Here is a 288,358-nt window from a genome sequence, read left to right on the forward strand (position 1 = left end):
CTGGAGGTCTTACCGAAGAAGACAGTGGCTCCGGTGGCCGTCCCAACTCCAGATCAAATTTGGACCGTGTGATCTCTTTTCCAGATCTAATCTGGACCTTCAGTTGTTATGACTTTTTTTAATGCACCATGCGCTTCAGTTGACTAGTGTGTTTGGTACGCGCGCGCCTGTGAGCCATCTGATGTGCCACATCATTTAATGAATCTCATCCAACGCGCCAGGCTTTTTCTGATTTGATTAATTTCCATTTTATTTTCTTTAATTCCATTTTATTTCAACAAACAATATCTCTTTCATTTTTAATCCAAAAATTATGGGACCAGTTGCATTAGTCTCCAAATAAATTCTAGTTTCTATTTCTGATTTTTAATATTTTTTATTTTGTCATTTGATATTTTTTGTGAATTTTCTCTTTTCTGGTTATTTTTAATTCATTTTAATTAGCTTTTGATATTCAAAAAATACAAAAATATTTTCCTAACCTATTTGGATGATGATGGATCTATGAAAAATATTCTCATCAATTTTCAAATTGATTTGAGATTTATTTGAGATTTTAGTTCAATTAGTTTATTTTTATTCATTTTTAATTGATTAAAAATAGTTTCTGACTTTTAAAAATGCTGAAATTTTTTGTCAAACTTAGTTTGACCTTATTGGACTTGGGATAAATTACTTGGACCTTTCAAGGTTGATTTGAAGTAATTTTCAAGTTTGACCTTTCCATTATTTTAGATTCAAGTTTATTTTAATATTAAAAATGCCAAAAATATTATGCTTATTGTTTGATCTCCAATCTTCATCTCATTTATGATATATCATTGTTTGACTTTGACTTTCAATGTCATTTGGTCAATACATATGGATTGGTACATATTATTTCATCTTATGCATTTTGATCTTTCCATTTCTATGATCCATTCTCCATCTCCTTCTTCTTCTTCTTCTTTCTTTTTGATCAATGAGTTGAAGGTTGATAAGTTAACATTGATTAGGGAGACTTAATCTTCCTTGATTCAAATCTAATTCATCTTGATCAATTGATCAAGTGAATGGCTTTGCATTAAGGATAGGTTGTTTTCTAAATCATGCAAAAGGCTTAAACCAATACAAGATCAATTCTCATTTTCTTTTTGGCATGGCAAGTTGTTGGAAGTTGGTTCACTAATCAAGACTTCTAACTTGTGTTGTTGCCTACATTATTATTGACCGGCCTCAGATAGTTGTGACTTCTACATAAGTCCAATTACGATTGTTTAACATAGCGCTAAATTTGCCTTATGGCACACTAACTACCAACACTAACTATTAACAATTAACATTTACTTTTTGCTCTTTACTTTTATGCAATTTACTATTCTTGCACATATTATCCATTTGCTTTTCTCTTTGCTCACTTGAGCACATGTTTATGTTAATGTCATTTGCCTTTTGCTCACTTGAGCACATAATTGTGTATATACTTTGTGCTTGTGTTTTGTTTTGATTATTATAAACCAAATACAAAGAAATGGACTTAGTTTCTAGGACTTTCCCTATGCAAAGAATGGAGAATTGGACTTAGATTCTAGGACTTTCCTTATGCAAAATTGGAGTAAAAGGATCTTAATGATGAAGATGGGTTAGAAGGACCAAATCCCTAAACTCATTCTTGTCCATTCTTTATTTACTTCATGAAACTTTTGATGTGTGTGCTTTTGTGCTAGGGAATTCTACTTGAGCTTAATTGGAGGACCATTGCCATGTTCATCCAAAGTGAAAGACACAAGACACATTGAGGATCTCTTAAGAGACTTGTTTGATTGCTTATGCTTTGTGATTGCTTATTCCAAAGAATGGGAGCTACTTGGATCATCAATATGATCTCAAGAGAGGGACTCCATTGTGTTTTTGTTTCTTCTTCCCTCATCTTTTTGTTTTACTTAGGACTTAGCCCTTCTTCTTCTTCTCTCCACTCTAACCCAAGCCAAAACTTTTTGTGCAAACATTTAACCATTGTTTTCAAACATTAGAAGCCTAAGCCTTATGCTTTTGATTTTCAAACTTTCTTTTCATAACACTTATTTTGAATTGAACCTTTAAGCCAACTTTGACCATTTTTGTATATACTTCTAATTGATAAATATAACCCATTCAAATGTCTTTTTGTAGTTCCAATGGCCACTTTCTTAATCAAAATTTTTCATAACCTTTAGCTATTAGGTTTGAGTTATCCTTATCGTAGATATAATACTCACCTATATTCTTAGTGATGGACAATGAGTCTTCCATGCTTATTGTAGGGTTAACCCCTCACTAGCATGTTGAAGCTATCCTCACATGGTGGATTTGTGGTTTGGTTGAGTTTTCTCCCTTTGATAACAAAAGACCTTAAGGCTTTTGGACCAATCAATTCACCCACTTGTTTTGAGATTTTTACCCCGAACTACGAGGTTTTGATCCTAATCTTTTTATAAGATGGTACGTAGGCAATGGGTTTATCCATCCAAACACAAAATGTAAATAATTTGTACATTCTCTTCTCATCTCTTCAATCATGTTTGCACAAACAAAATTTTCACAAAACAAACAACCTTCACAACAAGTATGAAAAGGGCTCCATAGGAGTACCTAGGATGTTTTGGGTGCGTAACACCTTCCCATTACATAACCAACCCCCTTACCCAGATCTCTATTTCTTTTACTAGTTTTTGTTAAAACTATTAGGTTTTTGTTTGCTTTCTAACCATTCCTTTGGATAAATAGAAGTGCGGTGGCGACTCGACTTGTATGATTTACCTTAGATTTAGTCAATATCTCTAATGGTAACGAATACCCCGCTACAGAAAAATGGCGACTCTGTTGGGGATAATTTGCCTAGTGGGTTTTGCCAACTTTTCATGCTTGTTGTATTGTTTTGTCTTGTGACATATTTTTGTGAAATTTGGGATTACTGTATTGTATGTAATGATTGAATTGCTTGATATTATTTCCTTGTATGCTTTGTGATCTTTGTGAGATGAGTCCTATACCCGGACTCGAGTGAACTTAGGATAGGAGAATGGCGTAGCCTTGTTGAGTTGTGTGGAGTTATTCCTTAGCAAGTTGACTTGCAAGTCCATTCACTTGGTGGAGGTCATGTTGGGATCAATAATGTCACACAAGTAAGTTGTGGTTAGACATTACTCTTTCCAATATATGTTGGTGTAAGCCCTAGAGGCCAATACTTTTGGTACTTGTATCGAATTATTTAAAGGCATTTTATTTATTATGGTTGATTAATGAAGTCCCTGGAATAGATAGTCCGTTTAATGTATTAAGTGTGACTTAATCATGAGAACACATTAAACATAAGGACACTATTCTTAAAGTATCCGTAGTTGAGCTTTAGTGTGAAGTGGGATAACATTAAAGCATTAAGACTATTATGTTTGTAGACTGATGATCACATCTCATGGATCATGGATAAAGAGTTATCAAGTCTTAAACATAGGTATGAATATTAGGAGTAATATTTATACCGGATTGACCCGCTATGAGAATACTATATAGAAAGTTATGCAAAGTGTCATAAGTTATTCTCATGGTGATAATAGTGTATACCACTCTTCGACCTAAAACCACTATGGATCCTAGATGTAGAGTCGAGTGCTTTATTGCTGATCCAAGATTGTCCGTAACTGGATAACCATAAAGACAGTTGATGGGTACTCCACAAAGCATGCTGAGGGACATGAGTGTCCTAGATGGAATTTGCCCATCCTGCGTAACAGGATAAATGTCTATGGACCCAATATTGAACTGGACAAGGATGACACGGTCTATACCTTGTGTTCAATATAAACATAAGGGCAAAGGGGTAATTATACACATAATTATTATCATAGGAGGTTTTGTCAGATCACATGACATTTTCGTGACTTGGGTAGCAGTGATGTGTTGCTAGATACCGCTCACTATTTATTATGTTAAATGCGTGATTTAATATAATTGCCAACGCCGCGAAAACCTATAGGGTCACACACAAAGGACGGATTGATGAGAGATAGAATAATTAAGGAACATCGTAAGGTACTGTGTACTTAAGTAGAATACGAAATATGGTAAGGTACCAAATACTTAAGTGATTTTGGCATTTTATGAGATATGGGCCAAAATGCACTTAAGTGGGCTTTTTGGCTTGAAGCCCACATAAGTGGTTCTATAAATAGAACCCCTTGGGTAGAAGCATTGTAACTCACTGAGACAGATAACACAACTGAAGAGTTGGAATTTCGTATCTCTCTCTCACTCAAAGCCTTCATTCATAACAGCTAGCACTGCGATTGAAGGAATCCGTTCGTGTGGACTGAGTAGAGACGTTGTCATCGTTAAACGTTCGTGATCGCCCCGTGGATCTGTATCAAAGGTTTTGATCATTATCAGAGATCTGCACCAAAGGTTTGAATCGCCACAAGAGGTAACGATTCTATCACTGATCATGCCCATTCGTAAGGATCACTAAATGGAGAAAATTTTAAATTTCGCTGCGCTTTGGATGGCAATTCTCCTACAATATAGACCTTAGAAGCCAAGGACCTTAGTTTACCAAGCCCCTCTTGGCCTATTTTTTAGGATGTAGTGCGAAAGTCGTTCAAGTGTAAGATTTGATACGATTGTTATGCGATACTACACTCATAAGAGTCTCTCTTGAGAATATATTTGGAATACGAGTAGTCGTTTCTCCAATAATATCCGAAAGATGGGATGATGACTATGGGAACCTCTTGTAGAGAATGTCTGGCAGGTTTAAACCCTAGTACACTCCCTTTGGGGTGGTTCTTAACCAAAACTCCATGCTCGTGACTTGCAACAAACCCTTGATTCATGGTTGATCCGTTCATGTATCCTTAATATCAATGGAACTTGGGTGTAGATAAGGTGTAAGCCATAATCCACCAAAATGGATGATTGATATTAAGGATAATATGATCCATCCCATGACCTTTGTTTGGTGTGCTTTGCTTGATCCTTGAGTGTGATTGTTGCATTCATGCATTCATGCACTCATTTGGATCCATATCATCAAAATAATAAGAAAATTTTCAAGGAACTTAAGGGGTTTATTTGCAAAATTATCAGACATGGAAAGACAAAGAAGAAATACAAAGAAGTACAGCTTCAGGCAACCAGATTTGAAAGAATTAAGGAATTTGACATCCTATGTATTAGATCCTTTGGGTTTTAAAGCTCGTTTTGGGAAGCTTCTTCCTCTTCTGACTACTCAGGTGGATGAAGGGTTGATGAGTGTATTGGTGCAGTTTTATGATCCCTTGTATCGTTGCTTCACGTTTCCGGATTTCCAGCTTTTACCTACCCTTGAGGAGTATGCTTACCTTGTGGGTATACCCATTCTAGACCAATTGTTGTTCAGTGGCTTGGAGAGTATTCCTACTTCTCAACAGATAGCAGACATGTTACACATAGATGAATCTCTGGTTGGTGCTCATATGACTACCAAAGGTGGAATTCAAGGTCTCCCTTCTGAGTTCCTCATTACTCAAGCTACTATATATGGGAAGGCCATAAGTGAGGATGCCTTTGAGGCCATATTTGTACTTCTCATCTATGGATTGGTATTGTTCCCCAACATCGACAAGTTTGTGGATGTGAACGCTATTAGGATCTTCTCTGCTCTTAATCCCGTTCCGACTCTGTTGGGTGATACTTATTTCTCTTTGCATATGAGGAATGCAAAGGGTGGTGGCGCCATTGTGTGCTGTTTGCCTCTGTTGTATAAGTGGTTTATTTCTCACTTACCGCAGACGGTCGCCTTCAAGGAGAACAAGGGATGTCTACGGTGGTCCACGAGACTCATGTCTCTCATTAATGATGATATCTCTTGGTACAATCATGTGTATGATGGTGTGCAAATTATCGACTCTTGTGGTGAATTCTCCAATGTACCTCTTCTTGGTACATGTGGTGGGATTAACTACAACCCTGTTTTGGCACGTCGTCAGCTTAGGTTCCCCCTAAAGGATAAACCTAATAATATTCTGTTAGAGGGTGTGTTCTTTCAGGAGGGTAAAGATCCCCAAAACTTGAAGGGCATAATGGTCCGTGCCTGGCGCAAGATTCATAGGAAAGGAAGGAATGAGTTGGGTCCTTAGAATTGTGTTGCTATAGAGCCGTACACTGCTTGGGTTGGGAAGAGAGCGTCTGATTATCTCATGCCTTACGAGTATCCGAGACCTACACCTTTGGTTATGGTTGGGCCTTCAACCCTCCCTAACCAAGGAGTAGAGAAGTCGAGAGACGAAGACCGATCACGTGCCTGGATCTGTGAAAGGGAAGAGTTGCTTCAGCAGACCAATGAGAAGGATGCTTTGATTGAGTTCCTCGAGCATCAAGTTATTGATGATCCTAATGATGCATGGATTTCTCTACTTCCTCAGTCTTTCAAGTTTTGGAAAAGGAAGTACGATCGACTCGCCAAGGAGAAGGCGGATATGGAGGCAGCCTACGAGAGAGAGGTGAAAAGGCTTCGCGCATCCTATCTTCCTGTGTCCCGAGCTTTAGATGATTGTTTATAGGGATCCATAGGATGATTATTTTCCTTTTCTCTTGTATATGATTGACAATGATGTACTTCTTTTCTCTGATATTATTTGATGAGATATTTCCATACGTGATACATGTTTAATATTTCCAAAACTTGCGAATAAAACCCTAGAGTTCCTTTGAAATAAAAAACAAATCACATGCACAAGCATTGCATGCATCATGTGCATAAGCATGTTTTGTTCCCGGCTTCTTGTCCTGTGGTCTAACTCTGTGTTCTTCATTTATTTTGAAGACAAGCTGACTCACCGGTACTACACTAGAGCCAACATTTCAAGACTGATGGATCATCTGGAACAAGAGAATCGCGAGCTGAAAGAGGAAGTGGCCAGATTAAGTGCCTTGATGGAATCATTCTTGGCTGCTCATAGCCAGTCTTCTCCGACACCTTCAACTCCTCCCCAGAGGACAGTCATCTCTGAGATTGTTTCCTCAACTGTGCCTGCATCCAGTGCACACTTTGCTCCAACGGCCATGCCAGCCAGATTCCCGTGGGGGATGCCTCCTAATTTCATGCCTGAGGATCCTGCTCCCACCTTTTCTTCTATGCCGGCATCTAGCCCGGTCCTTGTTGTTCCTCCTCCTGTCGTGCATACTTTTCCCAGAGTAGACGACACCATCTATCATTCTGAGCCATCTGAAGGCCCAGATGTCTATGAGAAGATGGATGCTATGAACGATCAATTTCTTGAGCTTCGCAAGGAATTGAAGACTCTTTGAGGAAAGGATCTTATCGGCAAGTCTGCTGCCGAACAGTGCTTGGTCCCCAATGTGAAGATCCCTGTGAAATTCAAGGTCCCTGACTTTGAAAAATACAAGGGAAATACTTGCCCTCTCAGCCACCTGGTCATGTATGCCAGGAAGATGTCGACTCAGACCAACAATGACCAATTACTCATCCACTACTTTCAGGACAGTCTGTCCGGTGCCGCTCTGCGTTGGTATATGGGTTTAAACAGTGCGAACATCCAATCCTTCAACGACCTTGGCGAGGCCTTCGTCAAGCAGTACAAGTACAATATGGATATGGCTCCCGATAGGGATCAATTGAAGGCCATGTCCCAGAAGGACAAGGAAACATTTAAAGAGTACGCCCAAAGATGGCGAGAGTTGGCAGCACAGATTGTGCCTCCGCTAGAAGAGAAAGAGATGACTAAGATCTTTTTGAAGACCTTAAGTTCTTTTTATTATGAGCGAATGATTGCTAGCGCTCCTTCTGACTTAACCGAGATGGTGAATATGGGGATGCGTCTAGAAGAAGGGGTTAAAGAAGGACGTCTGACCAGAGAAGAAGGCTCTTCTGCCAAACGTTATGGGGCGTTTGCGAAGAAGAAAGATGGAGAGGCACATGTTGTGACTTCCCATGTGAAACCAAGAAGACCCTCTGTGAGGAGGAAGACCGTGCGTCCCGCCGGTAACCAACACCAGGTTGTAGCGGTGTATTCGTCACTTTATGATTTGTTGACTAAATCAAAAGCAAAGCATACAAAGAATCGAGTCGCCACCGCACTTTTATTTATCCAAAGGAATGGCTAAAAAGCGAACAAAAGCCTAAGAAGTTTTACACATAGAAAACTAATGAAAAGATCAGAGATCTGGGTAAGGGGTTAATTACGCAATGGGAAGGTGTTAGGCACCCAAAACGTCCTAGGTACTTCTAGGGAGCCCTTTTCACACTTGTTGTACGAAATGTTATTTGTTTATGAAATATTTATTGTGCAAACATGGATTGAAGGGAAGAGAAAAGAATATACAAGTTTATTATTTTTGTGTTTGAACCGATGAACCCGTTGCCTACGTACCTTTCCATGGAAGGTAAGGATCAAAACGCCGTAGTTCGGCTAAAAGATTTCCAAAATATGAGTGGATTTGATTTTAAAACAAAAGCCCTAAGGTCTTTCGTTATCCACGGGAGAAAACTCAACCTTATGCAAACAACAAGTCCACCATGTGAGAAAAGCTTCAACTTGCTAGTGAGGGGTTAACCCTATAATAAGCAAGGAAGTCTTACAATTCAATCACTAAGGACAAAAGGTGAGATTAACATCAACCAACTAGGATAAATCAAACCTATGGCTAATGTAGGAAAACTTATCAAGGATGGACAAAGCCACAAAACAATTGAGTGAGTGAAATTAACCAATTAGGATTTATTCACAAAAGATGGTCAAAGTATGATTAGAATTCAATTCAAAAGAAGTATTATGAAAATGGAGTTGGAAAAAATCAAAGGCCTAAGGCCTAGGTTTCTAATTTGAAAAGAGATGAAGATGTTTGCACAATAGTTTTCAAGTTTGGATTAACATGCAAATGGAGGTTTAAAGAAACAAAAGGTGGAAGGGGTGAGGAAGTAAAACTTCTTAGATGTTCACCCCTTGAAATCATATGTAGATGATTCAAGTGATTCCTTTGGAATAGGCAACAAGGCAAATAAGCAAATAACAAGATGGATACCGGATGCCACTCAATGGACTTATTCCAATCTCACAAAACAAAACTGGATACCAGATGTCAATCAATGGACTTACACTAATCTCACAAAACAAAAATGGATACCGGATGCCAATCAATGGACTTATACCAATCTCCCAAAACACAAACAAACATGGATACCAGATGCCAATCAATGGACTTATACTGGTCTCCCACCATATCATAGAAACAACTGCCAAGTAATGGACTTATGCTTGTCTCCTCCATGGACAAAGCAAAATCCTACAAAGCAAAGTTTATGAAATGATATACAAGTGATGATGATAAATGCACAAAGGCACACTCAAGCAAATATGCACAGATGAATCAAGTAAGCAGACAAACAAGTCAATTAGCACACACTATATACAGTCAATTAGGCTCAAGCAAGGTTAGGCTTTACAGCCAACTGGAATGGGGTATTTTGAGCTCTTAACCCTAACATTGAGAGTTAGGGTGAAGCAGATGAAATGGAGATGAGGGGTGTGCCTCATAACTCTTATCCCTGGCCTGGGAGAGCTTTAAACAATAGAAAGTATGGGAGTTCAGAAAGTTGGAACTCTTCTCCACAAATGATTTGACTCTATAAGATCTTGGGTTATTATCCACAATGCATCAACACATTGTGTGAGTAAAGTGGATGACACACTGAATAGCAGGAGATGGATTACACATCTCTTTTATCTACCAATTGCCTCATAAGAGGACTTTTCCTGCTTGGCACAAAGAGTAAACAATCACAAGCATTGCCTCTTAAGGAGGACTTCAGACAGGTGCCTGCCCACATAACAAGACAGGTCTTCCAGACTACATGAAGATTAGAGGTTATACCTAAGTGGTTAAGAAACCAAGCAAAGCAAAGTTCAAAATGAACTTAAAGCAACTTATATACCTGTGGAAAAAACATCAAACAAATCAGTACAAGACTCAGACAATCAAACAACAGTTAATAAGCAACCAACAATCCCAATGTACAAAATGTGTAAGTCAAAAATCAAACTCAAATGAGTTAACATCAACCTACAAAACACACAAAGATTAGTAATCAAAGGCAAACATCAATGCTCAAGTGATGAAGCATCATTAACCATGTAACTTGAATGGTCAACCTGAAATCAAAGCTCAAACATAAGCAACAAACCGCTAGGTCAAAGCCTAGGGTCAAAGATGGAGAAAAAATTCAAAACAGAAGCTGAAATTTAACATGAATCAACTTCAAACACATCTTGAAACATTCCAAAAGGTCTCATATCAATATCATATACCAAAAGCATTTCATGATCAATTGAAGTTCAAAGCAATTTTAAAGCTCAAATATGATCAACCAGAATGAAAAATCTCAATTAAGTCAGAAATGATTCAAATAATTCCAGGAAAATTCATGCTCATTCACAACATTCATAACATGCATCACACAAAAAATCAAAACTCTTGGAGATCATTTGATATGAAAAACACATCACATAAGTTGGACAAGCAAAGGTGTGACACAAATTGTCACACCAACTTAGCATGATCATATAACAGAAATGACAATTGATAAAAATACCAAATCAACACCAAAATGTCAAGCAATGTGTCTAGTCTCATCATGCAAATTTTCAGATTCATTGGATCAAAGACCAGCATTTCACAAATGAATAAGGATGGCAAGGTACAAAATGGATACATGTTCAAACATCCTAGCATCAAAAATTATTCAGCCAAGCACAACTTGTGAATATATGATGATAAAAAACTAGAGAGAATCAGGATCATAATGCAAAAAACCTGGTAATTTTTGGATCAATATTCAAATTGTTATGATTTTTGCAAGATGAGGGAAAAATAAAAACACATATGAAGCCATGGCATGGAATATATGAGAAAATGAATGAAGCATATGAATATATGGCACGGCTGGGAATCGAATTGGGAGCGAATTTGAAATAGTTGGCGCCAGGGATTGAAACGCTGCATTTCATTAATCCCAGTTGGCAAGGTCAATGCTGCGTGGCAAAGTCAGACGCGTATGGACCAATTGTTATGCCACACAAGCGAAACGTGGACCAATGGCAATGCAACCCTAGACTAACACATGCAGACGCAGGAAAGTGTTCTCTATTGATCAAAACCGTGGCCTATGGAAGAACATCATCTTCTTCGTCGTGCATCTCATGAACAATGATATGCAGCAAGAACAAAATTCCCAAAAATCACAATTGAACACATCATTGCGTAGATCCTTCATCCTAGGTTACAAATCCATGCATGGCTAAGTCTAATTCAACACACACAAGGAGAATCGAGCACATGAACATTCATACATGAAACTTTAAATCAACATTACTCAGCCAATTTTGCACAGAAATTCATGATTTAAAGCTCAGAGTGATCAACAAACCTAGATCTACAACAATATCACAAGAATTTTAAGAATTAAAGAGATCGATTGGTAACCTCTTGAAGAGCAGATCTGGAATTAGCTTGATTCAGGCTTTGTAATGGCTTCAATACTCCTCTAGGATGCTTGTATAAGTGATTGGAGAAGAAAATGGAGATCAATTGCACACGATCTCATCAAAACATGGAATCACCATTGTTGCTTCAAGCTTGGTGTATGCTTCAATGCAGCTCTGTTTCTACTGATTCCACGTGCAAATCTCCTTGATAACACTTCAGGAACAAGAATCAAGCAAGAGGAATGGCTTGGATGTGAAGAATTTGCAAGAAAATTTTGAGAGAGAATTTTTGTGATTTTGATCTAGATCTGAAATAATGAATCCTCCTCTGAAAAACAGTTAGAGTTTTAGCATATATAGGTCATGCTAATCCAGCTCTAATCATGTTTAAGCCAATGCTAATGGTAATTAACAAGAATGAGGTGTAAGTTCAAATTTGCTTTTCACCCTTATGCATGATATGCATGTGAACAGTGCACGAAATTTCATTTGATTTCACTTAAAATTTTGTTTTGGAGCCAATGGTGGTGGGAAAAAGATCAAATAATGCACCAATTTTAAATTTCAAGTTTTCCCTCCAAAAACCAAATGAATTACCAAATGCTCATGTGATGATAATTTGTGCAATGCAATGCATGGTTTGAAAATTAGAGGTCAAAAGGAGGAGAATGCAAAAAGAGCCACCCATTTTGGAGCTTTGGTTGAGAAATTATGCCCATTTGAATCTTCATGTACACTTTGCCATGTTTTGATCATATCTCCTTAACCACACATGAGAAATTGATGATCTTGGACTTTTTGGAAATGGGAGAGAAAGATCTACAACTTTAATGTTCCACAAAATTTCATTTCAAGCTTTCTTGATGGTGTGATTTGGAGTTGAAGTTAGACTAAAACCTTTCCATTTTTGGCAAATTCAAATTATAGGTCACTTTCTATTTTTGGAAAGTTTTGACCTGACTTTAAATTCTTCAATGTGAATGTTTGAAATGTCAAATGAGACTTGTTTGAACATGAATGAAGTATTTCTAATCACTTCCCACCTCCAAATCCACAGTTGACTTGGCAGTTGACTTTCTAGACTTTCAGATGACCTGGCAAATATTCTGATGAATTTCAAGCCTCTACCACTTGGGATTTTGCTTCAAAATGATATCATGGTTCATATGAACTCTTGTGAATGATTGTGGGGTCCAAATTCTCAAGAATCGCCACCATCTATTGCTCAATGACTGTCTTTGATTGCTTTGACTGTTGATTGCTTCATCTGCAAGACAAAGGTTAGATGACATATTTTTGTACTTTTTGTTAGTGATAAAAAGAAAAGAAATGATATACAAATGCAAAGAATGCTTGGTGACCAAGAATCACCCTCAAAAAGATAACCCACCCACAGGGAAGGAAGCAAGGTGCACAATGATCCTTGAGGCAATGAAATGTTATGATATGATGCCATGGGGGATCTTAGGGACAAAATTGGGGTCTTACACAGGTCCCCTTATTTAAGGTCATTCTAGCCGGAGAAGTGAAGTTTAGAAATCTTTATCTCGACGCGGTAGAATGGGCTTAAATAACAGTAATGAGACAAATTTTGGTCCCTAAGAGACCTAATGATGCAAATGTATGCATGCAAAAGAAACAAAACTCTATGGGGAATAATGAGTCCACAAAGAAGAAAAGACGATCCATCGGAGTAATGCACTCACTAGGAACAGAGACTTTAACAAGACTCTCATGGGGATAATAATAAAAGGAAGAAGAATGTGTGAGTAGGACACGACTCTGAATTAGGGAAAAGCTGACACGGCGTGAACAGGACACGACTGGACTAGAGACCTCACTGGGGAGTAAAGGGCTCAAACAGGGAAAGAAGAATTCCAAAGGAGGACACATCCATTGGAAAGACTCAAGCTGACTCAAACTATCCACAAAGGATACTTCGGATAAAAATCCGGACTCGGACTGGGGAACGATTCACAAAGAACCTCCCTGCCGGGGAAAACTGCATATATTGAGGAAAACGCCAATACAGCAAAAGGGTAAAAATTCACAACGAAAACTCCACTAGAGAAGGTCTAACAAAAATACTCTCCTGGGGAAACAACAAAGAAATAAGGTGTTACCGGTATAAGGGTAAAAAACTCGGGAAGAATGAATATCTAAGACCGGTATAAGGGTGAGAGATATCAATCAACCAAACATCTGAGAAAAACCTGAAAAAGGTATACCAACTCAGGAAAATCTGACTCCACAGGGGACCAAGGTCATAATAGGGAGCAGAAAGGAAGGAACACCAGGGATACCGGTTACTGGGTATATAATAGGTGACCGACCAAAACGTGAATTGGTATATATGCCAAAACACTCATCATCCGAAAGGAGGGCTTGAAAAAGCAAATCGACTTACAGGATGGACATTCGAGTCCGCAACGGGAAAATGAATCTTACTCAGCTGGGAAAACAAACCCAAAGAGCGCATGAGATATAATATCCAGTACCGTTAGAACGTGGATAGTATACTCGCATGAGATATATTGTCTATTACCATCAGAACGTAGACAATATACTCGAAAAGGAAGAGACACCAGAGATACCGGTTACTGGGTATATAATAGGTGACCTACCGAAATCGTGAATTGGTATATATGCCAAGACACTCATCATCCTGAAGAGAGCAAAACGCAAACTTATCAAAGGATGGATATTCGATTCTACAAAGAATACGAATCTTACTCCGCTGGGGAAACTCAACAAAGGATTCCAACCAAAGAGTGAAAGAGATATATTATTCATTACCGTCAGAACGTGAATAATACACTCGAAAAGGAAGAGACACCAGAGATACCGGTTACTGGGTATATAATAGGTGGCCAACCAAAAAGAGAAACAATCGTTACCAACAACAACAGGGTAAACGAAAGATAATTCACAGGGGATAAATTGCAAGCATCCGACAATTATCCAAGAGACAACCAATATTCGATTCCACAAAGGAAAACGAATCTTACTCGACCGGGGAAACACAACAGGCTTCGACTGAAGAGTGCATGAGATATATTATCCATTACCGTCAGAACGTGGATAACATACTCACATGGAAGATTATCCACAACCGGTTACTGGGTTAATGAAGGATAAATCCACCGAAAAGAAAGGAATCGGGATACCAAACTAGGTATATAAAGATGACCGATCAAAGGGAGAAACAATCATTACCAAGCAAAAGGGTAAATGAAAGATGACTCACTGGAGATACACTGATAATCATCAATGATCCGGGGAACAAAATCACTGGCAAATGGTGAAAGGACCCACTAAGGATAAAATTGCTAGCATCCGACAATTATCCACAAGACTTGTTGGGGATACAATTGCTAGCATACGGCAATTACCCAGAAGCAAGGAGGGAATATCAACATCGAATATTGAATGAAGATAACCACAAAGAGTAACCATCATCGGTTAGGATGAATCAACAAGGTTAACTCTGCAAAAGGGAGAAATTAGGATTTACAACTACCGAATACGGGGTAGAAAACCACAAGCTCTGGCTAAGGATAAAATTGCTAGCAAACGGCAATCATCCACAAGAAAGCCCAGACTCCGTTGGGATAAAAACCACAACAACATAGGATTTACAACTACAGAATACTGGGTAGAAGACCACAAGATCCACCATCAACCAGAATGAACCACAAAGGTTACCTCTGCTAGGGGAAAAGGGATAGGACTTACAACCACCGAATATTGGGTAGTAGCCAACAACTCTCTGTGTGGGGAATGAAAGAATCACAAATCCGCACGAGGGTAAAAGTAGGGTTTATAACAAACCACCAACTGCTGAGGAGCAAGCAAAACTAGGATTTACGACTACCGACTACTGGGTAGAAAACCAACGATTCTTGCTGAGGAATAAATAGTATATAACCACAAATTCCGCCAAGAGGAAAAGGAACATAGGACTTACAACTACCGGTATAAGGGTAGAGGCCCAAAAAGATCCGCTGGGGATAAAAAGAATTTTTGCCAGTTACTGGGCAATTTATTCATTTATTCCACAGGGAAGCACAAAATGCCAATTCAGGATCAAACCAAAAAGGCAAACTGAAACAAGACTCGTCCTATGAGGATATAACTCGATAGGAACATCCATCCCAATATATGTGTTGGGAGGAAACGGAAAAAACCGTCATCCACGAGGATATATCTCAGTGTGGAACTGCAGAAGGAAAGACAGACACTTTCTGCTTAAGGGGCTGACTCTATATTGAGAGATTAGACACCCGACATCTGCTTGGAAAAGATCTACTAGAGAGATCTATATCACCCATTAGCAGGGAACAACAAACAAGAGATATATGGAAAAAAAATGTAATCATGAATATCTGAATGTTTATGATTATGCATGAATATGCGTAATTTATGTTTGGTGAATGCTGACAAAACATACATATCTAACACAAATAGGCCCAGGAATCAAACGCCCGGTACTATACTTCCAGAGGGAAAATCCAAGAACCAACTGGAAAGCCAATCTGCCGGAGATCTACATGCTGAAAAGCAAAGATCTGCGGGAAGCAAAAGATCAGAGATATCAAAGAAATAGCAAAATCTCTGAGTGATGGATCAACAATCGACCCAACTGGGGAACAGAAGCTCACAACAGGCAACAACTGCCACAAAAGCAAATCTGTTGGGGAAATGGGAGAAATCCCGAGATTTCTGCAGGGGGATCCTCAGTATCAACTGGGAAACAAGAGTTCACTGCGCAAGCAAGAACCTGAAGAGAACAGAACACACCAGTGGAATCTAGCTGCACAAGCAACTCTATTGGGGAAACTGCCAGCCACTCCAATGGGGATACACCCACTGAGGGAAAATAGATCACACAAGTAGATTCTGCAACAAGCCACTCCACTAGGGATCAAAATCATCAGGAAATCACCCAAATCTATGGATGATAGATCACCAACCGACCCCACTGGGGAAACAGAGATTCACAACCGCCAGAAACTGCCACAAAAGCAACTCTGTTGAGAATACCAACTCTGGCGGGGATTCCGTAGGGAAACATTACAGATACAATCCATCATACCACAAATCTAAATAGTGGCTCCACTAGGGATGAGGAGGAGAGCTGGGGATCAACCACCAAATGCTGAACCTACTGAAGGGAGTAAGAGGTGAAAACCTCACCAAGCACTCTGATGGGGAGATATAGCATAAACGAAGTGTATCATATCAACAATTCTGCCAGTGACTGTGCTGAGGAAAATGATGAAGTACCGGGATATCAATCCACCAACCACTGAATCTTCCGAAACGAAAACACACATGCTGGGGAGAGAAAAACTGTTGCAGAGGATCATGAAGTCCTAACAAACACTCTGCTTAGGGATCAACCCCAACAAAAGCTCTGCTTGGGGGAACAACCCCAACCAACAATCTGGAGAAAGAGGATACAACCATGCCAGGAACATGAACAAATGTCTTACTTGTTGGAAATCATACCACCCTCGGGAGAGCACTGAGAAATTCTTGAGTATCCTTTCATCGTTGTGAATGTTCACTTTGTTTAAAACAACAAATTTTGAAAAAAAATTATTTGTTTAAAACAATGACATTTTATCAATTAAAACATGTAAAACATTTGTTGAATTGAAACAAATAAGAGTGCAAATAATTGGATAAAAGCTCAAATTTATTTGATGGAATGGCAGCCTGCGAATGGCAAGACTCCATAGATCTGTACAAAATTTGAAATCAGTGATATATATTGGAAGAGGGCTACATTGAACATAATGATCCTTTCTCTACCAATTTGAATCTCGATGTATTCGAAGCTTCAGTCGACGACAAATCGAAAATCTCTGATGAACAGACAGCTGTGGAACAGAAAGTCTTGTCAGGATGCAGTTACTTGCCATATCCCTAATTTTTTTGCCTAGATTGCCCCAAGATGAGGTACTCAATATAGCGGGATGCAAATTCATTTTTCATGTCTCTAACTTTTGCCTGGATCGCCCTTTCAGGTTTTCCACCGAGACGCTCATTTTTGCCTAAGCCGCCCTTTCGGGTTTTCAACTTAGCGAGCTATTCTGTTTTTCTTTTATATACTTTTTTTTAGGCAAAGTATTTCTTGACTGCATCTGAATTCACAGGACGAGTGAAATCTTCCCCATCCATTGTTGTAAGCATCAAAGCTCCGCCTGAAAAGGCTCTCTTAACAACATATGGACCTTCATAGTTTGGAGTCCACTTGCCCCTGGAATCGGGCGCGAAAAACAAGACTTTCTTGAGCACGAGGTCACCTTCTCGGAACACATGAGGCTTGACCTTCTTATCGAATGCTTTCTTCATTCTCTGCTGATATAACTGACCATGGCACATGGCAGTCAATCGCTTATCTTCAATCAAATTCAGCTGGTCATAACGACTCTGAATCCATTCAACATCAGTCAACTTGGCTTCCATCAAGACTCTCATTGATGGGATCTCCACCTCTACTGGGAGAACAACCTTCATGCCGTAAACAAGAGAGAAAGGGGTTGCCCATGTTGAAGTGCGGACAGATGTACGATATCCATGCAAAGCAAATGACAGCATCTCATGCCAATCTTTGTATGTAACTGTAATCTTCTGGATAATATTCTTGATATTCTTATTAGCAGCTTCAACAACCCCATTCATCTTTGGTCTGTAGGGAGAGGAATTATGGTGTGCAATCTTGAATTCAGCGCACAACTCTTCCATCATTTTATTATTCAGATTAGATCCATTATCAGTAATGATCTTATCTGTCACACCATAACGGCAAATAAGCTGATTTTTGATAAACTTCACAACCACCTGCCTGGTCACATTCGCATACGAAGCGGCTTCAACCCATTTGGTGAAGTAGTCAATTGCTACGAGAATAAACCTGTGCCCATTGGACGCTTTCGGTTCAATCATGCCGATCATGTCGATTCCCCACATGGAGAAAGGCCATGGTGATGAAATCACATTCAGAAGTGTCAGAGGAATATGAATCTTATCCGCGTAAATCTGACACTTGTGGCATTTCTTCACATATTTGCAGCAGTCAGACTCCATTGTCAGCCAATAGTAGCCTGCTCTCAGCATCTTTCTAGCCATGGCATGTCCATTGGAATGAGTACCAAATGAACCCTCATGGACCTCAGTCATTAACAGGTTTGCTTCGTGTCTATCCACGCATCTGAGCAAAACCATATCAAAATTTCTCTTATAAAGCACTTCACCACTGAGGTAGAAACTGCCTGACAACCTTCTCAATGTTTTCCTATCCTTCACAGATGCCCCAGGCGGGTAGACCTGATTCTGAAGGAAATTCTTGATATCAAAATACCAAGGCTTGTCATCATTCACTTCTTCCACTGCAAACACGTGAGCTGGTCTATCCAAGCGCATCACGGCAATAATGGGAACTTCATTCCAATACTTGACCACAATCATTGAAGCAAGTGTAGCAAGTGCATCTGCCATCCGATTATCCTCTCGAGGAATATGGTGAAAGTTAACTTCTGTAAAGAACATTGAAATCCTCCTCGCATAATCTTTGTATGGAATGAGACCAGGCTGATTCGTCTCCCATTCACCCTTGATCTGATTGACAACCAGGGCCGAATCACCATACACATCAAGATGTTTGATTCTCAAATCAGTACATTCTTCCAGTCCCATAATGCAGGCCTCATAGTCAGCCATATTATTCGTGCATTTGAAAGTTAGCCTTGCTGTAAACGGAATATGTGTGCCATGAGGAGTAATGATTACTGTCCCAATTCCATTTCCGTACTGATTTACAGCGCCATCAAACACCAACGTCCATTTGGAACCAGGTTCCGGACCTTCATCGAGTGTAGGCTCATCACAATCTTTCATTTTCAAATACAGAATCTCCTCATCTGGGAATTCGTACTGAACAGACTGATGATCTTCAATCGGCTGGTGCGCTAAATGGTCAGCCAAGATACTACCTTTGATAGCTTTTTGAGCTCGATACTCGATATCATACTCAGACAACAACATCTGCCAACGGGCAATCCTCCCGGTTAAAGCAGGCTTCTCGAAAATATACTTGATCGGATCCATTCTGGATATCAACCAAGTTGTATGATTTATCATGTACTGGCGCAAACGCTTAGCAGCCCAAGCCAAAGCACAACACGTCTTCTCAAGCATAGAGTATCGAGACTCACAATCAGTAAACTTCTTACTGAGGTAGTAGATAGCAGATTCTTTCTTCCCTGATTCATCTTGTTGACCGAGTACACAACCCATCGAGTCTTCTAGAACAGTCAAATACATGATCAGAGATCTTCCTTCTACAGGCGGAGACAAGATCGGAGGTTCAGACAGATACTCTTTGATACTGTCGAAAGCTTTCTGGCAATCTTCGGTCCAATCATGAGATTGATCTTTCTAGAGGAGCTTGAATATCGGCGCACATGTGGCAGTCATGTGGGATATGAATCTGGAAATGTAGTTCAAGCGGCCAAGAAAACCTCAGACTTGCTTTTCAGTTTTGGGTGCAGGCATCTCTTGTATCGCTTTGACCTTTGCAGGATCAACCTCAATACCTCTCTCGCTGACAACAAAACCCAACAACTTGCCGGAACGGACTCCAAATGTACATTTGTTCGGATTGAGACGAAGTCTAAACTTCCTCAGTCGCTGAAAAAGCTTCAACAAATGCTCAACATGTTCAACTTCCGTTCGGGATTTAACAATCATATCATCAACATAGACCTCTATCTCCTTGTGCATCATATCATGAAACAAGGTAGTCATAGCACGTTGATACGTGGCTCCGGCGTTCTTCAAACCGAAGGGCATCACTTGATAACAAAATGTTCCCCAAGGTGTGATGAATGTTGTCTTCTCCATATCTTCGGGTGCCATCTTGATTTGGTTATATCCGGAAAATCCGTCCATAAACGAAAAGACTTTGAATTTAGCTGTATTGTCAACCAACATATCAATGTCTGGTAGAGGGAAATCCTCTTTTGGACTAGCTTTATTCAAATCTCTGTAATCAACACACATACGGACTTTTCCGTCCTTCTTAGGCACAGGCACAATATTGGCCACCCATAGAGGATATGTAGAAGTCACCAGAAACCCCGCATCGATTTGCTTATGAACTTCCTCTTTGATCTTCACTGTCATATCTGGATGAGTTCTTCTGAGCTTCTGCTTCATAGGCACGCACTCAGGCTTCGAAGGCAGGAAATGTTGCACAATATCTGTATCTAGACCCGGCATATCTTCATACGACCAAGCAAAGATATCGGAATATTCTCGTAGCAAACTGATCAACCCCTTCTTGACAGACTCTTCAAGAAGTGCCCTAATCTTCACCATACGAACACAATTTTCATACCCCAAGTTGACACATTCCAGATCTTCGAGATGCGGCTGAATGATCTTCTTCTCATGCTCAAGGAGACGGGTAATCTCATCAGGGATCCCTTCAACATCATCTTCCTCTGCCTCGAATACAGGGAATTCAAAATTGGGAGATGGTGTTGGATCATTATGTTCAATGGGTTTTAGAATCAACCTGCATAATGATTTTGGATAATAAAAAACTTTAGAATGTAAACAAGAAAATCATTATGTAGATGAAAAGATTGCTTTTATTCTTGTTTTTAGGGTTTTTTGTGATCACTGATTTCATGCAAAAGCAAAAAGTGAAAACAAATGGAAAAACAAATATTTAACAATGCATTAATTTAATGAAAATATCATTGTATAAATGGTGCCAACAATGTCATCACTTCTCCTTTTGGCATGGGAGAAGGGTTTTGAAACAAAGTGAACAAATTACGCTGACTTATGAATGACCGTAGGAACATCCACAGCGACCCAATTGTGGCAGATCCTGCCAGGGATAACAAAGTTGCTCAAGTCCTCTGCATCCTCTTCCAAAATAGCAGCAGCTTCCTCAGCTTGATCAGCATGGATGAAACCACCACTCTTGAACAGTCCTTGCTTGTTGAATGCCCCAGAAGAATAGCCAATGCCAGCCCGGGATTTGTTGTCTTCAAGCTCAATCATCTTCCCTAAACCAGCAACTGCACCATATTCAATGGCCAGTTTCGCATCACGGTAGGAAGCAAATGAAGGAGACTTCTTCTCAATCGGCTCAACAATAGACAAAGCTTGGAAAGGAGTTCCAACTTCATCCTCAGCATCAATGTATGAGAAAGAAGACAAGTGGCTAACCAGGAGAGCCTTTTCTCCCCCTACCACAACCAGTTTCTTATTCTTAACGAATTTCAGCTTCTGGTGTAGGGTGGATGTCACGGCGCTAGCCTCGTGAATCCATGGTCTACCAAGGAGACAGCTATAAGATGGGTGGATATCCATAACCTGAAAGGTAACTTGGAAATCAGTTGGTACAATCTTGATTGGGAGATCAACTTCCCCAATCACGGTCTTGCGCGACCCATCAAAAGCTTTCACAACAACACCACTCTGCCTCATGGGAGGCCCCTGATATGACAATCTCGAAAGAGTGGTCTTCGGCAATACATTCAGAGATGACCCAGTGTCCACCAGTACGTTGGACATGGCATCGGTCTTGCAATTCATGGAAATATGTAAAGCCATGTTGTGGTCTCTTCCCTCCTCAGGGAGATCAGCGTCACAGAAACTCAAAGTGTTGCAAGCAGTGATGTTTGCAACTATACTGTCAAACTGTTCGATCGTGACATCATGATCAACATAAGCCAGGTCCAAAACTTTCTGCAGAGCCTCCCTATGGGGTTCTGAATTCAGAAGCAAAGATAGCACGGAGATCTTGGACGGCGTTTGTAGGAGTTGGTCTACAACGTTGTACTCACTCTTCTTGATGAGCCTCAACATCTCATCACAGTCTTCATTCACAGCGCCACTCGGGCCAACAGAAGAAGCAGGAGTCTTTTGTACAGAGGAGGGTTTGGCAACAGGTGTCGGATTCGAAACATTCACTGCAGTCCCAACCGGACGCTCAGCAGAATCAGAAGCAAAAGCTCTAGCCTAAGGTTTCGGGGGTGCAGAAAACACACGACCACTACGGGTCAGCCCACTCACATTAGCAATATTAACAACGGAAGTTGAAGGCAAAGGCACTTCTTTCCCATCTTCCACAGCAACGGGATTATATCGGAAGGGAATAGCTCTATCCGAAGACTAAGGCACAGGGCCTACAGGCTTGATTACCAGAGAAGGAGAGACATTTGGCTTGCTACCATCGTAACGGATGACAACAGGCTCGGGCAATTTGAACACAGGAGAAATCACATTCGCATATGGTTCGTCTTCATCAACATTCCGATTCTGCAGAATCTCAATGGTACCCTCATCCAACAGCTCTTGAAGCTCTCTTCGCACTTGGCGACAACCCAATCTATTGACGGAGCAGATACGGCATCTGTCATGGTCGTGCTCCATATGACTGTACTGACACAGCAGACGATGCAACTCGACCAATGATTGTCGAATATGGCTCACATATTTGACTTTATACTTGCCAAGGCAACCCTGGACCATGTTCACTAATTTCCCATGCTCGGGCAATGGGTTCTTCGTAACATTCGGGCCTGATTCCTCAAAGCTCAGAATGCCGCATCGCATAAGGTCTTGAACCTTGGTCTTCAATGGATAGCAGTTCTCTATATTGTGACCGGGAGCACCGGAATGATAAACACAATATTGATCTGGCTTGTACCACCACTGCGGGTTAGCAGGCACAGCAGGAGGATCCCTAGGAGTAACCAGTTTCCGCTCTATTAAAGAGGGAGATAGCTCAGCATATGACATAGGAATGGGATCGAAACTGATCTTCTTCCTATCATAATTCAAATTAGCCTGACTACTGGTGCTGCCACGAGGCTGGTAAGCCTGTTGCTGTGGACGATGTTGTTGTTGATACTGAGGTTGTTGCTGATTATGCTGATGTTGTTGATGCTGATAATTGTCCCTGAAGACAGGTGCTACACTAGCCACCTGGTGCTGATGACGCACTGGCTTCCTCTTGTCAGAGGGTCTTCTAGGTTTAGCATGAGATTGCACAGCATGTGCCTCCCCATCTTTCTTCTTAAACGCCCCATATCGTTTAGAAGAGCCTTCATCCTTAGACAAACGTCCTTCCCGGACACCTTCCTCCAATCGCATCCCCATATTCACCATCTCGGTGAAATCAGAGGGAGCACTCGCGACCATCCGCTCATAGTAAAATGAACTAAGAGTCTTCAAAAAGATCTTAGTCATCTCTTTCTCTTCCAGCGGAGGAGTAATCTGAGCTGCTAACTCTCGCCACCTCTGGGCGTATTCCTTAAATGTCTCTTTATCCTTCTGAGACATGGCTCTGAGTTGATCACGGTCAGGCGCCATATCAACATTGTATTTGTACTGCCTGACGAAGGCTTCGCCAAGATCATTGAAGGATCGGATGTTTGCGCTATCAAGGCTCATATACCACCGAAGAGCTGCACCAGACAAACTATCCTGAAAATAATGAATCAGAAGCTGATCATTATCAGTCTCAGTCGATATTTTCCTGGCGTACATGACCAGGTGAGCGAGAGGGCAGGTGTTCCCTTTATACTTCTCAAAGTCAAGGACTTTGAACTTGACAGGTATCTTCACACCGGGAACCAAGCACAGTTCAGCAGCAGACTTGCCGAACAAATCTTTCCCTCGGAGGGTCTTCAATTCCTTGCGGAGTTCAAGGAATTGGTCATTCATAGCTTCCATCTTTTCATTAACATCTGGGCCCTTAGACGGCTCAGAATGATAGATGGTGTCGTCTACCCTGGGAGTGGTATGCACGACAGGAGGAGGCATTACAAGGACCGGAATATCTGGCATAAAACCTGGAGGCATACCCCACGGAAACCCGGCTGGCATGGCTGGCACGAAGTGGGCACTGGCAGCTGGCACAGTTGAATAAACCACTTCAGATATAACAGTCCTCTGGGGAGGAGTTGCAGGAGGTGGAAATGGTTGATTCTGAGCGGCCAAAAATTGCTCCATCAAAGCAGTGAGCCTGGCGACTTCATCCTTCAGCTCACGGTTCTCTTGTTCTAACTGATCCATCACTCTTGCAGAATTGGCTCTAGTATAGTACTGATGAGTCAGCTTGTCTTCAAAATAAATGAAGAGCACAAAGTTAAGCCACAGACAAGAAGATCAGAACAACCTGCTTATGCAAAATGATGCATGCAATGCTTGTGCATATGCTTTGTTTTATTTCAAGGAACTTTTAGGGTTCTATTTGCAAATTTTGAAATTTTAAAACATTAAATCGCATACGGAAAATATCTCACTAAATATATTCGAGACAAAGAAGTACAACATTTTTTATTATTACAAGGAATAAGGAAAATAAACATCCTATGGATCCCTAGAAGCTCGAGATGCTGGAAGACGAGATACACAAAGCTTCTTGATCTCTCTCTCTCATATGCTGCCTCCATATCCGCTTTCTCCTTAGCAAGTCGATCATACTTCCTCTTCCAGAATTTGGAAGACTGAGGAAGCAGAGAAGTCCAGGTGTCATTCGAATCATCTATGACCTGATGCTCGAGGAATTCGATTAGAGCGTCCTTCTCCTTAATTTGCTGAAGCAACTCTTCTCTTTCACGGATCCAGGCACGTGAAAGGTCTTCGTCTCTCCACTCCTCTACGCCTTGGTTAGGGAGGGTTGAAGGCCCTGCCACATCCAACGGTGTAGGTCTCGGATAATCATATGGCATAAGATACTCAGACGCCATCTGTCTGACCCAAGAAGTATACGGCTCCAAAGCAATGCAGTTCTTCGGACCCAACTCATTTCTACCCTTCTTGTGAATCTTGCGCCAAGCGCGGACCATCCTGGCTTTCAGGCCTTGGGGATCTTTACCCTCCTGAAAGAATACACTTTCTAACAGAATGTTATGAGGTTTATCCTTTAGGGGGAACCCAAGCTGACGACGTGCTAAAATAGGATTGTAGCTGATCCCACCACATGTACCAAGAAGAGGCACATTAGGGAATTCACCACAATAATCAATGATCTGAACAGTATCATACACGCGATCATACCAAGAGATATCATCATTAGTAAGAGACATAAGTCTCGTAGACCACCGCAGACATCCCTTGTTCTCCTTGAAAGCAACCGTCTGCGGTAAGTGAGAAATAAACCACTTATACAACAGAGGCAAACAACACACAATAGCTCCTCCACCCTTTGCATTCCTCAGGTGCAAAGAGAAATAGGCATCACCCAACAGAGTCGGAACGGGATTAAGGACTGAGAAGATCCTAATGGCGTTCACATTCACAAATTTGTCGATGTTGGGGAACAATACCAAACCATAGATGAGCAGCACAAATAAAGCCTCAAAGGCATCCTCACTCATGGCCTTCCCATAAACGGTAGCTTGAGCAATGAGGAAATCAGAAGGAAGACCCCGAATTCCACCTTTGGTGGTCATATGCGCCTCAATAAGGGATTCATCTATGTGCAACAAGTCTGCGATCTCTCGAGAAGTCGGAATACTCTCTAAGCCACTGAACGACACCTGATCCAGAATAGGAATACCCACAAGATGAGCATACTCCTCAAGCGTAGGCAACAGTTGAAAGTCCGGAAAAGAGAAGCAGTGATACAGAGGATCATAAAACTGCGCCAAAGTACTCATCAGCCCTTCGTCAACCTGAGTAGTCAATAGAGGCAGAAGCTTCCCATAACGAGCTTTGAAACCCAAGGGATCTAATACATAAGATGTCAGATTCCTTCACTCTTTCAGATCGGGCTGTCTAAAGCTGTACTTCTTTGTATGCCTTTTTGGTCTTTCCATGTCTGAAAATTTTGCAAATAAACCCTTTAAGTTCCTTGAAAATTTTCTCATTTTTCTGATGACATGAATGCAGATGAATGCATGAATGCATGAATGCAGCAATCACACTCAAGGATCAAGCAAGAAACACCAGACAAAGGTCATGGGAAAGCTCATAGTGTCCTTAATATCAATCATCCATTTTGGTGGATTATGGTTTTCACCTTATCAACACCCAAGTTCCATTGATATTAACAATACATGAACCGGCTCAATCATCCTTAATATCAATCATCCATTTTGGTGGATTACGGTTTTCACCTTATCAACACTCAAGTTCCATTGATATTAAGGATGTCTGAACGACTCAACCACGAATCACGGGTTTGTCGAGAGTCACGAATACTCGTATTCCAAAAATATTCTCAAGAGAGACTCTTATGAGTGTAGTATCGCGTAACAATCGCATCAGATCTTACATCTGAACGACCTCCGCACTACGTCCTAAAAATAGGCCAAGATGGGCTTGGTAAACTAAGGTCCTTGGCTTCTAAGGCACATGATTGAAAGAATAATGCCTAACCACAAATAACTTGTGTGACATTATTAATCCAACATGACCTCCACCAAGTGAATGGACTCGGAAGTCAACTTGCTAAGGAATACTCCACACAAGTCGATCAGACTACGCCATTCCCCTATCCTAAGGTGCACTCGAGTTCGGGTATAGAACTCATCTCACAGAGATCACCAAGCAAACAGCAAGTGTATATCAAGCAATTCAAACATTACAATCAATACAGTCATCCCAAATTGTACAAAAATATGTCACATAACAAATAAACAATATCACACAACAACGGTGAAAAGTAGGCAATACCACCAAGGAAGTAAATCCCCAGCAGAGTCGCCACTTTTCTGTAGCGGTGTATTCGTCACTTTATGATTTATTGACTAAATCAAAAGCAAAGCATACAAAGAATCGAGTCACCACCACACTTTTATTTATCCAAAGGAATGGCTAAAAAGCGAACAAAAGCCTAAGAAGTTTTACACATAGAAAACTAATGAAAAGATCAGAGATCTGGGTAAGGGGTTAATTACGCAATGGGAAGGTGTTAGGCACCCAAAACGTCCTAGGTACTCCTAGGGAGCCCTTTTCACACTTGTTGTACGAAATGTTATTTGTTTATGAAATATTTATTGTGCAAACATGGATTGAGTTTATTATTTTTGTGTTTGAACGGATGAACCCGTTGCCTACGTACCTTTCCATGGAAGGTAAGGATCAAAACGCCGTAGTTTGGCTAAAAGATTTCCAAAATATGAGTGGATTTGATTTTAAAACAAAAGCCCTAAGGTCTTTCGTTATCCACGGGAGAAAACTCAACCTTATGCAAATAACAAGTCCACCATGTGAGAAAAGCTTCAACTTGCTAGTGAGGGGTTAACCCTATAATAAGCAAGGAAGTCTTACAATTCAATCACTAAGGACAAAAGGTGAGATTAACATCAACCAACTAGGATAATCAAACCTATGGCTAATGTAGGAAAACTTATCAAGGATGGACAAAGCCACAAAACAATTGAGTGAGTGAAATTAACCAATTAGGATTTATTCACAAAAGATGGTCAAAGTATGATTAGAATTCAATTCAAAAGAAGTATTATGAAAATGGAGTTGGAAAAAATCAAAGGCCTAAGGCCTAGGTTTCTAATTTGAAAAGAGATGAAGATGTTTGCACAATAGTTTTCAAGTTTGGATTAACATGCAAATGGAGGTTTAAAGAAACAAAAGGTGGAAGGGGTGAGGAAGTAAAACTTCTTAGATGTTCACCTCTTGAAATCATATGTAGATGATTCAAGTGATTCCTTTGGAATAGGCAACAAGGCAAATAAGCAAATAACAAGATGGATACCGGATGCCACTCAATGGACTTATTCCAATCTCACAAAACAAAACTGGATACCGGATGCCAATCAATGGACTTATACCAATCTCCTAAAACAAAAGAAGCAATGATACCAGATGCCAATCAATGGACTTACACTAATCTCACAAAACAAAAATGGATACCGGATGCCAATCAATGGACTTATACCAATCTCCCAAAATACAAACAAACATGGATACCAGATGCCAATCGATGGACTTATACTAGTCTCCCACCATATCATAGGAACAACTGCCAAGTAATGGACTTATGCTTGTCTCCTCCATGGACAAAGCAAAATGCTACAAAGCAAAGTTTATGAAATGATATACAAGTGATGATGATAAATGCACAAAGGCAGACTTAAGCAAATATGCACAGATGAATCAAGTAAGCAGACAAAAAAGTCAATTAGCACACACTATATACAGTGAATTAGGCTCAAGCAAGGTTAGGCTTTACAGCCAACTGGAATGGGGTATTTTGAGCTCTTAACCCTAACATTGAGAGTTAGGGTGAAGCAGATGAAATGGAGATGAGGGGTGTGCCTAATAGCTCTTATCCCTGGCCTGGGAGAGCTTTAAACAATAGAAAGTGTGGGAGTTCAGAAAGTTGGAACTCCTCTCCACAAATGATTTGACTCTATAAGATCTTGGGTTATTATCCACAATGCATCAACACATTGTGTGAGCAAAGTGGATGACACACTGAATAGCAGGAGATGGATTACACGTCTCTTTTATCTACCAATTGCCTCATAAGAGGACTTTTCCTACTTGGCACAAAGAGTAAACAATCACAAGCATTGCCTCTTAAGGAGGACTTCAGACAGGTGCCTGCCCACATAACAGGACAGGTCTTCCAGACTACATGAAGATTAGAGGTTATACCTAAGTGGTTAAGCAACCAAGCAAAGCAAAGTTCAAAATGAACTTAAAGCAACTTATATACCTGTGGAAACATCAAACAAATCAGTACAAGACTCAGACAATCAAACAACAGTTAATAAGCAACCAACAATCCCAATGTACAAAATGTGTAAGTCAAAAATCAAACTCAAATGAGTTCACATCAACCTACAAAACACACAAAGATTAGTAATCAAAGGCAAACATCAATGCTCAAGTGATGAAGCATCATTAACCATGTAACTTGAATGGTCAACCTGAAATCAAAGCTCAAACATAAGCAACAAACCACTAGGTCAAAGCCTAGGGTCAAAGATGGAGAAAAAATTGAAAACAGAAGCTGAAATTTAACATGAATCAACTTCAAACACATCTTGAAACATTCCAAAAGGTCCATATCAATATCATATACCAAAAGCATTTCATGATCAATTGAAGTTCAAAGCAATTTTAAAGCTCAAATATGATCAACCAGAATGAAAAATCTCAATTAAATCAGAAATGATTCAAATAATTCCAGGAAAATTCATGCTCATTCACAACATTCATAACATGCATCACATAAAAAATCAGGACAATTGGAGATAATTTGATATGGAAAACACATCACATAAGTTGGACAAGCAAAGGTGTTACACAAATTGTCACACCAACTTAGCATGATCATAAAACAGAAATGACAATTGATAAAAATACCAAATCAACACCAAAATGTCAAGCAATGTGTCTAGTCTCATCATGCAAATTTTCAGATTCATTGGATCAAAGACCAGCATTTCACAAATGAATAAGCATGGCAAGGTACAAAATGGATACATGTTCAAACATCCTAGCATCAAAAATTATTCAGCCAAGCACAACTTGTGAAAATATGATGATAAAAAGCTAGAGAGAATCAGGATCATAATGCAAAAAACCTGGTAATTTTTGGATCAATATTCAAATTGTTATGATTTTTGCAAGATGAGGGAAAAATAAAAACACATATGAAGCCATGGCATGGAATATATGAGAAAATGAATGAAGCATATGAATATATGGCACGGCTGGGAATCGAATTGGGAGCGAATTTGAAATAGTTGGCGCCAGGGATTGAAACGCTGCGTTTCATTAATCCTAGTTGGCAAGGTCAATGCTGCGTGGCAAAGTCAGACGCGTATGGACCAATTGTTTTGCCACACAAGCGAAACGTGGACCAATGGCAATGCAACCCTAGACTAACACATGCAGACGCAGGAAAGTTTTCTCTATTGATCAAAACCGTGGCCTATGGAAGAACATCACCTTCTTCATCGTGCATCTCATGAACAGTGATATGCAGCAAGAACGAAATTCCAAGAAATCACAATTGAACACATCATTGTGTAAATCCTTCATCCTAGGTTACAAATCCATGCATGGCTAAGTCTAATTCAACACACACAAGGAGAATCGAGCACATGAACATTCATACATGGAACTTTAAATCAACATTACTCAGCCAATTTTGCACAGAAATTCATGATTTAAAGCTCAGAGTGATCAGCAAACCTAGATCTACAATAATATCACAAGAATTTTAAGAATTAGAGAGATCGATTGGTAACCTCTTGAAGAGCAGATCTGGAATTAGCTTGATTCAGGCTTTGTAATGGCTTCAATACTCCTCCAGGATGCTTGTATAAGTGATTGGAGAAGAAAATGGAGATCAATTGCACACGATCTCATAAAAACTTGGAATCACCATTGTTGCTTCAAGCTTGGTGTATGCTTCAATGCAACTCTGTTTCTACTGATTCCACGTGCAAATCTCCTTGATAACACTTCAGGAACAAGAATCAAGCAAGAGGAATGGCTTGGATGTGAAGAATTTGCAAGAAAATTTTGAGAGAGAATTTTTGTGATTTTGATCTAGATCTGAAATAATGAATCCTCCTCTAAAAAACAGTTAGAGTTTTAGCTTATATAGGTCATGCTAATCCAACTCTAATCATGTTTAAGCCAATGCTAATGGTAACTAACAAGAATGAGGTGTAAGTGCAAATTTTCTTTTCACCCTTATGCATGATATGCATGTGAACACTTAACGAAATTTCATTTGATTTCACTTAAAATTCTGTTTTGGAGCCAATGGTGGTGGGAAAAAGATCAAATAATGCACCAATTTTAAATTTCAAGTTTTCCCTCCCAAAACCAAATGAATTACCAAATGCTCATGTGATGATAATTTGTGCAATGCAATGCATGGTTTGAAAATTAGAGGTCAAAAGGAGGAGAATGCAAAAAGAGCCACCCATTTTGGAGCTTTGGTTGAGAAGTTATGCCCATTTGAATCTTCATGTACACTTTGCCATGTTTTGATCATATCTCCTTAACCACAAATGAGAAATTGATGATCTTGGACTTTTTGGAAATGGGAGAGAAAGATATACAACTTTCATGTTCAACAAAATTTCATTTGAAGCTTTATTGATGGTGTGATTTGAAGTTGAAGTTGGACTAAAACCTTTCCATTTTTGGCAAATTCAAATTATAGGTCACTTTCTATTTTTGGAAAGTTTTTACCTGACTTTAAATTCTTCAATGTGAATGTTTGAAATTTCAAATGAGACTTGTTTGAACATGAATGAAGTATTTCTAATCACTTCCCACTTCCAAATCCACAGTTGACTTGGCAGTTGACTTTCTAGATTTTCAGATGACCTGGCAAATATTCTGATGAATTTCAAGCCTCTACCACTTGGGATTTTGCTTCAAAATGATATCATGGTTCATATGAACTCTTGTGAATGATTGTGGGGTCCAAATTCTCAAGAATGGCCACCATCTATTGCTCAATGACTGTCTTTGATTGCTTTGACTGTTGATTGCTTCATCTGCAAGACAAAGGTTAGATGACATATTTTTGTACTTTTTGTTAGTGATAAAAAGAAAAGCAATGATATACAAATGCAAAGAATGCTTTGTAACCAAGAATCACCCTCAAAAAGATAACCCACCCACAGGGAAGGAAGCAAGGTGCACAATGATCCTTGAGGCAATGAAATGTTATGATATGATGCCATGCGGGATCTTAGGGACAAAATTGGGGTCTTACACAGGTGGCTCACATAGCACCTGTCTTCAGAGATACTCAACAGTATCAGCAACATAACAACAATCAGCAACCACATCCGCAATATCAACATCAGCAACACCGACCGCAGCAGCAGGCCTACCAGCCTCGAAACAGTAATCAAACCAGCACGAGTTACGAGAGGAAAAGGGTCACCTTTGATCCTATTCCAATGATGTATGCAGAATTATATCCCTCTTTGATATAGAGGAAGTTGATTACTCCGAGGGACCCACCGGCTATACCTGTTAACCCCCAGTGGTAGTATAAGCCCGAGTTATACTGTGTTTACCACTCCGGTGCTCCCGGTCATGACGTGGAGAATTGTTACCCTTTGAAGACCAAGGTTCAAGATCTTGTGAGGTGTGGCATTATGTGTTTTGAAGACGTAGGTCCTAATGTGAAGAAGAACCCATTACCCGAGCATGGGAAATCTGTCAACATGGTCCAGGGCTGCCCTGGCAAGTACGAAGTCAAGTATGTCAGTCATATTCGACAATCGCTGGTCGAGATGCATCGTTTGCTATGCGAGTATAGTCACTATGAGCATGACCATGATAGACGCCGAGTCTGTTCTGTCAACTAGAGAGGTTGTCGCCAGGTGCGCAAAGATGTGCAAGAAATGATGGATGAAAGAGTTATTGAGATCCTTCAGAATAGGAATGTTGATGAAGACGAGCCCGAAGTCAACGTAATTTCTCCAGTGTTTCAGATTCCCGAACCTGTTATCATCAAGTATGATGGTAGCAAGTAGAAGGTCTCTCCTGCATTGATCATTAAGCCGGCCGGACCAGTACCGTATTCTTCCGAGAAAGCAATTCCCCATCGCTACAATGCTATCGCGGTAGAAGGTGGGAAAGAAATGTCCTTACCATCTTCCTCTGTTGTTAACATTGCGGATGTTAGCGGTTTGACCCGTAGCGGTCGTGTGTTTTCAGCACCTCCCAAGCCCCATGCTAATGCTGATTTTGTTGAGCTCTTGATTGGGAATGTTGTGAGCACTCTGAATCCGGCACCTGTTGTTAAGCCCTCCTCTACATTGATAACTCCTGCTTCTGTTGGCCCAAGCGGCAATGTGAAAGAAGACTGTGACGAGATGTTGAGGCTCATCAAGAGAAGTGAGTACAATATTGTAGACCAGCTTCTACAAACGCCATCCAAAATATCGGTGTTATCCTTGTTGTTGAATTCAGAACCACACCGAGAGGCTCTGCAGAAAGTTTTGGATGTGGCATATGTGGATCATGATGTCACAATAGAACAGTTCGATAGCATTGTTGCAAACATTACTGCTTGTAACAACTTGAGTTTCTATGACTCTGATCTCCCCGAGGAGGGAAGGGACCACAACCTGGCATTACATATATCTATGGGTTGCAAAGACGATGCCATGTGTAGCGGTGTATTCGTCGCTATATGATTTATCGATTAAACCATAAGCAAGGTACACAATGAAATTTCGAGTCGCCACCGCACTTTTATTTATCCAAAGGACTGGCTAAAAAGCGAACAAAAGCCTAAGAAGTTTTACACGTAGAAAACTAATAAAAAGATCAGAGATTCTGGGTAAGGGGTAAATTACGCAATGGGAAGGTGTTAGGCACCCACTACGTCCTAGGTACTCCTAGGGAGCCCTTTTCACACTTATTGTAAAAGATTGTTATTTGTTATGACATAAGTATTGTGCAAACATGATTGGGATGATGAGAAAAGAATGTACAATTTTTATTGGGTTTGAACGGATGAACCCGCTGCCTACGTACCTTCCATCAAAGGTAAGGATCAAAACGCCGTAGTTCGGCTAAAAGATTTCCAAAAGTTGGTGGATTCAATTTTAAACAATAGCACTGAGGCTTTTCATTATCAATGGGAGAAAACTCGACCAAGACCAACATCCACCATGCGAGGATAGCTTCGACGTACTAGAGGGGTTAACCCTGTTTTCAGTACGGAAGTCTTACTGTCGACTCACTAAAGATAAGGTGAGGTTTACATCAACCACAATGATAATTGAAACCTATGGCTAATGCATGAAAAGATTAACAATGGACAAAGCCAAAACAAGTGAATGAGTGAAGTTAATTGATTGTGATTATGAAAGTGAAGTCAAAGTATGATTAAGATTAATTCAGAGAAGTACTATGAAAATGAATTTGAAAAAGTCAAGGACTTGGGTCCAGGTTTTTAGTTTGAAAACATGAAGATGTTTGCACAATATCTATGTTAAATTTGAAATCAAAGTGTGAAAAGGTTTAGGACATAATGAGGATGAATGGATGAAGATGGATTGTAAAACTTCTTAGAAGGTTCACCTCTTGAAATCATATAGGAGATGATTCAAGTGTGTCCTTTGGAATAAGCAATGGATAATAATAATGTAAGCAAGCAAATGATACCGGATGCCACTCAATGGTCTTACTCAAATCTCACAAACAAAAAGCGGATATCGGATACCAATAGATGGATTTACACCAATCTCCTAAAACAAAACTGGATATCAGATGCCACTCAATGGACTTATACTAATCTCCTAACAAAATGAAACTTGGATACCGGATGCCAATCTGTCTGGACTTATACCAATATCCAACATATGATCATAGGAAAACAAATGCCAAATTACACGGACTTACAATTGTATCCTCACATACAACAAACAAATGCAACTTATGATCACAGGAAAGCAAATGCCAACTTACAGGGACTTACAATTGCATCCTCACATAAACAAAGAAAAGCAAAGCATGGGCGTCAGATGCCAATCTATCTGGGCTTACTCTAACCTCCACAGTATGGTCCTAGGAATACAAATGCCAACTTACAGGGACTTATAATTGCATCCTCACATACAAACAAACAAAGGAACATATGATCATAGGAAAGCAAATGCCAACCTACAGGGACTTATAATTGCATCCTCACATACAACAAACAAACGCATCAAGCAAAGATAAGATGAGTGGCCAATGAAATGGTCTTACAACTCACTTCCATATCATAGAAACAATGGCCAAAGGAATGGTCTTACAATTGTTCTCAATGGGGAAATCAACAATGATAATGTCACAAGGACAGATGAAATGATCATGCATTAATGAGCAATAAATGATGATAAATGCATAGAGCATGCAAGCAAACATGTGTATATGAAGCAAGCAATCAATCAATGAAAGCATTCAGCACACGCTATAACCAAACAAGGAGGCTCATACAAAAGGGTTAGGCATTGAAGCCAACTGGAATAGGGTCACAGGTGCTCTTAACCTTGCCATTGAGGGGCTAAGGTGAAGCAGATGAAAGGAGATGAGGGGTGTGCCTCATTGCTCTTATCCCTGGTCAGGGAGAGCATTTGAATATCAGAAGGTGTGGGAGTTCAGAAAGTAGGAACTCTCTCCACATATAAGACTCTATAGATCTTGGGCTTGGATCTCAATGCTACAACCATGTAATGGGAGCAAGGAGAAGACTCACAGAATAGTAGGAGATAGGTTGCTTATCTCTATGATCTACCAATTGCCTTATTTGAAGGACTTTTCCTGCTTGGGACAAATATAAACACACACAAGCATTGCCTCTTAAGGAGGACTTTAGACAGTTGCCTGGCCAAGTAACAGGCCAGGTCTTCCAGACTACATGAAGAAAAAGGATTATACCTCAAATGCAAATTGCTAAAAAGCAAAGCAAAGCAAGTTCAAAGAACTAAGCAACTAATGGTACCTGAAATAGTCAAACAGAATCAGTACACATTTCAAGAGATAAGCAAAATGAGAGTAGAATTAACAGTCAACATAATCAGATGAATGTGCAAAGCACTAGACTCAAATCATATGAGTCAAGCCACCTACAAAACAAAGAGGTTAGCTCATGATAAACAATCAAGCTCAATAAAATTATATTGTTCTCTTTGAAGCATTTGTGCTTAACCTGAAAACAGGAACTCAAACATAAGCCACAGGACCACTAGGGCAAGCCTAGGGTCAAAAGAGGATAAGAAAGTCAAAACAGCAAATGAAAGTCAACCAAAATCAAGTTTAAACAATCAAGAAGCAAACTCAATCGGTCCCACATTCATATCATTCATCATCATGATTTCATAAGCAAAGGAAGTCAAAGCATGGCAAATGAAAGCTCATAGAAGTCAACAGTAAGACTTAGCTCAAAACCAATCATAAACAATTCAAAAAATTATCAAATAATTCATGATCAAACATAATCCATAACATGACATGCATATCAAATTTCAGCTCATTTGGATCATGGGAAGATAGTCAATGAAAATCAGAAAGTCAAAACAATTTCAAGCATGCTCAAAGAAGTCAACCAAACATACATCAACTTCAAAAATTCATAAGTCAGTGATAAAAAATGATAAATGAATGAGAACAACACCATGGAAAAGCTTAGGATGTCTACTAATCACATGTAAAATTGCAAATTCATCCAATAAAGTATGAGAATTTCACAAAGGAAATGGCAACATGTATCATACAAGTCAACATTTTGGTCAAGCAGGGGAGAAAATCTCAAACAATTAGGAAATGCCACAATTAATTCCAAGAAAATTCACATGTGAACTAGACATACAAGAGTAGGTTCATGCAAAAATTCACATCAATTGGAGGTCAGGAAGCATGGTAAAGAAAATCATGAAAATGCACATCAATGGTGTGACACAAATTGTCACACCCTAATTCAAAAATTCATAACTTAACAACCAGATAAGATAAATTCACAAACTCTACACCAAAGTCACCATGAATGAGTCTAGTTTGTGTACAAAAAGTTTCAGATCAATTGGATAATGCATGACTATTTCACAAAGGATTTGGCAAAGGGTACAAAATAATGACACATGAACAAAACCCTAATACCATTAAAAATTCGACCATCCAAAAAATCAGCAAAAATCATGATAAAATACTAGACATCAAGCAGAACACAATGCAAAAATTTTCATGAATTTTGGAATTGAAATGAAGATGTTATGATTTTTGTAAGATGAGTAACAAAATGAAATGATTATTGAGAAAATAAATGGAATAAAACATGATTAGTTAAAATAATAGGGCACGGTGGCAGTTTAGTAATTCTGCTGCCATTTAAATGAAACGGTGAGTATCGATTATAAGCGTGGCAGGCAGCAAATGGTGGCATGGTTATGGAACAGTGCGCCCTCATGCGAACAGAACAAACCAGAAATTCTGGAAACTGTGTTTAGGGTTTGTGAAAGCAACAGTAACTTCACCATCAACAATCAATCGTGAAAAACAAACATACCCAGAAACAACAATTAAGCATGGCAATCGAAACAACAAACATCCAGCATTCATATTCCAAACATCATTTGCATTGAATCCAACTAGTTAACACGAATCGAGCAAAAATCATCATGAGCAACAAATTTCAATTCCAAATATTTCACTCAATACTCAACCATTTCATGTGATTCAAGTTGCATTATAACCAGCAAGGCAAGATCTATTTAAAACATAGCATGGATTAGAGAAAAAGAGAATCGAATTCTTACTTGGTTATGAAGAAACTTGAGAAACAGTTGTTATTTTGGGGATGTAGGCTCAAACAGATGAAGCTGATGGTTGGTATTGATGGATACTTGAAGAAGCTTAGCTCAGTGATGCTTAAAAATGTCCAAATCGAAAATCACCATTGTTGGGTTCATGGAGAAACAGAACTTGAAATGTTGTTCCAGCTGGTGTTTGATACTTCAAATTGCTTCTAAATGATGGCCAGGTGATGAAGCAACAAAGGAATCCTCGGGCTCTTTGGAGTTTTTTTTGCAGAAAAATGCAAAGATGAGGAAATGGTGATTTTAGAGAAATGAAATATTCTGAGTGTAATGGCTGCTGCTCTAGGGTTCAATTTGCAGAAAAAGTGTTTATATACATCTGTTTTAACTTGGCTAAACAGATGCTAAACACTATTATCTCAAATTAAGTAAATTGCCATTTTGCTAAGTTTTCACCAAGTGCACATGGAGGGTGTAAGTCTGCCCGAGTTTGGGCCTCAAACATGCTTCAAATATCATCTCAAACAAGTTCCAATTGGCCAAATTGACTAAAAATACTTAATTCACAAAGTCACTTTTGCACCATACTTGAATTTAATTAATGCAAGTCCAAAAAGGCCATTTTGCATGGTAAGGTTTTGGTACATGAGGATGACATTTTTGGAAAGAGGGGATCAAATAGGACTTGTAGGAAAAAACCCCACCAAATTTGGCCAAATGGTTTGAGAGATATGGCCTTTTGAAGTTCACAAATTTTTGAGAATGATTTGATCATAACTTGCCAACCATACATGGGATTTGAGAGTTCTTGGACTTTTTAGAAATGGGAGAACAAGATCTTCAACTTTCATGTTGGGCAAAAATTCATTTGAAGCTTGTATCATGATGTAAGTTTAAGATCAAGAAGTTTCCATTTTTGGCAAATTTGAATTACAGGTCAAGTTTCTATTTCTGGAAGTTTCTTGTCTGACTTTATTTTCTTCACTGTGGATGCTTGACATGATATATGAAGCTTATATAGGCATGAATGAGACCTCTCAGACCAAATCCCATCATCAAATTCCTGATTAAATGGACAGTTGACCAAGTTTGACTTCAGTTGACTTTTCTAGGGTTTTGCTTGACTGAAGCACCTTCTGATGAATTCCAAACCCTAATTCCTTGAGATCTTGATTCCAGATGATGTCCCAAGTTATATGAACTCTTGATTATTGATCATGGTGCCCAAATTCTGCAAGAATGGCCACCATCCACTGCAATGACTGACTTTGACTGATTTTGACCTAATTGGCTGATGATTGCTTCAGCTGCAAGTAACATGGTTAGATGACAATATTTTTGTACTTTTTGGTTAGTAAACATATGAAAAGCAAAGATATACAAATGCAAAACATGCTTGGTGATCAAGAACCACACTCACAAGGCAACCTACCCACTAGGAGGGAAGCTAGGGCATGCACTGATCCTTGAGGCCATGATATGATATGATATGGGCCATGAGGGATCTTAGGGCCAAAATTGGGGTCTTACACCATGTCCAATGTGCTGGTGGACACTGGGTCATCATTGAACGTATTGCTAAAAACTACTCTTTCGAAACTGTCATATCAAGGGCCTCCCATGAGGCATAGTGGAATTGTTGTGAAGGCTTTCGATGGGTCGCGTAAAATGATGATTGGGGAAGTTGACCTCCCAGTCAAAATCGGACCAAGTGATTTCCAGATTACCTTCCAGGTTATAGACATTCACCCATCGTATAGTTGTCTCTTAGGCAGACCATGGATTCACGAGGCAGGCGCCGTGACATCCACCCTACACCAGAAACTGAAATTTGTGAAGAATAAGAAGTTGGTGGTGGTAGGGGGAGAAAAGGCTCTCCTGGTCAGCCATTTGTCTTCCTTCTCATATATAGATGCTGAGGATGAAGTTGGAACTCCTTTCCAAGCTTTATCTATTGCTGAGCCTATTAAGAAGAGAACTCCTTCATTTGCTTCCTATAAAGATGCAAAGTTGGCCATTGAGTGTGGTGCAACTGCTGGTTTAGGGAAGATGATTGAGCTAGAAGACAACAAGTCTCGGGCTGGCATATGCTTTTCTTCTGGGGTTTTCAACACGCAAGGGTTGTTCAAGAGTGGAGGGTTCATCCACATCGGACAAGGCAAGGAAGCTGCTGCCATTTTGGAAGAGGACGAAGAGGATTCTGGCAACTTCGTCATCCCTGGGGGAATCTGCAATAATTGGGTCGCTGTGGATATTCCAACACTAATCCATAAGTCGAAGTAATGTTCATTGTGTTTAAAAACCCTCCTCCCATGCCAAAAGGAGGAGTGATGACATTGTTGTCGCATAAATACAATGATATTTTCATTCAATAAATTCATGTTAAATGTTTGTTTTTCCAATTATTTTCCCTTTTTGCTTTTTTGCATGAAATTGGTGATCACATAAAACCTAAAAATAAGAATAAAATCAATCTTTTCATCTGCATAATGATTTGCCTTGTTTGAATTCTAAAGCTTTTCATATCCAAAATCATCATGCAGGTTGATCAAACCCATTGAACATAATGATCCAACACCATCTCCCAACTTTGAATTCCCTGTATTTGAGGCGGAAGAAGATGATGTTGACGAGATTCCTGACGAGATTACCCATCTACTCGAGCATGAAGAGAAGGTCATTCAGCCGCATCTCGAGAATCTGGAAACAGTCAACTTGGGGTCTGAAGATTGTGTTCGTGAAGTGAAGATTGGGGCACTCCTGGAAGAATCTATTAAAAAGGGGTTGATCAAATTGCTACGAGAATACGTTGATGTCTTTGCATGATCATATGAAGACATGCCTGGTCTGGATACAGATATTGTGCAACATTTTCTACCCTTGAAGCCTGAGTGCGTGCCTGTGAAGTAGAAGCTTAGAAGAACTCATCCTGATATGGCAGTGAAGATCAAAGAGGAAGTTCAGAAGCAAATTGATGCAGGGTTTCTGTTGACTTCTACATATCCTCAATGGGTGGCAAATATTGTGCCCGTGCCTAAGAAAGACGGAAAAGTCCGGATGTGTGTGGACTATAGAGACTTGAATAAAGCTAGTCCAAAAGATGATTTTCCTCTACCACACATTGATATGTTGATAGATAATACAACTAAATTCAATGTCTTCTCATTTATGGATGGATTTTCCGGATATAACCAGATCAAAATGGCACCCGAGGATATGGAGAAGACAACATTCATCACACCTTGGGGAACATTCTATTATCGAGTGATGCCCTTCGGTTTGAAGAACGCCGGAGCCACGTATCAACGAGCTATGACTACCTTATTTCATGATATGATGCACAAGGAGATTGAGGTATATGTTGATGATATGATTGCTAAGTCAAGAACGGAAGTTGAACATGTAGAGCACTTGTTGAAGCTTTTCCAGCGTTTGAGAAAGTACCAGCTTCGTCTGAATCCCAACAATTGTACATTTGGAGTCCGTTCCGGCAAGTTATTGGGATTTATTATTAGTGAAAGAGGTATTGAGGTTGATCCTGCAAAGGTCAAAGCAATACAAGAGATGCCTGCGCCCAAAACTGAGAAGCAAGTCCGAGGTTTTCTTGGCCGCTTGAATTATATTTCTAGATTCATATCCCACATGACTGCCACATGTGCACCGATATTCAAGCTCCTCCAGAAAGATCAGTCCCATGATTGGACCAAGGATTTCCAGAAAGCTTTCGACATTATTAAAGAGTATCTGTCTGAACCTCCAATCCTGTCTCCGCCCGTGGAAGGAAGACCTTTGATCATGTATCTGACAGTTCTTGAAGACTCAATGGGTTGTGTCCTTGGTCAGCAAGACGAATCAGGAAACAAAGAATATGACATTTACTACCTGAGCAAGAAGTTCACTGATTGTGAGTCTCGATACTCATTGCTTGAGAAAACATGTTGTGCTTTGGCTTGGGCTGCTAAGCGCTTGCGCCAGTATATGATAAATCATACGACCTAGTTGTTATTCAGAATGGAACTAATCAAGTATATCTTCGAGAAGCCTGCTTTAACAGGGAGGATTGCCCGTTGGTAGATGCTATTATCTGAGTATGATATTGAGTATCGAGCTCAGAAGGCTGTTAAAGGTAATATCTTGGCTGACCACTTGGCACACCAGTCGATCGAGGATTATCAGTCAGTTCAGTATGACTTCCCAGATGAGGAGATCCTGTATTTAAAAATGAAAGATTGTGATGAGCCTACACTCAATGAAGGGCCAAAGCCTGGTTCTAGATGGAGTATGGTGTTTGATGGCGTTGTAAATCAGTATGGAAATGGTATTGGGGCAGTGATTATTACTCCTCAGGGCACACATATTCCTTTTACAGCAAGGCTAACTTTCAAATGCACAAATAATATGGCTGAGTATGAGGCCTGTATTATGGGATTGGAGGAATGCATTGATCTAAGGATCAATCATCTTGACGTATATGGTGATTCGGCCCTCGTTGTTAATCAGATTAAGGGTGAATGGGAAACGAATAAGCCTGGTCTCATTCCATATAGGGATTATGCGAGGAGGATTTCAACGTTCTTTACTGAGGTTGACTTCCATCATAATCCTCGAGATGAGAATCAGATGGCAGATGCTCTTGCTACGCTAGCTTCGATGATTGTGGTGGAACTTTGGAATGAATTTTCCAATATCACTGTAATTCGCTTGGACAGACCAGCTCATGTGTTCGCAGTAGAAGAGGTAAAAGATGATAAGCCATGGTATTATGACGTCAAGTGTTTCCTTCAGAACCAGGTTTACACGCCTGGGGCATCTATGAAAGATAGGAAGACTTTGAGGAGATTATCAGGAAGTTTCTACCTCAATGGTGACGTGCTGTATAAGAGAAATTTTGACATGGTTTTTCTCAGATGCGTGGATACACACGAAGCAGACCTGTTAATGACTGAGGTCCATGAGGGTTCATTTGGTACTCATTCCAACGGACATGCCATGGCTAGAAAGATGTTGAGAGCAGGCTACTATTGGTTGACAATGGAGTCGGACTGCTGCAAATATGTGAAGAAATGCCATAAGTGTCAGATCTATGCGGATAAAATTCATATTCCCCCGACACTTTTGAATGTGATTTCGTCACCATGGCCTTTCTCCATGTGGGGAATTGACATGATTGGTATGATAGAGCAAAAAGCATCTAATGGGCACAAATTTATTCTTATAGCAATTGATTACTTCACCAAGTGGGTTGAAGCGGCATCGTATGCAAACGTGACCAGGCAGGTGGTCATGAAGTTTATCGAGAATCAACTCATATGCCGATATGGTGTGCCAGATAAGATCATTACTGATAATGGATCTAACTTGAACAACAAAATGATGAAAGAGTTGTGTAGTGAGTTCAAGATTGCGCATCATAATTCATCTCCTTATAGACCCAAGATGAATGGGGTTGTTGAAGCTGCTAATAAGAATATCAAGAAGATTATCCAGAAGATGGTTGTCACATATAAGGATTGGCATGAGATGCTGCCCTTTGCTTTACATGGATATCGTACGTCTGTCCGCACTTCAACAGGGGCAACCCCTTTCTCTCTTGTTTATGGCATGGAGGCTGTACTCCCAGTAGAGGTAGAGATCCCATCAATGAGAGTCTTGATGGAAGCCAAGTTGACTGATGCGGAATGGGTTCAGAGTCGTTATGACCAGCTGAATTCGATAGAAGAGAAGAGATTGACTGCCATGTGCCATGGTCAGTTATATCAACAGAGAATGAAGAAAGCTTTTGATAAGAAGGTCAAGCCTCGTGTGTTTCGAGAAGGTGACCTAGTGCTCAAGAAAGTCTTGTCTTTCACGCCCGATTCCAGGGGCAAGTGAACTCCAAACTATGAAGGTCCATATGTTGTTAAGAGAGCCTTTTCAGGCGGTGCTCTGATACTTACAACTATGGATGGGGAGGATTTCACTCGTCCTGTGAATTCAGATGCAGTCAAGAAATACTTCGCCTAAAAATAAAAACAGAATGGCTCGCTAAGTTGAAAACCCGAAAGGGCGACTTAGGCAAAAATGAGCGTGTCAGTGGATTGAGAACCCGAAAGGGCAGTCCAGGCAAAAGTTAGAGACATAAAAAAATGAATATTTGTATCCCGCTAGATTGAGTACCTCATCCTGGGGAAATCTAGGCAAAAATTAGGGATTTGGCAAGTAACTGCATCCTGACAAGACTTTGTTCTACAACTGTCATCCGTCGGAGATTCTTGCTCATTCGTCATCAACCGAAGCTTCGAATACATCGAATTCAGAATTGGTGGAGAAATGGTCATTATGTTCAATGTAACCCTTTTCTAATATATATATCACCAATTTCAAACTTGTAAGGATCTATGGAGTGTTGCCATTTGCAGACTACCATTCCATCAAATAAATTCGAGCCTTTTATCCAATTATTTGCCCTCTTATTTGTTTCTATTCAACAAATGTTTTGCATGTTTTAATTGAGAAAATATCATTGTTTTGAATAAACGAATTTTTCATAACTTGTTTTTAAACAAAGTGAACATTCACCATGACAAAAGGATACTTAGGAGATCCTCAGTGCTCTCCCAAGGATGGTATGATCTCCAACAGGGTAAGACAGTTGTTCATATTCCTGGCATGATTGTATCTTCTTCCTCCAGAGCCTTTTTGTGGTTTATCCTACTTAGTGGTATGCTTGTTGAGATATTCACCACTCTCCCCTTCAGCGGGATAGAAACCTTTCCTCCTCAGCAGATGTGATCTCCTTGTTGGGTACTGCACTTGGTGGTTGATCCCTTTATCACGTGGATAGATTCCCCCAGTGGAGTTGCTTATATCGCAGATTGTATCTGTGCAATGAACTCATTTCCCCAGTTGGAATGACTGATGATTCATCCCCTTCGGAGGTCTTTGCTTCCTGGTATCTCTAATTCTCGGAAGATTGGATACTCTCGGGTGATTTTGGCTTTCTCTCTTGAGATGTAGTACCGAATGTTTGTGTGCTTATTCCTTTGAAGCCTGATTGTTCCAGATATGTCTGTTTGTCAGCATTCATCATACATAAACCACGCATGTGTGCATATAATTTTCAAACATTCGGATATTCATATTGCATTCTTTGTCATATATCTGTGTTTGTTATCCTCTGCTAGTTGGTAATACATTTCCCAAGCAGATGTCGGGGTCTCATCCCTCAATGTAGAGTCAGCCCATTAAGCAGAAAGTGTTTATCTTTCCATCCGGATTCCCCACTGAGTTATATCCTCGTGGACGACGGTTGTTTTCGCTTCCTCCCAACACATATATTTGGATGGGTTTCCCTATTAAGTTATATCCTCACTAGGACGAGTCTTGATTCAGTTTGCCTCTTTGGCTTGACCCTAAATTGGCCTCTTGTGACTGTTTCCTGTGCTTCCCCGGGGTATAAATGAATAATTGCTCAGTAATCAGCAATCATTCATCTTATCCCCGGCGGAGTCTGTGGTTTTCTACCCTTATACCGGTAGTTGTAAACCCTTTTCCCCCCCTTGCAGAGTTAACCTTTTTGCTCATCCTAATCGATGACGGTTACTCTTCCGTGGTTTTCTACCCAGTATCCGGTAGATATAATCCCCTTCTTGACGGTTATCATTATCCAATATTCGGTGGTGATATTCCCTTTTTCTCTTGGATAATTGCTCTGATTAGGCAATTTTATCCCTAACAAATCATCTTTCATACCGGTTTCCGGTAATGTTTGTTGCTCCCCTTGAATGGTCATCATTATATACCTAGTTTTGGTATCCCGATGCCTTTCTCTCTCGGTCGATCTATCCTTTATTAACCCAGTAACCGGTTGTGGATAATCTTCCATGCGAGTATATTATCTACGTTCTGACGGTAATAGATAATATATCTCATGCACTCTTTGGTCAAAGCTTTTTGTTCTTCCCAGTTGAGTAAGATTCGTATCCCTGTTTTGGAATCGAATGTCCATCCCATAATTGAGTTTGCTTTTTGCCCTCTTTTCGGATGATGAGTGTTTTGGGAATATTCCCCAGTTCACGCTTTGGTTGGTCACCTATTATATGCCCAGTAATCGACATCCTTGGTGTTCCTTCCTTCTGCTCCCTATTATAACTTTTTGTCCCCTGTGGAGTCAGATTTTCCTGAGTTGAGATATACCTTTCTAGGTCTTCCTCAGATGATTTGGTTGATTTGATATCTCTCACCCTTATACCGGTCTTAGATATTCATTCTTCCAGGGCATGTGGTTTTCTCACCCTCATACCGGTGTTCAGATCACACGTCTCTTTGAGCTTATTATCCAGTAACCGGTAATACCTCATCCCGTTGCTTCCCCCAGGAGATTTCTGTTGGGATCTTCCTCAGCTGAGTCCTTAGTGGACATCCCCACCTGAGTCCGGATTTTTATCCGAAGTGTCCGTCGTGGATAATTTTTCGCTGTGTTGGCATATTCCCCAATACATGTATCTTCGAGTCAGCTCGAGTTCTTCCATTGATTTATGGATTCTCTCCGTGTCTCTCAGCAAGTCTCAAGTCGTGACCTGCTCACGCATTTTTAACCTTTACTCCCCATAAAGTTCTACTATTTGCATGCATACATCTGCATCATGAGGTCTCTTAGGGACCAAAATTCGTCTCTTCGTTATTATTTAAGTCCATTCTACCTCGTCGAGACGAAGACTTTAAACTTCACTTCTCCGGCTAGAATGACCTTAAATAGGGGCATCTGTAAGATCCAAATTTTATCCCTAAGATCCCTCATGGCATCTTAACATTGCACTTGCATTGCCTCAAGGATCATTAGCATCTTGGTTCCCTTTGCCTTTGGGTGGGACCTCTTGTGAGTGGGTGGAGATCACCAGGCATGCTTGAATTATATATCATTGCTTTTCTTATTTTATTTACTAACCAAAAGCACAAAAATATGTCACTAACATCTTTTGTTTGTAGCTTGAGCAATCACAAGGTCCAAAGCTTCAAGGAGATCATTGGTACAAAGACATGGTCAAGAGGAGATGATAGCAAGCATGGTAATGGTTCCCAAAGCTCTCATCCATCAAATATTCCCCCCTATCACCTCAATTCATCATTTTGATCAAAGCAAGTCAAAGGGTTTGAGGTTTGTGCCTTAGAGAAACCCTAATTCATCTGTGCACCACAATGCCTTGCTCATGAAGCAACCTCAGCCCATGATCAAATACAATCAAGGGAAGTTCTTTAATTCATAATTTCATGCATATTTGAACTTATTTGAGTGTCATCAATCATCAATTCATCAAGATATGAGTCATGGACTTGAGAAGTTGATCAGTCAATTCATCTGACTATTTTGAAATATACTGAGACCTACCCTTTTATGTGTTGGTCAGATGGATATGGTTCCAAAAGGAAAAATGTTCTTAAGAACAATATGAACAACTTTCATGTTCATCAAAAATTGATTTGAAGCTTGGAAGGCCATCTCCCATTCCAATACATTATAGGTCATTTTGATTGAAACCTTAATTTTGGGTCAACTTCCCAAGGACATAACTCATTCATTTTTTATGCTTTTAAGGTGGGGTCAAATGCATTGGAAATATTAAGATGTCTAATTAAAATGTTATGTTGAAAAAAATTTCAAAATCTGAAAGGAAATACATGTGATAATGCAAGACATTATAGGTCCTTTTTGACCAAATGCATTAAAAAGCAAAAAAGTCCAACTTCAAGTGCCCATAACTTCTTCATCAAAAATCCAAATGATGCAAAATTTAAGTCCATATTTATTCTATTGAAAAGATCTACAACTTTGATGTTGGAGGTGTTTTCATTTGAGGCTTGCATCATCAAAAAAGAAGGGCTTGAACATTTGCCAAATTTAGAAACTTTGCATTGACATGTTTTGCACATCACACTTTAAACTCAAATTTCATAAATTTCCACACTCCAAATGGATTTTTGCCCAACATAACAATCGTTCCCCACATCAAGACCTTTCCAACCATTACTCACATAATCATGTTTTGATTTGGCAAGTGTTAGTTTCGAAGAAGGGAATATTTTGGTGCATTTATGGAAACTTGATTCAAACTCATTGCACACTCCAATTACTTCACACTTGCACGTCCATTTCAGTTTAAATTGACTTCAGCTTGCCATTCCAATAAGATTTGGGCCCTTCATGCGCCTGTACAGGCCCATGCATGGAGGCCCTCTTCATGCATGCACACGAGAATTCACCTTGTTTGCCTTGCCATTTGCTATAAATAAGTGTGCTCAGCTCCACTATTCTTCAACCTGATTCAACCTGAAATGCTGCAGAATTCTCTCCATAACCTTCACTAAAGGAATTTTCACTTTTCTCTAAAAAATTCATATCTGAATTTCAACTTCCTTGGTTGATTTTCAGACCTATAATTCCTCAGCCTTGCTTCCTCTTCATCACTAGATCTCATTGCAAGCTTTGGTTGTGAAGAATCGTGCTTACAAGACCTGCATTTCAAAGGTGGATAACAGAACTTTTTCTCTTCGAAACTCTTTGATCCTTGCATATTTCTTGTGTTCCTTGGTCTGGCTGAAGTCCTCTCAATAGAGGCATTTGATTTGTGCTTTCAATTTTGCAAAAACATGAAGTTCATGATGAACACCATCATACTTCCAGCTCTGATTTCTCCATTTATAGGGATCTAGAGTGGAAGTGCATGGTATAGGAGTGATGTACATCACTTCCTCTTTCGATTGCTATATAGATCGCTCCATTTGGTTGAGTTTGCCATGTCTGCAATTCTCACCGAAACTGGAGGTCTCACCGGAGAAGACGGTGGCTCCGGTGGCCGTCCCAACTCCAGATCAAATCTGGACCGTGTGATCTCTTTTCCAGATCTAATCTGGACCTTCGGTTGTTATGACTTTTTTTAATGCACCCTGCGCTTCAGTTGACTAGTGTGTTTGATACGTGCGCGCCTATGAGCCATCTGATGTGCCACATCATTTAATGAATCTCATCCAACGCGCCAGGCTTTTTCTGATTTTATTAATTTCCATTTTATTTTCTTTAATTCCATTTTATTTCAAAAATCAATATCTCTTTCATTTTTAATCCAAAAATTATGGGACCAATTGCATTAGTCTCCAAATAAATTCTAGTTTCTATTTCTGATTTTTAATATTTTTTATTTTGTCATTTGATATTTTTTGTGAATTTTCTCTTTTCTGGTTATTTTTAATTCATTTTAATTAGTTTTTGATATTCAAAAAATACAAAAATATTTTCCTAACCTATTTGGATGATGATGGATCTATGAAAAATATTCTCATCAATTTTCAAATTGATTTGAGATTTATTTGAGATTTTAGTTCAATTAGTTTATTTTTATTCATTTTTAATTGATTAAAAATAGTTTCTGACTTTTAAAAATGCTGAATTTTTTTGTCAAACTTAGTTTGATCTTATTGGACTTGGGATAAATTACTTGGACCTTTCAAGGTTGACTTGAAGTAATTTTGAAGTTTGACCTTTCCATTATTTTTAATTCAAGTTTATTTTAATATTAAAAATGCCAAAAATATTATGCTTATTGTTTGATCTCCAATCTTCATCTCATTCTGATATATCATTATTTGACTTTGACTTTCAATGTCATTTGGTCAATACATATGGATTGGTACATATTATTTCATCTTATGCATTTTGATCTTTCTATTTCCATGATCCATTCTCCATCTCCTTCTTCTTCTTCTTTCTTTTTGATCAATGAGTTGAAGGTTGATAAGTTAGCATTGATTAGGGAGACTTAATCTTCCTTGATTCAAATCTAATTCATCTTGATCAATTGATCAAGTGAATGGCTTTGCATTAAGGATAGGTTGTTTTCTAAATCATGCAAAAGGCTTAAACCAATACAAGATCAATTCTCATTTTCTTTTTGGCATGGCAAGTTGTTGGAACTTGGTTCACTAATCAAGACTTCTAACTTGTGTTGTTGCCTACATTATTATTGACCGGCCTCAGATAGTTGTGACTTCTACATAAGTCCAATTACGATTTCTTAACATAGCGCTAAATTTGCCTTATGGCACACTAACTACCAACACTAACTATTAACAATTAACATTTACTTTTTGCTCTTTACTTTTATGCAATTTACTATTCTTGCACATATTATCCATTTGCTTTTCTCTTTGCTCACTTGAGCACATGTTTATGTTAATGTCATTTGCCTTTTGCTCACTTGAGCACATAATTGTGTATATACTTTGTGCTTGTGTTTTGTTTTGATTATTGTGAACCAAATACAAAGAAATGGACTTAGTTTCTAGGACTTTCCCTATGCAAAGAATGGAGAATTGGACTTAGATTCTAGGACTTTCCTTATGCAAAATTGGAGTAAAAGGATCTTAATGATGAAGATGGGTTAGAAGGACCAAATCTCTAAACTCATTCTTGTCCATTCTTGATTTACTTTATGAAACTTTTGATATGTGTGCTTTTGTGCTAGGGAATTCTACTTGAGCTTAATTGGAGGACCATTGCCATGTTTATCCAAAGTGAAAGACACAAGACACATTGAGGATCTCTTAAGAGACTTGTTTGATTGCTTATGCTTTGTGATTGCTTATTCCAAAGAATGGGAGCTACTTGGATCATCAATATGATCTCAAGAGAGGGACTCCATTATGGTTTTGTTTCTTCTTCCCTCATCTTTTTGTTTTACTTAGGACTTAGCCCTTCTTCTTCTCTCCACTCTAACCCAAGCCAAAACTTTTTGTGCAAACATTTAACCATTATTTTCAAACATTAGAAGCCTAAGCCTTATGCTTTTGATTTTCAAACTTTCTTTTCATAACACTTATTTTGAATTGAACCTTTAAGCCAACTTTGACCATTTTTGTATATACTTCTAATTGATAAATATAATCCATTCAAATGTCTTTTTGTGGTTCCAATGGCCACTTTCTTAATCAAAATCTTTTATAACCTTTAGCTATTAGGTTTGAGTTATCCTTGTGGTAGATATAATACTCACCTATATCCATAGTGATGGACATGATGAGTCTTCCATGCTTATTATAGGGTTAACCCTTCACTAGCATGTTGAAGTTATCCTCACATGGTGGATTTGTGGTTTGTTTGAGTTTTCTCCCTTTGATAACAAAAGACCTTAAGGCTTTTGGACCTATCAATTCACCCACTTGTTTTGAGATATTTACCCCGAACTACGAGGTTTTGATCCTAATCTTTTTATAAGATGGTACGTAGGCAATGGGTTTATCCATCCAAACACAAAATGTAAATAATTTGTACATTCTCTTCTCATCTCTTCAATCATGTTTGCACAAACAAAATTTTCACAAAACAAACATCCTTCACAACAAGTATGAAAAGGGCTCCCTAGGAGTACCTAGGATGTTTTGGGTGCCTAACACCTTCCCATTACATAACCAACCCCCTTACCCAGATCTCTGTTTCTTTTACTAGTTTTTGTTAAAACTAATAGGTTTTTGTTCGCTTTCTAACCAATCCTTTGGATAAATAGAAGTGCGGTGGCGCCTCGACTTGTATGATTTACCTTGGATTTAGTCAATATCTCTAATGGTAACGAATACCCCGCTACACTACTGGAAACCTTGAATGGTAGCCTTCCTGAAATCTTTGGATAATAAGGCTTGGAAGGCTGTTCTAATAGGCTGAGAACATCTAGTTATTACTAAGGAAGGAAAAGTTACAACTGATAAGAAGGCTGAGGAACAATGGACCAAGGAGGAGGATGAACTAGCCCTTGGAAACTCTAAAGCATTGAATGCTATATTCAATGGGGTTGATAATAATATCTTCAGACTGGTGAACAACTGTGAGGTTGCTAAAGATGCTTGGAATATTCTCAAAACCACTCATGAAGGTACCTCTAGAGTGAAGATGTCTAGATTGCATCTGCTTACTACCAAGTTTGAAAATTTGAGGATGAAAGAAGATGAAAATATTCAAGACTTTCATATAAATATCCTTGAAATTCATAATGCCTTAAGAGCCCTGGGTGAGAAGATGTCAGATGAAAAACTAGTGAGGAAAATACTCAGGTCACTTCCCAAGAGATTTGCCATGAAAGTGACTGCTGTAACACCCCGATAAAATATGATAATTATTTAAATTAAGTTAATAGTATATTTATTAATTTAATTAAATAATTGGATTATTATTGGAATATTATTTGGAATTATTATTATTGGAATAATAAAGTTGGAATATATATATAAAGAGTTCCATTTGGTAAAAAGGGTTTTTTTCACGTGAAAATCAGAGAAGCGACAGAAAGTGAGAAAAGGGCAAAGAGGAAGAGCAAGAGAACAAGGGTTGAAGAAGGGAAAAGCTTGAAGCTAAAGGATTGCCGGATTAACTCAGGTAAGGGGGGTTTATCGTCGTTTAATGGGTATTATGGATTAACATGTGATGGGTCGTAATAAGCCATTGATTGACTCTAATTAGGTTTTGAGAAAATACCTTTGAATTGGGATGAATGAATTGCGTTAAAACTGTGAATAAACCTATGTTTGGATGAGTTGTGATTTTCTGGACGTGTAGCTTTTTACGGAATCGAATTCGGAGGTCCGGAAGTCCTCCGACGGCGAAAAATGCGGGGGATTCTGCATTCTGTTCGTGTTAACGCAGGAACAGCTTTCTGTCTTGCGTTAACCGGTTAACCCAGGCTGTTAACCGGTTAACACTGTTATGAATTATGAGAAATTGCTGTCTGTCTTGCGTTAACCGGTTAACCCAGGGCGTTAACCGGTTAACACTGTTAAAAATTGCCAGAAAGCGTGTTCTGTGTTGCGTTAACCGGTTAACCCAGGGCGTTAATCGGTTAACACTGTTTGGAAAGTGGAAAATTGATATTCAAATATTGTGTACATATTTGATGATTGGCCTATATTGGTGTAGGATATAGTAGGGATCATTTCCCGTTGTTTTGAGCAGTATAGGTATTAGTAGAGTGTGCTAATACTGTGATTTATTATTTGGCATGATATGATTCTGTGATAAATATGCTGATAATGTATGATGGTATGCATAATGCTGTAAATATATCTATTATGTATGCAATTGTGGATGGACTGTTTATGGCTTAGAGTGTGAGCATATGTCCATTGTGGATTGTTGTTGATGGTTGCATGCTAGGTGATTTAGCGTGCATAGTATGGCCTTTATGGTGGTAGCTAATTCCCATGGTGAGGAATTAGTGAGTGAGTTATTGTGGATTGTTGTTGATGTTTGCATGCTAGGTGATTTAGCGTGCATAGCATAGCCCTTGGGGTGGTAGCTAATTCCCATGGTGAGGAATTAGTGAGTGAGTCACTAGGTCTCAAATGAGTGGGACTAGTGAGCTTGGTAGCCGTATCTAGGTTTGATCGGTGAGGTTGAACTATGTGTTCACGAATAGTCGGTACCGCATGCATGGAGTCTCATTTCATAATGTATGTATGGCGTATAATATGAATGGATGTATTCCAATATTATACGTGTGTTTTGTGTTTGTGTTGAGTATGATTATGAGTTGATGTTGCCGTTGCTGAATGTGGGATATGATTAGGGTGATGAATATGTTAATTTACTTAGCATTACATGATATTTTATAATGCTTATTATATCGATTGAGGAACTCACCCTTACAACTATGTTTCAGGTAACGAGCAGTGATTGAGTAGAAGCTAGTGCTTGGAGTCTAGTGTAGTTCCTTAGTGGGTCATGCTCTGGTATATGTAACATCGGGACGGGATGTTTTACTTTGTTTTCATTTTGGTTGTTGAACAACTTTACATGTAATGTGTTACATGGTTTGCATGATTGATTAGATCTCTATCTGATGCGGATTGTGCAATGCCTTGTTTTGATTAATATTTGAGCATGACAAATTATTATGGTGAATGGTGTGAAGTGTCAAGTGTGACACCCTTAAATTGCATATCTACTCTGATTTATATTTTGTTGAATTAATTAATTATTGGGGTATTTTAGAAGGGTGTTACATTAGTGGTATCAGAGCATAGTCGGTCGAGTCGAGTCGTAATTATTCTGTTTCCCTGTATGTGATAGGTGTTGTGTAACCCTATCCGTACTTATTATTTTAGCTTGTTGGGTTTTCAGAATAGAGATGGCTGGAAGAGGTAGAGACGATGCTGCGATTGCTGAGGCTCTGGGTATGCTAGCTGGAGTACTTGGAGGGAATCCGAATGTTGTGGGACTGGGAGCTGCTCGTCAACTGACTGAGTTCCAGAAGAACAATCCTCCAATGTTCAAGGGAGCATATGATCCAGATGGTGCTCAAAAGTGGTTGAAGGAGATCGAGAGGATCTTCCGAGTGACTGACTGTGCCGATAACCAGAAGGTCAGGTTCGGTACGCATATGCTGTCAGAGGAAGCAGATGATTGGTGGGTTGCTGCCCGCACTGAGTTGGAAGCTGCTGGGAGTGCTGAGATCACTTGGGCGGTGTTGAGAGAGAGATTCCTGAGGAAGTACTTTCCAGAGGATGTCAGAGGAAAGAAAGAGATAGAGTTCTTAGAATTGAAGCAGGGCAACCGGTCTGTTACTGAGTATGCTGCTAAATTCACAAAGCTGTCGAAGTATTACACTCCCTATGATGAGGCTACTGGGGAATTTTCAAAATGTGTGAAGTTTGAGAACGGGTTACGTCCCGAGATCAAGCAGGCTATTGGGTATCAGCGGATCAGAGTGTTTTCTGACCTGGTTGATTGTTGCAGGATCTTTGAACAGGATACCAAGGCCAGAGCGGAGAGCTATCAGCAGAGGGTTGATAGGAAAGGCAAGAATCAGAATGATCGTGGGAAACCGTATGCAGCTGGCAAAGGTTTCCAGAGACAGAGTGGGATGAGGAGACCCAGTGGGGGAGACTCTAGTGCCCCTGCTAAGTGTTACAGATGTGGTCAGGCTGGACATCGTATCCATGAGTGTACCAGTGCTGAGAAGAAGTGTTTCAAGTGTGGAAAAGGTGGTCACTTGGCTGCAGAGTGCCGGTTGAAGACTATGACTTGTTTCAACTGTGGAGAGGTGGGTCATATCAGTCCACAGTGTCCTAAGCTGAAGAAAGAGAACCAGTCGGGAGGCAAGGTCTTTGCTTTATCGGGTTCTGAGACTTCTGCAGATGATCGTTTGATCCGAGGTACGTGTTATATTAATGGCTTTCCTCTTGTAGCTATTATTGACACAGGTGCGACTCATTCCTTTATATCTTTGGCTTGTGCTGTGAAACTTAAATTAGAGATATCTGAGATGCATGGGAGTATGGTGATTGATACTCCTGCGAAGGGTTCAGTGACTACTACTTCAGTTTGTTTAAATTGCCCTTTGAGTATTTTTGGTAGAGACTTTGGAATGGACCTCGTGTGTCTTCCACTAGTGCAGATTGATGTTATCCTGGGTATGAACTGGTCGGTGTTTAACCGAGTTTATATCAACTGTTTTGATAAGACTGTGATCTTTCCTAAGATTGAGGAAGGAAAGAGTTTGTTTCTATCAGCAAGGCAGGTGAATGAGGCAGTAGCAGATGGGGCAGAGTTGTTTATGCTGTTAGCGACTTTGGAGGCTAAAGATAAGCTGGTGATTTGCGATCTAGCCGTGGTGTGTGATTTTCCTGATGTGTTTCCAGAAGAAGTGAATGAATTACCGCCAGAGCGTGAAGTTGAGTTCACGATTGATTTGGTACCTGGTACTAGGCCGGTCGATGGCTCCGTACCGTATGTCTGCTGTTGAGTTAACTGAATTGAAGAGTCAGTTGGAAGATCTGTTGGATAAGAAATTTATTCGTCCGAGTGTGTCACCGTGGGGTGCACCAGTGTTATTGGTTAAGAAGAAAGAAGGTACTATGAGGTTGTGTGTGGACTACAGGCAACTGAATAAAGTGACAATCAAGAATCGGTATCCTTTGCCGAGGATTGATGATTTGATGGATCAGTTGGTTGGTGCGAGTGTGTTCAGCAAAATAGATTTGAGATCGGGGTATCATCAGATACGTGTGAAAACTGAGGATATTCAGAAGACTGCTTTCAGAACAAGGTATGGACATTATGAGTATTCTGTAATGCCTTTTGGTGTGACTAATGCGCCTGGGGTATTTATGGAGTATATGAATTGGATTTTCCATCCGTACCTAGACAAGTTTGTTGTGGTGTTTATTGACGATATTTTGGTGTATTCGAAATCTGAAGAAGAGCATGCTGAACATTTGAGAGTGGTTTTAGGAGTTCTGCGAGAAAAGAAGTTATTTGCTAAACTGTCCAAGTGTGAATTTTGGTTAGAAGAGGTTAGTTTCCTTGGTCATGTGATTTCAAGAGGTGGTATTGCTGTTGATCCTTCTAAGATAGAAGCGGTATCTAAGTGGGAAGCTCCGAAGTCAGTTTCTGAGATAAGGAGTTTTCTTGGACTTGCAGGTTATTATAGGAAATTCATTGAGGGATTTTCTAAGTTGGCGTTACCGTTGACGATGTTGACTAGAAAGGGGCAAGCGTTTGTTTGGGACTCAAAGTGTGAAGAAGGTTTCCAAGAGTTAAAGAGGAGGTTAACTACTGCTCCTATTCTGATATTACCAAGTCCATCGGAACCATTTGAGGTTTACTGTGATGCTTCATTGTTGGGTTTGGGTGGTGTTTTGATGCAGAATAAGCAGGTTGTAGCTTATGCTTCGAGACAACTGAAGGTTCATGAGAGGAACTATCCAACACACGATTTAGAGTTGGCAGCTGTGGTATTTGTTCTGAAGTTATGGAGGCATTACTTGTACGGGTCAAGATTTGAGGTTTTCAGTGACCATAAAAGTTTAAAGTATTTGTTTGATCAGAAAGAGCTGAATATGAGACAGAGGAGATGGTTAGAGTTTCTGAAGGATTATGACTTTAGTTTGAATTACCATCCAGGTAAAGCAAACGTAGTGGCTGATGCATTGAGTCGGAAATCATTGCATATGTCTATGTTAATGATTAAGGAATTGGATTTAATTGAGCAGTTTAGAGACTTGAGTTTGGTGTGTGAGAGTACTCACAATAGTGTTAAATTGGGAATGTTGAAGTTAACGAGTGGTATTCTGGATGAGATTAGAGAGGGTCAGAAATCCGATGTGCTTTTGGTTGATAAGTTGACTCTAGTGAATCAAAGTCAAGGTGGTGAATTTAGAGTTGATGAGAATGGTGTTTTGAAATTTGGAAATCGGGTGTGTATTCCGGATGTTACCGAACTTAAGAAGAGTATTCTTGAGGAAGGACATCGTAGTGGCCTGAGTATTCATCCTGGGGCTACGAAGATGTATCATGATTTGAAAAAGTTATTTTAGTGGCCGGGAATGAAAAGGGAAATTGCGAGTTTTGTTTATTCTTGTTTGACTTGTCAGAAGTCAAAGATTGAGCATCAGAAGCCGTCTGGGCTAATGCAACCGTTGGCTATTCCATAGTGGAAGTGGGATAGTATCAGTATGGATTTTGTTTCTGGTTTACCGAGGACAATTAAGAATTTCGAAGCTATTTGGGTGATTGTTGACAGATTGACAAAATCGGCTCATTTCATTCCGATCAGAATGGATTATCCGTTAGAGAGATTAGCTGAGTTGTATATTGAGAAAATTGTAAGTTTGCATGGTATTCCGTCGAGTATTGTTTCGGACAGAGATCCTAGATTTACATCGAAATTCTGGGAAGGTTTGCAGAGGGCTTTGGGAACTAAGCTGAGATTGAGTTCTGCATATCATCCGCAGACTGATGGTCAGACTGAGAGGACGATTCAGTCACTGGAGGATCTTTTGAGGGCTTGTGTTTTGGATAAGGGAGGTGCTTGGGATTGTTATTTACCTTTGATTGAGTTTACCTACAACAATAGTTTTCATTCGGGCATTGGTATGGCACCGTTTGAAGCTTTGTATGGTAGGAGATGTCGGACACCTTTATGTTGGTATGAGTCCGGTGAGAGTGTTGTGGTTGGACCGGAGATTGTTCAACAAACTACGGAAAAGATTAAGATGATTCAGGAGAAGATGAGGATTGCTCAGAGTCGTCAGAAGAGTTATCACGACAAGAGGAGGAAGTCACTTGAGTTTCAAGAGGGAGATCATGTGTTTCTTCGTGTTACTCCGATAACTGGGGTTGGTCGAGCTTTGAAGTCGAAGAAGCTGACACCTCGATTTATTGGTCCTTATCAGATTTTGGAGAGGATAGGGGAGGTAGCCTATCGTATCGCTTTACCGCCGTCACTTGCGAATTTGCATGAGGTTTTTCATGTGTCTCAGTTGAGGAGGTACATTCCTGATCCGTCGCATGTGGTCCAAGTAGATGATGTACAGGTGAGAGATAACCTGACTGTTGAAACATCACCTATGAGGATCGAGGATCGAGAGTTGAAGCAGTTGCGGGGTAAAGAGATTTCTTTGGTAAAGGTAGCTTGGGGAGGACCAGCAGGTGGCAATGTGACTTGGGAACTTGAGAGTCAGATGAAGGAGTCTTATCCAGAGTTATTCGCTTGAGGTATGTTTTCGAGGACGAAAACTCTTTTAGTGGGGGAGAGTTGTAACACCCCGATAAAATATGATAATTCTTTAAATTAAGTTAATAGTATATTTATTAATTTAATTAAATAATTGGATTATTATTGGAATATTATTTGGAATTATTATTATTGGAATAATAAAGTTGGAATATATATAAAGAGTTCCATTTGGTAAAAAGGGTTTTTTCACGTGAAAATCAGAGAAGCGACAGAAAGTGAGAAAAGGGCAAAGAGGAAGAGCAAGAGAACAAGGGTTGAAGAAGGGAAAAGCTTGAAGCTAAAGGATTGCCGGATTAACTCAGGTAAGGGGGGTTTATCGTCGTTTAATGGGTATTATGGATTAACATGTGATGGGTAGTAATAAGCCATTGATTGACTCTAATTAGGTTTTGAGAAAATACCTTTGAATTGGGATGAATGAATTGCGTTAAAACTGTGAATGAACCTATGTTTGGATGAGTTGTGATTTTCTGGGCGTGTAGCTTTTTACAGAATCGAATTCGGAGGTCCGGATGTCCTTCGACGGCGAAAAATGCGGGGGATTCTGCATTCTGTTCGTGTTAGCGCAGGAACAGCTTTCTGTCTTGCGTTAACCGGTTAACCCAGGGTGTTAACCGGTTAACACTGTTATGAATTATGAGAAATTGCTGTCTGTCTTGCGTTAACCGGTTAACCCAGGGCGTTAACCGGTTAACACTGTTAAAAATTGCCAGAAAGTGTGTTCTGTGTTGCGTTAACCGGTTAACCCAGGGCGTTAACCAGTTAACATTGTTTGGAAAGTGGAAAATTGATATTCAAATATTGTGTACATATTTGATGATTGGCCTATATTGATGTAGGATATAGTAGGGATCATTTCCCGTTGTTTTGAGCAGTATAGGTATTAGTAGAGTGTGCTAATACTGTGATTTATTATTTGGCATGATATGATTCTGTGATAAATATGCTGATAATGTATGATGGTATGCATAATGCTGTAAATATATCTATTACGTATGCAATTGTGGATGGACTGTTTATGGCTTAGAGTGTGAGCATATGTCCATTGTGGATTGTTGTTGATGGTTGCATGCTAGGTGATTTAGCGTGCATAGTATGGCCTTTATGGTGGTAGCTAATTCCCATGGTGAGGAATTAGTGAGTGAGTTATTGTGGATTGTTGTTGATGTTTGCATGCTAGGTGATTTAGCGTGCATAGCATAGCCCTTGGGGTGGTAGCTAATTCCCATGGTGAGGAATTAGTGAGTGAGTCACTAGGTCTCAAATGAGTGGGACTAGTGAGCTTGGTAGCCGTATCTGGGTTTGATCGGTGAGGTTGAACTATGTGTTCACGAATAGTCGGTACCGCATGCATGGAGTCTCATTTCATAATGTATGTATGGCGTAGAATATGAATGGATGTATTCCAATATTATACGTGTGTTTTGTGTTTGTGTTGAGTATGATTATGAGTTGATGTTGCCGTTGTTGAATGTGTGATATGATTAGGGTGATGAATATGTTAATTTACTTAGCATTACATGATATTTTATAATGCTTATTATATCGATTGAGGAACTCACCCTTACAACTATGTTTCAGGTAACGAGCAGTGATTGAGTAGAAGCTAGTGCTTGGAGTCTAGTGTAGTTCCTTAGTGGGTCATGCTCTGGTATATGTAACATCGGGACGAGATGTTTTACTTTGTTTTCATTTTGGTTGTTGAACAACTTTACATGTAATGTGTTACATGGTTTGCATGATTGATTAGATCTCTATCCGCTGCGGATTGTGCAATGCCTTGTTTTGATTAATATTTGAGCATGACAAATTATTATGGTGAATGGTGTGAAGTGTCAAGTGTGACACCCTTAAATTGCATATATACTCTGATTTATATTTTGTTGAATTAATTAATTATTGGGGTATTTTAGAAGGGTGTTACAACTGCCATAGAAGAATCTCAAGACATTTGCAATATGAGAGTGGATGAGCTAATTGGATCCCTCCAAACATTTGAGTTAGGAATGTGTGGTGGATCTGAAAAGAAAGTCAAAAGCATAGCCTTCATGTCAAACACTGAAGAGAAAGAGGAAGAAAATGGTCAAGATACTGATGAAGATCTGGCAAATGATGTAGCATTACTGGGGAGACAGTTCAACAAACTTCTGAAAAAGATGGATGTAAGGTCCAAGTCTAATGTCAAGAACTTCTCACCTGACATCAGTAGGTCCAATGATGCTGGAAGAAGAACAAGATCTGATGAAAAGTCCAAACAAGGATAAGGAGTTTAGTGCCATGAATGTGATGGGTATGAACACATTAGAGCTGAATGTGGGACTTACCTCAAGAAAAAGAAAAAGAGTCTTGCTGCTACTTGGTCTGATGAAAGTGAAACAGATGGAGAGTCTGCCAATCTTATGACTGCCTTGACTGGAAGATGGGGTTCTGTTGAAGACTCAAGTGATGATGAAGTAACCTTTGATGAGTTAGCCACTACCTATAAAAATTTGTGTTACAGAAGTGAAGAAGTGTGTCAACAAGTGGAAAGTCAGAAGAAATTGATAACACAACTGGAGAAGGAGAATACAAAACACTTGGAAACCATCTCTAAGTTGAAGACTGAAGCAGTGTTCTTGAATTCCAAACTGGATGAGATGACAAAGTATGTCAGAATGCTAAACAATGGATCTGACACCTTAGACAAAATTCTCCATACTAGAAAAATGGCAGGAGACAAGTCTGGCCTTGGGTTCAATGAATCCAAACCTGAGTGTAGTCACACTAGTAGCAAACCAAAGATGTCACATCATGTGTCACAACATCATAAGGAAAGACAACATAAAGGAAAACACCAAAGATGGAGATGTCATTATTGTGGAAAATTTGGCCACATAAAACTATTCTGCTTTAAGTTGTATGGATACCCTAGTCCTTCTTATCATCAACCTAGACCCAAACACCAAATCCCTGTCAACAGAAAATAATGGGTTCCTAGGACTGGTGCTACTAACCTGATAGCTCACACTTCTTTCAGAGTTTCAGCCAAAGAAGACTGGTATTTTGACAGTGGATGCTCCAAACACATGACTGGAAGCAAAAACCTGCTAAATGACCTTCATCCTCATGCCACCAGCTATGTAACCTTTGGTGATGGAGAAAAGGGTGAAATCAAGGGGATTGGAAAGCTAAACTGCCCTGGAGTCCCTAACCTTGACAATGTGCTACTTGTTAAAGGATTGTCTGCAAACCTAATCAGCATCAGTCAACTGTGTGGCCAAGGTCTAAATGTAAACTTCACAAAAGCTGAATGTCTGATTACTAATAAAGAAAATGAAGTGATCATGAAAGGAGTCAGGTCTAAGGACAACTGCTATATGTGGAGTTCTCAAGAAACTTGTTATTCATCAATGTGTACTCTAGCCAAAGAAGAAGAAGTGAAGTTATGGCATCAAAAATTGGGTCATCTACATCTTAAAGGAATGAAGAGGATTATATCTGTTGAAGTTGTCAGAGGAATACCAAACTTAAAGATTGATGAAGGAAGAGTTTGTGGGGAGTGTCAATTGGAAAACAGACAAAGATGTCACATCAGAAGCTCAGACATGACACCATTTCCAGAGTGCTGGAACTTCTCCACATGGACTTGATGGGACCTATGCAGGTGGAAATCTTGGTGGGAAAAAGTATGCTTATGTGGTGGTGGATGACTTCTCCAGATACACCTGGGTCAACTTTCTAAGGGAAAAATCTGATGTATTTGAAGTATTCAAAGATCTTTGCCTAAGACTTCAAAGAGAAAAATAAAGTCAGGTTATCAGAATCAGAAGTTATCATGGGAAAGAATTTGAGAACAACAAATTTGTTGGATTCTGTTCATCTAAAGGAATTAGTCATGAGTTCTCATCTCCCATTACCCCTCAGCAAAATGGTGTGGTAGAAAGGAAAAATAGAACTCTCCAAGAATTTGCCAGAGCTATGATTCATGCTAAGAAATTGCCCTACCACTTCTGGGCTGAAGCTATGAACACAGCCTGCTATGTTCACAACAGAGTAACCTTGAAGAAAGGGACTCCTACTACTTTATATGAAGTCTGGAAAGGAAGAAGACCTACTGTCAAATACTTCCATGTGTTTGGTAGTAAATGTTATATCCTGACTGATCGTGAACAAATAAGGAAGAGGGATCCCAAGAGTGATGAAGGAATATTTCTGGGTTACTCAATAAACAACAGAGCATTTAGAGTCTTTAATTCCAAAACAAAAGTAATGATGGAATCTATCAATATTGTGGTTGATGATCAACAGACTGATGTCACAGACGATGTTGAGACATCTCTAAATGATGCCCCAAATGATTTCCCAGACAAAAGTAATGAGATTGAACTCACTCAAGCTGAACCTGAAGCTGACAAAATTAATAAGGGACCCTCTATCAGAATTCAGAAGGATCTTCCTAAAGATCTCATTATAAGAGAGCCAAATAAAGGGGTCACAACTAGATCAAGGGAAGTGATCTCACATGGCTGTTTTGTGTCCAAGATTGAGCCTAGGAATGTCAAGTAAGCCTTAACTGATGAATTCTGGATCAATGTCATGCAGGAAGAGTTAGGCCAATTCAAGAGAATTGAAGTATGGGAACTGGTTCCAAGACCTGAAGGAATAAATGTTATTGGAACAAAGTGGGTTTACAAGAATAAATCTGATGAACAAGGGGTGGTTACTAAAAATAAAGCAAGATTAGTAGCACAAGGATACACTCAAGTTGAAGGAGTTGACTTTGATGAAACATTTTCCCCTGTAGCTCGCCTTGAGTTCATTACACTATTGCTTGGAGTGACATGTATTCTGAAGTTTAAACTGTTCCAAATGGATGTAAAAAGTGCCTTCTTGAATGGTTACTTTAATGAGGAAGTGTATGTTGAACAACCTAAAGGGTTTACAGATCTAAATCTTCCAAAGCATGTGTATAAGTTGAGGAAAGCCCTCTATGGTTTGAAACAAGCTCCTAGAGCTTGGTATGATAGACTCACAGTTTTTCTTATTGACAATGGATACAAGAAGGGAGGCATTGATAAGACCTTATTTGTTAAAAATGAAGGAGGAAAACTCATGGTGGCTCAGATATATGTGGATGATATTGTGTTTGGTGGGATGTCAGATAAGATGGTCAAACATTTTGTTAAACAAATGCAATCTGAATTTGAAATGAGCCTTGTTGGAGAGTTGACCTATTTTCTTGGGCTACAAGTCAAGCAGATGGAAGATTCTATCTTTCTATCTCAAAGCAAATATGCCAAAAACATTGTTAAGAAGTTTGGCATGGAGAATGCAAGTCATAAAAGGACACCTACCCCTACTCATTTGAAAGTCTCTAAAGATGAAAATGGTGTTAGTGTAGATCAAAGTCTCTACAGAAGCATGATAGGGAGTCTGCTATATCTCACGGCAAGCAGACCTGACATTGCTTTTGTTGTAGGTGTTTGTGCTAGATATCAAGCTGAACCAAAAGTCAGTCACATAAACCAAGTGAAAAGGATACTGAAATATGTCAATGGAACCAGTGATTATGGGATGTTGTACAGTCATGGATCTGGATCTGTGCTGACTGGATACTGTGATGCTGATTGGGCTGGAAGTGTTGATGATAGGAAAAGCACATCAGGAGGATGCTTCTTCTTGGGGAACAACTTAATATCATGGTTTAGTAAGAAACAAAATTGTGTGTCTATGTCCACTACTGAAGCTGAATACATAGCAGCTGGAAGTAGTTGTTCTCAACTGGTTTGGATGAAACAGATGCTGATTGAATACAATGTCACGCAAGATGTCATGACATTGTACTGTGACAACCTGAGTGCTATAAATATTTCTAAGAATCCTATGCAGCACAGCAGGACAAAACATATTGATATTCTTCATCATTTTATTAGAGAACTAGTGGAAGATAAAATCATAGTCCTAAAGCATGTTGCTACTGAAATGCAGTTAGCTGATATCTTTACAAAGGCCTTGGATGCAAATCAATTTGAATGTCTAAGAGGGAAATTAGGGATTTGTATCTATGAGAATTTGTAGAAATTAATTTGGAGTGGAAAAGGTAATAAAATTAGTGTTTGCCTACTTAAAATAAAGTGCCCCATTTATGGTAAATCATCACCTAGTATTGGAAATTCCATCTATTACCTTTTCACACGCAACCTCTACTCAAACATTTCCAACTTCCTCAAACTTCTCTTCTAGGGAAACTGAAACCTTTCCACAAAAACAACAAGATATCACAACATCCAACACCATCTGGTTCTAAAACTGCCAAACCTACTCACAAGGATAGAACGCCTTCTATGGACTTTCTTGATGAAGATATTTTAGATGTGATTCCCCTGCCGGTCATTCCAGGCGAAGCTTCTGACTCCAACCATCCCATGGATGCATCTGCCACTGCATGCCCTACTCGAGGTAAAAATTCTAATATCCCTTCGAGCTATACTCATACTCCTAGTTCTAAGGACGACATGCATCACACTGATTGTGTCATAAGAAACCTAGTCACTAGGATTCTCAATGAAGGACATTCTGTAAAGGGAGTTTCTACTCCTCTATCAAGAAGGGACCCATCTCCTGAGGTTGGGCCTCATAATGAGAAGGATGATGATTCCTCTAGGTCTGAAAAAGATATGGCTGCTAAAGGTTTATGCTCTTTAGGGAAAACTTTGTCTAGTAAGAAATCTGTGGCATCACCTACTGCCAATGCTTCATAGTCTAAGAAGCATGATTCTGCAAAGAAGGTGATTGACCTGAAGCTGATAGTTCAGATGATCAAGATGATAGCTTGCTTCATCACTTGAAACCTAGTGTGGCTAAGAGGATGAAGACTAGAAAGGGTAGGTCTGTGGCTGAAATGATGTCAGCCAAAACTGCTAAGAAGACTACTAGTGTAGGCCCCTCAAAATCTTGGAGCAAAGTTGAGGTAAAGAAGATGAAAGTGAGAGAAATTTCTAAGTCAGATGAAGATGTCGAAGAAGATGTCCCTGACATCTCCCCTGTCAAGAGGAAAACTGTTAGGAAATCCCCTACAAAAGTTGTTGTTGTACACCTGGACAACATTTCTTTCCATCTTGAAGATGGAGCAACAAAATGGAAGTTTGTAATCCAAAGAAGGGTGGCGGTGGAGAGAGACTTGAGCAAGGATACTGTGGAGGTTAAAGAGGTCATGGACCTGATTAAAACTGTTGGATTAATGAAAAATATTGTTGGGTTATCTCAGTGTTATGAAGGACTGGTGAAAGAATTTGTGGTCAACATCCCTGAAGACATTATTGATAAAAACAACAAGGAGTTTTGTAAAGTGTTTGTAAGAGGGAAGTGTATCACTTTTTCTCCAACTGTGATTAACAGGTTTCTAGGAAGAGGAACAGAAGGTGCATGTGAACTGGAAGCCACAGACAATGAGGTCTGTAGGGAAATTACTGCAAGACAAGTCAAGGAATGGCCTAATAAGAAGCATTTCCCTGTTGGGAAGCTGACTGTGAAATATGCTCTATTGCACAAGATAGGGTCATGGAAGCCACAGACAATGAGGTCTGTAGGGAAATTACTGCAAGACAGGTCAAGGAATGGCCTAATAAGAAGCATTTCCCTGCTGGGAAGCTGACTGTGAAATATGCTCTATTGCACAAGATAGGGTCAGCAAATTGGGTGCCTACCAACCACATCTCTACAATTTCAAATGCCCTTGGAAGGTTCATCTTTGTTGTTGGAACCAAGCTGAAATTTGATTATGGTAGATTTATGTTTGAACAAAGTGTTAAACATGCTTCTACGAATGCAGTAAAGTTGCCCATAGCTTTTCCCTCAATGATTTGTGGGATTATCCTAAGCCAGCACCCTGGAATTCTGAGCACAAATGATTTTCCTAGTAGAAGAAAACCTCCTCTATCAGTTCATTACAAATTGTTTGAAGGCAGTCATGTCGAAGACATTGTCATGACATCTGCTGTGAAAAAGCCAGCCTCAAAAGATGGCCTTATTGCTGAGCTGAAAGAAACTTGTAAAGAATTGGATACTGGGATAAGGGTAGCAACAGCCAGGAAGGAAGCTTTGGAGGCTCTGATTGCCAGCTTGGAGCAAGCTGATAGAGAGAATGTTGGACAGGCCAAGGAAACAGAAGCCCAAACCTCTAGTGAGAGGTCTGAATCTAATGATGAAACAAGTGGCAGTTTTGGTTCTGATGTTGATGAAGATGCAAGCTTCTTTGACTAATTTTGTTGAAGTTGTCCCCTACTCTTCTGATGATGTGCTGTGGTGGATATTTTGGTGTTTCTTTTGGTAGTCATGTTCTGCTACCTTGATGTATTCTTTTCTGGGTTCTTTTTGGTTTTTCTGGATTTTTATCTCAGCTTGTATATCTGTGTGTGTTCTGGGATCTGTAACACTTAACAATCTGCTTTGACATTCTTTGTGACATTCTATTTGACTAATAGACATTTATTTTGTCTCTTTGGTCTCTTTTGGCTAAAAAGGGGGAGAAGTAGCTAAAGTAGCTATGCTATACTATAAACAGATGACAAATGATGTTGAAGATGATGTATGTTGGAGATAATTTATTTAGTACATGTGATGTTGAAGGTGATGTTAGATGGGGAGGTGTATGTTACAGGTGATGATAAAGAGGATAAGTGTTTTATCTGTATTGAGCAGACTAAGGGGGAGGTGGAGCATAAGGGCATGTGTGTTTAATATGTGTTTACTAGTTGCTATTTTAGCTAGTAATGTGTGTTTTATTACTTCTGATGCTAAACTGATATTGTGATTATTCTCTTGTGAAACAAATGATCTGATGTATGTTTTAGCCAAAATTTGCCAAAGGGGGAGTTTGTTGGTTCTATGTGTTGGCATCAATTTTGGTAAAACCTAGAGTTTTCACAAGTTGTCACAAGTGTTGTCTTGATATAAGATAACAGATTCCTACAGGATGTTTAAAATGTGGATGTACAGGATTTAGCTGAGATGTCAGACCCGATGTCAAGACATCTGTTTACAGAACATTCAGTCTGAATGTTATGTATTGTGTAATTGCGCTTTTTATGCTAAACTTTGTGTAATTGATGTGATGCTTGAACACACCATTTAATCAGTAATTAAAACCAGAGTGATTTATTTTTCAACAAGATATGATCAGCTGTCATAAGAAGATACGAATGGAAAATAGTTTTAGGGTTTTATGATGTCTAAGCCTAGCCAAACGCTTCTATATAAAGGGCATGGAAAACCTGGTTTTAACACACAAGAAATAACGAACAAAATAGTGAGAGAGAATAAGGGTTTTAGTCTTGTGTGGTTGTGTGTATTATGAGCCATTCATTCATCCATTGATGATTGAATTGGACTGACTTTTGAGTTGTAATTTGTCCACTCTAAGCTTTGAAGCATGAGTGTGTGTTTACTTGGTTGAAGCTTTCAAGCAAGATCAAGTATGTGTTCTTGAAGAGTGTCTTCTTTCATTGTAATATTTGTTTTTACATCACTGCTATGATTGAGGGGGAGTGAGTAGGATCTCTTATCTAAGAGTCCTTAGATAGAAGTCACACGGGTAGAGATTAGGTGAAAAGACTGTAACTTGAAGTTGTTTACTGTGAGTCTTTGAACTAGTTTTGTTTAGTGGATTTCCTTCCTAGCTTGGTAGCCCCCAGACGTAGGTGAGTTTGCGCCGAACTGGGTTAACAATTGCTTGTGTCACTTGTACTACTATTCTTTATCTTTTATCCTGTTTATATTGTTCAGATATTAGTGTCGTGACATTATCTTCGACATCTCATATCTGATACCAAAATTTCAGGTATAACCGATACCTTAGAAAGAATGAAGTTCAACATTCGGATAAGAATCTTGTCAACTATAAAAGACAATCAAAATTCCCGAATCGAGAGGAAGGTAAGACAACTAAGTCAAAAGGATCATGCTTTAATTACGGAAAGGCTGGTCACAACAAGCCGTAATGTCCCCTGTTGAAGAAAGACAAAGGAAGTTACCAACGCCACAACAAATCTAGCAAAGCTAGAAGAGCATACATCGCATGGGAGAGCGATAGTGAGTCCTCAAGCGATGATAACTCCAGCGATGAAGAAGAAAATGCCAATCTTTGTCTTACAGCTCATCAAAAGAAGAAAAAGAATGTAAGTCATTATAAATATGATCATGTTAATAAAATGTCTTATTGTGATTTGTAAAATGCCTTTAGTACTCTACATAATAAGGCCAAGGAAACTTTCAATTGCCGAGCCTTAAATAAGAAAATTTTATGTTATTTAGAAAAGAAGATTTCTGATTCCGAAAAAGAATTAGAAACTCTTAAGAAATCTATGATAGAGGTTACTAAAGGAAAAACTGAAGATGATAAGGGATTTTGGTTTAGATGGTATGGATGTGAAACTTGTCACATTTGGCAAAGAGAAGTTAGAACTCTTCAAGCTAAATTAGACAAGACTTTACAACCTAAAGTTACCTTTTCTATTGATCAATCACATTTTAGAAGTAACATGAATAATCCTTATCAAAAGTACACTTATGTGGTAAAGTATCAAGTTAGCAAAAGCAACTCACATTCGAACTTAAATTGTCTATATTGTTGAAAAGGGAACATGCTATTGCTAAATACCGATTTAGGATATTCTTGGTTCCTAAAGGCATTTTTCAATGGTTGCCCAAATGCAACCAAAGTTTCACTCACACACTAGGACCCAATGAAAATTGGGTACCTCATTCCCTTTTTTAAATTTGTAGGTGGAATGTCTTGAGGATACGGAGAGAACATGGGTTCTTGATAGTGGATGTTTAAGACATGTGACGGGTGACATTTCCTTGTTCTTTGACTTTGTGGCTAACAAGAAAGGGAGCTAAACTCGAAAAATGTAGTAGAGCTAATCCCTCATCTACTACTATCTCAGACGTCCTTTTAGTTAAAGTCCTTAAGCACAATTTCATTAGTGTTAACCAATTATGTGACAAAGGATATAAAGTATCGTTCTCAAAAGATTGTTGCATGATTGAACATAATGATAAAAAGAATGATGTGTTTAAGGACTGGAGGGAAAATAATGTATACATGCTTTACTTGAATGAAGTATCTTTGACTAGCGCTAAATGTATCGTCTCCATGAGTGAAGACTCATGGCTTTGGCATAGGCGATTAGTGCATGTCAACTTTGACTTGCTAAATAAAGTTGTTGCAAAAGATCTAGTAGTTGGTCTTCCCAAAATCAGATTTTCAAAAGATCATTTATGTGATGTGTGCCAAATGGGAAAGCAAACAAGGATCTCTTTTAAATCTAAAAATATTGTTTCCATAATGATACCCCTTGAACTTCCCCATATGGACCTTTTGGGCCATCTAGAATTAAAAGTCTAGGTGGAAACTACTATGGTTTTGTTATAGTAGATGACTACTCTCGATTTTGTTGGACCATTTTCTTAGCAAGTAAAAGTGACACTTTTTCAACTTTTGAAAAGTTTTCCAAGAAGTATTAAAACAGATTGAACACTAGCATAGTTACTATTCGAAGTGATGACGGAGGTGAATTTGAAAACCACCTCTTTGAGGAATTTTGTGAAACAAATGACATTGATCATGATTTTTCTGCTCTAAGAACTCCACAACAAAATGGAGAAGTGGAACGTAAAAACCAAATTTTAGAAGAGCTTGGAAGGACTATGATCAATGAAAACGGCCTTCCTAAATATTTTTGGACCAATGCCATAAATACGGCTTGTTATATATTGAATAGGATACTCATTCGTCCTATTCTAAATAAAACCCCTGTGAATTGCTAAAGGGAAGGAAGCCTAATGTTTCATATCTTCATGTATACGGATGTAAATGCTTTGTATTAAATAATTGTAAAGAAAACCTTGGTAAATTTGACTCAAAAACCGATGAAGGTATCTTTCTCGGATACTCTCAATCTAGTAAAGCATATAGAGTATACAACAAAAGGTTACTTATTGTTGAAGAATCCGTGTATGTTTCCTTTAATGAAAGATCAAGAAGAAAAGCTCAACAAAAGGTTACAACAAAAGGTATTATTGTGGATGGTGTAGGTGTTCCTTCGGAAGACATAATAAAAGATCAAGAAGAAAAGCGTGTTGAATCCCATCCTGAAAAAGCTGAGGAGGTGCCAAATCAAATATTCGAAAAGAAAGAGGATGATCATTCGATAAATAACAATGATCTTCCTTTGGAATATATTTTTTCTAAGAATCATCCCATCGATAATATTCTAGGAGATATCTCAAAGGGAGTTACCACACGGTCAAAGATAAGTAACTTTTGTTATCATTTCGCTTTCGTCTCTCAAATTGAGCCTTAAAACTCCAAAGACGCATTACTCGATGAATATTGGTTTTTAGCAATGCAAGAGGAACTTAATCAGTTCAAAATAAATGAGGTATGGGATCTTGTTCCCCCTCCGCGAGACCATCGAGTAATCTGTACTAAATGGGTGTTTAGGAACAAGTTAGACGAAAATGGAGTTATAACTCGCAATAAGGCTCGCCTTGTTGCTCAAGGGTTTAACCAAGAGGAAGGCATTGACTATGAGGAAACTTATGCTCCGGTTTCCCAACTCGAGGTTATACACCTTTTGCTTGCCTAAGCTTGTTCTCAAGATTTCAAATTATTTCAAATGGATATTAAGAGCGCTTTCCTAAACTGTTACATTAATGAAGAGGCCTATGTATCTCAACCTCACGGCTTTGAAAACTATGAGCATCCTAATTATGTTTATAAGCTTAAGTGTGCTTTGTACGGTGTCAACAAGCCCCTAGGGCATGGTGTGAGTGTCTTAGCAAATTTCTACTAGAGCAAGGATTCTCAAGAGGGAAGGTTGATAAAACCCTTTTTATTAGGCGTCAAGGAAAAAACTTTGTTTTAGTTCAAGTCTATGTTGATGATATTATTTTTAGATCTACTAACATAAATTTGGTCAAGGAATTCTCAAAGTTGATGCAGGGAGAATTTGAAATGACCATGATGAGGGGGGGGGGGGGGGGGGCTAAATTACTTCCTCGAACCTCAAATCAAGCAACATGAAGAAGGAACTTTTGTGAGCCAAACGAAATATTCTAATGAGCTACTTAAGCGCTTAAATATGGCAAACTCCAAAGTAATCGACACTCCAATGCCTACTGCGGTCAATACGGATCAGGATGAAAATGGTAAGGCCGTAGATATAAAAAGGTATAGAGGTATGATCGGATCTCTCCTCTATCTTACCGCATCTCGACCAGACATTATGTTTAGTGTATGTATGTGTGCTAGGTATCAATCATGTCCCAAAGAGTCATATTTAAAGTCCGTCAAGTGCATACTTAGATACCTCTGTGGTACTTCAAAGTATGGGCTTTGGTTTTCTAAAGGAAGTGATTTCTCTTTGGTTGGCTACTCTGATTTTGACATTTTCATTTGCAAAACGGATAGGAAAATAACTAGTGGCACTTGTTATTCTTATTCAAATTCCTTAGTGAATTGGCACAACAAAAAGCAAGTTTCAATTGCTTTGTCAACACCCGAGGCGGAATACGTTGATGTGGGTAATTATTGCGCTCAAATATTATGGATCAAACAACAATTACTCGACTTCAATGTTCAACTTGAACGTATTCCCATTTTTTGAGACAACACAAGCGCCATCAGTTTAACAAAAAATCTTATACTACATTCGCACACTAAACATATTGAAATTCGGCATCACTTCCTTAGGGATCATGTTGAGAAAGGTGATGTTGACTTGTTGATATTTTCACAAAACCACTTGCGACAGAGCCTTTCTTCCATATCCGTAGGGAACTTGGTGTTCTCGATATCTCTGATCGCTTTTAATATATATATATATGTATATATATATATATATATATATATATATATATTATATATATATATATATATATATATATATATGCCTGTTCTATATCTATGCCTATCTATTCCTTGATTTATAAGTGCAGGTGAGGGCACTCGTCGTCTATCACCATTTGAGGTAATATCGTTCCTATATATTTGACCTATATTGATCAACTATGTATGTATATACTTGTTCTATGTAATTCTTGATGTTCATTTTCTGGTTTTATCTAAATGTGATCCAATTCTATGCTTGAATTATGCTTGAACTTGCTTAGGTATCATTTTTAACATGCATTCATCGCTAGGAGCGTTTTTGAATCTCATGTATTCTAATCACTAACACGGGTCCCAACTGGTCAACCTATGAGTCGACTCATCATTGAGAATTGAATCCTTGCATTTCCTTTGGATCCCAACTGGTCGACCTATGAGTCGACTCATTAATTAGAACTCAATCTTTGTATTTCCTTCGGGTCCTAAAAGGTCGACCCATGCGTCGATTCATCGCAACCCATATTCTATTCTTTTGGGATTTCAAACATGAATGTGTCAACTCATTACACGTGTGAGTCGACTCTTCGCTGCCCATTGTAGAGGGTGTATTAAATTTGGGTCCCAATAGGTTGACCCATGTGTCGACTCTTCGATGCCAAAAACTGCTCGCTTGAGTCTTAATTAGGTCGACTCATTTTTCAAGATATTTTTTATGTATAATCAATTCATTTGGTCATTTGGTCTTCTCCCTCTCTCACTCTCTTCCTCATAAAAACCCTAAAATCTCCTTACAAACAACACTCAAATGGCTTCAAGAGCATCTGGAAAAAGAACTTCATGAGGAACCTCCTCTAACACTAGGACTGCACCATCTCGATCCAATATTCTGGTAATTGCTTTATCCTTACTCTCTGATGATCTTGCTGAAACCTTTGAAACCAAAAACAGAATAATTGTAAAGCAGTACGTATACTCACCGTTAGTGGCTGGAAGCATGCACATTCCAGAAATTGTTGAATGGATAAATTGTCAAGGAATTGATTTGTTCTTAGACTGTACCACTAAGTATAATGAGGATTTAGTCAAACTGTTTTATACTTGCATTGATGGAAAATTTGACGGTTTTAAGTTTGCATGCAATATTGGTAATAGGGTTATTGAAGTGAATGATGATGTTTGGAAGTTTCTATTTGAGATCTCTCCACTATCGTCTCCTAATGATCTCAAGATTATCGACACTGGGTTTTCTCCAAACTATGAGTTTAGGAATGCCTTAAACTCAATGCTGAAGAGACCGTTTTCTAGAAATATTATTGCGAGCAATTTATTCCCTACCAATGTGACAACGGGTCTTTTTAAGCCTCTTGCAGGATTTTACACTAGGTCGTGACACATATTCTACGTCCTAAACAAAGGGGTTACTCCAGAGTGGACAAGGCCGAAGTACACCTAGTTTATGTACTGAAACACAAGTTGAAATTAAATCGGCCGCACTATGTTGCAAGTTGGATCTTTGCTCTAAAGGAATCAGGTTGAGGCACTACTCTCTATTACCCTTCATTTATTCAAACTATCCTAAATAAAGATAAAGTTTTAGTTCAAGGAATTCCATATAACTCCGTGACTACAAATTAAGAGTTTTGTCATAAAACATTAAGTTTGATGGGCTACACTTGGGATCGTACATCGAAACTATACAAGACCGTAAACTAGTTCCAGGTTCTAATACTCGGCATTTAGAAGAATATGATGATGATGAGGATTATGATGATGTTGATGATGATGATGTCGAGGATGAAGATGATGAAGACGAGGAAGAGAATAATGATGGAAACTCTCAACCTATGGAGCACGATCAATAAGTTACTGACCATGGTGATTGGCTAGGTACTACTCCTGGACAACATCCATCCGATAACCAAGGCTGGGGAGAATGGCAACACATCGGCTGGACCATCAACCGATCATCCAATATGCCTACACCCTCTTCTCAACCTGAAAATTCTGAAGTGATGGAAATGTTGAGAAACATGCAAATACATCAGCAAAAAATTTCTACACTTCAAGAGGAGAGATTTACGGCCTTGTAGGATCAGCTTCAGATTCAAGGTGACAACTTTGCATCTTTAGCTTCCCTCCAAGAGGAATGGTATTCGGACCTAAGGAGTCAAATCCAAACCCATAGTGACAACTTCAATTCATTTACCTCCACCATCATGCAACAGTTTGATGGCACTCATCGCTCTCTCTCAGGATCCTTCAATACGCTTAACCGGAACGTCATTGAACTCACCAACCTCTATGAAGAAGAGAGACCTTCACGTCCACCTTATGTCTATAGAGGCAGAAATGACCCGTCACGAGGGAGACGACCTTAGGTGATTGTTTAATTCAGTGCATTTCCATTTCCCTATGTTTGGATGTTATTGTACTTACTTATTTGTCTTAAAGTTTATGTTGAACAATTATGGCAATGTTCTTTACTTATTTTCTTTTTCTCCGTGTAACTTTTATTCCTATACTTCTTACATTGACTTCATTTTATGTTTATGGTGGTTAATGTCTATATGTTGCAAAGTCGTTGACTAAGTGCTTATGAATATCTTTGTTTCATGTTGTCTGTTTCATTATTTCTTTTTGATGTTGTCAAAGGGGGAGAAGCATTGGAAACAAAATAGCAGATTTAGCAGATTTATAATAGCAGAATGTTTAAAGGCATGCATAAAATCAGGGGGAGGATGTCTATCAAAGTACATGGTTGTGCCACGGTTGGCCATCATCAAAAAGGGGGAGTATGTGAGGGAAAATATGCCTAGTTCTTATTTTAATGATGTCAAACCTTTCTAGTCTCCCATAACGTGTACTTTGGACGGTGTCATCATATCATATAATGCATTCATCCCCTAACTTGTTCAAAGTATAAGTTCAACGTGTCCAGGCATATATCAGCATATCATAGATATGAATGATGCACTTGATCATCGTTAATACCCTAGGTTCATAAGAGATTGGTTTAGTTTGATCAAAATACATCTCAAAACTCATTTTTGACAGTTTAAGAATCGTGAGTCGACTCATGACTCGGAGCGTAACTCTCGGGTCTGAACATGTCGACTCAATCCTGAGAAAACTGAATAAGTCGACTCATCCACATGTTGCATCGACTCGTTGCCTATTTCCATTTGAACCATGTAGCACAGGTCTGAACAGGTCGAGTCATAGGCCGTCTCATCCCTGTAAAAACTCTGTTTGAGTCGACTCATCCCCGGTGTGGGTCGACTCATCGCTTGCTTCACTTTAATAATTTTGCCTAGGCTCTGAACAGGTCAAGTGGTCGCTGCTTTGACTCAATTTTCTGCTGTGTAATTTTGTAAAATAATTATAATATGTATATTATTTGGTCCATGCATCATATAAATATTCTAGAGTCTCTTCTTCAACAAAAAACAAGAAAAGTGAAAGATATACACCAAAGTTCTCTTTATCTTCATTCTTCATTGCATTTTGCAATAATCACACATAACAATCTTTGTTGAGCATTGTGCATTGTTGTCGTGATAACGTCCAAATAAGATTGTGTAATCTTAGTTTGGGTAGAGACTTTGTGTGGGTTTTTCTTGAATAAAACCATTGGGGTTTTGTCGTCCAAGAATTGGGTTTTTTTTGCACTAACCATTGCTTCACAAATTTAGCCGAGTGAAAAGTTTGAAGAACGGTGGGTTCGTTCAAACAAGTAACGGTAACCAGAGCAATGTGAATAAAGCTTAGGGTTCAAGCGACTTGCGATCGAAATCATTCGAGCTGAAGTTTTGGAGAAAGTGGAGTTCTTGCAATAAGGTAGTTGTAACCGGAGGTTTGTTCGAAGCGCTTGAAGAACTTGGTTCAACTCGAATCAAGGGGAGAGAAGCGAGTAGGATCTACAACAACACTAAGGGTTGATTGGTAGTGATCATTTATTATCTTTTATCAACTTTGCAACTTAATAATAAATATATCTCAATTCTAATTTTAGAATTGAGGGCAAACGTACCCTAAGCGAGGACGGTAGGGGAACCGCCTAAACAAATCCGGTGTTGTTCTCTCTTTCTCTCAACTCTTTAAATTCCGCATTAATTACATTTTGTGTGAAATTAATAGTAAAATCAATCTCACTTGATTGTTGTGCATAATAGTTGTTCGATAAATTGGTGCAATCACTTTGATTCCAACTGAGTAAACTTCTGCACATTCAATTTGAGTGAAATTGAGACTTAGCGAGGAGTGCTCACCAAGTGTTCGATAAAATTAATCTCACTTAAATCTATTAATATTTTACTTGCTCCATTATTATATTTATGTAATATTAGAGGTAATGATATCAGGGATTGTGGTAGTTAATCGATTAATTTAGATAGTGGTTGATTATCTCTATCGTTAGTTGGGCCTAACTCAACCCTACAAAATCGGCTAATAGAGTGGGGATTTCCCCCACTTATAAACCCATGTTCAGGCCTTATATTGTCCAATGTGAAACTCTTAACACACTCCCTTACGTCTAGGGCTTAACAACTTGAGCGTAGAAATAAATGATGGGTGGTCAGATAACGGAAATCTGATAGCAGATGACCCATCTGATCTTAAACGAGGCTCTTGATACTATGTTAAGAAAATGTAGTTGAGTCTAACTCAATCCAACAAAACTGACTTTAAACCGGCTAGTAAGGTGAGGATTGTCTCCACTTATAAGCATATGTTTAGGTCTTATATTGTCCGATGTGGGTGAAATATGGTCTAGCTTAATACAATTGTTTTTCAAAGTGACATATAATGTAAAATGATATCAATCAATCAAATTTTTATAATTTTTTCACAACATTTTATTAATGGTTTCATAAAGTTGTTTTTATTTAATGTAAAACCATAAATATAAGACTGAGAAATCAATCTATCATTAAGAAAACATATATATTTGACTACACAATGTAGGTGGGCGACATTGATAATAATTATCAGTGACATCTATAAAAATCGTATAGAATTTTTTTAACAAATCAACTATGCTGTTATTTTCATCCTTTAATGCCTGATTCTTCTGTTGCACATCATATTTATATATGTATACTCCTAATCATTCTAATACCCCAATATTTACCCTTCATTTTTCTTGGAAGCATGGGATTATGTTTCACACTGCATTAGCATCATACTAGGTCATACTCATTGCATACTGCATTAGTGGCTTGGGAAATCAGGTTTTGATTGACCACTCCTTAACCAGAGGGAGCCCACACAAAGCAAGACTTAGAATTGAACTTCATTCTCCAAATATACAAGTCTCAAGGTGGTCCAGGTATCTTATGGTGGTCTACAGTTCATCAATGGAGGATTCAGAGCTCCCAGAGTGTGCATCTGGATTTAATCAGAAATTAGGGTTTCATGGCTACCTGCAACAGGAAATGTTTGATTGTAAGTAGAGGGGCTCATTCATGTCATGATTAGGGAAGCATCTTGGCCTAGGAAGGTTCACAATTATCTCAGGAAGATCCATTAGCAATCAGTGCAATCAGTTCCCGGTCAATTTTGCCCTAAACTAGGGTTTGGTATAAAATCAGTTTGTTTCTGATTCCTTGGGTGAAACTCTTTTCCATGTCCCTCCGTACGTCCACAAGGGTCTAATCATACAAAAAATCAGCTCTTCATTTGAGCCAGAGGTGCTTCAATTGATCAATGGAATCGAGAATCAGACAGTTTGGGAAAAGTCAACTATGGGGCCAGAAAAGTCAACTCCTGACATTTTGAATGTGGAATCTCAAAATCCATGCCTAAGGGAGCCTACATGTGACATTTGATCAAGGTTGGATCATGAATTCATCATTTAATCAGGAAATAAAAAAGTTACTAAATTTGGAAATAGTTGACTTTCCATTTAAGCCAATTTTCCATCAAGATGCAACCTCCATTCGAAACTTTCTCCAACATGAAAGTTGTTCCTCTTGTTCCAAGATTTCTAGAGATATAAAGTTTGTTCCATTTGGATTAGAATTGAGAAAGTTATGCTTGGTCAAAGTGAGACATTATTTTAGAACACTTAGAAAAAAATTCTAAGTCCAAAATCTGCAAAATTTGTCAAGACTTCTTGGCTAGATTTCTTGCACTTCAAGGCATCTTTTGAAAATACTTTCTTCATGACAATTGTACCTTGCCATGTCCTCGTTCACATCCTTTTGGAATCATCCCATTTGAATCATTGGTTTGAGAGATGCACTCATCTAAAGTTGGCATCATGAACTGAATTTTTAGGCAGCATTTAGGCCAAACTGGCCCAGCCATTTTGCAGATGATGAGACACGATTTTATGGCCATTTTTCACCCCTTTTCACTCATCATTTCAACTTGTTCCCAACATGAAAGATGTTAAGCTCCATGCACTCTTCCTACTTTTTGCATTGCCTTGCCATTTGGTCATATATTCATCAAGATACATAGTCTCAAAGTCACCCTGTTGGATTGTTTCCTTGCCAGACCAAGACAACCAATAAAGCTGCAAAATCGACCAGCCCATTCTTTACCTCATTTGGCCATGTACTTTTGTTGTCCACTAACTTAAGTTTTTCCAAAATTAGAAGCTTACTTTCACCACCTCACTTTTGTATCATAGTGCACATAACAAAAACCAAATATTTAAGCCCATTAGCCACTTTAAATCCAACATATATAAACACAAGAAACCCTAATCTGAAGGGGGTGGCTGCCATTTTCGAGTTAAGCAAGAGAAAGCAAGGCAAGGAGCAAAAGATCCATTTCATTCCTCTTCCGTTGCACAAGCATCAAAGCATCGTCCTTCTTCCTCCATTCCTCAAATACCAAGAGGCAGTGAACTGTTCTCCAGCGCTGGCATCATTCAGTATGGCCAGATCTCTATAATCAACGAAGAAGATGGGGATAGTGATTGCGACATTGACAACTGGGTGCGTCCTAGGGTCCCGGGTGAAGTTATCAACAATTGGTCTTCTGAAGAGATAATCCAAGTCACTCTTCTTGAAGAGTAATTTTTCTTGTTTATTCATGCATATCTAAGTCTTACGTTCCGCCCAGGGCGTAATGACTCATCTATGTGAATACCTGCATTGTTTATCATAAATGAAGGACGTCCTTTTGCATTCAAATATTTTGTTCACTGTTTTTCTATTTCTGTAGTTTTCAAAAACCAAAAAATCAAAAAATATTTGGCAATGTTTTGTTTAGTTTTCACTCACTGTTCACACTCATAAGCACATACCACCACTCATGCAGATGCACGTCACCGAATCCTATCAATAACGGTTCTGCTATGGCTCGATTCAACTTTGAAAATCCAATCTTTCAAGCTGAAGAAGAGGGTGATGAAGACTATGAACTCCCTGAAGAGCTTTCCAGGTTGTTAAAATAGGAGGAAAGGGTCATTCAACCGCATCTAGAGTCTACTGAAGTGATTAATCTCGGCACCGAGGACGTCAAGAGAGAAATCAAGATAGGGGCTGCTTCGGAAGATGATGTGAAGAAGGGGTTGATTGAATTGCTGTAAGATTATGTTGATGTCTTCGCTTGGTCTTATCAGGACATGCCAGGGCTTGACACAGACATTCTGGTACACCGTTTGCCTCTCAAGGAGGAGTGTCCTCCGGTCAAGCAGAAGCTCAGAAGAACAAGACCAGAGATGGATGTCAAGATAAAGGAAGAAGTGCAAAAACAGTTGGATGCAGGGTTTCTAGCAGTTACCAATTATCCGCCATGGGTTGCAAACATCGTTCCCGTACCTAAGAAGGATGGAAAGGTACGGATGTGTGTCGACTACCGGGATCTGAACAGAGCTAGCCCTAAAGATGATTTCCCATTACCTCACATCAATGTTTTGGTGGATAACATGGCTCAGTTCTTGGTATTCTCCTTCATGGATGGCTTTTCTGACTATAATCAAATTAAGATGGCACCAGAAGACATGGAGAAGACAACTTTCATAACCCCATAGGGCACCTTCTGCTACAAGGTGATGTCGTTCGGTCTGAAAAATGCTGGGGCAACATATCAACGAGCTATGGTAACTCTTTTCCATGATATGATTCATCATGAAATCGAGGTTTATGTGGACGACATGATTGCCAAATATCAGACAAAAGAAGAACATCTGGTAAATTTGCAGAAACTGTTTGAGCGTTTGAGGAAATTCAAGCTGAGGCTTAATCCGAGCAAGTGTACTTTCGGGGTGAGATCTGGAAAACTGTGTTAGACTATGGCACGGATCTAGAAGGGGGGGTTGAATAGATACCAATTAAAAACTTGAGTCGGCGCTACCAATTTTAAAGAAAATTGGTTTTGAAAATTTGTTTTAAATGCGGAAGCGGCCGAGGAAAATTTTAGTCTAAAATGAACCGTTATTGGAAAACCGGATATGCGTTAAGCTAATGGATTAGAGATAAAATGAAATACAAATCACTACACTATTTGCACACTCAATTGATATATTTCACTAACTAGCAAGCCTAGTTCCAATGATCCAAAATACCAAATTTAACTGAATGCAACCTTAAGATAACTTTGGCTTATGCAAATTCACAAACACTTGGTGTGCATACACTCTAAGAGATATTTGAGTTGAGTAAGTAATTCAAATTTATCTAGTACAATATACTATTGTACATTGTATTCAAACAGCAGTTTTAATCTCTTACTCAACTTATATCAACGCTTGGTAAAATTGCTTAAACTAAAATCACTTAATTTTTAAGTTGAAAAGCACTTATGCAGAAAATTAAAGAAGACAAAGATTTGATGAGGCAGTTCCCCCGCCGTCCTCGCTTCGGTTTACGTCTGCCCTCAATTCTAAAAATAGAATTGAGATGATTAATTAGATATCACCTGTGAAATTTAATCGTTTATACAAGGATTGTAAAGCATGTAAACAACAGAACTTCCAATGTGTTGAATGATGCTTCCTATCCTTGCTCCTTGATTCAAGATGAATCAAGACCTTCGATCGTTGTTGCTAGACCTCCGATTCCAGCCCCTTTATTAAAGAATCTTCCGTTCTTCAAACCCTCGGCCCGGCTGATCTCAAGCACAACGAGTCGAACCCGAATCCTTCACTTCAATGTCACCGAATCCGCTACTAGACTGATGAAGACTTCCTCTTCTCAATCACCTTCGCTCGGCTGAATATTGATGAAGCGATTCGTCCAAAAACCCCCAAACACAAACCCGTATTGGAGGACAAAACCCTAATGGTTTTATTCAAGAAAGAACCTGCCACAAGCTTCAACTCGAACCGGATTCTTCGATCACAGCTTCGAACCTTATCACCTTTAATCGATCACGAACCACATCAAAAGTAATTGTGTGCAGTTGATGTGTTGTGAAATGTTGAAGATGAAGATGATGAGTCTTGGACACCTTTTTCACTCTTTCTTGTTTCCTTGAACACTTGAACTCAAATTAGCAAATGTTAGTTAATAAAAGTGTTTTGACTTCTATTTAGAGTGACAACTTACCAACCAAAAATAACAGCTTTTCAAAAAGTGGAAAATACTCAGAAAACTGAGTTTACGCCCGAGCGGTCGACCATAGGTCGGCGTGCGCTGACCCCTATGGTCGACTCAAAGGTTTCATGCGCTGACCCGTGGCCAACTGCACTATGCCATGCGCCGACCTGTGGTCGACTCAAAGCCATCATGCGCTGACCCGTGGCTCATGCGCTGACCCTTGCGGTCGACTCATAGCTTCCATGAGCTGACCTGTGGTTGACTCAAAGCATCATGCGCTGACCCGAGGCTTATGCGCTGACCCTTGCGGTCGACTCATAGCTTCCATGAGCTGACCTGTGGTTGACTCAAAGCCTGCAAACCTGCAAAAATCATATTTTGTGATTTTCATGCATTTCGTCATGATCACACTTTGTCCATATGTGTTTCTAAGAATTATAACAGATTTAGATAAGCATAGGAAAGGATATGATCGGTGATGTGTTGCATTTGTTTGTAGACATGCATGGTGGTCATTTGTCATCATCGAAACTTGCGATCGTATGTTGTCTGACACTTTGCCCTTACATACTCCCCCTTTTTGATGATGACAACCTGTGCACAGCCGAAGAGACAAACAACATGCGGTATTTACACACATTATGCACACTCCCCCTTTCTTTTGTAATCTAACGTTATCTGCAAAACCGACTGTTAATTGTGGTGAACATTTTGGCTGCTTGTACTCTTCTCCCCCTTTGACAACATCAAAAAGAGACAAGGAACAATTATTCAACATAACATAAAGATTTCACAGGAAATAACACAAACAGATAATAATATCACACCAATATCATTACTGAATGATAATCATTAATTAAAAGAATAATAATCATTAAAATAGATTGTGCACAAACAAGCATAACAGAGAAATGAATACAATCAAACAACAAGCAAAGATTTCAGTTTTACATTTTTCTGCACATACGTTGACAAGTTTGATGCATAGTTAGAATGCCATACGACAATAAACATCCAAAGAGATACATCATGCACATATACACACTATCATTATGAGGTGTAACTATTTTAACCATGAGACTTTGCAGAGAGAGAAAGAGAGGAACAGTATCACCTCGATGCCGGAGTGACTTGGTGAACGGTAAACTTGCGCTTGCAACGACATTGATTTGTTAGAAGTACAAGGTTGAAGTCTTATATGGAATAAGGTAAAACAGCAGATTATAGTGCCCGTTCCGAAATATCGAGAATGCCAAGTTCTCGGCGGATATGAAAGAAAGGTTCAGTGGCTAGCGGCTTTGTGAAAATGTCCGCTAGTTGATTTTCAGTATTAACATGTTCAAATACAATGTCACCTTTCTCTACATGATCCCGAAGAAAGTGGTGTCGAATTTCGATATGTTTGGTGCGAGAATGTAGCACAGGATTCTTGGTCAGGTTAATGGCACTTGTATTGTCACAAAAAATGGGAATACGTTCAAGTTTGAGATTAAAATCCAATAGTTGTTGCTTAATCCATAGGATTTGGGCACAACAACTACCGGCGGCAACGTATTCCGCTTCGGCGGTTGACAAAGCAACAGAAACTTGTTTCTTGCTATGCCAACTGACCAAAGAGTTTGAAAATAAGTGACAAGTGCCACTTGTGCTCTTCCTATCCGATTTGCAACCGGAAAAGTCGGAATCGGAAAAACCTACCAAAGAACAATCATTACCTTTGGAATACCACAGTCCATACTTCGGAGTACCGGATAGGGATCGAAGTATTCGTTTGACGGCTTTTAAATGGGATTCCTTGGGACATGATTGATATCTTGCACACATGCATACGCTAAACATAATATCGGGATGAGAAGCAGTAAGATAAAGGAGTGAACCAATCATACCTCTATACCGTTTTACATCTACTTCCTTACCGTCTTCATCTTTGTTCAAGTTGGTACACGTAGGCATGGGGGTGTCTATGGCCTTAGCTTTTGCCATGTCAAATCTCTTGATAAGGTCCAAACAGTACTTTGTCTGGCTCATGAAAGTTCCTTCTTTGAGCTGTTTAATTTGCAGACCGAGAAAGTATGTGAGCTCCCCCATCATACTCATCTCGAATTCGCCATGCATAAGGTCAGAAAACTCTCTCACAAGATTCATGTTAGTAGATCCAAATATGATATCATCTACATAAATTTGCACTAATATCAAGTGCTTTCCTTGACGTTTAATGAAGAGGGTTGTGTCAACCTTTCCTCTTGAGTATTTTTGATCGAGTAAGAATTTGCTTAGTCTCTCATACCAAGCTCTAGGAGCTTGTTTGAGGCCATACAAAGCTCTTTTTAGTTTATAAACATGATCAGGATACTCATGGGATTCGAAACCCAGAGGTTGTGTGACATAAACCTCTTCATTTATGTGACCGTTAAGGAACGCACTCTTGACATCCATTTGGAATAGCTTAAAATCTTTCGCACAAGAGAAAGCAAGGAGAAGGCGTATAGCCTAGAGTCGGGCAACCGGCGCATAAGTTTCCTCATAGTCGATGCCTTCCTCTTGGTTATACCCTTGCGCGACTAAACGCACCTTGTTACGGGTTATTACCCCGTTTTCGTCCAGCTTGTTCCTAAACACCCATCGGGTGCCGATTATTCGATGATCTCGCGGAGGAGGGACAAGGTCCCAAACCTCATTTCTGGTGAACTGATTAAGTTCCTCCTGCATTGATAAAAACCAGTGTTCATCATGTAGGGCTTCTTTAGGGTTTTTAGGTTCCATCTGCGAAACGAAAGCGAAGTGATAACAGAAATTACTTAGCTTAGATCGAGTTGTTACACCCTTTGAGATGTCCCCGAGAATGTTGTCGATTGGATGGTCTTTGGAAGACTTCCAAGCTTGAGGGAGATCATCGTTTGAAGGCGGATGAACTACCTCGGTTTCCTCATGTTGTACATCTTTGTCCTCCTCAATTTTGACTAAGTCGGGTTGATCAATCCCCGGTTCGCAACCTTTGAGTATGTCTTCATTAGATGTACCTGCACCATGAAAAACACTACCCTTTCCGACGTTTCTCGGATTGGATTCATCAAAAGTAACATGTACAGACTCTTCTACAGCAAGTAATCGTTTGTTGTATATTCTATATGCTTTGCTAGATTGAGAGTATCCGAGGAAGATACCTTCGTCGGCCTTGGAATCGAATTTTCCTAAGTTTTCCTTTCCATTGTTCAATACAAAACATTTGCAACCAAAGACATGTAAGTGAGAAACATTTGGCTTTCGCCCTTTTAAAAGTTCATACGGTGTTTTGTTTAGAATGGGGCGAATGAGCACCCTATTCAGAACGTAACAAGCCGTACTAATGGCGTCAGCCCAAAAATATTTCGGTAAGCCACTTTCATTGATCATTGTTCTTCCCAATTCTTCCAAAATTCGATTTTTACGCTCCACAACCCCATTTTGTTGAGGAGTACGTGGAGCGGAGAAGTTATGATCAATACCATGGTTACCACAATATTCTTTGAATGAGTGATTTTCAAACTCACCTCCATGATCGCTTCTAATTGCAACAATGTTTGTATTTAGTTTATTTTGGGAAAGCTTAGCAAATCGTTCAAAGGCGGCGAATGTGTCGCTCTTAATTACTAAGAAAATAGTCCAACAAAATCGAGAAAAGTCGTCCACTATTACGAAACCGTAATAGTTTCCTCCTAGACTTTTAATCCTAGATGGCCCAAATAAATCCATATGAAGAAGCTCGAGAGGTCTCGTTGTTGAAACGATATTTTTGGATTTAAATGAGATCCTCGTTCGCTTCCCCTTTTGACAAGCATCACAAAGGTGATCCTTGGTGAACTTAATTTTGGGGAGACCTAGGACTAGATCTTTTGAGACTACTTTGTTAAGTATGTAAAAGTTAACATGTGCTAAACGCCTATGCCATAACCATGAATCTTCACTCATTGTTACAAGACATTTGTCACTTGTTAACGATACTTCATTTAAGTCAAGCATATAGACATTTTTCACACGCAGGCCATTAAACATACTCTTCTTATCATCATTATGTACAATTTTGCAACAATCTTTTGAAAACGATACATTGTATCCTTTGTCACATGATTGACTGATGCTAAGTAGATTGTGTTTAAGACCTTCGACAAGCAATACATCAGAAATAGTGGTGGAAGAAGGATTACCTACACTACCTTTACCAAGTATTGCTCCACGGTTGTTGTCACCATAAGTTACATATCCCTTCTTCTTAGCCACAAAGTCAATGAAGAGAGATATGTCACCTGACATGTGCCTTGAGCATCCACTGTCGAGAACCCATCTTCTCTCGGTAGTCTCGAGGCATTGTACCTGTGACAAGATAATTAACAAGAGAAGGTACCCAATTGCTTATTGGGTCCTGAGTGGTGAGGAACGAAATGGTTGCATTTGGGCATCCATTGATAAATGCCTTTAGGAACTAAAAACCTCCTAAATCTACATTTAGCAATGGAATGGCCTTTCTTGCAACAATAGAGACAAGATAAATTTACATTTGGATTGCTTTTGCTATCTTCATCCTTTATAACATATTTATATTTTTGATATGGATTAACCATACTTTTTCAAAAATTTGATTTGTCGATAGCAAAAGTAATCTTGGGCTCAAGAGCCTTGTCAAGTTTGGCTTTTAGGTTTCTCACTTCCCCTTGCCAAATGTAACAAGTATCACACCCAAAGTTCATCATTCTACTTTTAAGGTCCTCATAACTTGTTTTTGTGCTTTCCACTATAGAAGCTTTAAGTGCCTCAAGTTTCCGTTCGGATTCTTGAATTTTATGTTCCAAATGAGAAAAAAAATTCTTATTTGAGGCAAGCCTTTTAAAGGCCTCTTTCGCTTCATAGTGTAAAGTATCAAAAGCAGTTTGCAATTCATGATGAGACATACTGGAGGATTTTTCATATTTAGCATGTTGTACCTGTTTCTTTTTGTTCTTTTGATGAGCAGAAAGACATAGATTTGCATTTTCATCTTCGTCACTAGAACTTTCATCATCGGAGGAGTCGCTATCGCTTTCCCAAGCTATGTATGCTCTCCTTGGCTTTGATGGTTTCTTGTGTGATTTGTATGAATCTTTTTCTTTTGTCTTTTTGTTCATCGGACAGTCCGGTTTGTAGTGACCCGGCTTTCCACACTTATAGCACGACCCTCTAGTTGTTTTTCCTTTTGAGTCATCATTTTTAGAGAACCTAGATTGCTTCCGGAAGTTTACCAAGTTCTTCTCGGAATGTTGGATGTCGTTCTTTCTCACGTAACGGTTGTAGCGTTTGACGAACAGCCCCATATCTTCACTCTTGTCCTCTTCTTCTTCGTCACTCGATGAATAATCACTTTGCTCTTTTGCTTGAGACTTTGAGGAGGAAGTCTTTAGAGCTATTGATTTCTTTTCACTCACCTTTGCTTTGTCTTTCTTATCTTTCTTTTCGTGTTGTTCCAGGCTTAAGAGAACTTGTTCGTGCTCTTGTAGTTTACCGAACAATGTTGTCAAGTCCAAAGTGGTAAGATCATTTGCCTCTTTGATGGCGGTCACTTTCGGCTGCCATTCCCTGTTAAGACATCTTAAGATCTTATTAGTAGCAATATCATTGGAAACAGGCCTACCAAGGGAATGTAATCGATTGATGAGATGAGTGAATCTCTTTTGCATGTCAGCAATGGTTTCCCCTTGCTCCATGAAGAAGAGATCAAACTCTTGCGTTAGTGTATTGATTCTAGCCAATTTAACATCATTCGTCCCCTCATGGGCAATTTGTAGTGAATCCCACATAGCCTTAGCAGTAGGACAATGGGATACACGATAGTATTCATCTACGCCTAATGAAGAGATTAGGATATTTTTGGCTTTCCAATCATAATTGTATTTCTTTTCATCATCATCGATCCATTGTGCTTCGGGCTTAGGCACCACTTTGTTGTTCTCATTGGTCATGGTTATTTGAATTGGACCATTGAGAATAACATTCCATATTTTTCTATCTATGGAATTTATGTGCACCCGCATACAGTCTTTCCAATAACTATAATTTTCACCATTGAAAACGGGAGCTCTATTGTAAGCCCCTTTAGGTTCGTTAGCCATTTTCTATCAAAGTTATATTTTGAAGCACGGAGTGAACCGGAGCTCCTGATACCACTTGTTAGGCTATGGCACGGATCTAGAAGGGGGGGTTGAATAGATCCCAATTAAAAACTTGAGTCGGCGCTACCAATTTTAAAGAAAATTGGTTTTGAAAATTGGTTTTAAATGCGGAAGCGGCCGAGGAAAATTTTAGTCTAAAACGAACCGTTATTGGAAAACCGGATATGCGTTAAGCTAATGGATTAGAGATAAAATGAAATACAAATCACTACACTATTTGCACACTCAATTGATATATTTCACAAACTAGCAAGCCTAGTTCCAATGATCCAAAATACCAAATTTAACTGAATGCAACCTTAAGATAACTTTGGCTTATGCAAATTCACAAACACTTGGTGTGCATACACTCCAAGAGATATTTGAGTTGAGTAAGTAATTCAAATTTATCTAGTACAATATACTATTGTACGTTGTATTCAAACAGCAGTTTTAATCTCTTACTCAACTTATATCAACGTTTGGTAAAATTGCTTAAACTAAAATCACTTAATTTTTAAGCTGAAAAGCACTTATGCAGAAAATTAAAGAAGACAGAGATTTGATGAGGCAGTTCCCCCGCCGTCCTCGCTTCGGTTTACGTCTGCCCTCAATTCTAAAAATAGAATTGAGATGATTAATTAGATATCACCTGTGAAATTTAATCGTTTATACAAGGATTGCAAAGCATGTAAACAACAGAACTTCCAATGTGTTGAATGATACTTCCTATCCTTGCTCCTTGATTCAAGATGAATCAAGACCTTCGATCGTTGTTGCTAGACCTCCGATTCCAGCCCCTTTATTGAAGAATCTTCCGTTCTTCAAACCCTCGGCCCGGCTGATCTCAAGCACAACGAGTCGAACCCGAATCCTTCACTTCAATGTCACCGAATCCGCTACTAGACTGATGAAGACTTCCTCTTCTCAATCACCTTCGCTCGGCTGAATATTGATGAAGCGATTCGTCCAAAAACCCCCAAAAACAAACTCGTATTGGAGGACAAAACCCTAATGGTTTTATTCAAGAAAGAACCTGCCACAAGCTTCAACTCGAACCGGATTCTTCGATCACAGCTTCGAACCTTATCACCTTTAATCGATCACGAACCACATCAAAAGTAATTGTGTACAGTTGATGTGTTGTGAAATGTTGAAGATGAAGATGATGAGTCTTGGACACCTTTTTCACTCTTTCTTGTTTCCTTGAACACTTGAACTCAAATTAGCAAATGTTAGTTAATAAAAGTGTTTTGACTTCTATTTAGAGTAACAGCTTACCAACCAAAAATAACAGCTTTTCAAAAAGTGGAAAATACTCAGAAAACTGAGTTTACGCCCGAGCAGTCGACCATAGGTCGGCGTGCGCTGACCCGTGGGGAATGCGCTGACCCCTATTGTCGACTCAAAGGTTTCATGCGCTGACCCGTGGCCAACTGCACTATGCCATGCGCCGACCTGTGGTCGACTCAAAGCCATCATGCGCTGACCCGTGGCTCATGCGCTGACCCTTGCGGTCGACTCATAGCTTCCATGAGCTGACCTGTGGTTGACTCAAAGCATCATGCGCTGACCCGAGGCTTATGCGCTGACCCTTGCGGTCGACTCATAGCTTCCATGAGCTGACCTGTGGTTGACTCAAAGCCTGCAAACCTGCAAAAATCATATTTTGTGATTTTCATGCATTTCGTCATGATCACACTTTGTCCATATGTGTTTCTAAGAATTATAACAGATTTAGATAAGCATAGGAAAGGATATGATCGGTGATGTGTTGCATTTGTTTGTAGACATGCATGGTGGTCATTTGTCATCATCGAAACTTGCGATCGTATGTTGTCTGACACTTTGCCCTTACAAACTGTTGGGTTTTATTGTTAGCGAAAAAGGGATTGAGGTGGATCCTAGTAAAGTGAAAGCGATACAGGAAATGCCTGAGCCAAGAATAGAGAAACAAGTCTGTGGTTTCTTAGGGAGGATGAACTACATTGCAAGGTTCATCTCTCACCTAACAGCCACGTGTGAGCCAATTTTCAAGTTGTTGAGAAAAGATCAGGCTATCAGGTGGAATGATGATTGTCAAAGGGCTTTCGAGAAGATAAAAGAGTATTTGCAAAATCCTCCAATCCTTATGCCTCCAGTCCCAGGGAGACCGCTGATTATGTACTTGACAGTACTTGATAATTCCATGGGTTGTGTTCTCGGTCAACACGACGAGACAGGTAGGAAAGAGCATGCCATCTACTACCTGAGTAAGAAATTCACAAACTGCGAGTCAAGATACTCAATGCTTGAAAAGACATGTTGTGCACTTGCATGGGATGCTAAGCGATTGAGATAATACATGCTGACTCACACAACTTTCCTGATCTCCAAGATGGATCCAGTCAAGTACATATTCGAGAAGACAGGTCTCACCGGAAGGGTTGCTCGTTGGCGAATGGTACTGACAGAGTACGACATCCAGTATACATCCCAGAAAGCCATCAAGGGGAGTAATCTGTCAGACTATCTTGCTCAACAGCCGATTGATGATTATGAGCCGATGAAGTTTGATTTCCCAGATGAAGACATCATGTTCCTCAAGATGAAAGACTGTAAAGAGCCAGTTGTTGAGGAGGGACCTGATCCAGATGAAAAGTGGACTTTAACGTTTGATGGGGCCGTCAATGCTAAAGGAAGTGGAATTGGTGATGTCCTTACCACTCCGAAAGGTTCCCACATGCTTTTCACCGCTCGTCTGACTTTTGAGTGCACCAATAATGAAGCTGAGTATGAAGCCTGTATCTTGGGTATTGAGAAAGCCATTGATTTGAGAATCAAGACTCTGGACATCTTCGGAGATTCAGTTCTAGTGAACGGTGATTGGAATACTCCCCAGCCTAATCTGGTCCCCTACAGAGATTACACGAGAAGACTGTTGACTTTCTTCACAATAGTAAAGCTGTATCATATACCTCGTGACGAAAACCAGATGGCAGATGCTCTTGCTACTCTATCCTCCATGATCAAGGTGATTCGGTGGAACCATGCTCCTAGAATCGATGTTATGCGCCTTGACAGGGCCGCGTATGTGTTTGCTGCTGAACTGGTAGTCGATGACAAGCCCTAGTATCACGACATCAAGTGTTTTCTGAAGAACCAAGAGTACCCTGCAGGGGCATCCAACAATGATATAAAGACTTTAAGAAGATTGACAAGCAGTTTCTTCTTGAACAAAGATGATGTGCTGTATAAGAGGAACTTCGACATGGTTTGGCTCAGATGCGTGGATAGACACGAAGCAGACATGTTAATGCAGGAAGTTCATGAAGGCTCCTTCGGTACTCATGCCGGTGGACATGCAATGGCTAAGAAATTGTTGAGGGCAGGTTATTACTGGATGACCATGGAATCTGATTGTTTCAAATATGCTCGGAAGTGTCATAAATGCCAGATTTATGCTGATAAGGTGCATGTGCCGCCAAATCCTCTGAATGTGATGTCTTCGCCGTGGCCGTTTGTCATGTGGGGCATTGATATGATTGGAAAGATTAAGCTGACTGCTTCTAATGGGAATCGTTTCATCCTTGTTGCCATCGACTATTTCACCAAGTGGGTCGAAGCAGTGTCATTTGCGAAGGTCACCAGACATGTGGTTGCCCGTTTCATTAAGAAAGAAATCATTTGTCGTTATGGGATTCCCGAGAGGATCATCACTGATAATGGTTGTAATCTCAATAAAAAAATGATGAAGGAGTTATAGAAGAACTTCAACATTCAGCATCACAATTCTTCCCCTTATCGTCCTAAGATGAACGGTGCTGTCGAGGCAGCAAATAAGAACATAAAGAAGATTGCGCAGAAGATGGTCGTTACATACAGAGATTGGCATGAGATGCTACTCTTCGCCTTGCATGGGTACCGTACTTCAGTGCGTACATCGACCGGGGAAACCCCTTACTCCCTTGTGTATGGTATGGAAGCAGTCCTACCTGTTGAAGTGGAGATTCCTTCTCTAAAAGTCCTGTTGGACGTCAAGTTAGATGAAGCTGAATGGATTTGGACGAGGTTCAATGAGTTGAGTCTTATCGAAGAGAAGCAAATGGAAGCCATTTGTCATGGGCAGTTGTATCAGAGTCGGATGAAGAGAGCCTTCGATCAGAAAGTGCGCCCTCGGTGTTTCCAAGTCGGAGATTTGGTGTTGAAAAGGATCCTTCCTCCTCAGATAAATCATAGGGGCAAGTGGACTCCTAACTACGAGGGACCATATATTGTCACCAAGATTTTTGATGGTGGGGACTTAATGCTTGCAACTATGGATGGTGAAGACTTCACTTCCCCTGTGAACTCAGACGCAGTTAAAAAATACTTCGCATAAAATAGACCCGCTGGACAATAAAAAAAATAGTCCAGGCAAAAAAGGGCATCCCGGCGAACCAAGAAAATGAAAAAGGTTCGGGCAAAGTTAGGGATTAAAAATGAAAAAAGATTGTACACCCGGTAAGTTGAAAACCTGAAAAGGCAACTTAGGCAAAAATGGGTATCCCGGTGGATTGAAAACCCGAAAGGGCGATCCAGGAAAAAGTTAAGGATTAAGCGAATGATTGTGTTCTGAGTAGTTCTGAATCTCATCTCGTGTCGATAACTAGATACTTTCGAAGGATAGGAAATAGTCCAATCACATTTTTCAAAAAGCTGATCATCTAGAGGATCTTGAAGACGAGCGAGTCATAGCAGAATTGGAACCCGATAGAAATCCATTTCACATTGCCATTAGATTAATTTCTGTCTTTTATCTTTTGTGCAATTGCCTCTTTCCAGGGATTGCTTCCTGATGTAAATGCCTATTCAGAGGCCATTCAATCAATAAAATCATGTTATTTAGTATATCTCTATTTTCATTTTACTGTTTTGTTTGCAAAAATGACGTCCGAATTTTTGATGAACATTGCATCATGAAACATAAGAGCTTTATAGGTACACGCTAAATAAACATTTGAAATTGCTGTAAATTTTGAGTGCTTTGGATCGTCTATTCAGAACAGGTACACTCGGGGCATTTCCTCAAGGTTCCCAACAAATGATCGCGGATGTGTTTTCTTCAACAGTTGCTATTTGGTATCTTATCTCTGCAGAGCTGGTCCAGGCATTGGATTCTTCAATCCCCAGCAGGTCATCACTACTGTACTCCCCAAGCATGTGTTTCAGATTATACACTCCCCGGTAGAGTTGACAGTGCCAGACTGTATATCCCCAGCGGAGTTGAGAGTGCCAGACTGTACCTTCCCAGCAGAAGCAGCTGCTCCTCAGAGTTCGATGCCAGATTGATGATCTCGACGTTAGATTCATGGTCTCTTTCCTTGAAGCAGAATCTCGGTACCGTATCGGTGTTTGCTTCCCCTGTTGAGTCGTCTTTCTCGCAGGTTATGGTTGCCAGAACCACCATCGCCTTCCTCAACAGCAAGTCTTTAGTGCCATTCTCTCCCTAATCAGAGTTTCGGTATTTTGTTATTGCCAGAACACCGCATGGCCGGTCGTTTCCCCACAGAGTTCATTGTGTTGTGTATCTCCAACAACATTGCCTGGGTCTAGAAAATTGTGATCATCTCCCCAGCAGATTTCCTTGCCTCGGCTTGGTGTTCTCTAATCTAGCATTTTGCGTCCCTGTATGTAGAATCATATCGTATTGCCTCCTCCTAAATCGCGTAGCATTTCCATTTTCATGGAGCATTATGCCATTGAAAATTCAAACATACGCATGTGAAGCATACAACATTCTCAGTATCCCAAGTGATAAATCAGAAGTTGCTCCCAGTACTCAGACTGAAGGTTGTTCATGACCTTATCCCTTATTATTCCCAGCAGGGGTCGTTGACCCACGTGTCACCTCAATTATCATTTTCCCTATTTCTGCCGATACTAACAGGCATGAAAGTTTTCCGGTATTCAGACCGAAGTGGCATTCAGGCCAATTTTTTGATGTTCAGATCGAAGAAGTTTCCGACGTTCAGGTCGACACAACTTTTGGCATTCAGGCCAGTTTCCGGTATTCAGACCGAAGTGGCACTTAGGCCAGTTTTCCATTGTTCGGATCAAAGAAGTTTCCGACGTTCAGGTCGATGCAACTTGTGGCATTCAGGCCAGTTTCCGGTATTCAGGCCAGTTTTCCGATGTTCAGATCAAAGAAGTTTCTGAAGTTCAGGTCGATGCAACTTGTGGCATTCAGACCAGTTTCCGGTATTCAGACCGAAGTGGCATTCAGGCCAATTTTTCGATGTTCATATCGAAGAAGTTTCCGACGTTCAGGTCGACGCAACTTGTGGCATTCAGGCCAGTTTCCGGTATTCAGACCGAAGTGGCATTCAGGCCAGTTTTCCGATGTTCAGATAGAAGAAGTTTCCGACGTTCAGGTCGATGCAACTTGTGGTATTCAGGTCAGTTTCCGGTATTCAAACCGAAGTGGCATTCAGTCCAATTTTCCGATGTTCAGATCGAAGAAGTTTCCGACGTTCAGGTCGATGCAACTTGTGGATTCGGGCCAATTTCCAGAATTCAGACCGAAGTGGCATTCAGGCCATTTTTCCGATGTTCAGATCGAAGAAGTTTCTCACGTTCAGGTCGACGCAACTTGTGGCATTCAGGCCCGTTTCCGGTATTCAGACCGAAGTGGCATTCATGCCAATTTTCCGATGTTCAGATCGAAGAAGTTTCCGACATTCAGGTCGACGCAACTTGTGGCATTCAGACCAGTTTTCCGGTATTCAAACTGAAGTGGCATTCAGGCCAGTTTTCCGTTGTTCAGATCGAAGAAGTTTCCGACGTTCAGGTCGACGCAACTTATGGCATTCAGGCCAAGTTTCCGATATTCAGACCGAAGTGGCATTCAGGCCAATTTTTCGGTATTCAGACCGAAGTGGCATTCAGGCCAATTTTTCCAGTATTCAGATCGAAGTGGCATTCATACCAGTTTCCGGTATTAAGACTGAAATGGCATTCAGGCCAGTTTCCCGGTGTTCAGACCGATGTTTGATAATTTAGTATCTTCAGATGCTCAGATCGAAGTTACTTCCAGTATTCAGACTGATGAGCGGCATTCAGGCCATGTTTATTTTTGTGTTACCATTTATTTTGGTATTTAAGCTAACATTCTTTTTTCGGTGTTCAGACCGACTCTCACTGTACCAGACAAATTCTTTTTTCAAGACCATCTCTTTGCCGATTCTGACAAGCATTTTTACTTTATTTTTGACTTCAATGTAAATTTTCGGGCTTTTATTGTATTCAATCCCTTGATACCTCGAAAGTGCGAAAGCCGTTGCTATCTCCCTTTCGGGTCTCCAGTTGATTGAATAGGGGAAGCTGTAATACCCCAAAATTTACCCTTCATTTTTCTTGGAAGCATGGGATTATGTTTCACACTACATTAGCATCATACTAGGTCATACTCATTGCATACTGCATTAGTGACTTTGGAAATCAGGTTTTGATTGACCACTCCTTAACCAGAGGGAGCCCATACAAAGCAAGACTAAGAATTGAACTTCATTCTCCAAATATACAAGTCTCAAGGTGGTCCAGGTATCTTATGGTGGTCTACAGTTCATCAATGGAGGATTCAGAGCTCCCAGAGTGTGCATCTGTATTTAATCAGAAATTAGGGTTTCATGGCTACCTGCAACACGCAATGTTTGGTTGGAAGTAGAGGGGATCATTCATGTCATGATAAGAGAAACATCTTGGCCTAGGAAGGTTCACAATTATCTCAGGAAGATCCATTGGCAATCAGTGCAATCAGTTCCCGATCAATTTTGCCCTAAACTAGGGTTTGGTATAAAATCAGTTTATTTCTGATTCCTTGGGTGAAACTCTTTTCCATGGCCCTCCATATGTCCACAAATGTCTACATACAAAAAATCAGCTCTTCATTTAAGCCAGAGGTGCTTCAATTGATCAATGGAATCGGGAATCAGACAGTTTGGGAAAAGTCAACTGTGGGGCCAGAATAGTCAACTACTGACATTTTGAATGTGGAATCTCAAAATCCATGCCTAAGGGAGCCTACATGTGACATTTGATCAAGGTTGGATCATGGATTCATCATTTAATCAGGAATTAAAAAAGTTACTAAATTTGGAAATAGTTGACTTTCCATTTAGGGCAAGTTTTCATGATTGTTGCACCTACTTTAAGCCAATTTTCCATCATGATGCAAGCTCCACCTGAAAGTTTCTCCAACATGAAAGTTGTTCCTCTTGTTTCAAGATTTCTAGAGATATAAAGTTTGTTCCATTTGGATTAGAATTGAGAAAGTTATGCTTGGTCAAAGTGAGACATTATTTTAGAACACTTAGAAAAAATTTCTAAGTCCAAAATCTGCAAAATTTGTCAAGACTTCTTGGCCAGATTTCTTGCACTTCAAGGAATCTTTTGAAAATACTTTCTTCATGACAATTTTACCTTGCCATGTCCTCTTTCACATCCTTTTGGAATCATCCCATTTGGATCATTGGTTTGAGAGATGCGCTCATCTAAAGTTGGCATCATGAACTGAATTTTTAGGCAGCATTTAGGCCAAACTGGGCCAGCCATTTTGCAGATGATGAGACACGATTTTATGGCCATTTTTCACCCCTTTCCACTCATCATTTCAACTTGTGCCCAAAATGAAAGATGTTAAGCTCCATGCACTCTTCCTACTGTTTGCATTGCCTTGCCATTTGGTCACATATTCATCAAAATACATAGTCTCAAAGTCACCCTGTTGGATTGTTTCCTTGCCAGACCAAGACAACCAATAAAGCTGCAAAATCGACCAGCCCATTCTTTACCTCATTTGGCCATGTACTTTTGTTGTCCACTAACTTAAGTTTTGCCAAAATTAGAAGCTTACTTTCACCACCTCACTTTTGTATCATAGTGCACATAACTAAAACCAAATATGTAAGCCCATTATCCACTTTAAATCCAACATATATAAACAGAAGAAACCGTAATCTGAAGGGGGGTGGATGCCATTTTTGGGTTAAGCAAGATCAAGCAAGGAAAGGAGCAAAAGATCCATTTCATTCCTCTTCCATTGCACAAGCATCAAAGCATCTTCCTTCTTCCCCCATTCCTCCAATACCAAGAGGCAGTGGACTGTTTTCCACTAGGTAAGCTCTCTAATCCATTCCCATGATTATGGCTTTGCTCATTTCATACTCATACCATGCTTACCATGCTCATGCTATGCTTGCTCATCATATTTTCCATGCTCATTCCATGCTTGTTCATCATATTTACATGCTTGCTTTATGTTGTTTCCCATGTTAACAATATGCTATGCATGCTTATAAAGCCCTCAACATGAGGCATTGCTATTAAGTTTGAGTTTGTGGCATTATTTTCTGTTGTAGCCGTGTGCATGTGACCACCTTGCTGTCCACTTTTCACCATGTTTAAGATACCATTTCATTTGAAACAAGATACCATGATGTTCTACTCATTGCATACTTGAACTTTGCTTTTTATACCATGTCATTTGATGCATTATCGAGCTTGCATTCTTGAGTGGAAAAGTGAGAGAATCCGCTTGTATTTTTGCGTGGCTACTGTATGTTGTTAGGGTTTTTATGTTGTATGAAGAAGATGAGACGTGTCATCACGTGAGACCATTTGATCGTACATAAACCTTCTAATCATAACCGTCTGTTCCTGTTTTGTCTTCTTGTGACTTAAAATAAGCTTGCCCGGTTGATATGTATGTCACATGCATTTTAAAAATAAAACGTTACACATTAATGTCACGCGCTGGCTTATTTCATGTGGATTGGGCTTTTTCAATTTTCACTCTTCACACCCTGCGTTTCAGGCCCACTCACATTCTCTTTTCATTTTCTTTTTTTATTCTTATTTTATTTTGTTGTTTTGTTTTTTAATTCTTAAAAATATTTTATTTATTCATAAAAATAAAAAAAAATATATTCCACATTTCTTAATGTTTTATTTAATTTTATTTAATATTTATTTTCATATTTATTCTATGTTAATATTTTATTTCAATTATTTATTTCAAATAGTTCATATTGACACACCTTTTTTTATTAATTTGATTTTCATGACTTAGAATCATTTTTAGGTTCTGATTTTTTGAATGAGGGTTGACCATTGTCTCATGGTCAACCTGACCCTTGGAATTTTATTCCCCATTTTCAATTTATTTTGGATTTATTTTTGACCTAGTTTGTCTGGTTGACGTTTCATTTAACTTCAGTTTTATTTCAATTAATTTATACACTAATTCTCATTATTTTTAATATCTTTTTGGGGATAATGATGTCCTGACCCCACCTAACTTAGTTTAATTTTTCATAATTTTCTTGATTAATTTACTATTTATTTGATATTTTTTAAGTTGACTTGACTTTTCAATTGACTTTTTTATGATTGATGTTTGACTTAGGGATTGCTTATGGCAATTGAAGAGATCTTTTGATCCTCCCTTGTTCATCTAATATGCCATGTGTTAGAGGCCTTTCATCTTGATTTTATTTGATCCTTGCATCATTTCCCGATTAAATTATCCAGTGATCCTTTGTGTGCATAGTTTCATCTGTCTGATTCACCTGATATTTTTTATACTTGTTTCTTTCATCCATGCTTCTATTGTTTGATTGCTTAACATGTTCATACTTCTCATGCTTTGTTTAATGCTCTCTTATATCATTCTTTGATTCATTTGATTTGATTATATACTTGTTTACTTGTCTGATCTGATTAATATCTGTGGCCTGCTTGTATGATGTATGAGGCATGTATTTTTATTGTTTGATTTTCATGAACAATCCCCATTCATAACAAATGTACCCCTCTCCCATGAAGTGTATAATATTTATTCTTTCATTCTTTATTCATCTGTTAATACAAGAATAAAAACAAACATCCGATAACCATTTCAAAACAAGATCAAAAGCTCAATCCAACGTCGAGTATTCATTTTCAAAACATAACAGAACCAACACGTAATCATCCATCCTTTTGTAAGTCGATTGCTTCATGCATCGCCATTTCTCTTGTAAGTCGATTGCTTCATGCATCGCCATCTACCTGTTAGTCGATTGCTTCGTGCATCGCCATCTTCCCTTTACCCTACTCCTCTTCTTGCTCCATTCGTCGACTCTTGTTCCGTTTAGGTAGCACCCATTAGGTAGAATTCCCTTATTCTTTTGTATGATAACATAGGTAGAATCCCCTTATTCTTTTGTATGATAACATAGGTAGAACTCCCTTATTCTTTGCATGCTAACATTAGGTAGATGTTCCCATTTGTAAATCCTAACACATAGGTCCACATTGCATGACAACTTTAGGGCAGAGCTTCCCCACTTTTTAGATCTTCCGTGCGTCTCCGATCTTGTGGCATGTCAATTCGTTCTATTGCAAAGAGGTAACTGCCTAAGACTCGATTCAGGGAGCTGCGACACCTACTGCTAGGACGTGAACACATTGCCCACTCTCCTTTGACACAACTGGTGTCCTCTTTTGTAAGTCCATGGTCAAATGGCAATCCTTAACCCCTAGTTAGTCGAACTACGACGACTCTGATTCTCATTCCAAATGAGATACGTAGGCACAAGATGCGATGTCTTGCCGAGTTTTTGACTGACGACTAACGACTAATCCTTGTTTGCTTTCGCCCTTGTTGCGATTCTTTTCTCTCGCCCTCGTTGCGATCGAGACCTTCCTTTTCTCTTACCCTAGTTGCAATCGAGACCCTTGTTCCCGTAGTTAGCTGAACTACATTTTGCTCTGATTCTCATTCCCGATGAGATACGTAGGCATAAGACGCGATGTCTTAGCGAGCACACTTCTCTTTAACCCATAGGTAGCCGAGCTACGAAGACTCTGATTCTCATACTCAGATGAGATACGTATGCAGTGGATGCGACATCCGTGCGAGTCATTTTCTTTTGACCCCCTTTTAGTAAATAGTACCTTAGATAAACACACACCCTTTAGACGAGAACAACAAGAGTGGATCCCGTAGAGTACTACGGATGCGTAGGGGTGCTAATACCTTCCCTTCGCATCATCGACTCCCGAATCCAAGATTTGGTTGCGAGACCTTGTCTTTTCCTCTTTTTCTTCAGGTTTTCTTTGAGCGTTTCCTTTCCCTCCTTTGGGATAAATAACGCACGGTGGCGACTCTTCTGTCATTTCTTTTTTCGCCGGTTGTTTTTTCGCAGGTTGCGACAATCATGTTCCATTAAATTTGTTTTGTTATATAGTGTTGACATCAGGTGTGCTTAGATATTATAGATTATTTAGTCATGGTGTTAAAATTGCATGCATCTGCATGCAACTTTCTATTGGTATAAAGACTTACAAAATAGATCTAGTAAATTAAAAATAGTGACATCTTTCTATTGGGATATAGACTTACAAAATAGTTCTAGTAAATTAAAAATGGTGACAGAAAATCATTGAAGACCAAAACTTCTCAAAAATAAGTGTAAACATTAAAATAAATTTTGAGATATTTATAAAGATCGATAAATTAATTTACACTAAAAAAACTAAAATAAATATTTTAAAAAATTATTTTGAAGAGAAATATTTAACAATAATTATATTAAGCCATTTATGTAAATAAAAATAAACAATATTAATAAAATGAAAATATGTTGGTATGTTTTTATTTGTTTTTTTTACAGTATCATTTTTTAAATAATTTTTTTCTATTATTTAATATGTATCATAAAAATAAAAAGTTAATGTGATTAAAAGAAATGCCTTAAATAATCTCTTTGTTTATGTAAGTTGGCGGATTTTTGTTTCTAGTCTCTAAATTATTATATTTTTTAAATAGTGTCTGAAAAATCCCAGTAAAAAGATGTAGGAAAATTCGTACGAAACATGCAGATTTTTATTCCGCAAGAAACATCAAAGGAAAATCTGCAGGTAATTTACATACTTTCCTATAAATTTTGTTTTGAAGGAATAAAACAAAAAATATTTAACATTCATAGATTATTTTTAATAAAAAAAATAGTTTATAAATTAAAAACAAAAACACTCTAATTCATAGGGATGAAGAGAAGATTGAATGAGTTTTTGTTCTTATAAATATTTTATAATTTACTTTAATTATTTTAAAAACTTTGAGAAGTAATCATTTCTTAATATTTTTCTTCATTATGTTTAGTCATACGCCATAAATACGGCTTGTTATGTATTGAATAGGATACTCATTCGTCATATTCTAAACAAAACCCCTTATGAATTGCTAAAGGGAAGGAAGCCTAATGTTTCACATCTTCATGTCTTCGGATGTAAATGATTTGTATTAGATAATGGTAAAGAAAACCTTGGTAAATTTGACTCAAAAGCCGATGAAGGTATCTTTCTCGACTACTCTCAATCTAGTAAGGCATATAGAGTATACAACAAAAGGTTACTTATTATTGAAGAATCCGTGCATGTTTCCTTTGATGAATCCAATCTGAAAACTGTCGGAGAAGGTATTATTGTTGTTGGTGCAGGTGTTCCTTTGGAAGATATAATAAAAGATCAAGAAGAAAAGCGTGTTGAATCCCATCCTGAAAAAGCTGAGGAGAAGCCAGATCAAATATCCAAAAAGAAAGAGGAGGAACATTCGATAAATAACAATGATCTTCCTTTGGAATATAATTTTTCTAAGGATCATCCCATAGATAATATTCTAGGAGATATCTCAAAGGGAGTTACCACACGGTCAAAGATAAGTAACTTTTGTTATCATTTTACCGTTGTCTCTCAAATTGAGCCTAAAAACTCCAAAGACGCATTACTCGATGAACATTGGTTTTTAGCAATGCAAGAGGAACTTAATCAGTTCAAAAGAAATGAGGTATGGCATCTTGTTCCCCCTCCGCGAGACCATCTAGTAATCGGTACTAAATGGGGGTTTAGGAACAAGTTAGACGAAAATAGAGTTATAACTCACAATAAGGCTTGCCTTGTTGCTCAAGGGTATAACCAAGAGGAAGGCATCGACTATGAGGAAACTTATGCTCCAGTTGCCCGACTCGAGGCTATACACCTTTTGTTTGCCTACGCTTATTCTCAAGATTTCAAATTATTTCAAATGGATGTTAAGAGTGCTTTCCTAAACGGTTACATTAATGAAGATGTCTATGTATCTCAACCTCCCGACTTTGAAAACTATGAGCATCGTAACTATGTTTATAAGCTTAAGCATGCTTTGTACGGTCTCAAATAAGCCCTTAGGGCATGGTATGGGTGTCTTAGGAAATTTCTACGAGAGCAAGGATTCTCAAGAGGGAAGGTTGATACAACCCGTTTTATTAGGTGTCAAGGAAAACACTTCATTTTAGTTCAAGTCTATGTAGATGACATTATTTTTGGATCTACTAACATAAATTTGGTCAAGGAGTTCTCTAAGTTGATGGAGGGAGAACTAGAAATGAGCATGATGGGGGAGCTAAATTACTTCCTCGAACTTCAAATCAAGCAACTTGAAGAAGGAACTTTTGTGAGCCAAACGAAGTATTATAATGAGCTACTCAAGCACTTCGATATGGAAAACGCCAAAGTAATCAACACTCCAATGCCTATTGCGGTTAATATGTATCGGGATGAAAATGGTAAGGTCGTTGATATAAAAAGTTATATAGGTATGATCGGATCTCTCCTCTATCTTACTGCATCTCGACCAGATATTATGTTTAATGTATGTATGTGTGTTAGGTATCAATCATGTCGCAAAGAGCCACATTTAAAGTCCGTCAAGCGCATACTTAGATACCTTTGTGGTACTTCAAAGTATGGGCTTTGGTTTTCTAAGGTAATTGTGTAAGACCCCAATTTTGACCCTAAGATCCCTCATGCTATCTTATCATAGGCATTAGCATTGGGATCACGTCTTGGCATCCTCCTTACCCCACATTCATTGGGTTTGCATTGGGATAGATCACCAAGAATCATGTGATTGTATCATACTTTGTATTTTATCATTTTTACTAACCAAAATACCAAAAATATGTCTTTGTATAATCTAACTCTTTTGTAGGTAGAGCATGTGCTCACCTTTGATCTATCAAGCTCACATATAAGGTTTAAGACCCTCAATGCTAGGAGGTCAACCAATATATCTCTAAGCATCATATATGAATCCCCATGATCTTTACATGTTATTTTGATCAAGAAATCATCAAGAGTTTGGAATTGGTTTGCCTTGGAAACCCTAATTCATCTGGGTATCTTGTGTAACTTGTTCAACAAGCTTCTTCATCAATTGATCAAATATTTCAAGGGATACTTCAAATTTCATCATTTTATGCATATATGATCCTCCATGATTCCCAAAAGTCAAGAGAATTGCAAACTAGCAGTTGGTTCATGGTGGTTGACCAGGGGAATTCATCTGATCAAAGTCGGGGTTCCCTAGACCCTATCTCCTACAATTTTTGACATATGAAAATGATTCCAACATAAACGTTATTCTAAATGACATTACAAACAACTTTTATGTTGAGGTCTAGAGCTATTTTTTCATTTAAAGTCATTTTTTATAGTGAAAGATTATATGTCATTTTGTCTAAACCCTAATTTGGAGCTCAACTTTCCAATGCCTTAACTTGCTCAATTTTTATGAGATGAAATATTTACAAGTTGAAAAATCAAATTCAAGATGTCTACTTCAACATTTATGTTTGGAGGAAGAGAAAATTCAACTTGTATATGCATGTGATATGAGGACACATTACAGGTCATTTTGGACCAATGCCATTAAACAAGTGATTTTTCTCAACTTAAAAAATGCATAACTCCTTCATAATAAATCCAAATATGGTCAAATTTATGACCTTTTTGAAGGAATTTGATAGAGATACAACTTTGATGAAGGAACATTTCTCATTTGAAGCTCACGTGAAAAGTTAGCCAAGGAGGAATAAGTGAACATATGGCTTAACACTTAGAATTTTTTTTGACATGTTTGATTTTTCCAACTTCCACCTCAAAATTCATCATGATCCAAGCTTCAAATGAAACGATGTTCAATATGAAAGTTGCTCCTCTTGATCTAACCTTTCCAAAAAGTCCAATTTCATCTCATTTGGACAAAGTATGAGTGACTTGCGCATGGCTTGAACATGGATGCCCATTTGGCATAATTGAACTTGCATTCCTCATACACAATTGCATGTCTTACCCATGTGACTTCAGAAATGTTAGTACTTATATTTGGACCTGAAGATATGATTACATGGGCCTATCACACACCAATGCATCCATGCAATGTACATTGCTATTTTTGGAACTTATTTTCAAGTGTGCATTTAGCAATCATGTGGCTATAAATAGAGCCCTCCATGCTCAGAATCAATGACCCCTGCGCGCCAGCTTTGAATCCCTAGCTCTGAACCCTCTCATTCAAAGTATAACCTTGAGAATTTCCATTTGAAATTGAGTTTGAATCTCCACTATTTTGAGATTCAAATCTCCAAGAGTCTTGTACCTTTTGCTGATTCATTTCCATTCCATCAAGTGTCTAGAGCAAGATCAAGAGCAATTGGAAGCAAGATCCTGTTCATACAGACCTGCATTGAAGGTATTTTCTAGAAATTTTCATCTCTTCAATTCTCACTCAATTCTCCATAATTCTTCTTGCTCTTTGGTTGTCTAAAGTCCTACCAATGTAGGCAACAAGATTGAGTTTCTTTGAGGTTAAACCGAAGTAACTCAGATCACGATTCTCAAAATTCAACTCCTTGTATCTTTCAATATACTTGGAGTTAGGAAAAATTAAGGCCAGATTCTAGCTCGTGAGCATTTTTACTTTAAATTCATGTCCTTATTTTTAATTTTGGTGATGTTTGTGAGTGAACCAGTCTGGTTAAGCTCACCGGAGAATGAGACCAGAGCTTTGGCTTTGGTGGTGTGCTGACATTCATCTGAACCACATGATCCTTTTGAAATGTTTTAATCTCGTGCATTGATTTTGAATACCATTCCTGCAGCGCTTTGACTCGTATCCATCATGGAACGTGCGCTGAGGACCACTTGATCTGCCATCTCAATTAATGTGGGAGGTCAAGTGGTCCACGTTTCTTACTATTTTCTGATTTTCATTTTATTTGGCTTACTTTCATTAATTCATATTAATTTTAATATTGATCCAAAAAATATGAGATTTTCACCAAAAAAATTTAAATAAATTCCTCTTTCATTTTCTAAATTAAAATTATTTTTTGGATCATTATTAATATTTTTTATGATTTAATTATTTTTGTGAATATTTTAAATTGTTTAAAAATAGTTTTAAGCTTCCAAAATTAATGAATTTTTTCTCCAAGGTGCTTTAACCTTGTTTGACCTATGATAAATCTCATGGCCATTTATTTTGTGTTTTGATGAGGTTTTAGGATTTTGATCAACCATAATTTAATTTAATGCATTATATAATTGATTTTAATTATTTAAGTGCAAAATAAATTGTGTTGAGCTTTTGATATTGACTTGTTGAGCTTGACTTGTGGTGCTGGGCATTGGTCAAGGTTGATTTGACTTTGTTATGTTAAAATCATTGGATTTAAGGGATTGATGAAATGGACATTTCATCTCCCAAAATGAACGAATGATTTTAATTTGATAAAAGTCCTCCTTTGACCAATTTGTGTTGATTCCATTTCCCTTTCCTCTTCATCTCAATCTCATTCTTTTCTTATTCATTTCATGGACCTATGATGTCTCTATATCATAAGGCTAGTTGATTGCAAAATCAACATAAGTGTGGATGAGATTAGGTCCATCCCTTTTGCATATTCTTTTAAGTGTGGTATGTTTTAGGAGTATGGTTCATAATACCATATCTCTAACATGCATTAACACTAAAAATTTCATTGCCCGACCTCAAATAGTTGTGACTTCTACATAAGTCCAATTACGATTTCTTAACATTGCACTAAATTGTTGACACAAAAGGTATAACATTCTAGTAAGTGAGATTGTAAGTCTCCCCTCTTTCATTGTATTGTGTGGAAACTTGGCCTTTTTTCCTTCCTTTGGAAGATGTCTTGGTTGAAGGATCCATGCTTGTAAATAGTGGGTTGAGTGTTCTCCAAAGAATGACTTAAACAAAAGCAAAAGCAATACTAACTTCTAATCAACTAACAACTAACATTTAATTTCAAGCCATTTACTTTTTTGAACTTTAATTTTAAATCTTTATTCATTTGTCGTTATTCATACCATTTAACTTGTTTACCTTGATGCCATTTTCACTTTGGTCATTTGAGCCTTATCTTATGATTAATATGTGATTGTATATACTTGCTTGTGTTTGTGGTCTTTTGACCTTAATGTACATAATAACAACGAAAACCCTAAAAGACATTTGTGTGGACTATTGGATTAATCTGAGACATTGGACTTAGGATTAGGCAACATTCTATATGCAAAAGGACTTGGCCAATGTCAACTTTCATGAAACCAAGTGCTTGTGAATTGTAACTTCATCTGAAGCAAGTATTGAAGATCCATTTGAGTTCATCTGCTACATGGTTTTGTTGAAGCTGTTATTTTGAACACGTGCCTAGTGCCTATCTTTGAGTTCATCTGATACATGGGAGTTTGTGAAGAAGATCATGAAATTGCTAAGCTTGGATGTGGCTATCTTTATTTGATGCCTTGCTCGTCATCTTGATATTTGTGTATTTATATTGCTTGATTCTAAAGTCCAAGGGAAATTTAGGTTTCTATATGACATTCTTGTCTATTGGGTTATAGCCCATTGGTCAGATCTTTTCAACTCTTACCTTTTAATTTTTGCTTAGGATTAGTCTATTCATCTGTTCCCCACCTCTTTAATTTCAAATCTCTCCCTCCTTTTAAAATCTTCTTTGCTCGTGTTTTTTTAACTTAGACCATATTGCAAATTAGAAACTTTGGCCTTATGCCATTGCATTTTTTTAAACTCTTTTCTTAATCAAACTTGTAAATGAACCTAACTATACTTGACTTAAAATTTCAAAAGACAAAAAGAATTAACACTCATTCAAACCTTTTTAGGCCTTTGTGCCTTTGTTAAACATAAATTTTTGTTAAAAGCAATACATTCACTTTGAAATTGTTACCACAAACTACGAGGTTTTGATCCCTTATTTTATATTGGTACATAGGCACAAGTCTGAAGGTCTTGTCAAACACAAAAATATAATTAATGAATTCTTTTCTCATCCCTCCATTCTATTTATTGCAAACATCATTTTGTACAAAAATACATATGCACACAAAAAAGGGCTCCTTAGGAGTACCTAGGGCACTTTGGGTGCTAACACCTTCCCTCTGTGTAACCAACCCCCTTACCTGTAATCTCTGGCATTTTATTAATTTTAATTTGAAAAATTCTTATCTTTTGGATTCTGTTCGTACTTTTCCCCTTTCCCTTAGAAACAATAAAAGCGCGGTGGCGACACTGGTTTAATTGATATTAAGTTTATCCATAACTTTATGGTCATGAATTTAACGCTACAGAAATTAAGTGGCGACTCTGCTGGGGAGTAGTCTCTAGTGGGTTTAGCCTATTTTTTTGTATGTATATAATTGTATATTTGATGTATGTATATTTGTTTGCGTGATATAATATGTTTGTTGTGTTTGGTGATCTTTGAGTGGTGAGATATGTTCTAATCCTAACTTGAGTGCAATTAAGATAGGATGATGGTATAGTCATGTTTGACTTGTGTGGAGTAGTCCTTAACAAGTTGGCTTGAGACCCATCTACTTAGCGAAGATCCTTTTGGAGTTATGAATGTCACACAAGTCATTTGTGGTTAGGCATTACTCTCTCTAATTTGGGGTCCGAGAAGCTAAGGATCATAGAACATTTAACCCCTCTTGGCCTATTTAGGACGTAGTGCGGAGACTGTTCAGGTGTAGACTTGATAACAGTTGTTACATGATACTACACTCAGACGAGTTTCTCTTGAGAATATTATGGGTTGATGAGTCAGTCATCCTAACCTATAATATCCGATAGATGGAATTAAGACTCTGGGAACTTTTTAGAACATGATCTACAGGTTTGTATCCTTAGTACACTCCTTTGGGATGGTTCTTAACTAGACTCCATGCTCGTGACTCACAACAGACCCTTGATTCTTGGTTGATCCAATCAAGTCTTGCCAATATCAATGGAACTTGGGTATTGATAAGGTGAAAGCCATAATCTACCAAAATGGATGATTGATATTGACAGTGAATTGATTCATCCCTTGACCTTTGTTTTCCTTGTGTTTGATCCCTTATTTGTGATTGTTGCACTCTTGCATTCATGCAAATCATGACATTCATCACACCAATAATTTTAAGGAACTGAGGTCTTATTTGCAAATGTTTTCAGATCATAGATTATGGAAGAAGGAAGGCTAAGAAGTATAGTTTCAGATGTCCAGACTTGAAAGAGTTAAGGAAGCTATCATCTTTTGTATTAGATCTCTTGGACTTCAAGCAACGTCATGGGAAGCTTCTGTCTATTTTATCTGCTGCTATGGTCGAAGAACTTTTGAGTGCATTGGTTCAGTTCTATGATCCTCTCTATCATTGCTTCACTTTTCCTGATTAATAGCTTGTGCCTACATTAGAGGAGTATGCCCATCTCTTGGAGATACCGGTTTCTGACAAAGTGCCTTTTAGTGGATTGGAAGAGATTCCCAGATCTCATATCATAAATGAAGCTCTTCATATGAAGAAGTCTGAGATAAAGGCTCATTGGCTGAAGAAAGGAGGATTGTTTGGATTTAATTCTGAGTTCCTCATCAAGAAAGCTACTGCCTTTGCTCAAGCCGATAGTGTGGATGCTTTTGAAGCTATCTTTTTATTACTCACATATGGATTGGCCTTGTTCCCTAACATTGACGGTTTTGTTGATGTTAACGCCATTAGGATCTTCTTGATTGGGAATCATGTACCTACTCTGTTAGGTGACATGTACTTCTCTTTGCATCTAAGGAACTCTAAAGGTGGTGGAACTATTGTGTGTTGTGTTCCTCTTTTGTACATGTGGTTTATTTTGCACCTGCCTCATACACCTGCTTTTATGGAGAACAAATAATGTTTACGGTGGTCTCAGAGACTTGTGTCTCTCACTAATGATGATATAGTTTGGTATGATCCTTCATTGGGTAGCTTGGATATTATTGATTTTTATGGTGAATTATCTAATGTGCCTCTCGTTGGTATACAAGGAGGAATCAACTACAACCCTGCTTTGGCTCGTCATCAACTAGGGTTCCCCTTGAGAGACAAACCTAATAACACTTTGTTATAAGGTCTTTTCTATCAAGAGGGTAAAGATCCCCAACATTTGAAGCAAAAGATTGTGCATGCTTGCCACAATGTGCATAGGAAAGGAAGATCCGAGCTTGGTTTGCACAACTGTGTAGGTTTGGAAGCTTACACTCTTATGCCTGTGAGAAACCTATGGCTATGGTTGTGGTTGAGCCATCAACTCTCCATAACCAAGATGTAGAGGAGTTGGAAGACGCACTCGCCAAGATAAAGCAAGAGAAGGATATGTGGAAAGAGCGTTTCCATGCTTTGAGCAGAAAGCATGAGGAGTTGCAGCTTGAGTCTAAGGACAAAGATGCACTTATTGAGCTTCTTGAAGACCAGTAATAAAGAGACAAAGAGAGGCAGAGATTTTATCTTCCTATAGTATACCTTAGGCTTCCGTTGCTTGGAAGAAGATTATTGATTAGTTTGTCCTCGATAAGACTTAGATGAAGACTTCTTTTGAGTCCGAGATTCGACGCATCCGAAGGAAGTACGCGCTTGCGGCCCGACCATCTGACGCTAGTATTATTAGGGGATCCTTAGGCTGATTAGTCTCTTTTTCTCTTGTATTTTGTATTTTGGTTTCTGAAATTGTACTCAGTGTAATCCTCCTAATTATATAAATAAAAGAGATTTTATGGTCAATCAAATCGTGCAATTATTATTATATATTTGCAAATAAAATAGTATGTTCCTTGAAAATAAAAGCAATCAAGCATTGCATTTCATGCATCATTTGCATAAGCAGGTTTCTCTTTCGCCATATGTCTTATTGGTTCTTCTTATGTGCTTCAGCCAAGCTGACTCATCGATATAATACCCGCGCCAATCATCCGCGAATCATGGAACATCTAGAGCAAGAGAATAAAGACTTGAATGACGAGATTGCCCATTTGACTTCCATGACAGAGTCAGTCCTAGCTGCTCAAAGTCAATCTTCTCCAACGCCTGCAACTCCTCTTTCTCAGAGGACTGTCATTTTAGAGGTTCTTTCTTCAACCGTGCCTGCCGCTGATTTGGCTCCTGCCATGCCTGCCGGACTCCCGTGGGGAATGCCACCCAACTTTGTGCCTGATGGTTTTGCACATACTTTTTATGCCATGACGAAATCTAGCCCGGTCATCTCCGTGCGACCACTGATCGGAAAAATAGCAAGTGTACTAATTTTCCTTTTATAGTAATAATGGGGAAAATCCCCGAATGTCGATCTCAAGGACTGCACGTTAATATTGAGTTTAAATTATCATTCAATTAAACAAAAAGTATTAATTTGGTTTTTCAGGGTAAAAAGAAAATAATAAGGAAATATGAAAATAAGGGTTTATAGAGAAAAAGGAACAATGCCACGGAAGGTGTATGATTTATCCTTGTAATTACTCTGAGTTACTATTGCATCAACAAATTTCAATTACTACGAGTTCTCAAGGGTATTTTCTCTCAAGTCCTTGGTGAGAAAACCTTTTATCGATCTACCCTCATTCCTATGTCCATAGCCAATGAGGGTGAAGTTAAGCTGTATAATATCAAGAATGTTCTGGTTCATACAGGGTATCCCTAGTCCTAGGTGATATCTACTGCAGAGTAACCTGATGAAAACCTTATCACTGGCGGTCCAGCCTAAGTGATAACCATAGATCAATCTCGATTGGTCCGAAAGAGAAAGCAATAAACACATCAAAAGGTTACCGTAAATAAAATATTATAAATGCAAATGTAAACTCAAATTCATTACAATTCTAAATCAGGGACACCCCCTAGCATTGGCGGGTTTAGCTACTCATATTGTTTAAAACCAATTCAAGATAAAAATTACACATTACAAGTAATTGGATGACTTTGATCTTCAATCGCTCCCACTCATGAATCTCTTCAGCTCTCCAAATGCCTTCATCTCTGTAAAACTTGATTGCTTCACAATACTGTGGTTTGATGTACTCCAGGATCAGTTTTCCTATGGCAGAAGACCTCTTTTTATAGTGAAAGTTCCCAACAGCAGTTGGACAGGTCCAAAGATGTCTCCACAAATCCCGAAGAATGAAAAGCTTGGAAAAATTGGAAATGTTGGGCTTGGGCTGACACGGCCGGTGTCAGCTGACACGGGTGGCTGTGTCAGCCTACTGCTTCTCCTGACACGCCCATAGCTTTCCTAACACGGTTTGGATTGCTGTCTGACACGGCCCGTGTCAGGCTACTGTTTTTCTTCTTCTGCTTTCCTTTGCCTGACACGGCCCGTGTCAGGTGACACGGGTGGCCGTGTCAGGCCTCCTGTACTGAGATTTTCTGCTCTTTTTCGTACTGTACTCTTGCACTGTCGTGTTCTGAGTTCTCCGGTTCTTCTACCTGGATCTGTCTGACAAAAACACAGCTACCCCACGCATAAAATCAAGATAAAGAAAGTAAAACAGAATAAAGATTAAAAATGCGTAAATAACATAACGGAAGTAAAACTACTCGAATTGTACCTTAAATGCTTGCACAGTGTATCAAATGTCTCTGTTTTGCGTCAGATCAGTAATGAAAACTTACTATAATTGGTCACTGATCACAACCCCAAACTTAGCTCATTGCTTGTCCCAAGTAATGTTTCACACTCACTCCCCAGAATTCTTTATGCTTTCCACCACTGCTGAGATCATTCGCAAACGTCTTCGCTTTTCCTTCCACATGTCCTACCCATCCTCGTAAGTCATCATTCACACTTTCAGTTTAAAGCACTATTTCACCTGTCAACTTATTTCATATTCTCACCAATTCTCTCGGGTTAACTGTTTACACTCATAATTCAAAGTATGTAATATCACTCACAAGTTTGAATAGTCTCTCTTTTCTCATCACCTACACATAACACACACACTTTTGAGGTCTTTAGGGTTGTATCTTGGCTTGGGTTAGGGTATGGATTCACAAAAAAAAGGAAAACAAGGGGCTTTTGGCTCAGAGTCGATGTTATATCCTGTGTTGTTTTTTTTATTTCCTCGATTTTATTTTCTTATTTCTTGAATTTTTCTACCGACTACCCTTTTCCGTGTTTCTTTCTTTTGAATCATCGAGTATTTGATTTTTATTTTTCTTTCTTTTTCTCGATTCATCACTTTTTCCTTTTCTCTTGTTTTTGCACTTTGGGGTTTTTACCCCAAACTTAGCTTTTCAACACAATTGGAATATATTCTCATGACTCTGAGCAGGGTGAGGAAGTGTTTTTGGCCAATGGTTACATTCATGGTGTTTTAAACAAAAAAATGGATATAGGCTCAAAGGGGGTTAACGAAGGATATAATAATGCGGGATGGCTAGAAAAGGCTCGGGGTTAATTACAACAACGTGCCTCAGTGTGTGTATCAGGCAGTGACAGTCCCAGAGAGTCTACACAAATTAAGAGTGATAAAGACAAACCTGAATGACACTCATGATGATTAATGTATTTGGCCTTTTCTGACTCACTTGGTTTGGTTCAGCTTTGACAGGATCCACAATGCTTCTTAATTTGGTGCAATTGCTTTCTTACTTCGGAGTGTGCAGGATACTTGTGTCGGTTTTGCTGTGTACGTTGCGTCCGATCTTTACTTTCAGCATTGTCGCTTTCTGGGGAGATCCTTCACAATAAGCCATAGTGAGAGGTGTGATCTTTCATCCATTCTCACTTGTGATCATTACTTTTCCAACCTGTCAGCACAAACTTGACACACACACTTGCAGCATAATGTACATTCAACAGATAAATTCAATACAAAATTAAAAAGTAAAAATAACACAAATAAAATTGCAAATAAAAGACATAAAATCTCCTCCACACTTGAACTCAACATTGTCCACAATGTTTGTGACCAAGCGCGGAGGAGGGAACTTACAGGGTCCTACTGAGGAGGCGGTTGCGGAAAATGCAACATCAACCGTCGCATCATGTTGCTCATCTCATCCAACATCGCCCCCTGACGGGCTTGCTCGATGCCTTGCCTTTGCTGTTCAGTCCTTAAGTCACCTATTTCGGTCTGTATCCAGCCCCATTGGTCAGTTGACCAAGATGAGGAGCCTGCCGCCTGTTAGGTGGGTTCCTGAGGTTGTGGAACGAACTGCTCAGGAGGTGCTTGAGGATATTCTTCTTCTCTTTCCGTTCCTTCTGCCTTGTCATCTACAAAGTGATCACCTGCATTAAAGTGGTCAATTTCCTGGCCTTCATCCGCATCGGGATCGGCACTCACATATATCCAATTCGCACAGTCAGTGATAGCAACTCTGTCCGGATCCGACAGAGCAATGATAAATCTTTTATGAATGAGGATGGAATAGTAGGTTGGGGCAACTGCAATCATACCTTGGGCAATCAGAGCAGACATGTCAATTTTAGTATTACCTGCAATTGGCGTGTCCTCGAGTAGAACAACCTGATACCCGAAATGCAATGCAATTTGGGTGATCATACCTCCCACGGAAATGCCTCCGGAGTTTGCTCGGCCGACTCTCCCCAGGTAGTCTGTTGCAAAGGCAGCTACATTGATGGTCTGGTTTTGAGCCATCGAGTACATGAAGAATAGCTCTCTTTGAGTAGTTACTCCAGTGTTGTTGCCTCTACTAAACAATATGTAGGCTAAACCTTTTTGGGCGTACCTGAAACAGGGATTCTGGATGCCCGATGCTTTTGCACCTTTGGAGGAGTAATCCATCCTCCCAGTTATGGAGATCCAGAAATCCTTAGGAGAAAACCCGTCTGGGACCGCTCCGGGTCCGTTCAGCGGGAGGCGGAGTATAGCAGCTGACTCCTCAACAGACAGTTCATGGTAATTGTTAAACAATCGGAAGTGTAGAGTACCGAAATAATACCTAGTTGTCTTAACCCACCGTTTTTCGAGCTGAAACTCCAAGGTGCTGAGAAACTCGAGAGTAATGCGCTCGTAGGTCGGCGCCTCCAAACTCATAAACTCAAGCATGCCTAAGACGTGGAACATGCGGTCTACCTCAATTTTCAGCCCTAGATCGGTCAGAGTCTTTTCACACATATACCGGGTCGGCGTGAGCTTGCGTTTTCGGTGAATTTGGTAACGTCTCTGTTGCTCCGGGTTGTCAAACACAATATTGTGCGGATTAGGATTTCGGCTCGGGCGCTTTCGGGACTTTGCCATCTCTGCACGTTGTTGCTTTTCGGTAAGGATTCTATTCGAGGACATTTTGGACCTTCAAAAATATCAAAATTCCGAACTTTTGAGTTAGAAAAATCTAAAACCGTGGTTGCAACCGGGACGGCGAGGTGAGAAATATTCGTGAAGGGTGTTTGGGCTATAGGAGAGTGGAACTTGGTTGCATGTATGGTTTAGTGTGGTGAGGTGAGTGAATTTTAATGGAGTTTGTGAGAGAGTGGGAGAAGAAGATGAAAAGTATGAGAGAGAGTATTGAGAAGTGGTGAAAAATCTAATAATGATGAGTTATTAAGGAGAAAAGAGTGGTTAAGAATGGTTTAAGTGGGTGGGGCCCATAAAAATTTAAAATTTTCAAAAAAAATTCAAAACTTTCGCACGCCTGACACGGTCGTGTCAGCTGACACGGTCGTGTCAACTGACACGGGTGGCCGTGTCAGGCTACTATTTTTACCATTTTCCCAATTTCTTTTACAGTGGTCTTGACACGGGCCGTGTCAACTGACACGGCTGGCCGTGTCAGGCCACTGTTTTTCATCCTCAAAAATCATTTTTCTTACAGTGCTCCTGACACGGGTGGCCATGTCAGGCCACTGTTTTCCAACCTCTTCCAACATTTTTCCTCTCCTGACACGACCCGTGTCATCTGACACGGGTGGCCCTGTCAGACTGTCCTTTTGGCCGTTTTTCGGTTTTCTTGTCTGGTCAATCGCTGGTTCCTCTGGCTCCTCCCCGTGAGACTCTTGTCTATCTATAGATACAAAAAAAAATGCTTAGAAATAAAAAGCGTGGGTTGCCTCCCGAGCGCTGTGTTTATCGTCGCATGGCTCGACGGTTCATCTCCCTTATCATGGGGGGTATTTCAGGTTCAAAACCTTGTTGCACCTCTTGTCTACAACTCGGACGTTGTCTCTTTTATTAGTGTGGACTTTTTTGTGCCCCGATTCCTTTTTAACCTTCCTTTCGGTGTTTGGAATCTTTCCGTTTAGAGTTGCTACTAGCAGTGGTGAGGCTTTGATAGTATTTAATGTCCTGATTAAGCCTACTTGATACTGAGATTCTGCATCTTCCTCTATCTCATGGTCTTCAATAGCATTCAATGTTATTTCCTTGTTGTGAACTTTCAAGGTTAACGTGCACTCATCCATGTCGAGCTTGCATCGACTCGTCTTCATGAAAGGTCGACCCAGAATGATGGGTGCTTCATTGTCTTCACGTATGTCCAGGATTACAAAATCGACTGGAAAGTCAAGTCCGCTATTGTTACCAACACATCTTCAGCTATACCATATGCATCTTTTCTTGAGTGATCCGCAAACTTCAGATTGGTCTTTATATCACTGATATTTTTAATACCCAGCCTGTGATAGATCGATAATGGCATCAGATTCACACTAGCTCCAGAATCTATTAGTACCTTTTTGAAGGTTTTTTCTGTGATTGTGCATGGTACTGTGACAGTTCCTGGATCCCTTTGTTTGTTAGGAATGTTCTATTCCAAGGAGTTTGCATTATATTGTTCCTTACCGAATACCTGTTCTTCAGTGGTTGGTTTCTTTTCAGCCATTACCTCTTCCATGAATTTCTTGTACACGGGCATCCTTTCAAGTGCTTCAAACAAGGCCATATGACCCTCAATCCTTTTAAACATTGTCATGAATTTCATCACGTCTGACTCACTAGGTTCCTTCTTTGTCATTCTCTGAGGGTAGGGTAACTTAATCACCGGTTTAGTTCCTTTTGTAGTTTCTTCTTTAGTCGGCTCGCTTGGTGATATAATTCTTTTCTTTTTAGCACCCTTTTTCTCTGTCGTCGTGACAGTATTAACATTCTCCTTACCTCTCGGATTTTGAACAATTTCACTTGGTAGGGAACCTGGTGTTCGAGAACTTGCTAGTTGTTGTGCTATCTGCCCCAGCTGAACTTCGAGATTCTTTAGAGAGGCGGTGGTATTTTTCTGATTGTTTCTAGTCTCTTCTTCGAATTGCCTATTTTGAGCTGCCAGGTTTTCAATGGCAATCTCCCAGTCTGCCTTCTTAGGTGCCTGTTGTTTTTGTTGTTGTTGTTGCTGATACTGAGCCTGATATTGCCCTGTACCCTGTTGCGGAACATTTCCTCTTTGATCTTTCCAGGAGAAGTTTGGATGATTCTTCCACCCTGGGTTGTAGGTGTTAGAGTAGGGATTATTCTGCTTCAAGAATTTGATCTCTTCAATTTGTTGGGGAGTTGAAAAGCAATAGACAGTGTGGTGAGGTCCATTACAGATTTCACAAGTGCTCTCCAGAACTGGTTGAACTTGCACTATCTGTTGAATACCTATATTCATAGCTTTCAGCTTTTTGTCTACTACAGCAGCAACAATGTCTTCTAGACAGATTTTATTTGTCTCTAATTTTAGATCAATCACCCCATTTGGCTTCCTGGTACACCTGTCATAGAGCTCTAGATGCTCATTAGCAGCTATTGCTTCAATGATCCTCTTGATACCAGTGGCTGTTGAGAAATTTATTGAGCCACCGGCTGTTGTATCAATCAACTGTTTTGTCTTTAATTTCAACCCATTGACGAACATCTGCATTTGTTCTGTCTGATCCATATTATGAGTGGGACACGCGACTAACATCCTTTTGAATCTTTTGTACGCGTCTCCCAATGATTCACCATCCTTTTGTTTGAAATTCAGAATTTCATACCTTTTTCTCAGGAATACTGATGCAGGAAAATACTCATTTAAGAATGTAGTTTCCATCTCCTCCCAGGAAGTGATACTATCGGCAGGGAGAGAATAGAACCATTCTTCCGCGTCTTCAGCTAAAGTGAACGGGAACATTCTTAATTTATTTTACTTCATCAGTGTGACCATCAATTTTCAAGGTGGTGCTCATGGTCAGAAATCTCTGCAGGTGTTTGTTGGCATCTTCATTAACCTTTCCGGTGAATGGTTTTCTTTCCAATTGATTGATCGGGCTATGATGCAGTTCAAAATTTGTCACATTCACCGGTTGGTTAACTATTGTCAGTCGACCACCCAGTGCGTTTGCACCTCCATAGTCACCTAGGAGTCTCTTCGGAGGTGGAGGAGGTGGAATTGGAGGAACTTCAGCCATTGGTTCCTTGACTTCTGGTTGATCCGAGGTACTTTCTGCTGTAGAATTCACTCTTTGTTCTCTGCGTCTTCTGTGAAGGGTTCTCTCGATCTCTGCATCAAAAAGAATTTCAGCTGAGGGTTTTCCTCGCATACACTGGTTAGTGCAATATAAATGACAGAAAAATAATTTTATTGCAGAGCAACAAAATTTTTATTGAAATAAAATTTAAACTCTATATTTTTGGCAGTCCCTGGCAACGGCGCCAAAAACTTGATCGGAAAAATAGAAAGTGTACTATTTTGCCTTTTATAGTAATAATGGGGAAAACCCTGAATGTCGATCTCAAGGACTGCACGTTAATATTGAGTTTAAATTATCATTCAATTAAATAAAAAGTATTAATTTGGTTTTTCAGGGTAAAAAGAAAATAATAAGAAAATATGAAAATAAGGGTTTATAGAGAAAAAAAAACAATACCAGGGAAGGTGTATGATTTATCCTTGTAATTACTCTGAGTTACTATTGCATCAACAAATATCAATTACTACCAGTTCTCAAGGGTATTTTCTCCCAAGTCCTTGGTGAGAAAACCTTTAATCAATCTACCCTCATTCCTATGTCCATAGCCAATGAGGATGAAGTTAAGCTATATAATATCAAGAATGCTCTGGTTCATACAGGGTATCCCTAGTCCTAGGTGATATCTACTGCAGAGTAACCTGATGAAAACCTTATCACTAGCGGTCCAGCCTAAGTGATAACCATAGATCATTCTCGATGGGTCCGAAAGAGAAAGCAATAAAGACATCAAAAGGTTACCCTAAATAAAATATTATAAATGCAATTGTAAACTCAAATTCATTACAATTCTAAATCAGGGACACCCCCTAGCATTGGGGGGTTTAGCTACTCATATTATTTAAAACCAATTCAAGATAAAAATTACACGTTACAAGTAGTTGGATGACTTTGATCTTCAATCGCTCCCGCTCATGAATCTCTTTAGCTCTCCAAATGCCTTGATCTCTTTAATACTTGATTGCTTCACAATATTGTGGTTTGCTATACTCCAGGATCATTTTTCCTTTGGCAGAAGACCTCTTTTTATAGTGAAAGTTCCCAACAGCAGTTGGGCAGGTCCAAAGATGTCTCCACAAAGCCCGAAGAATGAAAATCCCGGAAAAATTGGAAATCTTGGGCTTGGGCTAACACGGCCCATGTTAGCTGACACGGGTGGCCGTGTCAGCCTACTGCTTCTCCTGACACGCCTCTGGCTTACCTAACACGGTTTGGATTGCTGCCTGACATGGGTGGCCGTGTCGGGCTACTATTTTTCTTCTTCTGCTTTCCTTTGCCTGACACGGCCGGTGTCAGGTGACACGGGTGGCCGTGTCAGGCCTCCTGTACTGGGATTTTCTGCTCTTTTTCGTACTGGACTCTCGCACTGTCGTGTTCTGAGTTCTCCGGTATTTCTACCTGGATCTGTCTGACAAAAACACAGCTATCCCACGCATAAAATCAAGATAAACAAAGTAAAACCGAATAAAGATTAAAAATGCGTAAATAACATAACGAAAGTAAAACTACTCGAATTGTACCTTAAATGCTTGCACAGTGTATCAAATGTCTCTGTTTTGCGTTGGATCAGTAATGAAAACTTACTATAAATGGTGATTGATCAACCACCGATTATTCACACTCTGCCTCGTGTTAAGGATACCATTTATCATTCCTAGTCGTCTGAGGGTCCGGATGTTGATGAGAAGATGGATGAGATGAAAGATCAATTCCTTGACACTACGCCAAAAACTGGAATAGACAACGCACCTTAGAGGGCGCTTTATTACAAAAGCGCACTCTAAAGTGAAGCGAAAAAATAAGGAGCGAACAACTGGAATAGACAGCGCACTTTAGAGGGCGCTTTTGTAATAAAGCGCCCTCTAAGGTGAAGCGAAAAAATAAGGAGGAGATAGAGGGACAACAATATAGGGCGCTTTTTAGAAAGCGCCATCTAAGGTTACCCTTAGAGGGCGCTTTTAAAAAAGCACTCTATAAGTCCATGTGCATTTCCAGTTTATAAAGCGCTTTTGGAAAGCCTTAGAGAGCGCTTTCATAAGCGCCCTCTTAGGCCCCCTTTAGAGGGCGCTTTTTTTCCACAAGCGCCCTCTAAGGTCCCCTTTAGTAAACATTAAAATTATAACATACTGCGCGTTTTGTTATTTCACTCTCTGTTATTTTCGTTCTTTTTCACGTTAGGGTTCTCACTGCTACGATTTTCGCTACTTCGAAGGCGTTCTCCTTCCACCTCTGTTAGATCTACGACGTTTCCTCCTTCTATTAATTCGTTGTTAACTGTTCGATTTTGACACCATAGGTATTTTTCTAATCTTCATATGGGTCTTTTATAATTAATACATCACTATCTTTTCTTTTTTTACTCTCTTACAGGTTAAGGAGTATGTGTTCGTTGCCAATTCAGATAACTTGGGTGCCCTAGTTGATTTGAGTATCCTTCCTTATGTTTTATTTTCTATTACATTTTGGTTGTATTGCTTGTTTGTTATTTATACATGCAAAGGGTATCTCAAGTACAACGGTATCCTTGACTGGTTAATCAAGAAATCTTAAATCATTTGATCCAGAACAAGAATGAATACTGTATGGAGGTAAATAAAGATAGCTGTTATCAAGAAACTTCCATTTAGATTTAGACCTATATAATATTTAATTTTTTTCTTGGTGCTTGTAATACAGGTGACTCCCAAGACATTGGCTGATGTGAAGGGTGACACTCTTATTTCTTATGAAGGAAGGGTTCAGGCACGTATCTGTTGCTCAATTCATTTCTTCTCAACCAAAATTTATTTGATTAAGTCAGTAAACTTATGATCAATTAGAATCTTAAGGTATTGATGCTAAGTGACATTATCTTTGATTGTTTAATGCAGCTCCTGGAAATTGCCCAAGTCCCAGATGAACATGTAAGCCACTAAATTTGTCTTGTATTCTTTCTTAGATCATCTCCCTTTCCCAAGTGTAGGCACTAGGTAATTGTTTTTGTAAATTATAAAGCATAAGGATCTTGGTTAACTATGCGGGTTTTTATGACTAAGAAGGAAATGACTCGTCTGCTTTTAAATAGCTATATTTGGTTGGCTGTCAAGGACCTTTAAGTTGAATTGGTGCTAACAAGTTGTTAAATACTTGTTTGACCGTAAAGCTCATGGCTAGGCAAAACCAGTTATTAATAATAGACCAGGAAAGTTAAAAGACTCACTGCTGTCATTTTGAATAAAATAACACTATTTATTTAATGGAAATTTTGAAGGTCGGAAATCATATATTCAACATAAGGAACTATGGAGAGTTATGAAGCATCATTTATTCACTAAACCCTTTTACACTGTCAGCTCTTGTTTTGATAATAGCTCCTATGTTGAGAAAAGAAAAAGCCTATTGAATTGAACGAGACTTGGCGACATCTTATGAACTATAATCATGAATTATCAATATTCTATTTTAAAGTTTTATCCACCGTTGACATTAATGATGACTCCTTAATTAGGATTTAGAGTGACAACTGGGAAGTGAGTGATATGATGTTCAAACACATATTTGCAATTTTTTTGGGGTTTATTTGTTACCATAAGAAGTAATAAAGTGGATCTTTATCATAATATTGTTAACAAAATCTACCCTACCCTCTCCATTTCCTCTCAGTTTACCATCCTCAAATTGATGCTCACTTGATAAAAGTGTGCAACACTTTTTTGACCATGATATTCTCATATTTGATCATAATTTATGGTAGCTGTAACATTCTTGTAAATTATGATGGCAAGTTATTGGCAAAGATGTTGAGAATTTTTTAGCTTGATCAATCAATGCCTGTTTTCTTGCAGGTCAGTGAATTTAAGTCGATAGAGAAGTTCAAAATTTTCAATACAAATAACTTGTAAGTTTTGTTGGTTTGTTTCCTGATTGTTATAGATTATATTCACATTTGGCGTGCTTACTATTGACAACATATGATCTACCCTCCACATTTGTCGTCAAGCCTCATTCGCGTAGATGATGATGCTGGATATTTGAAAGTATCAATTGATATTTGTTTAGATGGAGATGTTCCATTGTCGTCAAGCCTCATTCGCGTAGATGATGATGCTGGATATTTGAAAGTATCCCTCTATGACAATGGAACATGTCCATCTAAACAAATATCAATTCTATCTTTAAAAGATAAGGGACCAAAAATATAAGGGGATTACGCAGCAAATCGAGTCAGTTGCATAAAAAAAAAGGTATAAACACAATTATATGATATTTATGCATAGAAAATGTTAATTCTTGATCTTATACTTCACCTAACTAATTTTATGATATTTTAGGTTCATGCTATTGATATTGAACAAAAAGAGGTTGTTGCTAAGAAGACTGCGGCTAGCAAAAAAAACATACATCTCAGACATGCTTTTGCTACTTAGTTTTATTTCTTTTTAAGTTATGAATTGGTTGTATATTTAGAATCTTTAGAAGTTAAACGATTATATATCAGTGGATTGTTGTATATGTATGGATTGTTGTATATAAGGCTTGTTGAATGCAATGTGTGAAAAAGGGCTTCAAATTATACAGTTTTAGGTATACTGCTTCAATATACAGGTTGTCTAAAATAAATAAATAAATATAGCGCTTTTTAAAAAAAAATATTTACATAACCACCCACTTTAGAGGGCGCTTTCCAAAATAAGCGCCCTCTAAACCCTTTAAATTTCCACTTTAGAGGGCGCTTTCCAGTAAAAGCGCCCTCTAAACCCTTAAAAGTTTCCACTTTAGAGGGGGCTTTCCAGTAAAAGCGCCCTCTAAATCCTTAAAAGTTTCCACTTTAGAGGGCGCTTTCTTTAAAAAGCGCCCTCTAAAGTGGCCCTTAAAGGGCTTAAAGAGCCACTTTAGAGAGCGCTTTCACAAGGAAAAAAAACGCTGTCTTTACCTATGCCAGCGCCAGATTAGAGGGCGCTTTAAAGCGCTGTTATAGGCCAAAAAAAGCGCTCTCTTTTCCCTTATTTGGCGTAGTGTGAGTTGCGAAAGGAGTTGAAGACCTTGAGGGGAAAAGATTTGTTCGGTAAGAGTGTTGTGGAACTTGGCTTTGTTCCTAATGTCAAGATTCCGATGAAGTTCAAAGTCCTTGACTTTGAAAAGTATAAGGGGAATACCTATCCACTCTCATCTTGTCATGTATGCTAGAAAGATGTCGATGCAAACCGATAATGATCAGTTACTGATTCATTATTTTCAAGATAATCTGTCTGGTGCCGCTCTGAGGTGGTACATGGGTTTGGATAATGCGAGTGTCCGTATGTTCAATGATTTGGGTGAGGCTTTCATGAAGCAGTACAAATATAATATGGATATGGCACCAGATAGGGACCAATTAAGGTCATTGTCTCAGAAGGACAAGGAGACATTCAAAGAGTATGCTCAGCAATGGAGAGAGCTTGCCACTTAGATTACCCCTCCTTTGGAAGAAAAGGAGATGACCAAGATTTTTCTCAAGACCCTGAGCTCATGTTACTATGAGCGTATGATTTCCAGTGCCCCCAGTGATTTTACCGAAATGGTAAACATGGGGATGAGGTTAGAAGAAGGTGTCCGAGAGGGATGGTTGTCTAAAGAGGAGGTTTAGTCTAGCAAGAAGTAAGATAGTGGGTTTGCCAGAAAGAAAGAAGGCGAGACTAATGCAGTATCAGTTGGAAGGAAGAGGAGGCCTCATGTTAGAAGGAATCCATAACCCAGTCAACACCATCATCAAGTATCGTCTGTTATTCCTGTATTTTCAAAAAATCAATCAATGCCCATTCAACAACAACGTCAACAACAGCCACCGTAAAGAACAAACAACTACAACAACAACAACGCCAACAATCATCAACAACAACAGAATTTCGAGAGGAAAAAGGTCTCTTTTGACCTGATTCCTATGTCTTATGCTGAATTGTATCCATCATTGGTCCTTAAGAACCTTTTGCAACTAAGAAATCCCCCACTGATTCCAGAACCACTTCCATGGTGGTACAAGCCAGAGCTTCATTGTGCCATTCACCAAGGGGCTCCTGACCATGATATTGAGAACTATTACGCCTTGAAGTATGAAGTCCAGAAGTAGGTTAAAAGTGGGATGGTGTCCTTTGAGGACCGGGCTACGAATGTCAAAGCTAACCCATTAGCCGCTCATGGTAACCCTTATGTTAACATGGTAGATGGATGTCCTAGGGAGTTCAAAGTATATGATGTCCATTTCATTAGTAGGTCCTTGGTGACGATGCACAAGGATAAATGTTTGGTAAGTGATTGTGAGCATGACCATAATGGTTGTGCAATTTGCAGTATTAATCCTCGAGGTTGTGTGGTTGTGAAGAGAGACAACCAGAGGTTTATGGATGAAGGTATGATCCAGATTCTTCAGTCCCGTCACTTAGGTGACGATGTGAATGTTATAGTGCCAGTATTCAAGACATCAGAGAGAGTGGTGATTCAATTTGACAGCAGCAGTAGTAATAGTGTCAGCAATAGATCGGTACCGCCGTTGGTAATACGGTTAGCGGGGCCAGTCCCGTATGCATCCGATAAGGCTATACCGTACCAGTATAATGCGACTATGTTAGAGAATGGTCAAGAGGTTCCTTTACCTATGACCAGTTCTTTTGTGAGCATTGCTGGTGTTATGAAGGTGACCCGTAATGGTCGAGTTTTTGGGTTGGTGTTCCCAAAGAGTGTAGAAGACGTATCTGCTAGTAAGAGTGTTAAAGTGCCTGCAGTTGATCTGATTAGCGCTCCAAAGTGTCAGTCTGGTGAATCCAGCGGTTTGAAACCTAATGATGATGATGAGGTACTCCGGTTGATTAAAAAGAGTGAGTTGAATATGGTGGAGCAGTTGCTCCAAACCCCTTCCAAAATTCTAGTGTTGTATCTGCTTATGAACTCTGAAGCACATAGAGAAGCATTGAAAAAGGTATTGGAGCAAGCTTATGTAGATCATGATGTAACGGTTGATCAGTTTGATCATATTATGGCTAACCTCACTTCCTGCAACAAATTGAGCTTATGTGATGAAGAACTTCCTGAGGAGGGTAGAAATCACAATCTAGCGTTGCACATTTCAATGAATTGCAAGGAGGACACTTTGTCGAACATTCTGGTTGACATCGGTTCTTCATTGAATGTACTTACCAAATCAACTCTTTCTAAATTGACATATCAAGGAGCTCCAATGAGATATAGTGGCGTGATCGTCAAAGCATTTGATGGTTCTGGCAAGACTGTGATTGGTGAAGTAGACCTTCCTGTGAAGACAGGTCCGAGTGATTTCCAAATTACTTTCCAAGTAATGGATATCCACCCGGCCTATAGTTACTGGTTAGGAAGGCCATGGATACATGAAGCAGGAGCAGTGACGTCAATGCTACATCAGAAATTGAAGTTTGTCAAGAATGGAAAGCTTGTTATTATCGGTGGGGAGAAGGCTTTGTTGGTAAGCCACATGTCGTCTTTCTCTTATGTAGAAGCTGAGGATGAGGTTGGAACTCCGTTCCAGGCTTTATCTATTTCTAGAGAAAAGAGAGTTAGGGAACCTATGTCCTCCTTCAAAGACACTCAGAAGATTGTTGACGACGGTATTTCTGATCAGTGGGGTCAGATGGTAGAGGTCACCGAGAACAAGAGAAAAGCTGGTTTGGATTCTAACGAGGTTCATATGAGTTTAGAGCTGAAGATTTGCAACCCAGTTTCCGTAGCGGAGGGTTCATTCATGGTAATGAACAACACTTAGCTACTGTGATCGAGGGGGGTGAAGATGAAGACTACACCAATTTTGTGACGCATGGAAAAGCTTGCAACAATTGCATTGCTGTTGATGTTCCTGTTATTATGCATCGCTCTAAGTAATTGCTTTATTATTTTTGAAAATCCTTCTCCTATTCCTAATGGAGAAGTGAACATTGTTGGCATTTTCAAATTTGATCATTAATAAAATTTAATTCTATTCATCCACATCTATGATGTTTTATTACTTTTTGCTTTTTTCTTAAAAAATGGTAATCACAAAAAACATAATTAAAATATAACTTGTCCATCTGCATAATATTTGGTCACCAAATCACTTCTCTAAAATCAAAATATCAAATCATTTTGCAGGTTGGTTTCTAAACCCATTGAATACAATGATCATACTCCTTTGCCAAATTTTGAATTCCATGTGTTTGAGGCTGAGGAAGGAAGTGATAAGAAGTATCTGATGAATTGTCTCGTCTACTTGAGCACTAGGAAAAAGCCATTCAGCCATTTGGATAGCAGCTTGAGTTAGTCAACTTGGGTTCCGAGGATGATGTGAAGGAAGTCAAGATTGGGTCTCGAATGTGTCCAGAAGTGAAAAAGGGGTTGATTGATCTTCTCTGAGAGTATTCAGAGGTGTTTGCCTGGTCCTATCAAGATATGCCTGGGTTAGATTTTGATATTGTGGAGCATAGATTACCTTTGAAGCCAGAATGCCCGCCAGTCAAGCAGAAGTTGGGGAGGACTCATCCTGATATGGCAATGAAGATCAAAGAAGAAGTGCAGAAGCAGATTGATGCATGTTTCCTTGTTACCGTCGAGTATCCGTAGTGGGTGTCCAATATTGTACGTGTTCCTAAGAAGTATGGAAAAGTCGGTATGTGCATTGATGATCGGGAAAATAGCAAGTGTACTATTTTGCCTTTTATAGTAATAATGGGGAAATTCCCCGAATGTCGATCTCAAGGACTGCAAGTTAATATTGAGTTTAACTTATCATTCATTTAACAAAAAGTATTAATTTGGTTTTTAGGTGTAAAAATATAATAATAAATGTAAAGGTAAAGAAGGATGAAAATAAGGGTTTACAGATAAAAAGGAACAATACCAGGGAAGGTGTATGATTTATCCCTGTAACTACTCTGAGTCACTATTGCATCAATAAATATCAATTACTACCAGTTCTTAAGGGTATTTTATCTCAAGTCCTTGGTGAGAAAACCATTAACCAATCTACCCTAATTCTCATGTCCATAGCCAATTAGGGTGAAGTTAAGTTGTATATTATCAAGAATACTCTGGTTCATACAGGGTATCCCTAGTCCTAGGTGATATCTACTGTAGAGTAACCTTATGAAAACCTTATCAATGGCGGTCCAGCCAAATTGATAACCACAAATCAATCTCGATTGGTCCGAAAGAGAAAGCAATAAACACATCAAAAGGTTACCGTAAAAACAATATTGTAAATGCAAATGTAAACTCAAATTCATTACAATTCTAAATAAGGGACACCCCCTAGCATTAGGGGGTTTAGCTACTCATATTGTTTAAAACGAATTCAAGTTAAAAATTACACATTACAAGTAATTGGATGACTTTGATCTTCAATCGCTCCCGCTCATGAACACCTTCAGCTCTCTGAATGCCTTGATCTCTGTAATACCTGATTGCTTCACAACACTGTGTTTTACCGTATTCCATGATATTTTCCTTTGGTAGAAGACCCTCTTTGATAGGGAAAATTCCAAGAAGCAGTTGGACAGGTCCAAAAATATCTCTAAAAAGCCCGACGAACAAAAAGCCCGAGAAAAACTGGATTTTTGGGCTTGGGCTGACACGGCCCGTGTCAGCTGACACGGGTGCCGTGTCAGCCTACTGTTATGCCTGACATGCCCCTGGCAGGGGGTGACACGGTTGGGGATGATGCCTGACACGACCCGTGTCAGCTGACACGGGTGGCCGTGTCAGGCTACTGTTTTCTTTAACACGCCATCCCTTTCTTGACACGGGTGGCCGTGTTAGGCCTCCTGTACCAGGGTTTTCTGCTCCTTTGCTTGCCTGAATCTCGCATTGTCTCGTTCTGAGTTCTCTAGTTCTTCTACCTGGACATGTCGGATAAAAACACAGCTATCCCACGCATAAAATCACGAAATAAAAAGTAAAACATAACAATGATTAAAATTTCCTAAATAAAATGACAAAAGTAATACTAACTCGAAATGTATCATAAGTGCTTGCATAATGTGTCAAAAGCCTCTATTTCGAGTCGGATTAGTAACGAAAACTCAATGCAAATGGTGACTGATCACAACCCCAAACTTAGCTCATTGCTTGTCCCAAGTAATGTTTCAGACACATTGTCACTCCCTAGAATTCTTTATGTTTTCCACCACTGCTGAGATCATTCGCTAGCGTCTTCCCTTTTCCTTCCACAAGTCCTGCTTTTCTTTGTAAGTCTTTCTTCGCACTTCCACTTCAAAGCACCGTCTCACCTGTCAACTTATATCACATTCTCACCAATTCTCTTGGGGTAAACTATTTACACTCATAATTCAATCTATGCAATATCACTCACAAGTTTGAATAGTCCCTCTTTTCCTATCACCTACACACAACACACACACTTTTGAGGTCTTTCGGATTGTAACTTGGCTTGGGTTAGGGTATGGATTAAAAAAAAGGAAAACAAGTGGCTTTTGGTTCAGAGTCGATGTTACATCCTGTGTTTGTTTCTTTTATTTCCTCGTTTTTTTTTCTTATTATTTTTTTTCTTCAACGAATGCCCTTTTCCGTGCTTTTATTTGAATCTTCGAGTGGTCACTTTTCTCTTTTTTTTTCTTTTTTCTTTTGTTCTTGCACTCTCTTGGGCTTTGGAAGCTTTCTGGGGTTTTTACCTCAAACTTAGCTTTTCAACACAGTTCGAATGTATTATCATGACTCTGAACAGGGTGACGGAGTGTTTTTGGCCAAGGGGTACATTTATGGGGTTTAAACAAACAAATGGATATAGTCTCAAATGGGGTTAACGAGGGATATAATTATTCGGGATGGCTAGAAAGGCTCGGGGTTAATTTCAAACAATGTGCCTCAGTATGTGTATCATGCAGTGATAGTCCCAGAGAGTCTACGCAAATTTAGAGTGATAAAGACAAACCTGAATGCCGCTCATGATGATCAATGTATTTTGCTTTTTATGACTCACATTTTTTGGATCAGCTTTGACAGGATCCACAGTACTCATTAGTTTGGTGCGATTTCTTCCTTACTTAGGAATGTACAGGATACTCATGTCGGTTAAGCTGTATACGTTGCGTCCGATCTTTACTTTCAGCAATGTCAACTTCCTGGGGAGATCCTTCACAACAAGCCATGGTGACTGGCGTGATCCTTTCATCCACTCTCAATCGTGATCATTACTATTTCCAACCTATCAACACAGACTTGACACACTCGCAGCATAATGTATCATCAACCAAAAAAATCAAATCTAGAATGCACAAAACTAAAATAACACAATAACAAAATACTAAAAATAAAATACTAATAAAAGACATAAAATCTCCCCCACACTTGAACTCAATATTGTCCACAATGTTTTCGAACAAGAGCGAAGGAGGGCACTCACAGTATCCTACTGAGGAGGTGGTTGCGGGAAATGCAACATTAACTATCGCATTGTAAGACCCCAATTTTGTCCCTAAGATCCCTCATGGCATCATATCATACCATATCATTGCCTCAAGGATCTCTGTGCACCTTTTGCTTCCCTCCTAGTGGGTGGGTTATCTTGTGAGTGTGGTTCTTGATCACCAAGCATGTATTGCATTTGTATATCATTGCTTTTCATCTGTCTATTAACCAAAAGTACAAAAATATTGTCATCTAACCATGTTACTTGCAGATGAAGCAAGCTAGGTCAAATCAGTCAAAACAGTCATTGAGCAATAGATGGTGGCCATTCTTGAAGAATTTGGGCACCATGATCATTCATCAAGAGTTCATATGAGTTGTGACATCATTTTGAATCAAGATCTCAAGTGGTAGGGGCTTGGAATTCATCAGAACATGGTTCAGTCAACCAAAACCCTAGCAAAGTCAACTTTGGTCAACTGTGCATTTAATCAGTGATTTGATGGTGGGAATTGGTTTGAGAGGTCTCATTCATGTCCATATAAGCCTCATATAACATGGCAAACATCCACATTGAAGAATTTGAGGTCAGACAAAAAGTTTCCAAAAATAGTAAGTTGACCTGTAATTGGAATTTGCCAAAAATGGAAAGTTCTTCTCCTCAAAATTACTTCATCATACAAGCTTCAAATAAATTTTTGTCCAACATGAAAGTTGAAGATCTTATTCTCCCATTTCCAAAAAGTCCAAGAACACTCATTTCTCATGTATGGTTGGCAAGTTATGATCAAATCATTCTCAAAAATTTTTGAACTTCAAAGTGAGATAACTTCCAAACCATTTGGCCAAATTGAGTGAGGTTTTTTGCTACAAGTCACATTTGATATGCTCTATCCAAATCCTTCATCACATTTCACCAAAAATCATCCAATCAAAATGGCCTTTTTCAAGTGCATTGAATTAAAAAAGAGAGGGGTGAAAAATGAGCTTTCAAATTAAGCTTTGCCAATACATTCTACCAATTACAAGTGTTCAGAAATCACATTTGGAGATTGTTTAGGCCCAATTTCGCACTGTAGCATGCCATGCACATGCAATTTGAGCAATTTCATTAATTAACCAAAACACTTCATTAAGCTAAATGCAATTACCATTCCATTAACCAAACTTAAGCTTCATTAATCAGAGTATATATGACTCATTTCAGACTGCAAAACCCGAGCCACTATTGACAAACCAGATCTGAAATTCATTTTCTCTCAAAAATTCTCATTCTTCATTTGAAACTTTTTCTGAAAATCTTCAAAGAACTCGTGTTCTTGAGCTTTGGTCCATCCTCTACCATCATTGTTGAGGCCTTAGCAAGCATCATTTCATCACTGTAAAGCCATTTCGACACTGTTGCATTGAAGCTTCCTTCCATGGCAGTCGAGCTTTGGAGCTAGAATCAAAGTAACTGAGCTTGCAATACTTGTCCATTCATCATCTGGAGCATCAAGAAGCTACTGTTTCAACTCAACACGACCAAAGAACCACCAAATCATTACTGCTCTTCACAATCAGGTAAAATTCGAATCACACCATTGTTGAAATCGTGCTATGCTTATTAAAGATCTTTCCATGCTGGTTTCAATGAGTTTTGAATCGTGAAATTTCATCAAGTATTTTGAGAGTTATGTTGTCATGAAGTTTCATATGTGAATGTTGTGTTGTTTATTTCTTCCATTTCAGCATGATTTAGTGTTAATGATTGTTGGTTTGTTGATGTACATGATGAGATGAACACAATGATATATTGTTTGTGGATTTTGGTTGCATTTCGTTCTTGCTGAAAATCTGGAAAGATGATGATGAACTGTAGCTTGGAACCCTAATTTCATGAACCCAGAAACGCATTTGATCCTTAAACCCGTATTTTGCATGCTTTTCCCAGTTTCCTGGCCATGAAGCGAGTAGCTGAGCGCCACCTCACTAAGTGAAACGCGGCGTTTCACTTAGTGAGTCCCAATATTACAAAAATGCCACGGCCGGTTTTATTATTCATTTAATTCAATTTCTTTTTCTATTTTATTTCATTTTGTATGCCAATCTTCAAAAATTTATAAGTTCCTCAATATTTGTCCAAATTTGATGGGATTTTTTGTGAAATTCTCCTCTTGATCTCTAGTTTATTATGGCGATTTTTCCAGATTTTTTGCATGTGTGGATTTTTAAGTGTGCTAGGGTTTGTTCATGTGTGTCCATTTTGTGTATGCCATGCCGTTTTGCTTATGAAATGATGATACTTAATCCAATGAGGCTGAAATTTTTTGTGCTTAAGCTAGACATGTTCATGGTGATTTTGGTGTAGAGTTTGTGAATTTATCATTGCTGGTTGATGAGATATGATTTTTTGAATAGAGGTGTGACAATTTGTGTCACACCATGCATGTCCAACTTCTTGATTTTTGTTACCATGCTTATTGAACTCAAAATGGTCTGGATTTTTGCATGAACATGCTTATGGATGTTGAGAAAACATGTGAATTTGTCTGGATTTATTGATGGCATTTCCTATTTGATTGGAATTTTTCCCCCTGTTTGGTCATTTGTTGACTTTTGTTGATACATGATGTTATTTGATTTGTGAAATTCTGATGCTTAATGGGATGGACTTGAAATTTGACATGTGAATTGTAGACATCTTGAAGTTTATCATGGCTTTGGTCCCATTCATTTATCATGTTTTGTTTCTGTTTTATGATTAATTGAAGTTGGTGCATGTTTTGATGCTTTGTATGAGTTTGCTTGAACTTGCTTTGACTTTCTGATTTTCATTGACCTACTTCCCTTGATCCAAATGAGCTGAAATTTGGTATGCTTATCATGTTATGGATGATGTTTGTCATGAATTATTTGAGGATTTATTGAAATGTTTGTGATTGGATTTGAGTTGAATCATTCTGTTGACTTCTTTGAGGTTCTATATGACATGCCTTGACCTAATTTGTTTGTGAAATGATAATGGTGAATGATATGAACATGAAACCACTTGGGTTTGTTTCTTAATTGTTTGAACTTGATTTTGGATAGCTTTCACTTGCTGTTTTGGATTTCTTATCTCTTTTTGACCCTAGGCTTGTCCTAGTGGTCTTGTTTCTCATGTTTAAGTTTGCTTTTCAGGTTAAGAAGCAAATGCCTTAAGGAGACTTATGCAAGTTGATTAAGTTTGATTGATTATCATGAACTAACTTGTTTGTTTTGTAGGATGCTTAGCTCATATGCTTTGAGCTTTGTGCATTGCACATTTGACTGATTGTGTTGATCCTTATCTTATTTTTGGTTTTGAATTTGAGTTGTATACTGATTTTACTTGATTGATTTCAGGTACCATTAGTTGCTAATAGTTCTTTGAGAACTTGCATTGCTTTGCTTGATAGCATTTGCATTAAGGTAGAATCTCTTATCTTCATGTAGTCTGGAAGACCTGGCCTGTTATTTGGCCAGGCAACTGTCTGAAGTCCTCCTTAAGAGGCGATGTTTGTGCTTGTTTACTTTTGTCCCAAGCAGGAAAAGTCCTTTAAATAAGGCAATTGGTAGACAAAAGAGATATGTAGCCTATCTCCTACTATTCTGTGAGTCACTCACCTTGCTCACACCACACGTGTTGATGCATAGTGAGTAAAAACCCAAGATCTATCGAGTCTAACTTGTGGAGAGAGTTCCTACCTTCTGAACTCCCACACCTTCTATCATTTGAAGCTCTCCCTGACCAGGGATAAGAGCATGAGGCACACCCCTCATATCCTTTCATCTGCTTCACCTTGGCTCTCAATGTCAAGGTTAAGAGCACCAGTAACCCTATTCCAGTTGGCTTCAATGCCTAACCCTTTGTATGAGCCTAATTGTTTGGTTATAGTGTGTGCTGAATGACTTTGGTTGACTGATTGCTTACTTCATATGCACATGTTTGCTTGTATGATTTGTGCATTTATCATCATTAATTGCTCATTAGTGCATGATCATTTCATTTGTCTTTGTGACATATCCTTGTTGTTTGCCCATTGAGGACAATTGTAAGACCATTCATTGGCCATTGTTCCTATGATATGGAAGTGAGTATAAGACCATTTCATTGGCCACTCATCTTCTCTTTGCTTGATGCATTTGTTGGTTGTATGTGAGGATGCAATTGTAAGTCCATGTAATTTGGCATTTGTTTTCCCATGGTCATATGTTGGAGGTTAGAGTAAGCCCAGATAGATTGGCATCTGACATCCAAGTGTTTGCTTTGTTGCTGGAGATTGGTATAAGTCCAGATAGATTGGCATCCGGTATCCACTTTTTTATTTCTTTGTTGAGGAGATTGGTATAAGTCCATAGAATGGCCTCTGACATCCAGTTTTGTTTTAGGAGATTGGTATAAGTCCAGTGATTGGCATCCGGTATCCGCTTTTGTTGACTTTCTTCCTTTCCTTTGCTTGTTTGTTATTGCTCACTGCCTATTCCAAAGGACACACTTGAGTCATCTTCTATATGATTTCAAGAGGTGAACCTTCTAGGAAGTTTTACACTCCATCTTCATCCATTCATCCCTCTTTGTCCTAAACCTTTTCACACATTGCTTTCAAAACTTGAGATAAATATTGTGCAAACATCTTCATGCTTTCAAATTAGAAACCTGGACCCTAAGTCCTTGACTTTTCAAACTCCATTTCATAATACTTCTTTTGAATCAATCTTAATCATACTTTGACCCTCCTTTTGTGAATAATCATAATCAATTAACTTCACCCATTCAATTGTTTTGTGGCTTTGTCCATTCTTGTTAAGTTTTCATACATTAGCCATAGGTTTGATTTATCCTAGTTGGTTGATGTTAATCTCACCTATTTGTCCTTAGTTGATTGAATTGTAAGTCTTCCTTGCTTATTATAGGGTTAACCCCTCACTAGCAAGTTGAAGCTTTTCTCACATGGTGGACTCGTTGTTTGTATAAGGTTGAGTTTTCTCCCGTGGATAACGTAAGACCTTAAGGCTTGTGTTTAAAATTGAATCCACTAACTTTTGGAAATCTTTTAGCCGAACTACGGCGTTTTGATCCTTACCTTTGATGGAAGGTACGTAGGCAACGGGTTCATCCGTTCGAACACAAAAACAATAAAAATTGTACATTCTTTTCTCATCATCCCAATCATGTTTGCACAATAAATATTTCATAACAAATAACAATTTTATACAACAAGTGTGAAAAGGGCTCCCTAGGAGTACCTAGGACGTAGTGGGTGCCTAACACCTTCCCATTGCGTAATTTACCCCTTACCCAGACTCTCTGATCTTTTCATTAGTTTTCTATGTGTAAAACTTCTTAGGCTTTTGTTCGCTTTTTAGCCAGTCCTTTGGATAAATAAAAGTGCGGTGGCGACTCGATTCATTGTATGCTTTGCTTATGGTTTAATCAATAAATCATATAGCGACGAATACACCGCTACAGAAAAGTGGCGACTCTGCTGGGGATCTGTCCTTGGTAGTATTGCCTACTTTTCACCCTTGTTGTGTGTTATATTGTTATCTGTTATTTGACATATTTTTGTACAATTTGGGATAACTGTATTGATTGTAATGTTTGAATTGCTTGATATACAATTGCTGTTTGCTTTGGTGATCTGTGAGATGAGTTCTATACCCGAACTCGAGTGCACTCTAGGATAGGAGAATGGAATAGTCTTGTTGACTGGTGTGGAGTATTCCTTAGCCAGTTGACTTGCGAGTCCATTCACTTGGTGGAGGTCATGTTGGATTAATAATGTCACACAAGTTATTTGTGGTTAGGCATTATTCGTTCAATCATGTGCCTTAGAAGCCAAGGACCTTAGTTTACCAAACCCATCTTGGCCTATTTTAGGACGTAGTGCGGAGGTCGTTCAGATGTAAGTTCTGATGCGATTGTTACGCGATACTACACTCATAAGAGTTTCTCTTGAGAATATTTTTGGAATACGAGTATTCGTTCCTCCGATAATATTCGAAAGATGGAATGATGATTATGGGAACCTCTGGTAGAACATGTCTGGCAGGTTTAAACCCTAGTACACTCCCTTTGGGTGGTTCTTAACCGAGACTCCATGCTTGTGACTCTCAACAAACCCGTGATTCGTGGTTGAGTCGTTCAGACAACCTTAATATCAATGGAACCTGGGCGTTGATCAGGTATAAAACCTAAATCCCCCAAAAAGGATGGTTGATATTAAGGATGTTCGAGCCGGTTCATGTACCGTTAATATCAATGGAACTTGGGTGTCGATAAGGTGAAAACCTAAATCCACCAAAATGGATGATTGATATTAGGGATACATTGGGCTTTCCCATGACCTTTGTTTGGTGTGACTTGCTTGATCCTTGAGTGTGACTGTTGCATTCATGCATTCACGCATTCATCTGCATCCATATCATCAGATAAAAAGAAAATTTTCAAGGAACTCAAAGGAGTTTATTCGCAAAAAATTTCAAACATGGAAAAACCGGGAAAAAATTTTCACCTGATATATCTGATGAGATATTCTCATATACGATCAAAATGCTTAAATATTTCAAAGTTTGCAAATAAAACCCTCGAGTTCCTTTGAAATAAAAAACAAGCATATGCATAAACACTTCATGCATCATTTGCATAAGCGGGTGTTTTGTTCCGGTCTCCCGTCCTGTGGTCTGACCCTGCGATCTTCATTTATTTTGAAGACGCACTTCGCCGGTACTACATTGGGTTATCTCTGCCAGAGTGATGGATCATCTAGAGCAAGAGAGTTGTTAACTCAGAGGAGGAATCACCAGACTAAGTGCTTTTGATGGATTTATTCCTGTTGCTGGTTTGGGGAAAGATGATTGAGCTTGAAAACAACAGATCCCGGGCTGGCATTGGCTACTGTTCTGGAGCATATAATGAGCAAGGTTTGTTCAAGAGTGGAGGTTTTATCCATGACGATCAACCTGAGGAAGAAGCTGCTGCTATCTTGGAAAAGGATACAGAAGATCTGGACAATTTTGTCATCCCTGGTGGTGTCTGCCACAATTGGGTCGCTGTAGATGTTCCTAAAGTCATCCATAGATCAGAGTAATTGTTCACCATGTTTAAAACCCTTCTCCCATGCCAAAAGGAGAAGTGATGACATTGTTGGCGGCATTTAATACAATGATGTTTTCATTCAATTAATGCATTGTTAAACATTTGTTTTTCCATTTGTTTTCACTTTTTGCTTTTGCATGAAATCAGTGATCACAAAATACCCTGAAAAACAAGAAAACAATCTTTTCATCTGCATAAATGATTTGTTTGTTTAAATTCGAAAGCTTTTTTCATTATCCAGAATCATTATGCAGGGATTTCTAAACCCATTGAACATAATGATCCAACGCCATCTCCCAATCTTGAATTCCTTGTATTTGAGGCAGAGGAAGATGATGTTGAAGGGGATTCCTGATGAGATTACCCGTCTTCTTGAGCACGCAAGGAAGCTCATTCAGCTGTATCTTGAGAATCAGCAAAACAGTCAAACTGGGGCATTACAAATGTAATGTAAAAAAAAAAAAAAAAAAAAAAAAAAAGAGGGTGAAAAAGATGAAAAATCAAAAATCAGGAAAAAAATTTCAAAAATTTTTCCAAAAGAAAAAAGAAAAATTATACCCTCAAGTCCCTAGTTGACTGATGCTGAATGGATTCAGAGTCGTTATGACCAATTGAATCTGATTGAAGAGAAGCGGTTAAATGCCATGTGTCATGGTCAGTTATATCAGCAGAGAATAAAGAAAGCATTCGATAAGAAGGTTAAGCCACGTGTGTTCCGAGAAGGTGACCTCGTGCTCAAGAAAGTTTTGTCTTTCGCGCCCGATTCCAGGGGCAAGTGGACTCCAAACTACGAGGGTCCATATGTTGTTAAAAGAGCCTTTTCAGGCGGAGCTTTGATGCTTACAACAATGGATGGGGAGGATTTCACTCGTCCTGTGAACTCAGATGCAGTCAAGAGATACTTTGCCTAAAAAAAAGTATATGCAAAAGAAAAAACAGAATAGCTCGCTAAGTTGAAAACCCGAAAGGGCGGCTTAGGCAAAAATGAGCGTCTCGGTGGAGAACCCGCAAGGGTAATCCAGGCAAAAAATTAGAGACTTGAAAAAAAAGAATATTTGCATCCCGCTAGATTGAGTACCTCACCCTGGGGCAATCTAGGCAAAAATTAGGGATTTGGCAAGTAACTGCATCCTGGCAAGACTTTCTGTTCACCAGCTGTCATTTCGTCAGAGGATTCTCGATTCGTCGTCCAACTGAAGCTTCGAATACATCGAGATTCAAATTGGTAGAGAAAGGATCATTATGTTCAATGTAGCCCTCTTCCAATATATATCACTGATTTCAAATTTGTACAGATCTATGGAGTCTTGCCATTTGCAGGCTACCATTCCATCAAATCAATTTGAGCTTTTTATCCAATTATTTGCACTCTTATTTGTTTCAATTCAACAAATGTTTTGCATGTTTTTAATTGATAAAATATCATTGTTTTTTAAACAAATCAAATTTTTCAAAATTTGTTGTTTTAAACAAAGTGAATATTCACAATGTTGAAAGGATACTCAAAGATATCTCAGTGCTCTCCCAAGGGTGGCATGATCTCCAACAGGTAAGACATTTGGTTCATATTCCTGGTTTGGTTGTATCTTCTTTCTCCAGATCTTGTGATGGGGTTGTTCCCCAGCATAGTTGCAAGCAGAGTGTTGTTGAAGACTCAGTCTTCTCCAGCAGCAGTTTTCCCCAGTAGAGTTGCTTATGCAGTTGGATTCTACTTGGATGATGTTTTTCTCCTTCAATGGGTTATTCCCCGGAGTTGTTTGGAGTTAAAAAGCTCTTTGTTTCTCAGTTGATGCTGAGATCCCCTGCGGATCTTCGAGATTTTCTCTTGTTCCCCAACAAATTCGTCTTGGTGGCCGTTTTTCCAGTTGTGACTTTCTGTACCAGGATTGGTTTGATTGCTGACCCAGCATTCAGAGATTTGGTGTTCCCTGATATCTCTGTTCCTCTGCTCCCCAACAGTACCCGCAGATCTATGCTTTATAGCATGTAGATCTCCGCAGATTGACTTTCCAGTTGGTTTTTCCCCTGGAAGTATAGTACCGGGTGTTTGATTCCTGGACCTGTTTGTGTTAGATATGTCTGTTTTGTCAGCATTCATCAAACATAAATCACGCATATTCATGCATATTCATAAACATTCAGATATTCATGTTGCATTTCTCGCCATGTATCTTTTGTTGTTTGTTCCTTGCTATGGTGATTCAGATCCCCAATAGATCTCCCTTAGCAGATGTCGGGTGTTAAATCTCTCCATATAGAGTCAGCCCCATAAGCAGAAAGTGTCCTTTGTCTGTCCTTCTGCAGTTCCCCACTGAGATATATCCTCGTGGATGACGGTTTCTTCCGTTTCCTCCCAACATATATATTGGGATGGATTTTCGTATTTGAGTTACATCCTCATTAGGACGTGTCTTGATTCAGTCTGTCTTCTCGGATTGATCCCGAATTGGCTATTTGTCAACTGTCTTGTGCTTCCCAGTGGGTTGTTCCCCAGCGGAGTTTTTTTCGGGCCTCTACCCTTATACCGGTAGTTGTAAGTCCTATTTTCTTTGCCCTTTCAGTGGAATTGGTGGTTATATACCTTTTATTCCTCGGCAAGATTTTTGGTTTTCTACCCCGTATTCGGTAGATGTAAACCCTAATTAATGGTTATCCCCACCAGAGTATGGCTATTACCTCGTATTCGGTAGTTGTAAGTCCTATCTCTTTTCCCCTAACAGAGATAACCATTGTGGTTCGTCCTGATTATAAGTGGATTCCTGTTGTTGTGGTTTTATCCCTAACAGAGTTGGTGTCTCCCTGTGGTGATTTCTATCCCCAGTTGAGTTTGTGGTCTTCTACCCCGTATTCGGTAGTTGTAAATCCCAAGTGGTGATGTTTCTCCCCAGCGGAGTTTGTGCCTTGTGGTACAGTTGGATAATTGTCGGATGCTTGCAATTTATCCCCAGCGGGTCTCCTTTCATTTACCCTTGTGTTGGTAATGTTGTTGTTCCCTTTGATTGGTCATCATTATATACCTAGTTTGGTATCCCGATACCTTTCTTTTCGGTTGATTTATCCTTTATTAACCCAGTAGCCGGTTGTGGATAATCTTCCATGCGAGTATGTTATTCACGGTCTGCCGGTAATGAATAATATATCTCATGCACTCTTCAGTCGAAGCCTTTTGTGTTTCCCTGGTCGAGTAAGATTCGTTATTTCCCTTTGTGGAATCGAATATTTCTCTGTTGTTGGATAATTGCCGGATGCTTGCAATTTATCCCTTTGAGTTGTCTTTCGTTTACCAGGATGCTTGGTATCGATTGTCTCTCTTTTTGGTTAGTCACCTATTATATACTTCGGTATCTCTGGTGTCTTTTCCTTTCGAGTATATTATTCACGGTCTGCCGGTAATGAATAATATGTCTCAAGCGCTCTTTAGTTGGAATCCTTTGTTGATTTTCCCCAGCTGAGCAAGATTCGTATTCTTTGTAGAATCGAATATCCATCCTTAAACCAGTTTGTGTTCCGGATGATGAGTGTTTTGGCATATATACCAATTCACGTGTTCGGTAGATCACCTATTATATGCTTCGGTATCTCAGGTGTTTCTTACCATGCGAGTTTATTATCTACGTTCTGACGGTAATAGATAATATATCTCATGCGAGTTTTCTTATCCACGGTCTGCCGGTAATGGATATTATATCTCATGCACTCTTTGGGTTTGTGTCCCCAGTTGAGTAAGGTTCGTTTTTCCCGTTGTGGATTCGAATGTCCATCATGTAAGTCGATTCGCTTTTTCAAGCCCTCCTTTCGGATGATGAGTGTTTTGGCACATATACCAATTCACGCTTTGGTTGGTCACCTATTATATACCTCGGTATCCCTGGTGTTCCTTCCCCTTCTGCTCCCTATTATGACCTCGGTCCCCTGCGGAGTCAGATTTTCCTGAGTTTATGTACCTTTTCAGGTCTTCCTCAGACGTTGGTTGATTGATATCTCTCACCCTTATACCGGTCTTAGATATTCATTCTTCCTGAGTTTGTTACCCTTATACCGGTAACATCTCATTCTTTGGTGCTTCCTCGGTGGAGTTTCCTATTGCTTTTCCCAGGAGTCAGCTTGTGTCTCTCCAATGGATGTTCTTCCTTTGGGATTTTCTTTTCCTTAGTGTGAGTCCTTCACTCCCCAGTGAGGTCTCCAGTCTGATTTCTGTTATTACCCTAATCAGAGTTGTGTCTTGTTCACGCTGTGTCAGTTTTGTTTTTCCCAACTTGAAGTCGTGTCCTGCTCACGCATTCTTTCTCTTTTACTATCCCCAACAAGAGTTTTGTTAGAGTCTCTGTTCCTGGTGAGTGTATTACTCCAAAGGATCGTCTTTTTTTTCTGTGTGAATCATATTCCCCACAGAGTTTGTGTCTTTTGCATGCATACATCTGCATCATGAGGTCTCTTAGGGACCAAAATTTGTCTCATTACTATTATTTAAGCCCATTCTACCGCGTCGAGATGAAGATTTCTAAACTTCACTTCTCCGGCTAGAATGACCTTAAATAGGGGCATCTGTAAGACCCCAATTTTGTCCCTAAGATCCCTCATGGCATCATATCATACCATATCATTGCCTCAAGGATCTCTGTGCACCTTTTGCTTCCCTCCTAGTGGGTGGGTTATCTTGTGAGTGTGGTTCTTGATCACCAAGCATGTATTGCATTTGTATATCATTGCTTTTCATCTGTCTATTAACCAAAAGTACAAAAATATTGTCATCTAACCATGTTACTTGCAGATGAAGCAAGCTAGGTCAAATCAGTCAAAACAGTCATTGAGCAATAGATGGTGGCCATTCTTGAAGAATTTGGGCACCATGATCATTCATCAAGAGTTCATATGAGTTGTGACATCATTTTGAATCAAGATCTCAAGTGGTAGGGGCTTGGAATTCATCAGAACATGGTTCAGTCAACCAAAACCCTAGCAAAGTCAACTTTGGTCAACTGTGCATTTAATCAGTGATTTGATGGTGGGAATTGGTTTGAGAGGTCTCATTCATGTCCATATAAGCCTCATATAACATGGCAAACATCCACAGTGAAGAATTTGAGGTCAGACAAAAAGTTTCCAAAAATAGTAAGTTGACCTGTAATTGGAATTTGCCAAAAATGGAAAGTTCTTCTCCTCAAAATTACTTCATCATACAAGCTTCAAATGAATTTTTGTCCAATATGAAAGTTGAAGATCTTGTTCTCCTATTTCCAAAAAGTCCAAGAACACTCATTTCTCATGTATGGTTGGCAAGTTATGATCAAATCATTCTCAAAAATTTTTGAACTTCAAAGTGAGATAACTTCCAAACCATTTGGCCAAATTGAGTGAGGTTTTTTGCTACAAGTCACATTTGATATGCTCTATCCAAATCCTTCATCACATTTCACCAAAAATCATCCAATCAAAATGGCCTTTTTCAAGTGCATTGAATTAAAAAAGAGAGGGGTGAAAAATGAGCTTTCAAATTAAGCTTTGCCAATACATTCTACCAATTACAAGTGTTCAGAAATCACATTTGGAGATTGTTTAGGCCCAATTTCGCACTGTAGCATGCCATGCACATGCAATTTGAGCAATTTCATTAATTAACCAAAACACTTCATTAAGCTAAATGCAATTACCATTCCATTAACCAAACTTAAGCTTCATTAATCAGAGTATATATGACTCATTTCAGACTGCAAAACCTGAGCCACTATTGACAAACCAGATCTGAAATTCATTTTCTCTCAAAAATTCTCATTCTTCATTTGAAACTTTTTCTGAAAATCTTCAAAGAACTCGTGTTCTTGAGCTTTGGTCCATCCTCTACCATCATTGTTGAGGCCTTAGCAAACATCATTTCATCACTGTAAAGCCATTTCGACACTGTTGCATTGAAGCTTCCTTCCATGGCAGTCGAGCTTTGGAGCTAGAATCAAAGTAACTGAGCTTGCAATACTTGTCCATTCATCATCTGGAGCATCAAGAAGCTACTGTTTCAACTCAACACGACCAAAGAACCACCAAATCATTACTGCTCTTCACAATCAGGTAAAATTCGAATCACACCATTGTTGAAATCGTGCTATGCTTATTAAAGATCTTTCCATGCTGGTTTCAATGAGTTTTGAATCGTGAAATTTCATCAAGTATTTTGAGAGTTATGTTGTCATGAAGTTTCATATGTGAATGTTGTGTTGTTTATTTCTTCCATTTCAGCATGATTTAGTGTTAATGATTGTTGGTTTGTTGATGTACATGATGAGATGAACACAATGATATATTGTTTGTGGATTTTGGTTGCATTTCGTTCTTGCTGAAAATCTGGAAAGATGATGATGAACTGTAGCTTGGAACCCTAATTTCATGAACCCAGAAACGCATTTGATCCTTAAACCCGTGTTTTGCATGCTTTTCCCAGTTTCCTGGCCATGAAGCGAGTAGCTGAGCGCCACCTCACTAAGTGAAACGCGGCGTTTCACTTAGTGAGTCCCAATATTACAAAAATGCCACGGCCGGTTTTATTATTCATTTAATTCAATTTCTTTTTCTATTTTATTTCATTTTGTATGCCAATCTTCAAAAATTCATAAGTTCCTCAATATTTGTCCAAATTTGATGGGATTTTTTGTGAAATTCTCCTCTTGATCTCTAGTTTATTATGGCGATTTTTCCAGATTTTTTGCACGTGTGGATTTTTAAGTGTGCTAGGGTTTGTTCATGTGTGTCCATTTTGCGTATGCCATGCCATTTTGCTTATGAAATGATGATACTTAGTCCAATGAGGCTGAAATTTTTTGTGCTTAAGCTAGACATGTTCATGGTGATTTTGGTGTAGAGTTTGTGAATTTATCATTGCTGGTTGATGAGATATGATTTTTTGAATAGAGGTGTGACAGTTTGTGTCACACCATGCATGTCCAACTTCTTGATTTTTGTTACCATGCTTATTGAACTCAAAATGGTCTGGATTTTTGCATGAACATACTTATGGATGTTGAGAATACATGTGATTTTTTCTGGAATTATTGATGGAATTTCCTATTTGATTGAAATTTTCTCCCCTGTTTGGTCATTTGTTGACTTTTTGTGATACATGATGTTATTTGATTTGTGAAATTCGGATGCTTAATGGGATGGACTTGAAAGTTGACATGTGAATTGTAGACATCTCGAAGTTTATCATGGCTTTAGTCCCATTCATTTATCATGTTTTGTTTCTATTTTATGATTAATTGAAGCTGGTGCATGTTTTGATGCTTTGTATGAGCTTGCTTGAACTTGCTTTGACTTTCTGATTTTCATTGACCTACTTCGCTTGATCCAAATGAGCTGAAACTTGGTATGCTTATCATGTTATGGATGATGTTTGATCATGAATTATTTGAGGATTTATTGAAATGTTTGTAATTGAAATGTTCTGTTGACATGCCTTGACCTAATTTGTTTGTGAAATGATAATGATGAATGCTATGAACATGAAACCACTTGGGTTTGTTTCTTAATTGTTTGAACTTGATTTTGGATAGCTTTCACTTGCTGTTTTGGATTTCTTATCTCTTTTTGACCCTAGGCTTGTCCTAGTGGTCTTGTTTCTCATGTTTAAGTTTGCTTTTCAGGTTAAGAAGCAAATGCCTTAAGGAGACTTATGCAAGTTGATTAAGTTTGATTGATTATCATGAACTAACTTGTTTGTTTTGTAGGATGCTTAGCTCATATGCTTTGAGCTTTGTGCATTGCACATTTGACTGATTGTGTTGATCCTTATCTTATTTTTGGTTTTGAATTTGAGTTGTATACTGATTTTACTTGATTGATTTCAGGTACCATTAGTTGCTAATAGTTCTTTGAGAACTTGCATTGCTTTGCTCGATAGCATTTGCATTGAGGTAGAATCTCTTATCTTCATGTAGTCTGGAAGACCTGGCCTGTTATTTGGCCAGGCAACTGTCTGAAGTCCTCTTTAAGAGGCGATGTTTGTGCTTGTTTACTTTTGTCCCAAGCAGGAAAAGTCCTTTAAATAAGGCAATTGGTAGACAAAAGAGATATGTAGCCTATCTCCTACTATTCTGTGAGTCACTCACCTTGCTCACACCACATGTGTTGATGCATAGTGAGTAAAAACCCAAGATCTATCGAGTCTAACTTGTGGAGAGAGTTCCTACCTTCTGAACTCCCACACCTTCTATCATTTGAAGCTCTCCCTGACCAGGGATAAGAGCATGAGGCACACCCCTCATATCCTTTCATCTGCTTCACCTTGGCTCTCAATGTCAAGGTTAAGAGCACCAATAACCCTATTCCAGTTGGCTTCAATGCCTAACCCTTTGTATGAGCCTAATTGTTTGGTTATAGTGTGTGCTGAATGACTTTGGTTGACTGATTGCTTACTTCATATGCACATGTTTGCTTGTATGATTTGTGCATTTATCATCATTAATTGCTCATTAGTGCATGATCATTTCATTTGTCTTTGTGACATATCCTTGTTGTTTGCCCATTGAGGACAATTGTAAGACCATTCATTGGCCATTTTTCCTATGATATGGAAGTGAGTATAAGACCATTTCATTGGCCACTCATCTTCTCTTTGCTTGATGCATTTGTTGGTTGTATGTGAGGATTCAATTGTAAGTCCATGTAATTTGGCATTTGTTTTCCCATGATCATATGTTGGAGGTTAGAGTAAGCCCAGATAGATTGGCATCTGACATCCAAGTGTTTGCTTTGTTGCTGGAGATTGGTATAAGTCCAGATAGATTGGCATCCGGTATCCACTTTTTTATTTCTTTGTTGAGGAGATTGGTATAAGTCCATAGAGTGGCCTCTGACATCCAGTTTTGTTTTAGAAGATTGGTATAAGTCCAGTGATTGGCATCCAGTATCCGCTTTTGTTGACTTTCTTCCTTTCCTTTGCTTGTTTGTTATTGCTCACTGCCTATTCCAAAGGACACACTTGAGTCATCTTCTATATGATTTCAAGAGGTGAACCTTCTAGGAAGTTTTACACTCCATCTTCATCCATTCATCCCTCTTTGTCCTAAACCTTTTCACACATTGCTTTCAAAACTTGAGATAAATATTGTGCAAACATCTTCATGCTTTCAAATTAGAAACCTGGACCCTAAGTCCTTGACTTTTCAAACTCCATTTCATAATACTTCTTTTGAATCAATCTTAATCATACTTTGACCCTCCTTTTGTGAATAATCATAATCAATTAACTTCACCCATTCAATTGTTTTGTGGCTTTGTCCATTCTTGTTAAGTTTTCATACATTAGCCATAGGTTTGATTTATCCTAGTTGGTTGATGTTAATCTCACCTATTTGTCCTTAGTTGATTGAATTGTAAGTCTTCCTTGCTTATTATAGGGTTAACCCCTCACTAGCAAGTTGAAGCTTTTCTCACTTGGTGGACTCGTTGTTTGTATAAGGTTGAGTTTTCTCTCGTGGATAACGTAAGACCTTAAGGCTTGTGTTTAAAATTGAATCCACTAACTTTTGGAAATCTTTTAGCCGAACTACGGCGTTTTGATCCTTACCTTTGATGGAAGGTACGTAGGCAACGGGTTCATCCGTTCGAACACAAAAACAATAAAAATTGTACATTCTTTTCTCATCATCCCAATCATGTTTGCACAATAAATATTTCATAACAAATAACAATTTTATACAACAAGTGTGAAAAGGGCTCCCTAGGAGTACCTAGGACGTAGTGGGTGCCTAACACCTTCCCATTGCGTAATTTACCCCTTACCCAGACTCTCTGATCTTTTCATTAGTTTTCTACGTGTAAAACTTCTTAGGCTTTTGTTCGCTTTTTAGCCAGTCCTTTGGATAAATAAAAGTGCGGTGGCGACTCGATTCATTGTATGCTTTGCTTATGGTTTAATCAATAAATCATATAGCGACGAATACATCGCTACACGCATCATGCTGCTCATCTCATCCAACATCGCCCCCTGACGGGCTTGATCGATGCCTTGTCGTTGTTGTTCCGTCCAAAAGTCACCTATCTCGGTTTGTACCCAACTCCGTTGGTCAGTTGACCAAGATGATGAACCCGCCGCATGTTGGGTGGGTTCCTGATGTGGTGGTACAAACTGCTCAGGAGGTGCTTGAGGATCTTCTTCTTCTACTTCCGTTCCTTCCACCTGGTCATCCATAAATTGCTCACCTGTAGTAAAATGGTCAGTTTTGTGGCCTTCATCCGCGTCGGGGTCAGCGCTCACATACAGCCAATTAGCACAGTCAATAATAGCAACTCTGTCCGGATCTGGCAGAACGATGATAAACCTCTTATGGATAAGTACGGAATAGTAAGTAGGGGCAACAACAATCATGCCTTGTGAAATTAGAGCATACATGTAAATTTTGGTGTTACCTGAAATTGGCGTGTCTTCGAGTAAAACAGCTTGATACCTGAAATGCTCTGCGATTTGGGTGATCATTCCCCCTACGGATATGCCTCCGGAGTTTGCTCGGCCGACTCTGCCCAGATAGTCTACTTCAAAGGAAACTACATTGATGACTTTGTTTTGAGCCATCGAGTACATAAAGAATAGCTCTCTCTGAGTAGCTACCCCTGTGTTATCGCCTCTTCCAAATAGGGTATAAGCTAAACCCTTCTGAGCGTACCTGAAACATGGATTCTGGATGCCCGAGGCTTTCGTACCTTTGGATGAGTAATTCGTCCTCCCGGTGATGGCAATCCAGAAATCTTTAGGTGAGAACCCGTCTGGGACCGCTCCTTGTCCGTTCAGAGGGAGTCGGAGTATTACTGCTGACTCCTCAATAGACAACTCATGATAATCATTAAACAATCGGAAACGCAAAGTGCCGAAATAATACTTGGTCGTGTCTATCCACCATTTTTCCAACTGGAATTCCAATGTGCTGAGGAATTCGAGAGTAATGCGCTCATATGTCGGCGCTTCCAAACTCATGAATTCGAGCATTCCCAAAACATGGAACATCAGGTATACCTCCATCTTCAGCCCCAGAGCGGTCAGAGTATGCTCACACATATACCTCGTCGGCGTGAGTTTGCGCTTCCGGTGAATTTGGTATCTCCGTTCTTGTTCCGGATTGTCAAACACGATGTTGTGTGGATTTGGATTCCGACTCGGGCGCTTCCGTGACTTTGCCATTTCTACGAGTTGTTGCTTTCCAGTGAGAATTCTTCGCGGGGGCATTTTGGACCTACAAAAAATAGAAATGATTTGAACAATTGAGTTAGGAAATTCCGAAATCATGGTTAGGACCGGGACGACGAGTGGAGTAATATTAGTGAAGGGTGTGTTGGCGATCGGTGAGTGGAAATGGGGGTTATGGAAGGTTTTAGGTAGTGGGGTTTTGAGTTTTAATGGAGGTTGGAAGGTTTTTGAGAGAAAGAGAGTAAGAGTGATGAGAGAGAATAATAAGTGGGTAATGAAAATCTGATAATGATAAGGTAAATGGAAAAGAAATTATGGTTAATGATGAAGTGAGTGGGTGGGTCCCACAAAAATTCAAAATTTTAAAAAAAATTCAAATTTTCCGCCTGCCTGACATGGCCGTGTCAGCTGACACCAGTGGCCGTGTCAGCTGATACGGGTGGCCGTGTCAAGCTACTGGTTTCCTCGTGGTTTGGAATTCACCTTCAGTGCTCCTAACACGGGCCGTGTCAGCTGACACGGCCGCTCGTGTTAGGCTACTGTTGATAATCCAAAAAATTATGTTCCTTTCAGTGTTCCTGACATGGCCCGTGTCAGGCCACTGTTTTCCATCTTTCTTGTTTTCTTTTCCCTCTCCTGACATGGCCTGTGTCAGCTGACATTGGTGGCCATGTCAGGTTGTCCTTTTTGGCCATTTTTAGGTTTTCTCTCCTGTTCAACTGTTAGTACCTCGGCCCATGTTGATCGTTCTTTTTCATGACTTAGACATTTGTTTATGTGATGTTCCCTCCTTCTATAGCTCCTGTATAAACCTACAAACACACAAAACTGATTAGATATAGAAAGTGTGGGTTGCCTCCCACGAAGCGCTTCGTTTAACGTCGCATGGCTCGACGGTCCTCCGTCTGCTTAGGTGAGATGGATTTTATCGATTGGACCACCCTCCTGGTCTTGTATGTACGGTTTAACTCTCTGCCCATTCACCTTGAATGTGTCTCCGTTTGCTGGATTTCTTAGTTCAACGGCTCCATGCGTAAATACTTTCTATATCTCAAAGGGTCCTGACCATCGTGACCTTAGTTTCCCTGGGAATAGCTTCAACCTTGAGTTAAATAATAACACCAGTTGTCCTTCCTGAAGGTCTTTCTTCTGAATGCGCCTGTCATGTCAGGTTTTCGTTTGCTTTTTGTATATCTTGGCATTCTCATAGGCTCGATTTCTGAATTCTTCCAGCTCTTGTAATTGGAGGATCCGAGATTTACCCGCTTCGGAAAGATCGTAGTTGAGTAATTTGGTAGCCTAAAATTCTCTATGCTTAAGTTCGAGTGGTAGATGACAAGCGTTACCATAGACCAATTGATACGGGGACATGGCTATTGGGGTTTTGAATGCCGATCAGTATGCCAGAGTGTGTCATCGAGCTTGATTGACAAATCTTTTCGTGAGGCACTGACGATCTTTTCTAGGATTTGCTTGATTTGTCGATTGGATACCTCAACCTGTCCACTAGTCTGGGGGTGGTATGGTGTGGCGATGTTATGCTTGACATTGTATTTCCACAGTAGGTTCTCCATCAGCTTATTTAGGAAGTGGGTACCTTCATCACTAATCAGTGCTCTTGGTACCCTAAACCACGCAAAGATATAATTCTTTAGGAAATTGATTACCACTTTTGCATCATTCGTGGGCAGTGTAATTGCTTCCATCCATTTCGACATATAGTCAACCGCAACCAGAATGTATTGCTTTCCAAAGGACGGTGGGAAGGGTCCCATAAAATCTATCCCCCATACATCGAACAGTTCGACCTCTAACATGGCATTCTGAGGCATCTGATTTCTTTTGGATATTTTTCCTGTTCTCTGAAATATGTCGCACTCTTTTACCACTACCTGTGCATCTTTGAACAGTGTAGGCCAGTACAATCCTGACTGGAGGACTTTTGTTGCGGTTCTGTCTCCGCTAAAATGTCCTCCATACTCTGAGTTATGACAGGCTTTTAAGATGTCCCTCTGCTCTTCCTCTGGAACACATCTCCTGACCAGGCCATCTAATCCCTTTTTGTAAAGGAATGGATCGTCCCACCCATAGAACCTGCAATGATGCAAAAACTTTTTTCTTCTGTTAGATTCAAAGTCATCAGGTATCAGTCCACCTACCACAAAGTTCACGTAATTGGCGAACCATGGGATATGTGTAACGGCTAGAATACGTTTGTGTGTGAACTCATCTCTGATGGGGTGTGTTTCTTCTGTTTCCTGAATCGGAGTCATCCGAGACAAGTGATCAGCAACAATGTTTTCACTACCCTTTTTGTCTCTAATTTCTAGGTCGAATTCTTGTAGTAGTGGGATTCATCGCAGCAGCCTTAGCTTTGATTCCTGTATGGCAAAAATATATTTTAAAGCAGCATGGTCAGTATACACAATTACCTTTGATCCCAGCAGATAGGATCTGAACTTGTCAAACGTGTATACCACCGCCATGAGTTCTTTTTCTGTGGTTTCATAGTTCATTTGAGCAGGGTTTAGTACGTGGCTTGCATAATAGATCACATGCAAGAGCTTCTCCTTGTGTTGCCCTAGTACTACCCCCACTGCGTTATCACTCGCATCACACATTATCTTAAAAGGAAGAGACCAATCGGGGGAAATAACTATGGGGGATGACACCAGATCCTTCTTCAAGGCCTCGAAGGCTTGCCTACACTCCTTGTCAAATAAGAACGGGGTATCTTTTACCAGCAGACTGGTCAGTGGTTTGGCAATCTTGGAGAAATCTTTTATGAACCTGCGGTAGAAACATGCATGTCCAAAGAAGCTTCAGATGCTTTTTTCATTTACCGGTGGTGGTAAATTTGCTATTACCTCCACTTTTGCTATGTCCACTTCGATACCTTTGTTGGAGATCATGTGTCCCAGGACTATGCCTTCACGTACCATGAAGTGACATTTTTCCCAATTCAAGATCAAATTTATTTGCTGACATCTTTCTAACACAAGTGACAAGTTAGTCAAACAATTATAAAATGAAGAACCGAATACTGAAATGTTATCCATAAACACTTCCATATGCTTTTCGAGCATGTCAGAAAAGATTGAAGTCATACACCCTTGAAAGGTGGCAGGTGCATTGCACAATCCAAATGGCATTCTTATATAAGATAAAATACCATAGGGGCACGTGAATGTTGTCTTCTCTTGGTCTTCAGGGCCAACTGCAATCTGGTTGTACCCTGAGTAACCATCTAGAAAACAATAGTAATCGTGTCCGGCTAACCTTTCTAGCATTTGATCAATGAATGGTAACGGGAAGTGATCCTTCCGTGTTGCCACGTTTACTCTTCTGTAATTGATGCACACTCTCCAACCTGTAATAGTTCAGGTTGGAATCAACTTATTCTTTTTATTTTTTATTACCGTCGTGCCCCCTTTTTTTGGTACCACGTGGACTGGACTTACCGAAGAGCTATCGGAAATAGGGTATATTAGGCCCGCATCCAAGAGTTTGACAACTTCTTTGCGTACCACTTCTTTCATGGCTGGGTTAAGTCTTCGTTGTGGTTGCACTACCGGTTTGTGATCATCTTCCATTAAGATCTTCTGCATGCAAACAGTCAGGCTTATACCTTTCAAGTACTCAATTGCCTATCTGATTGCACCCTTGTATGTTTTTAATACTTGAATGAGTTCTGCTTCTTGGACACTCCATACACTAGCATTGATAATAGTTGGGCATTTTTTTTCAGTGTCTAGAAATACATACTTCAGATTTGTTGGTAACTGCTTCAGATTCACCCATGTTTTTGATTCTTCAGTGACATCTGATGGTGGTGGTCTTAGATCTTCCCACCGGTGTGGTCTAGATCTGATCCATTCAGGTTGTTTTTCCATCATAGCGAGCACCTCAGCCTCTATCACTTTCAAAAATGGATAAGCTTAAGACCCGTTTTAGTGGGGATTGGGGTCTATGCCTTTCATTTTCTTGAGCAATTACTTGGTCGATTATGTCTATAGTGTTGCTTGTGCCGATATCATCTTTGTATTGCATTGTGTTCCTCACATCTATTTTTAACTCTTCATTATAAACCTTGAGGGTCATAGTTCCTTCCTCAATGTCTATCATGCATCGTCCTGTTTCCAAGAAAGGTCTTCCCAATATGAGGGGAATCTCCTCATCTTCCGGAATTTCCAGAATGACGAAGTCAACTGGGAAGACAAACTTGTCAATTTTTACAAGAACATCTTCCATAATACCATAGGGTCGCCTAACAGAGCGATCCGTAAACTGAAGTGTCATTCGAGTATCTTGAACAAAGTCGATGCCTAATTTCTTATAGATGGACAGTGGCTTCAAGCTTACACTTACTCCTAAGTCAATCAGAGCCTTCTTGAATTTTCTATCACCAATAGTGCATGGAATAGTAACCGATCCCCTTTCTTTCTTTTTCACTGGGATTTTCATGCCTTGGAGAATGGCACTACATGTTTCAGTTAGGATGATCGGTTCCCTATCAGTGGAACATTTCTTGGAAATTATGTCTTTCATGAACTTGGCATATATTGACATTTGTTCTAATGCTTCAGAAAAAGGGATGTTGATATCGAATTTTTTGAACATTTCCAGGAACTTCTCAAAATTCTTTTCATGTTGATTTTTCTTTTTCTGTCTTGGAGGGTAAGGGAGTTTGATTACTGGTTTAGGAACCTTCTCTTTCTCCTTGATAGGAGGTTGTATTGCTTCTTCATCTTGGTTTTTTGTTTCCTTGATTTCTAAACCCACCTCTATCAATCCATCTTTTTCTATATCATTTTCCTCTGTTGACTTTCCACTTCGGGTTGTGACAGTGTTAACAATGTTATGTTCCCGCGGATTTGTCACCGTACCACTAGGTAGGGTACCCGGGGCATGAGAGTTTGAACCTAACTGTTGTGTTATCTGTCCCATTTGTACTTCAAGATTTTTAATGGAGGCCGTGGTGTTTTTCTGATTAGTCCTTGTTTCTTCTTGAAACAGTATGCTGTGGGCTGCTAACTTTTCAATGGCAATTTCCCATTCAGCCTTTTTAGGTGCCTGTTGTTGCTGTCGTTGTTGATACTGAGTCTGATATTGCTCTGTACCTTGTTACAGAGCATTCCCTCTCTGATCTTTCTAGGAGAAGTTTGGATGATTCTTCCAACCTGGGTTGTAAGTGTTAGAATATGGGTTATTCTACTTCAAGAATTTGATCTCCTCAATTTGTTGGGTCCAATACAGATTTCGCAAGTGCTGGCCTGAGCTGGTTGAACCTGCGCTATCTGTTGAGTACCTATATTCAGAGCTTTCAGCTTTTTGTCTACTTCGGCAGCAATTGTGTCTTCCAGACGGATTTTATTTGTTACTAATTTTAGATCAATCACCCCCTCTGGCTGACTCGTACACCTATCGTATAGCTCTAGATGCTCATTGGCAGCGATTGCTTCAATGATACTCTTGATACCAGTGGCTGTTGAGAAATTGGTTGAGCCACCGGCTGCTGTATCAATCAATTGTTTTGTTTTTATTTTCAGCCCATTAACGAACATTTGCATTTATTCGGTCTGATCCATATTATGGGTTGGACACGCTACTAAGATTCTTTTGAATCTTTTATAAGTGTCTCCCAATGATTCACCATCTTTTTATTTGAAATTAAGAATTTCATACCTTTTTCTCAGGAATACTGATGCTGGAAAGTACTCATTTAAGAATGAAGTTTCCATCTCCTCCTAGGATGTGATACTGCCGGCAGGAAGAGAATAGAACGATTCTTCCGCGTCTTCAGCTAAAGTGAACGAGAACATTCTTCATTTTTTTGCTTCATCAGTATGACCATCAATTTTCAGGGTGGTGATCATGGTCAGAAATCTTTGTAGGTGTTTGTTGGCATCTTCATTAACCTTTCTGGTGAAAGGTTTTCTTTCCAATTAATTGATCGTGCTAGGATGTAGTTGAAAATTTGTCACATTCACCGGTTAGTTGACAATGGTCAATCGCCCACCCTGTGCATTTACACCTCCATAGTCACCTAGGAGTCTTTCCGAAGGTGGAGGAGGTGGAATTGGAGGAACTTCAGCCATTGGTTCCTTGACTTTTGAGTGATCAGAGGTACTTTCTTCTGTAGAATCACTCTTTGTTCTCTGCGTCTTCGGTGAAGGGTTCTCTCGATCTCTGCGTCAAAAAGAAATTCAGCTGAGGGTTCTCCTCGCATACACAAATTAGTAAATTATAAATGACAAAAAAATAATTTTATTGCAGAGCAACAAAATTTTAATTGAAATTAAAATTAAACTTTATATTTTGGCAGTCCCCGGCAACAGCGCCAAAAACTTGATCGGGAAAATAGCAAGTGTACTTTTTTGCATTTTATAGTAATAATGGGGAAATTCCACGAATGTCGATCTCAAGGACTGCAAGTTAATGTTGAGTTTAAATTATCATTTAATTAAACAAAAAGTATTAATTTGGTTTTTAGGTGTAAAAATATAATAATAAAAGTAAAGGTAAAGAAGGATAAAAATAAGGGTTTATAGAGAAAAAGGAACAATGCCAGGGAAGTTATATGATTTATCCCTGTAACTACTCTCAGTCACTATTGCATTAATAAATATCAATTACTACCAGTTCTTAAGGGTATTTTCTCCCAAGTCCTTGGTGAGAAAACCTTTAATCAATCTACCCTAATTCCCATGTCCATAGCCAATTAGGGTGAAGTTAAGTTGTATAATATCAATAATACTCTGGTTCATACAGGGTATCCCTAGTCCTAGGTGATATCAACTGTAGAGTAACCTTATGAAAACCTTATCAATGGTGGTCCAGCCTAATTGATAACCACAAATCAATATCGATTGGTCCGAAAGAGAAAGAAATAAACACATCAAAATGTTACCGTAAAAATAATATTATAAATGCAAATATAAACTCAAATTCATTACAATTCTAAATCAGGAACACCCCCTAGCATTGGGGGGTTTAGCTACTCATATTATTTAAACAAACTCAAGATAAAAATTACATATTACAAGTAATTGGATGACTTTGATCTTCAATCGCTCACGCTCATGAACACCTTCAGCTCTCCGAATGCCTTGATCTCTGTAATACTTGATTGCTTCACAATACTGTGCTTTGCCGTATTCCAAGATGATCTTTTCCTTTGGAAAAAGACCCTCTTTTATAGTAAAAATTCCAAGCAGTTGTTGGACAGGTCCAAAAATATCTCTAAAAAGCCCGAGAAAAATTGGATTTTTGGGCTTGGGCTGACACGGCCCGTGTCAGCTAACACGGGTGGCCATGTCAGCCTATTGTTCTGGCTGACACGCCCCTGGCAGGGGGTGACACGGTTGGGGAAGATGCATGACACAGCCCGTGTCAATTGACACGATCCGTGTCAGCTGACACGGCCCGTGCCAGCTGCCACGGGTGGCCGTGTCAGGCTACTGTTTTCTTTAACACGCCTTCCCTTTCTTGACACGACCCGTGTCAGGTGACATGGGTGGCCATGTCAGGCCTCCTGTACCAGGGTTTTTGTCTCCTTTGCTTGCCGGAATCTCGCACTGTCTCGTTCTGAGTTCTCTGGTTCTTCTACCTGGACCTGTCGAACAAAAACACAGTTATCCCACGCATAAAATCACGAAATAAAAAGTAAAACATAACATTGATTAAAATTGCTTAAAGAAAATGACGGAAGTAAAACTAACTCGAAATGTATCATAAATACTTGCACAATGTGTCAAAAGCCTTTGTTTCGAGTCGGATCAGTAACGAAAACTCAATGCAAATGGTGACTAATCAGTTGATTATAGAGTTTTGAATTAAGCCAGTCCGAAAGATGATTTCCCTCTGCCATACATTGATATGTTGGTAGACAATACAGCTAAATTCAAAATCTATTTGTTTATGTACGGATTTTACGGATATAATCAAATCAAGATGGCACCAGCGGATATGGAGAAAACCACATTCATTATACCCTAGGAAACATTCTGTTACAGAGTGATGCCTTTCGGTTTAAAGAATGTTGGTGCAACTTACTAGAGAGCAATGACTACTCTTTTTCATGATATGATGCATAAACAGATTGGAGTCAATGTTGACGATATGATTGCCAAATCCATTGATGAAGAGAAACATGTCGAGCATTTTTTGAAACTATTCCAGCGTTTGAGGAAGTACAAACTCCACTTGAATCCCAATAAATGTACTTTTAGTGTTCGTTTTGGTAAGTTGTTGAGCTTTATTATCAGCGAGAAGGGTATTGAAGTTGATCTCGCTAAGGTCAAAGCAATACAAGGGATGTTTGCACCCAAAACTCAGAAGCAAGAAGTTCACTGATCGTGAGACTCGGTATTCTATGCTTGTGAAGACTTGTTGCGCATTGGCTTGGGCTGCTAAGTGTCTGCGTCAATATATGTTGAATCATACCACTTGGTTGATATCCAAAATGGACCCAATCAAGTATATGTTTGAGAAGCTTGCTTTAACTGGAAGGATTGTCCATTGGCAGATGTTGTTATCAGAGTATGATATTGAATACCGATCTCAGAAGGCAATCAAAGGTAGTGTCTTGGCTGACCATTTGGCTCACCAACCGATTGAAGATTACCAGTCAGTGCAGTATGATTTTCTTGATGAAGATATTTTGTACTTGAGAATGAAAGATTGTGATGAACCATTGCTTAAAGAAGGGCCAGAACCTGGTTCCCGTTGGGGCATGGTATTTGATGGAGCTGTTAATCAATATGGTAATGGCATTGGGGAAGTGATTATTACTCCTCAAGGAACACATTTTCCATTTATAGCTAGATTAACTTTCAAGTGTAAAATAATATGGCTGAGCATGAAGCTTGCATTATGGGGCTTGAAGAGGCCATTCATCTCAGAATCAAGTATTTGGACGTCTATGGAGATTCAGCATTGGTTGTGAATCAAATCAAAGGTGAGTGGGAGACGATTCAACCTGGTTTGATACCATATAGAGATTATGCGAGGAGGATTTCAACTTTCTTTACAAAGGTTAATTTCATCATATCCCTCGAAATGAAAATCGGATGGCAGATGCTCTTGCAACCTTGGCTTCAATGATTGTGGTGAAGTTTTGGAATGAAGTTCCAAATTTGACTGTGATGCATCTTGATAGGCCAGCTCATTTATTTGTTGTTGAAGAGGTCCAAGATGAGAAGCCATGGTATTTTGATATCAAATGTTTCCTCCAAAGTCAGATTTACCCGCCTGGAGCATCTTTGAAAGATAAGAAGACTTTGAGAAGATTAGTTGATAATTTCTACCTGAATGGTGATGTATTGTACAAGAGAAACTTCAATATGGTTTTGCTCAGATGCGTGGATAGACACGAAGCAGACCTATTGATGACTGAAGTCCATGAAGGTTCCTTTGTTACTCATTCCAATGGACATGCTACGGCAAAGAAGATCTTGCGAGCAGGTTACTATTGGATGACAATGGAATCTGATTGTTGCAAGTTTGTGAAGAAATGCCACAAGTGTCAAATTTATGCAGATAAGATTCATGTTCCTCTGACACTATTGAATGTCATTTCCTCCCCATGCTCTTCTCCATGTGGGGAATCGATATGATTGGCATGATTGAGCCCAAAGCTTTGAATGGACATCGTTTCATTCTGGTGGCTATTGATTACTTCATAAAGTGGGTTGAAGCGACATTGTGTGAGAATGTGACCAAGCAAGTTGTTGTAAGGTTCATCAAGAATCAGATTATATGTCATTATGGTGTGCCTAGTAAGATCATTACTGACAATGGATCTAACTTGAATAATAATATGGTGGAAGCACTTTGCAAAGAATTCAAGATTGCACATGATAATTCTTCTCCCTACAGACCTAAGATGAATGGGGTTGTTGAAGCTGCAAACAAGAACATTTACCTTTCATGGGTATCATACATCCATCCGCACTACAACAGGGGAAACCCCTTTCTCACTTGTTTATGGCATGGAAGTTGTGCTCCCAGTAGAGGTGGAGATCCCCTCATTGCGTGTCTTGATGGAAGCCAAGTTGATTGAGGCTGAATGGTGTCAGACCAGGTTTGACCAACTGAACTTGATAGAAGAGAAGAGATTGACTGCCATGTGCCGTGGTTAGTTGTATCAACAGAGAATGAAGAAAGCTTTTGATAAGAATGTTAGGCCTCGTGTATTCAGAGAAGGTGACTTGTGCTCAAGAAGATTCTATCTTTCAAGCCAGATTCTAGGGGCAAATGGACTCCTAATTATGAAGGCCCATATGTTATTACGAGAGCCTTTTCAGGAGGTGCTTTGATCCTTACAACTATGATGGTGAAGATTTCACTCATCCCGTGAATGAAGATGCAGTCAAGAAATACTTCGCCTAAAAAAGAAAAGAATAGCTCGCTAAGTTGAAAACCTGAAAGGGCTTCTTCTGCAAAAATGAGCGTCTCAGTGGATTGAAACCCGAAAGGGCGATCCAGGAAAAAATTAGAGACATAAAAACAAAAATAATCATCACAATAAATTGAGTACCCCACCTTGGGGAAATTCATGCAAAAATTAGGGATTATTGCAAGTAACTGCATCTTGCTGATCTTCAGTTTCAAAGACATTCTTGAGCAAACCAGTCAATTCTGATTCACCATCCCCGATGAAGTCGCCAAGAGCATAGTGAACATCAAAGGTTGGTAGAAGGATTAGTGATCATTGTATTCAATGTAGCCATTTTTCCAAGTAAATTACCATTTTTCAACTTTTGTAAAGATCTATGGAGTCTTGTCATTTACAGGCTATCATTCCATTAAATAAAGTTGAACTTTTTATACAATTGTTTCTACTCTTGTTTAATTCATCCAAATAGATTTAAATTTTATTATGATCATTTTGAAATTAAATTTTAAATTAAAATCATATTTTCTTAAATATATAAAAGTAGTTATTTTAAGCAATCGATATCATTTAAAGGAATATCAACAGCAGTTTGAAAAGTGGTAAGCCCTAAAATATGGAGCATTATTGGTTCTCCTAAAGCAGTGGGTGTAATCCCTATTTCATCCCCGACATCATTTCAGTAGCCGAGTTCTGTTGGTTTCCCCAGCTGGGTTTGTTGGCCTCCCTTGAGTTATAGGCGTGTTATTTCAGCAGTTTGCACAGCTTTGGCAGAATTTTAATTCCCCACAAATCGTCAGAGTTACTCCTGATTTTGAGCAGCTATTGTGTTTGTCCCCTGCAGGGTTGTCTCCCATTTGATATGGTGTTGACCTAATTCCCCGCAGATTTTGTAGCAGTTTCCTCAGCAGATCCTCTCCCTGTACTTTACCCAGCCAGGATTGAGCCTTCAAGATGTTTGTTTGTTTTTCTCCAACAGTTGTTTCCCTCCCGTGAGGATTGGCTAGGGGTTGTATCGATGATTCAAATTAGTGACACTTGTATCCTTTGTGATCGTTTTGTCAGCATAATCATCATATATACATATACATTTACATATACATATACACTCATATAATTTCATTATTGTATTGTTGCACTTTATGATTCATTGTTCGTTTTGATCCTCTGCTATGGTGGTTTACTTTTTCCCCATGCAGATGTGGTTTGTCTGTCCTCTTTCAATTGTAGAGTGTCAACCCATTAAGTAGAAAGACTTTAACCTTTCTCTTTCCCCACTGAGTTATTTCCTCATGGATGATCATTATTTCTGCTTCCTCCAGTTGATTATCTGGATGGAAGCTTTTGGTCCCCTGAGAACCTAATACCCAGTAATAGGTAATATTCTTCTCATGTGTGTTACTTTTGCCCAATACCCGACAAAGGTAACCTTGTTTCCCCAGCAGATTCGTCTCTATGTCTCCCAGGAAGTATATCCTTGATATGTTCATCCTAACCGATGACGGATATTTTCTTCCCTTGTCTGAGTCTATCCTTGATATGTTCATCCTAACTGGTGACATATATTCTCTCCTTTTGGTATTCTACCCAGTAACTGGTAGTTGTAATTCCTATATTGTTCCCTAGAGACTTAATCCTTGATATGTTCATCCTAACCGGTGACAAATTTCCTTCTCTTTGCGGTCTTCTCCCCAGTAACCGGTAGTTGTAAATCCTGATTTTATCCCTTTTGCAAAGTTTATACTTGATATGTTCATCCTAACCGATGATGGATACTCTCTTTTTGGTATTATATCTAGTAACTGATAGATGTAACTCTTATTTCCCCCTCTGAGTCTATCCTTGATATGTTCATCCTAACCGATGACGGATACTCTCTTTTAGGTATTCTATCCAGCCTTCGATAGATGTAATTCTGACTTTTTCAGGCAGTTTATCCTTGATATGTTCATCTTAACCGGTGACGGATATTCTCCCTAGAGTTCCCCATGAAAGTCTATCTTCTATATGTTCATCCTAACCAGTGACGGATTTTCTTTCCTTTGAGTCTATCCTTGATATGTTCACTTTAACCAGTGACGGATATTCTGTCTCTGTAGTCTTCTGCCCAGTAACTGGTAGTTGTAAATCCTATTTTGGCTTTTCCCTAGCAGTTTATTCTTACCCATTACCCGATAATGAATACACCTCCTGGTTGCCTTCGAGTCATCCTTGATATGTTTACCCTAACCGGTAACGAATGTCCTCCCTGTAAGATTTTTGTTATCTCCTTACCCAGTAACCGGTAATGGATAATAGATTTATGCTCCCCCAGTTAAGTTTGAGTGCGCATTTCCTTAGTGAAATTGTTGTTTCCTGTTTGGTTTGAGTATTTCAGCTTTGTTTTGATTCACCCATTTCCCCTGCAGATGTTCCTTTTGTTCCCCGACTGTGTCTTTCCATTGATTTATTTTTCATGGAATCCCTCGAGTCCCCCAGTTGTTTTTAAGACGTAGCCTGGCCTACGCATAACCCTTTTTCCTCAGAGTCTTTATCTCCCCGGTGAGTTTTCCTTAAGGAATGCGTTATACTCCCGTGGACCTTCAGTCTCTCCGGATTCTTTTCCTTTGTGGCAACACTCCCCACAATGATTATTTCAACATTTCATATCATATGAATCATGAGGTCTCTTAGGGACCAAAATTTATTTCTATATGTTGTTATTTAAGCTCATTCTACTGAGTCGATGCGAAGATTTTAACTTCATCTCCTCAGTTAGAACGTCCTTAAATAGGGACATTTGTAAGACCCCAATTTTGACCCAAGATCCCTCATGCTATCATATCATAGGAACTAGCATTGGGATCACACCTTGACATCCTCCTTACCCCTCATTAGTTGGGTTTGCATTGGAAGAGATCACCAAGCATCATGTGATTGTATCATAATTTGTATTTTATCATTTTTACTAACCAAAATACCAAAAAAATATGTCTTTGTATAATCTAACGCTTTTATAGGTAGAGCATGTGCTCACCTTTGATCTATCAAGCTCACATCTAGGGTTTAAGACCCTCAATGCCAGGAGTTTAATCAAGAATTGGTTTACTATGGCTCTAAGCATCATATATGAATCCCGATGATCTTTACATGTTATTTTCATCAAGAAATCATCAAGAGTTTGGAATTGGTTTGCCTTGGAAACCCTAATTCGTCTGGGTATCTTGTGTAACTTCTTCAATAATATTCTTCATCAATTAATCAAATATTTCAAGGGATACTTCAAATTTCATCATATTATGCACACATGATCCTCAATGATTCCCAAAAGTCAAGAGAATGGCAAGCTAGCAAGTTGGTTCATATTGGTTGACCAGACAAATTTATCTGATCTAAATTGGGGTTCCCTAGACCCTATATCCTACAATTTTTGTCATATCGAAATGATTCCAAGAGCACGGTTATTCTAAATGACATTCCAAACAACTTTCATGTTGAGTTCTAGAGCTACTTTTTCTTAGAAAGTCAGTTTTTATGGTGAAAGATTATAGGTCATTTTGTCTAAACCCTAATTTGGAGGCCAACTTCCCAAGGCCATAACTTGCTTAATTTTTATGATATGAAAGATTTCCAAGTTTCAAAATCAAATTCAAGATGTCTACTTCGACTTCTATGTTTGGAGAAAAAGCAAATTCAACTTTTATATGCATGTGATATGATGATACATTACAGGTCAATTTGGACCAATGCCATTGAACAAGTGATTTTTCTCAATATCAAAAATGCATAACTCCTTCATAATAAATCCAAATGAGGTCAAATTTGTGACCGTTTTGAAGGACTTTGAGATAGCTACAACTTTGATGGAGGAACTTTTCTAATTTGAAACTCACATAAAAAGTTAGCCAAGGAGGAAAAAGTGAACATATTGCTTAATACTTAGAAATTGTTTTGACATGTTTGATTTTTCCAACTTCCACCTCAAAGTTCATCATGATCCAAGCTTCAAATAAAAAAGTGTTCAACATGAAAATTGTTCCTCTTGATCTAACCTTTACAAAAAGTATAATTCCATCCCATTTGGACAAAGTATGAGTGACATGTACATGGCTTGAACTTGGATGACCATTTGGCAGAATTGAACTTGCATTCCTCATACATAATTGCATCGCTTACCAATGTGACTTCAGCAATGTTAGTACTCATTTTTGGACCTGAAGATATGATTACATGGGCCTATGACACGCTCATGCATCCATGCATTGTACATTGCTATTTTTGGAACTTATTTTCAAGTGTGCATTTAGAAATCATATGGCTATAAATAGATCCCTCCATGCTCAGAATCAAGGACCCATGCGCGCCAGTTTTGAATCCCCAACTCCAAAACCTCTCATTCAAAGGATAACCTTGAGAATTTCCAATGGAAATTGAGTTTGAATCTCCACTCTTTTGAGATTCAAATCTCCAAAAGTCCTGTACCTTTTGCTAATTCATTTCCATTCCATCAAGTGTCGAGAGCAAGATCAAGAGCAATTAGAAGCAAGATCATGTTCATATAGACCAGCTTTGAAGGTATTTTCCATAAATTTTCATTTCTTCGATTCTCACTCAATTCTCCATAATTCTTCTTGATCTTTGGTTGTCTGAAGTCCTACCAATGTAGGCAACAAGATTGAGTTGCTTTAACGTCAAATCGAAGCAACTCGGATCATGATCCTCAAAATTCAACTCCCTATATCTTTCAATATACTTGGAGTTAGGAAAAATTGAGGGCAGATTCGAGCTCCTAAGCATTTTTACTTTAAATTCATGTCCTTCTTTTTAATTTTGGTGATGGTTGTGAGTGAACTAGTCCGATGAGGCTCACCGGAGAAGGAGACCGGAGCTTTGGCTCCGGTGGTTTGCTGGCATTCATTTGAACTACAAGATCCTTTTGAAATGTTTTAATCTCATGCATTGGTTTTGAATACCAACCCTGCAGCGCTTTGACTCGTGTCCATCATGGAACACGCACTGAGGACTGCTTGACCTGCCACCTCAATTAATGAGGGAGATCAAGTGGTCCATGTTTTTTACTATTTTCTGATTTTCATTTTATTTGGTTTATTTTCATTAATTCATATTAACTTTAATATTGATCCAAAAAATACGAGTTTCATCAAAAAAAATTAAATAAATTCCTCTTTCATTTTTTGAATTTAAATTATTTTTTGGATCATTATTAATATTTTTTATAATTTAATTGTTTTTGTGAATATTTTAAATTGTTTAAAAATAGTTTTAAGCTTCCAAAATGAATGAATTTTTTTCTCCAAGGTCCTTTGACCTTGTTTGACCTATGATAAATCTCATGGCCATTTATTTAGTGTTTTGATGAGGTTTTAGGATTTTGACCAACCATAATTTAATTTAATGCGTTATTTAATTGATTTTAATTGTTTAAATGCAAAATAAATTGTGTTGAGCTTTTGATATTGACTTGTTGAGTTTGACTTGTGTTGTTGGGCCTTGGTCAAGGTTGATTTGACTTTGTTAAGTTTAAATCATTGGATTTAGGGTATTGATGAAATGGATATTTCATCTCCCAAAATGAATGAATGATTTTAATTTGATAAAAGTCCTCCTTTGTCCAATTTGTGTTGATTCCATTTCCCCTCCCTCTTCATCTCAATCTCATTATTTTCTCATTCATTTCATGGAACTATAATGTCTCTATGTCCTAAGGCTAGTTGATTGCAAGATCAACATAAGTGTGGATGAGATTAGGTCCACCCCTTTTGCATATTCTTTTAAGTGTGGTATGTTTTAGGAGTATGGTTCATAATACCATATCTCTAACATGAATTAGTGAAATTCTGGTATCAGATATGAGATGTCGAAGGTAATGTCACGACACTAATATCTGAGTTATGCAAACAGGATAAAGATAAAGAATAGTAATGCAAGAGACACAAGCAATTGTTAACCCAGTTCGGTCCAACTCACCTACCTCTGGGGGCTACCAAGCCAGGAAGGAAATCCACTAAAATAGAATCAGTTCAAAGACTCTCCGTACACTTCAACAAGTTACAGTCTTTCTCACCTAATCTCTACCCGTGCAATTTCTACCTAAGCACTCTTAGATATGAGAATCCACTCACTTCCCTACAATCACACCTGTGATCTTATACAACAATCCCTTGAGAAAAGAAAATACTTTTCAATTACACACTCTTGATTTTACTTCACAGTTTCAATCAAGAAGACACACTCTTGATCTTGCTTCACAACTTTGATCAAGAAGACACATACTCTTGCTTAACAACTTTAGAGTGACAAATTACAACCACAAATTAGTCCAATTCAATCATTATGGATGACTTGAATGGCTTACAAGTCTCACGACTAAACAGACACAAACCCTAGCTCTCTCTCTATATTTCGCTCAGTATTGGTTGTGTGTGCAAACAGGTTTTCTAAGTCCCTTTTTATAGAAGCATCCAGCTGGGCTTGGACATCTTGAAAACCCTAAATCTATTTTCCAATCAAATCTTTTTATAATAGTTGGTTAGATCTCCTTGGAAAATAAGTAAATCTGGTTGTAATCCATGATTGAATGCGCCAGCTAATCAGATCTTCAATCATACAAAGATTGACATTAATTGTGCAATCACAAAACACCAAACATTCACACTGAATGTTCTGTGTACAGGATGTCGTGACATCGGGTCTGACATCCTGGAAAAATCCTGCATAATCCAATAATTCCTTTTATAACTTCCAGCAGGTACAACCATATCAGATGCCATGACCTTGTGTATGTCATCTGAAACAATCCTGCATGAACATGTCTTTCATTTAAGCTCCAGCAGGTACATCCAATATCAGAAGCCATGGCATTGTATGTGGCATTCTGAAACAATCCTGCATGAACATGTTCTTGAACTCCAGCAGGTACATAAGATATCTCATGTTAAGACATCACACATAACATCTTGTGAACATTCTTTGTTTTACCAAAATTGCTGCCAACACTTAGAATCAACAAACTCCCCCTTTGACAAATTTTGGCTAAAACATATATCTGTCCTTTTTGTTCACAAGGTAAACTATCATCAGTTAAACAACTTAATAGTAGTTTAAACAGCAGCAGAAGCAAAACAATTACTAGTTATAGCTACTAGTAATACAGACATGTACAAGGGTACTTCTCCTCCCCCTAAATCTGTGCAACACAAACAGAATTACTAGTTATGGATGCAACTAGCAAGACACACAAATGGACAAGGGTACTCCTACTCGCACTAAATCTGTGCATACAACAAACATCTTCTTTGATAATAACAGCACCTGTAACAATCAGAATATCATTCTGACATCTGCTTCAACATGTTAACATTCAGAATTTCCTTCTGACATCTCCTTCAACATGTTAACATTCGGAATTTTCTTTTAACATCTCCTTCAACATGTTAACATTCAGAACCTCCTTCTGTCATCTCCTTCAACATCACCTGTACAACACAGAGCTTGCACATACCATCAGACATTTCCTCCAACATCTCAGAACATAACACCATTATGTCTTACATCAGACATCTCCTCCAACATCACAGAACAGAACATCATTCTGTCTTACATCAGACATCTCCTCCAACATCACAGAACAGAACATCATAGAACATCATTCTATTCAACATTATCAGGTGTCATCTGTTTAGCCTAGCTAGCTACATCAGCACTACAGATCTCCACAACCACATATTTAACTGCAGCTCTCCACATAATCACTTCTCCCCCTTTTTAGTCAAAATTGACCAAAGGTGACTTAAAACATAAATGCTAGGAGATACACACCATAATTATACACAGCTGTAATAGCTGAGATAATTAGAAATCCATGGAACTCATTAAGAGCCCAAATATTACATCAAGGCATCAATAAGGACTGCCACAAAATACAAACATTTCAATAGAAACAAAACATCCAAGCTTCCAAAATAGTCATAAGAGCATCCAGAACAGCACACATGTCATCATAACAGGGGAACAATCACCACAACTTAGTCTGAGGAGGTAGCATCTTCTTCACTTTTAGATTCAGAACTGCCACTAGATTGATCTTGAGAATCAGACATCTCACTTGAGGTATGAGCATCTGACTCCTTGGCTTCACCATCTTCCAGATGGAAGGAAATGTTGTCCAAATGCACAACTGCAACCTTAGCTGGAGACTTTCTAACAGTTTGCCTTTTAGTAGGTGAGATGTCTAGGACATTGTCTTCGACATCATCTTCAGAATCAGAGCTTTCTCTGATTTTCCTCTTCTGAACCTCTACTTTACTCCATGATTTAGAAGGACCTACAACAGCAGCCTTCCTACTAGTTCTAGCCACAGTCTTGCCTGTCCTGGTTTTCATTTTCTTTGCAACACTTAGTTTCAAGTGATAAACCAATGTGTCATCTTCCTCTTCTGAACTCTCTTCCTCCAAATTAATTACTCTCTCAGTAGTGTCATGCTTCTTTCTTGGCCATTCTTTGACTTGACCAGTAGTGATTGTCCTACAGACTTCAGTGTCTGTGGCTTATAACTCAACAACTCCTTATGTTCCTCTCCCTAGGAACTTATTCATTATAGTTGAGGAGAACCTTACACACCTTCTTCTCACAAAGACCTTGCAGAATTCTTTGTTATTCTTGTCAGAAATATCCTCTGGGATATTCACCATAAACTCCTCCACTAAACCTTCAAAACATTGGGGTAATGTACTAACTGTTTTCATCAAACCAGCAAACTTGATTAATTCCATAACCTCATTCACTTCTACAGCCTCCTTCCCTAGCTCCCTTTCTACAGCAACTTTCCTCTGTATAACAAATTTCCACTTTAATTGCTATAAATTCTCATGAATACAAATCCCCAATTTCCCTCTTAAACATTCAAACTGATTAGCATCCAAAGCTTTTCTAAATATGTCATCTAATTGCATTTCAGTAGTAACATGCTCCAGTGCTATGATTTTCTCTTCCATAAGTTCTCTAATAAATTGATGACTAATATCAATGTGCTTTGTCCTGCTATGTTGACCAAGATTTTTGGAAATAGTCGTAGCACTCAGGTTGTCACAGTACACTATCCTGACATCTTGTGTGACATTGTGTTCAGTCACCATTAGTTTCAACCAACCCTGTTGAGAACAATTACTTCCAGCTTCTATGTATTCAGCTTGATATATAGCACAAACACCATTTTCATCTTTGAATACTTTCGAATGTGTAGGAGCATGAGTCCTTGCACTCTTCATGCCAATCTTCTTAACATTGTTCTTGGCACATTTGCTTTGAGATAGAAAAATAGACTCTTTTATCTGCTTGACTTGTAGCCCAAGTCCAACAAAGCTCTTCCCAACTTCAGACTGCATTTGACGAGCAACATGTTCTACCATCTGATCTGACCTCCTACCAAACCCAATATTATCCACATCTGTTTGAGCCACCATGAGCTTTTCTCCTTGAGGTTTCAGACAACAATCTTTGAAGATTTCAACCACATCAGATTTGTTTTTGGTCCAAATGTATCTGGAGAAATCATCCACCATTGCAAACTTCTTTCCATAAAGGCTTTCCACTTGCATGGGTTCCATCAACTTCATATGGAGGAGTTTCAAACCTTTGGAAGTGATGTTAAGTCAGAGTTTCTGGTGTGACATCCTTGTCTGACATTTCCCACAGACTTTCAATTTAGGAGTTTCTCTAGCAGATATAATCATCTTCATCCCTTTCTCCTTGACTGAGGTACATTTTGAGGAGTAACTAATTTGAGAGTTCCACATGTAACAATTGTCTTTGGTTCTGACTCCTTCCATGATTACTTCACTTTCTTTGTTGGTAATCAGACATTCAGTTTTAGTGAAGTTAACATTTAGACCTTGGTCACATAGTTGACTGATGCTTATTAGATTTGTAGTCAAGCCCTTAACCAGTAGGACCTTGTCAAGTTTAGGCACTCCATGACAATCAAGCTTGCATATCCCCTTGATTTCACCCTTTGCTCCATCACCAAAGGTTACATAGCTTATGGCATGAGGATGAAGTCCAGTTATCAGGTCTTTGTTTCCAGTCATGTGTCTGGAACATCCACTATGAAAATACCACTCTTCTTTGGCTGAGACTCTGAGGGGAATGTGAGCTATTAGACTTGTAACATTAGTCTTAGGAACCCATTGCTTCTTGTTGACAGGCCTGTGATGTTTGGGTCTGGGTTGATAGTGAGTTTGATGATGAATAGGGCTAGGATAACCATACAACTTATAACAGAAGGGCTTTAGGTGACCAAATTTCCCACAGTAATGGCATCTCCATCTTTGGTGTTTCCCTTTCTGCTGTCTTCTCTTCTGACGTTGTGACATATGATGCGACATCAGAGGTTTGCTTTTACTATGGCTGCATTTAGGTTTGGCTTGAGGTTTGCAACCAGTGTAACTGCACTCAAGCTTGGATTCATTATACCCAATGCCAGATTTGTCTCCTGTTATTTTTCCAGTTTGGAGAATCTTGTCTCGGGAGTCAGATCCATTGTTTAACATTCTTACATACTTGGTCATCTCTTCTAGTTTAGAATTCAAGAACATAGCTTCAGTTTTTAACTTGGGGATGATTTCCACATGGTCTGCCTTCTCATTCTCCAGCTGTACTATCTTTTGGCTTTCAACTTGTTGACTTTCATCTATCTTGGCCTTCAGAACCACTGCTTCTGTTTTTAATTTAGAGATGGTTTCCAAGTGTTCTACCTTCTCATTCTCAAGTTGAGTTATTTCCTTCTTCTGGCTTTCAACCTGTTTACACCACTATACACTTTTGAGACACAACTTTCTGTAGGTAGTGGCCAACTCTTCAAAGGTTACTTCACCATCACTTGAGTCTTCATCAGAATCCCATCTTCCAGTAAAGGCGGTCATAAGATTTGCAGATTCTTCTGTTTCACTTCCATCTGACCAAGTGGCAGCAAGACTCCTCTTCTGTTTCTTGAGGTAGGTCCCACATTCAGTTCTAATGTGTCCATACCCATCACATTCATGGCACTGAACTCCTTTTTCTTCTTTGGACTTTTCATCTGACCTTGTTCTTCTTCCAATATTGTTGGATTTACTGATGTCATATGCGATGTTCTTGACATTAGCCTTAGATCTTTCATCCATCTTTTTCACTAGCTTGTTGAACTGTCTTCCTAGCATTGCTACATCATCTTCCAGATCTTCATCAATATCTGGACCACCTTCCTCCTCTTCCTCCTTAGTGTTTGACTTGAATGCTATGCTTTTGGCTTTCTTTTCAGATCCATCACACATTCCCATCTTAAATGTTTGAAGGGATCCAATTAGCTCATCAACTCTCATAATGGAAATGTCTTGAAACTCTTCTATGGCTGTCACTTTCATGGCAAATCTCTTAGGGAGTGACCTGAGTATTTTGCTCACTAATTTTTCATCTGACATCTTCTCACCCAGGGCTCCTGAGGCATTAGCAATTTCAAGGTTATTCATATGAAATTCATGAATATTTTCATCTTCTTTCATCCTTAAATTTTCAAACTTGGTAGTGAGCAGCTGCAGTCTAGACATCTTCACTCTAGAGGTGCCTTCATAAGTGGTTTTGAGAATGTCCCAAGCATCTTTAGCCACTTCACAGTTGTTTACCAATTTGAAGATATACTTATCTACACCATTGAATATAACATTCAATGCTTTAGAGTTCCTAAGGGCTAAGTCATCCTCCTCTTTGGTCCATTGTTCTTCAGCCTTCTTATCAGTAGTAGCTTCTCCACTCTTCGTAAAAACTGGATGTTCCCATCCTGTTAACACAGCCTTCCAAGCCTTATTATCCAGAGATTTTAGAAACTCTACCATTCGAGGTTTCCAGTAGTCATAGTTGGATCCATCCAAAATAGTTGGTCTGTGAACAGATCCTCCATCTCCTCCATAGTACCAGAAAGTATCGTCCCTAGATCTCACCCAGAACCAGAGTAGGATGCCTGCTCTAATACCAATTGAAATTCTGGTATCAGATATGAGATGTCTACGGTAATGTCACGACACTAATATCTGAGTTATGCAAACAGGATAAAGATAAAGAATAGTAATGCAAGAGACACAAGCAATTGTTAACCCAGTTCAGTCTAACTCACCTACATCGGGGGGCTACCAAACCAGGAAGGAAATCCACTAAAATAGAATCTGTTCAAAGCCTCTCTGTACACTTCAACAAGTTACAATCTTTCTCACCTAATCTCTACCCGTGCAATTTCTACCTAAGTACTCTTAGATATGAGAACCCACTCACTTCCCTACAATCACACCTGTGATCTTAAACAACAATCCCTTGAGAAAAGTAAATACTTTTCAATTACACACTCTTGATTTTACTTCACAGTTTCAATCAAGAAGACACACTCTTGATCTTGCTTCACAGCTTTGATCAAGAAGACACACACTCTTGCTTAACAGCTTTAGAATGACAAATTACAACCACAAATCAATCCAATTCAATCATCAATGGATGACTTGAATGACTTACAAGTCTCACGACTAAACAGACACAAACCCTAGCTCTCTCCCTATATTTTGCTCAGTATTGGTTGTGTGTGCAAACAGGTTTTCTAAGTCCCTTTTTATAGAAGCATCCAGCTAGGCTAGGACATCTTGAAAACCCTAAATCTATTTTCCAATCAAATCTTTTTATAACAGCTGGTTAGATCTCCTTGGAAAATAAGTAAATCTGCTTGTAATCCATGATTGAATGCGCTAGCTAATCAGATCTTCAATCATACAAAGATTTCCATTAATTGTGCAATCATAAAACACCAGACATTCACACTGAATGTTCTGTGTACAGGATGTCGTGACATCGGGTCTGACATCCTGGAAAAATCCTGCATAATCCAATAATTCCTTTTATAACTTCCAGCAGGTACAACCATATCAGAGGCCATGACCTTGTGTATGTTGTAACACCCCGATAATAATATGATAATTATTTAAATTAAGTTAATAATAAATTTATTAATTTGATTAGATAATTGGATTATTATTATTATTATTTTTGGAATTATTGAATTATAATTATTTTGGGATAATAAAATAAAGTGGAAAATATATAAGTGTGAATTAAGGAAAAAGAGCCCATTTGGTAAAGAAAAGGTTTTCACGTGAAACAGAGAAGCGATTGAGAAAGTGGAGAAAGGGCAAAGAGGAAGAGCTAGAGAGCAAGGGTTGAAGAACGGAAAAGCTTGAAGCTCAAAGTTGCCGGATTAACTCAGGTAAGGGGGGTTTATCGTCGTTTAATGGGTATTATGGGTTAGCATGTAATGGGTAGTGATAAACCGTTGAATTGACCCTAATTGGGATTGTTGAATGCTGAAAATTGTGATGGATATGTTGTGTAAAAACTGAAATTGAACCTGTAATTGAGTGTGTTGTAACTTCCCTAACGTATAGCTTTCTACGGAATTGGAATCGGAGGTCCGAAAGTCCTCCAACGGCGGAAAATGCGGAGAATTCTGCATTCTGCTTTGTGTTAGCGCAGGAACTGCTGTTTTGTCTGCGTTAACCGGTTAACCCAGGGCGTTAACCGGTTAACACTGTTGTGAATTGTGAAATTAGTGCTGTTTTGCCTGCGTTAACCGGTTAACCCAGGGCGTTAACCGGTTAACACTGTTGCGTTTTGCCAGAAAGTGTGTTTGTGCTGCGTTAACCGGTTAACCCAGGGTGTTAACCGGTTAACACTGTTGAAAAGTGAGAAAATTGACATTTTAATGTTGTGTACATAATTGATGTTTGGCCTATAGTGGCGTATGATGTGGTAGGGATTAAGTCCCGCTATTTTGAGCAGTATAGGTATTAGTAGAGTGTGCTAATACTGTGGTTAATTATTTGACATAATATGATGTTTTGATACATGTGTTGATGATGTTTGATAGTATGCATAATGTTGTGAATGTACATGTTATGTATGCAATTGTGAATGGACTGTTGTATGGCTTAGAGTGTGAGCATATGTCCATTGTGGATTTTGTTGTTGATGTTGCATTGCTAGATGATTAGCATGCATATTGTGGCCTTTAGGGTGGTAGCTAGTTCCCACGGTGAGGAATTAGTGAGTTAGTCATTTTGGACTGTTGTTGATGTTTGCATGCTAGGTGATTAGCGTGCATAGCATGGCCCATTTGGGGTGGTAGCGAATTCCCATGGTGAGGAATTAGTGAGTGAGTCACTAGGTCTCAAATGAGTGGGACTAGTGGGCTTGGTAGCCGTGCCTGGATTTGGACGGTGAGGTGAACTATATGTTCACAAAGAGTCGGTACCGCATGCATGGAGTCTCATTGCATAATTGATATATGGCGTATAATATGAATGGATGTATTCCAGTATTATACGTGTGTTGTGTGTTGTGGGTTGTGTGTTGTGTTGATGTTGAGTATGATTGAGTTGACATTGCTGTTACTGAATGTGTAATCTGATTTGGGTGATGAAATGTGTTATTTACTTAGCATTACATGATATTTTATAATGCTTGTTATATCGATTGAGGAACTCACCCTTACACTATGTTTCAGGTAACGAGCAATGAGTTGAGTAGAAGCTAATGCTTGGAGTCTAGTGTAGTCTCCTTAGTGGGTCGTGCTCTGATAGATGTAACATCGGGATGGGATGTTTTAACTTGTTTTAAATGTTTTATTGTTGGTTATGAACCATTTTACATGTAATGTTTTACATGATTGATGAGATTTCTATCCGCTGCGTTTTATGCAAATGCTTAGGTTTTGAATTAATAAAAGAGCATGACCGTTATATTGGTGAATGGTGTGAAGTAACTGTGTGACACCCTTGGTTGCATATTACTCTGTTTGGCATATTGTTATTTTAATTAAACATTTGGGGTATTTTAGAAGGGTGTTACATTAGTGGTATCAGAGCATAGTCGGTCGAGTCGAGTCGTAATTATTCTGTTTCCCCTGTACGGGATAGGTGTTGTGTAACCCTATCAGTACTTATTGTTTTAGCTTGTTGGGTTTTCAGAATAGAGATGGCTGGAAGAGGTAGAGATGATGCTGCGATTGCTGAGGCTCTGGGTATGCTAGCTGGAGTACTTGGAGGGAACCCGAATGTTGTGGGAATGGGAGCTGCTCGTCAATTGAGTGAGTTCCAGAAGAACAATCCTCCAATGTTCAAGGGAGCATACGATCCAGATGGTGCTCAGAAGTGGTTGAAGGAGATCGAGAGGATCTTCCGAGTGACTGAGTGTACCGATAACCAGAAGGTCAGGTTCGGTACGCATATGCTGTCAGAGGAAGCAGATGATTGGTGGGTTGCTACCCGCACTGAGTTGCAAACTGCTGGGAATGCTGAGATCACTTGGGCTGTGTTCAGAGAGAGATTCCTGAGGAAGTATTTTCCAGAGGATGTTAGAGGAAAGAAAGAGATAGAGTTCTTGGAATTGAAGCAGGGTAACAGGTCTGTTACTGAGTATGCTGCTAAGTTCACAGAGCTGTCGAAATATTACACTCCCTATAATGAGGCTGCTGGAGAATTTTCAAAATGTGTGAAGTTTGAGAACGGATTGCGCCGCGAGATCAAACAGGCTATTGGATATCAGCGGATCAGAGTGTTTTCTGACTTGGTTGACTGTTGCAGGATTTTTGAACAGGATTCCAAAGCCAGAGCGGAGAGCTATCAGCAGAGGGTTGATAGAAGAGGCAAGAATCAGAATGATCGTGGGAAACCGTATGCAGCTGGCAGAGGTTTCCAGAGTCAGAGTGGGATGAAGAGGCCTAGTGGGGGAGACTCTAGTGCTCCTGCTAAGTGTTACAGATGCGGTCAGGCTGGACATCGTGTCCATGAGTGTACCAGTGCTGAGAAGAAATGTTTCAAGTGTGGCAAAGGTGGTCATTTGGCTGCAGAGTGTCGGTCGAAGACTGTGACTTGCTTCAACTGTGGAGAGGTGGGTCATATTAGTCCACAGTGTCCTAATCCAAAGAGAGAGAATCAGTCGGGAGGCAAGGTCTTTGCTTTATCGGGTTCTAAGACTTTTGCAGATGATCGTTTGATCCGAGGTACGTGTTATATTAATGGCTTTCCTCTTGTAGCTATTATTGACACAGGTGCTACTCATTCCTTTATATCTTTGGATTGTGCTGTGAAACTTAAGTTAGAGATATCTGAGATGCATGGAAGTATGGTGATTGATACTCCTGCGAAGGGTTCAGTGACTACTACTTCAGTTTGTTTGAATTGTCCTTTGAGTATTTTTGGTAGAGACTTTGGGATAGACCTTGTGTGTCTTCCACTAGTGCAGATTGATGTTATTCTGGGTATGAACTGGTTGGTGTTTAACCGAGTTTATATCAACTATTTTGATAAGGCTGTGATATTCCCTGAGATGGAGGAAGGAAAGAGTTTGTTTCTATCAGCCAGGCAGGTGAATGAGGCAGTGGCAGAGGGGGCAGAGTTGTTTATGCTGTTAGCGACCGTGGAGGCTAAAGATAAACTGGTGACTTGCGATCTAGCCGTGGTGTGTGATTTCCCTGATGTGTTTCCGGAAGAAGTGAATGAATTACCTCCAGAGCGTGAAGTTGAGTTCTCGATTGAGTTAGTACCTGGTACTAGGCCGGTGTCGATGGCTCTGTACCGTATGTCTGCTGTTGAGTTAACTGAATTGAAGAGTAAGTTGGAAGATCTGTTGGATAAGAAATTTATTCGTCCGAGTGTGTCACCGTGGGGTGCACCAGTGTTATTGGTTAAGAAGAAAGAAGGTACTATGAGGTTGTGTGTGGACTACAGGCAACTGAATAAAGTGACGATCAAGAATCGGTATCCTTTGCCGAGGATTGATGATTTGATGGATCACTTGGTTGGTGCGAGTGTGTTCAGCAAAATAGATTTGAGATCTGGGTATCATCAGATACGTGTGAAAGCTGAGGATATTCAGATGACTGCTTTCAGAACGAGGTATGGACATTATGAGTATTCTGTAATGCCTTTTGGTGTGACTAATGCGCCTGGAGTATTTATGGAGTACATGAATAGGATTTTCCATCCGTTCCTAGATAAGTTTGTTGTGGTGTTTATTGATGACATTTTGGTGTATTCGAAATCTGAAGAAGAGCATGTTGAGCATTTGAGAGTGGTTTTAGAAGTTCTACGAGAAAAGAAGTTATTTGCTAAACTATCCAAGTGTGAATTTTGGTTAGAAGAGGTTAGTTTTCTTGGTCATGTGATTTCAAGAGGTGGTGTTGCTGTTGATCCTTCTAAGATAGAAGCGGTGTCTAAGTGGGAGGCTCCGAAGTCTGTTGCTGAGATTCGCAGTTTCCTGGGATTGGCTGGTTACTATAGGAAATTCATTGAGGGATTTTCTAAGTTGGCGTTACCGTTGACGATGTTGACTAGAAAGGGGCAAGCATTTGTTTGGGACTCAAAATGTGAAGAAGGTTTCCAAGAGTTAAAGAGAAGGTTGACTATTGCTCCTATTCTGATATTACCGAGTTCGTCGGAATTATTTGAGGTTTACTGTGATGCTTCATTGTTGGGTTTGGGTGGTGTGTTGATGCAGAATAAGCAGGTTATAGCTTATGCTTCGAGACAACTGAGAGTTCATGAGAGGAACTATCCGACGCACGATTTAGAGTTGGCAGCTGTGGTATTTGTTCTGAAGTTATGGAGACATTATTTGTACGGGTCAAGATTTGAGGTTTTCAGTGACCATAAGAGTTTAAAGTATTTGTTTGATCAGAAAGAGCTGAATATGAGACAGAGGAGATGGTTAGAATTTCTGAAGGATTATGACTTTGGTTTGAATTACCATCCGGGTAAAGCAAATGTAGTAGCTGATGCGCTGAGCCGGAAATCGTTACATATGTCTATGTTAATGGTTAAGGAATTGGATTTGATTGAGAAGTTTAGAGACTTGAGTTTGGTGTGTGAGAGTACTCACAATAGTGTTAAACTGGGAATGTTGAAGTTAACGAGTGGTATTCTGGATGAGATTAGAGAGGGTCAGAAATCCGATGTGCTTTTGGTTGATAAGTTGACTCTAGTGAATCAAGGTCAAGGTGGTGAATTCAGAGTTGATGAGAATGGTGTTTTGAAATTTGGTAATCGGGTGTGTATTCCGGATGTTACCGAGCTTAAGAAGAGTATTCTTGAGGAAGGACATCGTAGTGGCCTGAGTATTCATCCTGGGGCTACGAAGATGTATCATGATTTGAAAAAGTTATTTTGGTGGCCGGGAATGAAAAGAGAAATTGCAAGTTTTGTTTATTCCTGTTTGACTTGTCAGAAGTCAAAGATTGAGCATCAGAAGCCGTCTGGGCTAATGCAACCGTTGGCTATTCCAGAGTGGAAGTGGGATAGTATCAGTATGGATTTTGTTTCTGGTTTACCGAGGACAAGTAAGAATTGTGAAGCCATTTGGGTGATTGTTGACAGATTGACAAAGTCGGCTCATTTCATTCCGATCAGAATGGATTATCCGTTAGAGAGATTAGCCGAGTTGTATATTGAGAAGATTGTAAGTTTGCATGGTATTCCGTCGAGTATTGTTTCGGACAGAGATCCTAGATTTACATCGAAGTTCTGGGAAGGTTTGCAGAGGGCTCTGGGAACTAAGCTGAGATTGAGTTCTGCATATCATCCGCAGACTGATGGTCAGACTGAGAGGACAATTCAGTCACTAGAGGATCTTTTAAGGGCTTGTGTTTTGGAAAAAGGAGGTGCTTGGGATTGTTACTTACCTTTGATTGAGTTTACCTACAACAATAGTTTTCATTCGAGCATTGGTATGGCACCGTTTGAAGCTTTGTATGGTAGGAGATGTCGGACGCCTTTATGTTGGTATGAGTCCGGTGAGAGTGCTGTGGTTGGACCGGAGATTGTTCAACAGACTACGGAAAAGATTAAGATGATTCAGGAGAAGATGAGAATTACTCAGAGTCGTCAGAAGAGTTATCATGACAAGAGGAGGAAGTCACTTGAATTTCAACAGGGAGATCATGTATTTCTTCGTGTTACTCCGATAACTGGGGTTGGTCGAGCTTTGAAGTCAAAGAAGTTGACACCTCGATTTATTGGTCCTTATCAGATTTTGGAGAGGATAGGGGAAGTAGCCTATCGTATCGCTTTACCGCCGTCGCTTGCGAATTTGCATGAAGTTTTTCATGTGTCTCAGTTGAGGAGGTACATTCATGATCCGTCGCATGTAGTCCAAATAGATGATGTACAGGTGAGAGATAACCTGACTGTTGAAACATCACCTATGAGGATCGAGGATCGAGAGTTGAAGCAGTTGCGGGGTAAAGAGATTGCCTTGGTGAAGGTAGCTTGGGGAGGACCAGCAGGTGGCAATGTGACTTGGGAACTGGAGAGTCAGATGAAGGAGTCTTATCCGGAGTTATTCGCTTGAGGTACGTTTTCGAGGACGAAAACTCTTTTAGTGGGGGAGAGTTGTAACACCCCGATAATAATATGATAATTATTTAAATTAAGTTAATAATATATTTATTAATTTGATTAGATAATTGGATTATTATTATTATTATTTTTGGAATTATTGAATTATTATTATTTTGGGATAATAAAATAAAGTGGAAAATATATAAGTGTGAATTAAGGAAAAAGAGCCCATTTGGTAAAGAAAAGGTTTTCACGTGAAACAGAGAAGCGATTGAGAAAGTGGAGAAAGGGCAAAGAGGAAGAGCTAGAGAGCAAGGGTTGGAGAACGGAAAAGCTTGAAGCTCAAAGTTGCCGGATTAACTCAGGTAAGGGGGGTTTATCGTCGTTTAATGGGTATTATGGGTTAGCATGTAATGGGTAGTGATAAACCGTTGAATTGACCCTAATTGGGATTGTTGAATGCTGAAAATTATGATGGATATGTTGTGTAAAAACTGAAATTGAACCTGTAATTGAGTGTGTTGTAACTTCCCTAACGTATAGCTTTCTACGGAATTGGAATCGGAGGTCCGAAAGTCCTCCAACGGCGGAAAATGCGGAGAATTCTGCATTCTGCTTTGTGTTAGCGCAGGAACTGCTGTTTTGTCTGCGTTAACCGGTTAACCCAGGGCGTTAACCGGTTAACACTGTTGTGAATTGTGAAATTAGTGTTGCTTTGCCTGCGTTAACCTGTTAACCCAGGGCGTTAACCGGTTAACACTGTTGCGTTTTGCCAGAAAGTGTGTTTGTGCTGCGTTAACCGGTTAACCCAGGGTGTTAACCGGTTAACACTGTTGAAAAGTGAGAAAATTGACATTTTAATGTTGTGTACATAATTGATGTTTGGCCTATAGTGGCGTATGATGTGGTAGGGATTAAGTCCCGCTATTTTGAGCAGTATAGGTATTAGTAGAGTGTGCTAATACTGTGGTTAATTATTTGACATAATATGATGTTTTGATACATGTGTTGATGATGTTTGATAGTATGCATAATGTTGTGAATGTACATGTTATGTATGCAATTGTGAATGGACTGTTGTATGGCTTAGAGTGTGAGCATATGTCCATTGTGGATTTTGTTGTTGATGTTGCATTGCTAGATGATTAGCATGCATATTGTGGCCTTTAGGGTGGTAGCTAGTTCCCACGGTGAGGAATTAGTGAGTTAGTCATTTTGGACTGTTGTTGATGTTTGCATGCTAGGTGATTAGCGTGCATAGCATGGCCCATTTGGGGTGGTAGCTAATTCCCATGGTGAGGAATTAGTGAGTGAGTCACTAGGTCTCAAATGAGTGGGACTAGTGGGCTTGGTAGCCGTGCCTGGATTTGGACGGTGAGGTGAACTATATGTTCACAAAGAGTCGGTACCGCATGCATGGAGTCTCATTGCATAATTGATATATGGCGTATAATATGAATGGATGTATTCCAGTATTATACGTGTGTTGTGTGTTGTGGGTTGTGTGTTGTGTTGATGTTGAGTATGATTGAGTTGACATTGTTGTTACTGAATGTGTAATCTGATTTGGGTGATGAAATGTGTTATTTACTTAGCATTACATGATATTTTATAATGCTTGTTATATCGATTGAGGAACTCACCCTTACACTATGTTTCAGGTAACGAGCAATGAGTTGAGTAGAAGCTAATGCTTGGAGTCTAGTGTAGTCTCCTTAGTGGGTCGTGCTCTGATAGATGTAACATCGGGATGGGATGTTTTAACTTGTTTTAAATGTTTTATTGTTGGTTATGAACCATTTTGCATGTAATGTTTTACATGATTGATGAGATTTCTATCCGCTGCGTTTTATGCAAATGCTTAGGTTTTGAATTAATAAAAGAGCATGACCGTTATATTGGTGAATGGTGTGAAGTAACTGTGTGACACCCTTGGTTGCATATTACTCTGTTTGGCATATTGTTATTTTAATTAAACATTTGGGGTATTTTAGAAGGGTGTTACATATGTCATCTGAAACAATCATGCATGAACATGTCTTTCATTTAAGCTCCAGCAGGTACATCCAATATCGGAAGCCATGGCATTGTATGTGGCATTCTAAAACAATCCTGCATGAACATGTTCTTGAACTCCAGCAGGTACATAGGATATCTCATGTTAAGACATCACACATAACATCTTGTGAATATCTTTGTTTTACCAAAATTGCTGTCAACACTTAGAATCAACAATTAGCACTAAAATTTCTATTGTCCGACCTCAAATAGTTGTGACTTCTACATAAGTTTAATTATGATTGCTTAACATAGCGCTAAATTGTTGACAACAAAGGCATAACATTCTGGTAAGTGAGATTGTAAGTCTCCCCTCTTTCATGGTATTGTGTGGAAACTTGGCCTTTTTTCCTTCCTTTGGAAGTTGTCTTGGTTCAATTATTCATGCTTGTGAATAGTCGGTTGAGTGTTCTCCAAAGAATGACTTAAACTAAAGCAAAAGCAATACTAACTTCTAATCAACTAACAACTAACATTTAATTTCAACCCATTTAGTTTTATGCACTTTAGTTTTAAGTCTTTATTCATTTTCCCTTATTCATACCATTTAACTTGTTTACCTTGATGCCATTTTCACTTTGGTCATTAGAGCCTTATATTGTGATTGTATATATTTGCTTGTTGTAACACCTCAAAATTTGCCCTCCTCTTCTTGGGACTAGTTTAGCATATTGCATTTCATTTTGTAGGAAATTAGGCATTTGCATATTGCATATCATATGATAATAAGAAAGTCATCCTCCTAAGTCTTTCTCAGAAGATAGAGAGGTTAAGAGACTCATGCCTGAGGGTCTTATCGAATTGATGATCAATCATATGAGGGTTGCTCTTCAATTAGGGTTTTATTGTTTCCTCAAGGAAGTTGAGTATTATATTGATTGCAAGGGTACATCATCATCATCATGGTTATTGTCATCTGTAAGGGGTTCATTGTTCATGCTCAGGTTCCTTAGGATTAGGGTTTTGACCTCTGGTCAACCCTAATCAGTTGCATTCTTCCAATCAGTGATTTTCAAGGAGATGAGGTATTCTATGGAGAGTGGGATCACATGATCATCCTATCGAGTTTATATGAGCCAAGGTTCATTTTGAAGCCAATTCCTCAAGTGATTGAGGCTCAAGCTGATCAGAGCACTTCTAAGTCATCTGTCAACCAGAAAGTCAACTGAGGGTTGTGAAGTGGAAAAATGAGTTTCAACACCTCATTCATGTTCAAATGGGGTTTATTCATCATGCCAAACACTTATCTTGAAGGATTTGAGGTCAGATCAAAAGTTTCCAAAAATGGAAAGTGACCTATAATTGTAAGTTTCCAAAAATGGAAAGTTTATGGTTCAAATTCAACTTGACTTTGCATCATCAAAGAAGCTTCAAATTAATTTTGGGTGAACATGAAAGTTGAAGATCTTGCTCTCCTCTTTCCAAAAAGTCCAAGATCATGAGCATCTGATGAATGGTTGAGGAGTTAGGGCCAAATGATCAGGAAATGTACATGGAACTTCAAAGTGCCATAACTTTTGACTCATAACTCCAAATTGAGTGCCTCTTTTTGCACTTTGCTCCTCATGACATATATTTTCCAAATCATTCATGGCATTGCATGAAATTTCGTCATGTGATCATGTGCTAATTCAAGTGCATTTTGGAGGGAAATTGAGAAATTCAAATTTGGTGCATCACATGAGTAAAATTCCACTTGCATTATGTTTATGAGATGGTTTTAAGTGAATGTGGGCATTTGCATGCTACTATTCACGTGGTGCATGGCCATGATACATCATTTTCCATTTTTTGCATTCCATTCCAATTATCACTAATCCTAATTAACCATTACAAATTAGGATTAGCATGGTAATTAAAATGGCCTATAAATAGTAAATCATAACAGAATTTTCAGTTTACACATTTTCTAGATCTAGAATTTTCTCTTTCCTCCAAATTTTTCTCTCATTGGAATTCAAATTTTCTCCACACAACCACACATTTTCTTGATAGATCCATCATCTGCATGGAATTTGGAGCATGAATCAGTCATTTTTTGTGGAAATTGGTGAAGAATTGTGCATACTCCATACATGAACATGAAGATGGAAATGGCAAATTAATCAAGATCTAGTTCGTTTCAAGCTTCAATTTCAACTTCAGACTTCATAACATCAATATAGGAGTGATTCTGGAGCTTGCAAGACATTGAACACGCTGCTGCCATTGATTGATCTTCAAGAGGTTGGAAATTCGAATCTCATAAATCTTGATTTTATGTACATAGACTTGTAAATCCTTGCATGCTGGTTATTCTGATATAAATTTCATGAAATTTGGATGAAAAACGAAGAAGTTATGTTGATTTAAAGTTTGTAGATCCATTCTTATTTCCTTCGATTCGTGAAATATAGTGAGAATTAGGCTTAGGTTTTGTGATATTTGTGATCTACTCGTCGAGACGATTCCAATGATGTATGCCATTTAAAATTCTGAAGAAAAAAATGCATGAATAGTAGCAACCACCGTCTTCATGAAGAAGACGGTGGAAACCACCACATTGGCATTGTAGTGCAGCCGGCTAGGGCTTCTGCAACTGAGCGCATGAACGTAGCAGGACCAAGGCTAGATTCTTCCTGAGCGCATTCTTTCATTTTTTTTGTTTTAATTCTTCACAGCCAAAACGATGTCGTTTTGGACACGCCTTGGCCTCTCTTCGATCCTTGCTAAGGCGTTTTGGTGATTTTCTATGTTTCAACTTCATTTTCCATTATTCTTCAACATTATTCCATGTTAATTCATGCAACTTGAAAAATTCATAAAAAATTGAAAAAGGATCCAAATAATTCCCAATTTCTTTCTACTTGTTCATGTGAATGTCTAGAATTTTATGGTGTTAATTTTATGATTTTACCATGTCTGGATTTTTAATTGTGTTGAATTGATTGAACATGTATACATTTAGACCATGCCTCATTCATCCTACTGTGAAATGCTCATAAATTATCCAATTGCCATGAAATTTTACATGATGATTCTTAACATGTTGATGGATTTGTGTGATTTTATTTGGCATTTTTTGCTATTTCCTTCACTGTTTGGGACACATGTACTTTAGGTGTGACAATTTGTGTCACACAATTGGATGTCTTGCTTGTGCATTTTATTTCTAGGTCATTTGAGTTCTGTTGATCCTGATCTTTGGCATGGTGATTGTGTTAGACATGTTGTATGCTCATGAAAATTTCCAGAATTGTTTGACTCATTTCTGTTTTGATATGGAATTTTGATCCTTATTGTCCATTTGAATGCTTTGGAATTGTCTTTGCCTTCTCATGCTCATGAAATGACTTTGCTTATTGATTTTGATTTGGTCCTTTTTAGGACATGTTCATGATTGTTTAAGTGTGATTCATGTTGAGTTTTAGCTTCTGTTTTGGCTTTTTACTTCACCTTTGACCCTAGCCTTTGAGCTAGTGGTTTGAACTCACAATTTGAGCTTTGAATTTCAGGAGCAAGCATTTATCTACATGGTTGATGTTGCCTCATCATTTGAGCTTTGTTATTTGCTTTGTTTGTTAACCTTTGCTGTTTTGTAGGTCTTTTGGATGATGAATCAATTTAGTTTGCTTGCATCTTATGCCTTGCATTGATGTTGTCTGATGATTGGTTGTCTCACTGTTGGACTTTCTGTTTGATTTGTCTGAACATAGTACTGATTGTTTAGCTCTTCTTACAGGTACTTTAGCCGCTTTAACTCATTGTTTGAGTTGTTTTGCTTGTGGTTGACATACCACTTAGGTAACTTCCTATTCTCCATGTAGTCTGGAAGACCTGTCATGTTATGTTGGCAGGCACCTGTCTAAAGCCCTCCTTAAGAGGCAATGTTTGTGCTTGTTTATCTTTGTGCCTTGTACATATAAAGACCTCCTAAGTGAAGAGGCATTGGCAGATAGAAGGGATGTGCAATCCATCCCCTGCTATTCAGTTGAGTCATTCATCGTGCTCGCACTACGTGCTGATGCATTTTGAATAAACACCCAAGCTCCTTGTATATAGAGTCAGTTATTGTGGAGTAGAGTCCCCCATTCTGGACTCCCACACTTTCATTGATTGAAGCTCACCCAGGCCCGGGTTAAGAGCTATGAGGTCTTACCCTCATCTCCCATTTCATCTGCTCACCCTGACGGTCAATGTCAGTGGTTAAGAGCCTCAGACACCTTTCCAGTTGGCTTGTTTGTCGAGGTCGATATGACCCCTCGACTAAAGCCCAACCTTGCTTGAGCCCACTTGTTTGCGTATAGTGTGTGCTGATTGCTTTTGATGTTTATCTGCTTCTGCTTCTCATCTCCTTTCTGTAGGAGTCGTATGATCAACTTTCGAGGAAGTTGAACGTACGTAGAGATAGACTTGAGTTGACTCACTGCCTGTGTGAGTCAAACTCTTGTTAGAGACCTCAACCTAGGGTTATAATTTGCATGATGACTATTAGGCTCGAGTCAGTCTCCCTTTTAGTCCGTTATTCCCTTGGTCTCTGGTTAGGAGAGAGTTTCTCCCCTGTTAAGGGGAACTACGTCGCCCTGATCCTCATACCAGATGAGGTACGTAGGCAGGAGATCGTGCGAGATCTCTCCGGGCGCCCTTTTCTTTTTTTGAGTGTGTTTTGCTTGACAGCTACTAGGTCCGAGTTCCCGACTCCCTTCTAGTCTGTGTGTTCCAACCTTTTCTTTTTCAACTCTTCTGCTTTGTGTGTGTGTTTGGAGTCTGATGTAAGCCCAGCGATTGGCATTCGGTTTCCCGTTTGTGTGTGTGTTTGGAGTCTGATGTAAGCCCAGCGATTGGCATTCGGTTTTCAGTTTGTTATTTGTTTGTGGAGTCAGATGCAAGCCCAGCGATTGGCTATCTATTTCCTATTTCTTTTGTTTGGAGTTGGATGTAAGACCAGCGATTGGCATTCTGTTTCCAATTATGTGTTTGCTCTGACGTCTCAGCGTCTTTGTGTGTGTTTTGTTTCGGCGTGCGTTAGCCGAACTACGGTAGCTCTGATTCTCATTCCAGATGAGATACGTAGGCATAGGATGCGATATCCTAGCGAGCCCGTTCCCCTTTTCTTCCATCTGTGTTTTATTCCAGTGTGTGTGCATTCTTTGAGCAGTTATTTAGCAATCTTATTCTATTCTTTTAAGCGTGGATCCCGTCGAGTACGACGGACGTGAGGGTTGCTAATACCTTCCCCTTGCGTAACCGACTCCCGATCCTTGCAATCTCCGGTTGTAAGACCATTTCCTTTCCGGGTTTACTTCGAGCGTTTCCTTTCCCTCCTCTGGGATAAATAACGCAAGGTGGCGGCTCTGTTCGTTTGTTTTTTTTCCCGCCGGTTGTTTTTCGCGGATGCGACAGATGGCGACTCTGCTGGGGAATAATTAGAAGTTGACCTATTGCTGGTCCATCTTCCCTAAGCGAGTCATTCCTAGCGCTCTCTAGGATAGTTTTGGTTGCTTGTGCTGCTTTATTTATTGCATTCATGATTATTATACTGGGATTGTATATATTTGCATAGATGTTTGCATGCATCATACTATCATTGTGTTGTCTTCTGTACAGGTGGTTCCTCTGATTTGGAGTGGGTGTTCTGAGTGGGGCTAAAACCCAGGCCCGAGTATACACCTAGGATTAGCGTGGTCTCACGTCTCCTCACATGTTGGATCAGCATGTTGTTGCGACGTGACATACCACAAGCCGGACGAGGTTCTTCTGAGAGAGTTCTTCTGAGAGAGTTCTTCCGGGTGGAGTATTCCACTTTGGTTGGGTTATCTCTTTAGAGCTGGTGACTTCGGTGACCGTTCTTTCCCAGATCTTTGGTTTAGACGGTCTTATGAGAGCTACAACAGCACACCCGAAAGGGCAAACCCGTTGAGTATCTTGTCCGATTGTCGAGACCATTATCCGCCTTAGGATGACCTGATTAGAATTCACCTGTGAGGGGAGGGTTGATTCTTACAGATGCATGTTCTGATGGTGACTTTAATGGTGACTAATGGTTCAGTTCTTGATCAGAGTCCTATTTATAAGTTGGATTTATGGATATTTATCTTTGAGACGCCGGAATTCTGTCCGTGGTATTTATCAGTGGGGATCTGTTTACTTAGGATTCCCTGGGTTGGTACAGATGATTTTTCTTGCTATCAAACCAGTGGTTCTCCAGTGATGATGGTGGTATATCTTCCGTTCCGTTTATTTCGGAACTCCCGAGTTAGATTGGTGGTTACTCAGTACCTCAGATGGTTGTGATCAGTTCAGATACCAGGGCTTCAGTACAGATGTTCAGATGACTTGGAGGATGGCACAGTGCATTGCATTCATACATTAGCATCATTCACATTTTGCATTTATCTGCATCTAACTCATGTTTATCCATATGCAGGGGACATTCTTGATCGAGATTCTGGTTGAGAGACTTCTTTGCTCCAGATATGAGGCCCGGCTTGAAAGATGACGTCGTCTACAGTTTCTTCAATCCAGAGATTGATGTGTTGAAGGATATGATAGCATTGATTACACCTGACCATGTGGGGATGTTCCGTGAGGATTATGGTGGTATTCTGAAGGTGGTTTTCAGGCTTAAAGATACAGATAAGAGTGTCATCCACACTTTTCTCCAGTTTTATGACCCGGGCTTTAGATGCTTCGTCTTCCCGGATTACCTGTTAGGGCCTTTGATGGAAGATTATGCCAGTATCCTGGGTAGTCCAATCAGAGACCAGATTCCGTTCTACGTCACTAAGGGAGAACCCGATATTGCTGAGATTTCTCGTGCTCTTTATTTGAGACCAGAGGTGACTAAGGGGGGTTTGAAGGAGAAGGGAAAGTTGCCCGGTTTCCATCTGAGTTTCTTGGAGGCTAAAGCCAAGGAGTATGATGTTGTGGGTAATTGGAGGACCGACTGTGCTTTGATTACTGTGAGCATCTATGGGATCATCATGTTTCCTAATCAGAAGAACTTTATGGACATTAATGCCATCCGGGTGTTTGTGCAGAGGAATCCTATTCCTACCTTGGTTGGGGATGTGTATTACTCGGTCCATAATCGGAACGAGAAGCGGCGTGGGGGATTGATTAGATGTTGTGCTCAACTGTTGCACAAGTGGTTCATGGGATATCTGCCTTCCAGAGGTGCTTTTGTTTCTCTTGATCCTACGGTTAATTGGGCGACCAAGTTGATGGGTTTACGAGCCAAAGACATAGCTTGGACTCATAATGGTGTGGCTGGACGAAACTTCATTTACAGTTGTGGGAGCTTTCCCAATGTGCCTCTTATAGGAGTTCAAGGTTGCATTAATTACATCCCGGCGCTTCTTAGGAGACAAATGGGGTTTGCCATGGAGGTTCCTCCTCTTGATTGTGAGATTCAGGAGTCTTTCTACTTCCCAGCTGAGGGTAATCCGTCACAGTTGAGGCAGGTGTCCGGGGCATGGCGCAATATTCAGAGGAAGGGCAAGGTTCCTTTTGGTAAGGTTAATAGCAGGTCTTTTCCTCCAGTTGATGATTGGCTTAGGAAGAGGATTGAGCTCACGCATTTACCATTCCCTGGGGGTGATCCTTGGTGTCCTTTGATTGAGGGTCCACGTTCTTCTGTCAGCATGGAAGAGTTCCTTGAGATGAAGAAAGCCAGACATCAGTTGCGAGCAGAGAAGACTGAATTGGAGATGAGTGTTGCTAGGATTCAGATGGCTAATCAGGAAATCAAAGGGAGAATAGAAGATCAGGATAAGAGACATGCCATGGAGGTGAAGCGCTTTGAGATAGACACCTCTTATTACCGCAAGATCAACCAAGCGTTGGAGTCGTCTACAAAGGAGCATGACATTACCAAGGAGAAGCTAGCTAAAGCTTGGAGAGATATTGAAGATGAGAAGAGGAGACAAATCCTTGTGAAGAATCAGAGAGATGTCAGAGCTAAAGTCCTTGCTACAGAATGGGAAGCTGAGAAAGCGAAGATTATTACTGAGAGAGATCACTATATTGCTGAGAGGGATCATTACTTCAGACAGATGAAGATTCACCAGAAGGAGATAGGAAGATTGCAGCAGGAGAATATTGAGCTCAGGTTCGCCGTGAAGTTTACCAAGATGGTCGATGATGCAGAGCCCTCTGGGGAACCTCCTTTGGTGTAGACCTTTCTTATTTGTGTTGGATTACCGTCAGGCATGTTGACGGAATTCACTTGCTTGTATTTTCTTTCTGATTCTGGAGAATTGTAATCTGATCTGTATCAGCCTGATGTATGACTTTTGCACGTATTGTGCACTCTTGATATACATTGTTTATTTTCATTCAGTGATTGATCTTCAAGCTTTATTTGCTTTCCTGTATGCACTCACATAGCACACACATGGTCGGGTGACTTCTTTGCTAAATCATAATTTTCTGCTCTGTATGATGAAATCAGATGATTGATATCAGAATGTTGCTGGCAAATTATTATCTGTCTCGATGAAACCAGGATCGAAAGACAGAGTGTTCCTCATATGGATAGACATTGCATTCATGCATCAATCATAATAACGTGTCTTCTATTTTGCAGGTGTCGGTTTCTAACGTGCTTGATTGTTTCAGGAATCATTGCTCGCGCACGTAGAATCATTCCCTTGCACGTAGCACCTCCACACAGGTACCCTACCAGGCGCAATAAATCCAAGCTGATGAATCTACCCAATGCAGATATTCTCGAGTTGAAGGAGAAAATGGGTGAGCTGATAAACGTCATGCAAGGGTTGGCCTTGGGACAGAAAGCACTTGCTGATAAGGTGGAAAAGCTCGAGCGGGCTTCAGCTGCTAACAGTGGTAATAATAAGGAGGGTGTGTCCAACAATGGTCTCGGTGGATCAAGAGATGGAGGAGATCTCATAAAGAAGACTATTGCTGGGGTGGTGATCAATAATGGTAGTGGTTTTGGTGCTGCTACAGGCGGTGTACCGGGTCTGGTGAACAACAATCTGAAGGATAGTCTGTTTCCTCCTTTCTTCGGGGCTGAGGAGGATAGAGAGGAAGACAAAGAAGCGGATCAGTTCTCCATGCTGAACGAACAGTTTGGTCAGTGGGGTGCTCAACCACCAAACAAGGAGATTTAGGTGCTGGCGGAGAAAATCAGGGCTCTAGAGAGTTATGCTACTCCGGGGGTTGTTAACATGTCGAACATGGGGCTGGTTGAGGGGATTGTGATCCCGCAAAAGTTTAAAGCGCCTGCGTTTGACAAATACAATGGGAGTTCTTGCCCGGAAACTCATCTCCAGGCTTTTGTCCGAAAGATTTCTGCTTATACGATGGACCAGAAGCTTTGGATGTATTTCTTCCAGGACAGTCTGTCTGGTGGGTCTTTGGAATGGTACACTAAGCTGAGGTCATTTGATGTCAAAAGCTGGCAGGATCTTGGTGATGCGTTCTTTAAACAATACCAATTTAACACTGACATGGCTCCTAGCCGTACCAAATTGCAGGGTATGTCTCAGAAGCCTAATGAGGGGTTTAAAGAATACGCACAGAGGTGGAGGGAGTTGGCTGCCCGAGTCCAACCTCCGTTGGTAGATAGAGAAATGTTTGATTTGTTCATGGGTACCCTTCAGGGGACTTTTGCTGAAAGGCAGGTGGGATGCCCAGTTACCAACTTTGCTGATATAGTGGTGGCTGGGGAAAGAATTGAGAGTTGGTTGAAGCTGGGAAAGATACAGGGTAACGCTTCATCGTCTGGATCGAAGAAGCCCTTTGGGAATGGTCAGAGAAAGAAGGAGGGTGACACAAGTGTTGTGTATACCCAGAGAGGACAAGGTAGGGATCGTTACTACCAGCACACTGCTGCGGTAACAATTCCTGCTGATAATCAACAACAGCAACAACAACAACCGCAACAACAAAGACAGCCATTTCAACAGAGACCACAGAGGGCCGGGTATCAAGTAAGAGAACGAATGAATGATCGTCAATTTGATAGGCCACCTGTGACCTACTCATTCTTGCTGAAGAAATTGAAAGATTTGGGGTTGGTTCAGCTGAGGACGTTGGCTCCGTTGAGACCTGACCAGAGGCCGGCCAGTTTTGATGAGAATGCCAAATGTGAATTCCATTCTGGTGCTCCTGGACACAATGTGGAAAATTGTAAAGCTTTTAAGCATGTTGTCTAGGACCTGGTGGATTCTAAGGCAATCAATTTTGCTCCATCTCCAAATGTGAATGCTAATCCCATGCCCGCGCATGGTCAAATGGGAGTGAATGCAATTTCTCAGGATGAGGGCCGAATATGGGTGACGGATGTGAGCCAGTTGAAGACTCCTTTAGCTGAGGTCAAGAGGCAATTGTTGAAGAATGGGGTCTTCCCGGGCTGTGGTGATTGTTGTGCTGCGTGCACTGTTGCTACTGATGGGTGTGTTGCATTGAGAGAGGTTGTCCAGAGGATGATGGATGAAGGAAGTCTCCGATTGGAAAAGGTTGATTTGGGGAAGGAGGATGTCTCCACCATAACCATTTACTTTGACCCGGTCGATTTGTCCACGCTGGCAGATGTGGCTCCAGTTACTATCACAGTACCTGGGCCTATTCCTTATGACAATGATGATGCGGTGCCGTGGCACTATGGTGGAGAGGTATACTATAATGGGGAGAAGCAGGAATATCAGACTGCAGGTGAAACCACCGTTTCAAAGGTGGATAATGTCGGACCCAGTGGTTTCAATCGCAGTGGAAGGTTGTTTGCACCTGATGCTTTGAGAAGTGGAGAGGGAGAAAAATAAAAGAAAGATAAGGCTGAGGCTTTAGCCAGGGCAAGCGGGAAGCAGGTGGTAAATGAGGGTACTCTTGTGGTGACACCGGCGCCTGGTGGGTCGGAAAGAGAACTTGATGATGAAGCTGAAGAATTTTTTAGAATCATCAAGAAGTCAGAATATAAGCTTGTTGACCATCTGCAGCAGATGCCGTCTAATATCTCAATCTTGTCCTTATTGCTGAGCTCCGAGGGGCATAGGGAGGCTTTGTTGAAAATACTGAAGAGAGCCTATGTTCCCCAGGAGATAACGATTAATCAGCTAGAGACGGTGGTGTCCAATGTTAATGCCAGCCATGGGCTGGGTTTTACTGATCTTGATTTGACGGTGGATGGGCGTAAATAGGGCATTACACATTGCAATGGAGTGTAAAGGAGCAGTGCTTTCGCACGTATTGGTGGATACCGGCTCATCACTCAATGTGTTGCCTAAGAAGGCCCTGGCAAAGCTGGACTGTGAAGGGTTGATCTTGACGCCACGGACCTGATAGTTAGAGCTTTTGATGGCTCAAAGCGGGATGTGTTTAGAGAAGTGGAGCTCCCGGTGAAGATTGGGCCCAAGGTGTTTAAGTCTGTATTCTATGTCATGGATATTCAGCCGACATACAGTTGCCTGTTGGGTCGCCCATGGATACATGCTGCTGGGGCAGTGACTTCGACTTTGCACCAGAAGCTGAAGTATATCTGGGACGAGCAGGTCGTCACAGTTTGTGAGGAGGAAGACATCTTTGTCAGCCACCTATCATCGTTCAAGTATGTTGAAATGGACGGTGAAATATGGGAAACGCCAAGTCAAGCATTCGAAACCGTCAAGGTGGAGAATGTATTTTTTGCTAAAAAGGAGAAGTCGTCCATTTCTTCGTACAAGCAGGCTGCTGAGGTGGTGAAGAATGGGGAAGCTCCTGGTTGGGGGAAGATGATGGATATCGCCGCCAAGAAAGACAGATTTGGGGTTGGTTATCAGCCGGGCCGAGGCTCGTCTGGGCAGAGCAGAGGACGCCGTCAGCCATTCACGTTCACCAGTGCTGGAATGCTGGATCCAGATCACATCTGTATGGTGGGTGAAGAGGTCGACAGTGACTGTGAGCTAGATCAATGGATAAAACCGTGCGTACCAGGGATGGAGATCCAGAACTTGAAGGCCGAAAAGATCATTACTGTCACTCTACGTGCAGAGTAATATTTCCTGTTTTTCAATTCTGTCTGCATGAAAGCCATACGTTTTGCCTGAACGTAATGGTTCATTGTAAGGGCCACCTCATGTGTTTCATTTTGCAATATTTGCATCATAAATAAAAGGATGTTTTTCATTAAAAGCGGTGTTCCCTGTTTTTCATTTATTTTTGCAGTTTAAAAAAAACAAAAATAAAATGGCAATGTATGTTTTCTTTTTCTTTTTCAATTTGTCTCGCTCCGGTTCTAAAGCAATGCATGAATCAACATTCATGCAGATGCGATCTTTCACCGAATCTCATTGATAACAATCCTGTTACACCCTCATATGACTTCGACAATCCGATCTATCATGCTGAAGAAGAAGGCGAAGAAGATTGTGAACTGCCGGAGGAATTAGCCAGGTTGTTGAAACAAGAGGAGAAGGTGATTCAGCCGCACGAGGAGCAAGTTCAGATTGTGAATCTGGGTACCGACGAGGTCAGAAAAGAAGTGAAGGTCGGGGCCGCTTTGGAAGCAAATGTTAAGAGCAAAATGGTAGCCTTGTTGAAAGAGTATGTCGATATCTTCGCCTGGTCTTATCAAGATATTCCAGGGTTGGATACCGATATCGTGGTGCACAAGTTACCATTGAGAGCAGATTGTCCTCTAGTGAAGCAGAAGTTGCGCAGAACTCGACCTGAGATGGCCATGAAAATTAAAGAAGAGGTTCAGAAGCAGTTGGATGCTGGTTTCCTCGCTGTTACTAATTATCCGCCTTGGGTCGCGAACATTGTGCCGGTGCCGAAGAAAGATAGGAAGGTGAGAATGTGTGTGGACTACCGGGATTTGAACAGAGCTAGCCCGAAAGACGATTTTCCATTACCTCACATCGATGTGTTGGTAGATAATACAACTCCATTCTCGGTGTTTTCCTTCATGGATGGTTTTTCTGGCTATAATCAAATTAAAATGTCGCCAGAGGATATGGAGAAAACAACGTTCATCACACCGTGGGGCACTTTCTGCTATAAGGTGATGCCATTCGGTCTCAAGAACGCCGGTGCTACCTATCAGAGGGCCATGGTGACTTTGTTTCATGATATGATTCATCATGAAATCGAATGCTATGTTGATGACATGATAGCAAAGTCCCAAACAGAAGAGGGGCATTTGGTAGATCTGGCCAAGTTGTTTGACCGCTTGAGACAATTCAGATTGAGGTTGAATCCGAATAAGTGTACTTTCGGAGTGCGGTCCGGTAAGTTGCTGGGATTTATTGTGAGTGAAAGAGGAATCGAGGTTGATCCTGCTAAAGTAAAAGCAATACGAGAAATGCCTGAATCGAGAACAGAGAAGGAGGTTCGTGGTTTCTTAGGTAGATTGAACTACATTTCACGGTTCATATCTCATCTAACTACCACGTGTGAACCTATATTCAAGTTGTTAAGAAAAGATCAAACGGTCAGGTGGAATAATGATTGCCAAGCGGCATTTGAAAAGATAAAGGAATATTTGCAGGAGCCTTCGATTCTGATGCCTCCTTTGGAGGGACGACCATTAATTCTGTACTTGACGGACCTCGAGGGGTCTATGGGGTGTGTACTGGGGCAGCATGACGAGTCTGGTCGAAAAGAGCATGCCATATACTACCTTAGCAAAAAGTTTACCGACTATGAAACAAGATATTCACTGCTCGAGAAAACTTGTTGTGCTTTGGACTGGGCTGCTCGCCGACTGAGATAGTATATGCTGGTTCATACCACTTTATTGATTTCCAAGATGGATCCGATCAAGTACATTTTTGAGAAGCCAGCATTGACCGGACGGGTTGCAAGATGGCAGATTATTTTGACTGAATATGATATCCAGTATACATCTCAAAAAGCAATCAAGGGGAGTGTATTGTCTGATTACCTCGCCCAGCAAGCCATTCAGGATTATCAACCGATGAAGTTTGAGTTCCCTGATGAGAACATCATGTTTCTCAAATCGAAAGATTGTGAGGAACCAATCCTGGAGGAGGGGCCTGACCCTGAATTCGAATGGATTCTGATGGGGCCGTTAACGTGAATGGTAATGGAGTTGGTGCTGTTTTGGTTACGCCGAAAGGATCCCATATTCCTTTTACTGCCCGGCTAACATTTGAGTGCACCAACAACGTGGCTGAATACGAAGCTTGTATCCTGGGGATTGAAGAGGCGATTGATTTGCGGATCAAGAACCTTGTTATATATAGAGATTCAGCTCTGGTTGTGAACCAGGTTAACGGAAAATGGTATACGCATCAATCTCATTTAATTCCATACCGGGATTATACGAGAAGATTGTTGACGTTTTTCACCAAGGTGGAATTACATCATGTGCCGAGAGAAGATAACCCTTTAGCAGATGCTTTGGCTACTCTGGCTGCCTTGATTAAGGTGCAGTGGTGGAATCAGTTCCCTAGTGTTGAGGTGGGACGTCTGGATAGACCGGCTTATGTGTTTGCTGTTGACACAGTGCCTGATGATGAGAAGCCGTGGTATTTTGATATCAAGCGCTATCTGGAAACCCAGGAGTATCCTGAGGGAGCATCCAAGAAGGACCGAAAGACTCTGAGGAGGTTGGCCATGGTGTTCTATCTGAACAAGGATGGGGTTTTGTATAAGCGGAATTTTGATTGGGTCTTGCTTAGATGTGTTGATGACAGAGAAGCAAGCCAGTTGATGAAAGAGGTTCATGAGGGGTCGTTTGGTACCCATGCCAGTGGGAATGCAATGGTGAAGAAGCTGTTAAGAGCTGGATATTATTGGATGACAATGGAGGCCCAGTGTTTCAATTTCGTGCGGAAATGTCATAAATGCCAGATTTATGCTGATAAGGTGCACGTGCCTCCAAACCCATTGAGTTTGATGTCGTCTCCATAGCCGTTTGCTATGTGGGGCATTGATATGATTGGGAAGATTGAGCCTACGGCTTCGAATGGGCACCGGTTCATATTAGTGGCTATTGATTACTTCACCAAGTGGGTGGAAGCAGCCTCTTATGCGAACGTGACGAAGCAGGTCGTGGCCAGATTTCTGAAAAGAGACATCATTTGTAGATATGAGGTTCCCGAAAGAATCATTACTGATAATGGTTCTAATATCAACAATAAGATGATGGCAGAACTATGCCAGGAATTCAAGATTGAGCATCACAATTCTTCTCCTTATCGTCCGAAGATGAATGGGGCGGTTGAGACAGCCAATAAGAATATCAAGAAGATTGTGTAGAAGATGGTTGTGACCTATAAGGATTGGCACGAGATGTTGCCATTTGCATTGCATGGGTACCCAACCTCGGTGCGTACGTCTACTGGGGCAACGCCTTTCTCGTTGGTATATGGAATGAAAGTCGTGCTACCGGTTGAGGTTCAAATTCCTTCTTTGAGAGTCCTGATGGACGTGAAATTTCAAGAGGTAGAATGGGTAAGGACTCGGTATGAAGAGTTGAGCCTGATTGAGGAGAAGAGGTTGGCGGCCATTTGTCATGGGCAGTTGTACCAGCAGCGGATGAAGCGTGCTTTTGACCGAAAGGTGCGACCTCGGGTATATCATGTGGGAGATATGGTGCTGAAAATGATCCTTCCTCCTCAAAACGATCGTAGGGGAAAGTGGACACCCAATTATGAAGGTCCATTCGTGGTCAAGAAGGTTTTCTCTGGCGGAGCCTTGTTGTTGACGACCATGGATGGCGAGGATTTCCTGTAACGCCCCGATAAAAATAAGATAATTATTTAATTTAAGTTAATATTATATTTATTAATTTAATTAAATAATTTGGAATTATTGGATTATTATTATTATTATTATTATTGGAATAATAATTATTGGAAAATATATATAAGTTGGAAATAAGAAAAAGAGTCCATTTGGTAAAGAAAGGGTTTTTACGTGAAAAACAGAGAAGCAGCTGAAAAGTGGAAAGTGGAGAAAGGGCAAAGAGGCAGAACAAGAGGAAGAAGGTTGAAGAAGGAAGAGCTTGAAGCTAAAAGATTCGCCGGATTAACTCAGGTAAGGGGGGTTTATCGTCGTTTAATGGGTATTATGGATTAGCATGTAATGGGTAGTGATAAACCGTTGAATTGACCCTAATTGGGATTGTGAATGCTGAAAATTACGTTGGATAAACTGTGTTAAAAACTGTAATTGAATCGATAGTCGTGTGAGTCGTAATTTGCTGGACGTATAGCTTGTTACGGAATTGGAATCGGAGGTCCGGAAGTCCTCCAACGGCGGAAAATGCGGAGAATTCTGCATTCTGCCTTGTGTTAGCGCAGGAACAGCTTTCTGTCTTGCGTTAACCGGTTAACCCAGGGTGTTAACCGGTTAACACTGGGTTGTATTGTGTAAAATTGCTGTTTTGTCTGCGTTAACCGGTTAACCCAGGGTGTTAACCGGTTAACACTGTTGTGATTGCTGAGATATTGCTGTTCTGTCTGCGTTAACCGGTTAACCCAGGGTGTTAACCGGTTAACACTGTGAAGTTTTGGGCAGGAAGCGTGTTTGTGCTGCGTTAACCGGTTAACCCAGGGCGTTAACCGGTTAACACTGTTGCAGAGTGGAAAATTGGTGTTTTAAATGTTGTGTACTTAATTGATGGTTGGCATATGTTGGCAGATGATGTAATAGGGATTATTTCCTGTTGTTTTGAGTAGTAAGGGTATTAGTAGAGTGTGCTAATCCTGTGATTAATTATTTGACATGATATGGTGTTTGATACATGTGTTGATGATGTATGATGATATGCATAATGTTGTGAATGTATATATTATGCATGTATTTGTGAATGGACTGTTGTATGGCTTAGAGTGTGAGCATATGTGGATTGTTGTTGATGTTGCATTGCTAGATGATTAGCGTGCATAGCATAGCCCTTGGGGTTGTAGCTAATTCCCATGGTGAGGAATTAGTGAGTGAATCATTGTGGATTCGTTGTTGATGTTTGCATGCTAGGTGATTAGTGTGCATAGCATAGCCTTTGGGGCTGTAGCTAATTCCCATGGTGAGGAATTAGTGAGTGAGTCACTAGATCTCAAATGAGTGGGACTAGTGAGCTTAGTAGCCGTATCTGGATTTGATCGGTGAGCTTGAACTATATGTTCAAGAATAGTCGGTACCGCATGTGTGGAGTCTCATTTCATAATGTATGTATGGCGTATAATATGAATGGATGTATTCCAATATTATACGTGTGGTTGTGTTGACATTGAGTATGAGTATGAATTGTGTAGTATTGAGTATGATAATTGGGTTGATGTGCCGTTACTGAATGTGTGATATGATTAGGGTGATTAATGTGTTAAATTACTTAACATGACATGATATTTTATAATGCTTACTATATCGATTGAGGAACTCACCCTTACAACTATTTTTCAGGTAACGAGCAATGAGTTGAGTAGAAGCTAATGCTTGGAGTCTAGTGTAGTCTCCTTAGTGGGTCATGCTCTGATAGATGTAACATCGGGAGGGAACATTTTAATTGTGTTGTTGATGATTGTTGAACCAGTTTACATGTAGTATGTTGCATGTTTTGAATGATCGATTTGATCTCTATCCGCTGCGTATTATGCAACTGTTTTATTTGATAAATAAATGAGCATGACCAGCTACTTTGATGAATAGTGTGAAATATTGTGTGACACCCTTAATTGCATATTTACTCTGATAGATACATATTTGTTATTTTGATTAAATAATTAGGGTATTTTAGAAGGGTGTTACATTAGTGGTATCAGAGCATAGTCGGTCGAGTCGAGTCGTAATTATTCTGTTTCCCCTGTACGGGATAGGTGTTGTGTAACCCTATCAGTACTTATTGTTTTAGCTTGTCGGGTTTTCAGAATAGAGATGGCTGGAAGAGGTAGAGACGATGCTGCGATTGCTGAGGCTCTGGGTATGCTAGCTGGAGTACTTGGAGGGAACCCGAATGTTGTGGGAATGGGAGCTGCTCGTCAACTGAGTGAGTTCCAGAAGAACAATCCTCCAATGTTTAAGGGAGCATACGATCCAGATGGTGCTCAGAAATGGTTGAAGGAGATCGAGAGGATCTTCCGAGTGACTGAGTGTGCCGATAACCAGAAAGTCAGGTTCGGTACGCATATGCTGTCAGAAGAAGCAGATGATTGGTGGGTTGCTACCCGCACTGAGTTGGAAACTGCTGGGAATGCTGAGATCACTTGGGCTGTATTCAGAGAGAGATTTCTGAGGAAGTACTTTCCAGAGGATGTCAGAGGAAAGAAAGAGATAGAGTTCTTGGAATTGAAACAAGGTAACAGGTCTGTTACTGAGTATGCTGCTAAGTTCACAGAGCTGTCAAAGTATTATACTCCCTATAATGAGGCTGCTGGAGAATTTTCGAAATGTGTGAAGTTTGAGAACGGGTTACGTCCCGAGATCAAGCAGGCTATTGGATACCAACGGATCAGAGTGTTTTCTGACTTGGTTGACTGTTGCAGGATTTTTGAACAGGATTCCAAAGCCAGAGCAGAGAGCTATCAGCAAAGGGTTGATAGGAAAGGCAAGAATCAGAATGATCGTGGAAAACCGTATGCAGCTGGCAAAGGTTTTCAGAAGCAGAGTGGGATGAAGAGGCCTAGTGGGGGAGACTCTAGCGCCCCTGCTAAGTGTTATAGATGTGGTCGGGCTGGACATCGTGTCCATGAGTGTACCAGTGCTGAGATGAAGTGTTTCAAGTGTGGAAAAGGTGGTCATTTGGCTGCAGAGTGCCGGTTGAAGACTGTAACTTGTTTCAACTGTGGAGAGGTGGGTCATATCAGTCCACAGTGTCCTAAGCCGAAGAAAGAGAATCAGTCAGGAGGCAAGGTCTTTGCCTTATCGGGTTCTGAGACTTCTGCAGATGATCGTTTGATCAGAGGTACGTGTTATATTAATGGCTTTCCTCTTGTAGCTATTATCGACACAGGCGCTACTCATTCCTTTATATCTTTGGATTGTGCTGTGAAACTTAAGTTAGAGATATCTGAGATGCATGGTAGTATGGTGATTGATACTCCTGCGAAGGGTTCAGTGACTACTACTTCAGTTTGTTTAAATTGTCCTTTGAGTATTTTTGGTAGAGACTTTGGGATGGACCTTGTGTGTCTTCCACTAGTGCAGATTGACGTTATCTTGGGTATGAACTGGTTGGTGTCTAACCGGGTTTCTATCAACTGTTTTGATAAGACTGTGATCTTTTCTGAGATTGAGGAAGGAGAGAGTTTGGTTCTATCAGCGAGGCAGGTGAATGAGGCAGTAGCAGATGGGGCAGAGTTGTTTATGCTGTTAGCGACTTTGGAGGCTAAAGATAAACTGGCGATTGGTGATCTAGCAGTGGTGTGTGATTTTCCTGATGTGTTTCCAGATGAAGTGAATGAATTACCGCCAGAGCGTGAAGTTGAGTTCTCGATTGATTTGGTACCTGGTACTAGGCCGATATCGATGGCTCCGTACCGTATGTCTGCTGTTGAGTTAACTGAATTGAAGAGTCAGCTGGAAGATCTGTTGGATAAGAAATTTATTCGTCCGAGTGTGTCACCGTGGGGTGCACCAGTGTTATTGGTTAAGAAGAAGGAAGGTACTATGAGGTTGTGTGTGGACTACAGGCAATTGAATAAAGTGACGATCAAGAATCGGTATCCTTTGCCGAGGATTGATGACTTGATGGATCAATTGGTTGGTGCGAGTGTGTTCAGCAAGATAGATTTGAGATCTGGGTATCATCAGATATGTGTGAAAACTGAGGATATTCGGAAGACTGCTTTCAGAACAAGGTATGGACATTTTGAGTATTCTGTAATGCCTTTTGGTGTGACTAATGCGCCTGGAGTATTTATGGAGTATATGAATAGGATTTTCCATCCGTACCTAGATCAGTTTGTTGTGGTGTTTATTGACGATATTTTGGTGTATTCGAAATCTGAAGAAGAGCATGCTGAGCATTTGAGAGTGGTTTTAGGAGTTCTACGAGAAAAGAAGTTATTTGCTAAACTGTCTAAGTGTGAATTTTGGTTAGAAGAGGTTAGTTTTCTTGGTCATGTAATTTCAAGAGGTGGTGTTGCTGTTGATCCTTCTAAGATAGAAGCGGTGTCTAAGTGGGAAGCTCCGAAGTCTATTGCTGAGATTCGAAGTTTCCTTGGATTGGCTGGTTATTATAGGAAATTCATTGAGGGATTTTCTAAGTTGGCGTTACCGTTGACGATGTTGACTAAAAAGGGGAAAGCGTTTGTTTGGGACTCAAAATGTGAAGAAGGTTTCCAAGAGTTAAAGAGAAGGTTAACTATTGCTCCTATTCTGATATTACCGAGTCCGTCGGAACCATTTGAGGTTTACTGTGATGCTTCATTGTTGGGTTTGGGTGGTGTGTTGATGCAGAATAAGCAGGTTATAGCTTATGCTTCGAGACAACTGAGGGTTCATGAGAGGAACTATCCGACACACGATTTAGAGTTGGCAGCCGTGGTATTTGTTCTGAAGTTATGGAGGCATTACTTGTACGGGTCAAGATTTGAGGTTTTCAGTGACCATAAAAGTTTAAAGTATTTGTTTGATCAGAAAGAGCTGAATATGAGATAGAGGAGATGGTTAGAATTTCTGAAGGACTATGACTTTGGTTTGAATTACCATCCGGGTAAACCAAACGTAGTGGCTGATGCATTGAGTCGGAAATCATTGCATATGTCTATGTTAATGGTTAGGGAATTGGATTTAATTGAGCAGTTTAGAGACTTGAGTTTGGTGTGTGAGAGTACTCACAATAGTGTTAAATTGGGAATGTTGAAATTAACGAGTGGTATTCTGGATGAGATTAGAGAGGGTCAGAAATCCGATGTGCTTTTGGTTGATAAGTTGACTCTAGTGAATCAAGGTCAAGATGGTGAATTCAGAGTTGATGAGAATGGTGTTTTGAAATTTGGTAATCGGGTGTGTATTCCGGATGTTACCGAACTTAAGAAGAGTATTCTGGAGGAAGGACATCGTAGTGGCCTGAGTATTCATCCTGGAGCTACGAAGATGTATCATGATTTGAAAAAGTTATTTTGGTGGCCGGGAATGAAAAGAGAAATTGCGAGTTTTGTTTATTCCTGTTTGACTTGTCAGAAGTCAAAGATTGAGCATCAGAGGCCGTCTGGGCTAATGCAACCGTTGACTATTCCAGAGTGGAAGTGGGATAGTATCAGTATGGATTTTGTTTCTGGTTTACCGAGGACAAGTAAGAATTTTGAAGCTATTTGGGTGATTGTTGATAGATTGACAAAATCGGCTCATTTCATTCCGATCAGAATGGATTATCCGTTAGAGAGATTAGCCGAGTTGTATATTGAGAAGATTGTAAGTTTGCATGGTATTCCGTCGAGTATTGTTTCGGACAGAGATCCTAGATTTACATCGAAGTTCTGGGAAGGTTTGCAGAGGGCTATGGGAACTAAGCTGAGATTGAGTTCTGCATATCATCCGCAGACTGATGGTCAGACTGAGAGGACGATTCAGTCACTAGAGGATCTTTTGAGGGCTTGTGTTTTGGAAAAGGGAGGTGCTTGGGATTGTTACTTACCTTTGATTGAGTTTACCTACAACAATAGTTTTCATTCGAGCATTGGTATGGCACCGTTTGAAGCTTTGTATGGTAGGAGATGTCGGACGCCTTTATGTTGGTATGAGTCCGGTGAGAGTGATGTGGTTGGACCGAAGATTGTTCAACAGACTACGGAAAAGATTAAGATGATTCAGGAGAAGATGAGAATTGCTCAGAGTCGTCAGAAGAGTTATCACGATAAGAGGAGGAAGGCACTTGAGTTTCAAGAGGGAGATCATGTGTTTCTTCATTTCACTCCGATAACTGGGGTTGGTCGAGCTTTGAAGTCGAAGAAGTTGACACCTCGATTTATTGGTCCTTATCAGATTTTGGAGAGGATAGGAGAGGTATCCTATCGTATCGCTTTACCGCCGTCACTTGCGAATTTGCATGAGGTTTTTCATGTGTCTCAGTTGAGGAGGTACATTCATGATCCGTCGCATGTAGTCCAAATAGATGATGTACAGGTGAGAGATAACCTGACTGTTGAAACATCACCTATGAGGATCGAGGATCGAGAGTTGAAGCAGTTGCGGGGTAAAGAGATTGCCTTGGTGAAGGTAGCTTGGGGAGGACCAGCAGGTGGCAATGTGACTTGGGAACTGGAGAGTCAGATGAAGGAGTCTTATTCGGAGTTATTCGCTTGAGGTATGTTTTCGAGGACGAAAACTCTTTTAGTGGGGGAGAGTTGTAACGCCCCGATAAAAATAAGATAATTATTTAATTTAAGTTAATATTATATTTATTAATTTAATTAAATAATTTGGAATTATTGGATTATTATTATTATTATTATTATTGGAATAATAATTATTGGAAAATATATATAAGTTGGAAATAAGAAAAAGAGTCCATTTGGTAAAGAAAGGGTTTTTACGTGAAAAACAGAGAAGCGGCTGAAAAGTGGAAAGTGGAGAAAGGGCAAAGAGGCAGATCAAGAGGAAGAAGGTTGAAGAAGGAAGAGCTTGAAGCTAAAAGATTCGCCGGATTAACTCAGGTAAGGGGGGTTTATCGTCGTTTAATGGGTATTATGGATTAGCATGTAATGGGTAGTGATAAACCGTTGAATTGACCCTAATTGGGATTGTGAATGCTGAAAATTATGTTGGATAAACTGTGTTAAAAACTGTAATTGAATCGATAGTCGTGTGAGTCGTAATTTGCTGGACGTATAGCTTGTTACGGAATTGGAATCGGAGGTCCGGAAGTCCTCCAACGGCGGAAAATGCGGAGAATTCTGCATTCTGCCTTGTGTTAGCGCAGGAACAGCTTTCTGTCTTGCGTTAACCGGTTAACCCAGGGTGTTAACCAGTTAACACTGTGTTGTATTGTGTAAAATTGTTGTTTTGTCTGCGTTAACCGGTTAACCCAGGGTGTTAACCGGTTAACACTGTTGTGATTGCTGAGATATTGCTGTTCTGTCTGCGTTAACCGGTTAACCCAGGGTGTTAACCGGTTAACACTGTGAAGTTTTGGGCAGGAAGCGTGTTTGTGCTGCGTTAACCGGTTAACCCAGGGCGTTAACCGGTTAACACTGTTGCAGAGTGGAAAATTGGTGTTTTAAATGTTGTGTACTTAATTGATGGTTGGCATATGTTGGCAGATGATGTAATAGGGATTATTTCCTGTTGTTTTGAGTAGTAAGGGTATTAGTAGAGTGTGCTAATCCTGTGATTAATTATTTGACATGATATGGTGTTTGATACATGTGTTGATGATGTATGATGATATGCATAATGTTGTGAATGTATATATTATGCATGTATTTGTGAATGGACTGTTGTATGGCTTAGAGTGTGAGCATATGTCCATTGTGGATTGTTGTTGATGTTGCATTGCTAGATGATTAGCGTGCATAGCATAGCCCTTGGGGTTGTAGCTAATTCCCATGGTGAGGAATTAGTGAGTGAATCATTGTGGATTCGTTGTTGATGTTTGCATGCTAGGTGATTAGTGTGCATAGCATAGCCTTTGTGGCTGTAGCTAATTCCCATGGTGAGGAATTAGTGAGTGAGTCACTAGATCTCAAATGAGTGAGAGTAGTGAGCTTAGTAGCCGTATCTGGATTTGATCGGTGAGCTTGAACTATATGTTCAAGAATAGTCGGTACCGCATGTGTGGAGTCTCATTTCATAATGTATGTATGGCGTATAATATGAATGGATGTATTCCAATATTATACGTGTGGTTGTGTTGACATTGAGTATGAGTATGAATTGTGTAGTATTGAGTATGATAATTGGGTTGATGTGCCGTTACTGAATGTGTGATATGATTAGGGTGATTAATGTGTTAAATTACTTAACATGACATGATATTTTATAATGCTTACTATATCGATTGAGGAACTCACCCTTACAACTATTTTTCAGGTAACGAGCAATGAGTTGAGTAGAAGCTAATGCTTGGAGTCTAGTGTAGTCTCCTTAGTGGGTCATGCTCTGATAGATGTAACATCGGGAGGGAACATTTTAATTGTGTTGTTGATGATTGTTGAACCAGTTTACATGTAGTATGTTGCATGTTTTGAATGATCGATTTGATCTCTATCCGCTGCGTATTATGCAACTGTTTTATTTGATAAATAAATGAGCATGACAAGCTACTTTGATGAATAGTGTGAAATATTGTGTGACACCCTTAATTGCATATTTACTCTGATAGATACATATTTGTTATTTTGATTAAATAATTGGGGTATTTTAGAAGGGTGTTACATTTCCCATCCCCTGTGAATGCGGGCGCAGTTAAAAAATACTTCGTATAAGAGACCCGTTGGACGAAAAGAATAAAATAGTCCAGGAAAAAATGGGTATCCCGACGAACCAAAAAGAAATGAAAAAGGGTTCGGGCAAAAATTAGGGATAAAAAGAGAAAAACTGTACACCCGGTAAGTCGAAAACCTGAAAAGGCGGCTTGGGCAAAAAAGGGTATTCCGGTGGACTGAAAACGCGAAAGGGCGGTCCAGACAAAAGAGGGATTGAAACGAACAACTGCGTCTAGCATGATCGTTTGTGTTTTGGTTAAGACACATGGATAATCCCCAGCAGGGATCAGTCGGAATCGTCTTGTTCAGAAGGCAGAAAGCACGGAGAGTCTTGAAGACATATGGGGTGTAACCGAGTTGGAACTCAGTGAGATCACGGGTTCACATTGCCATTAGGATATATTTTTCCTTTTGTGCGTAATTACCTCTTTTCAGGAATTGCTTCCTGTGTATCTGCTCAGTTTTGAGCCACCTTTTTCAATCAATAAAATGCATATTCAGTCAAATAATTGTGTTTTTTGTTTTCATTACCGTTTTGATTGCAAAAATATCCGTTTATTTTGATAAAGAATCTTTGCATCTTGAGACATGGAGATCCCTTCCAATGCATGTTTATAAGGTTGAAAACTTGAAATCTTATTCGGGAGGTTGAGTGACCTAGGTGTTGAAATCTTGGCACGCCTGGGGCACGTTTTTATCTGATGATCTCTTTTGCAGGTGTTGTTAGATATTTTCACTCACTTGCAGGTTGTGATGTAAAGTCTTTTGATAAAAGATCCCCGTGGAGTCCAGCCAGGGACAAGAGAAATGGAAAAACGGTGAAAAGACGACGGAAGAACGTGCGACGATCCTGGAGGGTTAATCAAGAAGACTCTTCAAAGTCTGAGGACTGGAAAGTTTGTATGAATCCAGGGAGTTCGATCTCCGTGAAGTATGAAGAAGTCGAGAATACAAGGTGATGAATCAGAAAAGTCTAGACGAGCCTGGGAGCTCTCAAAAGTGGAAAGCTGACACTGGATTTAGATGTGGAATACCGGGGTTCGACGAGTCGACGGGTGTTCTGTGCCAGACTTTCCTTATTTCCCCAAGCAGAGTCGGGACGGTTATCTCCCCAGCAGGTTTGAGATCGGTGTTTCCTCAGCGGCCAGGCCGAAAGGTTGTTCTTTCCCCTAGCAGGGTGGAGATTGTTATTTCCCCAGCAGGTCGAAGATTATTGTTTTCCCCGCAGAGTGCGTTGGTGGGTTCTTCCCCAGCGAAGTCCCCAAGCAGATCGGGTTCAGTGGGGGTCATCCCCGATGAGGGTGGTCCTTTCCCCAGCAGCGGTGCTATTCCCCAACAGGGTGGAGGTTGGAGCGATAGCGAGTTCCTCAGCAGAGTGCCTGGAGCTCCCCAGAAGAGTCCCTTGAGGGGGATACTTTTTATGCATTCATCATGTAGACAAGCATAGCATATTGCATACTTAATTGCGTAGCATTTCCATGATTATGGAGCATTACGCTAATAAAAATCATGCATCAGCATTGCAAGCATAAACTAGTCTCAAGCCGTGGTTACTGTTTGAGGATTGGTTGTGCCAGATGATGAAGATGTTACTCTGGGGAGCTTAGCATCGTGACGTTGGGTCAACGGTATTCCCCAGTAGTGCGATACTAGAGGAGATTTCTATCGTGCGAGATGGAAGTTGGAAGATGTTACTCTGAGGAGCTTAGTATCGTGACGTTGGGTCATCGGTATTCCCCAGTAGTGCGATACTGGAGGAGATTTCTGTCGTGCTAGATAAAAGTTAGAAGATGTTACTCTGAGGAGTTTAGCATCATTACGTTAGAGCAACAATGTTCCCCAATAGTGCGATATTGGAGGAAAATTTTCCGTCGGGCGGAGATGGAAATAAAATCAAAGAACGTTACGCGATTAACGCGAAAATCAAAGAGTGGAGAAAAGGAAGTGTTGCGGCATTTTCTGGAGAATGGGGTTCAAATGGAGATTGGAGTTGAAGATTATATTCGGGATGAGGTCCTCAGGATTGTCTTCTGATCATGTGTCACCTTAGACTTTGGCGGGGCCAACAGAAGTCGTTATGGGTATCTTCGGAGGAAGAAATGCACATGATTACCTTCCTTTTGTGAAGGTGTACCCTCTGATATGTCGCCATCAGAGTGGTGTTTGGGTGTTATTTCCGACGTTGCCAGCAGAATTATCTTAAGAAAATGGAGAACGGGGTTCAAATGGAGAGAAGGAAGTGCTGGGCATTTTCTGGAGAATGGGGTTCAAATGGAGAAAGGGAGACACGTGGTGTTTTCTGGAGAGCGGGGTTCACAATGGCGATCGTGAGTTATCGTCAGGCGACTGGGGTTCAAATGGAGATAGGGGTTCATTGTTTGGCAAACAGGAGTGTTATGAAGTTGTCGGGGTTCAAATGCGGTGATCGGGGACCATACGCGCGAAAATAATTGTTCTGGGGTTCAAGAAAAGGAAAAAGAGAAAAAAGTTCTGGGGTTCAAGAAAAGGAAAAAGAGAAAAAAGTTTCGGGGTTCAAGAAAAGCAAAAAAATATAATAATCACCAGCGGAGCGTAAATTGTTCGTCTGTTCTTGGTATTCAATCACTCTTCACCCTGATCATCTGAAAGCCGAGGCTATTCATATCGACAGGTTCACAGTGGATTGAATAGGGGCAGCTGTAACACCTCAAAATTTGCCCTCCTCTTCTTGGGACTAGTTTAGCATATTGCATTTCATTTTGTAGGACATTAGGCATTTGCATATTGCATATCATGTGATAATAAGAAAGTCATCCTCCTAAGTCTTTCTCAGAAGATAGAGAGGTTAAGATACTCATGCCTGAGGGTCTTATCGAATTGATGATCAATCATATGAGGGTTGCTCTTCAATTAGGGTTTTATTGGTTCTTCAAGGAGGTTGAGTATTATCTTGATTGCAAGGGTACATCATCATCATCATGGTTATTGTCATCTGTAAGGGGTTCATTGTTCATGCTCAGGTTCCTTAGGATTAGGGTTTTGACCTCTAGTCAACCCTAATCAGTTGCATTCTTCCAATCAGTGATTTTCAAGGAGATGAGGTATTCTATGGAGAGTGGGATCACATTATCATCCTATTGAGTTTATATGAGCCAAGGTTCATTTTGAAGCCAATTCCTCAAGTGGTTGAGGCTCAAGCTGATCAGAGCACTTCTAAGTCATCTGTCAACCAGAAAGTCAACAGAAAGTCAACTGAGGGTTGTGAAGTGGAAAAATGAGTTTCAACACCTCATTCATGTTCAAATGGGGTTTATTCATCATGCCAAACACTTATCTTGAAGGATTTGAGGTCAGATCAAAAGTTTCCAAAAATGGAAAGTGACCTATAATTGTAAGTTTCCAAAAATGGAAAGTTTTTGGTTCAAATTCAACTTGACTTTTCATCATCAAAGAAGCTTCAAATGAATCTTTGGTGAACATGAAAGTTGAAGATCTTGCTCTCCTCTTTCCAAAAAGTCCAAGATCATGAGCATCTGATGAATGGTTGAGGAGTTAGGGCCAAATGATCATGAAATGTACATGGAACTTCAAAGTGCCATAACTTTTGACTCATAACTCCAAATTGAGTGCCTCTTTTTGCACTTTGCTCCTCATGACATATATTTTCCAAATCATTCATGGCATTGCATGAAATTTCGTCATGTGATCATGTGCTAATTCAAGTGCATTTTGGAGGGAAATTGAGAAATTCAAATTTGGTGCATCACATGAGTAAAATTCCACTTGCATTATTTTATGAGATGGTTTTAAGTGAATGTGAGCATTTGCATGCTACTATTCACGTGGTGCATGGCCATGATACATCATTTTCCATTTTTTGCATTCCATTCCAATTATCACTAATCCTAATTAACCATTACAAATTAGGATTAACATGGTAATTAATGTAGCACCTCAAATTTGCACCCCCCATTCATTCACTCATTTCATTTTTAGGTCATTAACATCACCTTAACATTACATTCACATGGCACATTGCATTGTATTCAGTCAACTCTAACTGGCATCAAGAGGATTCATCTGTGCAAGAGGCCAAGCATTTCATTGAGATGGAGACCACATGAGTATTCTAGAGAGCTTATATGAGCCAAGGTTCATTTTGAAGCAATTTGATCAAGTGCTAAAGGCTCAAAGTCCACAGTTCAGTTTCAGGTCATTTGGGGGCCCACAAAAGTCAACTACAAGTCAACTGAGGGCTAGGAAGTGGAGAAATGGTTTGAGACACTTCATTCATGTCCAAGAGAGGTTTATTCATCATGTAAAACACTTATCTTGAAGGATTTGAAGCCAGATCAAAAGTTTCCAAAAATGGAAAATGACCTGTAATTTCAAGTTTCCAAAAATGGCAAGTTTTTGGACCAACTTCAACTCAACTTTCCAAAATCAAATAAGCTTCAAATGAAATATTGTCCAACATGAAAGTTGAATATATTTCTCTCCCATTTCCAAAAAGTCCAAGATCATGAATTTATGATGAATGGTTAAAGAGTTATGATCAAATCATTGCCAAGTGTGCTTGAAACTTCAAAATGCCATATCTTTTGAACCAAGACTCCAATTTGAGTGCTCTTTTTTGCATTATTCTCCTCATGACTCATATTTTCCAAATGCATCATTACATGGCATGAAATTCATTCATACAACTATTTGCTCATGTATGCTATTTTTGAAGGGAAATTGCCAAAAATCAAAATTGGTTGATCACATGAATATATTTCCAATTCCAATGTGTGCATGGGCTGATTTTGAATGAATTTGGGCCCTTATTGTGCACTGTTCACGTAGGGTTTCCATGCATGAGGTGAAAATGGCAATTGGTTCATACACCTTATATCTTCCTAATCTCCATTAACTTTGGGTTAGTGATAATTTCAGATTGATTAGGAGGGCATATAAAAGCCTAATTGCAATTGTATTACAGAGAACACAAGTTTTCAGATCTAGAAATCCATTTCCATTCTCATTTTTCTCTTCATTGATTTTCCAAATTCCACACATAAACACCACTTTTCTTGGTAGATTGTTGGTCCTGGTGGAGTTTAGAGAAAGAATCAACTGTTATTCTATCCAATTCGTGCCAGAACCATACACACACTAAGCTTGAAGATGAACATGGCACATGGAGTTTGAGCTGGATTTATGGGATTCAAGCATCCATACATGCGCAAAGCTTCATATCAGAGCTGATAGAGTAGATCTGGGCGTGACTGAGGACCTGAATACAATGTTTCCTCACATTGTTCTTCAAGGAGGTGAAGTTTCGAATCTCACTATTCTCTAAACTTTTGCCATGTTTATGTAGAGCTTCCCTCCCTAATCATGTTGATATGAACATTATTAAAAATGGTGCAATATTGATTATGTTATGTTGAGTTAAAGTTTGAATGTCAAAAAACATTTCCCTTCGATTCTCTTTATTTATGAGGAATTAGACCAAATTAGTGATGGATTCATGTTCCTCATTGCATAACGGTTCGATTAGTGTATTTGTTTTGGAATTCTGGAAAAAAAATTGAAGGTGGTACTGTTCCCCCACCGTCTCCATGAAGGAGACGGTTGTTTCCTCCCAAAGCCTGGCCGCGCGCTACAGTACCATGCGGCTCTGGTTTTTGGTTAGGGTTTTTGTCCCATTCATATCCACGTGGCTTCTGCATGGCAGTTTGATTGGCCCAGCGTTCTTTGACCAATGCCACATATGCGTTGAACGTGACTGGACACGCCACTTCATTAAGTGAAGCTGTGCGTTTTGGCCCTACCAGGGATCGATTCCCACCTGCTGCATTCTCTCCATTTCCTTTTTTTATACCATTTCCAATTAATTCAACATTATTTCAATTTTTATTTCATTTTATTTCATGAACTTCTAAAATTCATAACTAATTGAATATTGATCCAATTCACCTCCCACTTTTTGCTACTTGATCCTTGTGATGTCTATTGTTTTTGGTGTGATTTTCTGATTTTTACCATGACTGGATTTTTGATTGTGTTAGAGTGATTGAACATGTATGCTTTTGTGACCTTGCTTCATTCATCCTATCATAGAATGCTCATACATGATCCAAATTCCATGAAATTTTGCATGATGATTGTTAACATGATGATGGATTTGTGTGATTTTATTTGGCATTTTTTGATATTGTCTTCACTGTTTGGGACACATGTATTTTAGGTGTGACAATTTGTGTCACACAATTGGATGTCTTGCCTATGCATTTTCATTTCCATATCAATTGAACCTTGATGATGCTGATTTTTGGTATGATGATTATGTTTGATGTGTTGAATGCTCATAAAAATTTCCATATCAATTGATTATGTTTGCTCGTGGTTGGCATACCACTCAGGTAATGACCCCTGACTTCATGTAGTCTAGAAGACCTGCTATCTTTGGCAGGCACCTGTCTGAAGCCCTCCTTAAGAGGCAATGTTTGTGCTTGTTTATCTTTGTGCCTTGCATTTCAAGTCCTCCTAAGTGAAGAGGAAATTGGCAGATAGAAGGGATGTGTAATCCATCCCCTGCTATTCAGTTGAGTCATTCATCTTGCTCGCACTACGTGCAGATGCATTGTGAATAAACACCCAAGATCATTGTCCAGTGTCAGTCATTATGGAATAGAGTCCCACATTCTGGACTCCCACATTTTCATTGAGTCAAGCTCACCCAGGCCGGGTTAAGAGCTATGAGGTCTTACCCTCATCTCCCATTTCATCTGCTCACCCTGACGGTCAATGTCAGTGGTTAAGAGCCTCAGATACCTTTCCAGTTGGCTTGTTTGTCGAGGTTGATATGACCCCTTGACTAAAGCCCGCCTTGATGTTTGAGCCCCTTGCTGGTGTGTTTACTTCGTGTTGTATGTGTTTGTGTGGTGTGAGTGTATCCCCTAGGTTTGCTAGACTTCGCGTAGTCTCGTTTGCATGTCAATTGAGGTAGCACGGTTCCTTCGTCTAGGACTTCCTTTCTTGCGTGAGCATCCTAAAACACAAACAAACATTATCCCCTCTTAAGGACACGTTAACTCCTTCTACTACAGGTGAGTAAGTCTCCAAAGGTCGAGCATCCGGTAGATTGCATAGTGACGTTGTCCGCTTAAAAAACACAAACCAACAGAAATAGTTTAGCCGAACTACGGCAACTCTGATTCTCATGTCTAGATGAGATACGTAGGCACGAGATGCGATGTCTTGTCGAGTTTGACTAACAACTAACACTAATTCTTTTCTCTCGCCCTTGTTGCGATTGAGACCTTCCCTTTCTCTGGCCCTTGTTGCAATCGAGACCCTTCCGTTTGCGTTTCTCTGCTTGGAGTCTGACGTAAGTCCAGCGATTGGCAGTCGGTTTCCTATGTGTGTTCATTTGCTTGGAGTCTGATGTAAGTCCAGCGATTGGCAGTCGGTTTCCTGTGTGCGTTTGTTTGTTCGGAGTCTGATGTAAGTCCAGCGATTGGCATTCGGTTTCCAGTTGTGTGTTTCGTTTGACGTCTCAGCGTCTGTGTTTCAGTGTTTTGTTTCAGCGTGTGTTAGCTGAGCTACGAGTGCTCTGATTCTTCTCTGGTTAGAGAAGATACGTATGCATAGGATGCGATGTCCTAGCGAGCACATTTCCCCTGTCCCCAAACTACGTTGACTCTGATGTTTGTGTCCGACAAACTACGTAGGCCCAGGATGCGACATCCTGCCGAGTCCTTCTTCCGTCTTTCATTTGTGTTTATTCCAGTGTGTGTGCAGTTCTTGAGCAGTTATTTAGCAACCTTTCTTCTATTCTTTCTGAGCGTGGATCCCGTCGAGTACGACGGATGCGTAGGGGTGCTAATACCTTCCCTTCGCATAACCGACTCCCGATCCTTGCATCTCTGGTCGTAAGACCATTTCCTTTCCAGGTTTACTTCGAGCGTTTCCTTTCCCTCCTTTGGGATAAATAACGCACGGTGGCGGCTCTGTGTCTTTTCCCGCCGGTTTTTTCGCGTAATGCGACAGCTGGCGACTCTGCTGGGGAATATCCTGAGAAGTTAACCTATTGCTGGTCCATCTTCCCTAAGTGAGTCAATCCTAGCGCTCTTTAGGATAGGTTTTGGTTGCTTTTACTGTTTTATTTATTGCATTTATGATTATTATGTTGTGTTTGCATATATGTTTGCACTTATGTTTGCATGCATCATATTATCATTGTGCTGGCTGTGTATCTGTTTCTCTATGGGTTGGAAGTTACAAGAGGTAAAAGGCCCAATACCCAGGCCATGAGTGAACTTTAGAACACCTAGGAATAGAGTGATTCATGGGAAGCGGGTGGTATTGCGCCACTTAGAAGAACATGATATCACGAGCAGTTCAGATTCTGATGGGGTATTATCGTTACATACATCTGGTATGTATATGATGATATTCTTGAAAGGGTTATTTATCCTGCGTTTCTCTTGACCTTACCCTGGCCTAGATGACACCCGTGAGTGGGGAGGGAATGAATCATTACAGGTATCGTTGGTGACTTGATTTGTTGGTGACCGTATTCTGTTGGTGACTTCTGTTTGGTCTTGTTGGTGATTTGGTTCAGAAGTATGGGTTTCGGATGACTTGGGTTTGTGGTTTCCGGTTCCGATGCCGAAGTTCTGATCCTGTGCTCCATGATACACAGCCAACCAGTCATAATTGCATCATTTGCATCATAGCATGTTTATTTTCAAAAAAATAATGCAAAAAAAAAGAAGAAAAAAGAAAAAAAAACTAACCTGTACATGCATATCATTTCTCAGGTTCATTCAGGAGTCTGTTCACAGTGAGAGATGGCAGCCATTCCAAAGTTGAAGAGGAAGACTTGCACCTATAGTTTCTACCGTGAGCCATTGACATCCGTGGTAGAGTTGAGTAATCTGGTAACCGGTTGTAATCAGAAGATGTTTGAGGATCAGTTTGGGGATGCTGTTGAAGATGGTGGTTGACCCAGTACCGTTGCAGACTCTTTTACAGTTCTATGACCCAGAGCTCCGTTGTTTCACTTTTCAGGATTATCAGTTGGCACCCACTCTTGAAGAGTATTCTATCTTGATGAATGTCCCGATCAAGTACCAGGTGCCCTTCCAGGATGTGCCAAAGGAGGTTGATTTCAGGGTCGTTGCTAAGGCTCTTTATTTGAGTATCAAAGAAGTGAGTGATAATTGGAAATCAAGTGGTGATGTTGTGGGTTTGTCTTTGAAGTACTTGGTGAGAATGGCTAAGGAAGAAGCGAAGAAGGGGAATTGGAAAGCTTTCAATGCTCAGTTAGTTGTCATGATCTATGGAGTTGTCTTGTTCCCGAATATGCCTAATTTTGTGGACCTCGCAGCAATCACCATTTTCATTGAAGGAAACCCGGTTCCTACCTTGTTAGCTGACACTTATTATGCTATACACAACAGGCATGGTAAGGGTGGAGCTATCAGGTGTTGTCTCCCTTTGCTACTCAGATGGTTCTTGTCTTTTCTACCAACCAGTGGACCTTTTATGGATACTCAGAACACTCATAAGTGGACTCAGAGGATTATGTCACTCACATCCTATAATATCAAGTGGCAAGCTTACAGGATGAATGTGCGCAATGTCATTATGAGTTGTGGAGGGTTTTATAATGTTCCACTCATAGGAACCAGGGGTTGCATCAATTACAATCCGGTTCTTTCTCTCCGGGAGTTGGGGTTTGTCATGAATGAAAGACCGCTAGATGCTGAAATAGCTCAGAGTGTGTACTTTGAGAAGTGGAGTGATCCAGCCAAATTGGAGCAGGTGGGAAGAGCTTGGGAGAATATTGGTGTCAAGGATGGATCTGTTTTGGGGAAGAAGTTTGCTATTGCTATGCCTGCCTACATTGAGTGGGTCAAGGATAGAATTGGAACCTTGTTGTTACCCTATGATAGGATGGAACCATTGCAGGAGCAACCGCCTTTGATCCTTTATGAGAATGTGTCTGCTGAGTATTACAAACAAGCCTTAATGGAGAATCGCTGGTTGAAAGAGAAGGAACAAGAGATCCAGATGGAGCTTTACAAAGCCAAAGCTGATAAGTTGAGTTTGGCACATAAACTCAAAGGAGTGCAAGGTGAAAGTGCTAGTAGATTGGGAAGCAAAAAGAGGTCCTATGAGGAGATAGAAGCAATGTTGGATGGAGAACACCGTGAGCGTTTGAGGTTGCAAAGAGCAGAAGCCAATTACCAGAAGAAGATACGAGACTTGGAAAGGCAACTTAAAGACAAGGATATTCAGTTGAAGAAGGAAGAAGACCTAAGGCGTGCATCAGAGAGCCAGCTTGGAGAAGAAGTTGTGGAGCTCAGAGTGCAATTGAAGGAGAAGATCACCCCTTTACCTGATTGTTCAGAATGTGACCGTTTGATTGATCAGTGCCAGTACCTGAAGACTCTTATTCCTGGAGGACGACCTTCTTAGTTTTATCTTGTTGTTTATTTTGAGAATCACCTCCAGGATTATTGGATGGGATTCCTTGTTGTACTCTGATGATTTGAATCTGTGATTGAACTATGTTTGTATGATCTTTATTGCTCATATCTATAGATGAGATTGTTGATGTTTCACCTTTTGCTCATTATCCTGTGTAGTTTGCTTCTTTGTTGTTTTTGTTGCAGGTTGCCATTTTTCAAAAGTTAATAAGGCTCTTGAATGCTTGAGAAATGATAAAACATATCATATGCATCATACGCATCATGTGCATCATACACATATCATGCTTGCATTACAGGTATCTTTGAAGAAGACTTCTCATTCTGGTTCCTGTTTCAGGCAGGATTGCTGATCATCGCCCGCACCGCTACGCTACAAGACTGAATCAACAGAGAGGTATGGACCAAGTTCAAGCTGAATTGGCAGAGATGAGGGATAACATGGCCCAGTTTATGAATATGATGCAAGGGGTTGCGCAAGGGCAAGAGGAACTTCGAGCCCTGGTCCAGAGACAAGAAGCTGCAATTCCAGCTGTCAACCACACTTTGCCAGAGGGAGGCCCAATCAATGACACTGTTACTGCTGCTGTTCCCATCAACAACTATGTCGTGGGTGATGAGTTGAGGGGTATTAGAATAAATGGACAACCTATTGCTCTAGAGACCGTTAATGCCAGAGTGACCCGTGCTCCAGTTCGTAATCCTGCTCCGTTAGTTGATAGGCAGGAGGATATGTTTACTCTCCTCAGTGATGATGACGAGGTTGGAAGGACTGAAGAAAGGGATAGGAAGGTCGATGCCCTAGCAGAGAAGATTCGTGCCATGGAATGTCAGAACTCTTTGGGGTTTGATGTTACGAATATGGGTTTGGTGGACGAACTGAGGATCCCTTACAAATTCAAGGCGCCATCCTTTGACAAATATAATGGCACTTCTTGTCCTCGCACTCATGTGCAGGCTTATTTCAGAAAGATCTCTGCGTATACAGATGATGAGAAGATGTGGATGTACTTTTTCCAGGATAGTTTGTCTGGAGCTTCCTTGGACTGGTACATGGAGTTGAAGAGAGAATCTGTTAGAAGTTGGAGGGATTTGGGCGAAGCCTTCTTGAGGCAGTATAAGCATAATATGGATATGGCTCCGAGCAGAACCCAACTGCAGAGTCTGTTTCAGAAATCTGGTGAAAGCTTCAAAGAGTACGCCCAGAGATGGCGTGAGTTAGCTGCAAGGGTGCAACCTCCGATGTTGGAGAGGGAGTTAACCGATATGTTTATTGGAACCTTATAGGGGGTGTTTATGGACCGTATGGGGAGTTGCCCATTCGGTAGCTTTTCCGATGTGGTTATCTGTGGAGAGAGGACTAAAAGTCTTATCAAAGCAGGGAAGATTCAAGATTCTGGTTCCTCGTCTTCCAGTTCTAAAAAGCCATTTTCTGGGGCACCCAGAAGAAGGGAGGGCGAGACCAATGCTGTGCAACACAGAAGGAATACAAACAGAGGACAGTATCGTCAAGTTGCCGCTGTAACTATCCCAGCACCTCAACCACGACAACAACAATAACAAAGAGCACCACAACAACAACAACAACGCCAGTTTCAACCGAGGCAGAGAATGCCGGATCATCGTTTCGACCCGTTGCCGATGACATACGCTGAGTTGCTTCCTGAACTGCTCAGGTTGGGGTTTGTTGAATTGCGCACTATGGCTCCGTTGACGAAGATTCCCGCTGGGTATGATGCCAATGTCCATTGTGACTTCCATTCCGGTGCACCTGGGCACCATATTGAGAATTGTAGGGCTTTTCATCATAAGGTCCAGGATCTGATTGATGCCAAGACAATCAACTTCGCTCCTGTTCCGAATATGGTGAATAATCCTATGCCTCAGCATGGTGGGCATAGGGTGAACAATGTGGAAGATGAGGCTGTAGATTTGGTGGTTGATGTTGATGAGGTTCAGACCTTGCTGTCAGTTGTGAAAGAACGTCTGCTGAAAGGGGGAGTGTTCCCGGGCTGTGAAGAGAGTTGCTCAGACTGTGATGATTCAGAGAATGGTTGTGAAAAGCTGAGGAGAGGTATCCAGGGTTTGATTGATGAAGGTTGCCTGCAGTTTAGTCGGGCTGTGAAAGATCGTGGGGTGGTATCAACTGTCACCATTTATTTCAAACCGTCCGAGGGTCCTGGACGTGCTCCGAGAATTGTTAGTGCACCCGCAACCGTTGGTACTCCGGTAACTATATCTGCACCCGTAACTGTTAGTGCTCCTACTACTATGGTTGCTTCTGATAGAAGACCAGTTGAGAACAGTAGGGCCATTCCTTGGAGGTATGACAATGCTTTCCGTAGTAACAGAAGGCCAGAACATTAGGCAAGACCAGTGAATCAGTCTCCAGTGACAATTGGTGTGCCAAGTAAAACTCCTGTAACTGTTGGTCCGGCTGTGGACAATGTGGGAGGACCTGGAGGGTTTACTAGAAGCGGTCGTCTGTTTGCACCGCAGACTTTGAGAGATAACAATGCTGAGGCTCTTGCCAAAGCAAAGGGAAAGCAAGTTGTGGTTGAGGAAGAACCTGTGCAGAAGAAGGCGCCTGAGGGTTCATTTGAGAAGGATGTGGAGGAGTTCATGAAGATCATTAAGAAAAGTGATTATAAGATCGTGGACCAGCTGAACCAAACTCCGTCTAAAATCTCTATCCTTTCTTTGTTGTTGTGTTCTGAGGCATACCGTAACGCCCTGCTGAAGATGTTGAATCTGGCTTACGTGCCTCAAGAGATTTCTGTCAACCAGTTGGAAGGTGTTATTGCAAATGTGAGCACAAGACATGGGTTGGGGTTCACAGATCTGGATCTGACACCGGAGGGTTGCAACCATAACAAAGCCCTGCATATCACCATGGAGTGTAAAGGCGCAGTGTTGTTACATGTGTTAGTGGATATTGGCTCGTCTTTGAATGTGTTGCCCAAGAAGATTTTGAGCAAGATTGATGTTGAAGGGGTTGTTCTTACGCCGAGTGATCTCATTGTCCGAGCTTTTGATGGATCCAAGCGATCAGTCTTCGGTGAAGTCATGTTGCCAGTGAAGATAGGCCCGGAGGTATTTAACATTATCTTCTATGTGATGGATATTCAACCAGCATATAGTTGTTTATTGGGGCGTCCCTGGATACATGGGGCTGGGGCAGTGTCGTCAACTCTCCATCAGAAGCTGAAGTATGTATGGAATGGTCAGGTTGTGACTGTGTGCGGCGAGGAGGACATTCTTGTGAGTCATTTATCCTCTTTCAAGTATGTGGAGGTGGATGGCGAGATCCATGAAACTCTGTGCCAAGCGTTTGAGACCGTTGCTATTGAGAAGGTAGCTTGTGTTGAGCAGAAGAAACCAGGTGCCTCAATTACGTCCTACAAGCAAGCTGTGGAGGTTGTTAACTCTGGTAATGCAGAGGGCTGGGGCAAGATGGTTGACCTGCCCGTGAAGGAAGACAAATTCGGTATTGGTTATCAGCCTCTTCAGGCAGAGCAGGGTGTTCAGAAAGGGCCGAGTACCTTCACCAACGTTGGGTTGATGAATCATGGAGACGTCTTTGCAACCGGTAGTGAAGATAGTGACAGTGATTATGACGTGGACAACTGGGTGCGCCCGGGTGCTCCAGGGGAGATGGTGAATAATTGGACAGCCGAAGAAATAGTCCAAGTTACTCTTCAGACAGAGTAATTTTCTTTTGTTTTTCATTTTTGCATAGAAAACCCTACGCTCTGCCCGGGGCGTAGTGGTTCATTGTAGGGCCACATCATGTTTGAATTTTCAATGATTATCATCAATAAAGGACGTTTTGCGATCAAATTTGTGTTCACTGTCTTTCTATTTTTATTTTTCACTTTTAAAAACAATAAAATGGCAATGTTTTTTGTTTTTTTTGTGACTTTCTTGAACTCTTTTCTAAAATAAAGCATTAAACATGCAGAATCGATCTCGCGAACTCCATTAAAAACAATTATGTTATGGCTCAGTATGATTTTGATAACCCCATTTACCAAGCTGAAGAGGAGAGTGAAGAAGATTGTGAACTCCCTAAAGAATTGGTCAGGTTATTGAAGCAGGAGGAAAGGGTCATCCAACCTCATCAGGAAGAGTTGGAAGTCGTTAACCTTGGTACTGAGGACGCCAGGAAAGAGATCAAGATTAGGGCTGCTTTAGAAGAATCTGTCAAGAGAGGGCTGATTGAAATGCTGAGAGAATATGTGGAGATATTCGCGTGGTCGTATCAAGATATGCCTGGGTTGGATACAGATATTGTGGTGCACAGGCTACCTCTCAAAGAAGATTGTCCTTCGGTAAAGCAGAAGCTTCGCAGAACTAATCCTGATATGGCTGTCAAGATCAAAGAAGAGGTTCAGAAGCAGTGGGATGCAGGTTTTCTGGCAGTTACCAGTTATCCCCCTTGGGTGGCCAACATCGTTCCCGTGCCGAAGAAGGATGGTAAAGTCAGGATGTGTGTCGATTACCGAGATTTAAATAGAGCCAGTCCAAAGGATGACTTCCCATTACCTCACATTGATGTATTGGTTGATAACACTGCTCAATCTTCGGTTTTCTCTTTCATGGATGGATTTTCTGGCTATAATCAGATCAAGATGGCGCTAGAAGACATGGAAAAGACGACATTCATTACACCTTGGGGCACGTTCTGCTATAAGGTGATGCCATTTGGGCTGAAGAATGTCGGTGCTACCTATCAGAGGGCTATGACGACTCTCTTTCATGACATAATGCACAAAGAAATTAAAGTGTACGTGGATGATATGATTGCGAAGTCTCAGACAGAAGAGGAGCACTTGGTAAACTTGAAGAAGTTGTTTGAAAGGCTGAGAAAGTTCAAACTGAGGCTGAATCCAAATAAATGTACGTTTGGGGTGAGATCCGGGAAGCTGTTAGGCTTCATTGTCAGTGAGAAAGGGATTGAGGTCGATCTAGCGAAAGTCAAAGCTATTAAAGAAATGCCTGAACCAAAAACGGAAAAACAGGTTTGTGGGTTTTTAGGGAGACTGAACTACATTGCACGGTTCATATCTCACCTAACGGCCACGTGCGAACCGATATTCAAATTGCTAAGAAAAGATCAAGCAATCAGGTGGAATGATGACTGTCAAAAAGCTTTTGATAAGATAAAAGAATATTTGCAGAAACCTCCAATCCTTATACCTCCAGTTCCTGGGAGGCCTCTGATAATGTACCTTTCAGTAACCGAGAACTCGATGGGGTGTGTATTGGGACAGCATGACGAGTCTGGTCGAAAAGAGCATGCTATATACTACCTTAGCAAAAAGTTTACCGACTGTGAAACAAGATATTCACTACTCGAGAAAACTTGATGTCCTTTGGCATGGGCTGCTCTCCGACTGAGGCAGTATATGTTGAACCATACTACCTTGTTGATTTCTAAGATGGATCCAGTGAAGTATATCTTTGAGAAGTCGGCTCTCACCGGACGTGTTACTCGTTGGCAGATGATTTTAACTGAGTATGATATCCAATACACGTCGCAGAAGGCCATCAAAGGTAGTGTTCTGTCTGATTACCTTGTCGAGCAACCGATTGATGACTATCAGCCGATGATGTTTGAGTTCTCCGATGAAGACATCATGTATCTAAAGATGAAAGATTGTGAAAAGCCTCTTGTCGAGGAAGGACCGGATCCTGATGACAAGTGGACACTGATGTTCGATGGGGCTGTGAACATGAACGAAAACGGTGTTGGGGCAGTACTTATCAACCCTAAAGGTGCACACATACCTTTTTCCGCCAGATTGACTTTTGACGTAACCAACAATGAAGCTGAGTTTGAGGCTTGTATCACGGGGATTGAAGAAGCCATTGATCTAAGGATCAAAACCCTGGACATTTATGGAGATTCCGCTCTAGTGATTAACCAAGTCAATGGAGATTGGAATACTCACCAGCCGCATTTGATTCCTTATCGAGATTACACCAGAAGGATCCTGACTTTCTTCAAGACAGTGAAGTTGTATCATGTACCCCGAGATGAAAATCAGATGGCTGACGCCTTGGCTACTTTGTCTTCTATGATCAAAGTTCAATGGTGGAATCATGTGCCACGCGTTGCTGTGAATCGACTCGAGAGGCCTGCGTATGTGTTTGCAGCCGAGTCTGTTGTGGATGAGAAGCCGTGGTACTTTGATATTAAGAATTTCCTCAAGAGTCAGGAGTATCCTGAAGGAGCGTCAAAGAATGACAAGAAAACCCTGAGAAGGCTAGCTGGAAGCTTTTATCTGAAACAGGATGATGTGTTGTACAAGAGGAACTTTGACATGGTTCTGCTCAGATGCGTGGATAGACACGAAGCAGACATGTTGATGCAGGAAGTACATGAGGGGTCTTTCGGTACCCATGCTGGTGGTCATGCAATGGCTAAGAAGTTGTTGAGAGCCGGTTATTACTGGATAACTATGGAATCCGATTGTTTCAAGTACGCTCGGAAGTGCCATAAATGTCAGATTTATGCGGATAAGGTGCATGTACCACCAAGCCCTCTGAATGTCATGAATTCGCCTTGGCCATTCGCGATGTGGGGCATCGATATGATTGGAAAGATTGAACCTACTGCTTCTAATGGACATCGCTTCATCCTGGTCGCGATTGATTACTTCACTAAGTGGGTGGAAGCAGCTTCCTATGCCAATGTTACCAAGCAAGTGGTTGCCCGATTCATTAAGAAGGAGATTATCTGTCGTTATGGGGTTCCTGAGAGAATCATCACTGATAATGGTTCGAATCTCAATAACAAGATGATGAAGGAGCTTTGTAAAGATTTTAAGATCGAACACCACAATTCTTCTCCTTACAGACCAAAGATGAATGGTGCTGTAGAGGCGGAAAACAAGAACATTAAGAAGATTGTGCAGAAGATGGTCATGACGTACAAGGATTGGCATGAGATGTTGCCTTTCGCTTTGCATGGGTACCGTACATCAGTACGTACGTCGACCGGGGCAAGCCCTTACTCCCTCGTGTATGGTATGGAAGCAGTCCTACCAGTTGAAGTGGAAATTCCTTCTCTCAGGGTCCTGTTGGACGTCAAGTTGGACGAAGCTGAGTGGATTCGGACAAGGTTTAACGAGTTGAGCCTTATTGAGGAGAAGCGGTTAGCAGATGTGTGCCATGGGCAATTGTATCAGAGAAGGATGAAGAAAGCCTTTGATCAGAAAGTGCGTCCTCGAAGCTATCAGACTGGTGATTTGGTTTTGAAGAGGATCCTTCCTCCCGGTACAAATAACAGGGGCAAGTGGACTCCGAATTATGAAGGTCCATATGTTGTTAAGAAGGTTTTCTCAGGTGGAGCCTTGATGCTTACAACTATGGATGGTGAAGATTTTCCGTCCCCTGTGAACTCAGATGTAGTCAAAAAATACTTCGCGTAAATTGACCCGCTGGACGAAAAGAATAAAAGAGTCCAGGAAAAAAAGGGCATCCCGACGAACCAAGAAAAAAAAAGAAAAAGGTTCGAGCAAAAGTTAGGGATAAAGAATGAAAAGAATATGTACACCCGGTAAGTCGAAAACCCGCAAGGGCGGCTTAGGCAAAAATGGGTATCCCGGTGGATTGAAAACATGAAAGGGCGATCCAGGCAAAAGAGGGATTAGAGCGAAGACTACAGTCTGAGTTATCTGTACTTCATCGCGCTTCAGTGTCTACCATCTCGAAGGATGCGACCGGTCCAATCATTCTTCTCAGAAAGCAAGGAATTTGGGGGAAATTGAGGATGTACGAGTCATAACAGAATTGGAAAATAGTGGATGCCGTGTTCACATTGCCAATAGGATAGTTTATTTCCTGTTTTGGCGCAATTACCTCTTCTTAGGAATTGCTTCCTGATGTATTCGCCTTTATAGGCCCATTTTCAATCAATAAAAATCGTTATTCAGTCAATTTGCTCTCTTGTTTTTATTTTACTGTTTTGTTTGCAAAAAACGTCCGAATTTTTGATAAGCATTGCATCTTAAAAACATGAAGACTAGACAATAATGTGCAGAAAGATAAACATTTGAAAATCATTTTGAATGTTGATTACACTTGGGTGTATTTTGTCTGTACAATCCCCCGGGGCATGTATGTCTTGCTGTTTTGCAGGTCACTATCATTTGATTGCTGGCTAAGCGAAGGAGCCACAATTTGTTCAGAAGTGTTTAGCATTGTCCAGTAGTGTGGAAGGTTGGGTTGTCCAAGGCAAGCTTAGGGTTTGTCTCCCCAGCGAGGCTAAGATCAGTGTTGCCTCAGCGGTCAGGCCTGAAATTGATTCAAATCCCCAGCAAGGTTGAGGATGTTTTTTCCCGACTAGTTTTGAAGGTTGCAGTTTCCCCAGCAGGTCTGAGGATTGTTAGTTCCCCAGTGAGCCAGAAGATTGTTATTTCCCCAGCAGAGGTGTCTGTGGATAGTTCGTTCCTCGGCAGCCAGGTCTGAAGTGTTGTAATCCCCAGCAGGGTTGAGTTGGCAGTTTCCCCAGCGGAGGTGGGAATTGTTTGTTTATTTCCCCAACGGAGTCCCCAAGCGGATCGGGTTCATTAGAGGTCGTCCCTAGTAAGGATCATCTGTTCCCCAACAGCAGTGCTATTCCCCAGCATGATTGAGAGGTTGGTGTTTTCCCAACAGATGACTCCCCAATTGAGTTGGTTTCTCTATCGTCCCAGAGTGTCTGATCAGCAAGCATCCGCAGCAGAGTTGTTATGCTGTCCCCACAGAGTTGGAAGATCGAATCAGAGTCGTGTGCTCAGCGGAAGCGATCGTGTGCTTTCCCAGCAGGAGTTCTCCTCCATTTGCATTTTGCATGTAGAAATCATCATTTGCATTTGCATCCTCAAATCGCGTAGCATTTCCATTCAATATGGAGCATTACGCCATGAAAAAGCTCAAACATATGCATACATGTGTTAAACCTAATTGGATCGTATCCCCAACAGAGACGGATCATACTTCAACATCTGTATGGCACATTTGCAGCAGTTGCATCTTATCAGTCAAGACTGATAATCCCTAGAGAGGTTTATTTCCTCAACCGTCCGTGAAAGGAAAGCGTGACTCCCCAGCGAGGTCCCCGGCAAGTGTCTGGCCTTGTCTTGACACATGTAGATGTCATCCTTGTGATACCGGTAAGTGTCATGTCAACACCCGTATGTGTTCCTTCTTTGGTGTCGGTAAACATCATCTTTCGATGTCGGTAAACATCGAGTTTTTCCCAGTCATCGGTAAATGTCTGGTCATGTATCTATTCGTCGATAAAAATCAAAATCCCCCAGTAGAGTCGTCAGTAAACGTCTTGTCTGGTTCCAGTTGTAAATATCTTTTTCCTCCCCAGTTGGAGCTGCCATCGGTAAATGGCATGCTTTCTTCGATATCGATAAATATCGAATGCCCAACTTAGTCACCATCGGTAAATGACCTCGCTTTCTGTGACATCTGTTTCCCAGCAGCCATCGGTAAATGGTCTCGCTGACGTTGATATCGGTAAATATCAAATGTTGTTTTGAAGCCACCATCGGTAAATGGTCTTGCTTCCTTTTAATGTTAAATTCCCAGTTGAAGCCACCATCGGTAAATGGTCCCGCTTCCTTTGGATTTTGTTTCCCAACCGCCATCGGTAAATGGCCTCACTGACGTTGATATCGGTAAATATCAAGTTTCCAGTAAAGCCGCCATCGGTAAATGGCCTCGGTTTCCTGAGGTATTTTTATTGTGCAACCGCCATCGGTAAATGGCCTCGCATTTCTTTGATTCATCCCCCGTAGAGTGCAAATTTTTTGGTTCCTTTGGTATTCAATCCCTGTTTACCTTGAAGTTCTGACAGCCGTTGCTCTCATCCGTTCAGGTTCCCAGTTGATTGAATAGGGGCAGCTGTAGCACCTCAAATTTGCACCCCCCATTCATTCACTCATTTCATTTTTAGGTCATTAACATCACCTTAACATTACATTCACATGGCACATTGCATTGTATTCAGTCAACTGTAACTGGCATCAAGAGGATTCATCTATGCAAGAGGCCAAGCATTTCATTGAGATGGAGACCACATGAGTATTCTAGAGAGCTTATATGAGCCAAGGTTCATTTTGAAGCAATTTGATCAAGTGCTAATGACCTGTAATTTCAAGTTTCCAAAAATGGCAAGTTTTTGGACCAACTTCAACTCAACTTTCCAACATCAAAGAAGCTTCAAATGAAATTTTGTCCAACATGAAAGTTGAATATCTTTCTCTCCCATTTCCAAAAAGTCCAAGATCATTAATGTATGATGAATGGTTAAGGAGTTATGATCAAATCATTGCCAAGTGTGCTTGAAACTTCAAAATGCCATATCTTTTGAACCAAGACTCCAATTTGAGTGCTCTTTTTTGCATTATTCTCCTCATGACTCATATTTTCCAAATGCATCATTACATGGCATGAAATTCATTCATACAACCATTTGCTCATGCATGCTATTTTTGAAGGGAAATTGCCAAAAATCAAAATTGGTTGATCACATGAATATATTTCCAATTCCAATGTGTGCATGGGCTGATTTTGAATGAATTTGGGCCCTTATTATGCACTGTTCACGTAGGGTTTCCATGCATGAGGTGAAAATGGCAATTGGTTCATACACCTTATATCTTCCTAATCTCCTTTAACTTTGGCTTAGTGATAATTTCAGATTGATTAGGAGGGCATATAAAAGCCTAATTGCAACAGTATTACAGAGAACACAAGTTTTCAGATCTAGAAATCCATTTCCATTCTCATTTTTCTCTTCATTGATTTTCCAAATTCCACACATAAACACCACTTTTCTTGGTAGATTGTTGGTCCTGGTGGAGTTTAGAGCAAGAATCAACTGTTATTCTGTCCAATTCGTGCCAGAACCATACACACACTAAGCTTGAAGATGAACATGGCACATGGAGTTTGAGCTGGATTTAAGGGGATTCAAGCATCCGTACATGCGCAAAGCTTCATATCAGAGCTGATAGAGTAGATCTGGGCGTGACTGAGGACCTGAATACACTGTTTCCTCACATTGTTCTTTAAGGAGGTGAAGTTTCGAATCTCACTATTCTCTAAACTTTTGCCATGTTTATGTAGAGCTTCTCTCCCTAATCATGTTGATATGAACATTATTAAAAATGGTGCAATATTGATTATGTTATGTTGAGTTAAAGTTTGAATGTCAAAAAACATTTCCCTTCGATTCTCTTTATTTATGAGGAATTAGACCAAATTAGTGATGGATTCATGTTCCTCATTGCATAACGGTTCGATTAGTGTATTTGTTTTGGAATTCTGGAAAATAAATTGAAGGTGGTACTGTTCCCCCACCGTCTTCATGAAAGAGACGGTTGTTTCCTCCCCAAGCCTGGCCGCACGCTACAGTACCAGGCGGCTCTGGTTTTTGGTTAGGGTTTTTGTCCCATTCATATCCACGTGGCTTCTGCATGGCAGTTTGATTGGCCCAGCGTTCTTTGACCAACGCCACATATGCGTTGAACGTGACTGGACACGCCACTTCATTAAGTGAAGCTGTGCGTTTTGGCCCTACCAGGGATCGATTCCCACCTGCTGCATTCTCTCCATTTCCTTTTTTTATACCATTTCTAATTAATTCAACATTATTTCAATTTTTATTTCATTTTATTTCATGAACTTCTAAAATTCATAACTAATTGAATATTGATCCAATTCACCTCCAACTTTTTGCTACTTGATCCTTGTGATGTCTAGTTTTTTTGGTGTGATTTTCTGATTTTTACCATGACTGGATTTTTTATTGTGTTAGAATGATTGAACATGTATGCTTTTGTGACCTTGCTTCATTCATCCTATCATAAAATTCTCATACATGATCCAAATGCCATGAAATTTTGCATGATGATTGTTAACATGATGATGGATTTGTTTGATTTTATTTGGCATTTTTTGATATGGTCTTCACTGTTTGGAACACATGTATTTTAGGTGTGACAATTTGTGTCACACAATTGGATGTCTTGCCTATGCATTTTCATTTCCATATCAATTGAACCTTGATGATGCTGATTTTTGGTATGATGATTATGTTTGATGTGTTGAATGCTCATAAAAATTTCCAGAATTGTTTGAGTCATTTCTGATTTAATGTGCATTTTCTCACTTGTATGTCCAATTGATGATCATGCTGTGTGCCCTTGCCATATTTTGTTCACCACATGACTTTGCTTGATGATTTTGACTTGGTCCTTTTTAGGACATGTTCATGATAGAGTAAATGTGATTCATGTTGAGTTTTAGCTCCTGTTTTGACTTTTTACCCCACCTTTGACCCTAGCCTTTGAGCTAGTGGTTTGTTCTCATCCTTTGGACTTTGTGTTTCAGGTTTCAAGCATTTAGCCACGTTGGTTGATATGATCTCATCACTTGAGATACAAGTTATTTTGGTTGACTAACCTTGCTGTTTTGTAGGTCTTGTGGATGATGAATCAATTTAGTTTGCTTGCATTTTATGCCTTTCATTGACATTGTCTGATGATTGGTTGTCTCACTGTTGGACTTTCTGATTGTTTTGTCTGAATATTATACTGATTGTTTGGTTGTTTACACAGGTACATTAGCCGCTTTAAGTTCATTATTTGAACTTTGCTTTGCTTGTGGTTGGCATAGCACTCAGCTAATGACCCCTGACTTCATGTAGTCTGGAAGACCTGCTATCTTTGGCAGGCACCTGTCTGAAGCCCTCCTTAAGAGGCAATGTTTGTGTTTGTTTATCTTTGTGCCTTGCATTTCAAGTCCTCCTAAGTGAAGAGAAAATTGGCAGATAGAAGGGATGTGCAATCCATCCCCTGCTATTCAGTTGAGTCATTCATCTTGCTCGCACTACGTGCAGATGCATTGTGAATAAACACCCAAGATCATTGTCCAGTGTCAGTCATTGTGGAATAGAGTCCCACATTCTGGACTCCCACATTTTCATTGAGTCAAGCTCACCCAGGTCGGGTTAAAAGCTATGAGGTCTTACCCTCATCTCCCATTTCATCTGCTCACCCTGACGGTCAATGTCAGTGGTTAAGAGCCTCAGATACCTTTCCAGTTGGCTTGTTTGTCGAGGTTGATATGACCCCTTGACTAAAGCCCGCCTTGATGTTTGAGCCCCTTGTTGGTGTGTTTACTTCATGCTGTATGTGTTTGTGTGGTGTGATTGTATCCCCTAGGTTTGCTAGACTTCGCGTAGTCTCGTTTGCATGTCAATTAAGGTAGCACGGTTCCTTCGTCTAGGACTTCCTTTCTTGCGTGAGCATCCTAAAACACAAACAAACATTATCCCCTCTTAAGGACACGTTAACTCCTTCTACTACAGGTGAGTAAGTCTCCAAAGGTCGAGCATCCGGTAGATTGCGTAGTGACGTTGTCCGCTTAAAAAACAAAAACCAACAGAAATAGTTTAGCCGAACTACGACAACTCTGATTCTCATGTCTAGATGAGATACGTAGGCACGAGATGCGATGTCTTGTCGAGTTTGACTAACAACTAACACTAATTCTTTTCTCTCGCCCTCGTTGCGATTGAGACCTTCCCTTTCTCTGGCCCTGGTTGCAATCGAGACCCTTCCGTTTGCGTTTCTCTGCTTGGAGTCTGACGTAAGTCCAGCGATTGGAAGTCGGTTTCCTGTGTGTGTTCGTTTGCTTGGAGTCTGATGTAAGTCCAGCGATTGACAGTCGGTTTCCTGTGTGCGTTTGTTTGTTCGGAGTCTGATGTAAGTCCAGCAGTTGGCATTCGGTTTCCAGTTGTGTGTTTCGTTTGACGTATCAGCGTCTCTGTTTCAGTGTTTTGTTTCAGCGTGTGTTAGCTGAGCTACGAGTGCTCTGATTCTTCTCTGGTTAGAGAAGATACGTATGCATAGGATGCAATGTCCTAGCGAGCACATTTCCCCTGTCCCCAAACTACGTCGACTCTGATGTTTGTGTCCGACAAACTACGTAGGCCCAGGATGCGACATCCCGCCGAGTCCTTCTTTCGTCTTTCATCTGTGTTTATTCTAGTGTGTGCAGTTCTTAAGCAGTTATTTAGCAACCTTTCTTCTATTCTTTCTAAGCGTGGATCCCGTCGAGTACGACGGATGCGTAGGGGTGCTAATACCTTCCCTTCGCATAACCGACTCCCGATCCTTGCATCTCTGGTCGTAAGACCATTTCCTTTCCAGGTTTACTTCGAGCGTTTCCTTTCCCTCCTTTGGGATAAATAACGCACGGTGGCGGCTCTGTGTCTTTTCCCGCCGGTTTTTTCGCGTAATGCGACAATTAACATGGCCTATAAATAGTAAATCATAACAGAATTTTCAGTTTACACATTTTCTAGATCTAGAATTTTCTCTTCCCTCCAAATTTTTCTCTCATTGGAATTCAAATTTTCTCCACACAACCACACATTTTCTTGATAGATCCATCATCTGCATGGAATTTGGAGCATGAATCAGTCATTTTTTGTGGAAATTGGTGAAGAATTGTGCATACTCCATACATGAACATGAAGATGGAAATGGCAAATTAATCAAGATCTAGTTCATTTCAAACTTCAATTTCAACTTCAGACTTCATAACATCAATATAGGAGTGATTCTGGAGCTTGCAAGGCCTTGAACACGCTGCTGCCATTGATTGATCTTCAAGAGGTTGGAAATTTGAATCTCATAAATCTTGATTTTATGTACATAGACTTGTAGATCCTTGCATGCTGGTTATTCTGATATAAATTTCATGAAATTTGGATGAAAAACGAAGAAGTTATGTTGATTTAAAGTTTGTAGATCCATTCTTATTTCCTTCGATTCGTGAAATATAGTGAGAATTAGGCTTAGGTTTTGTGATATTTGTGATCTACTCGTCGAGACGATTCCAATGATGTATGCCATTTAAAATTCTGGAAAAAAAAATGCATGAACAGTAGCAACCACCGTCTTCATGAAGAAGACGGTGGAAACCACCACATTGGCACTGTAGTGCAGCCGGCTAGGGCTTCTGCAACTGAGCGCATGAACGTAGCAGGACTAAGGCTCGATTCTTCCTGAGCGCATTCTTTCATTTTTTTTTGTTTTAATTCTTCACAGCCAAAACGACGTCGTTTTGGACACGCCTTGGCCTCTCTTCGATCCTTGCTGAAGGCGTTTTGGTGATTTTCTATGTTTCAACTTCATTTTCCATTATTCTTCAACATTATTCCATGTTAATTTATGCAACTTGCAAGATTCATAAAAAATTGAAAAAGGATCCAAATAATTCCCAATTTTTTTCTACTTGTTCATGTGAATGTCTAGAATTTTATTGTGTTGATTTTGTGATTTTAACATGTCTGGATTTTTAATTGTGTTGAATTGATTGAACATGTATACATTTGGACCATGCCTCATTCATCCTACTATGAAATGCTCATAAGTGATCCAATTGCCATGAAATTTTACATGATGATTCTTAACATTTTGATGGATTTGTGTGATTTTATTTGGCATTTTTTGCTATTTCCTTCACTGTTTGGGACACATGTACTTTAGGTGTGACAATTTGTGTCACACAATTGGATGTCTTGCTTGTGCATTTTATTTCTAGGTCATTTTAGTTCTGTTGCTCCTGATTTTTAGCATGGTGATTGTGTTAGACATGTTGTATGCTCATGAAAATTTCCAGAATTGTTTGACTCATTTCTGTTTTGATATGGAATTTTGATCCTTATTGTCCATTTGAATGCTTTGAAATTGTCTTTGCCTTCTCATGCTCATGAAATGACTTTGCTTATTGATTTTGATTTGGTCCTTTTTAGGACATGTTCATGATTGTTTAAATGTGATTCATGTTGAGTTTTAGCTTCTGTTTTGGCTTTTTACTTCACCTTTGACCCTAGCCTTTGAGCTAGTGGTTTGAACTCACAATTTGAGCTTTGAATTTCAGGAGCAAGCATTCATCTACATGTTTGATGTTGTCTCATCATTTGAGCTTTATTATTTGCTTTGTTTGTTAACCTTTGCTGTTTTGTAGGTCTTTTGGATGATGAATCAATTTAGTTTGCTTGCATCTTATGCCTTGCATTGATGTTGTCTGATGATTGGTTGTCTCACTGTTGGACTTTCTGTTTGATTTGTCTGAACATAGTACTGATTGTTTAGCTCTTCTTACAGGTACTTTAGCCGCTTTAACTCATTGTTTGAGTTGCTTTGCTTGTGGTTGGCATACCACTTAGGTAACTTCATATTCTCCATGTAGTCTGGAAGACCTGTCATGTTATATTGGCAGGCACCTGTCTGAAGCCCTCCTTAAGAGGCAATGTTTGTGCTTGTTTATCTTTGTGCCTTGTACATATAAAGACCTCCTAAGTGAAGAGGCATTGGCAGATAGAAGGGATGTGCAATCCATACCCTGCTATTCAGTTGAGTCATTCATCTTGCTCGCACTACGTGCTGATGCATTTTGAATAAACACCCAAGCTCCTTGTATATAGAGTCAGTCATTGTGAGTCATTACACGTGTGAGTCGACTCTTTACTTCCCATTATAGAGGGTGCATTAAATTCGGGTCTCAATAGGTCGACCCATGCGTCGACTATTCGATGCCAGAAACTGCTCATATGAGTCTTAATTAGGTCGACTCATTTTTCAAGAAATTTTTTCTGCATAAATAATTCATTTGGTCATTTGGTCTTCTCCCTCTCTCACTCTCTTCCTTATAAAAACCCTAAAATCTCCTTACAAACATCACTCAAATGGCTTCAAGAGCATCTAGAAAAAGAACTGCAAGAGGATCCTCCTCTCACACTGGGAATGCACCATCTCGACCCAATATTCCGCTAACTTCTTTATCCTTACTCTCTGATGATATTGCTGAAACCTTTGAAATGGAGTTCAAAAACAGAACAGTTGTAAAGCAGCACGTATACTCACAGTTAGTGGATGGACGTATGCACATTCCCGAAATTGTTGAACGAATGAATTTTCAAGGAATTGATTTATTCTTAGACTATACCACTAAGTATAATAAGGATTTAGTCAAACTGTTTTATACTAGCATTGATGGAAAATTCAAGGGTTTTAAGTTTGCATGCAATATTGGTAATAGGGTTATTGAAGTGAATGATGACGTTTGGAAGTATCTGTTTGAGATCTCTCCACTATCGTCTCCTAATGATCTCAAGATTACTAACACTGTGTTTACTCCAGACTCTAAGTTTAGGAATACGTTAAACTCAATGCTGAAGAGACCATTTTCTGCAAATATTTTTGCGAGAAATCTATTCCATACCAATGTGACAACGGGTCTTTTGAAGCCTCTTGACAGGATTTTACACTAGGTTGTGACACATATTCTGCATTCTAAACAAGGGGGTTACTCCAGATTGAACATGGCCTAAGTACACATGGTTTATGGGCTGAAATACAAGCTGAAAGTAAATTGGCCGCACTACGTTGCAAGTCGGATCTTTTCTCTAAAGGAGTCAGGTCGAGGCACTGCTCTCTGCTACCCTTCGTTTATTCAAAGTATCCTAAATAAACCAGTTTGATGGGATACACTTGGGATCATACAACCCAACTATACAAGACCCATAAACCAGTTCCAGGTTCTAATACTCGGCATTTGGAAGAAGATGATGATGATGAGGATGATGATGATGAAGAGGATGAAGATTATGGAGACGAGGAAGAGAATAATGATGACAACTCTCAACCTATGGAGCACGATCAACAAGTCACTAGCCATGGTAATTGGCTAGGTACTACTCCTGGACAACATCCATTTGATAACCAAGGTTGGGGAGAATGGCAACACACCGGTTGGACCAGGAACCGGTCATCCTATATGCCTACACCCTCTTCTCGACCTGAAAATTCTGAAGTGTTAGAAATGTTGAAAAACATGCAAATACATCAACAAAATTTTGCTACACTTCAAGAGGAGAGATTTATGGCCTTGCAAGATCAACTTCAGATTCAAGGTGACAACTTTGCATCTTTTTCTTCCCTCTAAGAGGAACGGTATTCGTGCCTAAGGAGTCAAATCCAAACCCACAATGACAACTTCAATTCATTTACCTCCACCATCATGCAACAAATTGATGGCACTCATCGCTCTCTCTTAAGATCCTTTAATATGTTTAACCGGAATGTCATTGAACTCACCAACCTCTATGAAGAAGAGATACCTTCGCTTCCACCTTATGGCTATAGAGACAGAAATGACTCGTCACGAGGGAGACGACCTTAGATGATTGTTTAATTCAGGGCATTTCCATTTCCCTATGTTTGCATGTTATTATACTTAATTATTTGTCTTAAAGTTTATGTTGAAAAATTATGGAAATGTTCTTTACTTGTTTTCTTTTGTTTCGTGTAATATTTATGCCTATATTTTTTAAATTGACTTCATGTTATGTGCATGGTGGTTAATGTCTATATGTTGCAAAGTCGTCGACTAAGTGCTTATGAATATCTTTGTTTCATGTTGATCATTTCATTGTTTCTTTTTGATGTTGTCAAAGGGGGAGAAGCAATGGAAATACAATAGCAGATTTAGCAGATTTATAATACCAGAATGTTTGAAGGAATGCATAAAATCAGGGGAGGATGTCTATTAAAGTACGTGGTTGTGCCACGTTTGCCATCATTAAAAAGGGGGAGGGGGTATGTGAGTGAAAAGATGCCTAGTTATTATTTTAATGATGTCAAACCTTTCTAGTCTCCCATAACGTGTACTTTGGACAATGTCATCATATCATAGCATGCATTCATCCCCTAACATGTTCAAAGTATAAGTTCAACGTGTCCAGGTATATAGGAGCATGTTATAGATGTGAATCATGCAATTGATCATCGTTAATACCCTTGGTTCATAAGAGGTTTTTGACAGTTTAAGAATTGTGAGTTGACTCATGACTCAAAGCGTAACTCTCGGGTCTGAACAGGTCGAGTCAATCCTCTGAAAACTGAATGAGTCGACTCATACACATGTTGCATAGACTCATTGCCTATTTCCATTTGAACCATGTAGCCATGGGTCTGAACAGGTCGAGTCATAGGTCGACTCAACCCTAGAAAAACTTTGTTTGAGTCGACTCATCCCCTATTTAAGTCGACTCGTCGCCTGCTTCACTTGAATAATTTTGCCTCGGGTCTGAACAGGTCGAGTGGTCGCTGCTTGGACTCAATTTTCTACTGTGTAATTATACAAAATAATTATATTATGTCTGTTATTTGGTTCATTCATCATATAAATATTCTAGAGTCTCTTCTTCAACAAAAAAACAAGAAAAGTGTAAGATATACACCAAAGTGCTCTTCATCTTCATTCTTCATTGAATTTCTCAATAATCACACATAACAATCTTAGTTGAGCATTGTGCATTGCTGTGGTGATAACGTCCAAATAGGAATGTGTAATCTTAGTTTGGGTAGAGAATTTGTGTGGGTTTTTCTTGAATAAAACCATTAGGGTTTTGTCCTCCCAGAATTGGGGTTTTTTCGCACTAACTTTTACTTCACAGATTCAGCCGAGTGAAAAGTTTGAAGAACGGTGGGTTCGGTCAAACAAGTAACGGTAACCGGAGGATTGTGAAGAAAGCTTAGGGTTCAAGCGACTTGCGATCGAGATCAGCCGAGTGGAGATTTGGAGAACATGGAGTTCTTGCAATAAGGTAGCTGTAACCGGAGATTTGTTCGAAGTGCTTGAAGGACTTGGTTCAACTCGAATCAAGGGGAGAGAAGCGAATAGGATCTGAAACAACACTAGGGGTTGATTGGCGGTGATCATTTGTTCTCTTGTATCAACTTTGCAACATAATAATAAATATATCTCAATTCTAGATTAAGAATTAAGGGCAGACGTACCCTAAGCGAGGACGGTAGGGGAACTGCCTAAACAAATTCGGTGTTGTTCTCTCTTTCTCTTAACTCTTTAAATTCTGCATTAATTACGTTTTGTGTGAAGTTAATAGTAAATAAATCTCGCTTGATTGTTATGCATAATAACTGTTCGATAAATTGGTGCAATCACTTTGATTGCAACTGAGTAAAATTCTGCACATTCAATTTGAGTGAAATTGAGACTTAGTGAGGAGTGCTCACCAAGTGTTCGATAAAATTCAACTCACACAAATCCATTAATATTTTACTTGCTCTCTTATTGTGTTAGCGCATTATTAGAGGTAACGATATCAAGAATTGTGGTAGTTAATCGATTAATTTAGATAGGGGTTAATTATCTCTATCGTAATTATTCCATTCGGTTTCACTAATATCTGATCTTTCTATTAATTGATCATTTAGACGATTGTAATCCAGGGAGCTTTCACAACCGTTGGAAACATTTTTAAAAAGCGCTAAATTTCAAATACTGGTCTATTCAACCGCCTTCTAGATCGGTACTATCGTCTAACATCCCCCCTCACGTCCAGGACTCGACAACTGGAACTTGGAAATAAATTGTGTGTGGCTCGATAGCGGAAATCTGATAGTAGGTGGCCCATCGAATCTTAAACGAGGCTCTTAATACTATGTTAAGAAAATATAGTTGGGCCTAACTCAACCCTACAAAACCGGCTAATAGGGTGGGGATTTCCCCCACTTATAAGCACATGTTCAGGCCTTATATTATCCAATATGAAACTCTTAACACACTTCCTTACGCCCATGGCTCGACAACTTGAGCGTAGAAATAAATGATGGATGGTCAGATAGCGGAAATTTGATAGCATATGACCCATATAATCTTAAACGAGACTCTTGATATCATGTTAAGAAAATGTAGTTGAGTCTAACTCAACCCTACAAAACGGACTTTACACCGGCTAGTAGGGTGAGGATTACCTCCACTTATAAACATATGTTTAGGTCTTATATTGTCCGATGTGGGTGAAATATGGTCTAGCTTAATACAATTGTTTTTCAAAGTGACATATAATATAAAATGATATCATTCAATCAAATTTTTATAATTTTTTCACAACATTTTATTAATGGTTTCTTAAACTAGTTTCTATTTAATGTAAAACCATAAATCTAAGCCTGAGAAATCAATATGTCATTAAGAAAACATATATATTTGACTACATAGTGTGGGTGAGCGACATTGATAATAAGTATCACTGACATCTATAAAAATCGTATAGAAAATTATTAACAAATCAACTATGTTGTTATTTTCATCCTTTAATGCATGATTCTTCTGTTGCACCTCATATTTATATATGTATACTCCTAATTATGTTCCATTAAATTTGTTTTATTATATAGTGTTGACATCAGGTGTACTTGGATATTATAGACTATTTAGTCATGGTGTTAAAATTGCATGATCTTTCTATTGGTATAAAGACTTACAAAATAGATGTAGTAAATTAAAAATGGTGACATCTTTCTATTAGGATAAAGACTTACAAAATAGTTCTAGTAAATTAAAAATAGTGATAGAAAATCATTGAAGACCAAAACTTCTCAAAATAAGTGTAAACATTAAAATAAATTTTGAGATATTTATAAAGATCGATAAATTAATTTACACTTAAAAAACTAAAATAAATATTTTAAAAAGTTATTTTGAAGAGAAATATTTACAATAATTATATTAAGCCATTTATGTAAAGAAAAATAAACATTATTAATAAAATGAAAATATGTTGGTATGTTTTTATTTGTTTTTTTTTTGAAAATATCATTTTTTAAATAATTTTTTTCTATTATTTAATGTGTCATAAAAATACAAAGTTAATGTGATTAAAAGAAATGACTTAAATAAAAAATCGAAGGAAAATCTGCAGGAAAATTACAGATTTTCCTATAAATTTTGTTTTTAAAGAATAAAACAAAAAATATTTAATATTCATAAATTATTTTCAAGAAAAAAATGGTTTATAAATTTAAAAGAAAACACGCTAATTTATAGAGATGAAGATAAGATTAAATCAGTTTTTGTTCTTATAAATATTTTATAATTTACTATAATTATTTTAAAAACTTTGAGCAGTAATCATATCTTAATATTTTCCTTCATTATGTTTAGTCATACGTTTAAATCTTTTTGTATTATTCTATCGATAAAAAGGACTTATAAAATTGTTCACATAGACTAAGTCGATGAAAAATCATAAAGAACAAAATTTCCTAATTTTTAACAAAGATTTTTAAAATAGAATTTGAGATAATTGATGTGGACAAATAAAATATTTAACCCTAAAAAAGTATAAGTTCAACTTATCCAAAAATATTTTTGTAAGAAAAATAAGAAACAATAATTATAAAAAATTATTTATACAAAAAAAAATACACATTATTAATAAAATGCTAACATGCTTGATACGTTTTTGTTTGACAATAGCATTTTCTTTTCAAGATGAATTTTCAGTATAGCATAAATAGTAGTTGGATAATATTATTTTTAGATAAAATAATCTTTTGATCCTAATAACTTAATGTATTTTTTATTTCATTCTTATTTGTTTTTGTTGCAAATAATTCTTGAATTTTTCTTTTGGTTTTATTTAAAAAGTTAAAATTCGTAAAACAATTAGTTGGAAATCTACGAATTTTTCATATTTTAACATTAGAATTAAAATCAAATCAAATTTAATATTTAAGAATTTTATTAAAAAATAACAATGACAAAAAAAACTCAATTTATCGAGATCAAAAAATTAATTAAGTATATTTTTTAAAAGATTAAAATATTTTAAATTTAAAAATTATGCATTTCACTTGACATGTACACGTATTGCTCCGTATCAAAGTTTAAGAACCACAACATCATAAATTAGTTTTATAGAACATATTAAGACTAGTTTTTATCGAACATGTTCAAAACAATATTATAAATGTATATTTTAAATTATTTAAAGCCCTTTTTAACGGCCAATTTGCTTTGGACTTGATCCGGTCCTGAAAAATATCTTTAAATTACTACAAAGTAACAGTAAAATAAAGTAAAAAGGCCTCTAATAATTGTTTTTATAGTCTAAATTTCAAGTGGTAAATTGTATAATTTAAAAGGTTTTGTAGTTTATATTGTAATTTATAAATTGTACATAAAATAATTAAATATTAGACGATTATATAAATTAGTTTAAAAAAATATTAGTTATTAGATGGTAAATATGTAGAGTTACTTTGCATTCATACCATATACTATAATATTCATTCCTATTGAATTGTGTAATATCAAGAGTCATACTAAATACATGCAGTAATAAAGTAGATATGTATTCTTTTAAAAGGTATATTTGAGTTGTAAATGTAGTTGGTAGTGTTATTTAAGAATGAAATTTATAAGTTTAAAAGTCATATTTAGTTTATGAGATGAAGAAAAATTCATTAATATTATTGGTCTGATATTAAAAATAAATGATATATTAATTATTTTTCTATATTTTCTTTAATTAACACTTTTTGCTTTAAGTTTAGTATTTATAGTATATTTTGTCTTTTAATTTGGCAGAAAATTAATGAGATTAATTGAAATACAATGTCAGTGTAAAAGGGTTTTACACCATCACTTAATTATAGACGTTGGATATTAAAAGAAGTTTGACTTTTATTTTAAAAATCTATAAAGTAATACAAACGAGTGATGGTGATGAACCGACGGTGTAAAACTTTTTACACTGACAGAGTATAGTAAGGAGAGGTTGGTAGGTGGATAGATGAAACCCTGATTTGGGATTTTAGGTGGAGGAAGCATTTCTTCGTTCATAAGGAACCTATAGTCGCTAATTTCCTCTCGGTCATTCGAGGGCATATTTTTTCTTTGGATAGAGATAAATGGATTTGGAAACTTGTCAAAGATGATACTTTTTTGTGTTATTTTCTTATGATTCTCTTTTGACTTATTCTATTTTTTTCAAGTCACTCCTCCATCAATTTATCTCTACCCCACATTGAAAGATGATTATTGATCCTGATTTTTTATGTGTCCTATTTGTGGTATTTTTGCCGAATCGGATTCTCATATGTTTGTCACTAGTGACTTATTATTAATGTATGGTATATGATTTTTCAGTTGGTTGGTTTGATAGAGAGTCTTCTTAGGGACCAAGTCTTCTATTTGAGAGTTTTCTTCCTTTAGGTGATAGGTTTAAGTCTATGAGAGGTTGAAGGAGAGAAAAATGCACAAGAAAGGGGAGGAGGTTGAATTCTATATATAGATTCTTTTTCAACTTCTGTAAACCAACTTCAGAATCTGAACAAGTTCAAAGTCTGTTATCAGAATGTTAATAGTATCTAAAGAGTAATATTCAGAAGCTCGTAGTAAATCAATATACAAAGTTTATCCTGGTTTCTCTCATAAACTGAGAGTAATCAATTCCCTTTGTCCAACAAGAGATTTTCACTATAATTAAATGAAGGAGAAGAGCAATCCAAAACGCAACGGAATTTAAAAATTTCTCCTTTAGTGATCTTTATGAATGGGCATGATCAGTGATAGAATCGTTATCTCTTGTGGCGATTGAAACCTTTGATGCAGATCCACAGAGCGATCACGAATGTTGAATGGTGACAACGCTTCTACTCAGTCCACACAAACGAATTCCTTCAATCTCAGTGCTAGCTGCTACGAATGAAGGCTTTGACTGAGAGAGAGAGAGAGAGAGAGAGAGAAACAGAATTACAACTGCATAAATGCTTCTGCACAAGGGTTCTATTTATAGAACAACTTGTGTGGGCTGCAAGTTAAAAAGCCCACTTAAGTGTATGTGACCCATATCTTATGATATGCCAAAAAAATTTAAGCATGTGGTACCTTACCATATTTCGTATTCTACTTAAGTACATCGTACCTTAAGATGTTCTACAACTCACTTAAGTGCATCGTACCTTACGGTAATCCTTAGTTACTCTATCTCTCACCAATCTGTCCTTTTGTGTGTGACCCTAGAGATTTTCACGACATTAGAAATTATATTAAATCACTTATTTAACATAATAAATAGTGAGCAGTATCTAGCAACACATCACTGCTACCCAAGACACGAAAATGTCATGTAATCTGAAAAATCCTTTTGTGATGATACTTATATGTATAATTACCCTATGGACCCTATATAAACCGTGCCATCCTTGTCCAATTCAATATTGGGCCGGTAGACATTTATCCTATTACGTAGGATGGGCAAATTCCATCTAGGTCACTCATGTCCCTCATCATGCTTCGTGGAGTACCCATCAACTGTCTTTATGGTCATCCATTTAGGGATAACGTTTGATCAACAATAAGGCACTCGACTCTACATCTAGGGTCCATAGTGGTTTCAGGTCGAAGGGTGGTATATACCATTATCACCATGGGAATAACTTATGACATTTTGCATAACATTCTATATAGTATTCTCATAGCGGGTCAATCCAGTATACATATTACTCTTAATATTCATACCTATGTTTAAGACTTGATAACTCCTTATCCATGATCCATGAGATGTGATCATCAGTCTATATATATAATAGTCTTAATAATTTAATGTTATCCCATTTTACAACAAAGCTCGACTACGGATACTTTAAGAATATTGTCCTTATGTTTAATGGGATCTCATGATTAAGTCGCACTTGATACATTAAATGGACAAACTATTCTAGGGACTTTATTAAACAAACATAATAAAGAAAAAGCCTTTTATTATTAATAAATAACTCGATACAAGTACCAAAATTATTGGCCTCTAGGGCTTACACCAACATTAAATTGATTACACTTTGCTCAAGAAAACTAGCAAGAGACTTCAACTGATCAATCATACTAGAAAGAGACTTTCGCTCAAGCAATCCAGCAAGATACTTGCAAGAGATTTTCCCTTACTCAAGCAAACTTGCAAGAGACTTCCACTACTAAAGCAAACTTGCAAGAGACTTCGTCTACTTTAATCAAATAGTTTAGTAGAAAAGATTACAACTATACTTTGATGTACAATCAGAAGTATAGAAGTGTTAAAACAACCACAATGATTCTGAACACTTAAGATTTCTATGATATACAAAGATAAGAAATCTTAAGAGCTTGTGCAATAAACATATAAAACTTTGCTCAAAGTTTGTACTCAACAAGTTCTGTTAGATTGTTCAATAGTTGTTGACCTTCATTCAAATCTCCAACTCCCTTTTATAGAGGTAGAAAAGAGTCGTTGGAAAGTTGCTTGCATATGTGATGTTTGAAAAGCTACAGTACCAAGAGAGAGAGAGAGAGAGAGATGTTGGAAAATGAATCATGTTAAGATCTTCAACCAATGTGTAATAACATAATCCACTTCTTCTTTTTCATACAAGGTATAAACTAGATGTTGGGGCGGACTAGAGAAGTCACATTAGCTCTCCTTGAGCCTTGAGCTAAGAGACTCTAGTTGACTTTTTCCATAAGTTTGGTGTTGACAAGATAGGTCTCTTATGAAGACAGAGTACAGACCATAAGCTGAGAACCTTAAGCCAGAGTATGAGTTGTGACCAGAGGCAGGGATAACATGATCAAATGTTGTTCCTTCAGAGGCTGAACTACACGTTTAAAGTCATCAGATTCAGATCCTTCAGAATCTGAGACATTCAACTTCTTTACATATGCTTTCATTAGGGTCAATTATGAGTTGAATTTTAATCTTATGATTTTTCACACTTGAACATATGTTAGTATACCTAATTGTTCTATAAGTACTTTGTTATCATCAAAACCCAGGGGATATGAACAATTTTTTTCCAACACTCTCCCTCCCTTTGATGATGACAAATAAATGTATATAAGAACAATGGTTGGTCATTTTAACTAACATGACAACATAAGATTATGAGGTTTGTAATCTCCCACTGCGTTTAATAGTTCAAAGGTTGAGTTTCGTAAGCTCCTCATAAGTCATATCCAAGTTAATTAAACTTATTTTGATAGCGTAAGAGTATATTGTTCATATTTAAGCATAAAGTGAATTATGATGAGGGTTTAGGTAAATAAAAGAATTAAATAATAATTTTATCCTCTTTAAATACTCCCATGATTTTCTCCCCTCTTGTTATTAAGCAAAGTTAACAAGTAAACAAGTCAGCATAGAGAGGGAAAAGATACTGAAAAAAATAATAAGAGAAAATTAGAAAAGGTTATTGATAGATAACCATTGATTCCAAAAAATCCAAGATGGTCAAAGTTAGGTTCTGACAACATAGTATAGGAAGCAAGACTCAAGAAACATAGTCTTCAAAATTGAAACATTTGTCTCAGAAATACCTCTGTAAAAGTAGACGTTTAAAAACTTACTCACATTTCTCTAGAGTTTTTTGTGAAGAAAAAGAATGGAAAAAACAAAGCCATTTAAGGCTGAAAAGAGAGATTTTGTAATGGAGATACGCAACCTGATTAATAAATAAGCAAGGAAGAAAAAGCAGAAATCTGAGAAATTAGTGTCATACCCTAAATTTTACCCTTAAGATCCTATCTCATTTTTATCATTTGCATAGCATCAAACATCTCATGTGTGTGTTTTTTATGCATTACTAACCTTATGAAAATACAAAAAAAATATGTTCCTTGTTTTCTTTACAAGTTAGAGTTGGCATCAAGAAGTTCAAGCAGATGGTCATTCAAGGATTTTTGTGATCCTCAACATCTCAAATATACCATTCATTCATGATGATCAATAAACTCCCTTCATCAACAATCAAGGGCAATATTTGCATCATTTCAAGTTCATCAATCTCCAATTCATTTGGTGCTCCAAATTAGGGTTTTTAGCCAAAGACAACTTAGAGTTAACTTTTTCATATGAGCATGACCCCATCCTTCAGAACATGATTCAAAGGTATAAAATACATCTTTGTAGTCCATTCACATGATCCAAATAGCTCAAGAAGTTCAATTCATTGATGATTGCAAGATTTGAATTCATCTAATACAAAGTCAATAAATGATCAAAGTTAAAGTTTGACTTTTGACATTTTTGGTCAACAATGGACTTCTCAAGTTAATAATAATGAAAATATGGAAGTTGATTGATTTGGATCAAGCTTAATCAAGAAAATCAAGAAAAAGATCAAAAGTTGTCAAATTAGGACTTTGCAAATTTTTCTAAGTACAAAATATTATGACCAAGTGACCTACTTTCTAAGGCCATAGTTTTTGATACCAGCATCCAATGAAAATGCTTGAGGGCTTCACTTAAATATGGAATTTGATACTACAAGTTTATGAAAATTACAAGTCAAAAGCTTTCTCTAAGTGGAAGATATTGATGATCATAGATAGGGTTTCAAGTTGTTGAAAAAACCAAAACACTTAGAAATTTTTCTCTGTTTTTAACCTTGTCGAGTGCATGACTTTATGGATTCTTTGTGAACAATTCAAACCACCACTCTTGATACTTGATATCCGCATTTAAAGAGCATACTCCCTACTTCATCTTAGTGGAAAAATCCATTCAAAATCCCTTACCAATTGAAAGATATGGGTCACCAAAGTAGAGGTTTAACCATGATCAACAAAGTCCAAATTGAGCCAGATATTTCTAAGTCCTAGTCAGTTTTGTCCACACGAGTTTGAGGCACTTTTTGAACATTTTCCAAGCATTTCCAAGACTTGTGATCAACATGAAACTTGTAGTATCCCATGAAATCTTCAAATGGGTACCAACATTGTGGAAGTTTGATCTCAATACAAGGGAGAAAAGCATGGTCCAATGTGCCAACTTGAATTGCATTATGGACAAAATTTGAAAAACGCTTTTGGACATTACTTGTTCCTTAAGACATGAAGGATGTTTTGAATATTTGAGTCAACTTGTACAACCAGAAGTGATCGCTTAGGGCGACAACTTAGGAGCTATCTTAAAAGCAAAAGTATTTTTGTACTTTTCACCACTTTTTTAGATTTGATCCAAAGCCCATCAAACAATACCAATAACCACTGCACCAAATCTGAATTCATTCATTATAAAAGGAGGTCTCATTGTAATGCTACAACACACAGAAAACACCTGTCATCAAGCAAGAAAGAACACTGAATCATTCTTGCACTCTTTTCCAAATTTTCACTCCATTTTGAACTCCAAAGAAGATTCAACCATAATACATCCATTCTTTCATCATAAACACACTCCACCAACCTCAAATAAATTTTTGAATCACATAGAAACTTACATTTATATCAAGAATCAAAAATCAAAATTTCCAAAACTCCATTGTTGCTCAAAAGCCAAAATTTCGAAACTCACAATTCCTTAACTTTCTTTCCACTTTTCCACCACAAATACTTTCCATGAACTTCATATAAGTTACAATATGTATTAGATACGAGCTGTAGCACCTCAAACTCCATAACCATATCTCACTTTTCTCATTTGCAAGTGGATTTGGGTAGAATAATTCAGAGGGTCTTGACACAAACTAAGCATATCAACACACTTCTGAGGACTCAAGGAAGCTAGAGGGATCATTATTTCTCATCTGGAAGTGCTTTTGAAGGTGCAACGGACACACTCCGTTAGGTAAAAAAAATCTCATTTTGAACTCCCTCCTAAAAGCATCATTTTCACTCATTCTTGTTACTATTATATTTGTTTTGACATGGGGAATGAAACCCCTAAGCTATTGTCCATTGATTGTTGATGTATGTCATTTAATTTTTATTTGAAAGTTTAGGGTTCATCTGGTTTTGTCAAAAGTTCATGAGTTAGAGGCAATATAAATGAAAATTAATGCTATATTTGGATTTCTCATAAAATTCTAAGCAAGATGTTATATTCACATGTTTGATTTGATACAAAAACGAGGAAGTTGCATTTAAAAAAAAAATAAAGTTACAGTAACTATCACGAGGAGGAAGATGAAGTTTTTTTTTTTAATTTTGTCTTAATATATTTTATGTTGGATGCGCATTGTAACTGACAAGCTAGTCTTAGTGCAGTGGTTGATGTGTTGGTTCAGCGTGTATTTGTGACATATAGGTCCTGGGTTTGATCCCTTCCAGACTCCCTTTTTCTCTTTTCCTTTTTCTTATTTCTTTTAATATTTTTTCCTTTTTATTTATTTATTATATCAATATTGAAAATCCAAAAAAAATATTTTATTTATTTATTTTATTTTCTATATTTTCATATTTAAAAATAATATTTATTTTGTTATTTAGTTTTTAATTTTATATAAAAAAGCCAAAAAAAAACTTTATTATTTATTCCTTTTTATTTTTCATTTAAGTATGCTTTGATTCAATTTTTCCCATGATTAATTTACTCCCTTTTTTATCCATATGTGTTGAACACCTTGATTATACTTTGACTTATACTTGATGATAACTTGTTTATTTCATTTGTGTTTGAAGTACATGGATGTTTATGGTTGATGACTTGCTTTGAAACCCTAATGTATGAACCTTAGAGGCATGAACCCTAATTACTTGAACCCATGTATGATGTGAACTTTTTTCATAAAATCATGCTTTTATGTGCTTTGAACTTGCTCCTAAACATTGCTTTAGTCTTGATGCATGACATATGTGTTTAAGGTTTAACATGCTTGTATGTTCCTTATAGGTCCACTTTTAAATGCCTCGACCATTGCTTTACATGTATTGTGATTGATATCATGATCAATCAAGAGATGGTTCACATTGGTTATATACATCATATATGGATCCCCATGGTCTTCACATATCATTTTGATCAAGAATTCATCAAGAGTTTGAAGCTTGTTTGCCTTGGAAACGCTAATTCATCTGGGTATCTTGTGTAACTTCCTCAGCGAGTTTCCTCATCATATGAAAATGATTCCAAGAACAAAGTTACTCATAATGACATTCCAAACAACTTTAATGTTGCAGTCTAGAGCTAGTTTTTCTTGGAAAGTCGTTTTTTATGGTGAATGGTTATAGGTCATTTTGTATGACCCCTAGTTAGGAGGTCAACTTCCCAAGATTATAACTTTATCATTTTTTAAGATATGAATTCCATTCAAATTACATGATCAAATTCAAGATGTCATATTCAACTTTGATGTTTAGAAAAAGTTCAAATTCGACTTTCAAATGCCTGTGCCAAGAGGAAACATCATAAGTCATTTTGGGCCATTACCATTGAACAAGTGATTTTCCTCAACTTCTAAAATGCATAACTCCTTCATGCCAAATCGAAATGAGGTTAAATTTGTGACCAAATTGAAGAGTTTTGAAAGAGATATAACTTTGATGAAGGAAATGTTTCCATTTGAAGTCCATAGCAAAAGTTATCCAAGGTGGAAGAAGTGAACATTTGACTTGGTACTTAGATAATTTCCATTTATGTTTGATTTTCCAAACTTCCACCTCAAAATTCATCATGATCCAAGATTCAAATGGAAAAGTTTTCAACATGAAAGTTGTTCCCTTTGATATCACCTTTCCAAAAAGTCCAAAATCATCTCATTTGGATCAATATTGAAGTACCTGCGCATGGGTGTAATGCATGGTACCATTTGGAAGATTCTCATGATCCAATTCATTTCAACATTGCATGGCCACATGACATGATTTAAGCATGATCCTCAAGCATTTTTGGACCTGATAACATCACTTGATGGGCCTATCACATTCCCATGAAAGCATGCATTGAAATTGCTAAATATGGAAAAAAATTGAAGTGTATGGAAATGAATCTCATGGCCTATAAATACAACCCTTCATGCTCAGAATTGAGGAAATGTTGTAAGTACCAAGTCAAATGTTCACTTCTTCCACCTTGGATAACTTTTGCTATGGACTTCAAATGGAAACATTTCCTTCATCAAAGTTGTATCTCTTTCAAACCTCTTCAATTTGGTCACAAATTTAACCTTATTTAGATTTGGCATGAAGGAGTTATGCATTTTAGAAGTTGAGGAAAATCACTTGTTCAATGGTAATGACCCAAAATAACCTATCATGTTTCCTCTTGCCACATGCATTTGAAAGTTGAATTTGAAATTTTTCTAAACATCAAAGTTAAATATGACATCTTGAATTTGAATGGCATTCATATCATAAAAAATGAGCAAGTTATGGTCTTGGGAAGTTGACCTCATAACTAGGGTTCATACAAAATGACCTATAATCTTTCACCATAAAAAATGTCTTTCCAAGAAAAAATAGCTCTAGACTGCAACATTAAAGTTATTTGGAATGTCCTTATGAGTAACTTTGTTCTTGGAATCATTTTCATATGACAAAAATTGTAGGAGATATGGTCTAGGGAACCCCAGTTTTGACTAGTTGACTTTCTATGGTCAACCATCATGAATCATCTCATTTGGATCAATATTGAAGTACTTGTGCATGGGTGTAATTCATGGTACCATTTGGAATATTCTCATGATCCAATTAATTTCAACATTGCATGGCCACATGACATGATTTCACCATGATCCTCAAGCATTTTTGGACCTGATAACATCACTTGATGGGCCTATCACATTCCCATGCAAGCATGCATTGAAATTGCTAAATATGGAAAATTTTGGAAGTGTGTGGAAAGGAATCTCATGGCCTATAAATACAACCCTTCATACTCAGAATCGAGGACCTCATGCCTAAGCTTTGACCTGCAATCCAAACCCTCATAATTAAAGGATAATCTTGAAGGTTTTCATTTTAAAATTGAGCTTCAAATCTCATTCTATTTTGAGATTGGAACTCCAAGAGTCTAAGCCATTTTCTGATCTTAATCACTTCCTACAGGCTTATGAAACAAAGCCAAGCATAATTAGAATCAAGATCATGCAAGGTTGAAGCTCCCTCGAAGGTAATTTTTCAGAATTTTCATCTCTTCGATTCTCTCTCAATTCTTCACTATTCTTTGCGATTTTTGGTTGGCTAAAGTCCTACCAATATAGGCAAGAAGATTGAGTTGCTTTGAGGTCAAATTGAAGCAACTCGATTCATGATCCTTAAAATTCAAATCCATGTATCTTTCAATATACTTAGAATTGGAAGAAATTGAGGACAAATTCGAGCTCCTGAGCATTTTTTCTTTAAATCCATATCCTTATTTTTCATTTTGGTGGTGGTTGGTGGTGAACCAGTCCGGTGAGGTCCACCGGAGAAGAAGACTGGAGCCCTAGCTCCGGTGGTATGGTGGCATGCTCTTATCCATCAGATCTTCTCCCCAACTTCCAATCCTGACCTTCGCTTCTGATTACCGTGCGTGTATACGCATTGACTATGGAACATGATGGAGCGCGTATTTTGGCCATCAGATCTACCACCTCGATTAATGAGGGAGATCTAATGATCCTTATTTTTTTTGTATTTTTTGATTTTTCATTTAATTGCTTTATTTTGTTTAATTCATAATAATTTCATTTTTAATCCAAAAAATATGGGACTTTCACCAAAAATCTTTAAATATTTTTCTATTTCAACTTCTGAATTAAAACCATTTTTTAGATTAATTTTGATATTTTTTATGAATTAAATATTTGTGTGCATATTTTTAATTGTTTAAAAATACTTTTGTCCTTTCAAAATTTATGAAACTTTTTGCCTAAGGTCCTTTGACCTTGTTTAAGCAAGGATAAATCTCTTGGCCATTTATTTGGTATTTTGAAGAGATTTTAGGTTTTGACCAAATTAATTTATATTTTAATACATTTTTAAATTGATTTTTAATTGATTAATTGTGTAAAAATTATGTTGAGCCATTTTTATGGTCTTGTGATGTTTGACTATCTGTTTGGGCCTTGGTCAAGGTTGATTTGACTTTTATTGGATTAAAGTCATTGGATTTAGGGGATTGATAAATGTACATTTTGTCTCCCAAAATGAATGAATGATGCAAGTATTGGGATCTATTTGAACTTATCTGCTACATGGTCTTGATACAACTGTTATTTTGATCTTGTGTCTAATGCTTTATTCCTAGTTAATCAAAGACTATTTCATTTGAGACATGAGAAGACAAAGAAGACTGCTAGATATGGAAGTTGCTTGCTTGGATGTGTCTATCTTTATTTGATGCCTAGATCTTAATGATGTCTGATATTGTTACTTGCTTGCTGATTATTGTTTGATTCAAGGTCCAAAGGGAAAATGGGTTTTCTATATGACATTCTTGTCTGTTGGATTCCATCCCATTGGTAAGATCTTTTCAACTCTCAACTTTTAATTTTATGCTTAAGATTAGTCTCTTCATCTCCTCCAACTTCTTAAATTTCAAAATCTCTTCCCCTTTTTAAAAACCTTCTTTGCTTGTGATTTCAAACTTAGACTTATTTCAATTAGAAACTTTGGCCTTATGCCATTGAATTTTCAAACTCTTTTCTTAAATCAAACTTGTAAGTAAATCTAATCATATTGACTTAAAATTTCAAATGACAAAAAGAAATAACACCCATTTAAATTTTTGGGCCCTTTGTGCCTCTTTTAACATAAATTTTGATTAAAAGTAATCCACTCACTTTGAAATTGTTACCACGAACTACGAGGTTTTGATCCCCCATCTTTATGTTGGTACGTAGGCACAAGTCCGAAGGTCTTGTCAAACACAAAAATATAATCAATGAATTCTTTTGTCATCCCCACACTCTATTTTTTCTCAAACATCTTTTATACCAAACACACATACACACATAAAAAAGGGCTCCCTAGGAGTACCTAGGACACTTTGGGTGCTAACACATTCCCTTTGTGTAACCAACCCCCTTACCTGTAATCTCTGGCATTTTATTAGTTTTAATTTGAAAACTTCTTATCTTTGGGTTTTGTTCGTACTTTTCCCTTTTCCTTTGGAAACAATAAAAGCATGGTGGAGACTCTAGTTTTATTGACGTTTAGCTTGTCCATAGCTTGATGGTCATGAATTTACCGCTACACTTTGCCAAATTATCCTTGAGGCATTTTTGCTTGTATGCTTGTATGATCCATGTGTTATGAATTATTCTCTATGCCATGCCTTTTGCTCCATTATTTATTGATGACCTTGATTGGTGTCTTAAGATGTTTAAGTTTGATACATGGTAGTGATTTTGTTCATATGCTTTCTTAGTGCATATTGTTAATCCATGATATTTCTTGCATGATACTTGTGCTTATGTTTCAATCCAAGGGAAATGGATTATAGTTGACTTATTGGCACGTGTATATTCATTGTGTGTGTTTGTAGCTTCCTTTACCCACCTTGTGTCATTTAGCCCCTTCTAAACCCTAGTCCAATCTTAGGATTTTTCAAACTTGAACTTCTTTCATAAAAAACCTTGACTTTAGGTCATTGGATTTTCAAATTTTCTTTCTTCATAAATTCTTCAAAAACACTTTAAGCATATCAAACTCTTTCTACAAGACTAAAAAACACAAATCTCATTCAAAAAAATTACCACTTGGCTTTTTCACTTAAAACCCTATCTTAAAAGAGACTAGACATGAATCATATTTATAGTTGAGATATAAATATCCTATCCCATAGTAATAATTGAAATTGTGTTGATTCTTTTCAATATGAAGGAGTTAGTGGCATACTTATAGATTCTATATCCAAGTTGGAACCCTTCCTTCATAATGATGCAAATATCCATCTTCTCATATTTGTGATGGTTTAGATGAGTAATCTCCTTAAGATGATAACTTGTATCTTCTTCTAAAATCAACTAAACAAACCCTTTTGTTATTTGTACACAGAACTACGGGATTTTGATCCTTCATTGGTACGTAGGCACACGACTTTATGTATATTCAAATAAAAAAGCAATAAAACACACTTCTCTTCTCATCTCCCCAATCTTTAGAAAAAAATAATAACCAAACACAAATATCTCAAGAGGTTCCTATAGGATACTATAGATGATTAGGGTGATGGTACATTCCCTTTTCATAACAAACCCCCGAACCTTCAATATCTTTATTGCACTGTTTTACATAGAATATTTATGGGTTGTTTGATCTTTTCCCTTCCCTTGGATAAATTAAAGTTCGGTGATGACATTTTGTTTTGCGAGTCAAGTTAACCTAATAGATTGGTCTCTGATTCTCACGCGACAGAAATGGCGACTTCACTGGGGACATCCCCAAGATGGTTAAACCTATCTTGTATATATTTGTGTTATTATATTGTTTTATATATTGTTTGGGTTTCTTTTGATGATTCATACATGGTGAGATATGTCCTAACCCGGGCTTGAGTACATAAATAAGATGGGAGGATGGTATAGTCGAGAAATATTGGGTGGAGTAATCCCGAACAAGCTGACTTGAGAATCCCCCACTCAGTGGAAGCCCCTTTCAGGGTAGTCTTTGTCAAATGAGTAATTGTGAAAGCATTGATACTTTCGATGTGGGAGCCTAAGAAACCAAGGACTTTAGTATCCCTTCACCCCCTACTGGCCTTTTAGGACGTAGTGCGATGGCTATGAAGGTGTAAACCTGAAATAGTTGATACACGATGCTACACTTAGACGAGGTTCTCTTGAGAATATTATTGATTCCCGAGTAATCGGTGTGCTAGTAATATCTAAAAGATGGATCAATGACTTTGGGAACCTTCTTAGAACCTTGTTCTACAAGTACAAAAACGTTAGTACATACCTTTTAGGATGGTTGAATCCATGACTCCATGCTCGTGACGTCGAACCTTTGAACCCCATATGTTTGTGTTCTTGTTTGTACATCCATGCATTAATGCATTCATTCAGCATTTTTAACTAAGTTTTCAACGAACTTAGAAACACTTGTTGCAAACATCACATGAACTTCTTACCATGGATTTTGGAAAAAAAAGAACTCAAAAGTACACTTTAAAGAGTCTTAAGCTAGAAGATCAAAGAGAACTAGGGGATTTGGTTACTGATCCAACAGGTTTCAAGGATAGATATGGGAGACATCTGTCACTATTGAAGACCAATATCACAGATGGAATTCTTGCTACACTAGTTCAGTTCTATGATCCATTACATCATTGCTTCATCTTTCTAGATTACCAGCTTATGCCCACACTAGAGGAGTATTCCTATTTTCTTGGATTACCTATTTCTAATCAGATACCATTTTCTGGATTGGAGGAGATTCCTAAGGATACAGTTATTTTTGAAGCTACTCATTTGAAGATGTCTGAGATTAAAGCTCATATGACCACAAAGGGAGGTATTCTTGGGTTTCTATCTAAGTTTTTGATGGATAAAGCTCGTTACTTTGCTAGTATGAAGAGTATTAATGCTTTCAAGGCTATTCTTTCCTTGATCATTTATGGATTGTTCCTCTTTCCTAATGTTGACAACTTTGTTGACATTAATGTTATTAAGATATTCTTTATTGGAAATCCAATTCCCACTCTACTTGTAGATACCTACCATTCCATTCATCTCAGATACTCTTATAATGGGGGGATGATTATATGATGTGTGCCTTTGCTTTACAAGTGGATTATTTCTCACTTGCCTCGGTCTACTTCTTTTTGGGATTGAGGTCTACGTTGATGACATGATCTCCAAATCTCAAACCAAAGAGGAGTATCTTATTAACTTGTAAAAACTATTGGAAAGGCTAAGGAAGTTCAAACTGAGCCTTAATCCCAACAAGTGCATGTTTGGGGTAAGATGTGGCAAGTTGCTAGGTTTTATCGTCAGCCAATGTGGCATTGAGGTAGATCCTGGGAAAGTGAATTCCATACAAAAAATGCCTCCACCTAAAACCTAGAAGGAAGTCCAAGGATTCCTAGGAAGATTGAACTACATTGCTAGGTTCATTTCTCACCCACGACCACTTGTGATCTAATATTCAAACTTCTTCGAAAGGATCAAGCCGTCATTTGGAACGACGATTTCCAAGGCGCATTTGAAAAGATAAAGGAGTACTTGCAAGAGCCTCATGTGTTGATGCCTTACGTACCTGGAAGACCGTTGATCATGTACCTCACCGTCCTCGAAGGATCTATGGGGTGTGTCCCTGGCCATTATGACGAGACTGGTAGAAAAGAACATGTAATATACTATTTAAGAAAGAAATTCACCGATTGCGAGAGTAGGTATTCATTGCTTGAAAATACCCGTTGTGCACTAGCTTGGGCTACCAAATTCTTAAGATAGTATATGCTCACTCATACGACACTGTTAATCTCTAAGATGGACCATATCAATTACATCTTTGAGAAGCCTGCTCCAACCGGTAGAGTGACCTGATGGAAAATGGCTTTAACTGAGTACGACATCCAACATGTCACTCAAAATGCCATCAAAGGGAGTGTATTGTCTGACTATCTTGCACATCGACCCTTAGAAGACTACCAATCAATGTGTTTTAAATTTCCCGATGAGGACATCATCGACCCTGACGAAGGACCCAAGCCTGGATCCCGATGGACCTTGGTTTTTGATGGAGCTTCTAACACTCATGGAAATGGCATTGGGGCAATCATCACTTCCCCGAAAAATTGCCATCTCCCTTTCACCGCAAGGTTGTGTTTTGAATGTATAAATAATATGGTGGAATACGAGGCTTGTATCTTCGTTATTGAGGCAACAATTGATCTTAGGATCAAAATCCTTTAAGTATACGTAGATTCGGCCCTGGTCATTATCCAAGTCAAAGGGGATGGGATACTAGAGATCACAAGCTCATCCCCTACAAGGAGCATGTCCTGAAATTGATCCCATACTTTGGCGAGATCACATTCAATCACACTCCTCGAGAGGAGAATCAATTGGTCGGTGTTTTAACAACCTTGGTATCCAGGTTTAAGGTCAAATGGAATAATGAGGCACCATCATTTCATCTAGGCTACTTGGACGAGCCTGCTTACTGTTTGGCGGTCGAAAACGAAGTCAACAATTATCCTTGGTTCTATGATATCATGAGATTCCTTGAATGCCAAGAATACCCTAAGGATGCATCCATTATTGATAAGAAGTGCCTTCAAAAGCTATCATCCAAGTTCTTCTTAAGCGAAGATGTACTATACAAGAGAAATTAAGAAAGAAGAAAACAAAATCATAATGGAAATTCATGAAGGCTCCTTTGCGACGCATTCCAGTGGACACACCATTGTAAAGAAGATCTTAAGGGACAACTATTATTGGATGACTATGGAGGTTGATTGTCATCATCGCGTCCAAACATGCCACAAGTTTCAAATATACGTCGATAAGATCCATGTTCCACCAATGATACTCAATGTCCTAACATCTCCTTGGCCTTTTCCCATGTGGGCCATTGACGTAACTGGACGCATAAAGCTAACTACCTCAAATGGGCATCGTTTCATCCTTGTACCCATTGACTATTTCACAAAGTAGGTGGAAGCGATCTCATACGCCAACTTTACCAGACAAGTGGTGGCTTGATTCATAATAAAGGAAATCATCTGTTGTTATGGTGTCCTTAACAAGATCATTATTGACAATGGATTTAACCTTAATAACAAAAGGATGAAAGAACTATGTCGAGGCTTCAAAATCGACCACCACAAATCATCGCCTTATAGACCTAAGATGAATGGTGTTGTTGAGGAAGCCAACAAAAATATTAAGAACATCGTGCAAAAGATGATGGAAACCTACAAATACTGGCATGAAATGCTTTCACTTGCATTACATGGCTATCGTACTTCATTACACACTTCCACTAGGTCAACTCCCTTCTCCCTTGTATATGGCATGAATGTAGTCTCGCTTGTTGAAGTAGAGATTCCTTATCTAATGATTTTGATAAGTGCCAAGCTTGATGAAGCCGAGTTGGTACAAGACCAATTTGACCAGCTGAACCTCATTGAGGAGAAGTGCTTGGCATCCATATTTCATGTCCAGATTTATCAAGAGTGTATCAAGAGAGCACATGACAAGAAGGTCTTCCCCCGCAGCCTTGAGGTTGGAGATCTTGTATTAAAGAATATTTTGTCCACACACACCGATCCAATGGGCAAATGGACATCGAATTACGAAGGCCCATACGTTGTAAGAAAGGTCTTCTCTGGAGGAGCCTTGATCCTTACAACTATGGATGGTGAAGATCTTCCAACCCCTGTAAATTCGGATGCAATAAAAAAATACTATACCTAAAAAGAGGAAGTGTACGATAAGGTGAAAAACTGAAAGGGCAACTTATGAAAAAATGGATATCCCGGTAGACTGAAAACCCGAAAGGGCGGCTAGGAAAAAATTAGGCATTTAACCAAAGCGAGAGGCTGCATCCCGCAAAGAATCTTTCTTTATTCCTTAACAAGTCAATTCAGTGGCTTCCCTAGTAAACTAGTCTCGTCACTCTCCTTCTGAAAGCAAGATCAAAGGACGACCAAAGGCGTAAAGACTATAATAGAGTTGGAATTAGGTGAAAACCCAAGGTGTTTCATTGCCATTACAATTTTACAATTTCTTTCACGATCTCGTATTTTAGGAATTGCTTCTTTGTACAAAATCACCCACTTTTGAGACATTTATCAATTCAATTAGTTCCCTCATACGAGCTCAATATTTTAATTTTCCTGCTTTGTCTGTGAAATGTGACTTTTCACAAATTGATATTATATTGGAAATTCCTGATAAAAGCAACCTTTTTCAAACACAAATGTTAAGGGAAACAACATCAAATTACTTATTTTTCAAAATTGCTAAAGGTAACAAAAATATGTTTGATACCCCTAGTGAAGCTTCATACAGTCCCGTGGACTCTGCCAATTTTTTCCTTCTCCAGCAGAAATCCTCATTACTGCGCTCAGTGTTGGTTTGGATATCAAGTTCTTGTTTCCCATGTGCCGGAAATTCAACACACTTTCCCCAATCACCATTGGCACCCCTTAGATATATTCCCCGCAAAGTCCAATCATACTTGGTACAATTTCCAAACCTAACATTTGCATAATTTCCCCGCAGTAGCCTAGATATACATTGACATTTTGCATACATGACATTGTATCATAAGTATCTTCTTATCCTCATTTGGTTCACCAAAATTCGGAATCTCCCAACCGTTGTTAGGAATTTTTCCTAGTATAATCAACATTTTCTTCCGAAGTAGAGTCAGATATTACAATTGTTACTAGGAATCGTCACTAAACTGTCTTTACTCTTAAATTGTTTCCCCAAAAGAATCAGGTATTCTTAGTCGTCGCTAAGAATCATCATTGTACTTCTTATGTCCCCTGAGAGTCGTCACAATATCTTTCATCCCCATAAAGTCAGACTTGTCTTCTCCCTTTTAGACATGAGGTATTTTGGGTTCATTCCCCAAGGCAAATCAAATGTTTGTAACCATGGCTTGAACATTTCTCTCCCTAGCACGAGTTAGGTATTCCAATATATATAAGGAATCATCATTATTATACTCGCCAACTAAGGTCAGGTATTCCTAGCCGTTGCTAGGAATCAACGCTGAATTAGTTTTCTTTCCCCGCAACAGTCAAGTCAAGTATTCCATCTATTACTAGGAATCGTCATTGAAATTATATACTTTCCTCAACAAAGTGGGGTATTCTAGTTGTCGCTCACAATCGTCACTATACCTCCATGAGTGATTTATCCTCAGTCAAATTAGGTATTCTAGTCGTTGCTAAGAATCGTCTCTGAACAACTTCTTTCCCCCCACAAAATTGGGTATTCTAGTCATTCCTAAGAATCACCGGTGTACCCTATCCTTTCTTTCCAGCTGAGTCAGGTACTCTAGTTGTTGCTAGGAATCGTTGCTGAACCTAGTTGTTCATTCCCCACTAATTCAGGTATTCTAGCCGTCGCTAAGAATCATCACTGAACTCACTTGGGTTGATCCTCGGTAGATATAAGATATTCTAGCCATTGCTAGGAATCATCGTTGAATCTATGTTTCCCCCACCAAATTTGTATGTTTCGGTCGTTGCTAGGAATTACTTTATTTGTCTCCCCAATCGTTGCTAGGGGAAGTTCTCCTTTCCTTTTTCCGAGAGTTTCATTCCCCAACAGAGTTTTCTTCCCCCGTCTTCCTGAGATCAAAGGATACTTATGTAGCATACATTACATTGCATGAATAATCATCACATCAACTTCATAATTCCTATCACTATTATCCCCAACAAAGAATTTTTTTAGTTTCTCTTAATGGTATTTAATTCCCCTCCTACCATGAACGTATTGTAAGTCGTCATTATCCATACCTTTAGGTCCAAGATGATTAAAAAGGGGAAACTATCATATCCTCAAATTTCCCCTACCCCATATCATCTTCTTGAGCCCTAAACCTTAAGCATACATCCCATACATACATCTCATATGCATTTGTTGTTAATGATCATATTAATCCACAAGCCCAAGGCATGTGATTCATCTACAAAGCCCTAAGATCCTCTAGTCATTTTGAGGTGTGCCCAAGCCACCTCAACCCTAATCTCATCCTTAATCATCCCACAAAGCGTTAATGACCACTCAAGACATCTCACTCACTCCCTAAGCTCAATTTGGGTGGTGAGTCCCCTTGAAGAAACTTCAAGATTCATCTGGTCACCCAAGGACCAAACCCTAGCTCTTGACCATCCTCTTGGCTTGAGAAATTCATGACTCACCGTGTATCTTGGACATGCCATTAAGTATCCCTAAAATCCAAAGTTTGTTCATGCCCCACGACCTTTAAACATTCTAATTGGATCCCTACAACTCAAACCCTAATTGATTTGACCATGATTCTTGATAAAACTTGTGGCTCAAGAAACCCTAGTTTAAGGGCTCCATGAACATTGAGCTTGATCATTTTTATCCATCCAATCGCCCTACCATTCATACAATATCATTTCACGTCCATTATAATCCAAATCAACCATTTAAACATTCATCCGATCCATGTTGTAAGTTGTTGGTTCACACATGATTTTTTAACTTTCCATTACTTGATCCACCCACCAATTTGACCTAAAATAATTTCAAGAATTTCCAAACTTCATTTACCATCATGATATGATCATTTTAGGTCAAAACATCCATCATTGTGGCTTGGAAAAGCAAGAAATCATAAAAACCCTAAAACTAGGTCATGTTGGTTGGTCACATTTTGGCAAGAATGTCCTATGGGAAATTCCAAAGACTATAACTTCTTTATTTCTAAATATTTTTAAGTTCCACTTATAGAAAAATGTCCTAAATAACTTAATCTCCAACATTTTTTCAAGGTCCAATACCCAATTCATTGAGGAAGGGGTTCAATTTTGCTATTGGCCAAGCTGGTCTAACATGCATACCATGCCCTAAAATCATGTCATGACCACTACTTTGACATGTTACCATTTCCAAAATACAAGCCATTTTGACATGGTTCTTTTTGCATTTAATCAAGATAATTACAAATAATAAATGGCCCAAAATTGAAGCAAAATTCACGAGCCAATTTCATTTGTCCTTGGTTCAAACATGGGTGACCATCCTGATCAGCATACCGAACCAATTCAGACAGAATTTGCAAATGGGTGCATCAAGTTTCCAAACCCTCTCTATCTGATTCTAATGGTCCCCAAACTTGTTACATATGATAGTATGGTGTATTATGAATTCAACTTGCAAGAAAACTCCTCACATTGCAAACCTCGACCCCATGTGCAAATGCTGACTTTTCTAAAAATGGCAAAAAGCAATTTGTATAGCAGGCCATTTCTTTGATTGTTTTTCTTCCTAATTGATGCAAGGGACCAAGACAAAGTAGTTAGAGGTGCAAACAAGGTCTTAACATAGCCACCCTTGTCCCCCATTGATCATCCAAAGCATGCTTTGACCCTCACCTACTTTCTGAGCAAACCTCCATCTCATTCCCTCCAAACCATCCACAGGCCTTCCCTATAAATAGGGAAAGGTGTCTCCTTTATTTTCCACGCTGAAAAAGGCCCCCATCACACTCTGAACATTTGAGTTGAATCACCATTAACAGACCATCGGGTTTTTGATTTTAAATCTTTTTAACCATAAATCTCTACCCAGAAACACTCTACACACTTCACTTGAGCTTTCTAAACACTCAACCGGCCCTCCCTGAACCTCAACTGACCTGAGCTCAGTCGTCAGACAACTCATCTGAGAAAACTCTGTTCAAGTAGAAATACTCATCCCCACCTTTGAAACAAGTTCCTAACCCCTTCGAAATCATCCCTATAACATTTCTCCTAACCTTTTGGCTTTGATTGATTGGTTTCTAGAATTTTATTTTATTTTTAGGTTAATTGAGTTCTTCATTTTTTTTTGGTTCGAAACTCCCCACTCAGAGCCAATCGATGGATCTTGAGTGGGGAGAATACTTTTTTTATGTTTATGTAACTTGTTTTGATGCTCAAAAGTGGTTAAAATCAATGATTTCAAGTCTTGATTTTGAGGGGGTCGAAGGTTGAAGATGACCATCACCCGCGTTTTTCAAATTTGAAAACTTTTGTTGTCACATGCTGATTGGTCGGTTTGCGCGTGTATCCCATTTATTTTGTTGGTTTTATCATTTGTTCATCTGAGCGCGTTTGGTTAACACAATTGGGCCATTGGCCCAGTGGGTGAGGGGATAGACTCCCCTATGACCCCAAGCTCAGGAGTTCGAGCCATCCTTGAGCACCCTGACCATTTTCCTTTTTTATTTTGTCATCTTTATTTATTTTATTCATTTTATTTTTCGCTAATTTTTTTAACTCTCTTATTTTTATTATTTTGGAAAAATATTAAACATCAACTCCCCTTATTTTTTCCTCTAGAATTTAATGATGATTTTATTTATTTTATTTGGATCATTTATGATAAACTTTTGGAGTCTTGAAATGAAGGACTAATGAAAATCATATCAGTCATGACATACTTGGTTTATGGTTGATAAAAACCTTCCACACTTCAAACCTACCATTGGATGACCATGGGTTCATCCATGGTACTTTAAATAATGAATAGGTTGCCCTTATTTCAAGAAAATTGGTCGTTTGACTTGTGGTTGAAGTTCAAATTTTGTTAAGTTATGGATTCACCTGATACATTACCTTTTCATTTGCACTTTGGTTGTTCATACTCACCCACTAACCCTTCTATACTTTGTATATTTACCATTTGTTTATACTAACCATGTAACTTGTTAACTTTTCCTTATTTATATAACTTATTAATATAACTTGTAAACAACTAAAATCAATCATTCAAATTTGAGTTGTATAGTCTTCTTTTTGTCAATCTATTGATAAATGGACTTGAGGTTGAACAACTTTTATTGTTACAAATCTAGGATAAATGAATCCATTGATCATCTTCCTTACTTTGAATCAATGATAAGTTATCCCTCGATCCATCATATTTTGAATCCATTGACCTAAATATAGGTAATCCTCAAAAGTTATCCATTTGTTCATAACCCTAACTTTAACATTTACTAACTTTGATTACTACTAACCTTTTATTATTATTATTATCATTGTTATTCTTATTGTTATTTACTTATATGTCATTTTAAATTTAAGTCATCATTGTACAAACTCATCATACACTTTACTTTTGTTCTATATTATTTCCATCATTCAAAAACAACCAAAACATGATAAAATTAAAAGACCAAAAACACTTAACCACTTGGACTTAGAGGATCCCATTTAGGACCTTTGCTTGGAGGCCTTTCTTATTTCTCTTTTGTGATACTTTATAAACACTTGGGTTTCATTCGTACTTACATTCCGGTTGTAAGAATGGAATCCTGGCGCCACCTTATGGGGGCATGTTTGTATGACCATTATCCTTTTATCTAGCATATGTCACTTTGCACACATAAGGCTTTATCTTGGGCTACTTTACAATGAGACCTTTTATTTTCATGTTGGTTACTTTACATATAGCCAAATTTCATATTTAAATAAACAAACCCTTGATTTAACATTAAGTGGCATTTTCCTAATCATACTTAATATACTTGACAACTACAATTAGTATTATGCGCCACGAGCCTTAAGTGGTGGAGAATAAGTGAGAATGGAATATTCATACCCTCACTCTGATTATTTTGAATGCAAGACTCTTAGCTTTTTGTCTATAATATTCACCTCCGCCCATAGACTTTAGTGCAATATAATCAAAAACTTTTTTCATCAACCCTTGTTTAAGGTAAAATCAACACCACCCATTAAACCTAATTTTCGTGCCTTAGCTCACAAAACCTGAAAACCCTTTTCTCAAAGGTAAAATCAATCAAACACACAAATATTTTCTACTCTGAACTATAGAGATATGATTCCTCATCCCCAAATGAGTGATACTTAGGTACAATGGCCATAATCCTTGGTGAGCACCATAAATAAAAATTCCAAAATCCTTCTCCTTCACACACATTCTTTTGATAATAAAAACAGATAAACGAGATAAATTCCAATGTGCATAAAAGACAACCTTAATGGTTCCCATGGAGTACCATGTACGTGAGGGGTGCTAATACATTTTCCTTGCATAATCGACTTTCGAACCAAAATCTCGGTTGCGAGACTGATACCCTATCATTTTCTAGTGCTTACCGTACGCTTGTAATTTTGAGGGTTTTATTGACTATTTCCCCTCGCCTCTCCCATAGAGGCATGTTAAATAAAATTTGGTGCCGGCTCTCCTATTTTATCTTTTAAACAAGATGACGGTCCCGGTTTCGTTATCGTGAGATCCCGGTAGCGACACTCACATTTTTCATATCATGTTCCAGGTTATGGACATTGAAGAACCATACAGTTATTCATTAGGTCGCCTGTGAATCCTTGAGGCAGAGGAAGTCACCTCTACTTTTCATCAATCTCAAATATGTAAAGAATGGGAAATTGGTGACGGTATATGGATAACAGGCTTTGATTATGAGCCACCTTCCATCATTCTATTATGTTGAACCTGAAGATGTTATTGGAACCCAGTTCCAAGCCTTTTCTATTGCTATTCAAGATATTAAGAGAAGTGGACCATCTATTTTCTCTCTCAAAGGTGCGCAGAAGTTGGTCAAGAGTGGTGCAACTGATGGTTAGGGAGAGGTCTTGATTTTTCCAGAGAACAAGTCCCAAGAAGGTCTTGGATTTTCTTCCTCGTCTGCAGAGGTTGTCAACAAGGACGTGGTCACACGCCCTATTCAAGAAGTTTTCTGTAGTAGAGGTTTCATTCATCCCACTCTACCCGAAGTCAGTGTTATTATAGAAGATGATCCTGAAAAGGATGCACCAGACCTCGTTGTGCATGGATTAGTTTGTCAAAACTGGACTACTATTGATGTCTCGCTATCATATCCTCAAATTTACCCTACCTCATATAATCTTCTTAAGACCTCAACCCTAAGCACACATCTCATACATATCATCTCAGATGCATTTGTACTTAATGACCACAGTAATCCACAAGCTCAAGATATGGGATTCATCTGCTAAGCATCAAGCTCCTCTGATCATTGTTGAGGTGTGCCCAAGCCACCTTAACCCTAATCTCATCCTCAAGAATCCCACAAAGCTTAGAGGATCAATCAAGAAATCTCACTCACTCCCCAAACCCAATTTGGACGGTGAGTCCCCTTTGAAGACGCTTCAAGATTCATTTGGTCACCCAAGGACCAAACCCTATTTCTTGAACCAATTTTTGCTTGTGCAAGTCATGATTCTACATAGATCTTGACCATGCCATTGAGTGACACTCAAATCCAAAGTTTGTTCATGCCCCATACCCTGTAAACATCTTAATTTGTTCCTTGCATCTCAAACCCTAATTCATCTGGCTTTGGTTCTTGATGAAACTTGTGGCTTAAGAAACCCTAACTTGAGGATCCATTGATCATTGACCTTGCTCATTTTTTATCATCCAATCACCCTACCATTCATTCAACATCATTTTATGTTCATTACAACCAAAATCCACCGTATAAACCTCCATTCAATCCAAGTTACAAGCCATTGGTTTATTCATGATTTTTCAACTATCAATGCCTTGATCCACCCATAAACTTGACCTAAAATCATCCCACAAAGGTCCAAATCTAATTTCCCATCATGGTATGATCATATGGACTCAAAACCTCCACCATTGTGAAGGAGAATTGCCATCCAAGGCGTAGCGGAATTTAAAATTTTCTCCATTTAGTGATCCTTACGAATGGGCATGATCAGTGATAGAATTGTTACCTCTTGTGGCGATTCAAACCTTTGGTGCAGATCTCTTGTAACGATCAAAAACCTTGGATACAAATCCACGGAGCGATCACGAACGTTGAACGATGACAACGTCTCTACTCAGTCCACACGAACGGATTCCTTCAATCTCAGTGCTAGCTGGTACGAATGAAGGCTTTGAGTGAGAGAAAGGGAAACGAAATTCCTAGTCTTCACTTGAGTTTTAGTCTGAGTTACAATGCTTCTACCCAAGGGTTCTATTTATATAACCACTTGTGTGGGCTTCAAGTTAAAAAGCCCACTTAAGTGTATTTTGGCCCATATCTTATAATATGCCAAAATCACTTAAGTATTTGGTACCTTACCATATTTCGTATTCCACTAAAGTGCACCGTACCTTACGGTGTTCCTTAGTTACTCTATTTCTCATCAATCCGTCCTTTGTGTGTGACCCTGTAGGTTTTCGCGACGTTGCAATTATATTAAATCACGCATTTAACATAATAAACAGTGAGCGGTATCTAGCAACACATCACTGTTACCCAAGACACGAAAATGTCATGTGATCTGACAAAACCTCCTGTGATAATAATTATGTGTATAATTACCCCTTTGCCCTTATGTCTATATTGAACACAAGGTATAGACCGTGTCATCCTTGTCCAGTTCAATATTGGGCCCATAGACATTTATCCTATTACGTAGGATGGGCAAATTCCATCTAGGACACTCATGTCCCTCAGCATGCTTTGTGGAGTACCCATCAACTGTCTTTATGGTTATCTAGTTACGGACAAGGTTGGATCAGCAATAAAGCACTCGACTCTACATCTAGGATCCATAGTGGTTTCAGGTTGAAGAGTGGTATACACCATTATCACCATGAGAATAACTTATGACACTTTGCATAACTTTCTATATAGTATTCTCATAGCGGGTCAATCCGGTATAAATATTACTCTTAATATTCATACCTATGTTTAAGACTTGATAACTCTTTATCCATGATCCATGAGATGTGATCATCAGTCTACAAACATAATAGTCTTAATGCTCTAATGTTATCCCACTTCACAATAAAGCTCGACTACAGATACTTTAAGAATAGTGTCCTTATGTTTAATGTGATCTCATGATTAAGTCATACTTGATACATTAAACGGATTAGCTATTATAGGGACTTTATTAATCAAACGTAATAAAGAAAAAACCTTTTATTAATTAATAAATAATTCGATACATGTACCAAAAGTATTGGCCTCTAGGGCTTACACAAACAATCTTCCACTAGCACTAGAGCCAATCAGGCATACCCCTAATGCCCATTGATCTAGCATGACCATCATGCTTCTGCTGCGCAAGAGGCTTTGTTAGTGGGTTAGCAATATTGTCAAGTGTAGGTACTTGTAAGACCCCAATTTTGTCCCTAAGATCCCTCATGGCATCATAATTTTGCATCTTGCATGGCCTCAAGGATCATTAGCATCTTGGTTCCCTTTGCCTTTGGGGGAGACTCCTTGTGAGTGGTTTGAGATCACCAAGCATGCTTGAATTGTATATCATTGCTTTTCTCATTTTGTTTACTAACCAAAAGCACAAAAATATGTCACTAACATCTTTTGTTTTGTAGCCTGAGCAATCACAAGGTCCAAAGCTTCTAGGAGATCATTGGTACAAAGACATGGTCAAGAGGAGATGATAGCAAGCATGGTAATGGTTCCCAAAGCTCTCATCCATAAAATGTGCCTTCCTAGCACCTCAATTCATCATTTTGATCAAATAAAGTCAAAGGGTTTGAGGTCTTGTTTTTCAAGGAAACCCTAATTCATCTGTGCACCACAATGTCTTGCTCCTGAAGCAACCTCAACCCATGATCAAATATAATCAAGGGAAGTTCTTTAACTATTCATTTCTTGCATATTTAAACTTATTTGAGTGTCCTCAATCATCAATTCATCAAGATATGAGGCATGGACTTGAGAAGTTGATCAGTCAATTCATCTGACTATTTTAAAATGCACTGAGACCTAACTTTTTATGTGTTGGTCAAATGGAGATGGTTCCAAAAGCAAAAAATGTTCTTAAGGACAATATGAACAACTTCCAGGTTCATCAAAAATTGATTTGAATCTTGGAAAACCATCTGCCATTCCAATACATTATAGGTCATTTTGACTGAAACCCTAATTTTGGGTCAACTTCCGAAGGACATAACTCATTCATTTTTTATGATTTTGAGGTAGGATCAAATGCATTGGAAATCTTAAGATGTCTAATTCAAATGTTATGTTGAGAAAAATTTCAAAATCTCAAAGGAAATACATGTGATAATGCAAGACATTATAGGTCCTTTTGGGTCAAATGCATTAAAAGGCAAAAAAGTCCAACTTCAAGTGCCCATAACTCTTTCATCAAAAATCAAAATGATGCAAAATTTAAGTCCATTTTGATTTTCTTGAAAAGATATACAACTTTTATGTTGGAGGTTTTTCCATTTGAGGCTTTCATCACCAAAACAGAAGGGCGTGAAAAGTGGCCAAATTTGGAAACCTTGCATTGACATGTTTTGCACATCACACTTTAAACTCAAATTTCATAAATTTCCACAGTTCAAATGGATTTTTGCCCAACATAACAATTGGTACTTACATCAAGACCTTTCCAACCATTACTCACATGCCTATGTTTGGATTTTCTAAATGGTACTTTCGAAGAGATGAATGTTTAGGTACAAATAAGGAATTCACTTCAAATCTTGGTACATAAGCAATTGCCTTGCAAGTCACACGTCCAATTTCATTTGGCTGATGTTCAGAATTCATTTGGAATTGTTTTTGGGCCTTGTGCATGATCATGCAAGCCCATGCAATGAAGCTCCACATGCCATGCATACGGATTGATCACAAGCTTCTTGCCATTTCCTCTATAAATAGAGACCTCATTCCATTCATTTCACACACCTGATTCAACCTAAAATGCTGCAGAATTCTCTCCATAGCCATCACTAAAGAAGCAATTGCATTTCTCTCAAATTTTTCAGATCTAAAATTCAACTTCATCTGGTTGAATTCTTAGATCTAATGCTTCTAAACCTTCATCATTCATCTCATTGAATCTAGTTCCAAGCCTTTTCTATTGCTATTCAAAATATTAAGAGAAGTGGACCATCTATTTTCTCTCTTAAAGATGCGCAGAAGTTGGTCAAGAGTGGTGCAACTGATGGTTAGGAAGAGGTCGTGATTTTTCCAGAGAACAAGTCCCAAGAAGGTCTTGGATTTTCTTCCTCGTCTGCAGTGGTTGTCACAAGGACGTGGTCACACGCCCTATTCAAGAAGTTTTCTGTAGTAGAGGTTTCATTCATCCCACTCTACCTGAAGTCAGTGTTATTATAGAAGATGATCCTGAAAAGGATTCACCAGACCTCGTTGTGCATGGATTAGTTTGTCAAAACTGGACTACTATTGATGTTTCGCTATCATATCCTCAAATTTACCCTACCTCATATAATCTTCTTAAGACCTCAACCCTAAGCACACATCTCATACATATCATCTCAGATGCATTTGTACTTAATGACCACAGTAATCCACAAGCTCAAGATATGGGATTCATCTGCTAAGCATCAAGCTCCTCTGATCATTGTTGAGGTGTGCCCAAGCCACCTTAACCCTAATCTCATCCTCAAGAATCCCACAAAGCTTAGAGGATCAATCAAGGAATCTCACTCACTCCCCAAACCCAATTTGGACGGTGAGTCCCCTTTGAAGACGCTTCAAGATTCATTTGGTCACCCAAGGACCAAACCCTAGTTCTTGAACCAATTTTTGCTTGTGCAAGTCATGATTCTACATAGATCTTGACCATGCCATTGAGTGACACTCAAATCCAAAGTTTGTTCATGCCCCATACCCTGTAAACATCTTAATTTGATCCTTGCATCTCAAACCCTAATTCATCTGGATTTGGTTCTTGATGAAACTTGTGGCTTAAGAAACCCTAACTTGAGGATCCATTGATCATTGACCTTGCTCATTTTTTATCATCCAATCACCCTACCATTCATTCAACATTATTTTATGTTCATTACAACCAAAATCCACCGTATAAACCTCCATTCAATCCAAGTTACAAGCCATTGGTTTATTCATGATTTTTCAACTATCAATGCCTTGATCCACCCATCAACTTGACCTAAAATCATCATACAAAGGTCCAAATCTAATTTCCCATCATGGTATGATCATATGGGCTCAAAACCTCCACCATTGTGAAGGAGAATTGCCATCCAAGGCGTAGCGGAATTTAAAATTTTCTCCATTTAGTGATCCTTACGAATGGGCATGATCAGTGATAGAATCGTTACCTCTTGTGGCGATTCAAACCTTTGGTGCAGATCTCTTGTAACGATCAAAAACCTTGGATACAAATCCACGGAGCGATCACGAACATTGAACGATGACAACGTGTCTACTCAGTCCACACGAACGAATTCCTTCAATCTCAGTGCTAGCTGGTACGAATGAAGGCTTTGAGTGAGAGAGAGGGAAACGAAATTCCAAGTCTTCACTTGAGTGTTAGTCTGAGTTACAATGCTTCTACCCAAGGGTTCTATTTATATAACCACTTGTGTGGGCTTCAAGCTAAAAAGCCCACTTAAGTGTATTTTGGCCCATATCTTATAATATGCCAAAATCACTTAAGTATTTGGTACCTTACCATATTTCGTATTCCACTTAAGTGCACCGTACCTTACGGTGTTCCTTAGTTACTCTATTTCTCATCAATCCGTCCTTTGTGTGTGACCCTGTAGGTTTTCGCGACGTTGCAATTATATTAAATCACGCATTTAACATAATAAACAGTGAGCGGTATCTAGCAACACATCACTGCTACCCAAGACACGAAAATGTCATGTGATCTGACAAAACGTCCTGTGATAATAATTATGTGTATAATTACCCATTTGCCCTTATGTCTATATTGAACACAAGGTATAGACCGTGTCATCGTTGTCCAGTTCAATATTGGGCCCATAGACATTTATCCTATTACGCAGCATGGGTAAATTCCATCTAGGACACTCATGTCCCTCAGCATGCTTTGTGGAGTACCCATCAACTGTCTTTATGGTTATCTAGTTACGGACAAGGTTGGATCAGCAATAAAGCACTCGACTCTACATCTAGGATCCATAGTGGTTTCAGGTTGAAGAGTGGTATACACCATTATCACCATGAGAATAACTTATGACACTTTTAATAACTTTCTATATAGTATTCTCATAGCGGGTCAATCCGGTATAAATATTACTCTTAATATTCATACCTATGTTTAAGACTTGATAACTCTTTATCCATGATCCATGAGATGTGATCATCAGTCTACAAATATAATAGTCTTAATTCTCTAATGTTATCCCACTTCACAATAAATCTCGACTACGGATACTTTAAGAATAGTGTCCTTATGTTTAATGTGATCTGATGATTAAGTCATACTTGATACATTAAACGGATTAGCTATTATAGGGACTTTATTAATCAAACGTAATAAAGAAAAATCCTTTTATTAATTAATAAGTAATTCGATACAAGTACCAAAAGTATTGGCCTCTAGGGCTTACACCAACAATCTCCCACTAGCACTAGAGCCAATCAGGCATACCCCTAATGCCCATTGATCTAGCATGGCCATCATGCTTCTGCTGCGCAAGAGGCTTTGTTAGTGAGTTAGCAATATTGTCAAGTGTAGGTACTTGTAAGACCCCAATTTTGTCCCTAAGATCCCTCATGGCATCATAATTTTGCATCTTGCATGGCCTCAAGGATCATTAGCATCTTGGTTCCCTTTGCCTTTGGGGGAGACTCCTTGTGAGTGGTTTGAGATCACCAAGCATGCTTGAATTGTATATCATTGCTTTTCTCATTTTGTTTACTAACCAAAAGCACAAAAATATGTCACTAACATCTTTTGTTTTGTAGCCTGAGCAATCACAAGGTCCAAAGCTTCTAGGAGATCATTGGTACAAAGACATGGTCAAGAGGAGATGATAGCAAGCATGGTAATGGTTCCCAAAGCTCACATCCATAAAATGTGCCTCCCTAGTACCTCAATTCATCATTTTGATCAAAGCAAGTCAAAGGGTTTGAGGTCTTGTTCTTCAAGGAAACCCTATTTCATCTGTGCACCACAATGTCCTGCTCCTGAAGCAACCTCAACCCATGATCAAATATAATCAAGGGAAGTTCTTTAACTCTTCATTTCATGCATATTTGAACTTATTTGAGTGTCCTCAATCATCAATTCATCAAGATATGAGGCATGGACTTGAGAAGTTGATCAGTCAATTCATCTGACTATTTTGAAATGCACTGAGACCTAACTTTTTATGTGTTGGTCAAATGGAGATGGTTCCAAAAGCAAAAAATGTTCTTAAGGACAATATGAAAAACTTTCACGTTCATCAAAAATTGATTTGAAGCTTGGAAAACCATCTGCCATTCCAATACATTATAGGTCATTTTGACTGAAACCCTAATTTTGGGTCAACTTCCGAAGGACATAACTCATTCATTTTTTATGATTTTGAGGTAGGATCAAATGCATTGGAAATCTTAAGATGTCTAATTCAAATGTTATGTTGAGAAAAATTTCAAAATCTCAAAGGAAATACATGTGATAATGCAAGACATTATAGGTCCTTTTGGGTCAAATGCATTAAAAGGCAAAAAAGTCCAACTTAAAGTACCCATAACTCTTTCATCAAAAATCCAAATGATGCAAAATTTAAGTCCATTTTGATTGTATTGAAAAGGTATACAACTTTTATGTTGGAGGTTTTTCCATTTGAGACTTGCATCACCAAAACCGAAGGGCTTGAAAATTGGCCAAATTTGGAAACCTTGCATTGACATGTTTTGCACATCACACTTTAAACTCAAATTTCATAAATTTCCATAATTCAAATGGATTTTTTCCCAACATAACAATTGTTCCTTACATCAAGACCTTTCCAACCATTACTCACATGCCTATGTTTGGATTTTCTAAATGGTACTTTCGAAGAGATGAATGTTTAGGTACAAATAAGGAATTCACTTGAAATCTTGGTACATAAGCAATTGCCTTGCAAGTCACACGTCCAATTTCATTTGGCTGATGTTCAGAACTAATTTGGAATTGTTTTTGGGCCTTGTGCATGATCATGCAAGCCCATGCAATGAAGCTCCACATGCCATGCACACGGATTGATCACAAGCTTCTTGCCATTTCCTATATAAATAGAGACCTCATTCCATTCATTTCACACACCTGATTCAACCTGAAATGCTGCAGAATTCTCTCATAGCCATCACTAAAGAAGCAATTGCATTTCTCTCAAATTTTTCAGATCTAAAATTCAACTTCATCTGGTTGAATTCTTAGATCTAATGCTTCTAAACCTTCATCATTCATCTCATTGAATCCAGTTCCAAGCCTTTTCTATTGCTATTCAAGATATTAAGAGAAGTGGACCATCTATTTTCTCTCTCAAAGATGCGCAGAAGTTGGTCAAGAGTGGTGCAACTGATGGTTAGGGAGAGGTCGTGATTTTTCCAGAGAACAAGTCCCAAGAAGGTCTTGGATTTTCTTCCTCGTCTGCAGAGGTTGTTAACAAGGACGTGGTCACACGCCCTATTCAAGAAGTTTTCTGTAGTAGAGGTTTCATTCATCCCACTCTACCTGAAGTCAGTGTTATTATAGAAGATGATCCTGAAAAGGATTCACCAGACCTCGTTGTGCATGGATTAGTTTGTCAAAACTGGACTACTATTGATGTCTCTCTATCACATCCTCAAATTTACCCTACCTTATATAATCTTCTTAAGACCTCAACCCTAAGCACACATCTCATACATATCATCTCAGATGCATTTGTACTTAATGACCACAGTAATCCACAAGCTCAAGATATGGGATTCATCTGCTAAGAATCAAGCTCCTCTGATCATTGTTGAGGTGTGCCCAAGCCACCTTAACCCTAATCTCATCCTCAAGAATCCCACAAAGCTTAGAGGCTCAATCAAGGAATCTCACTCACTCCCCAAACCCAATTTGGACGGTGAGTCCCCTTTGAAGACGCTTCAAGATTCATTTGGTCACCCAAGGACCAAACCCTAGTTCTTGAACCAATTTTTGCTTGTGCAAGTCATGATTCACCATAGATCTTGACCATGCCATTGAGTGACACTCAAATCCAAAGTTTGTTCATGCCCCATACCCAGTAAACATCTTAATTTGATCCTTGCATCTCAAACCCTAATTCATCTGGATTTGGTTCTTGATGAAACTTGTGGCTTAAGAAACCCTAACTTGAGGATCCATTGATCATTGACCTTGCTCATTTTTTATCATCCAATCACCCTACCATTCATTCAACATTATTTTATGTTCATTACAACCAAAATCCACCGTATAAACCTCCATTCAATCCAAGTTACAAGCCATTGGTTTATTCATGATTTTTCAACTATCAATGCCTTGATCCACCCATCAACTTGACCTAAAATCATCCCACAAAGGTCCAAATCTAATTTCCCATCATGGTATGATCATATGGACTTAAAACCTCCACCATTGTGAAGGAGAATTGCCATCCAAGGCGTAGCGGAATTTAAAATTTTCTCCATTTAGTGATCCTTACAAATGGGCATGATCAGTGATAGAATCATTACCTCTTGTGGCGATTCAAACCTTTGGTGTAGATCTCTTGTAACGATCAAAAACCTTGGATACAAATCCACGGAGCGATCACGAACGTTGAACGATGACAACGTCTCTACTCAGTCCACACGAACAGATTCCTTCAATCTCAGTGCTAGCTGGTACGAATGAAGGCTTTGAGTGAGAGAGAGGGAAACGAAATTCCAAGTCTTCACTTGAGTGTTAGTCTGAGTTACAATGCTTCTACCCAAGGGTTCTATTTATATAACCACTTGTATGGGCTTCAAGCTAAAAAGCCCACTTAAGTGTATTTTTGCCCATATCTTATAATATGCCAAAATCACTTAAGTATTTGGTACCTTACCATATTTCGTATTCCACTTAAGTGCACCGTACCTTACGGTGTTCCTTAGTTACTCTATTTCTCATCAATCCGTCCTTTGTGTGTGACCCTGTAGGTTTTCGCGACGTTGGCAATTATATTAAATCACGCATTTAACATAATAAACAGTGAGCGGTATCTAGCAACACATCACTGCTACCCAAGACACGAAAATGTCATGTGATCTGACAAAACCTCCTGTGATAATAATTATGTGTATAATTACCCCTTTGCCCTTATGTCTATATTGAACACAAGGTATAGACCGTGTCATCCTTGTCCAGTTCAATATTGGGCCCATAGACATTTATCCTATTACGCAGCATGGGCAAATTCCATCTAGGACACTCATGTCCCTCAACATGCTTTGTGGAGTACCCATCAACTGTCTTTATGGTTATCTAGTTACGGACAAGGTTGGATCAGCAATAAAGCACTCGACTCTACATCTAGGATCCATAGTGGTTTCAGGTTGAAGAGTGGTATACACCATTATCACCATGAGAATAACTTATGACACTTTTAATAACTTTCTATATAGTATTCTCATAGCGGGTCAATCCGGTATAAATATTACTCTTAATATTCATACCTATGTTTAAGACTTGATAACTCTTTATCCATGATCCATGAGATGTGATCATCAGTCTACAAATATAATAGTCTTAATTCTCTAATGTTATCCCACTTCACAATAAATCTCGACTACGGATACTTTAAGAATAGTGTCCTTATGTTTAATGTGATCTGATGATTAAGTCATACTTGATACATTAAACGGATTAGCTATTATAGGGACTTTATTAATCAAACGTAATAAAGAAAAATCCTTTTATTAATTAATAAGTAATTCGATACAAGTACCAAAAGTATTGGCCTCTAGGGCTTACACCAACAATCTCCCACTAGCACTAGAGCCAATCAGGCATACCCCTAATGCCCATTGATCTAGCATGGCCATCATGCTTCTGCTGCGCAAGAGGCTTTGTTAGTGGGTTAGCAATATTGTCAAGTGTAGGTACTTGTAAGACCCCAATTTTGTCCCTAAGATCCCTCATGGCATCATAATTTTGCATCTTGCATGGCCTCAAGGATCATTAGCATCTTGGTTCCCTTTGCCTTTGGGGGAGACTCCTTGTGAGTGGTTTGAGATCACCAAGCATGCTTGAATTGTATATCATTGCTTTTCTCATTTTGTTTACTAACCAAAAGCACAAAAATATGTCACTAACATCTTTTGTTTTGTAGCCTGAGCAATCACAAGGTCCAAAGCTTCTAGGAGATCATTGGTACAAAGACATGGTCAAGAGGAGATGATAGCAAGCATGGTAATGGTTCCCAAAGCTCACATCCATAAAATGTGCCTCCCTAGTACCTCAATTCATCATTTTGATCAAAGCAAGTCAAAGGGTTTGAGGTCTTGTTCTTCAAGGAAACCCTAATTCATCTGTGCACCACAATGTCCTGCTCCTGAAGCAACCTCAACCCATGATCAAATATAATCAAGGGAAGTTCTTTAACTCTTCATTTCATGCATATTTGAACTTATTTGAGTGTCCTCAATCATCAATTCATCAAGATATGAGGCATGGACTTGAGAAGTTGATCAGTCAATTCATCTGACTATTTTGAAATGCACTGAGACCTAACTTTTTATGTGTTGGTCAAATGGAGATGGTTCCAAAAGCAAAAAATGTTCTTAAGGACAATATGAACAACTTTCACGTTCATCAAAAATTGATTTGAAGCTTGGAAAACCATCTGCCATTCCAATACATTATAGGTCATTTTGACTGAAACCCTAATTTTGGGTCAAATTCCGAAGGACATAACTCATTCATTTTTTATGATTTTGAGGTAGGATCAAATGCATTGGAAATCTTAAGATGTCTAATTCAAATGTTATGTTGAGAAAAATTTCAAAATCTCAAAGGAAATACATGTGATAATGCAAGACATTATAGGTCCTTTTGGGTCAAATGCATTAAAAGGCAAAAAAGTCCAACTTCAAGTGCCCATAACTCTTTCATCAAAAATCCAAATGATGCAAAATTTAAGTCCATTTTGATTGTATTGAAAAGGTATACAACCTTTATGTTGGAGGTTTTTCCATTTGAGGCTTGCATCACCAAAACCGAAGGGCTTGAAAATTTGCCAAATTTGGAAACCTTGCATTGACATGTTTTGCACATCACACTTTAAACTCAAATTTCATAAATTTCCACAATTCAAATGGATTTTTTCCCAACATAACAATTGTTCCTTACATCAAGACCTTTCCAACCATTACTCACATGCCTATGTTTGGATTTTCTAAATGGTACTTTCGAAGAGATGAATGTTTAGGTACAAATAAGGAATTCACCTGAAATCTTGGTACATAAGCAATTGCCTTGCAAGTCACACGTCCAATTTCATTTGGCTGATGTTCAGAACTCATTTGGAATTGTTTTTGGGCCTTGTGCATGATCATGCAAGCCCATGCAATGAAGCTCCACATGCCATTCACACGGATTGATCACAAGCTTCTTGCCATTTCCTATATAAATAGAGACCTCATTCCATTCATTTCACACACCTGATTCAACCTGAAATGCTGCAGAATTCTCTCATAGCCATCACTAAAGAAGCAATTGCATTTCTCTCAAATTTTTCAGATCTAAAATTCAACTTCATCTGGTTGAATTCTTAGATCTAATGCTTCTAAACCTTCATCATTCATCTCATTGAATCCAGTTCCAAGCCTTTTCTATTGCTATTCAAGATATTAAGAGAAGTGGACCATCTATTTTCTCTCTCAAAGATACGCAGAAGTTGGTCAAGAGTGGTGCAACTGATGGTTAGGGAGAGGTCGTGATTTTTCCAGAGAACAAGTCCCAAGAAGGTCTTGGATTTTCTTCCTCGTCTGCAGAGGTTGTCAACAAGGACGTGGTCACACGCCCTATTCAAGAAGTTTTCTGTAGTAGAGGTTTCATTCATCCCACTCTACCTGAAGTCAGTGTTATTATAGAAGATGATCCTGAAAAGGATTCACCAGACCTCGTTGTGCATGGATTAGTTTGTCAAAACTGGACTACTATTGATGTCTCGCTATCACATCCTCAAATTTACCCTACCTTATATAATCTTCTTAAGACCTCAACCCTAAGCACACATCTCATACATATCATCTCAGATGCATTTGTACTTAATGACCACAATAATCCACAAGCTCAAGATATGGGATTCATCTGCTAAGAATCAAGCTCCTCTGATCATTGTTGAGGTGTGCCCAAGCCACCTTAACCCTAATCTCATCCTCAAGAATCCCACAAAGCTTAGAGGATCAATCAAGGAATCTCACTCACTTCCCAAACCCAATTTGGACGGTGAGTCCCCTTTGAAGACGCTTCAAGATTCATTTGGTCACCCAAGGACCAAACCCTAGTTCTTGAACCAATTTTTGCTTGTGCAAGTCATGATTCACCATAGATCTTGACCATGCCATTGAGTGACACTCAAATCCAAAGTTTGTTCATGCCCCATACCCTGTAAACATCTTAATTTGATCCTTGCATCTCAAACCCTAATTCATCTGGATTTGGTTCTTGATGAAACTTGTGGCTTAAGAAACCCTAACTTGAGGATCCATTGATCATTGACCTTGCTCATTTTTTATCATCCAATCACCCTACCATTCATTCAACATTATTTTATGTTCATTACAACCAAAATCCACCGTATAAACCTCCATTCAATCCAAGTTACAAGCCATTGGTTTATTCATGATTTTTCAACTATCAATGCCTTGATCCACCCATCAACTTGACCTAAAATCATCCCACAAAGGTCCAAATCTAATTTCCCATCATGGTATGATCATATGGACTTAAAACCTCCACCATTGTGAAGGAGAATTGCCATCCAAGGCGTAGCGAAATTTAAAATTTTCTCCATTTAGTGATCCTTACGAATGGGCATGATCAGTGATAGAATCGTTACCTCTTGTGGCGATTCAAACCTTTGGTGTAGATCTCTTGTAACGATCAAAAACCTTGGATACAAATCCACGGAGCGATCACGAACGTTGAACGATGACAACGTCTCTACTCAGTCCACACGAACAGATTCCTTCAATCTCAGTGCTAGCTGGTACGAATGAAGGCTTTGAGTGAGAGAGAGGGAAACGAAATTCCAAGTCTTCACTTGAATGTTAGTCTGAGTTACAATGCTTCTACCCAAAAAGGGTTCTATTTATATAACCACTTGTGTGGGCTTCAAGCTAAAAAGCCCACTTAAGTGTATTTTTGCCCATATCTTATAATATGCCAAAATCACTTAAGTATTTGGTACCTTACCATATTTCGTATTCCACTTAAGTGCACCGTACCTTACGGTGTTCCTTAGTTACTCTATTTCTCATCAATCCGTCCTTTGTGTGTGACCCTGTAGGTTTTCGCGACGTTGGCAATTATATTAAATCACGCATTTAACATAATAAACAGTGAGCGGTATCTAGCAACACATCACTGCTACCCAAGACACGAAAATGTCATGTGATCTGACAAAACCTCCCGTGATAATAATTATGTGTATAATTACCCCTTTGCCCTTATGTCTATATTGAACACAAGGTATAGACCGTGTCATCCTTGTCCAGTTCAATATTGGGCCCATAGACATTTATCCTATTACGCAGCATGGGCAAATTCCATCTAGGACACTCATGTCCCTCAGCATGCTTTGTGGAGTACCCATCAACTGTCTTTATGGTTATCTAGTTACGGACAAGGTTGGATCAGCAATAAAGCACTCGACTCTATATCTAGGATCCATAGTGGTTTCAGGTTGAAGAGTGGTATACACCATTATCACCATGAGAATAACTTATGACACTTTGCATAACTTTCTATATAGTATTCTCATAGCGGGTCAATCCGGTATAAATATTACTCTTAATATTCATACCTATGTTTAAGACTTGATAACTCTTTATCCATGATCCATGAGATGTGATCATCAGTCTACAAACATAATAGTCTTAATGCTCTAATGTTATCCCACTTCACAATAAAGCTCGACTACGGATACTTTAAGAATATTGTCCTTATGTTTAATGTGATCTCATGATTAAGTCATACTTGATACATTAAACGAATTAGCTATTATAGGGACTTTATTAATCAAACGTAATAAAGAAAAAGCGATTTATTAATTAATAAATAATTCGATACAAGTACCAAAAGTATTGGCCTCTAGGGCTTACACCAACAATCTCCCACTAGCACTAGAGCCAATCAGGCATACCCTTAATGCCCATTGATCTAGCATGGCCATCATGCTTCTACTGCGCAAGAGGCTTTGTTAGTGGGTTAGCAATATTGTCAAGTATAGGTACTTGTAAGACCCCAATTTTGTCCCTAAGATCCCTCATGGCATCATAATTTTGCATCTTGCATGGCCTCAAGGATCATTAGCATCTTGGTTCCCTTTGCCTTTGGGGGAGACTCCTTGTGAGTGGTTTGAGATCACCAAGCATGCTTGAATTGTATATCATTTCTTTTCTCATTTTGTTTACTAACGAAAAGTACAAAAATATGTCACTAACATCTTTTGTTTTGTAGCCTGAGCAATCACAAGGTCCAAAGCTTCTAGGAGATTATTGGTACAAAGACATGGTCAAGAGGAGATGATAGCAAGCATGGTAATGGTTCCCAAAGCTCTCATCCATATAATGTGTCTCCCTAGTACCTCAATTCATCATTTTGATCAAAGAAAGTCAAAGGGTTTGAGGTCTTGTTCTTCAAGGAAACCCTAATTCATCTGTGCACCACAATGTCTTGCTCCTGAAGCAACCTCAACCCATGATCAAATATAATCAAGGGAAGTTCTTTAACTCTTCATTTCATGCATATTTGAACTTATTTGAGTGTCCTCAATCATCAATTCATCAAGATATGAGGCATGGACTTGAGAAGTTGATCAGTCAATTCATCTGACTATTTTGAAATGCACTGAGACCTAACTTTTTATGTGTTGTTCAAATGGAGATGGTTCCAAAAGCAAAAAATGTTCTTAAGGACAATATGAACAACTTTCACGTTCATCAAAAATTGATTTGAAGCTTGGAAAACCATCTGCCATCCCAATACATTATAGGTCATTTTGACTGAAACCCTAATTTTGGGTCAACTTCCCAAGGACATAACTCATTCATTTTTTATGATTTTGAGGTAGGATCAAATGCATTGGAAAGCTTAAGATGTCTAATTCAAATGTTATGTTGAGAAAAATTTCAAAATCTCAAATGAAATACATGTGATAATGCAAGACATTATAGGTCCTTTTGGGTCAAATGCATTAAAAGGCAAAAAAGTCAAACTTCAAGTGCCCATAACTCTTTCATCAAAAATCCAAATGATGCAAAATTTAAGTCCATTTTGCTTTTCTTGAAAATATATACAACTTTTATGTTGGACGTTTTTCCATTCGAGGCTTGCATCACGAAAACAGAAGGGCTTGAAAATTGGCCAAATTTGGAAACCTTGCATTGACATGTTTTGCACATCACACTTTAAACTAAAATTTCATAAATTTCCACAGTTCAAATGGATTTTTTCCCAACATAACAATTGTTCCTTACATCAAGACCTTTCCAACCATTACTCACATGCCTATGTTTGGATTTTCTAAATGGTACTTTCGAAGATATGAATGTTTAGGTACAAATAAGGAATTCACTTGAAATCTTGGTACATAAGCAATTGCCTTGCAAGTCACACGTCCAATTTTATTTGGCTGATGTTCAGAATTCATTTGGAATTGTTTTTGGGCCTTGTGCATGATCATGCAAGCCCATGCAATGAAGCTCCACATGCCATGCACACAGATTGATCACAAGCTTCTTACCATTTCCTCTATAAATAGAGACCTCATTCCATTCATTTCATACACCTGATTCAACCTGAAATGCTGCAGAATTCTCTCCATAGCCATCACTAAAGAAGCAATTGCATTTCTCTCAAATTTTTCAGATCTAAAATTCAACTTCATCTGGTTGAATTCTTAGATTTAATGCTTCTAAACCTTTATAGGAATCTTGAGGGTGATTCAAGGTTATAGGGGTGATGTACATCACCCCAACTTCATTTTGGTATAAGGATCGTGCATTTCCATGAAGGTTTGAAAACCTGCAAAATTGACCGGAATCTACAGGCTCACCGGAGAAGAAGGTGGCTCCGGTGGCCGTCTGTGGCCAGTTTGAATGCTGGTCGTTGGATGTGATTCCCAGATTGAATCCTGACCATTGCTTGTTATGACTTTTATTTGTTTTCCATGTGAGTGCATTGACCGTGGCTTATCATGAGTGCGCGCCTCTGGATCCTTGGATCTACCAGCTCAATTAATGAGCTCAGATTCAAGGGCTCTCGTTTTTTCCAATTTCTATTTTCTGTTTTAATTCCATTTTATTTTCTTAAATTCCATATTATTTCAAAAATCAATATCTCTTTCATTTTTAATCCAAAAATTATGGAACCAATTTCATTATTTCCCAAATAAATTCTAGTTTCTATATCTGATTTTTAATAATTTTTATTTTGTCATTTGTTATTTTTTGTGAATTTTCTCTTTTCTGGTTATTGTTAATTCATTTTAAATAGTTTTTGATATTCAAAAAATGCAAAAATATTTTCCTAGCCTATTTGAATGATGATGAATCTATGAAAAATATTCTCATAAATTTTTAAATTGATTTGAGATTTATTTGAGATTTTAATTCAATTAGGTTATTTTTATTCATTTTGGAATTGGTTAAAAATAGTTTCTGACTTTTAAAAATGCTGAAATTTTTTGTCAAACTTTGTTTGACCTTGTTGAACTTGGGATAAATTACTTGGACCTTCCAAGGTTGATTGGAAGTAATTTTGAAGTTTGACCTTTCCATTTATTTTTAATTCAAGTTTATTTCAAATATTAAAAATATGCCAAAAATATTCATTTCTTGAATTTCAATCTTCATCTCACTTCTGTTTTTGATTGTTTGACCTTGACTTTCAATGTTATTGGTCAACATATGAGGATTGGTACATTGTATTTTATTTAATGCACTTTAATTTTGCCTTTCCATTTCTCTTCTTCTTCTTCTTCTTCTTCATTTTCCTTTTGATCAATGAGTTGAAGGTTGATAAGTTAGCATTGGTTAGGGAGATTTAATCTTCTTTGATTCAAATCTAATTCATCTTGATCAAGTGATCAAGTGAATGGCTTTGCATTAAGGATAGATTGTCTTTTAAATCATGCAAAAGGCTTAAACCAATACAAGATCAATTCTCCTTTTCTTTTGGCATGGCAAGTTGTTGGGACTTGGTTCACTAATCAAGACTCCTAACTTGTGTTTGTTGCCTACATTATTATTGACCGGCCTCAGATAGTTGTGACTTCTACATAAGTCCAATTACGATTGCTTAACATAGCGCTAAATTTGCCTTATGGCACACCAACTACTAACACTAACTATTGACAATTAACATTTACTTTATGCAATTTACTTTATGCAATTTACTATTCTTGCACATATTATCCATTTGCTTTTCTCTTTGCTCACTTGAGCACATGTTTATGTTTAATGCTATTTGCCTTTTGCTCACTTGAGCACATAATTGTATATATATTATTGTGCTTGTGTTTTTTTGTTTTGATTGTTGTGGACCAAAATGCAAGGAAATGGACTTAGTTTATAGGACTTTCCCTATGCAAAGAAATGGAGAATTGGACTTAGATTCTAGGACCTCCCTTATGCAAAATTGGAGTAAAAGGATTTTGATGATGAAGAGGGATTAAAGGAACCAAATCTCTAAACTCACTCTTGTCCATTTTTGGTTTACTTCATGGAACTTTTGATGTGTGTGTGCTTTTGTGCTAGGGATGCTATGAGCTCAATTGAAGGACCATTACCATGTTCATCCAAAGTGAAAGATACAAGACACACTGAGGATCTCTTATGAGACTTGTTTGATTGCTTATGCTTTGTGCTTGCTTATTCCAAAGGATGGGAGCTACTTGGATCATCAATATGATCTCAAGAGAAGGACTCCATTGTGGTTTTGATTCTTCCTCCCTCCTCTTTTTTTGTTTTACTTAGGACTTAGCCATTCTTCTTCATCTCTACACTCTAACCCAAGCCAAAACTCTTTGTGCAAACATTTAACCATTGTTTTCAAACATTAGAAACCTAAGCCTTATGCTTTTGATTTTAAAACTTTCTTTTCATAACACTTATTTTGAATTGAACCTGTAAATCAACTTTTGACAATTTTTGTATATACTTCCAATTGGTAAATATAACCCATTCAAATGTCTTTTGTGGTTCCAATGGCCACTTTCTTAATAAAAAATCTTTCATAACCTTTAGCTATTAGGTTTGAGTTATCCTTGTGGTAGATGTAATACTCACCTATATCCTTAGTGATGGACAATGAGTCTTCCATGCTTATTATAGGGTTAACCCTTCACTAGCATGTTGAAGCTATCCTCACATGGTGGATTTGTGGTTTGGTTGAGTTTTCTCCCTTTGATAACGAAAGACCTTAAGGCTTTTGGACCAATCAATTCACCAACTTGTTTTGAGATTTCTACCCCGAACTACGAGGTTTTGATCCTAATCTTTTTTAAGATGGTACGTAGGCAATGGGTTTATCCATCCAAACACAAAATGTAAATAACTTGTACATTCTCTTCTCATCTCTTCACTCATGTTTGCACAAACCCATTTTCACAAAAGACAACAACCTTTGCAACAAGTGTGAAAAGGGCTCCCTAGGAGTACCTAGGATGTTTTGGGTACCTAACACCTTCCCATTACATAACCAACCCCCTTACCCAGATCTCTGTTTCTTTTACTAGTTTTTTGTTAAAACTATTAGGTTTTTGCTTGCTTTCTAACCCTTCATTTGGATAAATAGAAGTGCGGTGGCGAATCGACTTGTATGATTTACCTTGAATTTAGTCAATATCTCTAATGGTAACGAATACCCCGCTACAGAAAAGTGGCGACTTTGCTGGGGACATTACGTGTGCCTAGTGGGTTTTGCCTACTTTTCATATTTGTTGTATTGTATTTGTTTTGTGACATATTTTTGTGCAATTTGGGATTACTGTATTATATGTAATGATTGAATTGCTTGACATTAATTCTTTGTATGCTTGGTGATCTCTGTGAGATGAGTTCTATACCCAGACTCGAGTGCACTTAGGATAGGAGAATGGCGTAGTCTTGTTGACTTGTGTGGAGTTATTCCTTAGCAAGTTGACTTGCGAGTCCATTCACTTGGTGGAGGTCATGTTGGGATCAATAATGTCACGCAAGTTAGTTGTGGTTAGACATTACTCTTTCCAATATAGACCTTAGAAGCCAAGGACCTTAGTTTACCAAGCCCATCTTGGCCTATTTTTAGGATGTAGTGCGAAAGTCGTTCAAGTGTAAGATTTGATACGATTGTTACGTGATACTACACTCATAAGAGTCTCTCTTGAGAATATTTTTGGAATACGAGTATCCGTTTCTCCGATAATATCCTAAAGATGGGATGATGACTATGGGAACCTCTTGTAGAACATGTCTGGCAGGTAAACCCTAGTACACTCCCTTTGGGTTGGTTCTTAACCTAAACCCCATGCTCGTGACTTGCAACAAACCCTTGATTCATGGTTGATCCGTTCAGGTATCCTTAATATCAATGGAACTTGGGTGTTGATAAGGTGTAAACCATAATCCACCAAAATGGATGATTGATATTAAGGATAACATGATCCATCCCGTGACCTTTGTTTGGTGTGCTTTGCTTGATCCTTGAGTGTGATTGTTGCATTCATGCATTCATGCATTCATGCACCCATTTGCATCCATATCATCAATAATGAAGAAAATTTTCAAGGAACTTAAGGGGTTTATTTGCAAAATTTTCAGACATGGAAAGGCAAAGAAGGAATACCAAGAAGTACAACTTCAGACAACCAGATTTGAAAGAGTTAAGGAATCTGACATCCTATGTATTAGATCCTTTGGGTTTCAAAGCTCGTTTTGGGAAGCTTCTTCCTCTTCTGACTACTCAGGTGGATGAAGGGTTGATGAGTGTATTGGTGCAGTTTTATGATCCCTTGTACCGTTGCTTCACGTTTCCGGATTTCCAGCTTTTGCCTACCCTTGAAGAGTATGCCTACCTTGTGGGTATACCTATTCTAGACCAATTGTTGTTCAGTGGCTTGGAGAGTATTCCTACTTCTCAAGAGATAGCTGACATGTTGCACATAGATGAATCCCTGGTTGGTGCTCATATGACTACCAAAGGTGGAATTCAAGGTCTCCTTTCTGAGGTCCTCATTGCTCAAGCTACTATCTATGGGAAGGCCATGAGTGAGGATGCCTTTGAAGCCATATTTGTACTTCTCATCTATGGGTTGGTATTGTTCCCCAACATCGACAAGTTTGTGGATGTGAACGCTATTAGGATCTTTTCTACTTAGAATCCCGTTCCGACTCTCTTGGGTGATACCTATTTCTCTTTGCACATGAGGAACGCAAAGGGTGGTGGTGCCATTGTGTGTTGTTTGCCTTTGTTGTATAAGTGGTTTATTTCTCACTTACCGCAGACGGTCGCCTTTAAGGAGAACAAGGGATGTCTACGGTGGTCCACGAGACTTATGTCTCTCACTAATGATGATATCTCTTGGTATAACCGTGTGTATGATGATGTGCAGATTATCGACTCTTGTGGTGAATTCTCCAATGTACCTCTTCTTGGTACATGTGGTGGGATTAACTACAACCCTATTTTAGCACGTCGTCAGCTTGGGTTCCCCCTAAAGGATAAACCTAATAACATTCTATTAGAGGGTGTGTTCTTTCAGGAGGGTAAAGATCCCCAAAACTTGAAGGGCAGAACGGTCCGCGCCTGGTGCAAGATTCATAGGAAAGGAAGGAAGGAGTTGGGTCCTAAGAATTGTGTCGCTTTGGAGCCTTATACTGCTTGGGTTAGGAAGAGAGCTTCTGAGTATCTCATGCCCTACGAGTATCCGAGACCTACACCTTTGGTTATGGTTAGGCCTTCAAGCCTCCCTGACCAAGGAGTAGAGGAGTTGAGAGACGAAGACCGTTCACGTGCCTGGATCCGTGAACGAGAGGAGTTGCTTCAGCAAATCAAGGAGAAGGATGCTTTGATAGAGTTCCTCGAGCATCAGGTTATTGATGATCCTGATGATGCATGGACTTCTTTACTTCCTCAGTCTTCCAAGTTCTGGAAGAGGAAGTATGATCGACTCGCCAAAGAGAAGGCGGATATGGAGGCAGCATACGAGAGGGAGGTGAAGAGGCTTCGCGCATCCTATCTTCCTGTGTCCCGAGCTTTAGATGATTGTTTCTAGGGATCCATAGGATGATTATTTTCCTTTTCTCTTGTATATGATTGACAATGCTGTACTTCTTTTCCCTAATATTATTTGATGAGATATTTCCATATGAGATAAATGTTTAATATTTCAAAAAAAAAATTGCAAATAAAACCCTAGAGTTCCTTTGAAATAAAAAAAAAATCATATGCACAAGCATTGCATGCATCATGTGCATAAGCAGGTTTTGTTCCCGGCTTCTTGTCTTGTGATCTGACTCTGTGTTCTTCATTTATTTTGAAGACAAGCTGACTCACCGGTACTACACCAAAGCCAACATTTCAAGGCTGATGGATCAACTAGAGCAAGAAAACCGTGAACTCAAAGAGGAAGTAGCCAGACTGAGTGCCTTGATGGAATCATTCTTGGCTGCCCAGAGCTAGTCTTCTCCGACGCCTTCAACTCCTCCCCAGAGGACAGTCATCTCTGAGATTGTTTCCTCAACTGTGCCTGCAGCCAGTGCACATTTTGCTCCAGCGGCCATGTCAGTCGGGTTCCCGTGGGGGATGCCTCCCAATTTCATGCCTGAGGGTCCTGCTCCTGCCTTCGCTTCCATGCCGGCATCTAGCCCGGTCCTTGCTGTTCCTCCTCCTGTCGTGCATACTATGCCCAGAGTAGACGACACCATCTATCATTCTGAGCCGTCTGAAGTCCCAGATGTCTATGAGAAGATGGACGCTATGAACGATCAATTTCTTGAGCTTCGCAAGGAATTGAAAACTCTTAGAGGAAAGGATCTTTTTGGCAAGTCTGCTGCCGAACTGTGTTTGGTTCCCAATGTGAAGATCCCTGTAAAATTCAAGGTCCCTGAATTTGAAAAATACAAGGGAAATACTTGTCCTATCAGCCACCTGGTCATGTACGCCAGGAAGATGTCGACTCAGACCGACAATGATAAATTACTCATCCACTACTTTCAGGACAGTTTGTCCGGTGCCGCTCTACATTGGTATATGGGTTTAGACAGCGCGAACATCCGATCCTTCAACGACCTTGGCGAGGCCTTCGTCAAGCATTACAAATATAATGTGGATATGGCTCCCGATAGGGATCAATTGAGGGCCATGTCCCCAAAGGACAAAGAAACATTTAAAGAATACGTCCAGAGGTGGCGAGAGCTGGAAGCACATATCGTGCCTCCGCTAGAAGAGAAGGAAATGACCAAGATCTTTCTGAAGACCTTGAGTTCATTCTATTATGAGCGGATGATTGCTAGCGCTCCTTCTGACTTCACCGAGATGGTGAATATGGGGATGCGTCTAGAAGAAGGGGTTAGGGAAGGACGTCTAACCAGAAAAGAAGGCTCTTCTGCCAAACACTATGGGTCGTTTACAAAGAAGAAAGATGAAGAGGCACATGCCGTGACTTCCCATATGAAACCTAGAAGACCCTCTGTGAGGAGGAAGACCGCGCGTCCCGCCGGTAACCAACACCAGGTGGCTCATATAGCACCTGTTTTCAGAGATAATCATTCGTATCAGCAACATAGCAACAATCAGCAACCACATCCGCAATATCAGCATCAACAACATCGTCCGCAACAGCAGGCCTACCAGCCTCGAAAAAGTAATCAAACCAGCACGAGTTACGAGAGGAAAAAGGTCACCTTTGATCCTATTCTAATGACGTACGCAGAATTATATCCCTCTTTGATAGAGAGGAAGTTGATTACTCCGAGAGACCCACCGGCTATACCTGCTAACCCCTAGTGGTGGTATAAGCCTGAATTACATTGTGCTTATCATTCTGGTGCTCCCGGCCACGACGTGGAGAATTGTTACCCTTTGAAGACCAAGGTTCAAGACCTTGTGAGGTGTGGCATTCTGTGTTTCGAGGACGTAGGTCCTAACATGAAGAAGAACCCATTGCCCGAGCATGGGAAATCTGTCAACATGGTCCAGGGCTGCCCTGGCAAGTACAAAGTCAAATATGTCAGTCATATTTGACAGTCTCTTGTCGAAATGCATCGTTTGCTATGTGATTACAATCATTATGAGCACGACCATGATAGATGCCGAGTATGCTCTGTTAACCGTTTGGGTTGTCGCCAGGTGCGCAAGGATATTCAGGAAATGTTGGATGAAGGAGTCATTGAGATTCTTCAGAATAGGAATGTTGACGAAGATGAGCCTGAGGTCAACGTAATTTCCCCAGTATTCCGGATGCCCGAGCCTGTTATCATCTAGTATGATGGTAGCAAGTAGAAGGCTTCTCCTGTTCTTATCATTAAGCCTGCCGGTCCAGTACCATATTCTTCTGAAAAAGAAATTCCCTTTCGCTACAACTCTGTTGCTGTGGAAGATGGGAAAGAGGTGTCCTTACCATCCTCTTCTGTTGTTAACATTGCGGATGTAAGTGGTTTGACCCGCAGCGGACGTGTGTTTTCAGCACCTCCTAAGCCCCAGGCTAATGCTGATTTTGTTGAACGCCCAATTGGGAATGCTGTGTGCACTCCAAATCCGACACCTGTTGCTAAGCCCTCCTCTACATTGATAACTCCTGCTTCTGTTGGCCCAAGCGGCAATGTGAAAGAAGACTGTGATGAGATGCTGAGGCTCATCAAGAAAAGTGAGTACAATGTTGTAGACCAACTTCTACAAACGCCATCAAAAATATCAGTATTATCTTTGCTTTTGAATTCAGAACCACATAGAGAGGCTCTGCAAAAAGTTTTGGATGTGGCATATGTAGATCATGATGTCACAATAGAACAATTCGATAGCATTGTTGCAAACATTACTGCTTGTAACAATTTGAGTTTCTGTGACTCTAATCTCCCTGAGGAGGGAAGAGACCACAACTTGGCTTTACACATATCTATGAACTACAGAGACGACGCCATGTCCAATGTGCTGGTGGACACTGGGTCATCACTAAATGTATTGCCAAAAACCACTCTTTCAAAGTTTTCATATCGAGGGCCTCCCATGAGGCAGAGTGGAGTAGTTATGAAGGCCTTCGATGGGTCGCGTAAAACTGTGATTGGGGAAGTTGATCTCCCAATCAAAATTGGACCAAGTGATTTCCAGATTACCTTCCAGGTTATGGATATTCACCCATCGTATAGCTGTCTCTTAGGCACACCATGGATTCATGAGGCAGGCGCCGTGACATCCACCCTACACCAGAAATTGAAATTCGTGAAGAACAAGAAGCTGGTGGTGGTAGGGGGAGAAAAGGCTCTCCTGGTTATCCATTTGTCTTCCTTCTCATATATAGATGCTGAGGATGAAGTTGGAACTCCTTTCCAAGCTTTATCTATAACTGATCCTATTGAGAAGAGAACTCCTTCATTTGCTTCCTATAGAGATGCAAAGTTGGTCATTGAGTGTGGTGCAACTGCTGGTTTAGAAAAAATGATTAAGGTAGAAGACAATAAGTCTCGGGCTGGCATAGGCTTTTCTTCTAGGTTTTTTAACACCAAAGGGTTGTTCAAGAGTGGTGGTTTCATCCACACCGGTCAGAGCGAGGAAGCTGCTGCTGTCTTGGAAGAAGATACAGAGGATTCTGGCAATTTCATTATCCCTGAGGGGTCTGCAACAATTGGGTCGTTGTGGATATTCCTACAGTTATCCATAAGTCAACGTAATGATCACTTTGTTTAAAAACCCTTCTCCCATGCCAAAAGGAGGAGTGATGACATTGTTGGCAACATAAATACAATGATATCTTCATTCAATAAATTCATGTTAAATGTTTGTTTTTCCAATTATTTTCCCATTTCGTTTTTGCATGAAATTGGTGATCACATAAAACCCTGAAAACCAAAATAAAATCAATCTTTTCATCTGCATAATGATTTGCCTTGTTTGATTTCTAAAAGCTTTTCATATCCAAAATCATTATGCAGGTTGATCAAACCCATTGAACATAATGATCCAACACCATCTCCCAATTTTGAATTCCCTGTATTTGAGGCGGAAGAAGGTGATGTTGAAGAGATTCCTGACAAGATTACCCGTCTACTTGAGCATGAAGAGAAGATCATTCAGCCGCATCTTGAGAATCTGGAAACAGTCAACTTGGGGTCTGAAGATTGTGTGCGAGAAGTGAAGTTTGGGGCACTCCTTGAAGAGTCTGTTAAGAAGGGGTTGATTGAATTGCTACGAGAATATGTTGATATCTTTGCATGGTCATATGAAGACATGCCAGGTCTAGATACAGATATTGTGCAACATTTCTTACCTCTGAAGCCTGAGTGCGTGCTTGTAAAGAAAAAGCTCAGAAGAACTCATCCCGATATGGCAGTGAAGATCAAAGAAGAAGTTCAGAAGCAAATTTTTGCGGGGTTTCTGGTGACTTCTACATATCCTCAATGGGTGGCCAATATTGTGCCCGTGCCCAAGAAAGATGGAAAAGTCCGGATGTGTGTGGACTATAGAGACTTGAATAAAGCTAGTCCGAAAGATGATTTCCCTCTACCACATATTGATATGTTGGTAGACAATACAGCTAAATTCAATGTCTTCTCATTTATGGACGGATTTTCCGGATATAACCAGATCAAGATGGAACCCGAGGATATGGAGAAAAGAACATTCGTCACACCTTGGGGAACATTCTGTTATCGAGTGATGCCCTTCGGTTTGAAGAACACCGGAGCCACGTATCAACGAGCTATGACCACCTTGTTTCATGATATGATGCACAAGGAGATTGAGGTATATGTTGATGATATGATTGCTAAGTCAAGAACGGAAGTAGAACATGTAAAGCATTTGTTGAAGGTTTTTCAGCGTTTGAGGAAGTACAAGCTTCGTCCGAATCCCAAAAAGTGTACATTTGGAGTCCGTTCCGACAAGTTATTGGGCTTTATCATTAGTGAGAGAGGTATTGAGGTTGATCCCGCAAAGGTCAAAACAATACAAGAAATGCCTGCGCCCAAAACTGAGAAGCAAGTCCGAGGTTTTCTTGGCCGCTTGAATTATATTTCCAGATTCATATATCACATGACCGCCGCATGTGCGCCAATATTCAAGCTCCTCCGGAAAGATCAGTCCCATGATTGGACCGAGGATTGCTAGAAAGCTTTCGACAGTATTAAAGAGTATCTGTCTGAACCTCCGATCCTGTCTCCGCCCGTGGAAGGAAGACCTTTGATCATGTAT

At 39.1% G+C, this 288,358-nt stretch overlaps 1 protein-coding gene and 1 long non-coding RNA gene across 2 annotated transcripts; both read left to right on the forward strand.

The window, feature by feature from the left end:
* Positions 1 to 119,813: 119,813 nt before the first annotated feature.
* LOC127088285 (uncharacterized) lies at positions 119,814 to 120,160 on the forward strand. The gene is made up of 3 exons (XR_007790164.1): positions 119,814 to 119,875; positions 119,989 to 120,035; positions 120,124 to 120,160. It is a non-coding gene; the product is annotated as an uncharacterized LOC127088285 (long non-coding RNA).
* A 111,134-nt stretch (positions 120,161 to 231,294) lies between these two features.
* On the forward strand, positions 231,295 to 231,759 carry LOC127080396 (uncharacterized). Its single transcript, XM_051020716.1, has one exon. The coding sequence runs from the start codon at positions 231,295 to 231,297 to the stop codon at positions 231,757 to 231,759; it is 465 nt and encodes a 154-aa protein (XP_050876673.1).
* Positions 231,760 to 288,358: the final 56,599 nt, after the last annotated feature.

This window comes from Lathyrus oleraceus, chromosome 5 (assembly GCF_024323335.1).
Source record: "Lathyrus oleraceus cultivar Zhongwan6 chromosome 5, CAAS_Psat_ZW6_1.0, whole genome shotgun sequence".
NCBI classification, from domain to species: domain Eukaryota; kingdom Viridiplantae; phylum Streptophyta; class Magnoliopsida; order Fabales; family Fabaceae; genus Lathyrus; species Lathyrus oleraceus.

Coding starts and splice junctions, on each gene's coding strand:
- LOC127080396 (XM_051020716.1), top strand. CDS start 231,295: ATGGGATACACTTGGGATCATACAACCCAACTATACAAGACCCATAAA.